We start from the raw sequence: 247,816 nt of genomic DNA, 5'->3' as shown, positions 1-247,816 counted from the left end.
GAAAATGATAAAAAGAAAAATGTGAGTTTTAGAATGTTCAAAAATACAGATTCAATCCTTAATGACTGAAAATATATGCAAAAACTCATGAAGTCATGATTATCTTAGCCATAAATTGACTGTGTAACTGACGGAAAGATGCTGGCTATATTAACCCTTTCATCAGTGATTATGAGTCGGACTGAATCGAAACAGAGGAAAGGACTTTTTCTAAAGTCATCATCGGGGGTGAGCATTTATCGCATCATTTATTGTTATCACCATGCATTTCTAGTCATGACAAAGTTTTATTTATCCCCTAAACCAGGGGTGGGCAACCCGCGGGTCCAGAGCCGCATGCGGCTCTTTAGCGTCCCTCTTGCGGCTCCCTGGAGCTTTTTCAAAGATTTATGAAAATTGATTTTTTTTTATGTGGTGTGCAGGAGGTCAAATGAAAAATAATCATGTTTTCCAGTGCTGTAAACATTTGTATAATAAATAAATTTAGACAATAATTTGCGTCATAGCCATAGAGATCATCGGTCATAACTTGCAACTAACCAGCGTGGTGCAGTGCCATCAAACAAAGCTGCAGGTGTGTTTCAACGTACTTCAGAGTGCTTATAACTTAAACAAAACTTACCCAGAACTTATCTAACCTATGCCAGCATTTTGGCCAGATTTTTCGGATGTCAGGCATATGCTGACTCTATCGTCAAGGTGTGACAGAGGCTTAACATTTGATGTGTTTGTTACTGGATCAAAAAGACAAGACGTTTTATTCCTCACTGAAAATGTAAACTACATCTGTTGTAATCACATAAATGTACATCCTGTAAAACCAAAGATGCTCCAATCAGGCCTTTGATAACAAAACAGAAACATTGAAGAAACCTACAGAAAAATTTGAAAAAATATGCTACAGGACCTTTTTATGTTATTATTACCCTTTGCATTTTCAACATTGTCCCTAAACTATATCTTATTTTCACTTAAACTAAAAGAAAAAAATCACATTCTATAAAAACATTGTAGAAAAATGATGGGAATTGATGTATTCCACAAAAACAAAAAGCTTATTTTCCAGAATGTGTCTGACCAATCATCCGTCAGTGCTGAACAAATATGGTTAAAATCTCCCTTAAAAATGCACTTCCAGAATACTATTCTGGGATTTTGTTGGGCTCTTTCATGATGTAACAAGGGAACCTCTGCGCCTAAGCTGATTACATCTACAGTGGCTGAAAACACAGACAGCAGGGAAGAATAAGGGGATATCTAAAGACAAATTTTGGTTTCTATCAGAAAAAGATGAAGCAGATTCAGAGACGTGATGTCAGCTGTCAATAGAAAGAAGAGCGCGTGTTTGGATTGCAGCTCTATTGGAGCTGCTAGTGGAGCAAAAAGCTCCACATAGCAATAAATATAAAAACATACAGGTAAGGCGGAGCAGAGCGGCTGACAGGATTCTTTTTTATTCCGTAAAAATTCGAAAAATATCCACTGGACTTGGTTTTCAAGATTTGAAGACGTTTCGCCACCTCTCCAGGAAGCTTTCTCAATTCAAATGTCTGGATCCGCAGTGAGTTTGAGTCTTATATAGACAACGCCTTGTATCGCTTGGAAACATGCAATGGTAACCGATGAATGGGTCGTTAGTTCCATCGTTAGCCTGTAATATCTGAACCTGTCTATGATTCTAGGGGTCGGTCGTTAAAGGGGGGATAGCCATTAAGGGGGGGATTGTCTCCTGTAATACCTGAAACCTGTCTATGATTGTTAAGGGTTGGTCGTTAAGGAGGTATTGTTCACCGGCTGGGGCGGGTAGGTCCCTCGTTCCTCTGTGATGGGGTGGGGGGTTTGGTGATATCTGGAAGGGATCATGTCTATGATTGAATTGTATGTTTTTGGAAGCTGGAATCTGAGTCCACCACCTCTGTTTAAAGTTGGTTTTTCTCTCTTAACATAGATGGCTTCCTTCACGCCCCTCTCAAACCACCTATTTTCTTTATCCAGAATATGGACATTCTGGTCCTCAAAAGAATGTCCTTTGTCCATAAGGTGTAGGTGTACTGCGGAGTCTTGTCCAGAGGCGGCCGCTCTTCTGTGTTGGGCCATGCGTCTGTGGAGAGGTTGTTTTGTTTCGCCAATATAAAGATCAGAGCATTCCTCGCTGCACTGAACAGCATATACCACTCCGCTCATATTTGGTCTGGGGGTTTTATCTTTAGGATGCACTAGCCTCTGTTTAAGGGTTTGGTTTGGCTTGAAATGTACTGGGATCTTGTGTTTGGAGAAAATCCTCTTGAGCTTTTCAGACACTCCAGCAACATAAGGGATTGTGATGTTTTTGCGTTTAATTTTCCCATCGCTGTCTTCTGTTGCGTGTCTTTTGGATTTCCTTGCTGATTTGATAAAAGCCCAGTTTGGATATCCACAGTTTCGGAGAGCATCTTTGATGTGTTTCTGTTCTTTTTGCTTCCCATCTGTTTTAGTAGGGACATGTTCTGCCCGGTGATTCTTTTTTACTTTCTAGGGATGTAATGAACATAACTGGCTGAAATCATCCTAACCCTCACCATACTTATTTCTTACCTAATACACGCATTATACTTTGTTTTTTATGTAAAATAATTCAGAAGTTTGCAATATTAATAAGCTGTTCTTTCATTTTTTTTTATTTGATGGTAAAGCACATCACAAACTTAAGGCTTTCTAACCGACTTTGCACAATCCTCATCAACCAAAGTATCTTTTCATTTTTATTAAATGCAGTAGGAGTATGTTTCCATGTTTCTGTGACATTTTAAAAGGTGCTTCAGTTTGGATTGCTGTGGTAAAATAACTTTCATTTTATGGCCCACATAGTTCGTCATTCGTACATAAATCATGCCATAGAACCACGACTATAAGATGTAGTTTAATTCTGAAACCAAATAAAAAAGTATTTGAAATGTAAAGCAAAGAACATGGCTCTCACAGGCTGCCAGTGGACACATTTACATAAATAATTTAACAAGTGGTTTCATTCTGTGGAAGGATCAGAGAGACACCAAGACAGACCCAGGTAGAAAATACAAACCCAGCTCTCAAATTTCTCACCAACAATATTCTAAGTAATACTTTGAGCTATCAGAAGCTATCACATAGATTTTCAACAGAAGATCCTCAGCTGTTAACCAAAGGCGTTTGTCCACCATGACTAGTCTTTGCTTACCATCAATTATTTCAGTTTTCGCCTCTGAAAGCAAAGTTTACAATCAGTAATAGTATCATGTATCATGTAATAGGGTTGGGCAATATGTTGAAATTTATATACATTTCCCCAACTTTTACTTCTAAAGGAGCTTTCGCATCAAAATCTTCAATTCCTTTAAAAAACGAGTCCGGTCTCTGGAACGGATCATACTGGTGTGAACCCACTGCAGGACAAGGGGTGGGCATTTATTGTACCGTTTATCGTGATATCTCTAGCCTTCACTTTTGATTTATAGTCTAAATGATAAATTAGATTTATTGATAATAAACACTATAAAATGGGTGAACGGTGAATTTTATTTTCTTAGATTTTGTTCTTTTTCTTTCATTTTTCCCATTGTGTCATTAGAAGGTTCATCCAATATGATTAAATGTGGTCACTGCAGGATATTTAGTGATATAAATCACACTTCTTTATGTAACTGGTGTCCTGAAGAAGTTTATTTTAAATGTGTATATTTTGAGTGGTATCTTTGATTTTGGAAATCTGATTGCTTTGGCATGTAGTCACAGCTATACAGCTACCAAAGAACATTTTCAAAGAATTAATGAAGGTTATTTTATCATCAGTTGTATTGTTATCATACCCTTGGTGAACTCATGACCCGTCATGGCGTACTAAAAGCAGGAGATGAAGGTGTGATGTAAGAGAACCACATTTTAGTAGAAGAAGAGAAATAAATTAGGAGCTTGATATTAAAAACATAAAAATTCAATAATTTCTAGTTGAGCTGTGCAGGGGAGTCGCAGGCACAAAACTACATCTAAACCAGCATGAAATGGACTTCTTTGTGCTTTTTTTTCTTCTTGAATAGCACAATAACTAAGCAAGACTGCCTCCAAAACAATCTGTTTCAGCTGCATGACATCTTTAGGCCTGGTCTAAAAAAAATCTAAAGCAAACCAAGCCAACTGCGGTTGGAATTTTCTCACTTTACCAGATACCTGGACCGACCCAGCAGTGGGAATGCGCCCCGAGTGCCGCTAATCTCTTTGCTCTTTAAAAAAAGAAGCTCAGCAACAGAGTTTAAAGAGAAATTGAAAATAAAACTGAAAACATACTTTTCAGCACACTGTCATCCTGTAGAGAAGAGAAAGACTTTTCATTCATACCAACCATTCCACATGTTCTCAGTACCTTTAAAATGAAAGCTTTCTTTACAACACCAACCCAACACTATCATTACCATATGAGTGTCTGGCATGGACAGAAAGCATATATGTCTGACTGGTTTGCCTGTTCCACCCTAGTTTCCTCCAAGTCGTACTGAGTCGGAACATATGAAACATTGTGGAAAGCAGAAATTAGGCCACAGTTTCCATTATTTAGGAGCAAACGATATTCAAATGCCCAAAGACTGTTGCTAATAGCAACATTGCAGACTGTCGCTTTAAAGCACAAGAGCAGCTTCTTTTATTTAGGAACCAAAAAGACAATTTTTTTCTTTTAGAGTTACTGACTGTTACAAGTTTGGTAAAGTGAATGAAGGGTGTGCCCATCTCATGCACTCTGTATGTGACGGGTATCTAACAAAGCAACACAGGATTTTAAACTTCAACTCCCTTGGTGATCCCTAAAGAAAAGCACGCTCTGTTGGAGTTTTAAAGGAAACTCCAGATTGTAATGTCCCTGTCAAGCTGGAGCTTAGGAACACAATGGATAGAGCAGGACGAGGTGTGGCCTCCTATCCTCTCTGAACCTGCTCCTAGTCTAAAAATACAGCGTTTCATTAACTGGTTTTTAACTCATCTATAAGTTCTGGCTATTTTAGCAAAGTGTCGTGTACACAGTGCATCAAAAACAAAGGGCACAAAACAGTTTGATGTAGCAAATACAAGTCTGCCTTTGAGTTAACCAGCAAAGAAAAAAAAACAAATATGATTGAACCCTAACTGAGTAAGGTATGGTAACTGATTCTATTTCGCTCAACTTCTATAGAATCTCCTAGAAGTCTTTTGTGCATTCATTTACAGACTCTTACTCTGTAAATGTTGTTCAGTTACTTGGTTACTCCTGACCTTAGTTAAACCCCTTTAAAACGTTAACAACCCAACGCAAACCAAAACAAAAATCATTTTCAGTTCCTTAAAGAAACTAGAAACGCAGCACCCAAACTTTCAGCAAATGACTCTCTTCACCTCCCCTTAGAAGAGGTCAGGTTCACTCCTAGAGTTTCACAACTTTACACTCTGTCAGACCTTGAGATCATAAGCACAAGCAGAGACACACCACAAACAAACTTATTTCTCAACACAAGATCCCGTATCCGGCTAAGACAGACGAGCAGAGGCCCACGGGAAGCTCTGTCATGTTGTACCACACACAGAAACCCCAGTGACTTTCAACCCACAAATCCGATTTGATGTGAACTCTGAGCTGCAAGGTCATCATAACAAGCTAGATAACACCTGTTCTTGTGAAATATCAGCGTCCCAATGATCAAAGCCCTTTAATCAGTGTCAGACTAAAATATATGATAGGTACAGTAGGGTAAAAACCGGGAAAACAGTTAGTGAATACAGAAACACACAAAGGTTGCAGTTTCTTATCTGATAGTCATGACACTCTGGTTGAGTAACACTGTGTTAAATGACCAACTCTCATATGAATAGGGTCTGAATAAAGACAGCCGGCCTAAAAGGTTTAAGCCATTAGCCTGTGTGCTTTTAAACACCCTCATATGGTCAATACCAGCTGCAGCAGCACTCTTTACAGTCATCAGAGGTGCCCTTGCTCAAGGAGGTTCTCAAAATTCAAAAGCAGACAATGCAACACTAACTAAAGTCCTGAAACGATAAATGTGCTGTGCCTCACGTTAACCTTAAATGCAGGAAACATAAAGCCATCCACAGAGACACCTGCTGGATCATTATGGTCTTTTAATGACAATCTTGATTCACATTTCTGCACATTAGTTGAGAAATAAACAGCAGATATTCTTCCCATCTCTCTATTATGAAATAGAAACCACCTTTAAAACCCTGCTAATAAAAGATCTTCACCAAATCAATATTAAAATAAATGTGTGCATATTAAAAAATTATGCAGCAAAATCCTTCTAAGGATTAAGGGAGCTGGTGTAAGTGATTTCAGGCATTAGACTTAGTCTATTGGGTACAAAATGAGAAAAATAGACATTTAACCCTGGTAATATAACATGAATGGGCAGCTGTAAAGTGAAGGCCTTTTTAAAAGGTCCAATATTCCCCATCGTGCACTTAATGATCAATGGGTCCAATCAATATCTCACTGTGCTGTCTGTGGCTGGCCTGGCCAGCCAGACTGAATTACCCTGAGCTTAGCTGAGTCTGGTGAACGGCCGTTGACTCTGGCAGGACAGATCAGCGCGCAGGAGGCGAGATTTTACGATGTGCGACTCAGCACCAGAATTACCCACGCTTTTCTGCTAGCATAACAAAAAGCTGGTGACCGCCATGGACCAATGTTGCACTAAAAATGAAGAACGTAATGGAGAGCACACCTCATATCCTCAGATCTAAACTGGAGGAAGCATTCACTGGAGAGTTTATTCGACAGCTTGTCTTATGCAATACAAAATGACAAATACAGAGTGTTTATCTTGGAGTTTTTGCTTCACATCCGTAGTTATCTGATTGGTTCAAACATGACAATCATCTGTTAGTTCCATCTTGGAGATTGGGCTTTACAAGCGCTTTACCAGACTGGGCATACACCTTACGGTTTTTCACCCTTTATAGGCCAATTCTCCAGTCGTGCCAGAATTTTTTCGATCGGACCAACTTTCAGCCTTGTTGTGTGTCCTGCCTTATGTAGTATACTGGGGGTATCGAGGGGTGATCAGCCTCTAATGACCAGCTCCCGATTAGGAATAGTAAGAACATACAAGGTGAGCTGTGAACTTGTGAAAATGCAGGGACGTCACACACATCCTTGCATTTCATTGGTCCAAAACATATCTGTATAAGACACTGAATGCATCTGCTGGCTCCTGGCAAAAGTATTTTTTGGACGTTTGTGAATGCATAACTTGCAACAATTTATCTTTCTTGCATGTTAAAACTAAGCCCGATGCTGAAGCTTTAAGTTTACATGTGTATGGTTTTACCCTCACCTATGGCCATGAGAGGAAAGAAAGAAATACCAATACAATTGGCAGAAATTAGCCTTCGGTCAGAGGTGCTGGTCTGGGATAAGGTAAGGAGGTCTCTCTATCTAGAGGAATGAGGTAGTTCCGGTATCTGTGTCAGATGCCCCCAGGACTCAGACAGGTTAAAACTGGATGAAGGCCCAGGAGATGGCTCCAGACACACAGGGTGGACAATATCCATGGTTGGCCTAGTGACGCGTCAGGCTTTCCCCAGAGGAGTCATGGTGTCAATTGAACATCGGAGGACAAGTATAACATCCAAAACCGCAGGAAAGATTAGATAACTGAAGTCCAATACTTGAGATGTAGACAAATGAGGGACTTTAAATCTGTTGTATGCAATTAATTGATAACATCCTTTTAGAAAGAATTTGTCTGTTGGCGGGGTAATTTAAAAAAAATAATAATTTCCTCTGACTTTACATTCAGTAAAAGTCAGGATCTTGGCCTAATTTTTGTGTAACTTCTATAATTTCAGCATAACCAACATTTGTGGTTAAATGTGCAGGACAGAGCCCTGGGGATATATTAGAATACTCTGTCATTTGCGTTCTCAAATTAAAATATAATGTTTGGCTGCTAGTTTTTTCTGTCGATCATATAATGAAAAAATCCAAGTAATAGGTCACCTTGCATTCATCTTCTGCGGACGATCTCAATGTGGCAGCGGCCAGTAGCAGCTGCAGTCATACTGACCGATCAGTAGACGTAGGTAGTAGCATCTATTATATCATTTTAAAGGTACACTATGCAACCGGTGTTGATTTTCCAGCGAGGCTCCCCCCAGAGGGCGAAAGTAAAAGTGCACTGTCGTAAATATGCTCAGCTGTTCTCCTGGTTTCTCCGTCAAGCCAGGCGCGGTTGTTTTGAGCTTAGCAGCGAATGACTAATGCTGCGTTCACACTGGACGTAGCTGGGGCGACAGAAGCAGCGAGTTTACATGCAAAGTCAATGGTTGACGCGCGTCAAGGCGCAGCAAAAGGTCCCGCGGCTCGTTTTGAGCACCAGGCGCAGCACGTCTGAGCAGCTGAAGCAGCGCGTCGGGTGCGTTTAACGCAGGGAGAGAGACACAGCGCTGATGATCACTCCTCTTAAACAGTTTATTGACGCCTAAATTAACTTAAAATGCAGAAATCTGCCGGCAGAATATGCAGTTTGGATTATTTAGATGAAAAACACCTACCAGCTGCCGCGCTGAACCGCTGCTGATGAAGGGATCCATACTGTCGGCGCAACCCTGGTATGTGGGGGTCTGAGCGGCTCCGACAGAAAAAATATTGAAGGCAGGATAATAATCTGAATGAACTGACTGCACTGATTACGTTTTCAGGTGTATTTTCTCACTTAAACACATATTAAAACTACTTTATTCCTACAGATCACAGCAAATATAGCTGCAAGGCAGAGAAAGGATAGTGAAGCTCCGCCCAATGCGCCTCAGACACACTTTTGCACCGCGCAGCCAGAGCAGCAAAGCTGCTTCAGCCGCGCGTCAGAACTAACTGGTACAAGCAGCAAAAAGGAAGCAGCAGACACGATTTTGCTGCTTTTGCTGCGTGAACGTAGCATAACTGCACAAAGATTGCCACTGTGCTAGCAACGAGAATGCTTTTAACTGGGGGCATGTAGCAGTTCTCGCCGTAAAGCAAGACTGACTCTCACGAGACTTCTGAGCCTGTGGGTGCGGGTCGGTGCTCCTGCAGTTGCAAGTGCAGTATTTCCCCCACAGACCACCAGGGCGGCCGAGAATACCTTTGTTCAACCTGAAATGACTCATTTAATCATCCATAACGTTATGGAACACATTAATTAACTGAAAAATGTTGCATAGTGTGCCTTTAATATCCAGATACAGTTGGATAATCATTACAGGTAACCTCTGGTTGCAAGACGCTAAAATCTAGAATCCGCCTCACAATGGGACATAAGACCACAGATTTAAAGCTGCAAGCAAAGATTCACCGCCAACATTCCAAGAGCCCTAATCTTTCCTCTGTTATGCCAGATAATTGCAGAGTATACCCAGCATAGGTTAAACTTGATGTCTTTTATTTTGAAAGATTTTGCAAGTTGATACATGAACAATGTAGGCATGTTTTCCTACTAGATAAAATGTCCTTTAATACCTCCTTTAATATGTCCAACAGTGGAGCATTGTCCCGTTCCAAAAAGGAGCTGTCGTCATATGTGGAGTATTGCTGAGAAACTTCCAAGAGATAATCTATCTTTATAAGCCGAACTGCAGGGAATTTGATTTTGAAAATGATTTATCACATCAACTGTAAGCTATTCAAATAAACCTGTATTACTATTATTTAGAAATACTTATGCTTTTTATTATATATGCATTTAATCAAAGCATTTAGCATGTCTTTGTTTTATCTTTGAAAATTCCTCCAGTCTGTTTTTCTTAGTGTTGTATCCATTAAATAACATCCCTATTTTCTAGACCATCATTAGAAATAGTATTAATTCTCTAAATCCTGGATTTGAACCAATGGCAAGAGAAAGTGCAAAAAACAGAACAAGTTTTGAAGACAACCTTTATTGTGCAAAGGTGGAGCAAGGTTGTTCATGTGACAGTCTTTTAGTTTCTACAGAGTCTAACCATATTATCAGTGGTTTGGTTATTGCAGGCTTCCAGGTCTGAATACCTGTGAACGGCATTTGGTTTGCAATGAGCAAACATTACTGGATTCTTCTGCTATCAGTAAGGTGCTCAGGACTGAATACCTCATTCCTGTGGGACAAATACCACATTTCAGCAGTTTTCAGACCAATGTAAGACATCAGGAAGATACTAAATCAGTTTTACTTGATTCAAGCACTACCCAAACAGGACATGACAACTTAATGACTTCCTTATGGAGCTATTATTGTTTTCTTTGATTTCTTAAAAGCTTATTTTGGTTCAAATTTAGACTTGTGAAAATGTTTCTATAATTATGTAATTTCTTTATGTAATTGGAAGAAGAGAAAGCAAAGTCGGCTCAAACAGCTACATAAAAAAAGGGGAAAACAATCAGCAGCACATATATACTGCAGACGGCCGAGATGATGCTGTAGGAGATATTAGAAATGACAACGGGTCAGGGGTGAAAAAGGTGGGAAGGAGGGGTTTAGAAACATGCTCCCCTATACCATACCATTTATTTTGAAGTGTCAATCTAGCGCAGTGATTATGCACGCCCCTAGTGGTCAACGGGTTCATTGCAAGGGGTACACGCAAACATTTTATTTCTTAGGTACTAAAATAAAATAGGGCTGGGATGAGTTTTTCTTTGTGAGGACCCAATTGAAAAATAAGACAAGGTTTTGCAACCAAAAAGTAAGTTTGTCTTTTATGTTTGAGTTCATCTTAAGCTTTGACACGCATCCAAACCAAGCAGAGGAACAGATTTGAAGTAGAGAACAGTGTGTTATCAGTTTTTTTTTTTTTTTTTTTCCACACTGAGCTATCAGAGCTCATCAAAGTTAACGGCAGAAAAGAGCAGATAGTTTTGTCAGTTTATACCCAGATTTCAAAAGTACTGAAAAAATAAGTAAAGACTGTGGTGGCAGTAGTTTCCGATCTGCAAAATCACTTTGCAGGTGGTAAATATTTACATTTGCATACCTTCCAATCTTGAATATGCATTGTTTGGTAATTAGAATATGATCTGCATATCAATGAAGGCAAAAAAAACTAAAAATCAGTTTGTACATGCAGCTGCTGAATTTCAATCAAATATCTTTACTCCTTCTTTGAAGATCTGATCTGGGCATGCAAATACCAAAATAATGTTGAGAAAGGAGGAAGTGGAGAATGCTCTTCAATGACTTAAAAAAGCTGTTTTTATTTGGCCCTAGAAGGACTGTTTCGTCATCCTTCTTCCACAGCAGACATCCACCAGCAGTCGCCTTCTCTCCCCAGTCTGCCGCACTGTCTGTCTGTCGGGCTCCATTGATCCCCGCTGTCATTCTTCCACCTCAGCCAGTTAGCCTCTAGCCTCAGGTAGCCGTAACCTCTCCCTGCTCATTCTCCTTGGAGGGCTTCTCCACCTACTGCTATCCCACTCCTTGGCAGCAGTAGCCTTCAGTGGAGTGTTTCCGTCCGACTAAACCAATCTTTTGCTGTGTTTCTTCAGTCCTCAGCAGTTAGCCTAGCTAGCCTAAATGAGCTGTAGCCTCTCCCAGCCCTGTCCAGTCTCCACTTTAGCTGCCTTATCTCCCCTCCCTGCTCTGCTGTCTGCGCAGCAGGCTTATACGATTTATCGCAGTGGGTTAATAGCTCCGGAGGGTGACACAACTGGCCCCCTCATCCTGGTAATGGTGCTCCCTCTACCGCTGTTTTCACACTGTTTTCCCACTGTTTCTGTCTGAGCTCAGAATGCCATCTCTATTTACCTTTGTTCTCTGGGTGATCTTCCACTCTTTTTTGGGGAGTCTGACTAAAACAATCAAGGAGCGCGAGAGAAAGATGAGTCTACGGTCAGAGAAAAACTCATCAACGACGACGAGCACATAAAATCGGCGGTCTTCATAATGATTGGCTGGTTGCCTACTGTCGCCGCGTGCAAGTCTGATATAAAACTGTAGCTAAATACCATACAGACTATAATTGTGTTCAATTTAACTTGAGTCCTCACATATTTTTCCTCCTCTCTAAGACTCTTTCTCATGGGTTAAATGCTTGCATGTCTTTTACTCTGAATAGAGTTATGGGCTCGTGATCCATGCAAAGACACAATAATTGGTAGGAGCACGAATATATATACCTGATCTATATTATTATAAAAATACTGATCTATATTATAAACCCAATGGAAGCAAACATTCCACTGGGTTTATAATATAGATCAGTATTTTGTGATGATCTGGGGCACAATATGACAATAACATGTAATTGCTATATTATTTATTTAATTCATTACAATAGTAGATGTGATTTACACCAACTTTCATCATTTTTTTCTCATCACCATGTTCACCTCACCCCAGATGAATCTATACCCTCTCAGCCTTATATACATTTCACATGATCTCCAAAAGCAGTCCTCCAGATGTTTTAAATGAGAGGCATTATTAGTATTCAGGGTGTGAATGCACAGTGCTTTAACACAAATTAGAAAGGAATGCCATGTGTGTTTTTGGAAATGGGTTATGAATTTTTATTTATATAATTAGTCATTTTAGGTCAAAAGGAGGCATTAAAACAAAAGCTTCCTCATGACAGAGTGCCACAGAAAAGAGGAAGATAAAGATCACTATTTTGCATTAAATGCACCATGCAACGGTTCAGAGCTCTCACAGAGTTTCAGACACCTATAAGTGCATTGGTTTTCATGTTATCAACTGCTTTAGATGACTCAACTATAGTAATAAGAGCATTAAAAAAACAGAATCACGCAGCTCCCTGTAGAGACTCTGTTCTAAAGCAAACTCTCTGCTAAGCTCAGTTTCCTAACAGCATGTTAAGTAATGTCACCAAACAGACCTGCTCTGTGTTATTAAGCTGATTGCATCACTGGAGAATGTTTGAATCTTTGTGAGTTCAGTGATGTAAAGACCAGAGAGTGGGTGGAGATAAAAAGGAGGAAATCTGGTCTGCCCTTCGCGTCCATTTCGTGCCTCTGATGGGTCTCATTCAGCTACGCTCTATGAGGCCTCTCAAAGGTGCATGGCAACAAGCCCTTTGTTTTCCTACACACTGAAATCTAGCAAGCTTGTTGCCAGACAAAACATATCTGCCACCATTAGTCATAGGGACTCACTCAGTCCCCACAGGACCGAAAGACAAGCAGACGGTGAGAAAGATAGAGATACAGGAGGCTGAGGATGTACAGTAAAACTCACTGAATCACGTGATAATAGGAAGTTATCATATTACAACCACAAACTTTGTTTAACTTTATAGTGTCTATCTAGCAGAGCAGCAAACTTAGCTAATTAATAAATGTAACATGGAAGTAAGATTAGATGGCTTTTTAACCTCCAAGCTTTGGCTATCTAATGGAGCACTTCTAAACCCATCATCCAGAGAGGGTAATAGATTACTGTACAGGCAAGACATGGTCAACCAGAAAAAAACACAAAGGCATTAATTAATGAATGGGGAGAGTACACAGCAACATGGAGAAGGCACCAATATGTAACCTTTTCGGTCTACTTGCAAAAAGGCTTAAAACTATCTGCACATTATGCTAACATGGTGGAGGCGGCATAATGCTGTGGGATTGTTGTCTTTAGAGTGGACTGTGCAGGTAGACAAGGGACAATCTTGGGAGGCTGAACATGAAACTCTGTGGCAGGCAGCCCGATCCAAACCCTTTTCAACCACACAGACGTGCCAGCTGCATAGAGCTTTGATTGATCTCTTCAGAAAAATGAGACAAAGCAGATAACAAGAGGAGAAATCATCCCGGTCATCCACCATTATCCACACATCTACAATGCTCCAGCGAGCAGGCAAAATGAAAGCAGAGCAATTACAAGCCAAAACATGTCAAATGCAAGAAAAATTGTCCAAATATAGAAAAGTCAGTTAGCTAGCCTTCCTCTAAAGGGGGTCGATAGCTCATATCACAAGAATAACCAGAACTCATAGAGCCTGTGGACAGCTGTGTTTCCAATAACACAGAGATGTCCCATAATAACACCTCGCCTTTCTGTGCGCTGTAACCTTCAGGTTCTGTGTTTGGATTCCAGTCCAGGTCGTGTGAACTCTCTCTGCAGACACAGAGACTGTGAGCTCTGCTGTGTGTCAGAGTACTGCTGACAGCATGTGAAGCGTTCACAGATCATGTGCTGTTAGTTGGCAAACCAGCTGGAACCTTATTTAGCTTCTTGGAATTGGCTGAGAGAGAGAGACCCCCCCACCTTCGACTGCACAGCCAATAGATTAAAAACATCAAAAACATCTAACAGATTAATCATTTTCAAGGGTTGGATTTATTTGAATTTTAACTAATAGCATATAAATAACTTAATATGAGGCAATTCACAGGTTTCAGAGAACTTCCAATTTGCAGGGAAAAAACCCCCAAAAGATATCAACTTTAAATCCAAATTTATCTTAATTTGAAAAAATAAAATAAAAATACACTTGGTAATTATTGCCATAACAACATTTCCCAGATATCCTCATTATGTCCCAATTAACACAGACCCATAAAAATACATACAGTCCACTCACCTCATGTACTGCATTACTGACATGCAGAGCTGACTATAAAAATATATTTTTTCCAAATTAAAACCATCTTAATGTCTTTTCTGGCAGATTATTACAGAATAAGATGCAATGAGCTAATATGGCATTATTCTATCTCCATCTTTGACCATAAAAGTTTCATTGTTTAATATGGGCTTGCAAATTTGCATCAGAATAAATCCAGATTCATTAACTGTCTTTTACACAGTAAGACAGGAAAGATCATCTATATATATTTCCGGAAGTTTGTCGAAAGCCAACATAAAGAGAAATAAGAAAAGTCTTCCTGTTAAACATTAGAGACAAGCTTCTTTGACCAGGAGTGGACGGAAAGTTTAGGTTTTGTGTTAAAGGGACACATTTGATCAAATAGTTAAAAATAAGACTTCCTGAGATTCAATTTTAAATTAACAGGAGTTTATTGGGCAAAGTTCGGATAAAAATAGTTACAAGTTACAGTTACTGCTTCTTACCGTCTGCAACACATAAAACTGGCCAGCGGACACTTTTATATTCTAGGAAATTAATATTTTATAAAAGTTCTTACCGTTTCTGGCGTAAAATGAGACAGAAGACAGAAAATAGCTTCGTTTTCTCTTAGCGGCTCCTAGAGACTAAATGAACTGTGATGCTACAGCCTGAACTGAATATTTTCTACTAACTAGAGAAAATGATCAGTGTTTGGACTCAGTTTGTAATCCACAATAAACACGGTGAAGTTTCTGTTTGCTTGGCGGCATGTTTGACCATATTTCATTAATTGACTATTTTAGAGGAAGGGTGCCGCTTGTTGAACACGCTGCTTAGATATTCAAGTAGAGTGGGATCCGGTTTGGGGATTTTCAAAATAAAAGGCAAGAAGGCAAGTAGGTAAGTAGAAGGAAGGAAGGAAGGAAGGAAGGAAGGAAGGAAGGAAGGAAGGAAGGAAGGAAGGAAGGAAGGAAGGAAGGAAGGAAGGAAGGAAGGAAGGAAGGAAGGAAGGAAGGAAGGAAGGAAGGTAAAATATACAAACATTGCCTTTAAGCAATTTAAAATTTGGCATCAGATTTATAGACTTATAAATCTTTAAAAACTTAAGAGATTTATTTAAAAAATTTGCATGCCTTACAGAAAAGATGCTTTTAGAAATCCATAAAACTAGTTTATTTGATTGTGTAACCCCACAGAGAGTTTATGCGATCAATGGCTTCAAATATATAACACTCCTTTTACTTTGCAAGCAGGGGATTCTTATAGAAAGCTACTCAACAATCAGCCAGTCTTCAATGCATCCATAAAGATTTAATTTCTGAGTGAGGAGAGATTGTGATTAGACTTGAGATGGTGTAACTGCGAAAAAATTGCCTGTACAGCATTTACATGCAAAAAGGTCTCAAGACTAAAAGGCCTCAGCGCTTTAAATGATGAAGAAATTATAATACATGAATTATTAATCTTAATATATACAACATATAATGTATGTACCAAAGAAAACGTTACTGTTTTGAACATACAGCTGAACTGCTTTTATTTTGGTGAATAAAGTAGGAAGCTGCTCTCTGTGGAGATTAGTGCCTTCTGTGGCCCTGGAAGGAGGACCGGTGGGGCCACCTGCTGTTCACTTTTGTACAACGCAGGTCCTTAATTCAAGCTACTGTTTTATTTTTTTATGTTTGTCTCTTTTTTGTTTTTTGTTTTTTTATTCAATTGGATCTCTTATTTTCGTTTTCCTTCCTAACTACTCCATGCATGTGTATATGAGTAATGTGTATAAAAGAAAAAAATATATCATACCTTTATACTGGCCACAAAAGTCAGTTTTTGGTACATAGAAAGTGCCCCCCGTCGTTGTCTAACTTTAAAACAGGGTACATTTACTTGTTTTAAGTCACTTTCTAAGTTAATATTTCTAAAATGGCTAAGATTCCTCTTCTTTGTCAAGTTTTTAAGGCTCTCATGTTTTGGTATTGTACGTTTTTATTGTTGTTTTATCCACAACATTTTAGGAGGAACAACTCTAACATATTATTTGCTTGAACAAAAAATGTATAAGAAAAAAGCAAAAACATGAGCCAGTTATCGAAAAGAAAACCTTGAGTTTAGTTCATCTTGAATTAAAATCCCCAAACCTGAAGGTGTCATGATCACTTGAAGAAATTGTGTTCACTGTGATTTCCAGCCATTAAAATGTCTAGGGCAGTGGACAGGTAAAATCAAACAAATAATAATGTGAATACACATCAGTGTGTCACATCAGCCACTTGAAAAACTCAGTACCCAGCACACAGACTTTGTAGAATCTTACCTTAATATCCCTTATGTGAGAAACAGATATTATTTATAGTTAATTCATTGTATTAAAGCATTTGTTGTTGACATGTGGCCAGGTTGTTCAGATGACTTCTCAAATCAGAGTTGTAGTTTCTTTGTGGTCATAGATTCAACATTAAACCTCTATTCAATAGTGATAATTTGAGAATTAAGACTCTCCTGTTCTCTTTTTTGTTTGTTTTTTAATAATAAATAATAATCCAAATAGCTGTCTTTATTTTTTGTGCCATTTTTATGTTGAAGTTCTTTACAAGTGGTGTAGAAAAAACACAATTTGAGTTTAATACATCTGAGTTTAAATACCAGGAAAAAAGGGCAACTTCATAAGACACAACTTATGATCCCACAACTAGTATTGATTTTAACCCTCTTTTGTCTTTAAAGTGTCAAAAACATTCAACAGGGATTTGTATCATACTAACATGTTAATGTCATATGGATGTTGTTGAAATATGAAGGAGTTTTTTTGTTCAATGGTTATTAAGGGAGAAGCTGTTATGCTGCCATCTGCTGTGTCTTCTGAGTACTGCAGTTGTTTTGTACCATTCTGAAAAACTAAATATAGCACACCCACGTTAAAACGCCTGTTCTCTTCAGATGTTACAGATTTTTCAGCAACTGTATATTTTCAGTTCACAAAAAATGAGCAACTGGTGCCGTAAAAAAAATTAACAAATAAAAATCACTATAGGAGAGGAGTTTTTAGACAGCTGGAGATAGGCACCAGGACCCAGCTTGGGATGAGAGTGACAGAAAATGGATGGATGGATAATCACATCTTTTACTTACTGACCTTTACTGGTTTGTCCATGCAACAGTCCTAGTTTTTGTCAGGAGGATTTTGCTTTACTAACACAACATTTTCACCTGACATTTATAAGCATCATTACATGCCTTTTAAAAAAGACTGATAGCTGTTTTTTGGCTGTTAGGTTTATTTGTTATGCAGTAGGCTACTTCCATAACTGACCCCGAGAAACAGAAGTGTTGGATTGACATGGCAAATTATATGATATATAATAATAACTGAAGAAATGCAATTAACTTTATTTGCATGCAGATGAAAACATTAATATTCAGAAGAGGTAGGCTGTATTATATTTAAAAAATATTTTTTCATAAATCTGACTTCAAGTCAGACATTTTTTAGTTCAGCCTGAATGTCAGGAAATGAGTCTGTTCTTCACATTCAGAGTTTTCCATACACACCCTTGGTATTTGCTGGGATAGCCTCTAAAACAGGGGTCTTCAACGTTTTCCAGGCCAAGGACCCCAGAACTGATGGCGAGATGGAGCAGGGACCCCCTAATTATATACACTATATTGCCAAAAGTATTTGCTCACCCATCCAAATTATTGGAATCAGGTGTTCCAATCACTTCCATGGCCACAGGTGTATAAATTCAAGCACCTAGGCATGCAGACTGTTTTTACAAACATTTGTGAAAGAATGGGTCGCTCTCAGGAGCTCAGTGAATTCCAGCGTGGAACTGTGATAGGATGCCACCTGTGCAACAAATCCAGTCGTGAAATGTCCTCGCTCCTAAATATTCCACAGTCAACTGTCAGCTGTATTATAAGAAAATGGAAGTGTTTGGGAACGACAGCAACTCAGCCACGAAGTGGTAGGCCACGTAAACTGACGGAGCGGGGTCAGCGGATGCTGACGCGCATAGTGCGAAGAGGTCGCCAACTTTCTGCAGAGTCAATCACTACAGACCTCCAAACTTCATGTGGCCTTCAGATTAGCTCAAGAACAGTGCGCAGAGAGCTTCATGGAATGGGTTTCCATGGGCGAGCAGCTGCATCCAAGCCATACATCACCAAGTGCAATGCAAAGCGTCGGATGCGGTGGTGTAAAGCACGCCGCCACTGGACTCTAGAGCAGTGGAGACGCGTTCTCTGGAGTGACGAATCGCGCTTCTCCATCTGGCAATCTGATGGACGGGTCTGGGTTTGGCGGTTGCCAGGAGAACGGTACTTGTCTGACTGCATTGTGCCAAGTGTAAAGTTTGGTGGAGGGGGGATTATGGTGTGGGGTTGTTTTTCAGGAGCTGGGCTTGGCCCCTTAGTTCCAGTGAAAGGAACTCTGAATGCTTCAGCATACCAAGACATTTTGGACAATTCCATGCTCCCAACTTTGTGGGAACAGTTTGGAGCTGGCCCCTTCCTCTTCCAACATGACTGTGCACCAGTGCACAAAGCAAGGTCCATAAAGACATGGATGACAGAGTCTGGTGTGGATGAACTTGACTGGCCTGCACAGAGTCCTGACCTCAACCCGATAGAACACCTTTGGGATGAATTAGAGCGGAGACTGAGAGCCAGGCCTTCTCGTCCAACATCAGTGTGCGACCTCACAAATGCGCTTCTGGAAGAATGGTCAAAAATTCCCATAAACACACTCCTAAACCTTGTGGACAGCCTTCCCAGAAGAGTTGAAGCTGTTCTAGCTGCAAAGGGTGGACCGACGTCATATTGAACCCTATGGATTAGGAACGGGATGTCACTTAAGCTCATATGTGAGTCAAGGCAGGTGAGCAAATACTTTTGGCAATATAGTGTATATTGTATGAAATTGTGTTATACCAAACTGGTCCTATAGTCACTCTATTACAGATGGAGTCATGTAATGAAAGTAATTTCTCCCTGGGATTATTAAAGTATTTCTGATTCTGATTCCTGGTTGATGGGACAGGTGTTGTGAATGAAACGGTGCCCAGCTTGAAAGAGCTCCTGTGTGTCGCTGAATGTGTGCATTGATGACTGAAAGACATCTTCTGCCTCCATTTATCTGTTCACTACAGTCTGTGGAATTCATGTTAATGTGGATTTAAAGACATTTCAATTAGTGGAAAAAATTGCAGCAGAGAATATAAAAAAAAAAGTAATCAACCAAAACTTTTGCGACCCCCATGCAGTACCTGTGGACCCCCTGTTACAGACCTCCGCTCTAGGCCAATTCCTCCCCAATGAGGTTACTAACAAATAAACAGCTGATACTGCAACAGTAAACTACTAATTCTGAAAAAAGTCAAATATATAAAAAGTTACTAAAGGAAAATAAATCTCTTAATGTCAATTTGACATAGTTTTATTTTCTCAAAACTTGCCCCCTAAAAATATAATGTCAGTTAAGGTTAAGGTAGGCTAAATTTTTTGCCAACATTTTCAGATTAAACATTAAATATTTAGCTGAGATTTATGAGTAGGTTATAACGCTTCATAACTAGAACAGAGGAAACTTTAAGGTTATAATTATTTTCAAAATACATTATATTCAATACATTTGAGCAGCTGCCAAGGCCTGAAAATGTTAGAGAAAAGCACCCTCTGGGGGTTATGTCATGTCAATAAATTTAATACTCCCAATTCTATTTTAATCTGAATGTAAAAAGGTTAAAGGTTGTCCTGCATGCTTTAGATGCATCTCTTCTTCAGCACACCAGAATCAAACGATTGCATTTCCTCCTCAGCAACCTCCTGAGTGATCAGTAAACTCGGCCTTTCAGGTTTCTCAATTCAGTTAATTTTTCCAAAGACAACTCAATCAGATCAAATACAGTCAGATTGATAAAAAGTTTTCTATCTAATGAGACCCTGCCGATTGCATTCAGTCATTGACTTTGCAGGGTTTGCTCCTCTAGAAACAGTAGACTGTTGCTTGCATAGTGTCGTTGACTCTACAGCAATCCTTCAAACCGAGCATGAATTCAGCAACAACAGAGGATTAAACCTCCAGTAGAACCAGGCTCAGTGTGAGCAGAGGAAAGCAGACATAGATAAAGAGCATAGAAGCGCTGATTCATGAATACTTTCTATGTTAAAAAAGGTAAAGTCAAACTAGCTCCGTTAGTGGCTCTTTCTAGGAAAGCAACAGTCAACCTGATGAGGTCAGACTCAGTTTTAATATCAGAAAGTATGGAAGAGAGCACATAGAATTAGTTACAGTAAAAGCTGAGCATGGAGCTAAATCCATCTCAAAAACATCCACATGTGTACAACAAGATATGTAATTGTACATCTTAATTTACTCATGTGTATCACACAAAGCTCAAATGTGTAAATTGACATTTACAAATGTGTTCACAGTTTCACACCATTCATAATATACGAGCAATAATACACTGCACATGCATGAATTGTAAATGTCAAGGTAGACGTTTGAGCTTTGTGTGATACTCATTAGTAAATTGAGATGCACAATTACATATCTTGTTGTACACATGTGGATCTTTTTGACTGAATTGACTCCATACTTTATCTTTTCTAAAACCCGTTTTATGTAATGTGAGTGTAGGATCATCAATCCATTTAAATCCTTTACCCCCTTTTCCTCTGATAGAATATAGAGTCTGAAACATTAACTAGATGGTGTCTGTTAAAAGGAGTGAGCTATGCAACCCTGAGGGACCAAGTTTGTAGTTTAAAGAAGGAAAAATCATCTTTGGACAAAGTTTGGTTTGAATGAAGCAAAACTGTTTGCCTTTGGGTTCATTAAACATTTAGTTCCTACTATCTTCCTTTAGTTTTATTTTAACATTCATCTTTAATTATCCTCCCATTTCTGTTTGTTGTTCTTTGTAAGGCTTAGTGTTGATGTGTCCTGTCTGCTTTGCTGCTTAACTCCCAGATTGTCTATAAGGTCATTAAAATCAGAAGAACTGCAGGAGGAACGTCTCACTGTCCTTTTGTAGAGCTAATTAGTTCCGACACTGCAAGGTGACAAGAACAATTGTTCTGTTAACATGTTGTCAGGTCAGACCCCCCAACAGAGAAACAATAATAACCACCTATCTGCCAAAGCGCTGTACTATAGTAATATTAAACTCTTGCTCCAGTTGACTTCACTTTAGTTTATTTATAAAGAACCAATTTACAACCACTTATTCCAAGACACTTTACAAATAAAGACAAAAAGATCCTGTTCACATGACTTCAATCAAACCTTTATTATAGTGAGAAATAACATGTGAAGATAGAACAGGAAGCATCCTTCAACAGAAACAGACCCAGTAGGGGGATTTATTATAATTCTGCTTGTAAAATAGAAACAAGTCCCAGCAAATGTCATCTGAAGGCAATTTACATGACAACTTTAATACAAAAACATGTAACAGAAAACAACAGAAACACAGAATCAATTTGAAACACAAACATGCAGTCCAGCCCAATCCTATTTACAACATGGTAAAAATAAGTTCAGCTTATTATGGCGTTTAGAGAAATGTCTTCAATCTGAGGAAGCTCAGCCAATCACATCCAGTCGTTAATTTCACAGCAGTCCTTCCTCCTGAGCAGTGAAATGGTGACAGTAGAGAGGAAAAGCAGCTTTAAGCAGGAAGGAACCTCCAGCAGCTCCATGTCAGCGCCCATCTACTGCGGCTGAGCGGGTCTTTAACAGGACAGCAGACGTCCAACAGACACAGAGGCGCCGGTCCAGGGAGCAGCTGACCTTATCTGGAAAAGAACAGGAGTTAGTGAACGAACACGCTAGTCTGTGACATTTAAACACATAAACACTGGGAGAGGTGGAACTTTGACCAAGAGAAGAGGGAAACACACAGGGAGAAGCTAAAGTTAACAGAAGCCATAACTGTAGAGAATGGATGCTTGGAGAAAATGCCTGAAAATGCTGCAAGTCTTCAGTCGGTCGTTTCTCTGCTTTAAAAAAACCTTTAAAGATCAACCAGGGGGAAATTCTCCCATATTGGATCAGAAGCTGCTTCCTAACTCTTTATCTGTGGTCTAATGGAAAAGTCAGAACTTCTGGTTCTGCTAAATTTTGATTACAGAGATTCAAGCGGAGGTGAACAATTAATGATGGAAAGATAAAGGTTAAAGGTCAGACCACCTTGATGGGATGGTTGTATCTTTTAAATCTGGATCTGTTTTTAATATCTCCACCAATACTGATGAACATCTGGAAGCAATAAAGGTTCGTAATCTTCTCTTACTGGCTGTAGCAGACTGATGGTTTAGCTGCAGGGTCGTCAACGTTTTTCAGTCCAGGACTCCAGCATGTTGGAGAGAAATAGAGGAGCCATGTTTCTCCTCCTTAGCGGCCTCTGTGCTCCGTCCTCTTCTTCAGCTCCTTCATCAATGAAGCAAAGCGTTCTCAGAGTCTGAAACTGTCTGCATGTGATGCCTCTCTAGTCAGATAACAACCAACATACCTCCAAACACGTGTGGATGGACTCTGTTCCAATGTGATCCGGCTGCTAGAACACTGCTTCCATGTTCAACCTGCTTTCCCTGCAAAAAGAAGACAAATTAATTTCCTGGAAACCAAGTTTAAATCTGGGCAGGATGTTGTTTTCATCATAATCTTGGTCTTTCTGTGTTTCAGTGACTGTTAGCTTTTAATCAGGCCTGGGAAGTTTGAGTTGTGGGTTTGTGGTGTTTATAAAGTCTTACTCCGTGTGTTTTCTGTTCCAGTCTTTCTCTGTGCCGTCCTCAGGTGGGGACTGGGAAGCTCCTCACCATCCTGGATGTCCCGGTTCCTCACAGAAGTTCTGCTTTTGGACGTCCACAGTGTCTGAACATACATGAAAAACTAAGTGAGGCCACCTGAAATGTTTCTATTTAAAAGATGGATTATTGTTGCTCCTTACTGAACATGCTCTCACTCTTTGTAAAGGTCAGCAGCCCAGATGATCCTCCTCTGGTTTGGTCGCTGCAGATCTCATCAGCATCTTCTGATGGCCCAAAGCTTGGAGAGGCTCGGTCCAACATGGGATTCAAAAAACACAGAAGAGATCCGCTGCAGTCAGAACAGGCCTAGATCATATGGAGAATATTTCTGCAGAGGATTCTTTTCCCTCAAAGTAGGCCTGAAAACTACCTGACCAGAGGAACATCTAGAAATAGACCAAGTCGCATCTGAAAGCTGTTTCTAACAGTCGGCTCCTCTCACAACCCAAATCCCTACATCAGTCCTGTCCTCTGTCTCAAACTGCTCTGAAATCAGTATGTCCCTCCAAGCATGGTCTCTTTACCTTCTCAGCAAGATCCCAGAGACCAGTTGTGCCAAGCTGTGCCACTGTTCCATTCTAGATCCAGTTTGTCCCCAGCAGCATCGTCCTACTCTAGATAATCTGTCTCCACTACAGCCTTGGCCCTCTGCCTATAGACTTTAGGTGACCTCAACTCCATTTTTAGACCTTGAAGATTTTAGTTTGACCTCCTGCGTTGTCCTCAGCAGTGATGTCCAGCTGCTCCTTGGATTGGTTTGCCTCCTTGTGGTTCATCCGTTTTCAACCAGGATTTATTTTTTGTCTTTTGGTGTTTTTATTTTTTGTTCATTTGCCTCCATGCTGTGTTTCTTCTTTTCAAACCTTGTTCTTTTATCAATCCTTTGTTTGTGTTGCCTTCTGTTAGCTGGCAGACTGTCCAGCTCTGACATTAGATTTAGAGCATGCTAGATTATGTCTGCCTTAACCAGCTCTCATGTTCCACACCTTTTTTTAAATTGTTGTCATGTCCTCAGTGCCTGCTCAGATGTCAGTGCTAAACGAAATTCTTAACATCTAAAACTTAAATCAAAATCTAGCAGCGGGGTAAATAAAAGCCACGGTGCAAGACGCTACCTAAGGCATCCCTAGACCTGCCAGAATTCCTCATCCTAAACATCCCTCTCACGACAAAGCCTCTTCCAGGGAAACTCCTCTTCCTCATCTTCCTCTCTTCTCCTCCTCCTGGAGACGCGGTCTTCTTGCCACTCCAGGGACTCCTCTGGCTCTTCGTGGTTCCATGGGAGTCTGAAGTCGGGCGGAATCCTCTGGGTGAACCGAAGATGTGGGGGATGGTGGTCATCGTCTTGATCATCTTCTTCCTCAGAGCTTGTGGTATCATACCCGTAGGAGTCACTAGACACCTCAAGAGACTCACCAGAAAAAGACCTGACATAATCAAATTCAACATCTTCCCCCTCAAAAGACTGCACCTCAGCCTGCTCATACTGGTCCACCACTACTCCTTCGACTTCTACCTCCTCATACTCAACCACTATTTCTTCGACTTCTATCTCATTGTGAAGGGGGTACGGTTCGGTGATGACAATATAAAAAACATTTACATTACCCGGATCCTCTATCAAGAACCAGGGCTCTGGTTCAGGATCAGCTGGAAGCGCGACGTCTGGAACTGTGAGGGAAAAAAAATCATTAGACCAGGAAAATTAATTAAGGAAAATTAAATGAAAAAGACTAAATTCTTTATTTTAGGTTTCTGGGTGTGCCTGTGTGAGTTTTTCAGGTTTAAGTAGATCTAATCAATAAGACATATAAACAATGTTAACGGTTTGGTTAGTGTTAAAATAAATAATAATAATATATATGTATATATGTGTGTATATGATTGTGTTGCCCTGTCTCGGCATAAGCCTGAGGACTGATTGTTGTAAATGGGGACATTTTGCTGGTCCTCGCCAGCTATCTTGCTGGTGGCTAAGTTTATAACAAAAAAAACTCCCATTATCCTTTAAATCACAAGACTACAATTAAATTGTACGTTTATTTTAATGTAAATGTTTATTTCATTGAATTTTACTGTCAGAAAGTTATCAAAACAAACAAGATTAGCTCTAAATGGTCCATTTATTTAGTTTATTTCTACCACGTCCCCTGCTATTAAACTGTGCTCCCACTAGGGGCCACATATCTTCCTTTGGGAGCTACAGACATTTAGATTAGTTCAGATTAAAGAACATTTGAAGATGTCGGTAAAAAACTTTTTTCATTAAACACAGACAACCAAATTAGAAATAGTTTTGAACTATTAGATACATCTCTTTACCAGAAAAAAATTGTATTAGCTGATTTGGTAATATAATCATACATCTTTGAAGTTCATTTACTCTAAAAAGAAAATTAACTCTAAAACTAACCCTAACCCTAATTAAGAGAAATAAAGGCTTAATAACATCAAGCTTTAAAGTTCAGATCTATAATTTCTCAGAATCAGAATCTCAGCTTATCAGACCCTTCCTCAGTGCATCCTAGAGTAGAAATAAAGACCTTAATTAACACACAAGAAAGCTCAGAGCAGAAATGGACATTAGCAAACTTAATGCCAAAATATTTAGAAGATTTATTTTTCTAAAAGAAAGGGGATCCTATACAGAACATTTCATGGTTCAGAAGAAACCATCCAGTGTTCAATGTTTAGAAAATGATAGAGTCCTCTATGAACAAACTATTATTACTGATGATAGATGGGATTAAATTATTTACTTTCAACTGATCCAAACAAGGGCTGCAGGAAAACATTTAAATAATATATTGTTCTAAACTCATGTTTTAATTCTACCTTCTCACTGTAAAATAAACATATCATCCTTCTTTCCTAAACTCTTAATTAAACATTTATTCTTTATTTCTTTATCCTTATTATAAACTCAGTCAATTTCTAAACATGTTACAGCCAAAAAATTTAAAGGACCTGATTTTTGTTTGATGAAAACAAAGGCTTAAAACAAATAAATGATCATGTATAGGGTTTTATTAAAATTAATAGTGTTAGTTAGTTGCTTAGTAGTTGCCTTTAAAAACATGATTTCAAAATCACCTTGTTTTTCAAGGATTGGATACCAAACTCGCCAAAAATGATCCTCTGAGACCAGAAACTTTTCAAATCTCTCAAACATTTTCTAACACCTTTGACCTTCCATTAAAGTTAAAAATCTATTCCACCTGAAGAAGTCCTAAAGTTCATTCAACTAAGGTATCCATGGAGACCAATATGTTTACTACAGCATGTTTTAAAAAAGGCCTTCCTTTTCAAATTCCAATATATTCAATGAATCCATTTTATCCTAAAATTATTTATTTTCTATTTTTTCATCCATTTCCACATTAAATTCATTATAGATTATTTTCTCAAACCAAACTTTGTTTCTGTTTTACATCTTTGCATCTCTGTTATCATTCCTCCCATTTCTAATCAATAAAAATCTATTTAATACATAATAATACCCCTTAAAAACATCATGTCCTAAACACATTTACTAAACTAAACAACTTGAAAATCTTCATCTCATTTTTTTTTTTCCCCAGCTAAAATTCAGTCAACTTCCAAAATACAACTTTTGGCTTGATAATATATTATGTTAAATGTCCTTCAAATGTCTCTTTGTTTAATTTCTTTATTCGATGTATTTTCATTCATTTCCATAAAGAGCTAACATATTTTCAGGGCATTTTTTTTTTAAATAACAGACCTAGCTTAATCTAGTTTTCAAACATTTCACATAAAATTCAACAAAGGTTTTTATCTGAAACAAAAACAGTTTTTTTCAAATAATTAAATGGCTGTTAACATTCCTGACAAATTCAGTCGACTAAAAACACATTTAATCTCTGAGATGTCAAAGATGCTAGATGCTAAGCTAGCTGTCACAACTTCATGGAAAAACTCCAAAATAATCATTTAATCAAGTAACATTTTTTGAATTAACATAAGAAAATAGTGACACTAACCTTCCAGCCGATCCGGCAACCTGTTGTTCATCGGTATGAAGCACATCTTTGGCAGGTTAGTAAAAAACACAGACTGCAGCAAGTCAAGTGTCCAGCTCAAGTTTAGAAAGTAGCAGTTAAAGATGGCAGCGACGTTCAGAGAACTCCGTTTCCATGGCAGCGGATGCGCGTGCGCACGCACGCGTGCGTGAGAAGAATTATGAAAAACTGGCTAATTGCACCAGCTAATTAGCAAAGCCTGTTTTTCTGCATTATTATAGTTTCATCCTGACCTAAAGGTGAGTTCAGTTAAAGCTTGAATTTAATAAGGCAAAGGAGCTTTCTAAGGTTTTCTAATGAAATATTTAACAATAAATCTGAATTTAGAAAGAAATTTAAATCCAAATGAGAGAGTTGTTTTTTCCCCAATCCATTTTGCATCCATGTACACTGGAAAAAATCTAAATCTAGATAAGTCATTTTTTTCTTAAAATAAGTGCATTTGTTCTTGATTTGAGGAGGTAAGTGAGATACTTTGCCAACAGAAGATAATTTACATGCAAAAAGAAAAAAAAAACTTGCATTGTCTTATTTAAAGTGCATATTATCTAATTATCCTATTTTAAGAGTAAAGAAATCTCATTCCATTGCAAAATCCTCTTATTTACCTGCTCAAATGAAGGGTAAATACACTTAATTTAAGAAATGTTGACTAATTTCTAGATAGTTTTTTCCAGTGTACACCCATTCAGATCTTTGGAGTAAAATAATCTCCACTGCATATGTCTAGTGGTGGATGAAATACTCACCAGTAGTACTTGAGTAAAGTATTGCTACTCATAGTCTAATCTTATTTAACTACAATTCAACATTACTCAGTCAAACATCAACTCAACTATTGAATTTTCTAAATATTCAAGTGAGTATTCAATAAGTATTAGTATTCAAGAATACAAACAAAATGTTCTAATATCAGTATTTTCTGTGTAATCTTTAAGAGTCATTTTAAAGAGCCTTATAACTTGCAGAAACCACCTGATGTATTGATGCGTAGAACCTCCTGCTACAAATTCTACACCACTCGTAAAGAACTTCATCTTAAATGATTGCACAAAAAGTAAAGACAGCTATTTTGATGATTATTTATTATTAAAAAACAAACCAAAAAGAAAACAGGAGAGTCTTGATTCTCAAACTTTCACTATTGAATAGAGGTTTAATGTTGAATCTATGACCACAAAGAAACTACAACTCTGATTTGAGAGCTCATCTGAACAACCTGGCCACATGTAAACAACAAATGCTTTAATACAATGAATTAACTATAAATAATATTTGTTTCTCACATAAGGGACATTAAGGTAAGATTCTACAAAGTCTGTGTGCTGGGTACTGAGTTTTTCAAGTGGCTGATGGGAACAGAAGAGACCTGCTGGAGTGAAACCTTTGCTGGTACCGCTGCGTTCAAAGGAACCCGACCACAGTCCATTCTCGCCCATCGTGGGACTGCAGATTTTACTCTTAATGGGTAATTTTGCCTTGTAGGTAAGCTGTTTATTACAGTTTTTTTTATTGTGAAAGGATAAGCAGGAATTGCTGGACGGTTGAACACAAGCTCAATGGTGGAAAATGGCGAGTTATTGTAAGTGTGGGGCCAAACGTGTTGAGTTACTCTAGAACTGGCCACTTGAATCCTTGTGCCCAGGAACACGACAGTCTGGGGTGGAGAGTTAGTAGTTATATGCTGATTTGTTTATCAAAGAGGAACCACATTAACTATTTTGCTGATGCTTTTATGACAAGCGTTCAAATTGTGTCTTTTTTTGAAGGCGCCGTTTCTGTCCCAAAGCTGTGAGTTTTTTTTCTTTGCTCTCATCTCTGTAGACAGAGGAGTTGGCGATCGGAGTATCTCCACAGCCGACAGACATTCAACTCGTGATCTCTCCACTTGCGGTGCTGTCAGGATAGAACTGTAAAAAAAAAAAAAGTATCTATATTTATTATGGCCAGCACTTTAATGCATTCATTCTGATCAGGCTCAGACTGGGAACGATTTTCGGACCTGGCATTTTTCCATCTACACCGGCCCACTTATGGGAGAACCTTCTTGCTGCCCCACTGAGCAGCCTTGTAGCAGCATGTAGGATGGCCTTATGTACACATATCATCAGAATTATGGACATTTATGAGGACCACTTATTTAGATCCACAAGGAAATAAAAGAAAGCCCTCTATACCTTTAATATCTTTAAATAATTGACTCAATTAACTGCATTTTTTTTATACATTAAAGTCCCTAGTGGGAACCTTTGCGTTTGCAAACAGCATCAGTGTTGGTCCAGTGCAGATATTTATTCTTAAAAACTATCTTAGTGCAGCAGAAGTTACTCCGTGATTTTGAGGCACTGCAGTCCTGTGAATTCCTGGATGACTGCTAGTCACATCGGTCACTCAGAACTTCTCACCAAAGGATCCAGGGAGGTATTGCTTATAGACCTAACACTCACATGGGCTACATCCTGTATGTCACTTGGTTTCCATTAGAACCTTGGCCTGTACGGAGCGCAAGAAGTTGTATCTACTTTGTTTTCTGCCGCTGGCAGTCAGGAAGGATTTAAACAGGACACGTTAAGTATTGAAGTTTGCAATGCTAATGTCAGCGTCCACAGTTGAAATCAGCCCACATGAAACAGGATGACCATAGAAGACAAGATAGCAAGCGTGAAAAAGAAAACAACAACCTTAAAAAATGATTTAGTTAGTATCTCGTTTAACCCTTTATAGGGCACTCAGCGAAATACCTTAAAAATCAAAATTTCAAGCCAATAGTGTTATTGGAATCAGGACAAGACCTTATCACCTTTGTAACATTAAAAAATATGAATATTTTGGATGACAAAAATATATGTCAGTGTAACAACAAGAAACACCAAGTTGCCCGAATATGTAAAGAAAAATAACAAAATTGCTTCTATAAAAAATTAATGAAAAACATTCTGAGAGTGAAAGAAACACATTTTATTTGCTACAACATAACCTTAGAGACATTAATGCTGATACTGGCACTTACATTTTCTAGTTTATAAACCTAAATATAATTGTTAACTTTTCAATGAGCTTTTTACCTTTTTTTCTTGACTCATAAATTTTTTTTCCCAACTTAATTGACAGTAGGTAATATATCATTCAAGGGCTCATCTGATTGGTCAAATCCTAAAATAAGATGTAAAGCCATGTAGCAGTATCTTTGCTGAACGGCTGGATATAGATCTTTTGTTCTAACTTCCCCCTCCTATACACCCTTTCCAGCTCATTTAAGGGAAGCGCAAAAAGTTGGGCTGTCCCTGGCCCTCCTCCTGGTGGAAAAGCGCCCGCCTAACACGAGTGACCCATTCCTGGAGGTGTATATGGATCCAGACTTTGAGGAGGACAGCGGCCCCCTACTACAAAACGCAATTCAAAGGATGGATCTGTGCAAGACGGACCCAAAAACATTTAATGAAGTTTTTAGCCTTTTAAGTGTGGTTTTTACTCATTCCGTTTTTATCAACGCTGTACATTACAGCCGAGCCACATTATTTAATCTCTGAGGCAAAAATGGCTATTTATCTAACACGAAGAGACAAACTGCAGGAAGGACCTCAGCTTAGTAACATCAGTGTAACATCAAAGCCAGATTGAGACTGGAGTTTTGCTTCCACAGAGCCACTGGGGATTTGAAGGGTTTTTTACAACTGTGGGGTTTTAATGGTGTTTTGTGCACCATTTCTAACTCAGGAGAGCTAAAATATAACAAGCTGCTATTTTAATAATGTGCTGATGACCTGAGATTTTTTACCTGGTTATTGTTAAATCATTGTTAAATAAATGTTTTGTTAAAAAAAATTAAAAAAAATCTTCTTCTTCTTCTTCTTCTTATTATTATTGAGATCAAACGCGTTATATTCTTCCCCATACTGCTTCTGTTGTCTTCGGCCTGGTATCCTAGCAACGCAGGAATATTCCAGTTAGAGGAGAAGCGGGGGGGAGTAAGAAAACATCAGAGTATTTAACATCAAAGAAAAAAAAATCCCCTTAATCATATGCAATTAAAACATTAGAAAAATCGATAATATGCTAAGCTACATAAACCTCGTAAATAAATGAAACTAATTTAATCCCAATATTTAGATTAAGAATCTTCCTCTTTCAGTCGGAATTACGTAGTCCGTCCTACTTCCGCTAAAAACAGCGGTTCGTTGGAGAGGTAAGTTTGAAGGTAGTAGAAAGTAAAATATTGCTTCAAGCAAGCGTCTATAATACAGTTATCACCAACAGTATTTGTTTTTCTGTTTTTTTTTTTTGTTTTGACAAGAAAAGTTCACATCGTATTCTCCACCATAGACATTATATAAGACATATATAATTATTTTCCGTTTATGTTCTCCGCCGTTACCTTACGTTAGCTGCCTAGAAGTGTCCTCGGTTGCCTGGGAACGAACTGCTTTTCATACTTCCTCTCGGGTCTGCTGGAACACGCTGTTGTGATAAAGCGTTAAAATCAGGTGCTTCACATGCTTGATAGTTATTTCCTCGCTAAAATGAGTTAATTTCGAAATATAAATATATATTTTTAATAGTTTATTAAAATTAAACTTAATTAGCGATATTCAACAATATATAAATATCGCTGAATATTCATATATTGTTGAATATTCAGCAATATTGAATACACAGCCTCTGTATTTTTAAGTGTTTTTATTATTATTTTTTCTGACACATTTTTATGCTTTTGTACGGTGACCTTGAGTGTCCAGAAAGGCGCCTTTTTAATAAAATGTATTATTATTATTATTATATATATATATATACAAAAAATGTATTAAACAACACACTATTAATACGAATAGTGTTACACGAAAAACTTTACTCTTAAACACGCTTACTTTTCTTTGAATTTGTAATTTTTTCCTAAATGAACAACTATCCCTATTGAAAATTAGTTCATGTGACCATGGAAGGTCAATTACTTTAATATTAGAGCTTTTTTTTAAATAAAAAAATACAACTTTAGTGTGATTCCTGCCGCAATTTCAGGCCACTTACACTTCCAGTTAAAATTTTACAATTCAATTTCAATTCAGTTTATTTATATAGCGCCAATTCACAACAGTGAACTGTAGTTCACTAGATCATACAGTCAGATTGATTCAAAGTTCCTATCTAAAAACCAGTTGATTGCATCGACTAATTGACTCGAACTCAATCCCTCACACTAAGCATGCTTGTAGCGACAGTGGAGAGGAAAAACTCCCTTTTAACAGGAAGACACCTCCAGCAGAACCAGGCTCAGTGTGAGAAATTATGAATATGCCCTTTGTTTTAAATCTAGGCTTTCAGTTGACTTTTTTTTTTCATCTGACCTTTTTTTCAGACTGCCAAGCCGTGTACAAAACACTTAAAACAAGCAGCAGGCACTGACCAGAGAGCTTAGACTTAGACTACTTTATTGTTATTTTGTATACACATAATGTATACGAAACTAAATTTATTTTTGTACAGCACTTATGACATTTACATTTCTTAGAGTGCAGCAGTGATCAAATGTAAACAGAGAGAACAAAAGGTTGGGTTATACAAAAAAACAAACAAACAACTGAAGTAAAAAAAAAAAAACCTGCAAGAATTTAGGGCTTAAGCTCACATTTATTGGAAACCGATTAGAATTGTACTATATTTATATAATACATTTAGATATCCATACAACCCTCTGTTGGTAGTTAAGCAGGAGGGTTGTTGCATTTTCTCTTTCTTCTTAATCGAAAGCAATTTAGATTAAGACAACTTTTTTAATCACAGAGGGCAAATCATTTGAAGCTGGATCCATTCATAATGAAAACTAGCTTTAATGGTTAAAAAAATCCGACATCAGTCAAACATTAACAGTAATTTACATCAATAATGACAGATGTTTGCAGATCAGATTAATCTGGTCTCAGGTTTAAAAAATATACAAGTGAAGGACAAAGAAAACAAAAAAACAGTTATAGGTAAAGGAAGAACTGCCAGGCTCACTCTTCTTATGAAGACTATATGAATATTTTGCACTAGAAGCTGCTTGAAGGAATTAAATGAGTTGTTAATTTTAGAGGTGTTATGGCCTCCTGTATGTCTAGGGCAGTGGGGGCATAAACATATAGGCAGAAACCGGTAAGTTCTTATAAAAGTATGATTTATTTGATTGAAATAAAAACACCAACCTGGTCAAAGTTTTCATGATCTATCCCAAAGCCTTCAGGCTTGGTCATAAAGCATTTGATGAGGATTTTGGAGACAAACCAGGAACTATAAGGAAGTTCCATTGTTTTTGTCCACAATAAAGTGGATTAAATGTCAATATTGGCCAATTGGTTGCCAGGCAAGAAAGAACTCCAAACCATTTGGCAAGTTTGAATATAAATTTGTTGTCAGTAGTAAGGTGAGGCTTTATACCTAAGAGCACTGTACCAAGTGTCAGGCACAGTGGCGGTAGCATCATGTTGAGGTCTGTTTTAATGTCATTATTCAAATTCACCTCAATTCAACAGTCAGTTTGTTGAAACTAGGGAACCACTGGGTGCTTCAGCAGGATTATGATGTCAGACACACTATTTTTGGAATTGATAAAACACGCTAACATTAAGCCTACTGAATAGACCAAATCTAGAGGTTTTTGTTTATGTGTTATACTTAAAAAAATGGTGTTTTGCTGGAAACAAACCAGTTTAGATGAACCCTGCCATTTCTGGTAAGAAGTAAAAGATCAAGGCAGAATTATGCAAAACGCTTAATAGGAATGAATGATATGATATATATTGAAAATATATTATGATATGAGCCTTTTGTATCATTCAATATCGATAATTATTGATTTCATTTACTTTTTTGTTTTATCTATTGAAATCAGGATGACAGGAAAAGATATTTCCATACAGACGTCAGTCCCAACACCAACCTGGCTTAGCTTGACTGTGAGAGGCTAATTCTTTTCCTCTGCCTACATTTCCCAGAATGCTCTGCAGTTCTGGATCAGAGTTAATCAAAGTCATAGAACAATCAGACATATTACCTATGGATATTGGTCAGGTGTCTACACTGCTGTTGTTTTATTGCCCAGCTTTAACCCTTGTGAATGATATTAAATGGCATTAAAAGGTAAACCTTCCTTTGAAAACCTGCTGAGAAGTATATATAAAGTTCTGAACACTCTTATGATCAGAACTGGTGAAGTTAAATTGGTTGGTTTAATTCAAACATTCAGCTTTTGCATATACCTCAGTGTACCTTACGTTTTTTTCTCCCAGACAGAAGATGGAGAACTTCATCCTGTATGAGGAGCTGGACAATGAGGGCGGCTTTGTTTTCTATAAAGGAAGAAGAAAGGGCAGCCTCTGCTATGTGGCCATCATCTGCACAGACAAAACCCAGAGACCAGAGATCACGAACCATGTATTTTTAACCATACCAAGTCTCTTTCTGTTTAAATACTGATTGCATGGTCACTTATAATGAACTGATACAATAGACAGTTATGAATCCCATTCTGTTATGATGATGCAGAAAATCTGTATCATACGCATCAATCATTGAGGAAAAGGAGTTTTTGATTACTAGGAGCATATTTAATGAGAAAGAGTACGATGATGTGTTTCTGTCCCATTAGGTACGTCTGAGCCAGGATCTGGATCATCCACATATTGTACGCTTCTATGAATGGTTTGAGACAAGTAAGAACCTGTGGGTGATCGTGGAGCTCTGTTCAGGTCAGTATTTTCATCCTTGTTCCCAGATAAAGACTTGATGTGTCAAAACCTGGAGTTGAAAATAAAGTGAAGTCTGTTTTTTTTCTGTGTTAACTGTTTTACCTGTTAGGTGGTTCCTTGGAGTCTGTAGTTACTCAAGATAGAAGTCTTCCAGAGGATATTGTGAGAATGTTTGGATGGGACTTGGTCAAAGGATTAAGACACATCCATGGTTTGGGAATCGTCCTGTCTGATTTAGACCCTGCAAAAGTTAGCATAACTATTTCAATCCAAAACTAACAAGCATCACAAACATTTTAGAATTATTTAAAGTAGTTATTGTTCCCCCCCCCCCCCCCCCCCCCCCCCCCCCTTCAGATTCTTCTGGATGCCAGCGGCATTCTGAAGTTTAGTGACTTCTGTCTGTCCAAGAATGAGGGAGAGACTCTGGAGGACATTTTTACTACACTCTCTGCATGTGGTGAATCAGAGGGAGGAGGCAGTAAGAACATGAGAACAAGAGTGCAAGGTAAGAGTTAAACATCGCTGTTATGCTTATTGAAGTGCATCTGCTGATATAAAACTTTAAGATTGGAAATTGGATTTTAAATACTATATAAGAAGAAAGGATATGATTCCTGGTTAAAAAAATCTATTTTACAGGACTGTGTAAAATAATAATTCTCTTATATTTAGCTAAAAAAGAGCAGACCTTTCTTATGATATGTTAATGTGCTTTTGATTAATGATTTTCTGGAGTACTGTAAAGTTTTACGATTTTTTTTTCTTTTTGTAATAATTAATCCTTTGAGAGCTTTCTTTTTTAAGTTAAACAAAGGAATCTTACTCAAAGCCCTATGCTGTATCTGCAGCAGTTGTTCTCTTTTAATAAAAAATGTTCTTTAAGACTTACAGAGTTTTTATTTACGATCATAGTTAGTCTTTATTCAAACCATAGTAAAACAAGACAGCAGGGCGTGCTGGGGTGCAGTAGTTAGCAGGCACAACCCATGAATGTAGGCCTTAGTCCTGGGCCAGGGTGACCTGGGTTCGAATCCGGCCTTTGGTCCTTTGCCGCATGTCCTTCCCTCTCTCTCACGCCCTCGAATTAGCCACTAGTGCTGCAAAAAAAAAACAAAAAACAAAAAAAAACAGCAGAAACTAAAAGACGAGATCAGGCCAAAATAAAAATATAGCTCAGCTTGTGGTGTAATTTTGTTAAGTTTATCTTTGAATTTTCTTAAACTTGGTAACATCAGCAAAAATCATCTTATGTCTAAAGTTCAAGTCAACAACTCTAAGGTCCCATCATCTACCCTGAGCTCAAACGACCCCATATGGATGCATTTAATCCAAAACACAGTTAAAAAGTTTATATGCATACAAAGATTTGGATAACGTGTTGGCATTGTGGTTGTAAGGAAAAGATACAGAGAAATGTATCATTATTAGCTGACATGGCTAGTAGCTTAGCATATCATGCACTGGCTTTTGAACTTGGGACTGGAACCAGATTAAGTTAGAATAGATGTTCAACCAAATCCTGTTTCCTACTTGCAATATAAAAAATAAACAAAAAACACAAAAGTAGTTATTTTATTTTTTTTAACTGCATCTACAAAATGAGAGCTTAAAACATGGTATTTGGTACATTGATAGTGTTGTGAGAACATAGAGCACTAGAAATACTAAGATGGGCAAATGTTTTTAATCATGGATCTCTGCTTTAGTGAACCAAAAATGAGCTTTCAAAAACAACCCCATTAGAAAGGTTCTGTCCAAGATCAGCACTGGAAGTCTGTGGGGAAAAGAATTATATTTGAACAATAGCCCCAAAAAAGCCTTCAGAAAGCCTGAATAAACAGTGATCAAACATAAAAGTAGAGAGAACTCTGCCAGTATGACTAAAGATGGTATGCAGTGTTCTGCATGAAGAGATGGATACAGCCCCCAATAAATTGTACTCAGGATAAGAACCACTTTAATGTATTTTCCCTCATGTAATAAAGTGTCCTTTTAATGAAAATTAGGTTATCAAACCAACAAAAACAAATGAAAATAAACTTTTTTTATGCATAAATCATTGAATATATTATATAATCTCTTTTCCTATTTATATATTTCCACTACAGAATAAGAAGTCTTAATTTAACCTTAACAGCGTTTGTCCTGTCTGGTGCTTTTTTTAAGTCAAACTATGTTTTTTGTTTTATTTATTCAGTGAAGGTTAGAAAGTTATACTTAAGAAAAAGTAGCTTTAATTCAAAACAATACTACTACAGTTGAAGCAAGAGTATGATGCTGTGAAGTTATTCCTAGAAGTAGATTTATTTTCTGAAGGTTTTCTCGGGTAAATGGAAAGTAAAGTAAACCTAGTTTCTCCCTGCCTCTGTTGAATGTGACTATAATGACAATAAGACATGCAGCACAGGATATTTGGGCATGCTTCCCTGTGTTCTTATTGGTTAACACTGACACAGGTCACTTTAAAGCAGAACAAGGAAAAAAGATTTTAAAAAAGGCAGTCACAGATAGAACCTGTTTTTCTACAGACTTGCATACAGCTGTCAGTAATGTATCAATGCTTTTCTAACAGCATGGTTGTTATTCTGTCACTTCTAGGTTCTCTGGCCTACAGCGCTCCAGAGGTTCTGCAGGGATCAGAAACCAGCAGGAGCTCTGATCTCTGGGCTCTCGGTTGTATTCTCTACTACATGTACACCGGTACGCACTCATATACATTTGCATAGAGACACATTCACACAGTCAAAGTAAGGCTATTTTATTTTAAACTATGCATAATACATTCTCTCTTTTGCTAGTCAGTTTTTTTTTTTCATCAATTGTAACTAAACTGAATTTCTGATTCTAAAGTTATCCAATTTCAAAAGGAACTTGGGTAAAAAATGATCGGCCAATTTGTTAAAATCATGTTATATTCGCAATGGAACATGTTTAAAATAAAAATAATGTTTAAAGTAGAATTTATATTGTTAATATTATAAGTCTGTTGCCATCGTCTGTTAGGGTAGCAGACTTAGAAGAAAAGACTTAAAGAAGTTAAGCATGTAAGAAACCCGGCTCTGTTCCAAGATGTAGAACATCTGGAGATCATTTATTTCTTCATAAAATAAAGAACAGTATGGAAAAACCTGAGAATCCTCTATAACAACGATAAAGTGTCTTCAGTCAGAGGCTTCTCTTCAAGACATTAAAGGAGATACTTCCTGCTTACAGCTATCAACGCCTACAGTAACTGCTTAAAGAAATCACTAAAGGAGTTTTTACAACACTTAAATTTGTTTTGTTTAGACAATAAAGTAATTTTGAACTGAATTGAATTAAGTCAATTTAGAATTCAACAAGAGAAAAATAATTTGTGCAAAATAAAAACAGGTGCTGGAGAGTTTGAGCAACTCATTAGGTTAGCTTAGGTTAACAAGAGAATTGGGTGTAAAATTAGCATCATGGATAGGATGAACATTTTGGAGATAAAAGACTGGCAGAGGTTAACAAATCTGTAAATCTGAATGAAAAGACTCATAGAAAGTTTCTGAATAATCTTCCTAGAGTAAACGTTTAATCAATATCCATTATTTACAGTTTCTTATAACATCACAAGTCGATTGGGAATTAACCTGAGCTTAAATGGTTCTTCTCCCAAACAGTCCAGCTAAAAGAGCGAGGTGCGTGAGAACGCTGGGACCCTTTTTCCACCTGGATCCCCGCTTTTTTTCGCCCTCATGTCCCTCTGTTGTCAGACAAACTTGCCCCCACTTCCTCACCACCTCGGCCGTATCTAGACCCACAGCCAGTTCATGATTGTCCCTCTTGAGTTTTGGTGTGGAATAACATAGTGCAGACCATGCTTCAAAATTGGGCATAAATCAAAAATATCTGCGACAAGCTCACTGCGACACACTGCTGCAGAAGTATAACCGCCTTTGCTTAGAAAGTCCAGATATCACTGTCTCCAAGCATAATTCACCACGTTACTGTGGGATAGAGCTTTAACAATCAAAGAGGCCATAAAAAAAGCCTCCCTGAAATGATGCAATCTTTAACAGACTGTGGCAAAGTGGAAGTTATACTGATCTCAGCGGAACCATTAATGCTGTAAAGAACTTGTAAAGGGAATGCTCAAATCTGAATAACCTTTTAAAGGCAGGACTTTGAGGAAAACAATATGTTGCAAATTTAAGAGGAGGGCTTTCTGGTTTCTGAGCGCTGAACTGACCCCTTACTGAAAAAATCTGGTACTTCATGACTTAGAAAAAACTAACCAAAAAAGATCAAGCTAAAATCAGGGGATATTACCCATCACTGACTGGTTTCCATGGTTGCAAATGTTTACAGACAGTTGTTTAAAGAATAAAAGACACCTGACAGTGGTAAACCTTTGTTTCCAAAAAGTGTCACGATTTCCTAAAATATACATTTGGGATGTTTACTAGAGTACGTTCCATAGGAAATAAGAAATGGCTGCATTAGATCTGAACCATTGAATTCAGGTTTTCTGTACATTTTTACATAATATTCAAGCATTTTTTGGCATTGGGTTATTGTTCCCCAATCCTGACTGTACTTGCTTCCCAGGTAAGCCTCCTTTCTGTTCTGATGACAACACTCACCTGACAGAGATGATTTTACAGCAGGAACCCCCACCTTTAAAACAGACAGGTAATAAACTCTAAATGAACACATGTTAAACATATGTACCTAAATATTTACTCTCTACTTTCTACTCTGACAAGTTGGTCATTTTTCAGCTTTACAGTTCAGCCATTTATTTTATACCCTGTGAAAGACTTAGGTTGAAGTTAATTTTTTTTTTATAGGGAATGGTTTAAATAGATGAACATTTGTTTAATTTATATTTACATGCAAAAAACACAGGTCACAAATTATTTATACTATTTTCCATAATCAGTGGAAACACATTACACATACTCGTCCTTTGTGTACAGTAAGTACTGACAGAGAGTTGCAGTTTTCTGCTTGTATTATTATATTAGCCGGTGGAAACATTTTGGAAAAATTAAAAGATTCTTTAATAAACCTTAATCTGTCAGGGGTGGGAATAATATTGTGTCCAATTGTGTGTAATTTATTGAGTTAAAATATGTTACTTTTTTTTCCAGCATTTCACCCAAATCCTCCCAGTCAGGAATTCCAGAATCTTCTGAAAGGCTTGTTAAACAAAGACCCAACCAAGAGGTAAGACTCAAACAAACAAGTCCCTCCATGAACTGTGATTACAGAACCATCATCTTAATAGTCTGTAGTCGTTTATCTTCAGATTGCTTGTAGTTTAATTTACCTCCAACTGAAGATCAAGTGTTGCTGCAGTGTTGTTTTCTCATGGTTGGTGATAGCTGATACCAGTTCTGCTAGAATCCCCTATAAACTTCAGATGGATCTTTGCACCAAAACGGCTTAATCCTCTCATCATTAGCATGCCGTGTAGCTTTGCAGATGTCTGGAAATAAAGCATGGATTTGATTGGGTTGTTGGAAAGAGGGATGCAGCTTCAGTGGGTTCAGACGGAGGCTATTTGCCTCCAAGTTTGTGTTGTTCTTGTTGGCCTGCTGATGTTAAATCGTTTTTCTTCATTAGGATCAGCTGGTCAGAGCTGGTTTATCATCCCTTCTGGACACAAGTAAAAGAGGAGGAAGATGATGCAATACATGGGGTGAAAGAGGATGAAGATGCTGATAGGTAGCAACAAACAGACTCCCTTACTGTTGGATGAGTAGATGTATTTTCTTTCTTTCCTTTTAACGTTTTTTGAACGTTGAAGTAGTAACATGTTATTCAGCTTATAAGGTCGTGACTAGTATGTTGGGGTGACTTAATCCATTTTTTCATGTATTTTTCTTTTTCTACAGACATAGAAAGACATGTGGCCCATTTCCTGCAGAACAGACAGTCAGTCTGGGCAGTAGCCACTCAGCTATTAGCCAGCCAGGTGGGAGTGAATCAAAGAAAACAAAACCCTTTCCTGCAGCAGCAGACACAGGAGCTGAAAGCCAGCAGTCTGTTACACCTGATGCATACGCTGGAAGGTTAAAGTCCAGCAAGAGCTCATATGATGAGGGCCAAGTAGAGCCTAGAGTTCTCCCTGAACCCAGAGGAGTGGAGGAGCTGTCCTACACCCCACAGCCCACAAAATCATATATGACAGGTAGCAGATTGTCTTTAGTTTTATTTTCCTTTCACCTCTAGGTGTAGGAGTTCATTTCATGACATCACATGGTGAAGAATTCATGATGTTTCTGGTTTATTTTTAAATAGTTTATTCCAAGATTAACATATCGGCAGTTGTTCCTTTATTTTTTGTCTTACATAAAAATGTGTTATGATAAAAAAATCCATAGTTGTCCTTTCTTTAGGTGAAGTCCTGGAGCTGAAACCAAAGAGCGGGCTAAATCAGGACAACTATGAGACAATCTTTCTGCTCAGGTGGTTTGTTGAAAAGTTTATATTAAAGTTTTTACCAATAATACAGATTTAAACCTCTGATGGAGTTTGTATATCTCGGACCATTTTATCTAGAAAAGTCTTTGTCTTTATTCATCTTCATCTGCACTTCATTGTTTGTCATCTCTGTTTATGCAATAGTGCTCATAGCAGCTCAAGAAGTCAATGCAGCATCTCATCAAATCAGAACTCAGAGCTGGAGGTAAATGGTCATTTTTCTATTTATGACTCACTGTTAACTTATTTATTCTACTACAAATAAAAAAGCAGGGCATGAGAGCATCATTTAGTAATATAGGTGAAGCACAAAGCCAAGGCTGCAGACTCCTGATCTAACAGATGAAAACTTGGAACCTATCAACACAGCTGGAGCTTTTATTTGAGTGTCTTTTCTAAATAATTGTTTTAGTAAATTGTAAAGATGGAATATTATATTGGTCCAAGAGATGAATATGTTTAATTCCATCTGTCAGTGGATATCATCATAAGAAAAGAATTTCGTATAAAGTTTTTTTTTAAGTTTCTCTCCAAGTTTTCTCTTTTTTTAAATGTTTTCTGTCTACTTGTTTTTTTGCTTCCATCATGCCTGAATTTTCCTAATGTGGGACAAAAAACATTTCCTATCCCATCTTTATATGAGCTGTTAAGGTAGTTACTCAAAGTTATCGTTGGAAAAGGTTGACGTAACGTTGGGGTTTCAGTCCACCCTTTTTAATTAACTGTAACTGCATAAGAAACGTTAATGTGGTGATATTTGAAGGTCTTCTCTGTTGTCATTTGATGTCACTCTTTAAAGCGGTGCTAATGGATGCTATATTAAAAAGGAGCGTGCTGCACCTGTTCAGGAACAAAACAATACTGCATTTATTCAGTGTACAGTATACCAAATCAACAGGGCTAAAACAGGCCTTCTCAGTATGAATGTGTACCATTACACTCCTATCACTGAAATGTTTAAAAGTCAGACCAGATGATTGTGATTTTAGGGTCAGAATTAAGTTAAATTAAAATCAAATCCAAAATCCGGCCTATCCTGGTATCCATTCTGAGCACGAGACAAATCTACAGCATGTGTCTGCTGATACAGCATCCCACTGGGGCGTTGGAAGCAGGAGTTTGTCCTGCAGCTGAAAGGTCGTCGGTTCAAGCCCGGCTTTGGATCTTAATGTTGCTGTGTCCTTGGACAAGACACTTTACCTGCATTGCCTGCTGATGGTGGTCAGAGGGCCTGGTGGCGCCATTATACAGCCACTTATTTCTGTACCTGCTGTTTTTTATTCACTCAGGTTGTTCCTGATCTGGACGTTACAACCTGTGTGAAGCGTCTTCTTTACACAGACTCCGATCTGAGTTTCACACAAATCATTGACAATCCCAAGGTATGGATGAGGAGACAAAGTACACATGCTCCATCTTTTTAGTGTATAAACATTTTACTTGATCTTTCTGTTTACTGAACACAATTGCAGTTTTCTACTTTGTGGACTGAGTAGCAAGAAATGTGTGAACAAAGCTGCAGCAAAGAGTGAGACGTTACAAACACTGATTTCTTCTGGTGATTTTAACAGATTCTGAAAAGCACTCCTATACGATTTGATGCCAAAAGCCTCTGCGTGCCAGCATATTCAGGTATGACCACAGGCAGCCTGCATGGAGGTAGAGTTAAAAATCTATAAAAACAAGTTAAATATTTGGTCTCTTGCCTCGTCACAGTTGAGAAGCTGCTTTCTCTGAGTGACAATGAGTGGAAAGGCTTTCTGTCACAACTTCATTCATGCCTTGAAGAGAAGCCCCCGTCCATGCCAGTCCCCTCCTCAGCTGCCCTTCCTCAGTCTACAGCTGTTCGATCTAAACTCAACCTGCTGTGTTACCTCTGCTGCATAGCTGGACACACGGTTATCGCTGACCGCCTGATTAACTCCACTCTGGTAGGTAGACATTCATATCCACTCCCTGTGTCGTCATTGGATTTAATGAGCATAACTGTAGATTGAATGCATTTAGTCTCTTAACATATGACAGCATGACAGAGTTGGGTCCTTGGTGCCACCATTGGTGTAGTTTGAATTTGTATTCCTAGAGTTTTTATTCCTCCCTCCTCAGCAAAGAATGCTAAATGTTAATGTGAGGCTTTTTATTGCTCCTATCTTGGTCGTTAATCTTAACAGCTTTATTTTCTCATTTTAGCTACATGACTTTTAGAGTATTTCTCCACCAGGTTTGCACTTTTAAAGACGTTTGTCCTCATATCCCTGTGAAAATAGATGAAGCTATTAGAAAAGTAATGGAAAAGAGAACTTATTTCAGTAAATTAATTCTAAAAGGACAAAGTACTATAGCTGAAGCACAGAGGGATTTATTTCAAGCATTTTTCGGGTTATTATAGCTTACAGCTCATTAAAAGTGAGGTTTTCAGTAAATTGAAATTGTAAATAAAATAAATGGAAAATATTATTTTATAATTTTGTTGACTTCTTGCAACAAAAGAAAAAAAAAATTGATGTACTGTAAAAAATGTATAAAATGCAACGCTACTACTCAGATGTTCACTTGGCAGGACTTAAAAGGGGATCCATATTCTTTACATTTACAAACAATGGATTAAGCAAATGGCTTCAGCAAAGGACCGCTCACACTAAGCCTGGTTCTGCTGGAGGTTTATTCCTCTTAATCAGGAATCTTTTCCTCTCCACTGTCGCTGCATACATGCTTGATGGGAGGGATTGCTACAGGTGAATGTCTACTGCCACCACATGTTCATCCAGGAGGAGTGAATCCTGCCACATCAATGACTCAGTGTAATAAGCTTGGTTTATTTAGATCAACAACTTCTAACCAATGAGTCTGTCTGTAAAGGGCCTTGAGATGTTGTGAATTGATGCCATATGAATAAAGCTTTATAAAACAATCTCTTTAAAATGTTAAAACCTTGGTAAATTATTATAATATAACTGCTAATGTTCTACAGCAGACCTCGGAGAGGAGACCCTTATTCTGGAATTAAATTTAACAAAGCTGTTCATTACTTATCAGTTCTATAACCTCTGAAGGGAGGTGGTTAAACTGGACTTCATGTATCAGAGTAAAAAGTTCTTAAAAAAATGTAACTCAGTTTTTTTTTTTATTGTTTAGGTTTTTTTTTCTTCACAGTTATATGCTACTCTTATTTGACCTTTTTATATAAAATTGCCATAAAACGTCAAAGCCAGATCTTAAAAAATCTCCAAGATCTTTTTATGGTAACTGAAAAGGTCTTATTTTTTGTTTGATTATTCCTGGAAACATGCTTTATAATGGGAATCATGGTAACAGTAATTTTTTTTTTTTGCATCTAAATGCATATATTTTATATCATTTATCAACTAGTGGTTAGAGCAGTGCACTTGTGCTCTGAGAAGGGTGCAAGCACCCGGTTTAATCCCCACATCCTCCTTTCTGGGTCCTTTCTGGACACTTAACTCCACACTGCTCCCCGGGCGCCACACAATTGCAGCGCACTTCTCCCTAAGGGGATGGGTTAAATGCAGAGGTAGAATTTCTCCAATGTGAGATCAATAAAGTTCCATTGTTATGATTAGTTTCCTTAATCTGTTAGTTTATCTGACTTTTTATCATCTTTAATCTCGTGTTCTTTTGCAGTTTTCCGCGTTGACTCAGCAACTACGACAAGCTCCAAAATGGAATTTGTAAGTACATCATGCATATATTTTTGTTGTCTAAATGAAGAGAAAATATGATTGCTTGGCTTAAAAGGGCAATGAAATGATACAGAAACTTAAATATTATAGCCCTACAATATCATCTTTAGAACCAGATGGACTTGGTAAATAACTGGATGGTTTCTCCCCTCACTGTGTCATATCAACAACTTTAAAGAAGGGATTATTGTAAGTGAGAATGCTTAAACAAACTTCTTTTAAAGGGATTGAAGCAAACCAATATTTTGGTTTTATTTACAAAGCTCCAGGGATTTTTCTCACTTTTAGGCAAGCCTACCAGTTTATAAGTTAACTAGCTTAGTTTTTATTGCTATAAAGGTACACAACGTATAAAATTTATTTGACTATCATTCTCTAAAAATATTTTACAGGCGGAGCAAGATCCTCAGAGCGCTGGGCCTTCTGGCTCTGCACTGCAGTCATCTTGAAGAGGACTGCCATGTTTCTGAGGTTAGAGAACATACAAACATGTCCGCTACCATCTCATCTGTTCAGGACAGAACCTGAGCAAAACATAAATACACCTGTTCTAATTTTAGTGTGACCTCATGCTTCATCTAACCTTTGCTTAGACATTAATAATAATATATAAATACTTATCCGAATTAAACAAGCTTAGGCAAATATAGAAACAACATGGCAAGAAATCCACTCTTCTCAAATGTAGTACCGGTTTGGACCATTATGTGGCAGTAAATACTAGAGGAAAAAACACCCCAGTCTTCTGATACCTGAAAAATGATAAATGCATAGTCTACGTTTCTTTTTATGGAAAATTATCTTTCCTTTCATTTGGTTAGAAGTAATAAAAACTTCTAACACAACAACAGAGAGGAAATGTACCTGAATGTGAAGAGCAACACCTGTTCATCTCACACTGTCTTCATAGTCTGTCTGACCAGCTGATGGCGATAAAACTCTTTGAGGCCGCTTGTTGTTACTTTATAAGGAGAACCAAACTCACTCTTTTTTTTCTATTTGTCTCAAATCCATATTTAAACATAAAAAGATAAACTGGAATTGTAGCTTTAACCAAAAACCGAATATACGCCTAATTAATATCTTTGTTGTTTCTCTCACTGGAGTATAACTCGGCTACATGTCATTTGTTGCTCGGTGCAGATTGTACCAACTGCCTTGCTTCTAATGGAAAATAGTGTTTATAATGAGATGCTGTGAGAAACTAAGAGAGGATCTGATGAAGGCAGTGCTTTGGGTTTCATTAACACTAAGTACGTTTTGTATTTTCACAGTTTTTTAACCTTCTTTTTGATCTCATTAATTTATGTTTTAAAACTATTTGACAGGATATTATGAACATTGAACACACTCATGTTTAGTGGTTTCTGGTTCCAGTCCTGGTTGCTACTATTCTTTACCTTTCCATGAATTCCCTTCAGAACACTTGGATCAAAAAATTTATCATAACCAGAGTGATGTGTTTATTTAATAATTTAATTCAGGTGTGTCAGAGCAGGGATACATCTGAAAGTTGATAACTGATCCCATGGTTTCAAACCTCACTCATCTGTTAGGGCACATGTGTCAAACTCAAGGCCTGCAGGTTGGATATCATCTTAAAACAGAGTGGAAAAAGACGGATGTACTGATATTTTTGGCTAATATTTCAAATTTATTCCTTGTTTAAATACATGTATGTGTTCGCTGATTCATTAGTGCATTCAAATAGAATGGATGCCTGTAAGATCACACGTAGTGCATGCATTCGCGTCGGTGGGTGGGTGTCAGATTCACGCTGCTCAGCTGTGCTCATGATTGCTGAATTGTAAGCATGAGGCATTCAATGCATTTAGTGTCAAATATGCTGGTTTAGTGTTATATAAGCTCATGGTGAATGAAAATCGGTGACCCCAATGCGCCTGTGAAGCATGATATAAAGTTGTGGTTAACTTTTATCATAATCCTGACAACATGACCTCTCCTTCTGTTGATGCAAAGGGGTCTGACAATACATAGTGTTACTTTAAAATATGCCTTTATTTTGAAATTCTCAGGACAGTAGACTGCATTGAACATGGGTTCTAATTGTTTTTTCATTAGAAGAAAACTGTTTTTAGTTTAAATGCCTGATGACTATAAAAGTTTTGGAGAATAAAGGTCACATCATAATTGAGTTGTTTTAAGTGGGTTGAATGAATCACTGTTAATAATTGTGTTAGATGGGCAGATGATATCAAGTGGTTGCATCATAGCAGAGTTTTAATAATAATTAACAGTGTGATATCGGGTATCGTCATCCAAACCAGCTTATATAACATAAAGTTGGTAGTTTACTCCTCTACAGTTTACAAGCGTCCTTTAAAATAAAGAGTTCATACTAACATAACTCAGATTTTTCTTCCTACTTTTCTCCATTCTGGCAGTTGTGATTCATGTTTGTGTGCTTCCCGGTTTCCTTATTATTGAATTCCAGCAGCTGCTGGTTTGTCTTGGGGATTTAGAAAAAAGTGCAGCTTTGGCGTACATACTTTGAATGTCCTTGTCTTTTAGGACAAATGGCGAAATGTTTTTTTCCCCCTCAGTTGCCCGCATTGCCTGCCGTCAGTTACTGTGGATAAGACGAAGCATTGTGCCCGCCTATCTTCATGTGTCTGTTGGTAACCACGGCCGTGCCGGACCATCTATGGACTCAGCAGGGGTTCTGTGTGTGTCAGCGTCTTTCATGTGCGTGCACACGTTGTTTTGAACCGTGTCTCTGCAAGCTCTCAGCAGGGGTTTGGTGTATGTAGTTCTGTCTGTCCTTGTTGGAGTGTGTTTGTGCCTGCAGACGCTGTATTGTTGTGTATTCTTATGTTGTGCGTAACAGATGACCAATCAAACAGCAAACACACTTGCATTTTTCCCTTTGAGTGTGTGTCGTCTCAGCAGGGGTTCTCCTGCTGCAATCCTGCTGATTGGCGGGTTGGGACTGGGTTTAGTTACCATAGTAACTTCTGTATACTTTATTCACCCCCCCCACCTCAACACACACTAGTATATACACCTAAACATGTACAAACAAGGTACTCCTGTCTTCTTTTCCAACTGCCCCCTTTCTGTCTGGTTTTAATGTTTTCTGACAAAATGTCTGTGTTGTTTTTATCCTTCAAATTTATTAAAATTGCTTTGGAAGAAAAAAAAAAAAGAAATGACAGGTATGCGGCTATTAATGTGTAGTTGAATGTGTCTCCCCTTCTGAAACAACTCTTAAAAAAATGCTTTTTATCCCACCTTTAGTTTAGTAAGTAAAGCCTTTAGTGTTTAGGTAGTTTAGTCAAACATAAAATAAAGAAGCAGATCTTGATATTTCTTGCTGAATCCTCTGAATCTGGGCTTATCTGCAGTATATTTATTTCTACTGAGAAATTTAACCAGGAAAATACCTGCTTGTTTGAGTATTTGATATGCCTTGATTTTTATCCGTCCAAAAATCTGTTTAAAACGGTGCTTCGTTATGGATCATTTATAAGTTATGGTGCAAAAATGAAGAATTTGCATAGACTTTGGCATAGAGCTGGTACTGAAAGATAAGGTTGCTTGTGCAAATGCTGCATTGCAGCTTTATTAACCAGTTTCCCATCGACAATGACTTATTACACCTGGAAGTGATGGTGCACTTCTTTAAACTGCCTAAAATGATTTATTAGTTTCAATATTTTTATTCCATCTGTAAATATTCGTTTCAAATGTAAACCACAACAAAAATCACCCATACGTGACCACAGTCCTACAGTAACTAATCACAGTTGTCCTGGATATTTAAAACATCTGTGTACAGAATTAAATTTCCTCCTAAGCTGTAAAACCTATGCATGCTTGATAAATATACAGGTAAGCTTTTATACTGTTTGTTTTATAACTATAGAATCTGTGTTTGTGGTCTTTTTGTCCCTCACTGTCCTCTGGCTTTAGAGGTAACAAGGCTAAAAAATATCACAGACAAAGTAAACAGTTTGAAAATGAATCAGTTTCATGCTGGATATCCATACTAAACAAAAAGAGAATGTATTGATAAAAATTAAACCTAGAAACTCACAGAAAGGTTCATCCAAAAGCACAGAGAAAGTAAAACAGATTTAGATGAGTTCAGTTAGCTGAATTTTCATTGCAGTGACCCAAATGGTTCTCAGTGATGGGCTAAGAACCTCCAACAGCCCTGCCAGCTCTCTCTTCATATCTCCTGGAATCTTCTCCAGACTCTTGAGGCTTTGCTAGGAGACATGTGCCATCATGGTGGAGTTGTTCTACCTGTGAAACCTCTATAGGGTCCAGGTATCTGCTCATGCTACCAGTAGCGTCTTGGACCATGGTCAATTAAAATAACTACTGTAAAGCAGGAACAATAATGAGAAGGGAGAAAATATATGTGGCCTCCTACTGTAAACTATTCCCTTTTGATTAAAAAGTGAGCCTTTCATTTGTGAGCAGTTTATTTATATCACTAACTCGATCCTCAACCAAACTTTTTATGTAATCAAGCATTTCTAGTCCAAGTGAGAAAGAAAGAAGAGAACACACCCAAACAGATAAGGAACAGGCTCATGTTATGACCACTGAGGGGTGTGGTGATCAATGCTGACCTGAGACCTGCTACGTTTTATAAACTGCAAATACGGATTTCTTTTCTGTCTTTTTTTTTTCATCTTAAGAAGAAAAACAGTGGTTTGTATTAAACTATGGAATCTAATAGATTTCTGGACCATAAATAAGTTAAATTGAGAAATATTTGATCCTTGCAAGAGGGCGTCAACCTTAGTCTGGATCAGATAACTACATGGAATTGAGGAACATTTGGAGGGAGAGATTTATGAAGCACACATATCTGGCAAATTCAAACAAAACCGAGAGAGACAAATGTTGAAAAGTTGAGAGGTCACAGATCACAGAATTTCTCATTAATGTCAGGAAGCAGTCAGCTCTTTATGAGCGATAGTAATATTAGGTTATAGCAAAATATAGTATATTATCTTTGGTAAACATTGGGAGAAGTCTTATTTCTACACATTTATCATGGTACATATCGGATCGCAGAATTATTGCCAATTCACACCCCTGGTATAGAGCACCTGGGGACACAGTGTGAATTAAGGCTGCAACTAATGATTGTTTTACTAATTGATTACCTGTTGATCATTTTTTACAATGTCGTTCAATAATCTGATATTTTCCTCTTGAGGAGTTCTGGATAGAGATTATCATTCGGAATGCAGAATTTTGAAATATGTCGTTACAGTGGTGGTATAATTACTGCTGTAAGTGGGTAGCTCTGTCTGCTAAAAGCATGTTTTAGAGTCTATATACCTCAGTTAATCATTAATCGATCAATGATCATTTCAATAATCGATTAATCACAGTTAATCTGATTATCTTTGGTGCAAGTTAAGTTTCTCTCACTCATTTTCTTCATTTGGACCTGTCTTATAACTGGTACAATACGAAAACTCTGGAGGGATAAAACTTTCTCTATGCCCCTTTCTTTAAAGCTGATCTGATTTATTGTGGAAGAGCCACACATGGAATAGTAGAATGGGAAGCTAATGTGGGCTCATTACAAGGTTTAATCACAGGTATTGAACCTTTTTAAAGATTTCTCAAGATAATGGTAAAATAAAAGCAGAACTAGTGTTAAAACATTAGTCTTTGTCTTCAAGGGTATGTTAGGAGATATGTTTGTGAGTTTATAGATAATTTCTTTGTTACTTTTTGCATAACCGTTGCATATCACTTGTTTTTAAGATTATTCAAACAGATTTTTTGTTAAATATTAAACACTGATTGTATAAACCAGGTCTATGTGTGATTTGCTGAACACTGTGGTAGACTTGCTTATTTGGTTTCAGCTGAAAGTTAATTTTGAAATTGAATATTTCTAGGCTTTACAAGTAAAATGAATAATACGTGTTTTTAAGGGGTAGTGTTTTACACTGCCAGAATTAAAAATATAAACCAGGAGTTTTTTCCTTATAATAACATCAGCAGGGTCCTCTTACTACTACTAGTAATAATAATACCTAATAGCCCTTTTTCAGGCAGCTGTTAATCTCATGGATGAAGACTAGGTCTACATTAATTTTTTTTAAATATATTTTGCTATTTAGATTTTTTTTTCCATTATAATGACTTGCTGTTTATTTCTAATCCACATATCATTCTGTTTGTGTTTTTTTTTTTCCAGGCTGTGTCAACTCTAACAGACCTGTTGAGGGATAATCTCCGGAATGATAAACTGAAGCAAGTTCTGCTGCCTCCGCTTGGGGAGCTTCTGTACCTGATGTCTTCAGAGGTAATGCCCTGTTAGATCCTGGTATTAAGTTACAAACTAAGGACTAAGTATTAATTGATAACTGGCCATTTTCCTAAAAACCTAAGTTTTCTCTTAGAGGTTCTTTCCATAACGTGAATGAATAAATAAATGCCTTCACCATTTACTTGACCTCATACTTCCAAAATGGCAGCTCACAGTATTGTAAACAATCACGATGAATAGTTAGCATGTTTGTGGCAGCTTAAGAAATAAATGGAGGGCTAGAGACATTCAAGAAGATGTTAAGTTCACCTGTAGCAAGCACAAAGATGAGGATGGGGAATACAGGCTGTCTGTAAAGCCCATAGGGATCTCTTTTAAATAAAAGGTTTGAAAAACATTTTGCTTTTGCTCTATATAAAAGAAAAGCTGACGGCTTAACCTCTTCAAACCCATCGCGCCGCCGGCGACCCGGTTGACTTAAGTGGGGTTAATAACTCAGAATGCATAAAATTCCACCGGTAACATTTTTACCAGCAGGTGGAGCCATTGCGCGCAGCTCCAAGCTGACACCAAAAGTTCAAAGCCCCACAGCTCTAAAATTGTTATAGCTAGAGGTCTGAAATTTTCTGCATTTGTGGTTTACATGATGTAGAACAAATATAATACAATAAAACCCACTTCTCAAGAATTTCTTTATTACTGCTGTTCAAACAAGACCTATCATTTCCGAGAATAAAAAAACAACTTTGAGTCATGTTTGAACTGATGCAGGTTGGTCTGTGTTCTAGTCACCCAATTTTAATTTATATATTAGGAAACTAAAGGGTGTTAGCTTTCAAATAATGTATTGCACATGTAATTTGAGCTTACAGTTCGAAGGTGCTTACCATACCATACCAGCTTTATTTATAAAGCACTTTAAAACAACCACAGTTGATACAAAGTGCTGTACAGTTTAAGAACACAACATAATAAAAATAATTTAAAAACAGTTTAAAAGCAAAAAACATACAATTTAAAACTAGATCCCACTGGTGTTGAAAGCCAAGTAAAATAGATGGGTTTTAAGACGAGCTTTAAAAATGGGCAAAGAAGGGGCCTCTCTGACCTCCAAAGGTAAGTTATTCCATAATTTGGGGCCCATAACAGAGAAAGCCCTGTCCCCTCTGAGCTTCCTTTTTGTTCTCGGTTCCTCCAAGAGCAGCTGATTTGCTGACCTGAGAGACCGATGGGGTACGTAGGGATGAAGAAGCTCAGAGAGGTAAGCTGGGGCAAGATTATGCAATGATTTAAAAACAAACATAAGAATTTTAAAATGAATCCTAAAATATACAGGCAGCCAGTGAAGTGAGGCCAGGACAGGGGTCACATGCTCTCTCTTTCGAGTACCTGTCAAAAGTCGTGCAGCAGCATTTTGTACTAGCTGCAGACGTGAGAGCAGCGACTGACTGACACCCAGATAAAGTGCATTACAGTAGTCCAATCGAGTTGAAACAAAAGCGTGGATCAGTGCTTGGTGAGGGCTCCTTTGAATCCCTCTTTATTTCAAGTCCATTTTTTGTTTATATCACACTGCCTGACATAGGAGACTTTCAGTTGTCGGTTTCTGTAAACACAGCACAATAATCTACATTAAAATCCTTCTGTCCCCAATGACTCAGGTGTTCTAATAAATTTGAAATGTTTTTTAGGGTGTGCATGTAAACATACCTAGCAAATGGATAAAAATGACCAATGAATTGGAATCAGCCTTTATGGTATTTGTAGACCCACATCAGACTGCCTTCATAGATCCGAATACCTGCAAGGCTCCCTGGCAAAGTGGAAATCTGCTCCAGTGTTTGGTCTACAGCAACTACTGTTCGGCAAACTCTTTCTGCGATGAACTGACTCTGATTAAAATGCCTATAGGTAGAGACGATGCGGCTGAGTTTATCAGCACCATCAGTTCTAAAGGACACGGATGAAAGGTGCAGTTGTAATCTGTAAGTGACAGTCGAGGTCTGGAGGGAACTGAAGGTTATAGGCGTGTTGCTCAGGAAACGGTTGTGTCTTTATACCATAGTGAGGGTTTGGCTGCCTGTTTCTACCTGCAGCCTGATGCTGACGACTTCTGAATAAAAAAAAGATACTGCTCTACATAGACGCTCAACTCACCCAGAAACTTGACTTCTATTCAACTAACGGAGGTTCAGCTGATCACTTTTGCTGCTCAAATCTAAATATTACACTAACCCTAACCCTACTTGGACTAGAATAAGATACAACTTGGAACCCCTAGGATGTACTAACACTATTCAATACATTAAAAACATGCTAAATAAATCTAAAAGGATTCTAGGATAAATTAATCTGTCTTAATAAATATGTAGGACACTATTTTCATATTAACATTTTCATTTTATAGTTGCGTTCTGCATTGCATCACAAATTGATTTTATGTCTAAGCCTTAAAAATCAAAATCACTCTGCAGGGTTTAAATCAATATATCAGGGTTTATTTAATAAGAAGCAGTTAAGATAATATCCTGGTAAATTGTAGAATATAGAAAGTTATATTTGAAATTAAATCCTTAAATTAATTTTCCTTATTCAACACCTTAGTTGAGTAATAAATTGAGGCCTTTCAAATATAAAGATATGTTTGTTATGTTATATATCTATTTCCAAAGTTGGATTTGTGCCACTATCAGCCTCTACAGCAATAATATAATCCAGAATCGTTTAGTAGTAAAGCTAAAAAAATCCATAAATATACTATGGAGCAGCTTGGCAGAGGAATATTAGTAGATAGTCCGTCATTCTTTTACTACATAAGGCCGTAGGTGGGGGCCGATGTCAGATCATCTTATCCCTGGCCCTAAGAAGGCTGCCAGCGTAGGAGGATACATCAAAAGGGCCTTGAGACAGAATCTATTGTATTTATTTTATTTTTTTGTCACCTTAAAACCTAAAATATTAAATAAATAGATAAGTTACTATGGAGAACTGCTTACTTGTTCAGACTAACTAGCAAGTCATGTAGTCATTGCATCTCTGTGGCTTTTCTTGCATCTAGCAGGTATTCTGAAAGCACCTCCTTAGCATCTTTCAGCGTTCTAGCTCCTATGCCCCTGCTCAGGAGGGGCCTCCCAAGAGAATGATGCAGCCATCAGCATGTTTCGTACTCTTTCCACTCCAGTGCTCTATGATGTACCATGTTAGAAATATTAGATGCTTGTACAGACATTTGTGAAAGAAAGAACTGGTCTCAGCAGCTCAGTGAATTCCAGCTTGGTGCAGTGTAGTAAGTTCTGTTTTAAAATGTGCCGCTACCAAATATTCCACATCCTAGAGTTAAAAATCTTGAAACTCAAAATGGAAGTGATTAGGAACAACAGGACATAATCTATGAGGGATTGGCCTTGGTAATCAGAATGGATCAGAGATTGCCGTGCAGCACAGTAGAGGTAACCAAGCTCCTGCTGTACGACCTAAGCTAGGTCAGGGAAGCAGTTTAGAACAAGGCGGTTCTGAGATTCAGGAGTCCGCAGTCTAGTCAGGGGCTCCGATTCGAGCAGGAACTGACAGATCCAGGGTTCCAGGAATCCACTGAGCGTTAAGGCAGGTTAAGAGCTCCACTAGTCCAGCAGCGAGCTCAGGCAGACATGCTCAGATGCAGACAGGCACGCTCAGCAGTTGAGGGACAGAGACAAGACATAGAACCAGGAGAACTGCGGAACATTAAACTGGCTCCCTCCAAGTGCCAGGACTATTGGACTTTAAACTAACTCCCCCCGCCGAGGCGAAACAAGAACAGGGTGCAATCAGCGGAGCAGAGCCAGGAAACGATCAGGAAACCCAAGACAACAAAAACCCTCTCTAACATTGACCTAACATACTAACATACACACATACATAATTATCTGGCCCTGATAGCTGTGCTGAACCGTATTTAAAGCAGGAGCAGGACGATGAGATGAATGATAATTAGTGAGCGGGGAGGGTACAGCAGGTGAGTAAAGTGAGCAATTATATCAGCTATCAGGGCAGATCATGAAAGGAACTGCTTCAGTAAGCCAAGGAATGTAAAAAATGTCATCCTCCCTAGTGAGAAGAATTTGGAAATGGACCTTCTCATTTCAAAACAAATGTGAGGCACTGCTCAGAGCAGGATCCATGAAGACATGAATGAGTGGCTCCACTATACAGTAGAAGAGCTTGAATGGCCTTCACATGGTCCTAACATGAACATGATAGAATCTCTTTGGAATAGAGCGGAAACTGAAAGTCAGTCCCTCTTGTCCAACATCAGTTTCTGACTTTGTTAATTTGCTCCTGGAAGAATAGTCAAATATTCCTTAAATCTTGGATAAAGCCTCCTAGAAGTCAAATATATTATTACTGCAAAGATCAGAAAGACATATAGTAAACCTTTGGACATATTATGGAATGCCACTCAAGTTCATATTTAGTTTTAGGCAAAAAAAACCCAAAGCATTCGTCATTTTAGCTTATAATATGGATTCATAACAGCGGTCTGGTGTTTCTTAGTCTTCACAATGATATTATTTTATTCATTCACAAATCTCTATTTTCACACAAAAGAGCTTTGCTTTAGAAAATGCTATGATTTAGCTTTGATTGAACAGACAAAGGTAGACTGGGTTTAAGAACAAGGAGTCTTCTAAGGTAAAATGGTTACACTGGGTATTATCGAGGGGGAATAGTGTAAAGATGGCTGAATACATACGCACACAAAAGATTTCACATTTTTATATCTAAGAAACATGTTTTAAAGCAAGTAGGATTTTTTTAAAACCTTCTGCTGCTCTAACAGCAATAAAACTATACAATACATTGAAATTCCTGAAATTCCGGTTTTTAATAAGGAAAATGTAAAGGATAATAAGGGTTATGAACACTTGCAAAGCACTGTAAAGAAAAAAAAATTCAAAATGTTTTAAAGATGAAAATGAAATGGATTACTTTGAATTACTGCTTGAATGACAAATGGACGGCATTCCCTGCATACAAGATAGATCAAAATGCATTCCGTCATTACCTTGAAGAAAAGGACCAATTTAGAGCAAAACGAATTTAACTGAAAACTCCATCATCAGGTAATGGATTTTAATTTTGTGTGCCGGCTAAACTAAATTGAAAAAGAATTGACCTCTCGTCCTCAAACCTTTAAGAAAAAGAGTGGAGGAGGCCCTCTTTATTAGAAAAGGTGATGCCAATTTATTTCTGCTTAACCTCAATCTCACCAGGGGAGTCAATTAAGTAATAGATTTATATTTACATGACTGATAGATAACCTTTAAAACTGAATCAGCCTATTACAATTTTAACTTTCCCAAAGCTGAAAAATAGGTTACATCTAAACCTATTTTATATATTTTTATCTACCCTAATTTTTTTTTTTTATTCTTTTCAGTTTTGTTTTTCTCTGTGGGATCAACTGTTCAGCTTATTAAAATGTTTTTGGCATTTATGGTAAATCAAAAAAAAATATTTTACCCTTCCCAGGACAGTATAAACATTGAATTATATTTTGTTTAATGTTAAAATTTATAGTATATTGTAATATATATAAGCCAAGTAGTATTGGAGAAACCTGTTTCATTTATTGAAGGAAACCGTAAATGTCATTATGTGCTGTGAATTATTTTTTAAAAGATTCCTTCGGGTTGTTTTTTGCTGCTCTTCAATGTTTCAAATCATTAACTAAATTCTTAAATTTGAAAACAAATTCTTAGCTCCCACCATTTTATAGCTGGTGCACAAACGAATTGCATACCCAAATACAATTGGCCAGTAAAAAATATTATAAATCTTTATTATTACCATAATAATATTAATAAATTGTTATAAATCATTCTAGAAAACTTAACATCCAGTTGCCTAGACTAAACTTTTTCAAGCTTGACCATGATCTGGATGACTGAGAACCTCACAGATAGAAAATATTATAAATCCCACATGCTTGTGATGTATCCCATTTGAAAGCTAAGATGTTCCAGCACAACTTGAGCTATGTAACTTTAAACATGTCTAAAAAAAATAATCTTTTCCCTGGCATAAAAAAATGCAGTTGTTAATATTCTGTATCTTGGTTATAATACATGGTTGAGTTCCCCAACTTTTTATTACTATTCTATTTACTATTTTTGTTGCTCTTTTTGTGATCAATGTGTAAAATTTCAGATCTCTGGTCATAACTTTGACATTCTTTGTATGCATAAGGTCCATGCGGCACATTTAATCCAAATTAGGAACAAAAGTGCACAACTGGATCATGTGAATTTCGCATTTCTAAATGTAGCTTTACACAAATTTCAATTAAAGTACTTTCTTTTATAGTGTTTCAAATGTTCAGCTTTTAGAATTCTGATTATGCGTTTTCTGTGCCATAACATTTTAACATTTTCAGCTGCACATGGAGGAAAAACAGGCACTGGGAAAAGGATTAATGACTTAAAGCTACAGTGTGTAATAATTACAGGGATATACAGTCAGAAATGTAATATATTATACATAACTATGTTATTTTATCATCATCTATGAGCTCAGCCTCTTAACCTTAATATTTGCGTTGCCTTAGAATTCGTTATTTATAATTACATAGGAGCAGGTCTCGCAGCCATGGAGGCAGACATTTTTGCGCTACGGCAGCGCAGAGCCAACAAACTAGCGATTGAGAGATCGCCAAAACGTCACAACGATGTAGAAAAAATAAAGGGTATATTTATTATCTTAAGTCTTCATGAAATCTATACCCTGCACAGACTAATGAAATACTATTTGTAAAATTATCTATGTACTGTAAACAAACCTCATCACTTGAGAAGGTAGGTGATGTGGACGTCGTGGAAGACATTCTGTCCCGTAACGCTCGCCGTACTGTTGGGGGGGAGAAGCGGTGGGGGGGAGATGTTCATGTTGCTGCAGTCTGCAGTCTGACTGCTAAAAGTTACACACTGTAGCTTTAAGGTAAATCTGTTGCTTCAAAAAAAATAATACAGGCATATGTTAGATTAAAAACTATATCAGTTGTTAAACTGAAATTGATGTTAAAATAACTGTGGAAAAATTATAAAACCTTTCTTAAATACGTTAAGCAAACTTATGAAGAAATAAAAGGGTTAGAAAAAAGTGAAAAAACAATTTACTACTTGTAATAAAAAAGTCAAGGAAAAATATCACATTCCAGTGAAATACATAGACTGATTATTGGTTGTTTGAATAAAGAATAAGAATAAAAGTGCAAAAGTTTTATACGACAGTTAAGAAAAAGTGTAATTAGCCCAATTATTAAAACTATCACTAGTTTTTTAGCCCTTTGTTGCGTTTAATGGGTCACGGAATAAAATTTCAAGCTGTTATTTGGCCAAGGGATTTTTTGATGAGTCATTTATTAATCTCTTTATGTATTTTTAATTATGACAGGATCGGTCCCCTATAATTAACAAAATATTAAGGATATGAAAAACGTTGTGATAGCCCCTAGTGGTCATATTGTGGACTACACCTGCCACCTGTAGCTGGAAGCAAGGGGCAGACAACTCATAAACCCAAATGGTCTCCACCATAATGTAGGTCTTTTAAAATATATATATATTTATACTTACTATTGTCTTTTACAAACAATTTATCAGAGTAGACAACATGTCACAAAAAAAATCAAAGGTTTTATCCAATTTTAGGTTTTAAGTTCATTAGTGACCCTAGGTGCTTTGACAAATACTTAATTATTTCTACAATACCCTTTTATTATTATTTTTTAGTCTGAATAAAGGGATATAAGTTTTTCAACAGTAAATGGATTTTATGCCTTTAGTTGTATTTTAAACTGCATCTTCAAAAACTTTGATAGAATCAAAATGCTGAGATTTAAGTTTTTTGTTCATTCTTTAAGTGCCTGGTGGTACTAATTAGCATCACACCTAAAGACATGGTAATGCAAGGTTCTAATTTTACATCAAACTAATAGCAAACACAATTATTATTATGGAACTGAAATACAATTTGATGCTGTAGTACAGTTGCTCTCAAGCTATGGGGGCTTCTAGGATTAAATCAGATAAAGTCTCATTTTAGTTTTATGAATAATACTTTTTACAGAAAATGGTTAACCTTAGAATAATTACACTCTAAAAGGTGGTATTTCTATTTCATTATAAGATTTTAATGCAATATTTAATTCCCTGCTGTTGACTGTTCTTAGTCTTAAAAGAAAAAAATAATTATATTAGAACTGTAATTACACAGTCATATGTCTATATTACTTTTTTATGTATTTATTACCGTTTTCAAGGCTGCACTTTAAAAAAAATGAAATTGTCTAGAGCTGTTTTAAACGAAATTTCTTTTTGTATACACCGTTGTAAACAAAATGACAAAATAAATCTGTCTAAGTTAGTCAATTTTTTTGAAGGTTGGTCTGGGCAGTGAGGACCAGGAATTTGGAAGGGAGTTTCTCACAAACATAAAGGGGGGCTCAGCAGGAGAAGTTTGAGAACCCCTGCTGTAGTAAGACACTAAATATGTCTTTCATTCTCAAAGATCCTCCAATTTGACTCGATCTAAACACTTATTGCAAAAGAGAGTGGATTGTAATTCATCAGTGAGAAAGTCAAATTCCAGTGTCTCTTGGGACAATAAAGAATATTTCTCTTCTTTTCTATTCTACTGGTTTTTATTGTAGCTGTTAGTGTCAGTACTTGCTGCTAAGGGTGACACAACTAATTTGGGAAAATCCCTTTTTTTCTAAAAAGCAACATTCACTTTGATAAATTTTATCTCTCTGTCAAAATACCTATCTAATAACTTTATTTTTAGCCAATATTTGGGTTTATTTGAGCTCAAATCTATAATTTTTTCATTAAATGAAAAAAAAGAAGAAAAAAATAGTTATGTTTATTGGATTTAAATTACAAAAAAACTTTTTAAACCAGCTTTAAAGAGTTCAGGTAAACCTGTTCTCCATGTGTAAACTAAATTGAAGATGTTGAACATCATTTAGTTTGAAATTAAAAGAGTTCTACTTTTAGAATCTGATTCAAAAGCTCACAACTCATTACTGATGTCGAAATAGGGTTTTATTGACCTTAAATTTTGAAAATCAAATTCATACTCTTGTTCACCAATGAAGAGTTTAGATGGATTTTTTGTTTATTTTAGGCTCATTCTGAACTATTCTCTAAGACAGCAAACTGAATCACAATTGCTGATCAAGAGTTTGGTTAAAACTACCAATCGCTTCTCAACAGCCCTAACTAGCCTTGGGGTTAAATTATTTACCCAGCACTGTGTTTGGTATGTAGTAATGATGAGCTCTTTTTTACATTTTAAGGTGAACTGGCTTCCTGAGTTCTAGTTAGGGTTGATTTCTTCAGACAATCAGCTCTATGAATCACAGGTGGATTTATGTTGCATTGCAAGGAAAAGCTGGGTTTATTTCATGTAGAATGTTGCTTTCATATTTGTTAAAAAAGTGATCTATTTTTTGGGTCTCCAGCTGTCAATGACAAAGTTACCCAGAGCCCCCGGTGCTGTCTTTATCCTCAAGGTTAGATGTAGCCTTCAGCTAAGCACATCAGTGAGGGAAGAGAGCAGAGCACCATTCTAAAAAAGTTAGAAAGCATATATGAAATGATAAGAAATGAATGTGCTGTGAGACAATGCTTCTATAGGCTTGAAAAATCTGTCCTACTGATTATGCTCTTCATTAAATACATGTTTACAATTAAATATTTATTAACCAAAAAAAAACAACTACATGACCTATAAATTACCTCCTGAATCTCCAATTGGGTAATTTTGACAGTTTAGTCTATGATGCACCAGTAAACAGTAGGAAAACCTGATCTATAGAAAAGACAATTTCTACATAAGCATTTCCTTAAGGTCAAAGGTCATTTATTTAGTATTCATTAGCGTAGAATTAGAAATCGGGATAATAAAAGACAAGAGCAATATTAGTATGGGTAAGGCTCAGGCTTGAATTACTATAATAAAAAATAAAATCAAAAAGATCAGAAGAATTTGGAAGGTGTCATTTAGTTTGGATTCAGGAAATGCCACCATATGTTATGTCTATGTTGTTGATCCCCTTCCACCAGACGTAGTGAATTGGTATGTACTCGAGTGCCGCTGTCTCGTAGCTTTTGCATGCATCACTGCTCCAACACCTGAAACAAAAAGGCCAAATTACCTCTTTGGTATGACATTAAGGCCTTGTACAGACGTTCATCGTAACCCCTAAACCCCTTAATCACCATATAGAGAGGGGACTTTATAATGAACTTAGTTAATTGACCGGTTGGACAGATGAACACTACTTTTCGCTCCCTGTTGGTCACCTGACTCCAGCTCCCTGTGAGGTTTCTGCACCATCTTTGTTCTTTCTCGCCCCCAAAGCAAATCCCATGATGCTTTGTAAGGAGAGCTCTTGCAAAGCATTCTGGGGTATATCTGCTCATCTAGTGACCATGGATGCACCCTACTTTTTAAGATGCATTGTGGTAAATTTTGAGTCCACTCACTAATATGACGAAATGATGTTTTATATAGGGGTTGGAGCGGGTGTTCGGACACATTCTTAGTTTAGCAGAGGCCTAGTAATTAGCCATTTATTTGTTTCAGGTGTGTTGAAGAAGAGATGCTTACAAAAGCTACATGCAACTGACAGTGGCACTCAAGGACCAACTTTGCCTAACCCATACCGTAGACAAATAGACACTTCATGAAGTTAGTTGGTCTGGGGGTTTTCAAACTAGCATAGGTTTAAAATAATCTTTACTGTAATGGTAAAGGATAAATTAAAGTATTGTCTTACAGCATCTATTTTTAACAACATTATTTACAGGTTGGTATGTTATTTGATAAACAGTCTGCGTTAATAGTGCAACGATTTGTACACTAGTCTATATATTGGGCTGGGAGGTAGCAGTGTGTCAGTTTGTCCATGTTTAAGTTGTTGCTGTCTGTTTAAATAAATTTATACAGTTCTCTTTCATTTGCACAAAGAGAATAACCATGGATTATAAATGGTGGTTTAAGTATAATTTAGGGTAAACCTGCCTGATTTCAGAACTGTTATTATGTAGAGTGATCTAGTCCAGATAACAAAAAGCAGTGTTCTTTTCCAACCAAGTAAATGGAAATAAAACTTTTTTTTTTTGGTTTGCTTTGATGATGATTTGTGAAAGGTACAATCAAACAAACCAAACTAGGTTACAGTTTTCTCTCCATTCATAAATGTATAAAAACTGTAGTGAAAAATCTGGCAATCTGAGCCTAGAAAAGGTTTCAGTTTTCAAATCTAAACTTAAAAGGATTTATAACTCTTTAAAAAGGGAAAACAAACATTTGGCGAAAGTGATATGTGATTAGCCCTCTAAATAAGATGCAGCTATGAAGCATGATGCTCATAGGGATCATAAACCATGTAATCAAGATGTCTTAACTCCTTTCACTCCCTATTCCCTTCCCTGCCTTGGCCCATTCGTGCCCTTTTCCTTACTCGTCTCCACTTGTATCTCCTTCACTTTATCTATCTGCCTTTCTCTCATTTCCACTCTGCTCCTCCGCTGCCCCCCACCCCCAAATGTACACCCTCCCCTCTCACCCGTCCTCCCTGTCTTTTCTATGACTCTCTATCAGGAGGAGAAGAGAGGCTCCCCAGAGGGACTGTGGTTCATTCCTGCTGCCGCCTACACTGGCTTAATGAGGAGCCTGCGGGAAGGGGTGAGTGTCTCTGTGTATGTCTGCATGTGCCTGTTTGTGTCTGTGCCTGTGTAGCTGTGACTAAGTCTCACTCTGCGTGAGCCTGTGCGTGTTTGTGTGTGTGGCGGGGGATCCCTGTGAACAGTAATGATGAGGCAGCTGTGGGGGGCCTAAAGCGTTGTTTGCCAGCTGCAAGTCAAGGGCATGCAGAGCAGTCACACACATTCATGCATGCACAGTCGTACCTGCATCAAACACAAGCCCTCTACTGCTCTGCAGCCTGACCTCAGCAGCAATTAGGACCCTCCAGACACACACCTACAGTAGATGGAGCAACAGCACCGATGGAAAAGCCGATATCTGTTTGCTTTCTGCCTTGTTTCAATTTCATCTCTTTGTATTTTCTTCTGCTTTATTGTTTACTTTAGTTGTCCCAACATGGTAGAAAAGCATGACATTATTTGGTTTTACGGAAACAAAATATTCCGTTTTTTTTTTTTCAACAACTTCTAGAAATAATACAATTCTTTCAACTAAAAAAGTTGTTTGAGTTAGTGATAATGTTAATATAAAACCTTAAACCAACCATTCAGAGTTGCAGTGCTGTAAAAACACACATATCTTCTCTTTTTGTTTTGTAATACTTTAATATATTTTAAAAAATAATAACATAGCACTAATGACTGAAGTAAACAACATGCAGGTTTTTTTTTACGATTTTTTCGACATTATGGGGAATGAACCAATCAAAACTAACCTGGTTCTATTAGAAAACATATTTTCTCCCCTTTTTCGTTCAATTCATCCATTCACACTCAGGGCTTATCACTTCTAAATGTTTACTTAGAACCTGTGAAACCATAATAACCAGGCAGCAGGTAAAAAAAAATCTGGAAAACCAAAATGCCCAGATCTAACGAAATTCAAGAAAATATGAGAAACAAAGTCAATGTTATCCACCAGTCTTGAAACAAGAACAGAGCTGTTTATAAGATCTTAATAAACTTTACAACTTAAAAAATACTCAACAAGCTGATTAAGAATACTTTGCTGGGAACTCCTGTAAAACCTCTAGGAAAGGATTCATTATAAATAAGGTCATTGTGGTCTTTCCTAATTAAACAGTGTTTGGTCAGAGGTTCTTCAGTTGACTGCTACAGGAGATCCTTCCTGCCCGAACCAAACAGATTTGGAGGAAGATTTTCTGGTTAACTTTTTGAAGGTGTCATTGGGACAAAAAGAATAATGAAGCATTTGAAACATCAAACCTATTAAAACGACGGTTTTAAAGTGCCCTTGTCATCATGTGGACTTAATAGATTTAATGCGTATTTTGAGAAGGTAATTCCTTTTTGAAGAAAACCCAAAACAAACTGTGATGTGTCCTGCCAAACAGTGAAGCCAAAATGACCCACAGTGATCCTTTAGAGTCAGTGCCCGTCATCACAAAAGCTTTAATGGCTGTTGTTATCTCTGAGAATGGAACAAACAATCAGTACTCGGCTTTCAGTGCTTGCTTTTATGCAATGTGCTACAATGACTGCATGCAGGCTTTGATGGAGATTCACCGGTCTGAAGAAAATGGAGGGCTTGGTTTGAGAAGAAGGATGCATTTATTACAAATCATCATCTCTAAACTTTACTCCAAAATACGAAGTGAATATCACATTACTTCTAAATAGTGTTTTCTAATCCATATATATATATATATTTGTTTTTGTTATTAATAGAAGTGGGTTCCTGTACAGTAGCCCTGTAACACATTCCAAGAAAGTAACAGAATCAACAGTTAATAAAGCTAACAGTTGTGTTTCCATAAGGAGATATCAGAACCTGAAAGGGGAACCATGAAATAATTAACCCTTTAAAGGAAGTCCAGTTACCCTAAAGACCTGTAAGAAAATTGTCAAGATCTTTAAAACTAAAGCAGTGTTACCAAAACTAATATAAGCAACATTTTTCTTTTGTTGTTATCGCATGTTTTAACTGAGATGTACAGAAGCACCTGTTGCTCTATTGAGACAGGTTTGCAGTAAGAAGGTAACAGAGTAACACCCTGAAAGGTCTTATGGATGTCTGCTTTAAATCATTCAGACACGGTTTCTGAAATCATTTTGGTTTTCTAGTTTCATTTTTGTTTTTATTTGATATTTTCCAGATTGTGTTGCTTTGCTGCTCATTTGCCACCTGAACTAATAATATAGAAGAGAAACATAATCTTTAAAGGAGAATTTATTCACTTTGTCCTTTTACATTAATATCACAGCTTTAACGGACTTTCACTTTCAATCTTACTGCTGGTGAATTGACATGTCTTTGATAGGTGCACTAATTTATATTAATTTGTCCTGATAATGATTTACAATAGTAGTTAGTATTGTGGATGAAAATACCTTGTTGATCTCAGAGAAAACGGTTTGTCTGAACAGAAGCTCATACCCTTAAATAAGGTAATACACAGAATGAGTCAGAGCTTGAAGCAACAACTACAACAGGAGACGGGCTCACCATGTCTCTTTCTTGTTCTATAAAAACACAAAACCTCTGCTGCAGTTCACATGGGCTGGCCCAAAGTAAAACCATAACAGATTGGTAAAACATTTCTTTTTTTCGATCATTTCATCTACAACATTCAAATTGTTTCTTAAACAACATAAGCATTAGAGGTGAGTATTGGCATGAGTGTTGCGATTCGATACATGTCGCGATACTTGGGTCACGATACGATATTATCACGATATTGCAGTATCACTATATATTTCCATATTTTCCCCAGCTATCAAAATCAAATGATGAGATAAAAAAGCAAGTGCTGTATATTTTTATCAGAAAATATTGATTAGGTATTATTATCCATGTTGTTTGGGGTTTTCTTCCACTGTGACTGCCTCAAATACAGATTTGGTGCTGCACGCACAGTTAAAGGGCTCCACAGCGCTTTCTGCCAGAGTGGGGGTGCAGAGGTAGCCCATTTTCCCATCAATGTTTTATGTAACTATTTTTTTTTTTTTTGAAAATCGATACTAAGAAGTGAAAGATCGATATTATATTGGGCAGCCGAATATCAGGATATATCGCCAAAACGATTTTTTCCCACACCCCTAATAAGCATGCATGTAAACAAGTAAAGTGTCTATACTAAGCATGTTTCCAGATACTCATTTACTTGAGTAAGTTCAAGAAGTGTAATGATCTCAGAATATTGGACCCAGAATTCAAGGCGAGACAGGCAGTGGGAAAGTTCAAAGCGTTTATTTAACAAACAGGTGCACAGGGCTGCTCGTCTGCTGCGGGGCGGATCTCTGATTAAAGTTCAGTCCGTTCGCGGAGAACACAGCAGAGCCCAGAAGGGAGGTTTGACCGCAGATGCGGTGGGCGACGCCCCAGGAGTTCCTAGAGAGCGAGCGGATCAGGCGCCAGCATTAGCCGAGCAGCAACAGAATCCAGAAGGGAAATCCAAGGCCGAAGTCAGAAGACAGTTCCAGGTTCAGAAGCCGGTAGAATCCAGGATCAGATCAGACAAACAGAGCAGACAGGGGCAAGGCAAAACTCGAGATCCACAGGGCAGAAAACTGGTCAAAATCAGGAAAACAGACAGACTACAGATTGCTAGGGAACGTCTCACAAAAACACACGAATAACCTGGCGCTAATGGGAGGCAAACACACAACCTAAATAGTAGAGGAACCAGGTTGAAATGATCGGCGATAATCAGCCGCAGAACCAATTAGACAGGGGAGCAAGGAGCAAAGGAAAAAACCAAACCTTCAGCGCCGAGATCATGACAAGAAGATGTACTTCAAGAAGTATTTTACTGCACTATAAATTTTCCTTTACATTGTTATACCTTTTCTTCTTTTGGCCAACATGCATGAGCTAAGCACACACATGGTGTGTCACACTATCCTTGTGGGGACTTTCCATTGACTTCAATTCACATTGCATTTCATTCTTTGGGCTAACAGATCTTTACCTTCACCCTAACTATAACCAACACATGCCTAACCTTAAACCTAACCTAAAAATTCACACCTATGACCAAAAAACTCCCAACTCCAATAAGATAACTTCTTCTCATTGGGGCCAGTCACTGGTCACTGTTAGTACCTATTATTCCCCAAAACAGCATATATCTAGGAAATTATCCTTGGTAGCTAAAATAATACATGGCCACACACACACATGCACAACTTTGTCTTTTTACCTTTTTGGGGCCTTTCCGTTATGTTCCATTCATTTCTACTGCCTAACTGTGACCCTTACTCTAAACTTAACCATGAGTTCATACTTAACCCCAACCTAAACTCAGTTCAGAAATCAGTCTAAATGTGACTATTGCACTATTCAGCTATTCCCCCAGTGGGGTCCAGGCATCGGGCCCCTGAAGGAGCAGTCAGTCCCCACAATGTGCAATTTTTCAGAAAATGGGCCACCACAATTCAAATACAAGAAAATACACAAACATTTTATGTTAAAGTAAGAGCTCCTGTTTGTACACAAGCTTTGTTGTTTTAATGTTATTTTCTTTTGCAGACCTCGTTGAACCAATCTCTTTATCCAGTAAACATACAGTAAACAGCTAAATTTGAATATACTTTTCTCCTTTCTAACATGTGCTGTATTTTTAAAAGGATGGCTTCACACCACCAGATCAATAGATTCAGGTTTACCGTTCACTCTCATGGCTGAAGGTGGATAAAGTTTGGTGTAGATAAACATGAAAAGCATGGTTTGCACAGAGTCCTGGCCTAAGCCTTATAAAACACCTTTACGATGAACTGGAGTGGGTGATTGAAGTTTTTCTTTAGTTCAACTATTCTTCTTCTTGCAAACCTTAAAATGTAGCAATACATTTGAATGTTTTACAGAGTAGGGTAATTTGCTCTTGCGAGAGTCAAATTTGGCTTAGATGAAGATAATACTTTTGGAATTGTATTTTACATAAATTATCAGCTGTTAATACTGGTTTTATGTTGAAAAAAAAACGTGTTTCCTCATGCATTTTTATAATTATGTTATTTTTTTATATTTTTGTATTACACTCTTTAAAATACCTTACAATTTACAAAACTTTAAATTTGTGTCTAATTACATATAAGTCAGATTACATAAATATTTGTCAGGTTTTATGATTAATTATTCAGTACTTGAGTGCTCGGTCATGTCGGTTTTACTGAATACTTGTGTATTTGTACTTAAATAGCGTCTTGGCTGGTTACTTTTTCCAGTGGCATCTGGCCAAGAGAGGGCGCTAGGGCGCCACCCTATCAGCCCAATGACCTTGATTAAGACATTAAAAAAACTAAATAAAAATGAAATTCCTAAATGTAAATATTTCGACATATCTAAAAAATATATATTTTTTAGATGTGGAAGATAAATATTTAATCTTTAATGATGAGTAAAGCCTCATTTCATTTTTAGTCGGATTGTTGGCGTATTTCCGCCCTAGGGTGAAAAAATGTTTGCTCATTGACTCTCGTTAAAAGTTGTACATGCACAGTAGCTCCTCTGCAATACAAAGGTATAGGAGAGCTCTGGGCGCACCAAAGCTATGCCCTGAGGTGACAGGAACTGTCGTCACAGTTGTTTGGCGAGTGATTGACAGGCCCAGTAGCAGGAGGGAAGCAAACTTACCAAAAGAAGCTGGAGGTGAAATCGTTTGGACCTTTCCAGGACCTGGTTTAGCTACAAGGCTTGGCTAACTGCATGCAGCGAGGCTAACGCTTTATTCTGCTGCCTTGACTGTCTGCCTCCTTTTTAAAAACGTCAGGATCTAAGCCAGCATTGATACAGACAGGTAGGGTTGATTTTAAAGCGCTTTTTAGAAAAGCTAAATAAGCATAAGCAATCTGGGATTCACATGGAAAATAATGTAATATAGTGTACCTTTTCTTGATTTTTGTTAATTTGCATAGTTTCTCTTAAATAAACAAATTCTCAGAAAATGAATAGGTTTTTTGTACTAAAAAAAATATAAAGCTGACTAATAGCTTCTCCGTTATTAAACTGTTACATTATTTTTTTTGGTTTGTGAAACAATATTGCACCATGCAAAACCCAGATTTGCCTTCACAAAGCCTCAGAAGGGCAAGATTTATGTACGGAAAATAAAACCTGTGCATGAAATTATGTCTTGTTTTTATAAAGTTTTTTTTGTAATGTTTTTTGTTGTTGGCAATGGACTGGTTTCGATAACTCTCTACATGTTTGATCGGTTTTTTAGCTTACATCTATTTTGAATTTATAGCCCCCCCTTGAGAAAACTCCACCAGCCGCGACTGCCTTTTACCTGAGTAAAAATATGTTAAAGTAGTGCTACTCTTGGCATGGATGAAAGGCACTGGTTGGACTGGATTGTCTTAGTGCAGAATGATGGTGTGGGCATATTTTTAAGACTATTGTTTAAATTCCACCTCCCTAAGAAATGGTGCTGATCATGTTTGTTCTGTTTAAACCTCAATGTGTCTTCAGGACAAAGTACCACGTCCCTAAGCTTAAGGCAAAGTCAAATCAGTCTGTTGAACATGAACTTTAGTTCCCTGGATGGACTCTGAGCATCTTCCACATCACAAGATCTTGACCTGACAGCATCTGGGGGATGGGTAGAGATTTATTGTGGAAGTGTAGCCAACAGATCTGGGGCTTTGTGACGCTATCATGACAATCTGGACCAAACTCTCTGAAGGACATTAACCTGTTTAATCTTTGATTTGGTTAATGCAAAGCACTAGTAAAAGTGGATCTAATGAAGCAAGTGCTTTCAAAGTTTGCCTACAGAAGCAGTCAGAGAGCATATATTGCATTAAGATTATCGTATTAAGCTTTCAGCTATTATTTATCCTATTACCTCAAGGGTTGTATGTTTGAGGCTCGATAAACAGAGTGGTGTTTGCTTGCAGCAAGGAGAGCGTTTGAGGAGGGAGACAGTTGACTTATTTATCATTATTGAACAGTAAGATACGCTGATGGCCACATAGGGCCACAGGGGTCCCTCATCATCCGGCTCAAACCTCCTCCCTCTCTTTTCATAATTTACCCACAATCTACCTCTGTATCTCTAAATGAATTATTATATATATATTTGATTTATATTACAAAACTCAAAAAGACTGCCCAGAGGCAGTTTGCAGTGTTACTGTTAGTGATACAAAAACACATTTCATTATTGCTTTAATTTCTGTTAAGTTACAAGTTAAGGTGAAGCTCTAGGTTTACAAACCAGGTTTGATAAATATTCAGTGTTTAGTTGTTCTTTTTTTATTTGTTTTTTTGCTTGGTGGTGAATTAATGTGTTCCTCTTCAACAAAAACAGAAGATAATCACCATATTTAAATAATGGTGTTAATGTTGTAAAGATCATGTTAGTTTTGGAAGACCCAAAAGGAAAAACATTATAGTGGTCATAGACGAAGTGTTGTTATGGTGACACATGTGGCCATTTCGATATAATTGTTTTTATAACATTTGACTGGTTCTGTTCCTTTTTAAATTGGCAGTGCAGTGTGGGTTGCAGTGAAGTATTTTTGAGCAGCAAAGCCACAGAACATTGTCTGTCTTTTCTGAATGCTGATAAAACACCAAAATACGTAACGAACAGCTGTCTCATGTGAAACAGTAGAGGGACTGGAGTTTTGAGAGACAACACGTTGTCGACACATTTAAGACTAAATGTTGTAGCTCATATTCTGCCTTTTCATTCTTCTCATTTACTCTCTTTCCAGGCAGTTATTCTGGGTACCTCTAACCCAACCCAGAATGCAGTGTTTCTGTTTTCAATTCTCAGACTTTCTAAATGGTGATTGACAGGAGGGCTGAGGCACATGGAGTAGATAAAAGCACTAAAACACACTGATAAATACACAATGTGTGTGTTTTTATATTGAACTGGTCAGCAGTGAAGGTTTACATGCTGGGTTTGGCAGTTTTCAGATGCTTTAGCTTTAACCTTGGGTTCACATGCAGAGAGCTTTTAGGGTTAGTGGAGATGACTGAGATTGATTGGTTGCTGGTCCTGCTTGTACTCTGGTTCAAGCCGGTTGTCCTCAGGAGCTGTTCATTTGTGCTGTCTATATGTAGCAGGAAATTAAGTGATGACTGATACCAGATATATCAAATAATCTGTGATCTAACTGGTATAAAGAGGACTGCTGCCAAGTTGTCTAAAAAAATCTCAGACAGGACTGCATGTTATTCTGACAGAAGAGGCCTGCAGGTTTTTATCTGTTTTTGTCTTTTTTTTAACTATAAAATCTTGCCACAACATATTATGATGATGCATTAAAGTTATTCAGAAAACATCTCCAAGATACGAGTCAATATATCCTTGCTTTTTGTAACGAAGTATAGATTTGTCTTGCAAATAATAAATACGCTTACAATATAAAGATTGATTAAAAACTCAAATGGACCAAGCTGCATGGAAAATTAATGAATAGAATGAAATTTTAATTCAGTTCAGTTTATTGATCAGAGGTGTCTGATGACAGAGAAGGAAAAAAACAAAACAAATATTTAATCTAATTCTGCTTAGATCTGATTATTGTGGGTATATTAGGAATTGTACACCTTTCATGGATGAGTCACACAATAATGTTAAATAAAACTGCACTGTCATTGAAATATCATAGAAATGAGACATTTTCTGGAAAAATCTGCAACATTGAAATTAAGAAATCATTCCTTACTACATACATGTATTGACTGATGAACAACAGCCAACAGTGAGTGTCTTTAGTTGTTTATAATTACAGCTAGTCCATATTTTTCTTTTGGGGTATTTATTAAAATCTACTCTGTAGGAAATAGGTAAGCATCCATATTTTATCTGCTAAGTTACCTTCCTATTTGGGCTGAATTCTTTACTGCAGCACTGACTCCTATGAAGTACCTTAACGTCTTTTGCTAACTCTACCTGTTTAAGCTGCTGTTGCTGTATCATTTTATCACATCCTTAAGTTAAAAGTTGGACTTTTAAAATTCATCAACTTTAAAACTGTGATTCTTTTAATCAGAGGGTCGTTTGTTTATGGAAAACATTTTTTTTTTACCTTCATTCATAAATTCCTATTCATCTTTTTAAGACATTAATGCTGATATTTTTATTTATACTGCTAATGAAACACATTTTCTATCAGTCTGGTCATCTTCTATTTTCTAAATTAATCTGAATACATAAGCAAGTTGTTCATTGCTATTTACTAACAAATCTGGATCAACATTAGGAAACTGAACATGAAATCATGAGCATTAGATTAAATTTTCTCTTTTAATTGGATAACATTCCTAATAAGCAAGAGAGGAAAAAGCACTGTTTCAGTGGTACTGCCATAATCTTTATGTTTTAGTAAGGTATATTATACTGCAAAAAGAATCTAGAAATAAGTATACATTACTTAAATTAAGTGTATTTACCCTTAATTTGAGTAGGTAAGTAAGAGGATTTGCCAATGAAAAAAGTATATTTACTCTTAAAATAAGATAATTAGATAAAATGCACTTGAAATAAGACATTGCAATTATTTTTTCTTATTTTAAATGTAAATTGTATTGTTCCATTTACAAAGTGTCTCACCTCCTCAATTATTAATATTATTTTAAGAAAAAATTACTTATTAAGATTTAAATTTTTTGCAGTGTAGATAGAATGTTTGTGGTGATTCAAAATACTGTATTTAGATATTTTTTATAATTCAAATTCAAAAGTTGAAAACTGTTTGCTGTGTAGGGAATAGCTGGTAAACTTTACTACAGCTTGCTGTACTCCATTCCAGTTTAGAACAGCTTTCTACATGTCACTTGTGGAAATCCCTATAAATTCTGTTTTAGCCTTAGAAAGTTTTTTTCTTAATTTTCCAACCCATTATTTAACTCGTCTGTAATATTTTCTGATGCATTTCTTATGCAATTTTTGCCAGAGAAGAAAATCTTTTACCAATGCTCTAAATGCTAATTCTGTGCCACACTCTGTTAATTGCATGACAGCATTGAGACATCGTGCCAAGAACCTGTCAAATATGCTCCAGGCGGTGTGTTTTCGCTGCATTTTTTGACCCCGTGGATAACCCCAGCTCCTTCTGCTGCTGTTGAGACTTTTTGCTGATTTCCAAGCAAAGTACAGCAGAGATGGATACAGATTGTTGTACTAGAGGACGGGTTTGACTGGGGAAGGAAGTAGCGGGGGCCTAGAGCCGCAGGGAGCATGGTTGGTTTTGCCAGTGGAGAGGGGATACTGAGGAGTGACAGAAAGGAAGAAAGGAAGCCAGATCAGTGTAGTTGGAGAGGGGGGGAGGATATGGCAGGCAGACAGAGTGTGAAAGAGAGAGAGTTGTACTTAGAGGGGGAGTTGATGGCATGGAGTGAAAGGCAGGTTTCCAGGCCAGACTTGAGCTGCAGGAAATTATTTATGAGCCTGAACAAGATGATGCTTCAGCTGCCTATGATGAATAATCTGTGTGTGTATGTGTGCATGCACTTGCAACAGAAAAGGTGTGTGAACAGTATTGCAGTGATAGAAGCCAGAGGGCACTCTGTAAGAAATCCCCCTTACACACACACACACACACACACACACACACATGGACACTCACATGCATACACACCCAGCTGCGGTGAGCCCATTAATCATTTATCACTATCTTCCACAAAAGAGAGGAGAGAGGGTGACTCCTAAAACACAGTCATGGGTCCTACCCTTGTGTCTAACATGAGATAGCCACCTCATGCTCATGATTTATCAAAAGCTCACACACACATTTTGAATGGAAGCTATTCTGTGATTTGGAGCGCGCCCTAATTTCTAATTTCACATATTTATCAAGTTATTCTGAACCAGATATCAGAAATTGCAAGTTTTTACTTTTCTGGTTTTATTCAACCTGAACTAAAAACTAAAAACTAAGAGTATACTTTTACAATATTCAGTGTACAGGCCTTATAGTGAGGGCTCAGTGCACCAATGTATTCACTGCTGAAATGGAATCATTATTTTTTTAAACTTTGTTAGCCCACCCAATGTCCACAGATGTCCTGGGAGATTGCTGGAGGGTTTATGCTGCCTTACCTGCCTTTTTATAATACCTCGAAGATGTTCTGATACATTCAAGTTAAGCTTTGTGCTTTGGGCAGATTCCGGTTTCTATAGTGGCTAATATGTTAGTATATTCTGTCTTTACCTTAAATAGTTTCTTTCTAACATTTCATATAGTTAAATCTCTGCTGCTCGGTTCTCTGTAGCTTTTAATTCATTGAGCGGGTCAACAGTTTGGACCTAAATTTAAATGTTTAAGTTTTATCTTTTAGTTTTAACTCAAACTGTAAAACTAGATTAGACACTGTGGTTCTATGGAGAGGAAAAAAAGGCGTCCAGCCCAAACCAGAGCCCTGGACTAATGAAGCAGGATTGAGTGCAGGAGAGCAGAGCAAAGGCATCCTTTCACATACTGAGGAACACTTTGCATTTGTTTCAAAGAATTATAAAAGCTGCTAGAACTGATCACCTCTTCCATAGTTTTACCTCAAACATACACACTCCATATTTCACTTTTTTAGAGCTGTTAATTCTGTAACTAACCCCCCACAAGCAGTCCGTCCACGGGGCTCGACTGATGTGTTTGAGAACTTCTTTAACTCTTTTGTTGATAAGATGGTGAACACCCTTGCTGTTTTTGACTGGTTTGAACCAGTTAGTTCATTTTCACTAAGTGAGATTCAGTTTCACTTAATATTTCTTTGGAAGTTTTTGTCCATTTTGGGGCTGTATGTTACTAAAACTCACCGATAGACAAATTAGAATTTCTTACTGGATAATAAAGCCTGTGAGGGTAAAACCACTAATTAAACCGACTGTCTTTGAATCCTTTGTATTCTGTAGTTTTAGCCCAATTTCTGAACTTCCTCTCATCCTTAAGATTCTGGAAAATGTTTTCTATATTCATTCGAGTTCCTTATTGCATAAGGACAAGGTGTTTGAGCTGTTACAGTCTGGTTCTGAAGCTTGACAGTACCAACCGGGCTCTATGAGACTTTTTAATAATGTTTTTGTATCTACAGAATCGGCTCACTGTGTTGTTCAGATTCTGTTGGATCTGACAGCTGCCTTTGATACAGTTAACCAGCAGTTCTCCTTTTTTTACCACCTACAGACCTGGTTGACATGCAGGCGTTTCACTTGATTGGTGTAGGTCTCAGTTAAGAGGAAGAACTTTTTCTGTTTGTGTTGCAAAAAGTTTAGCACATCTGTGATTCAGAAAACATCAATGATCTATTCTTTCCCCCCTTTTCATCTACTTTTACCTATTTACCATGTGGCCAGTTCTGCACAACCATGCTGTAGTCTTTTACTTTTATGTGGATGACAGTGAGACTTTGTTCTGCAAATATGTTTTAAAGCTCAAATTGAGATGCTTACTTTTGTTATTTTATAGATTTTTGTTGTCTGTTTTCCTCGTTTCATTATAAGTTTGTATTATTTTAATTAGGTTTGTTAAATTTTGCATATTCTGTTTTATTAGTTTAGTTTTTTTCTTAGTTTTTAAGTTGTATAAAAAAAACTTTGGCCAACTACCTTGCACTTACACTAAGTTCTTTCCTTTTGTTGTTGTCATAAAAGATTTATTTTGTGCTTCTGGGCACATTCATTCATAATACCCGTAGCCCAATTTGAACTAAAAGGATGGATTTTGGACACATCACATAAATATTAAACGTTTTATATAAAAAGAAAGATAATCTGTAGATATTTAGATTGATCCAAATTAGATCAAAATGTGTCAGGAACAGTGAAATCGATTGCTGCTTTAATTAAGCAATTTAATAAACATCTAGGAGGAACAGAAAGGAGAGGTTAAATTGAGAGTCAAATGCAAAATCTGATTTTGTTTATTGTTTAACCAGTTTTTGTAATTTTCTTCTTACAATAACAATGGTTAACTACTGTCTTACAACCAAAGCAGTTTAAATAAACACTTTCCCATGAATCAAAGTCTTAGCTTAAACAGAATAAGACCTAAAAAGTCTCTAATTGTGTTATTTAGCCAATGCAGATAATCTTTGCAACACTAGCTGATCTCACACAGGCTACATTTTGTATGGTTTAAGATCAGGCAGCAGGAAAAATCAAGGTTCTGCGTCTTTTAACCAGCACAGGTAAACATCTGGTTTTGACTGTAAATAAATGTTGTAGCTTTTTGCATTTCCTCCTACAGAATTACTTCATGTCTCCATTTCTGTTAGCCTCTTAATAAATGTGGGCTTTTAAAGGTAGCTATCAGTGGAGTTAGATGTGCTTGTTAGTGAATGATAAGTAAGTTTAATGTTCAGGCTGTCAAAAGTGTCCATTGAAGACCAGGTGCACAAGCTTCTAAAGTCCTGTAATTACAGAGAGAAACCACATCAGACATTTGAACCGTGCAAGCACAGACAGAGACACTCAGACTGGAGTAGTTTTACCATCCGCATGTCTTTGAGACTCAGAGAGCCGGTACAAACGTGTTTCTGTATTAAAGTGTCCACTGAAGACCATTTGAAGTAGTGGTTGCCTGCTTTATTTCTTCCTGCCTTTTAGCTTTTCCATTTGAAAGCAACTTTTAGCCAGGGGTTCAGTGTGTGTAAATTTCATGTGTCAGTTTTGAGCTGTAGATTAAGAGCAGTTCTAGTTAAAGCCATTTAAATCTGATAGGGCTGTCCTGTTAAAACACGATGAAGAGCATAGTGATCTTGTTTAAGCCTGAAGAAAAGACGGGAAAATCCCATTTTGAACTCGATCAACCTAAAAGAAATTTAGATTCAAATGCTTAATGTAATTTATGTTTCCTACTAGGAAATCAGGTGTTAAAATGCAGGTAGTTTGAACATTGAACATGATTAATCCAGAGGAGCCTTTAAATAGTTACTCTTCTCTTGTTGTTTCCTTTTACAGTTTTATTCTGTTACAGGTTATTCATTTATAGGAAATTATTTACTATTCCTTGATTTAAAAAGAAAGGCATTGTTGCCTTTATGTAACCTTAACACGTCTCCCACACGGACTGCAACATGTAAGTGAATACTTGTTTTATGCAGTATGTTTTTACACATGAGGTCTTGAACCCCTATTGCTGCACAGTCATGAGATGTTTCATAATAATCTTCTTAAACTCCAAATGCATGCTTACTACCTGTAGCTTTGTGTTCTTTTACAATACTTCAACATATGAAAACTTTGACTTGCAAAATAAAAGTACTTGATTTTGTCTCTAGTTTATCTGTTATTATTGAAACCTTCTGTTTCCGATGACACATATGTTTTTCTTTTCTCTACATCTTTTATGTTTTCTCTTTTGCTCCTCCTGAACATGAGATTCAAAACTGGGACATTTTTGATAATTGAAATCCATGTGCTTCAACATTCCTCCCCTTTTTGCCCTCTTTCTGCCAAGAGCTTTTTTGCATCTCTTTTTTTTTTTTATGTATTTCCTCCAAGATACACCTTCGGCAGTGCCTTGCAAAAGTATCCATACTCTTTTAATTCTTTCACATTTTTCCAGAGATGTAACTGAATTGAAAGGGAAAAAATATATATAATGGTTTCCTATTTAAAAAAAAAAGAACTGAAAAGTCTGGCAATTTTTTTTTTACTGTTTATTTACTTTCATAAATAAATTATATCGATCACTCTTCTTCAGATATCTACTGGTTAAAAAAAAAAAAGAACACCAAAACACTTGTATTGCATTGAGTTTGAATCCCAGTATAAATGCAGCTTTCTGGGAATCCTGCATAATTCTAAGAATATTAGAGAACAAACTGGCATAAAGACCAAGGATCACAGATAAATTTGTTGGGATGAGTTTAAAACCAGAATTTGGTTTTAAAACAAAGTTACAATTATCTGTAAAAAAAAAATTAAAAATAAAATAAATAAATAAATTGAGTTTGGAACAACAGCAAATCTACCATGACAAGAATGACAAGAAGGAACTATTTTTGACAGGCAGAAGTCCTGTTTCTAGATCATCATTGTCATTGAAGGAAAAATGGGGAATAATATGCTCTGGTATGATTACACCAATGTTTACTTTAACTTTAACTTAACTTTACAGCTTTTGTTCAGCATTCTGTGTGGTGGAAAAATTGCACTGCTAGCACTGTATACATCATTTCCCACAGTGAAACATGGAGGTGGCAGCATAATGCTTTGGATATTGTTTTCTTCAGAAACTTCAGGGACACTGGTTGGGTGGGATCATGAATTAATTTAAACAACAGATCTGAGATAAAGCAAATCTTTAAGAAATGTAGAAGTTCAGCTTCCAGCGTGGTTGTCACCTTGGAGCTTGTAGAATGTTGCTGTGTTTGGGTGGCACGTTCAATGCTCACTTCTAAACCACTGAAGAATTTGGGGCAAGATTAAAATGTAGATTTATTGATGCTGTCCAAAATGGGATTAACCTTGAAGCATTTCACAAATAAAAACTGGGAATAAAAATGTGTTCCCTGGTTGCAACATAACCTAATGTGAAAACAGCATAGAAAGGGGTGAGTTTTATTAGCTTTAAGTGCTGCATATTGAAATATAAACAGCCTCACTAAGAAATTTCTCTTTCCAGTATTAATGACAAATTATTTAACTTTATTTCTGATTTTATGAGAACAACTTTAAAGCCCCACTGTATATACTTACCATCTATAACACTTTTTTAGGTATTTTATAACTTGCTGAGCTCCGCCTCCTCATGTATTGTTATTAATAAACTCATTTTTCAGTCTCAGTATTTGAAACAAAAAAATTGAACAAATATACACATTTTAAAATAAAAAATCTAAGAAACAATTGTTTTTAAAAAGTTTCACCCAAACTTTTGCATAATTTAACAAAGCTGATCTGTTTAATTTAGGGATATTATTCTTAACCCTGACACCAAGTGTAATAGATGTGCCTGTCAAATTAAACAGTTTCTCATGGTCATCTTATCCAGACTAACTTCATCACCTTCTCCTTTTTCCCTGCTTCATGTTTTTTTCTCTCTGAATTATAATGATGAAATTTCTCACTTGAGCCGCTCGTTTCTCACCACTTGTAAGAATATCTCTCTTGCTCCTTCTCTCTGTCCTGGTGCAACACCCCCCCCAAACCATCCCCACCCCCGCTGCCACTTCCACCCCTTCCCTGTGTAGTGTCTGGCAAGGCTACAGTCTATTAAACACACAGACAGTGGGGGCTCCCCCGTGGGCTCATTAGTGAGCCGCTCCGCACAGCCTGGGGAGAGCTGGAACAGACCATTCTGCTGGTTCCCGAAGGGGTGCCAGAGGATTCATTATGCTGTCGCTCCACGTAGTCCCCTGGTGTTGGAAACATGCTGTGATTTTGTATATTGAATTAATAGGTTGGTGATTTAGGTTGTCAGTTATCATTAGTGTCCTCGCCCAGCTGAATATGATGTGTCTGTTTAATGCGTAACCTGGATGTGACAATCGATCACAGCCTGGCTGTTGCTGTGTGTCACAGGTACCTCTTTAGGTTTCCATTCCTAGAGGACCACCTTTCTGTACATAAGCGCCTTATTGGGGCAGTGGGATCATTTTAATTGGTGCATTTTGGGAATGTAACAAACTTCATCTGTAGAAATATTTTGAATATTAACCTGAATGTCATAATGCTTTGAATAATTATACTGTTTTGAAGCAGATGTTTTATTGTTGTGTTTCCTGTGTATTCTTACTAATAAATTGTATTTTATTATAATTCTAAGTATTTTATTTTGTTTCATATCCTATTTTTTCTTTTAACCCATTTATTTGCTTTAGGTTAGTTAGTGTTTCCTGTTAATAAAGTGATTTGTATTTGAATTTAATTCTTAATTTTACCTTTCTTAGTTTTCATTTTGTAAAAATCAAACAAAATCAACAAATAAAAAGCTAAAATAAGACATTTTTATAGTATTTAGAAGCACCAAACAAAGTTTTTTTTGTCACGGCTCTTGCTGTGATCTGTTTGTACATTGCAATGGCGCATTCGGTAGCTGAAAACAAAACTGACTCCTGGTAAATATGTCTGGGCTTACGTGGTTCAACAGCAAGCTTATCTTTGTGTCTTTCAGCTTAATCCATATAAACATAATGTTGGTACTCAAGCATATTCAAACATATTTTAGTAGACTTCTATTATTTTTCACTGACTTAAACTGAGATTGATCGAACATCCTTAGAAGAGATGTTACTTTTGTGTTAAATTTGGCCACACTGGATTGTGCTTACCATGAAATTAAGATGACAAAAAATGGACAAACTCCAATTTCTCTACACCTTCAAAAAATGAAATTGTTAATTTTTTTTTTTTTGACAGAGGACTTTCTTTCTCTACAAACATTGTATGCTATGTAAAAATTGCAATAGAAGGTGAAATGTGAAATTGGGTTTTATCTGAGCGGTCATCAATATCACATACAGTACTTTACTTTACTGAATGTGACCAGGATGAATGAACATGTGGGAAATGATGTCGCTGCTGCTAATGTTAACCATTTTCCTCAAAATATAGAGAGATTTATTTTGGAAGAAGTTTTAATGCGTCTCATACCTTGGAGAGAGCGGCGTCAAAGTGATGTAACACAGTGAAACTAAATAACAGCCTGACAGAGGCAATCACATCTGTTGTACTTCCTGTCTTCCTCCACAATGAGTCTTGAGGGGAGAACTAATTTCCTCAGCTGGAGAAATTTCATTAGCCTGTCCTCACTGTCTGAAAAGCAGTAGCTGCTCTCCCTTTAGACGAAGCTGTGTGGGTCCATACTGTACACATGTAGCAGAATACTACTTTCAGTGTAATGATGATGATGGCACAGGCTAATCTGTCATTGTATGATTACAAATTACTCTGTAAATGTCTGCTTTTTTCTTAAGATTTGCAATTGTTGGAGGATGTCACATTTGACTTATTTGTTAAACTTACATAGTTTTAATGCAGCATTTCTTTGTAAACGAGACATTAATAAGCAGGGGCGCTGGAAGCTGTTTCAAGCGAGGGGGGCGGATGGCTGGGTTGGAAAACACGTGACGTCATTATGTTGAGGGCTGTGGCTGACGTTTTTAACATAATATTGTAGGCCTACATTTGTCGCCAAAAACTGCCATTTAAAATGCATCGGAACAAAGCATGAACATTTTAAACTTTATTTCTTCTCTTTTAATCATTCAAAACAAACAACAGCTCCCAATCAACAGGATCAGGAATACTTGAATGAAACATGGCCTAAATATGGCCTAAACTGAGCATTGAACGTCCATTCGACTATGGATATGGGGGAATGATTTCATATCTGAAACAAAAAACACACACAAAAATTTTTTTTAACTAATTTCATATTTTATCACTAAATAGCTTAATACAGAGATAATATTTAGTGATATGCAGCCTTATTCTAGCGTAGACTTCTTCAGCCACAGGACTAAGATGAATAGGCACATAAATAACGCTAAATGCGGCAGTATAGGGGAATTAAAACCATTTCTTACCTCGAAATAGTCAGAAATACGTTTCTGCTGCCTATTGCTAGCCAAGCCTAAATGAATGTGAGGTGGTGGATGCTTCTGGGGGAGTAGCCTAGTTTTTTATGAAATATTAAAATAATGAATCATTAGTTTATATCTTATACACAGCCCATCATTTTAATCCCATATCAAACACAGTCTTTAAAAAAATAAATACATAAATAATTTCATGTTTTTAAGTACAATATTATGTTACTCCACAGCCCCCCACCATGGGGGGCTGATGCTATGACGAGGGAGGCTGCAGCCCCCGCAGCACCCCCCTTCCCGTGCCACTGTTAATAAGTCTACAGTGCTCTTTAAATTGACTTTTACTCAAATGCCCCTTATCATCATAGAACATGTTAATATCAAAGATAACAAGAGTAAATCTAAAAGTAATTTTGTTTTTAGATTTTAATAAACCTAAGAATAATTTGATTCACCCTATTGTAAAATAATTCTTTTAATTCAGCCAAACTGGAGCGCTGTCTAGTGTCCACTGACTGTTTAAGGTCAAACCGGAGCTTCCCTGTCTGATCCAGTCTGTTGGTAAAGCACTCAGAGGTAGACTTCCTGATGTTTCTGACATTGTTGAATCATGAGCACTGATATTAACTGAGGCAAATAAGCATCCCTAAGAGATCGATCTCATCTTATTATGACTTTCAGGATGAGTTTTGAACATCTTAATTTAAGAATCTGGCCAGTTCTGGGAAGGTCTCCACTGTTTCCTGTTTTTTTCTCCCTCTGTTGCTCAGGAAATCTGTTTTCAAAGCTCTTTAGAGTTTGGCATGACTGTTGAGTGTTTTTATTGATTAAAAAAGAGTTTTTATTCACTGATTATATTTTCCTATATTAAGATTAATAACATATCAGTATAAATGTATATATGGTAAGATATAATTAGTTTTAACAAATTGTAAAATGCTAAATGGCTTGTAGTGATATAGCATTTCTTCAAGTTAGAAGACTATACCAAATTATAGTGCACTGCATTCAGTCAGATGCTGTGTATGCATTGCCAGACATTTTTTAAATGTTTGAAGTTGTGCACCATTGTGGTATAGTAAGGTTGTAAGCAGGGGTGAAAGCAGATTTAAATTATTGCCAGGACTATGCAAGAAAAAGTTTGTTGGGTCATATAGCTCTTATAATCTCTTTTTTTTTTTTTTTTTACAGATATAGATCTATCTATCTATCTATCTATCTATCTATCTATCTATCTATCTATCTATCTATCTATCTATCTATCTATCTATCTATCTATCTATCTATCTATCTATCTATCTATCTATCTATCTATCTATCTATCTATCTATCTATCTATCTATCTATCTATCTATCTATCTATCTATCTATCTATCTATCTATCTATCTATCTATCTATCTATCTATCTATCTATCTATCTAGCACCACATATTGTGTATTGTTTAGGCTACTTTCTGCATAATCTGTATCGGCCTTAAAAACTTGTATCGTTCGATTTCTGGTGACAATGTACACGTTTATACAAAAATATATAGTACACATCTTTTTGCTCAGTGAGTCTATGTGCAAAAATAACGAGTGTGTTCTTTTATGACGAGTATGATTAAAGTTGTCACCAAAACAAAGGCGTGGAAGTTTTGCTTTGGTGTAGACAAAGTTTCTTATTCAGCCACATTGGCAATAAGTGGACCATACCCAAGGTCAGTGCATTTTTAAACATTGAACAGCAATAGATTTGTACATCATTTCTGAACACTTAATCGATGACCCGCCTGAAACACTGTCAAGTTAAATGCAAATATTACAGTCACTGGAGAGAAAATAGCAGAAAGCCCTAAATGGCCGTCTGTAGAATATAATCAGCCCAAACTCAGCACATCTAATGAGATCTGAGTCCTATGAATCTCCATTTTATCCCTGAAGCTCCTCGTAAGATAATGAATTCAAATTTTATTTTTGATTAAATACTCTATATGTTTTAATAATAAATAGATACAACTACTTAATTTGTATTTATTCTTCTTAACTGAAGTGTAAATCATATAAAACCATGACTTTAAATCAGACCAGTACCGAACCCTGATTTTTGTGAACCTTCACAACATCATTAAATCTAAGTTTTAATATTTCTCTTTTAGAATGATGCTGTAGTCCACCATATGGCTGCAAAAGCCATAGACAACATCTCTTCGACTGCCTCTGGTTTCTCTCGTCATCTGGCCACCACAGAGATGGGCTTGGCTTTGTGGTACCTGTTCACTCACTCTACTGCGGAGGCCATTAGAGTCACTGCCATGTCTGTAAGTTCATTTGACAATATTCACACAATAAAAGAACATGTCAATAATACATACAACTGAATAAAACATGTTTTCCTACCTGCAACCTTATGGTAAACCTAGAAAATAAGAGGCTTATCGGCTAAAATTTCTATTTTACCCCTACATTTTTATTTTCTAAAAAAACGATAAACCTGGTACCCTGAAGCAAAAAGATGCTCAGGGATGACAGAAAACAATTGATATGTTACCTCTAAGATTTTGGTTTTTTATATATATTTCATAAGATAGAGCAACACAAATTGAAGTTATAAAACAGAACTATAAGAGTAAATCATTTTGTGAGTTGAATTTGTGAGAAAAAAAAATCAAAAAAGCATTTAGCAGATTGAAGATTGGCTCTTTTTAATTAGATTAACTTCACATTGAAAGGATTAGTTAACTGTACAGTAGTTTTCCACTCCTACTGCAGATTTTCAATAGAATTAAGCCTGAGCTTTACTTGAACATAAACATGCTTCGATGTAAACTACAGCAGGAAGGCTCTGGCTGTAGGTCTAGACATGTCCAACCGGAGGGTGAACCTTCACCTCAGTCTGAAATCTTTGGTAGAAGTTAATGTTTTATTTTTGTTTTATTGTTTCTGATTTTTTTCCTACCATCTTCCAATATTTGCTGCAATACATTTTTTCAATAACTCTGTCAAACCTTTTTGTTTATTCTGAGGTAAAATATTCCCAAAGTATGATTACGCTGTCATCCTCTGATATCCTAAGGATGGACTCCTCAGGGTGATGAGCAGTCTTAGTTTCCCACACATACTTATAAAGGTCAAACATCTGAGTCACCTTTTCCACATTTCTGCTGCCAAATGGCCTCCAATAAACTACAAACAGAATTTCTTATAATCTTTATTTATTTATTTTTTCCACAAGGCCTGATTTCTAGATTACAGAACTGATGTTGTCCTATGAACAGTTTCTTTTACATGAGCTGATGAGTTCTGCAGCTTTTTCAGAGTTACTCTATGCATCTCTCCTTCTTTTCAGATTAATGCACACTTTTCCCAGCCTGCCATTTTTAAAGGTTTGCACTTGTGCCACACATGAAGCTGTCATTGTTTCAATATTAGATTATAAACATCCTTTTTATCAATAAGTAACTTTTGATAGCAGTCCATTACCCTGGATGTTCAATATAAAGTTGTTGGTTTTTTCAGACATAATGTAAAGCATGTAATAATTTCATAATTTGTATTCTTAAATAATTTCATAATTAGATAACTTTTGTTGTTAGTTTGTCCCATAAATCCCAGTCAAATATATTAAAACTGACCAACTATGTAATGTAAATAAAAAAAATAAATAAATAATAATAATAATTAAATCCCCTTATTCTCCCACAATGGGTAAATTCAATCTCTGCATTTAACCCACCCCCTGTGGAGCAGTAGGCTGCAATTGTGTGGCGCCCGGGGAGCAGTGTGGGGTTAAGGGTTTTGCTCAGGAACCCAGAGTGCAGGCTGTGAGGATTGAACCGGGTGCTTGCAACCTTCTCAGAGCACAAGAGCACTGCTCTAACCACTTGGCCAAAACTCCCCCCCGGAGTATGAAAAGGGTCTGGAAGCCTTATCGCTGCAAGGCATGATGATGACTGTCAAAACATATCATTATTGAACCCATCCACTATCACTCTGTAGATATGGTAACTAAGTTGTTGACGTCACTGGAAGTGGATACATTCACAAGTGATTAGTCATCACAGGGTATCCAGCATTGGATTTTCTTTAACATCCCAAGTCCAGAGAACCTGACTCATAATTCATGGATGATGTGCAATAAATTACCTCATGACGTACATGCGTTTTTTTTCTCTTTTCCCCCAGTCTCTTTCAAGGCTTTCTCGCTTGGACCCAGCAGTCTTCTTGTCAGTGATTGACACCTGTGGCCCTGCAGCCGTCTTGGAGGGCATAGGTGGAGCGGGGTCCAGGGTGCAGCAGCACCTGCTCACAGCCGTGGCCTCTGCCCTCCTCGCCTCACACATCCACAAACATCGCATCACACAGAGCCGGGTATGTGCGCCCTCTGAAGCTCATGTGCAAGACATTACAAGAAGGTGAAATTCAAAGATATTCAGCCTGTACTTTGCCAAGCAGCTCTACTATTTTAACATGACAAAGGATATTTTGTTACTACTCAGGTTGGTGTCACTGATTACAGTAGATCTTTGCTAGTAATGTTCCTGATAGGAATGTTTAAACAGTGGCTATGATGAAAACAACCATCTCAGCATAAAAAAACAAAGTCAGTCCTTCCATTGCTCACCCTCTCTATTTGCTGGCTTCCTTTCATTCCCTTTTTTCCCTACAGAGTTCATGAACTAAAGGTGAACTGTGAATGAGCTAATTTGTCAGGAGTTACTTATTTCATTTTTCATGAAAAAACCCATCATCTATGTGATGTGCTAATGTTGGTAAGGCAGAGGGGCTGAAATTGATTTGAAGGTTTGCAACTTGGAGTCTAGAATCGGTAATTGACTCTGAGCTGAATTTATTTGCATTGAACACTTCCAATTTAACACCAGAATACAAACTTAGTACTTCAACTCTGCTCTAATTATAAACTCATATGCATTCACCTCCCCCCACCCCCTTCTGCCCACCCAGCCGCCTTTCTCTCCCCTGGCACAAAGTCAGACAGTCCAAGAGTTTGTTTACACAGAGCTCTGCGTGTCGGCGTGTGTATAAGTACATGCATGTGTGAGAGGGATTGTGACTGCGTGTGCTCAAAAGCACAAACACTAATTTGTTGAGTGTGTCAGTATTTGGGCTAATTGGCTGAATGAATACGCTGCAGTCTCCTACTTGGGCAAAGCATTGTGGGTAGTGGGGAGGGACTTATCAGCCAAGAGCACACGGCTAGGCTTTGAAATTAATTAACTTGGTGTGTTGCAGCACACAGACAAGAACATGCTTTCACATTTGTTGGCAAACACACCCCACACACACTACGTTTTGTGTGGTGTGGATGATTATATTGCTGTTAATGAATGCTAGGCAGTCAATTTTTTTTTTTTTTTGTCCAGACTTTTTGCCACTGCTGCTAAAGAAAAGTGGGGAAATGTTTGTATGTCCTAAAGTGCAGCGTTTTACATTTTTAAACACAGCTCCTGTTTCTGTTTGTTTGGATGTTGGCACCTTTGCAAGTTCAAAGTGCATTTCAGTATTTAAGGTTTTCTTTATGTTTTACCTCATATTTTGAAGTCTGTAAGAGGAACTGGCAATTAGAAATCCAGGACTTTCTGTTTAACTGGGATATAAATATCATTGTTATTATTTATTTAAAAAGCATTTTAAAAAGTAGAGCTTTAAATGAACATAAGAACTTAAAAACATTCAGTGTTTGCTGCAAGATGCAGCATATCTTCTGTAAACCTGTTCTGGAGAATCTGATCTCAGCATCATATGCTGGGATGACAGCATCAAATAAAGCTGATAAAGAAGGTTGGCTCTGTTCTAGGAACTCATCTGGAAATTTTTTAATAAAGAGGAATTCATCATATAGTGAAGAACATTATGGATAACAGTGAGCATGCTCTTCATCAGACTGTTAAACAAAAACTGTGTCTTCAGTCAGAGGCTTCTCAAGATCTGGTGCAGACAGACCGCTACAGAAGATTCCTCCTGCCTAAAGCTTTCATCACATACAATAACTTGTTGAAAAAAGTCAATTAGTTGCTCCAAGATTTAATTTCCCTTTGGGATTAATGAAGGATTTTTTTAACTGAATTGAGAAGCAGTTAGTGAAACACAAGGTTGTTAGTTTAAATAATACAATCAGCAATTATAATAAAAAAAGAAACAAAGCCTGGCATAATGCCCATGCTCTTTGGAAATAAAAGCTTCCTTAAAAATATGTTGTTTTGAAAGAGCCTTAGGATCATTTAGAAGTCAGAGCATTTAGGCATTAAAGGAACTGAAAAACCAAAACGATACTAAAAGAAACCGGTAGTCAATGGAAGGAATACAACAATAATGTAAAAAAAAAATGGTTAGAACACTGTCTCTGTGCAGACACTGAAAAACCGCATTATTAAATATTCCAACTTATGGTTATTTTATTGGTGTATTTGAATGTAAATGTGAATCAATGTGATATTCAGCAAGGACTATTGGTTTAAATGTTGTTTGCAACCCAAGATGCAGAACTCCTGTTTGATTTAAATGTAACCAAATACGGTATATGAAGATATAGAAGAGATGAATGAAATAAAATGAAACTTTCAACAATAAAACTTTCCTCCCACCAGAAAGCTAAACTTTTATACCAGAGTTCATCCAGAAAGGGGAGAGTTCTACCTGTTTTTTTTTGTTTGATTGTTTTCTGAATTGGCCCTCTGAAAACTTACTGAAACATGAACAAAGAACATGTGATGATGTGTCTCAGTTTCTCTTGCAAAGGGCTGTGGAACCTTATTATAGTGTATTATAGCGTTCAGAGACATTCAAACATATCGTATCAATCCCAGATGGATATAAAATAAACACTTTGAAATATAAAGCGATGCTACATATAGCGGAAATTTAACTAAAGAAACTAAATTACTTGCTTCATCATCAGAGGCTCATTTGCCTCTGATGCAAACCAATCAGCTTTGAACTGCACCTCGATGAAGCCCAATTATTATCCAGAGTTCATCTTAAAAGGTCTCCAGGTCCACGGCTCAGCCTACTGCTGAGCCAGTAGTAAGCAGTGGTTGTGCTGTGTCTGATTTTGACTCAGATGACCCAGATTTAACTCACCCCCATCACTTTCTCCACCATCGTAGCTAAGCTCCATCTGGCTTTTCCATGGTGCTTCTTCAACCTCCTCCCTATCAGAGTGTAATTCCTCCAGGACTCTTGCTGCATTCCCCACCACACCTCAACCGGCAGAGTTGGGCCTAGTTCTGCCAGGTTACTTCCCAAAGGGGAGTTTTTCCTGTGCACTGTCGCTTTATGCTTGCTCCTCATGAATAGGTTCATGCAATCCTTTGTTTATCCAAACTTGACATCTATCTTCCGGGTCTCGAGTGAAGCACTAGTATCAGCTGACACAGTCTACTGGATCTCACTAATTCAGCTCAAGCACCCCGTCTTGTAAACTAGCAGTCTATGGATTGAACCAACTTCCTCTATCTCCACTCCACCACCAGTTTCAGGCCTTGGGGGAATCATCCCTGTTCTCAAACACCTGCTTAGGCATATTAAAGCTAAATTCAGCACTAATGTTTCCTGCCAAGGTCTGAGCGCCAAACTCTTGAAATAATTGTATCAATAAAGTTATTCTAATTGTCTTTTTCTTTTCGTGTGAGTTTTTTCAGACTGAAATATAGGCCTGTCAAATAAAAGTCTAGTGGCCTCTTTCAATGAAACGATGACCCGAAACAAATGGGCCAAATCAACCCAGGAATAGTGAACAGCATACCAATGGTTAACGTTTTAAACTTTTTAAATTTACTTTTGGCTTCTAATTTTCCATTTTACTTGAGTTTTAATTCCTTTTTCTAGTATTTGTTAGCTAGTTACGTTAAATTTTTAAAAACATTTTTAAAATGCTTTAATAGATATTATTTAGTTATAGTTCCAGTGTTTTATTTAATACAACTTTCATGCTGGGTGCAATAACAGAAGGTCTTGTTTTTATTTTTATTTCAGTTATTGACAAATATTTTTTAATTCTAGTTTCTGTTATTTTGTTAGTTTTAGTTAAGGACGATAACCTTGTTCTATACACACCATTTTTCATGGTGTTTTCAGAGTTGAAGAAGGGACTCAGGACAACAGAGAGTGCAAACAGCAAATGTCAAAAATACCTCTCACGCTCAAGATTTTGATCAGCCACACCACCAGTGGTTTTAATCTAAAGAATTATTTAACAAAATAAAGAAGCAGAAATGTAATGGTATAATTAGTTTTTTAAAACATCTTTACAAGGAATAGAACAGAATGTAATAGACTACAAACTTAAAGTATTCAAACTGTGCCAATGAATGTGACATTCACTGTGTTTCCTGTTACTAAGTGAAGTTTTATAATACAAAATGCTGCATTTTTTTGGTGTGTCTGTTTAAAATATATTTGAGACTAGTTATACATTTATTTGTTTCAAAAGCAGACTTTGGTAAGATTCTGTTTGGTTTGTTTAGGACCTGGTTCTGAATGTGCTGCGCTGCTTTGAGAGCCCATCTGCTGTAACAAGAGCCAAAGCAATGCTGCTGGTGCTGCTGCTGATCCAGGACAACACACACATGCTGCTTTACTGCTGTCAGCACAGGTAAACACTGCACACACACCAGGCTTCACAATCAGCTGGCTAGGGAAAACACAAATAGGGATATGTCTGCGTTATATGGATATTTATCCATCAAAGACTATTTTGCATCAGTTAGATCCCTCTAAAGAACTAAACAAGCTGCCATTTGTATCTGACTTGGTATCACCTCTGAGGTATTCAGACTAAAACTACTGAGGTACCGGAGAACTCCTGCCTGCTGATGAAAGATGTCTGCTCTTTAAATTGGACTGTATTCCCTGTCTGTGGAGTACGATGCCTGCCTGCTGTGCTTTCCCTAACTCCACACATTTCACTGCACAGCCTCCTGCTGTCTGACTGTACTAAGAGAAACTTACTGTTAACCGCAGTCAGCATGGCAGACCGCTGGCTAATTAGCTTCTCTGGAATGTAGTCGTAAACGTTCACACACCGGCTGAACTGTCGGAGAAAAAAAAAAAACACATTGCATTTTTGGATTCCATTTCAGGGTGAGATTTCCCTTTAATTATTTAATCGTAGCTTTGAGTCCGGCTATGTTCTTACCCAGCAACAGCACTATTGGAGTGACCCTTTCCCTGCTCTCTGTGGTAAAACAAATAGATACCTGCTTTCAGTGGCTGAAGAAATATTTATATATTAAATGTTTTAAAGCATCAGACCCTTTAAAATCAAACCCAGGTTAAAACTTCTAACTCTGATGCTTTATAGCTTATCGATCTGTGGAAGAGTTTACAGGGGAGGCATTTAACAAAATGCTGCCTGCAGGTTTTGGCAAAACTGTTGTACTCCATGTGACCCTTGTGTAAAACTAGTACAGTGACCGTGGGACTATTAATATATGTAAATAATCCCCACACATTACTTTGGCTACTTTTATATTTTGGCTTTTCCAAACATCAATTTATTCATTAGCAGCTTCGTCCTGCGGTTCGCCTCGCTGCACTGCAGCAGTAAATGTGCCGGGGCTTCTCATCACTTGGGTCTGCTTTATTCTTGCAGTTATGCATCCATACAGTTCATTCCCAAAACATGTTCTAATCCCTTTGCTTTTCAATTCAACGTGTTTGGATTAATGAAAATGGAATTTTATAACTCAGCTGTCTTTTACTACATCTGCTGTTTCCCCTTCTCCCCTTTAACAGTCTGCTGATCATTTTATTTAACTGATCCTGTTTAGAAAAATCTTACAATTGGAAGTTTTAGAAGAACTTTGTAGGTGAAGGTTGGGATCATCTCAGTTTTTTTTAAGGGCTTTACTATAAAATAATACAGGATAGCATTCAGAATATTTGCCTTCCAAATTTTGCATAAACTTTAAGAATGTCATGAAAAAAAAGAGGAAGGAAATGCAAATAAACAGTGTTTTCATTTACTGGTTTTGAGCAAGTGAACTAGTCTAAGCAAAGTAGAAAGTAGCTAGGATGATTTTATGCATAGCAAAAATGAACAGGAAGTTTTTCAGGAATATGTTGCCATCAGGCTGTAATGATCTGTCATTTAAAATGCTGTTCAGAGTCATAGACAAAGAAGCCCTTTATATTCTCTGGGAAGATGCCCAAACAGCTGATAAGTCATGAAAGGTTACCTCTTTACTTCGAGAGATAAGCCAAAAACCACCTGAGGTGTAAAAACTTTATTGCAAAACCTGCTTCTGAATTTTCTTACACTATGCCTTAAATTATGCATAAATGATGTTGATGGGGAAAAAAAGGAGTCATATTTTAAAGTTAGCTAGGATCTTAAATGAGCATTACTGTGGATTACTAAAGCAGCTGTCTGTGAGCGCATTCTAGAGAATATAGATTTCCAGGTTTCATCAGAAGCAGAGAATTAAAGCTCAAAATTATAAAAAGGGGCATCGATGTTGTAATCATTCAGTCTTACTGTTATATTCTAATAATTTTACTCTAGATCTACTCTGCTTGTTTCTTCCACTGTAGCAGCCAATGTATCACTCATATTTTTTTTACTTTAAACCAACAATGAAAAAAAGTTTTTTCCCCTCCAAATTTTGTTGCATAATATAGAGAAATGCTGAACAGCCATTTTTGTTTGCCATAGATAAACTAAATAAAATATATATTTATATTTAATAGCATCTGGTCCTCATGACCTCAACCTGCTGGATACTAGATGTGCCAGCTGGCTTCATTGAAAATCAGCTGTTCTGAAGCATGATCTTCTCTCCAGTCAAAGTTTAAAATATCACTACATTTTTTTTTTTTATAAAAAACTAGTACATTTAGGAGTTTTATTCGGAGGATAATGTTTAATAAAACATAAGTTTCCTTTAAAAAAAATCTCCAAATGACTTTATTCAGCACACCAAAGAGCTAAAGGTTCCTAAATTAGTAATCCAGCAGTAAGAAGAATATGTATCAGCCCCAATTATTGACGAGTCCAGGCTTCCAGAACAGGGCAGCTTCTACAGCCCTGCTATCCAACATTCACATAGTTCAAGATTCACCTGTTCACCCCACAGCGCTATGCTCCACAGGATATTTCTGTTTTTGTCTTTCATGGAAAACGTAAATACATGATGAAGCAAAAAGGTTCAGAAATGGTCAATCTACACATTCTCAGATACAGTGGCTGTAGCACTTAGATGTGAGGAGCTGAAGGAGATCTCAAAGCCTGTGGATATTTGTGCTACATTTCAAGCATCAAGTGCTGATTATGAAAAAGGATTTAGTTTAAACTCATAGGGAAGTCATATTTGAATGTCAAATCATTCTGGCTTAAACATGTATATAAATGTACTCTTTATCAGATGATATTGTCACAAAATTTAGAACATTTCTATTAAAAAAAAAATCCTGTCTTAAAATCAGTTTTTTTTTGTCTTTGTTATTTTATTCAGGCCAGTTAGTTATACGTCAGCTTATACACCTAAATTTGGCCAATCATATTTCAACGATCATCTTTCAATAAAATTTTTTCATTCATAGCATCTTAAATCAAATGTCGCAGCTACACAACGGTTGAAATAAGAAATAAGAATCATTATTTCCTTTACCATTGAGTTCCGTCCCAGTGTTAACAGGGATGGACGTCTATGTCTTCAGCATGCATAGAGCTAACAGAACAGGCAGCGTTGCGGACAAGGGTTCAAAAATGTCTGGCTGTAAGCCTTCTACACCAAACGAAGCTTCTGCCGCCCTTACGTCCTCTTCCACAACATCTTCGGCCCCGCTTTCCTCCTCTAAATAAAAAATGTATGATGGAGGAGACTCATCCACGACCTCTGACACAAAACCCTCCTTCTTTTTCATGTTTCCGATGTCCATAGTGTTCCTTGACATTGTTGTTTCTAAGTGCTACTTGGTCCCCATGTAATTTCCCATTGGGAACCTACTAGCACTAAGTTGCTAACTGGTTAGCAAGATGCTTCCGTGACACCGGCCACAACCAAACTTTCTTGCGAATCTTCCACCACAACAATCCCACCCCCTTGATAAATGACCAATCACATCAATCACTTTATACTTCGAGTAAAGTCGTGCACCACTCGGGAGAATTCGTAAATACAACGTTTGGATCAGCTGCTTCCCTGCGACTTTAATAAATCATATCTAAACAGCCTCCAGAAAGCTGTGAAAGTTGCATATTTGGACAACCATTGGAGAAGTAAGAAGGACAGACATGAAACATTTCAGTTGTTCATATTCTAGTGACATTTCTTAATTGTTTTTATTTATGGATATTAATCATTAAATGCTTATTCTGTTTTATAATGGATTCTTAGTAGAAACGCTAAACAATCCTTGTAATTAAATATTTTACAGACAAATTTAGATGAATTTATTCTGTTTTACAAGCTACAGCACACATTTCATCCTGCAGAACATGAATGTTTTAATGCGAATAAAAAGTTATGTTGGAAGGTGTAACGTCTCATTTTCTCAAGAACAGGACCATCACTAAACTCTTACATACAGCACACTACACATCTCATGAGGTGTTGTTTTCTTCTTTTTATGTGGGCCAATCACTTAAATTGAAAGTAAACTTATGGAAATTGCTGCAGTAATCTCTTATTTGTTTAATAAAAAATGTAACTTGATATGATGCTGGATTTATAACAAGTTTAATATTGGTGTACGGCTTCAGCGTGCAAATCTGATGTTGGTCACAGTGGTTCTCAGTGAACTTTGGGCTTGTTTGTATGCCCAGATGCATGGACGTACACACACACGGAAAGTTAAAGTAAACATTGTCTTAGGTTATATAAATGTATCTCATAAACACAAGTTTGTATCGTAATGTCACTTTATTGACTTTGACTCGAATCAAGTCTATATTTTTAACAAAATGTGAGAAGATATTCTTCATTCATTCCTCCAGGATTTTAAACATTTTTAGCAAACAAGTTTTTAACTTCAGATAGGCAATAAAAGATGACATGATCTGTTTTACTTCTCATCTACACACTGTCACACTGGAAATATCTCAAATATGAAAAAAAGGATTTCATACAAATTTGAGTTATAGAAATAAACAGTGTTAGAAGATGGAAATATAAAAAAAAAAATAGTTTGTGATCATTTTGATCCGTCTCTTCTTTTCAACCCACCGCCATCTCTGACACATCATATGTTGATTTGCTTACTGTACCACATGTAAACAGATCCTCCTTTATTACTTTAGAGCAGGATTATAGAACGTCAATGTTTTTGTTTTTCATTTCCTCCGGCTGTTTTTTTTTTTCCTCCCTTTGCTTGCTCTCTTTCTCTAAGCTGAGTTGGAGAATTCAGATTTGGTTTGCCTGTCTATCTCCCGCTGAGAACACCGCATGACTCAACCACACACAGAGACACATATTTTAGTCTCACTCTCTCACAGGCTGGCGTTGTGTTTAATTAGCACCTCGATAACATGAAAATATGTGTGCCTGTCTCTGTGAGATAAACTGTCTCAAATCTCACCGAGAGGTGTCAAGATTGGCAGTGAGGGTGGAATGTGATGGCTTTCAGGATGTTCAGTCACACCCACTCAGCCACACAGTGGGCAACTTGTAGGTCAGTTCATGTGAGGAGCTTCTCCTGTAGTCAGTGACTAAACGGTGGAAAGTTTTTTACAGCAGCCTGGGATGATGGCTGGTTTATTCACACCCTGCGATGACATCATGTGAAAGAGTAGTCCTCAAATATTAACATCACAGTGCGATGAAAATATGCTTTGACTGTATTTATGTTTTTTTCTTTATTTTTTTCACCAAAACTATGAATTCTATAAACATCTCTGCATAGAGTTTTACTAATTTGGTGTTTTTACTGATTATTGGTGTTATTAGATAAAGGTTTGGTCATCCTAGAAGCTGATCTTCGAGGTTTAAGTTGTAAGGCAGGTGATAAAAGAAGCTAACAAAGGCCGTTTAGGTAATGCCTAACTCAAATATACATTTAAAAATATCTAAATGTTTTGAAAAAGTTAAATATCTGTATAATTTCTTCCCTTATATCCAGTCTCACCTTGAATGGATTTACATTTAGAATTAGTGTCTGTTTATTTGAGAAAATCCTTAGGAGTTTTTTGGGTGTTGAAAATGCCTCATAAATTGTGTTTTTGTTATATTTTAAGATTTATACCGGTATATGGTTTCAACAACATGAGAATATTTCTAATATATGTTCATTTTAGAAAGTGAAGTTTATTATAGAAATTGATAATGCATTGGGTGAAACATTTCATGCTTCTTATGTAATAATGGCTCATTACTTACAGATCGTAAAACCCAGAAGTCAGTGTGACCAGAAATTAGATTATAACATTAGATTGATAAAAATGAAAGCTAAACAGAGATGATTGGTCATCCTTTTGGAAGGATTGCTGTGTGACATTGAGGCCATAAGCTTTACAGCGTCTTATGTGCCTTTTCTTCTCTTCCCTTTTGGGTTCAGGCCAGAGTGCTGGCCATTCAATGACAGTAACACCTTGGTCATTAAAGCAACAAGAGAACTAAATCAAGATGTTGCAGGTTTGCATCGACTCCACAGAGCAGCGGTAGGACAGCAGCAGCTCTGGTCTCAGGTTGTTCTTTCTGAGAATCCTCAGGAAGGTCTGTCTCTGCTGTGCCTTCTTCAGGATGAGCTATTTTGACTTAGAGGTGTTCAGAGTCAGATTGTTGTCCATGCACCATGCAGACAGATGCTCCGCCTCCCCCCTGTTGGCTATTCTGATCTCCTCCTGAGATGAGCACTATCATAGAATCATCCGCAAACTTAATAATGGTGTTGTCTAGGTGAGTCCTGGTTACCCTGGTGGCCGATTTAATGTGCTGGTAGAATTTTAGGAGCCCCAAAAACATGTTTGAACAGGCAAGTGTCTGTTTTGTTTCCTAACAACAACTTTTAGCTCTGTTAGCTCTGGTGTTTGAGACGAGCTCAGCCATAAGCAGTGGTCAGGGTCACATGACTCATTCAAAGATGCACCCATGGGAGTGGATATGGGAGTTTCTAGAAGGTCATCCTGTAATGACCAATAATACCGAGCAATTGCTGTGTAAAATTATTTAATATATCTCAAAATGAGCCAAAACTTGTGTCAAAAGTATCCTATTGTTGCTTTAAAGATGGAATGAGAAGTTAGTTTCTAAGAGGAAGGGAGCTTTCATTTTTTTACAAGGACTGGACGGTTATTATTAACAAATTACTTAAAATTGTATCAGATCCTTCAGCCAAATTTTGAGAAAACAGAATACCAAAGGTAGGAAATGTGGAGTCAAGAAGTCATCTTCATGCATTCTGTTTGTTCTGCCCAGCCACGGAACCAGGTGAGTCCAATCTGCACAATTCAATTCACTGTGCAGATTTGACTCACCAAGTTCATTCTCTAAGTGCCCTAGAAAAAAAAAAAATGTTCCTTGTCTGTCGAGGCACCAGGCTCAGTTGCAGGACCTTCGTTCATACTCACTCACTTGATGAAGATTCATAAGTATATCTGTCACTAGTGCTATCCGTTTCAGTCTGTATATCCGCCATGTTGGCTTGGCAAAGTCACAGAGTGACATCACACTTTTGGCCTTAAAGCTGCAGTCTGTTACATTGAGAAGAGAGCAGACTTCGACTGAAAATTTGAAGAAAAACAGGTTTCACGCCACTCCCCCACCCTCTCTGCTTCACTCATGCCCCACATCCAAGCTCCACCCCTCTCACAGCATCTGCGCGGCTACCGCATGCGACCAGAAGCGTCCAAGCAGCGTACGCGGCATGGAGTGTGAACCGTTAAGAGCGATAACACTCACCTCCAAGCAGCTAGATATAAGATGCTGGTTATACTGAAGTTTGCCATGTAAGCAGTTGTCGGCAGGGGCAGTAAGGGCAGTTTCTCTTTTGCTGATGGCTGTCGCTCCGCCATGACTTCCACGCGCGTCCTCCTGACTGCGGCAGCCGGGCGGCAGCGGCAGGTTAAGCGGTGAGAGGGAGGGGGCGGGATTCAGCTTGTGTGAGCTGTGACTGACACTCCATCAGACGCTCCTCTGGCTGTGATTGGTTGTTTTGTCTCGTTCCGAAATATTCTTTCCAGATTGCAATACAGGCAGTAGGCGGGACCAATTAAAGCAGTTTTTTTCACAGGTTACATATCACATGTACTGCTGTCTGGGCATAGGGACAGTTTTAGCCAATATGACAAAAAAGTGATTTTTAAAAACTTACAGACTTCAGCTTTAATATGGACAAAAGAGAAACTGTCAAAAGAGTGTTTTTCTTTTAAAAACGGCTTCATTTTTAATCACTAGTATCTTAATATCTCAGGATTAGTATTGATGGTAGTTGATGACAGGAGAGCGGTTTTAGTTAAACACTTTAACCCATTTTTAAGGGGTGACCCAATGAGTTTCCAGTATTTGATTTTTCATAAAACTGGAATTTTCTAACACACTGAATTACACGTAATAGGGCATTAATGTATTTCGCAATATGTGAGGTCAAAAAACCTATTTAATATATGTGTTTTGGTTGGTGGAATTGGTGACACAAAATGTCAAACTGTTTGATGACATTCTGATTTTATGTTTAGGTGTACCCGTAGATCTAAATTTTCAGATATCACAGATATTTGAAAGTGTCTCAACTAAATCTTGAAGTATTTCAGCCCCAACTCAACAAACCCTCAATGACATGGTTGTCTTAAAAACAGAAGATGGTTTATAAATATAAATAAATTCAGGGTTATAAAAGATTAAGGGTCCTCTGCTTCCAATTTTCCAGCGTGTAAAATTTTAATAAGAGGTGGTGTTAAAAAGTCAAGAAAGTGTCTCTGAGGTTAGACAGCATTCACTATAAATAGAAGGCTTTGCATGCACAGCTCTGGATTTGTTTGCACACTGTGCCTCTACACAGCACTCGTCATGAAAATGGGAATTTTAATATTTTCAATGCAAATACTCTAAAGCTCATAAAACCAGTGGTTATACCGATATTAGCTGTCCTTATGTTTGTGCTAACTTTAATGAAGCTCTGTTTAAGTCAGTGATGAAGAGAGTATTTTTGCTAGCTTTAACTCTTTTTTTTTTTTCTTCTACTGTGTGAATATAAAATGTTTCATTACTCCCATCGGAAGTTAAAGGAAGAAATGATATTACTTCTCCGCAATCTTCCTCTTTTATTTTATTATTACCGGGCTCCTTATTAGCGTTGCAGTAAATTTAAATCTGTGTTTTTCTGCCACAGACCCTGCTTTTATTCATTGTCTTTGGATTCTCATTGGCTCTAAGATATAGATCTATAGAAGCTTAATAGTACCATTCTTTATGCAGTCTCGCACCAGTTATGATGACCCAAACTGCCCCCCCGTTTCTATCCAATTCGTACCCTTTACCTGTGCCTCTAAACCTTCACCCCTTGGAAAGATGGGTGTTAGGTTTTATCTTCCTGGTATGTATTTTTGTTTGGGCTTACTTTTTAGTACCTAATGATTATTTTTCCAAGAGCCCTGAACAGGGGCTGACAAAGGTTTACCAAACTTGAACAATTCTGGCTTTGAAAAAAAATGTGACGGCTCAAATGCAGCTGCAACAATTAGGTAGTAAAGTCATAATCTGATCTGAACTGAAGAAAAGTTGGGTTTAGGTTTTTGGTGGTAGATTAATGGTATGGTGGACACTTTCTTTACACACTTTGATCTCCTTATTAGCCCTTTAGAGATGCTTATACAAAGGTTGCATAAAACCTACATGGATGTAAAGTTATCACAAGAGTTAGACCCTCAGGCTTTACATATTATTTGGCCAATTGGATGGACTCTATTCGTCTTTTTGCCCACATGTATATGTCTTGAATAACTGATATGCTAAAGCTTATGGGGAGATGATGGGAGAGATTATATAATTGTAAAGAAAGAAAAGCATTGGGAGTATGTGGGTTCATCATAAATGATATTGCTGTTGAGGTTTTCAAGTGATTTTTCTGGGGAAAGTAACAGACACCTTGTTAAATCTATGCCACCAAGAATTACTTTGGCTCTGAAGGCAAAAGGGGTGAAAGCAAGTCTGGCTGATGGATGTATTTAAGCTTTTATGTATCGTCTTGACCTTTTGAAGATCAGAGTAAATCCTAAATAAATCCAAACCAGCACACCCAGTTCTTGCTTTGAAAAGTCTGAAGTTTATAACCCTTTCCTGGAAAAAGAAAAGGTTCAGTTGATAAAGTTCCCAAAATGAAAACAACATTCTCGTCCACCGTGAGTCTGTGTTAAGATCCGACTGCAGCAGCACAATCCTTGTTCTCTGTCTGTACAGACTTGTGATGTATTTGGAGAGAGACCTGAGGAAAGCCACCCCAGTCAGAGACAACCCCAGCCAGTCAGGATACCTCCTTCAGTGTTTGGATTTGCTGCTTCTGCATCTGAGTCACGCTGCGCCACTGATAACAGGTGCGCTTAGATTAACTCTCACACAAGCAAACATTAGCGCATACTTCGGGTGAATAGAGATTTCTAAAGGGAAATAAATACTTTTTTTGTAAAATAAAAATGGCTTTAGCTTAAAGCCTGAACTTGAGTAAGTTAGATTTTTTCTAAAGCATTATAATTTTGGAAATGTCACATTTACATTATCAACATCACCCAAGGTTTATAGCCTGTCTGTGCCAGGGAAATAGATTTGATTAGCTGATTCTACATTTGGTGATTTAAGCCGTCAGTTTCTACCACATTATGTTTACATTATAACAGCTGATAGGGCTGGAACAGGAAGGAACAACAGGGGCTAAAAGAACATATGTACTCATAAGTGCTTGTTGTATTTTTTCCTTAATATCATTCATCACTTCTACCAACCATTTGTATTGATTTCCTCCTGTTTATTTCTTTATCTGGTGGCCTTCTTTTAAAGAGGATGTCTTGTCTGTGCTGAGAGATGTTATTGGGAGGAAACACCCATCTGCAGCTCAGAGCAGACAGCTTAAACAGACTTTGCCTACATTGTCTGTGGTCCTAGAGCTCCTCTCATCCCAGGTAACTTGATTTTTTTTCTGTATGTCTTTTTAAAAGCAACTTATTTTACAGTTTGAAAGCAGGGGATCTTTGAACACAATGAGAAAAGGCTTAATAAGAGAGCAAATGTTTGCGTACAAAAACTTTACTTTCATTCTACACCTTTCTTTTCATATATTCATTATACAATAGTTTTTTGTACTCATTCGCTAATATAAAATTAACAAGTTGGTTCAAACGAAAAAGAAAACTTTAAAGACTAAATAAACTGAAGAAAAACATCAATTACTATGTGTTTAATATAAATTATTAACTGCTTTGATTCTGTTTTAGTTTAAGTCAATAAATTCAACATGGACAAATAAGTGAGGGTTTAACCTACATTTGATCTGTCATCACCTGCTTAGTTTTTCTATTGATGGGGCGTTTTGTCTCTCCTCAGGCCTTTAGAGCTCGAATTGTAACTAAGGAGTTTCTGGTTCAAATGGGATTGCTGCTGGTAAGTGTTTTGTAATCCTCTAAAGGCAAAAACCAAAAAAAAAAAGAAATAAAAATTATTTCATGTTTTAATGTTAATTGTTTATACTGTTTAGGTTGGATTACAAATATTACAGTTGTAAAAACACTGGTTAAGAACAACTTTGTTCTCTAAGCACATTGAAGGTTTTTTAGGGGACGTTTTTCTTTACATTAATATATATTTAAGCAATTTCAGCTGCAATAGACTAAGGCACTAAATTATATGACATTTACTCATAAAAACAAGTTCAATAAATGTTATAACTGAACTGCAGAACGTCTTCAAAACAGATTCCTTTGTGCTTTTTTCACTGCAGCCACCTCCACACAGTGATACCAGTAATGCTATGACATAATTTGAACTCTTTGTTTTGTTTTATATTGTTTTATCTCAAAATGTTTTTTAAGCCTTTCATTGCAAACTATCGGCTTTGGCCTTCACGTGTTGGTACAATGTCATATTCCAGGCCAAATTCGCTCAATTCATCACAGAAATCACATAGACGTAACTCAAAAGCACAACCTCTCACTCCATAGACAAATTCTTCTCCCTACAGCAAAAGAGCTAATAAGAGTTTTATGTTTTTGATATTTTCTTCTTTCAGAACTACATTATTTCAGTGGATTCCAGTGAAACTAACCTGTCCAGTGCTGTAGGTCTGTTATTCTTTATGTCATATATATGCTCATTCATAATCTGCAGTTTTATTTGAAGTCAAACGCTCTACTTAGTTATTAGTCATTGTTAGTAATTGTTTTTTAATGTGTTTAACACATTTTACATTTCATTTATTGTTAATTTTAGATTGGCTATAAATGTTGTGCTAAAGCCTAAAATATGTGTGCTTTAACTACTCAGAAAAACATATACTCATATGTGTTGCTGAGAAAATCAATGATACTCTGTGTGAATTCTGAATTCCAAGTACATGTCTAAACTGAACCAGCGTTCAACCACCTACAGCAGTTAGGGAGTTTAATCTCTCCATTTAGATTGAGTACTGCTGATAAGTTTCATTTCTCATTAGGTGCTACAATATGCCAAGAGCTGATTAGGACATCTCTGTCCATTGTGGAGGTCCTGAGTCAGCATCATACTCTAATCACTCAGCATCATTATGCTGTAAGTATCTGTTTTCTGATTCTGGCCTCTCTGAATGTTTGAGTTATTGGTTATCTACACTATATTGCCAAAAGTATTTGCTCACCCATCCAAATTATTGGAATCAGGTGTTCCAATCACTTCCATGGCCACAGGTGTATAAATTCAAGCACCTAGGCATGCAGACTGTTTTTACAAACATTTGTGAAAGAATGGGTCGCTCTCAGGAGCTCAGTGAATTCCAGCGTGGAACTGTGATAGGATGCCACCTGTGCAACAAATCCAGTCGTGAAATTTCCTCGCTCCTAAATATTCCACAGTCAACTGTCAGCTGTATTATAAGAAAATGGAAGTGTTTGGGAACGACAGCAACTCAGCCACGAAGTGGTAGGCCACGTAAACTGACGGAGCGGGGTCAGCGGATGCTGACGCGCATAGTGCGAAGAGGTCGCCAACTTTCTGCAGAGTCAATCACTACAGACCTCCAAACTTCATGTGGCCTTCAGATTAGCTCAAGAACAGTGCGCAGAGAGCTTCATGGAATGGGTTTCCATGGTCGAGCAGCTGCATCCAAGCCATACATCACCAAGTGCAATGCAAAGCGTCGGATGCGGTGGTGTAAAGCACGCCGCCACTGGACTCTAGAGCAGTGGAGACGCGTTCTCTGGAGTGACGAATCGCGCTTCTCCATCTGGCAATCTGATGGACGGGTCTGGGTTTGGCGGTTGCCAGGAGAACGGTACTTGTCTGACTGCATTGTGCCAAGTGTAAAGTTTGGTGGAGGGGGGATTATGGTGTGGGGTTGTTTTTCAGGAGCTGGGCTTGGCCCCTTAGTTCCAGTGAAAGGAACTCTGAATGCTTCAGCATACCAAGACATTTTGGACAATTCCATGCTCCCAACTTTGTGGGAACAGTTTGGAGCTGGCCCCTTCCTCTTCCAACATGACTGTGCACCAGTGCACAAAGCAAGGTCCATAAAGACATGGATGACAGAGTCTGGTGTGGATGAACTTGACTGGCCTGCACAGAGTCCTGACCTCAACCCGATAGAACACCTTTGGGATGAATTAGAGCGGAGACTGAGAGCCAGGCCTTCTCGTCCAACATCAGTGTGCGACCTCACAAATGCGCTTCTGGAAGAATGGTCAAAAATTCCCATAAACACACTCCTAAACCTTGTGGACAGCCTTCCCAGAAGAGTTGAAGCTGTTCTAGCTGCAAAGGGTGGACCGACGTCATATTGAACCCTATGGATTAGGAACGGGATGTCACTTAAGCTCATATGTGAGTCAAGGCAGGTGAGCAAATACTTTTGGCAATATAGTGTATCTGAATATCCACCCGATAAGCCGTCCAGCAGGCCTGTATTTACTGGAGTAAACTAAGGTACAATGAAACATTTATGAAGGGACTATCTGTGGCTTTTAATCATTATATTTCATTTTCCTTTTCTAGTGGCTGGATTTTTCTTTTCCTTAAAGGTTTATTGCACAAACTTAATAGTCATTTTTGTTCCACATATATGCCTTTACAGTTACCCTAAATGTTAAGTTAGCTTTCCTGTATTTACCCCAGTTGCGTCTATACACTTAGTTGGTCAGTTTGTTAAAGGATGATTAGGGTCGGTTTGTGTGGTTGCGGGTGGGTGGGATGCACTGTGCTCTTGTTCTCTGTCTAAGCTGCCATTGGTGTATTAGTGAGAGAACACAGGCGAGTTTCTCTAAAGACGGATCACATAAGACCAGCCCCAGGTGCACTTCATACCCCGTCACCGACTCCACACAGGAGAAAGAAACTTTTGTCTTATGCATCGAAATGGGTCAAACTGGAGTCTGATCAGAAGCATAATAAAACCAAAGTAAATATTGGGGAAGCTTTCAACACAGAGGGAGCTCAGATCTACCCTGGGAAGGAAAACGGAGGTGTAGTTGGCCCTTTCTGATGAAAAGGTTAGATGCTCAGTTCAAAATAACTTCAATATTAATAATTTTTTTTACCTAAGACATCACACAGACTGGTGTTTTTTATTTCTCTGTGCAAAACAATAGCGTCATTTTAATTAATCCCCTATCTCTCCTTCATCCTCTGCTGGGCAATGTATCTCCCTACAGTATCTCTAATGCTAAGCAGGCCCCCCCTACTGAGGAAGTTCTTTCAGCCACTAGCGAATCCAGGATCTCACTCTCTTAGCCATAATTCACCTTAGGTGGGGTTCAGACAATAAAAAGTGCGGTAGATAGAGAGCTTTATTTGCCATCTGTCTGTATCCCACGCCATCTTGCCATTACTAGTGAACCAGTAGCCAGGCTACTTAAACTTCTCTTCTTGAGGCAGAACCTGGCCCCAGAGGGTGAGGGAAAAACTGCTATGCTTGAACACGGGTTCCAAACGTTTTAGCTTCTTACTGACTGAATACCAGCTGAAGAGATACACCATTGCTTGAACCTGCAAACACTAGTTGATTGAACATGGTAGGACAAAACATGCAGCATCAACAACCAACATTTTATTTATGTTGTCTTATATTTACAGCATGCATTTTCTACAGAGGACTTCCAGACCTGACAGTTGTTGATTTGTGAGCTTCAGCAGGGTCCTGAACACTGCCTTAGGAACTATTGTGTGGATATAGACATTTTTGTAGATCCTTATGCACTCTAAGAGGGGGTTTCAGGGCCTGTTCTCCTCTGAACCTGGCTCCTGTTTAACTTAGTTAAAGCTTAAAACATAGTTTAGTGTCTGTTCTAAATCTTCGATGTTATCCATCAATGATTTAGTCAGTCTTCGTAAAGGTGGCCTCTAAATGGCTAAATTATGTAATATAATCTGCCTAGTTTGTGAGATTATCCCTTTACAGCTTCTAGTATTGTAGGCTGTCTGTCCTTCCTTTCTGCCTGTCTGGTCTGTGTATATCTGAGAACAGAGGGTCAAAATACAAGCTATTGGCAAGAAATTAATCAAATATTGAGCCAAGAGAACCTCATCAGATTTGTGGATGTATTGTGCAAACTAGGATGTGCATAGAATGGAACAATGAGGCTGTATTTAATGACTATTGACGTATGGGAATGGAGAGCTGCAGGAAGCAGAGAGGATGAAAAAGGAAGAAAATAAAGAGATGAGGAACAGACGACGGTGGAAACAGGAGACTTGCAGCCACTGATTGTCAATAACACAGGAAGACACTTTAATTACCCCCAAGCCAGCTTAGATTAGCTTTTATTGCTTCTGGACAAGGACGTGGACTCTTGCCCAAAAGACTTCTAACTTCTCAACAGTGTTTGTGGAATAAGAAAATTTTCTTGTTCATTTGGTCTTTTTTCAAAACCTTTTTGCTCCAATACCTTCCTATATTAATTCTATTGTCATCTAAACCGAGACGGCACATTAATCAGACAAAAAAAGTGGGTATCAATAAACAGAAAAAATGTTGCTGGAAATCAGATTCATCAATCTTATACACTGTAAACCTGTAGAGATGCTGGGTAGTTTGAAAACAGAACTGCCAACAATAACTGATGACTACAATTAAGTATATGTAACTGCAATACATATGCATTTGTAAAGATAAGGATGTATTAAAGGGGAGGGAGCCAAATAGTTAGAGAGCAGGGTGATTGCATCCTGGAGAGGCTGGTGTGGTTGAAACTTAGGAAAGATCCTTTGCCCCAAAAAGCCCCTGACTCAGTCCAAATACCTTGAATCCAATGGGACACTTAATCCACGGTCGAAGAGTCTCAGCGGTTGTTATAATAAGTGCTATTCAAATAGTTCTGGCAGTAAGGAAGGCAAAGCTGAATGCTTCCTAGTGCCAATTTATTTAGCATAGGGACCTCCTGATTTCCCTGACCGCCCCTAGGAGCTATACAGTTGCCCACACTCCTTTGCATCAAAACAATGCTCAACAAAAATATGTTATTTCTTCACATTTACTCTTGTCCGGGGCTCCTTTCCTACCCTGAATAGCGTTCTTATTGATGTCCCAGCACAAGGTAAAAGGGATAGGAGCTAGAACCAGGAGGTAGGAGCTAAAATTTTAGATATTTGGACAGAGCACCTATTCACCACTTAGTGTGACATGGTTGGGCTCCCTAAATTATAGGCTTGAGGTTTGAAAAGATGTGGTCCTAAATTCGTACCACTAATATTGTATAATATTATATATTTTTTTAAAGATAAATCTTTTGGTACATCATTTCTCTAGTCTTATATTCCACCATCTAAATCTGTTGATATAGCTGCTTGTTCATAAATTCAGTTCGGTCATCTAACTGCATTTTACACAACAAACGAATTTGATTGATATTCCCAATTATAATTGCCTGCCTGTCTAATTCAGCTTTTTATGCAAACTGGTAAAATGTTTTGTTTATGGAACCACTGGGGTTCCATAAGTAAACTGGCTTTGATAAATGCATCTCAACATCTTCCTGCTAATGATACGGGATATTATATTTCGGGGGGATTTGTTTTCACCGCTGGACAGTAGACAGAAGGCTATCAATGTAAAATGGGTCAAACAAATACACACACTCCCAACAACTGGCCTTTTGATGCCTGCGCTATTAATTTGCAGACCATTAGGTAGTGGGCAACATCCTTTGTAGTTTCCTTTCTTGAGCTTTTAGCGTAATGACCTCACACTCTGCCTCTGTGTTGGTGTTGTTTCTATGGCAATGTTAGTAATCATGCAAATTTGTGGTATACAGTTCCTGCCTAAATAAGGGGTTTGACAGCTATGGACAATCAGTCTGTTTGATCCTAAAATAAATAAATAAATGAGAGCCAACCACTCAGAAGTGAATTTCCATAATAATTTGACCCTCTGTGACAGCGGTCTGCTCGGTTGGTGCCTTCAGAGTTAATGCCATGCAGGGTTCCAGAAATACAGCCGGTTTATCTCCCAGGAGGTGTTTACTTTCTTCCTCCCACATAAGACTAAAAAAATTGCTGTTAAAATTATAATAAAGGGATAGATCATGATTTTTTTTTTATTGTTGTTCTTCTAAAACAGGTTATAAGCAACAATATTTTACAGATCAATAACTCTCTTGGCATTTTAATTTAGTAAAAAATTCAGATCAGCAGGTCGTAGAGGTTGAAGCTAGGGACTTGTTAGAGAGTTGCTAACTTAAGCGAGCATCTTGAAATGCTAATCTGTTAGTCTATCAGGATTGCATCAAAGCATTTTCCACCAATGTTAAGTCTATGGTGTCAAATAAAATGGTGTAGATAAGCAATAAAATGAGGCTAAGTTAATGAAGTGAGGGATTCCTTATTATTTTATTTGGTTTATTATTCTATTTGGTTGTCACCGTTTCAACTTGTTTATTGCAGGATGATTGTTAGTAGTACACCATTATCTTAAAACCATCCAATGCAAAGGCGTAGAGGTTAATAAAAAGGGATTCCTGGTAATAAATAAGATGTTTTTTAGGTGGTACCCATTGATATTTGCTCTGCTTTTCTATAACTTGCTGGTAGTTTCAGCCCCCAGAATACCTAATTTATATGTTTAAGATTTTAAGCTTGCAACAGAGCATTCATTCATTATGATAATTGTCAATCATAGCTTTTATACCCCATTTAGGACAGTTCTAGTTGGCTTACGTACCATCTTTCTTCTGTAAATGCTTAATTTGATTTATGTTATCTACTGCTGGACTCTTGTATCACCAGATGGTAAATGATTCAGCCATGTTCTGTCTCCTTCTGTTCTTTAAGGTTGTGGACGCTATCCTACCTCCTCTGACAACCCTGGCTTTCAGCAGAAATGGTATGTGAGGTTTGTCACTTTAAATAAAGTGAATTACACAGAATAGCGATTGTAAGAGAGGCTAACGTCTAAGTGGGGAGGGAAAGGAGTAAGGAGAGACTGAACAGCAAGTTTGCAGCGATGGGAAACAGACAAATATATTCCTTACTTCATCTCCTATATCATGACTTATTATATTCTTTATAAAACAAAGGAAAATATTAGTAACATATCAACAGTTATGCGCCTAGAAAAAGATTGGGGGATGAATGAGTCAGAGTGGTAGTTTGGAATAAAGTGCAAATAAGAAGTGAGACTATGAGTTAGAGCTGATAACCTTGAATTTTTAAGGTAGAGAAATTCCAGTACCTTGTATAAATCCCCCTCCCAGTAATTTACTGCACTGTTTTTGTTTGAGACCCTCTGTGAGTCATTAATGTGTAGCCGCTGTGGGTGCCCACTGCCCACACAGCAGAGCTGGTGGGCAGGTGAAAGGGCTTTTTTGTTTGTCATTAGCATCTCGTTTGCTTGTTACTTGTCGTTCTGTTTTAGTCTAAAATTTGTAACCTTGAGCCTTTGGTTGTTTTTTTTTTTTTGTTTTTTTTTGCATGTTTAGTGTGGATTTTAGCTATTAGTTACAGTATTCTAACAAGGAATGCAAACGGGGATTTATTTTCTCCTTCTTTTTCTCTCTGCTGGCTTCAGTGGAGTGGTCAGTGTTTGTTTTGAAGGTCCTGTCTGAACTCAGCCTTATTCTGCTCGTGCAAGATGATGATGAGGATGAAAGTGAGGACAAAGCAGAAAAGGGAGACTTGGGGGATAGAGGAAGGACGGGCCAGGTCTTATCTGTCATCATCAAATCCCTGCTTTCAAGGTTAGTCAGTTTCCAAAGTCTTTTCTTGACAGAACCTTTGAGAGTTTAATCAACTTTTGTTTGTGAAACAAATAGATATTATATTGTGCCGAGTAGCATTTGGATATAAAAATCTCTTTACCTTAACTGTGACTATCTTCGGTTTACATCTAATATCTGTTTAATGAAAAGTGCTCTTCTTCTTCTTCTTGTCTAAAAAACTAAATGTTGTTTTATATGCGCTGCTCAAAAAATAAAAGAATTCAGAACAGGATGCTGCACCATTGATGAAGGTGGAAATGATCATCCTACAGAAACTTGATCTAAATTCACAGAGAAAGAAAAACTGGTGTGGCTTGAAAAGGAAAAATGGCTTGTTATTCTATCACATTTGATCAAGTCTGAGGAACCCAAATCCCTTCATATTAAAAGGAGTCCTTCACCCATTAACACACAGATAGGGCAATCCACATCATAGCCACTGCTGCTCTGGGGTAGAGCTGAACGACAGAAACGAGGCCCTCTGGCAATGGACAGCAGGTGAGGTGGGTGGAGTTTCTTGCCCAAGGACACAATGCTAAAAGCCGACACAACAGGGGTTTGAACCAGCAGTCCATCTATTGCAGGACTACCTGAGTCAGCATCCCCTCTAGCTGTCTAGCTAAAATTTTATTGCAGTGACTGAAATGGTTCTCCTTAGTTTTTATGGCTTTTATGCATGTCTTAAAATATCAGAGCATGCTGCTTATCCCAGACCGTGACACTAAGCTCCTTAAGAACCTGGTATCGCTGGATGAAAATATTCCTAAAGATATTCTCTTGGAATAAGGTTGTTAAAACATGGAGCCTGGTCACTGGTATCAGGTCCTTCATCCTCCAGGAACTGGCTGTATAGTCTTTCCAAATGAGGTTGGGCCTTATAATGTCCTAGCAGGAACCCAGGACCCACTGCACCAGTGAGTGGGCTAACAATGGGACTAAGGATTTAATTCTGATGCCTGATAACACTTAGATTTCCATCATTATCCAGCAGAGATCTGTTTAATCCTCCATTGGTCCTTCTTCCCAGACACCAACACTGATATTACAGTGATCCTTTAGTTTTTATTGTAAATTATGATGCTTTTTCCACTTTATTTAATTTCTTAGAGTATTTAAATATTATTAAAATATTATTATATATTATGATAATATCATTACCACCTTACCACCCCTTTTTAAACAGTCTGGTCCTATTTTTTTATTTTTATTTTTTTGTAAAAAGAAGTCTCAGACAAGTTTTTCTTGATGTTTTGCGTTATTTTTGTGTGCTCCGTATTCTCTGAGTATTTGTGCATAAAAACAAATCAGTTATTGTTTGCTTTGTTTTTTTTTTATTCTATAATTTGCACACAACCGTTTTAATTTACTGCTTGCAATCTTAATTACCTCTGATATTTCAAACAGTTTAAGATACCAGATTTATTCTGCATTCCCCCTGTACTTAATTTATTTTATTACAACTGTCAACAGCACTTTCCTCCACTTGTTTCTGCCCAGGGTTGAAGATCTTCTTTGTGCAGCAGAACCTGTCCCGCTCTATGCGCTCAAGTTGCTCATATCAATGACTGAGCACAGCACTCAGATCTGCAGGTATGGCACAGGCAAACAATCACACCAAAATTAAAAGTGCAATTATCTGACCTAATGTGTGTTGTATATTTGAAATAACTACAGAAAACATTGAACATAAATTATCCTGAAGTGAGAGAAGTGTTAAGTTTATTGGATGAACCTTTTCATTGCATACCAGGTCTGAATGAACCACTTTGCAGTCCTTGCAGGTACAGAGACACACACACGGGTGCGTTTCAAGCACAGTGTGCAGCGCTTTAATTCCAAGACCATGGATTCCTTGTTCAGCTGTGTGAATCCCTATCAGACACATCCATGCATAAATATACTAACACACTTACATACTGTACATTGAGAGAAGTGATTTATTTGCAGTGTTCAAACACACCTGAATGATTATTCCATGTAAATGATGCAGATTTGGAGCTTATAGTAAGAAGAACTTTCCAGCTGAAGCACAGCTGGTGATCTGCATTCAGCTCCTTCAGAGCGCATAAGGATCCACCGTTTTACTCCTCTTAAAACCAGACCTGCATTAGTAATCACTTTAGTGACAGGCATTAGGAGCTAGACAAGCTTAGGTGCGTACAGAATTGGCATGTTGTGCCGAAATATGTCTGCATAGTCGCCTACTCCTGAAGATATTTACTTAAAAATGCATTGCATCCTCTTAAAATATACAACACTAAAACAAAATTATCACTGCATAATGTAGAAGGGGATTCACTATTCAGGAATTTAAAAACAACTCTTGTGAGGGAAGTCATCGGGCACCAAAATAACAAGATATAATGATGTGTTGCTCTTGCAGAGAAAATCTGCTGATTCGTTGTCTAACCATGAGATGCCTCACTGGGGTGTGCGGCTCTGTGTGAATGCGCTCATGTCTAATGTGTTCATTGGTGACACTAACATGGTTACACTGCTTTTGGCTGACTTCCCAATAAGGGAGGATGGCTCTTACAGACTTATGACTGCATTCCTCAATATGTAAACAAGCAACATCAGGGGGTGTTGACGCTATAACCTAAACTGTCTGTATTTATTGATTTCACCAATTACCTCGGCTTCCTGTTGTTTTGTTTCATGTTTACCACGAAGCTGCTATTTCTATAACAAATCCAACTCAACTTTTCAGTCTGACCTGGGTCAGGTCTGATTAGTGCCTTATTTTTGAAAACAGTAACACACTGTGTTAAGTTATGGTTTCTGTTTTGTTTTTTAAAGTTTTAGTCTGGGTTATATGGGGTTTTTTTCAGGTTTAAATGAATTTATTTGTTATTTCTTTTTAGTCACCTCTCCACTACAAGAATTTATTGTTTACAGTTGAACTGGCCAGTAAGTGACACACTCATGCTCATCTGCTCCTCTTCTAAATTGTGTGCCAGCCAGCTCCCAGATATGCTAATGCTAAATAAACCAACATCTAACTTGCTGGTGCAGAAGAAAAGCTGCAACCTCCATGTACCCTCTAAGCTTCTTTGCTTCCTTAAGTTGGCGCCAACCCTCAAAAGCTTAATTGATGCTGGGCCTTGTTTTGCTTCTTTTTAAAGAAGCCATCTCTCAGCTTTATCACAGAGCTACTAGGATCTGGAATCATCTGAGCTCTGTACCATGTGGCCTAAACCTACCGGTACTATTCAAATTGATGCGGAAACCTTTTATTTTTGTTGATATCATCACCAGATGTAATTATTTATATCCTAAAACCATCACATTTTATAAAATGATTATTTATATACTTTATTTTCTGTCTTCAGTAGAGTTTATTGAATTTCATTTAATTAAATTCAAAAATACTTTATTATTCCACAAGGGAAATTAAATAATACTTTTATTCTGCATCACTTTAGATTTTCTGTCAATGTATAATTTTTTTTTTTACAATTGTTCCAATGAAAGAAAAGTAACATTAACCAGTTTTTATTTGCTTATCTTTTTATTTTCTTGTATTTTGTATTGGGAATGTTTTCATTAAAAATAAAATAAAAATACTTATTAATAATATTCCATTCAATAGATTTAATGTCCATATGATTTAATGTCCGCAAAACATATTTTACAAAAATGGTTTTAGCTTTTTTTATTTATTTTTTTTACTTCAATAATGCTACTTTAATTCACTACACCACAGAAAGCCAATGTTCTAGGAAGCATTACCAAAAGTAATTATTTCTATTCTTAAAGTCAAAAAAAAATTATACAACCAAATTGAACGTAAAAAGGTGCTGTATTCTTAGGATAACACATTGGTGCATACTTAATTGACACATAATACATAACTGACACATGCTTATCCCCTCTCTGACCATAAAATGCCTCTGACAGCTTAGCAAAGCATAAGGGCAACTAACTTAAGCCTCTTTCCCACTGAAAACACAGAGTTTCTCAAACATGGGTCCACCCGCTAACAATTAGCGTTTTGGCTCCCTTCCCACTGACAAAAAAAACCTGGGTCTAACACCTCGCTGGCGAGCTGCGTGGCCTCTGTTTCCCCGCAGCTGCTTGTTTGGTGTCACCCCAACCAATGACTTTGATAAAGACATAAAAAAAACAACATAAAACAAATGTGCAAGATATATATTTAATTTGTAATGACGAGTAAAGCTGTTTCCTTCGTCGTCGGATTGGTGACATATTCCCTCCGTGGGCACAAAAATCTTTGGCCATAGACTCACATTAAAAGTTGTACATGCACAGTAGCTCCTCTGCAATGCAAAAGGATAGGTAAAAGCTCACGATCTGAGCCAGTATGGATAAAGACGGGTAGGACTGGTTTAAAGCACTTTTTAGAAAAGGCAAAGAAGGATGAACAATCTGGGATTCACATTGAAAATAATATAATATAGTATACTTTTTCTAGGTTTGTTAATTTGCATAGTTCCTCTTAAATAAACACATTCTCAGAAAATAAAGTTTTTATATGTTAAAAAAAATATAAAGATGACTAATAGCTGTCCATTATTAAACTAGTACATTTTGTTTTAGGTTTTTGACACCATATCTGATCATGCAAAACACAGATTTGCCTTCACAAAGCATCTGAAGGGCAAGGTTTATGTATGAAAATGAAAACCTGTACACGAAATTATGTTTTTTGTTTTCATAAAATGTTTTAATAATGTTTTTTCTTGTTGGCATTCATATAAATATACTGGTGTAATAACTTACTGTACATTCAATTTGTTTTTGGTATACACCTATTTTGAATTTAATGCTCCCCTCTGGAGAAAACTCCACCTGCTGCCACTGGGTTATGCTATTCCCGAAAGAAAAGAAGAAAAAAAACAGCAAGACTCAGGATTTATGAGTTAAAAATGTAATCTATGCACATAAAATCTTTATAGTCCTGAGAAAGTGAAGAACATGTGTTGATTAAAAGCAGTCAGTGTTGAGATTATGTGAGGAGCTTGTTTAAATTACAGCTTCTAATCCATATTGATAAAGTCTTTATTACCGCATATAGTGTAGGAATGCCGACAGTGAATCAGTGGCTCTATGCCATCGTCTCTCCTCTGTGCTCATGCTGAAGTCGTGCATACAGTAGCTGTTACGTGTGCCATGTGTGCTAACACCAGGAAAGTGTAGTCCTTCTTTATAGACCGGAAGTAACTATTACTGAATCTGTTTAAAGCATAGTAAACACTAATGCGTTAGTGACTTTTACAAACTAGTTTCAGCGTTAGTTACTGCAAAATGTACGTAGTAACTGTAATGCATAACTTAACGTGTTAATCCCAACACTGCCTGTCACACATCTTGTTTTGGTCTACAGACAGCACTCAGCAGCCAACCTAGTGGTGAAATCTTGCCTGTAGTTCCTTGAACAAAAAACGTGGCATTTCTTAGTCTTAGTGTAGTTTTTCCTAATGAATTTTTGTAATACACACATATATATATATATATATATATATATATATATATATATATATATATATATATATATATATATATATATATATATATATATATATATATATATATATATATATATATATATATATATATAATTTTATATGCAGAAAGATAAAATTCTGTTCCATGGGCGGGAAAAATATGTTCACCGCTACACCATCTAATTTACAAGCACAAATGTTTGATGGCTGGATTTTGTGTCCATGGCTGCACACTGAGCTTAACTGACCTCCTTCACCACTGCTCTGTCCTGGTGTTTCTTTTCCAAGCATCTAACATCCTTCCAGTCAGACCACAAGATAAAGGTTTGCTACTGTGACATGTTTTAACTCTGTAGGGCATATCTGTTTATACCTGAGACAGTAATTGACTAAACAAGAGTAATGGAGACATCCACCAAAGGAGTTATTGAGTTCTTGAAGAACCACTTCATCATTATCCTCCTGATAAGACAAATTTTTCTTTGTTCTATTGTATATTTTCAATACACTATATAAAACTTAGTTTTTACATTCTAAGAACTGTAACTCTCCATTTGAATAAGTAAATAATTGTATGCTAACCCATGGTTCAGTAGTGATGCATGTGTTTGGTATTTGAGTTTTGTATCATGGGGATTTTATTCCAGTCATCTATCTTGTCAATTCTGTAGTTGGCAGAGATACACATGGGGAAAGAAAGGTCAGTATCATAACAAAATTGGCTAGAAAAGCAGATGGATGGTTGATATAGAAAAATGAATGATCAGGATAACACTTCAAGTATAACCCTTAAAATATGGATCGATATGTTTTGTCACCTAGTTCAGAGGAAATGAAGGAATTAGAAAAAGGTGAAAAAGCATCTTCATAGAAAATCAGTATGTGACAGCATTGTGCTAGACTTTATCTAGCTAACTGTTAGCAATGTTGAGATCAAAGGTTGTTTCTTGAATTTAGTTAATACAGATTTGAGCAAAAAACATGCATGCCTAAGTTACAGTACATATCTTATCTTGACTTGTAGATAGATCATTTCATCTTAACGATACTGTTACATTTAATTTAAACATTAAATTACTTTTTTGTTTTGTCCTCTCCTTTCTTTCCTTTGCGTTTCCCTCTTATTTTATCTTCTGCAGCAATATTGCAACAATCTCTAATAACCTGCTATCCATACATTCTTCACCACCAATTCTCAGAGTTTAAAGTTCATCTACATAACTAAATAACTTCCCCACTTCTCTTATCTGGTAATTTTCCCCACTCTTGTCTTCCTTTTTCTAGTACTCCACCTCTCTTCATCCCCTTCTTTCCTTGACACAAGTAGAGTGACATGAACTTTTCAAATTGGTGTCAGCATTCTCCTCTTTACATCTGTTTTTCTAGTTCGTTTTTTTCTCTGCTTGACATTATTAACAACATTTAACATTTTTTCCAATCTCTGTCGCTCTCTTTCTCTCTCCATCTCTAATTTATTAACGTCATTCCACATTTTGCTCGTTCTCTTTGCCCTCACTCCCCAACTTTCCCTCCATCGCGGCGGTTATACAATCAGAAATTAAATTGCCTGGGTCTTGGTTAGATAAGTGTGGCTATGAAGCCAGCCGAGTGGTAATTAGATGGTAAATTGGGGACATTAACGTTGGGAAGGCAGCCTGCTGTCTCTCTCTTCATTATCACAGTCCAGACACCTTCAAACAAATAGATTTGCTATGACCTTTAGCCAAAGACCTCTTCCTGTGAGGTTGCTACTGTGTTTTTCCCATCCATGTTTAATGCCCCTAAATGTCTATCTGTGAAGGAGATGTGTGTTTATGTGTTGTAGCTAGCTTTCCATGGAACATTTTGTATTATGGAGCACTTCTTCTCTCTCCTCATTGACCATTTCTTATCAGATTATTTTCATACTTTTCATTAGACCACAGGAACACCTGCTGGCTTGCAGGAGGAGTTTAATAAATATGACTGCTGCTTTATACAAGGGAAGCATTTTTCTCTGATGCTTTTGCCATCTCTTACCTTACCTTAACAGTATTCTTTCCTTCCCATCCCTTTTGCTTTGCGTGTTCCATTAGATATTCCATAGAACTGAAGCATACCTTTCATTATTGTCTCAGTAAGGAGGACACACCATTAAATATCTAATAGAAAGACTTTTTTTAATCATTTGTAATAATTTTGGAATGGAAAACACAACACTAATGAGTAAAAAGGATACAGTACCTAAAAATGCATACGTACAACTGGCCTATATCATGGGTAAAATTTAGATATTTTAATGATTTACACACTTTTTTTACTTCGTATATTTAAAATATTTTTTTGAAAGTCGGTTTTGACCAAATGGGGTAAGGAATTGGTCATTAATTAAGCTAGGATCACTTTTCTCTCACATGTGAGTTAATCCATAAAAACATTTTCTAAGGAGGCTGCTCTGCATTATGATACAAATACCTGTAAAAGCTGTTTGGTGAATGGTTGTTTAATGTGGGCTTTATTTAACAGGGGTTTATTAATCAGCTTTTTTTATTTTTTTTATTTTTGCTCTGTTGTAGGTCATCTGTTGTGCTCTGGCTTGCTCTGTGTCTTGCACTCTGTCAATTGATGTATTGCTGGCAGTTTAAAGGTGGCCCAGTTTATCATGTTGTGCTGGCCTGGTCTGTCCTCTCATCTCTCAGCCTGTCAGTTCCATAATGGGGCATCATCCATCACATGTGCAAGCAAACACAATCACACACGTGAGGACTTGCACACATAAACTAAGTCAACGCTTAGCTTTAAGGAAAAAGGCTCAATATAAAGATTGTAAACAACAACAATTATAGAATCAAAAAGCCTAATTTATCTTATTTTGTCTGTAAAAAGAATAACACATTTGGTTTCTTAACAAGTAATAAAAGATTAGAAGTGGAGAGTAATGCTTCGATCTGTAATGCTAATTGAAACATCTATGAAACTTTTCTATGCCGGAAGAGCATATTCTACTCAAATTATGAGCTCACGCCCAGCCCAAAAGTGTCTGGTATTAACACTCTTAAGTGAAAAATCTAAAAAAGAAGAGTAAAATGCGTCATTCGATAAAGGTTTGTTTTGCAGACAACTGTGAATTTAGGGGTAGTAGTGAGGAGAATACACTCTTAGTAAACATGAACAGCTAAATGTAGGGGGAAAAAAGCAGAGCAACAATAGAATAAGGGGTTATTTCATTAATCTTGGGTACTTTGAAACACTTTTACCAAGGGCAGCATATTTACTTCTGAAACTCACCTTTTTCTAAATTAGCTTCTTTAAATCAGAGCCTCTCGACAAGCTATAAATCACAATTAGACTGAAGACAAATGACTGGGCAGCATATTAACACCTGTCTGATTTGAGTTTACTTGGTTCCCGTCACGACCTGAATGCTTTCATGCTTCCAAACACACATATGTAAATAAGACATCTATTCAAACCACTTAAGTTCCTTATCCACTCAGTAATTAAATGTAAATCAAAGAACCTTGGTGAACAGAAGCTTAATTTATCTCTGTTCTTTTTTTTCTATTTTTTCTTTCAAAAAGCGACAGATGTTTTTTTCTTTCTCCTTTTATTCCCCCACCCTTGTCTCCATATCCTTGCCTCTTTCTAACAAATATTATTCCCCTCATCTTGTTCTCCATCCTCTTTCTGTGTCTTTCCATCTCTTGTTGTGCCTTCAATCTATTATCATCACCTCTGCTCTTTAAAAGCTGAAGAGAGATTTTCTCTTTTTAGTTTCACTGATGGAAGGCAGGAATCAGTGGATTGAAATCTACTCTTAATTGAGCTTTAACAACCCAGTCCACATTCATGTGTCTCTAAGACTGTTTTTGTGGGCAGAAAATGCATGTCTGAGTAGTGTAGAAAATCTATAAAATGATTTTCTGACCTTGGTTTGTCTACAGCTCATTCACTATGTTTATTATATCTTCTTCTCAGGTGGATTAATCATAGCAGGATCCTGCCAGCTGTCTATCAGCTCATAATGGTAAGAAACCCTCTCCTTTTGATGATGGCACTCCATCAGCCAGTCGTCAAATAAAACAACTATCATAGACATTAATGTTATATAGAAATGCACCCATTAGTACATCTGAATGTGACTAGTTATGCAAATGTCAGAATCAGACGATAAATAATCTGTTTTTAATCTGATTGCCTCAAGTTTTAAAATATCCCCCACATTGAACAATCAATTAACAACGATGATCAACCCTTTGAATGAATTGTGTTTTAGTCAAACTTGGTGGTCCTGGACGAAACTGGCTGCTATTTGTAAAGAATGCGAATGCAGACAATACTCATTCATTAGATGAGTAACCACACCCACACACATACACATACCCACACCCCCTCAAACTCACACAACTGAACAACATCTTTAGTAGGCTACCCATCTCTTTCCTGTGGTTACGTGCCGACCCTCCAACATGAACCAATGTCTTAATGAAATAATGTATCACATCTTCACACAGACCAGATGGGTTTCTCTATGAACCCATCTTTTCTCCATGCACTTGTGCTCACCCTCTAAGTAAACAAACCTTCCAGTGTATTTTATCATATTTTCAGAATAGCCATACTAAAGTATAACTTGTTTTTGGCATAGCACACTGTTTTTATCTAAACACAATGAGGTTTATTTCTGTGAGAAACGATGTGGTCCAGATTGTGGATGAAAATGGTTCTGAAGTGGAAGCAAAGATGGAGGAGGGTGTCTTGGAAGTAGAAGCGACACAACATTTGATCCAGGATTTAAGAAGACTGGCCAATCAACAAATGGAAATGGACCTGAAGAAAACATTCCTCTTCCACGCCAAGAGTGGAGACTTAAACTAGTCTTCATACGGTGAGGAAAAAGGAGGCAGATCAAGAGTAGAAAATATAAAGATGAGACCAGGACCAATATGCTGTGCAACATCTCAGGTGGATGACATCAGGTCGATTGAAGGAGTTATACTGGAGATGACAATCCTAGAGGCGAAGCATGAGTTGAGAGTCACTTGGAGACAATTGGATGTTAGACCTCCAGGAAAACATGGGTCTGTTGAATCTTGGGTGTGTATATCTACCAAAGCATTAGGCTACAAAAAGTCTGTGTGATGCAGTGTCTGGAAAGCCTTTATCCTAGGCAACTATGTCCTTACAACAGTTTCATGTAATTTCTAGAATTTTTCAATGTGATAGGAGAGAAAAAAGGACAAAATTATGACATAATTTGTGAAAAGAATACAGTTCAAGGCAGTTTGCCGAAAGATCCTTAGATCACGACTGGCTGTCCTCAGTCAGACCTGCCCATTCGTGCTTCACAGGTTTAACAGCTTATCTACTTCACTCTAGAAACAAAGCACAAACTAGTATCCAACAGTTTTATCATATTGCAGTTTTTATGCAACCTGCCATCTACTAGGATTATAGTATATTTGATGTTTTTATAACGAATGATCTAGAAGTACCCTTATTCGGCCGACTTAAGGACTTTAGACTGTCAAATTTTAACACAAAAATTTTTCTGAATCTTTTAGTAAGTCAAAGTGATGTGACATAGTGCCCAATATCTTAATATTTAGATGCTTTTCTTTTCCCATCATTATTTGATTAAAAAAGTATTTTATAGCTGCTTTAAATAAAGGATCCAACAAGTTCATCCTTTAAAGAACTCAATCAAAAACATGTACTTTGACGAACCTCTTTAAGTTTATTCAAAATAAGATAAAGGTCAGTCAGATATCCTGCAAAAAAAACAATTGAGATTAAAATCTACTTCAGTGGTTTCCCATAAGATCCAAAACCGCTATCACTATTAAAGAAATTGCAGTACAGTTTTTTAATCTTTTATAAATGATAGTCTCTTAAAGGAAAAACTTGAATGGTTGAAAAAAGGACTTTCCAAATCACATCTCAAAGAAAACCCTAAATTGGTATTGCCCAGGAAAAGGCAAACCAGTTCATCTTTAATATTGTTGGAGTTTGCATTTTTTTTTCCTTCTAGTCCTGCTATGCCTTTTCTTACTCACTCCATCTACCTATTCTAGATATGCCTATGCAAATGAGTTGGAGTTCCGCTGACCTATTAGAGGGCTCATGTAATTGACTGGCAGGTCAGCACGAGGGAGAATGAAGGGTTAATAGACTGGGAGTATGGACTGCACTGCTCAGACCCAACACATGACCTTATGCACAAACACACGGCTCTTGTCTGTTAACACTGGGGCGTAGAAACGTTCCCAGTAAACAATTTATTTCACCTGACCCTTTTTGCAAACACACATTCAAATGCATCCTCCAACATGGTGCAATCTGTTCCCAGCAAACCAAAATACTTGTGCTGCAAGAAACAATTTCCACTCTCCTTCCAAACACACACACATACACACCCATCCTGAATAATGAGCGTTCGACATGGCTGCTTTCACAACCGTGACTAGCTGATGCAGAATATTTAAACACTCTTATCCAGCAGCCTGATTAACTCGTCTCTTGATTGTTTACCCCTGTCTGAACCACTCATGTCCGGTTCCATTAGAGCTGTCTGTGTTGCTCGCCCATGGATTGATTTATGTTGGCTGAAAATTTTTGATCAAGACAGAGTATACCTGCCACTAGTGATCACATTTCTCACGGAAAAAGTCTCTTAATTGTATTTGTCTACATGATGAAGTAGTTGTGTGTCAGACATTAAAGAGCCTGAGGATGGTGGCTAAACCTGGTTTATTAACTGTTCGCTTGCTGAGCCTCAGGAGATGAGCGACTACTTCGATGCTTGCAGTCAAATATGTTTACAGACAGTGTAGAACTGATGCTATACATGCAGAAATCTCTTGTTAGTTACACTAATATAGCCTGAATGTCTCATAAACTGTGAGACTACTCATTTTGTTATTATTTATTTTATCCTTTTTTTGTATTCACTGTAAAGTTATGTTGAAACCTTTTAGCTCATAAAGATCAAAAAGTTTAGCTTTGTCATTTGTTGCCATGGAAAATCAGTTTGTCCGAGGTGTGAATGGATGCCATTGTCTTTAGCCTCAGGCAACCGCACCTGATGAGTACCAGCCTGACTTAGCAGCCCGTTCACAGATCACACTGATGCTCGCGGACCCTGGAGGCAGTGCTGGCATATCTTTAACAGGATCAAATGCTGAAGAGGAAGAGGAAGTAGGAAAGAAAAAAAAAAAAGAAGTAAGGACTGCAGATCCTATTAGTGGGTGAAAGTTGTAGCTGGAAAGGGTGAAAGTAGAAGTTAAAGAGAAAGAAGCTTTCGGGAGATGGCAATAAGAGAAAGGTGAAAACTGTGGATAGAAAACCAACAATTATCCCACTTTAGATCTCTAATATTATCCAAATACGGCGTCTGTTATTATTCTCAGAGATAACATCTGTCTGCTGTAGCTTTTCATTTTTCATGCTTCTATCAATAGAAATGTCACAGCAGATCCACCCAGGTGTTCAAGCACACAGTCTATGAGGAGAACAAAAAGATCATTAGGATGGGACTATTTTCAGGAATAGCACTGACAGCTCCATCTGTAAAGCAGCCCTTGTTATTAAAACATACCTTCGCCTGTATTTCAGTCTGTCAAGAAGCCTTAATTCGAGCCTCTGTCCAAAAAATAATTTTGGCGGTTTCCCCTAACATGTTGAGGTAAATGTTTTGATCGCTTTTGAAGCAGTTTTAGGTTTATGCTCCATTTTAATATATTCTGAATTTGTTTAGCCTACTAAAACTACATCTCATTTATACAAGAGACTTTTTAAAAGTGTCTTTGTACTAAAAATAAGTAGTTAACCTTAATAAATCCAACAGGAGAATTAGGCTGAGAGCCTAGCACATTTGAATGCGAATAAAAAGAAAACCTTAAAATGAAATGCTGATGTAAAAAAAAAGGGTTTAAATGTACTTAAGAATGACAGAATAATGAGCAGTGCAAGGCTGCTGGTAATGATAATAAGGACTCAGATGAAATTATGGTAATTGTAAATATAAAAATATGAGAAATAACTACAATAAATAATCACAACCATAATAAAATTACAAAAATAGTGAACACTACCCATAACACAAGTGCTTAGGTACCCATAAACAAACTGCAACTACAGCTTCCAGCCTGCCTTGCAGCTCTGACATCCCACCATAGGTCAGGGGTCGGAAACCCAAACTGTTCAAAGAGCCACATTTGACCAAAAAAAAAACAAAAACCAATCTGTCTGTAGCAGCAAAAATGTAAAAGTCTTATATAAGCCTCATAAGGCAGCACGGGCCTATAAAAAAGGACAATGTGGGCTTAAATATATAATAAGCATTCATGATTATCATGGAGCAAATGTCACATAGGAGCATGAGGTGAGGGAGGAGCAGTGAACTCTCTCCCCACGTGGAATTCACTGCGTGCTGCTTTACCGCCCTTCACTGCACGGTTTAGGTTTTGTTGCATTGATGAAATAATAGAAACACGATAAAGGAATCTTTCTATGGTGGACGCATTTCTGTTTGAACGAGTTGATTGAGTCATGAAGAACCAAGCAGGAACTGACATCCATCAGAGCAGTGCTCACTAACCCTGAAATTCCTCCATCACCAACATTCCTTGGTGTTATTTTTATTTTGAGGATTTGGGGAAAAAATGGAAGAAAATTCATATACCTGCATGAGAGTGAAAGCTGTTCAATCTCTGAATAGTTTTCCATCCTTGAACCAAAACTAGCAGCAGTAGTGGAGTTTGGAAATGCAATCCCCTTCTTAAATCCATATTTTTTCTCCTCTAATTTATCCAGAAGTTCTACAATGGCAGCCCATTGCTCCCCAAGGGGATGGGTTTAAATGCAGAGAGTGAATTTCATTGCTCTGTATCCTGACATTGTAATGACAAAAAAAAAAAATGCAAGAAGCCATGGACCTCAGCCAAGAGCTCCAGTAGCCTCCCAAAGATGAGTTTAAAAAGTAAAACCCTTGCTTTTTGTTTTTATTTGCTACTTTAAGCATGCCTGGGCAGGTAGTTAAAGGTAGGCTTAAAAGCTGACATTTACTCCAGAATATGTTTAACTTCAACTTATACTACAATATCTATTGTCTGATCTGAACTTAATTGCTGAGGCTACTTTTCTGGTTTATTTTGAACTCTTTGAACTATAGTGAATGAGACTGTGTGAACAGGCTGCTGATTAATGTCAGTTATTCCCTTTTCTCTCATCTCCTTTCTCCCTGTTTGGTTTCCCTTTTCCTTTTTTTCTGAACCACTAGAGATGATAGCCTTTGCTATATATCATGTGGTTTAGCACCCTTAGTCTAGCAAAGGCACAATACCACTACAAGCTGGGACCCATCACAGATTACTACATTCCAACTTCAAATCAATGCTGTGTTAATCTGCAAATTTGCTGTTGTTTGAGTGATGATTAATTGATGCCTAAATTTAGCTGAAGCTTATGTGTTTTTGCTGGTTTCCCTTTGGTAGTTTAATTTGTTTCAGTTAGTAGTATTAAGTTCAAACATTTTTTTTACATACTGTAGATAGAGTGTAGTCTGTGGTTCTTTCATATAAGTGAACTGCTGTCTGTAGGTGCCAATGATGCATCATTATTATATTATTCTTAGTTAACAGCTGATAATGTTAAGAAATGTATTGTGGTTTGGTTAATGAGTTCATAACTACAGACTTCAATTTAGGGTAAAAAGGTAAAGGTGCTTTAGTTGTCGTTATACTTAGAACATGCAGCGAAATTTTGTCAATCAAATGTAGAGTTAGCCTGAGCCTCTGAGACTGAGTGCGCCGCCACTAATGGCCAACCAGACAAGACCAGCATGTCTTTAGTATCTTCTAATTTTTTTTTAATTGTCCTTCTTTTTTTATTAAATGTCTCTAATTGTGAATTAAAGTTGTTGCTATTTACAATTGGTTCATTCAAACCCAGGTCCACCACAGGTTTAAATAGCCATCTTATATAAATCTTATACAAATGTTTATAAAAGCTCATTAATTCTATCCTCTCTCAGTCTTTGCTGATATGTTTTTAATAAAAGAGCCCCCCTTTATCATGGCAACAAGCTACCCTGCTGTACTCTCTAGGAATGTATTTCTAACCTCTTTATTTAGGCTTTACTTAATTAAACGATAATAGGTTTTCCCTGAGCCATCCCCCAAACCTTTTTTGTGTCTCTCATGAGCTGATAGATACAGCCATATTCAATGAAGTATTGTTATTTAAATGTTCAATGTTCAGATCAATCAAATCAAGTTTTTTTTAGATTTTCCACTGAAAGCTATTGATAAGTCATAATTTAAGATTAAAATTACACATCAAATTTGAATACAGAAATGTGAACTAAATAAATGTGTTTAATACCAGCTCTTATTCTAAAAAAGAAAATACAAGCCTCATCTAAAGAAATGTTCTAATTTACTGGATGTGACTATAGGACTTTGAGAAAATAATGACAACTCGTGTCCCTAAAATTGACGTACAGTGTTCTCATTTTTAGAAATCTTCAGATTGTTCAGTTGAACTGCACAGGCAATATTTCTCAAAGATGTAGTTGCTTTTATGAACAAGCTCTTGGGAATATATTCCTGCAGCATACCAGGAGTGAGAATATTTTAAAGATCTTCAGTCTTTCCATGGAAGAAACCTGACACTGATTGAACCGTTGTCTTCATACATCTACATTATATTTATAGTCTATAAGAACATTGGATGGAGAGCTTTAATCTCTGTTTTCTCCTGTATTTTTATAGGATTCAATTACAGAGGAAATTTATTCTGTTAACATCTTTACATTTATTAGGTCTACTTTTTATGTCCTCACATTTAATGATATGCTAGATATTATCTGAGATTTAAAACACTCACTCTTAAAATGATTAGCAAACCTGTAACTGACTTTGTCTTTAACTTTTTAAAGGCGAACAGCATTACCAGTGGAACAGTCAAGAATGCAGTCGTCTTGCTGTGTAATCTTAGCGGAGACACAGTCAAAAATCAGCAACAACAACAAGGTACAGTATTACATTCTATATGCATGCTTTTCCTTTGATGCTTTTGTTTTTTCCATTAGTAAGGAAGGATTATTAGAAAATAATACCTGACTCCCAAAATTATATAAACTGCCAGTTAAATATCAATCAATTAATTAATCAACCAATCAATCAATATCAATTAGTGAGCTCTATATATTAATGTAGGCAACTAAACATTATGATTGAACATTAGTGGCACCAAAATGAGCCACAAATGTACTTTTTGTGTACTCAGTGTACTGATCTATTGTAGAAAGTTACCCTGAAAATATCTGGATGCCCCAAAAACGAAAAGCGAAGCAGTTACGGTAATTGATCTAAAACCATTTATCACTGACTGTATTGCAGGATCTGTGTGTGCTCTTTAAAGCTCTTCTGGGCTTAGCACTGCAGTTGGGTGATACATTGTTAAAACATCACTTTATCTAATTTCAGCTTTCTATCTTTTCTTAGCATGTTCATATCTTAACTTTTAACACACCTGTGTATAGGGAATGACTGGTACTACTTTACAATAAGGCTCCTCTTATAAATGTAAATAGTTTATAGGGAATGGCATGTTATTATTTAATCTGTAATCACTTCATTACTCATTCATAAGAGTTAGTTGAACAGCTTAGGATCCCCGTTTGGAACAAAAATGGTCAGTTTTCTCTTGCTCACCCATAATTATTACATAATAAACTCAATTAAGTGGCTTTCTGTAAAGCCTTTCGGTAGTCGAAGAGATGGCATCACAGCCTAAGCATAGGCTCACTGTAAAGCTGAAAAATGAAATCTTTTTTACCTTTCTGACAGACACCTGGAGGATTTTGATTGGCTCCAGATAGCATTAAGAACTATTAATAATTCACTCCACCTTGATAAAAACTGTTTTCCACCTGAGGGAAAAAATACAACCTGATCGTCAAACTACTTTCCTCATGTTTCCCTGTGGCTGTGAAGTTCTTCTGTGAACATAATTGGGTTTTCTGTGCCCTACATCTTCATTTTATCTCTGGCTAATCAGACCCGAATATAAGTGCTTTTAGACATGCACAGCAAAACACTCAAACTGGATCAGAAGTTGCAAAAAAAAAAAAAAAAATGCAATAAATATATGTAATATGAATAAATAATAATTAAACTATTCATGCAATCACAGATTACATATTTGATTACATATTTCTGTAATAATTCAAGTACACACAATAATGCATATATAACATTACTGTATAAACATACCTCCATGCATTTATGCAGTCATAGAATCTTTGACGGCAAAAATAGAAGTTTACTAAACTCCTGGGTTTTACCAGTACCCCTATTCAGTGGTCATAAAGCACAGCACTCTGATACTTGTAGAAATTCCTGAAAAGCTAATAGTTTGTCTCCATGTCCCTCCTCCTTTCACTCATTTAGAGCAAATCTTTTCCTAGGAGAGCTCATAGCAAACATTTCTTCTACTATCTCCTCTGGGTCAGCAGTGCAGCAGTTTACTAGTCAGCATCATTATCGTCCAATCAGCCCCCCACCAACAGGAAACTGTCAGCACAGCACTAACACCAGTCTGGCAATTAACACCATCTCCTTTTCCTTATTGTTTCATTCCTCTCGTGTGCTTCTATTTAGTTTTCGATTATCTCCCACTTTTCTAGACTAATCAGTACGTATTTTACTCCATCATCTTATTTTTGTCTGTTTTCTGTTTTACACATCCCTCATTGCCTATTTTTGGCCCTTCTTCTCCTCTCTCCGTTGTTTTCCTGAGCCGTTCACTCCAGATCGGTGTAGTGACGGGAGAGAACAGGGGAAAGGGGAGAGGAGAGAAAAGCAAAAAAGGGAGGATGCGTGAATAATTGGCTTTTTAAGGTGTGACAGAGAGAGGAGGGTAGCTGTGGATTGTGAGTCTATGTGTATGTGTTGTTAAACAATGAAATAGACACTGAAGAAGAGCAAAACAAGGAAGTGGGTTTTTTTGTGTGTGTTTGTGCAACTCTATCTGTGTGTGTTTCTCTGTGTATGTGCGAGGCAGAGAGAAGATGTGTGGAGTGGAGGATTCAGAAGAACCAGGCATCTATCTGTGTCTATGTGTGTGTAAGAGAGGAGATGAGGTTTATAATTGGGCAGATTTGCCTCTGACTGAGATAATCCCCCCTGGGGAATAAAGACAGAGATAGGACAGAAGAAGGGAAAAAAGAAAAAGAGGGCAAAAAAAAATGGGAGGAGAGGTATATGATAAGAAAGCCAAAATGGCAATAGAGGAGGTAAAATGGTGACGGGAGGAAGAATGGGATGAAAAGGCCTACATGTGGGTCAGAAAGACACGTTGAGAGAAAACTGGAGGTTAGAATGACTGACAGAGATGAAGAGAAAGCAGGAGAAAGATAACCTGATTCCACAGTGAAATGGGATTTCAAAATAAAGTTCTCTTTAATGTGCATGCTCATAGATTGCTCAGTTTTAATTTGAGTGCAAGCAGCAGACTGATGGGAACTGTCTAGGCTGTAATCTGATTGAATGAGGATATGAAGCCTTGGGCTTCTCCAGTGTGAGGGAATATGAGACCTGTTTGGTAGGCACACCGACATGCAGACCTGATTTAATAAAGAAATTAACACATTGGAAGCATTTGAAATTCAATCCAACAGTTCAAAAGTACATTTAAGGTGAGATATTATTGAGCAAGGTCTAGGCTTCAGGTTTGGACAAAATGTTGTTAAACTATATCTGTAATTAATGAGCAACTCTTTGGGAACTATTTATTAGTGCATGGATGTCCAGGGTTCCTCTTCTGGTGCTTGGTGTCACCTTGTTTTATGCATCTTAATTTATAAAACCATTCAGCTAACTGACTCACTAAACACACTATTTTTGTGTCTGAGAGATTTGTATTAATAGGTCATTTATGTGTCCCAACAAACTCACACATATTTGAGAAATCAATAATAATGCTTCTTAGAATATCTTATATCCTGTATTTTTTTTATGCTAGTGTTTTCACACGAGATAATTATTAGCATTAGCAAATTTAAGCCAGACTAATAGCAAGGCTTCTTCAGTTAAACTGAATTGACAATTTTTCTTAAAAGAACAAAGCATTTTAATCACGTTCAAGATGTAAGAAACAAGATTTTTTATAACAATTAGACATTAAATAAACAGCTTTTTTCTATTTTAGGTCAATTAGATGAGCAAAATAATGTTAGATTTGCTAAACTCCAGAATAATCAGAAAGAAAACTAGTCTTCATTCAAATTCAGAATTTAACATGAGTTTCCAGGGTGTTTGGGAGAAATGCCTATAAATCTATTTAATGTCGGATGTTTTGAGCAACCCTTCACTATAGTTTGCTGGAATTTTGACCCATTTCTCCTGATGGTGTAGAGAGGCTGATTTGTACGGCCCTTCTGTCACACATCTTTTCAGCTCTGGTCCAAATGTTCTTCAGGACTGAGATAAGGACCTACCTATCTACATTTTTCCTCCTAAAGAAAAAATGATAATTGTGATCCACTGCTTCAGTTTTAGTTTCAGTTAACTTTTTTCTCTTAGGTTTCTTTTGGAGTGCTGTGCTCTTCTTCGTTGGGTGGCCTTTCAGTTGAGGTTGATTTACTGTACATGTAGGTAATGATGCAACCCTACCAGCTTCAGCTAAAATCTTAACAAGCTTCTTTTTTGCAGTTGATAAAAACATTTTTTACCAAAACATATTCATCTCCTGACAAAGAGCCCCTCTGCTTCTCATTGATGCTTGGATGTTTCCAGGGTGTAGCTTGCATATAAGCATTTGAATTTTTGAATGGGCACTTGGATACCTCTGGAAATTCTACCCAAAGATTATGGAGAGGTATTTGTTTATCTAATATTGAAAAATAGTCAGTAAGTGGCTATTTGTGGACATTCAACCAGAAATATATCCAGGTCCATTGTGTTAAATGAAAACAGACCAGCTTATTTCTATAACTAATTATAAAATGCATTCTTAACAAGACTGCATAAAAGATTAATAACAGCTTTGCTGAGAGAGGTAATGTTTTCACATCCTTTTTGTTATATTATTTTTCTGAACCAGGCCTGTCCTGGAACCTTACTTCCAGCTGTGCATTTTTTAACCTCTGGATTTGTAAACAATTGCACACATTTATGGCTTTATGTTTGCATTTTATAGTACCTGTATAGTATATATTTATATATTTTTTTTTTTGGACAAAAGACCTATGAATCTATAGGCCTATTAAAAATACAATAAAACTAAGTAAGGCAATAGATTGAGATTTACTACTTTATTGTCATATACGCTTCAGTGTATGCATCAAGGGTCTGAAACTCATGGACATCTTCAGTTCTCAGGTGAATATAGGCGCTATTAATTAAGCTTCCCAATAACACTATAACAACATAGATTTGGTCAGCTGGCATGAACCTGAGTCACTGTGTTTATGTCACACCTGACTCAATTAGCTCCAAAATCCTTTTACACAGACAACAAGGAAATTATTATACTATTTAAACCTTATTGAACAATTCTTTACATCCATTACACAAAGAACACAAGATCAAATAACACACTAAAATACTGCGGTCACGTTAAACTGCATGAATAAATAAAAGCGCGCGGCGGCACCATAGCGGTGGAAATGTTGGCCTGGCACTCAGCAAGGCCAACATTTCCCCCTAATGGCCCCTCTTTGAGAGACATAGATCAGTATTGGTTATTGCAGGCTAACAAAGGACCCCAACAACTACCCATTCCTACGGGGCGGACCAGTTAGTCTGCTTCAATTTCCATGTTTTCTAAACCAAATCAAGGCTTTGTTTTGGTCCACTCTAAAGCCTCGAACTCAACGCTATTTCTGACATTTGGAATTGAAAAAGCTTCCTGGATGGGAAGGGAAATGTCTTGAAATTTGGAAACAAATCAAGTGGATTGTTTTTTAACCTTCTTGGACTGACTAATACCTGGATGACTGAGCATCTTCACTAGCATATTGAATTGGTTTAGCATGGTTAACTGTGTTGAGATAAATAAAATATATATATATATATATATATATATATATATATATATACAATTCAGTTGAATATACTTAACTATTTGTTTTGACTAAACAACCACCTGTCACAAACAGGTCTTTGCTAACATACCTAGTGCCCTTTTGTAAAACCTGATTAAAAGTAAAACACTAAATGCATATTGAGAAAACATTCAGGCTGCTGAAATGATAAAGATCATAACTGATTGCATCGAAATCTCTTTCTTTTTACGTGCTGCTGTGGTTGAGCACAATATCACTTCTAAAGATTACCAGTTAAAGACATTGAGGCAGCTCACCTGTGCTGAATGTAGTTTTTCTAGGCTCTTATGAGACCTGGGGGAGGTAATAATGAAAATAAACAAACTCAGGAGAGGAATTAAAAGCCTCATTGTATACAGCATCGAAAGCTTGGCTATTTATAAAGACAGCGATGCTATCTTTAAATATCTTGAAATTATTACAGCTGATATAAAGGAGAGCTGCATCCGGCACCATTAGCAGAAATGTTGCCTTTACGCAATCAGGTCTTGGGTTCGAATCCTGACCAAAACACCCATAATTGATCAAGCATACACTGATGCAAGGGTGTGAGTCTGTATGCATCACTTTTTGTTGTGTGTTTCTGTTTGTCCTCTGGTTAAATGAGGACCTGCCCAAGGCTCACCAAGGCTCTTTTGGTTTTGTTGGGTTTTGTTTTCAGGTCAAGTATCAATTATAAATACCTACTCCTCTTACGGCCTGTACACCATAAGCAGACTACTGCATGACTTCATGGCTATAACTTAGGCTTTGACGATGCAAATCATCATCTGCTTTCAAATAATGGAGCATTTGTCAAAGAATAACCCACCAGAAACAAAAGACTGCATCATATATGTATTAAATTAAAGCGTCAAGCATGTCATTATTAAATGGATGACGTTTTATTGAAACAAAGACGAGAAAACTGATCCAGCTAGATTTCATCAGCAAACATGCAATTTTTCACAACTGCTTCACTGATGTAGCTGCACCATGGGTACCGATGTAGATCCGTTAATCTCTCTTCTTCAACTCTGATGCTGTGAAAGCTGTGACATCATCATCGTGGCTTTCTCTTATTGTTAAAATACTATATATCTAAACTCCTGAATTAGAAAAAAAACTAATCAAAAACAATATATATCTTTTCTCTTAATTCTGAGCTATATTCTGAGCAAATTCTGGAAATCCTATCGGACTTTCAACTAGAAAAACTCTTTTCTGTTTTAACTGATTCATCATTGCTTTTATGATAGCTGTGACCTAGTCAGACAGTAGTTACAGCTGGGAAAGATAAAAACTGACTATTTATTTGTGCATGCTGTTTGCGCTGAATATTTATTTATTCTATATATATATCAACCCTTGCATAAAATAAAAATTATTTTTTACTATTTTTACTACTTTAATCATGACAGCCATATAACAAGATGTTTTTTGTTATTCATTTGTTTGTCAGATGGGTTCTTGTTCCTTGATGCCATTGCTCTGCTGCTTACAGTTGTGCTCTGAGCACTTCAGTTGTTTCCCAACAGAACTGATTTGAATGTGGTCTATAAATAGATAACTCTGCTAAGCTTTGCATAATGTCTATTTTTAACTCAATAGATAATAAATGCCAAAATAGCTCACTACAAGAAAACGGCTTACTGTTGGTCATAGTAATATTTTTTTATATCAAAACTATTCATACAGTATGTTCAGGTCTCCCAATCAGTTATACAACAAACACATTGTATACCCTGCTGTGTGTTCAGCTATTGGGTTTAATGTGCTGCTTACACACAAATGTTTATTAAAAAACAATATTTAGCTCCATCATGAAGCATTATTTATATTTTTATCATTGCAACAATCTTAGTCAAATGGTCAGATAATGTTATGTTTTAAAGTAGATACTGTTATTAAGTATTTCACAGTTTTCACAGATGAACAGTCAGAAAATATTCACCCTGAGTGTAAGGTGACTAAGGGTTTACCTTTTGAAACAGGTATATCCTAAGCTTGCAACCAGCAACTTTGAAAATGCTTTGGTTTAATAAATGTAGTGCTACAGCTCCCCACTATATAAAACATTAGCAGCTAATTTAGATTATTAGAAGCTGCCTTGAATATCTGCCTTCCTCAGCTTTAATTAGTGACAGCATTTCTGACAAACAGATGGTAACTAATTCATTTGCTGAGGTTTCTTTTCGGTCCCTGTAGCTCCTGCAGCAAAGGATAAATTGCAGGGATGCATTTAATATCTGCTTTGGCAGGGGTCTCTTCTGCTGTTTTTTAATTTTGATAGATTGTTATCAGTCTCATAAGTAAACCTGGACCAATATTAACATCCAGTGTTTACAATGGAGCTAAATCTGTGACAGCTTGCTTTGACATTGAATGTGAGATTGGCATTTCAGATTTAAACACTGAAAGACCAAACAGTGAGAATTCAAACATTGAAATTCCAAACATTGAAAACACACAGTCATAAAATAACCTTAAAAAGGTAAAACACTGGTGATGATACTGTCATCTTCAGCTGCAGCATTTATTCAATGAGAGAGGATTTCTGTGTTACTGTAGAATTCCTGCAGCTAGGATGTCACTATAAGCTGCCAAGTGGGGCTAAACTAAAGAATTATCTTCATTTTTTGACTGTTTCACAGGAAATTTTGAAATTTCATAGTTTTTTTGTTTACAGTATTTAAATTTCTGATATTTAAACTCTCAATGTTTGAAATTTTAGTGTTTAGATTTTCAGTGTGTCATTTGTCAATGCCAGATTTAATTTTCCATGTCAATCCAATAGTTCACTTCTATCTTGTTGTTTGTGAATGTGTTGTGGGAAGGGGTTAGCATGAGTTTGGAACTGAGTTGTGTTTAGCTAAAGCTGAGAAGCAATGTCATCCTTGTGTATTTAATTTTTTTCTGTTATGCTAGGATAAGGAAATTAATATCATATGCTCTATATGATATCAGTAAATATCAGTTATCATTTATAACAGTATCTGATATTGAAATTGGCCGCGTTATAAGTAAATTGCGGCCAGTTGAGGTACAATAATCTTCTTGAAAATGCAGGGAACTGATCTGTGATAGAGTTTAGACAATAGTTATAAAGTCTAATGAAACGGTTTGGTTTCTTTGAGCATCAGGAGCCGTCCCACAGGACTGCGATGTTCTCTCCCCCTGTGCCCAGTGCTGGCAGATTGCACCATAGCAGGACCAAATCTGTCAACTATTTTAGAGGTTCTCTGAGTACTTTTGGTGCTTTTGATGTCAGTTTGGCAAAAAACACTCGGTTGCTATTTATGCACGTCTGTATTTTTTTTTTATTGGAAAAAATCTTAACCAGCCAACTACTTTTTTTTTCTTCTTTTAAGCAGAGTAAGGTTTCTAAGGGTTATTCCTTATCTACAAACATATTGCACAGCTGAATGACCACTCAGAGCCACGTGGGGCAAGAGGAGTGCTATACCTCATTATCTTTATTTCAATCCACAGGAAGAGTGTTGGAAAAGTTGATTTCAGACATTGTGGGTCTCTGGTTTTAAAACTTTTTATTTATTCTTCTGAACAGTCTGATGCCTTCCCTGTAAATAATTATGAAGCAATTTGGCGAGCAGCAAGACAAGATCTTTGTAGAACCTGTCGTATTAAAGTTATAAAGTACTGAAATTAAGCAGCCACCTGCATTCAATCAAGAAAACTGGATCCCAGTGAACCGATTTAATCCAATAATTAGTTCAACTGAATTTGTTGTTGTTTTTTTCTGAAAATTATAAATTAAGCGTTGGAAATGCAGTCATATTATATACCTGGATTTATCCATGACTCATGTTGAGCTGATGTTTACAAACATTTCTGTTTTGCTGTTTTAAGTCGTGTTTGCCTGCTGCATTTCAAGAGGCTCATAAAGGCTTGTTAAACCTGCTTCATAAGGGAAGATATTTTCTGTCAAATATAATGAGCGATGGAAGGCGAGTCTGTGGTGAAGTAATTAATGTTAGCACTGGTCAGTCTTTACCCTTGAGCATTTGAAAAAGGAGAAAAAGAAGTAGATTGTGGTTCGAGAAAATAATATAATTAGTTTATTTTAGTCATGGTTCATGTTTGTAAACGGTCAACAGATTGTTGTACTGGATGGCCAAACTTTCTTTAATTGAACATAAACTGGCAGTGTAATGTTGCTTTTGTGTTGCTTTTTTTCTGTTAAAGTCATAGGGAAATCCTATTTAAATATCAAATCATTCTGGCTTAAACATGTACACTATATTGCCAAAAGTATTTGCTCACCTGCCTTGACTCACATATGAGCTTAAGTGACATCCCGTTCCTAATCCATAGGGTTCAATATGACGTCGGTCCACCCTTTGCAGCTAGAACAGCTTCAACTCTTCTGGGAAGGCTGTCCACAAGGTTTAGGAGTGTGTTTATGGGAATTTTTGACCATTCTTCCAGAAGCGCATTTGTGAGGTTGCACACTGATGTTGGACGAGAAGGCCTGGCTCTCAGTCTCCGCTCTAATTCATCCCAAAGGTGTTCTATCGGGTTGAGGTCAGGACTCTGTGCAGGCCAGTCAAGTTCATCCACACCAGACTCTGTCATCCATGTCTTTATGGACCTTGCTTTGTGCACTGGTGCACAGTCATGTTGGAAGAGGAAGGGGCCAGCTCCAAACTGTTCCCACAAAGTTGGGAGCATGGAATTGTCCAAAATGTCTTGGGATGCTGAAGCATTCAGAGTTCCTTTCACTGGAACTAAGGGGCCAAGCCCAGCTCCTGAAAAACAACCCCACACCATAATCCCCCCTCCACCAAACTTTACACTTGGCACAATGCAGTCAGACAAGTACCGTTCTCCTGGCAACCGCCAAACCCAGACCCGTCCATCAGATTGCCAGATGGAGAAGCGCGATTCGTCACTCCAGAGAACGCGTCTCCACTGCTCTAGAGTCCAGTGGCGGCGTGCTTTACACCACCGCATCCGACGCTTTGCATTGCACTTGGTGATGTATGGCTTGGATGCAGCTGCTCGACCATGGAAACCCATTCCATGAAGCTCTCTGCGCACTGTTCTTGAGCTAATCTGAAGGCCACATGAAGTTTGGAGGTCTGTAGTGATTGACTCTGCAGAAAGTTGGCGACCTCTTCGCACTATGCGCGTCAGCCTCCGCTGACCCCGCTCCGTCAGTTTACGTGGCCTACCACTTCGTGGCTGAGTTGCTGTCGTTCCCAAACACTTCCATTTTCTTATAATACAGCTGACAGTTGACTGTGGAATATTTAGGAGCGAGGAAATTTCACGACTGGATTTGTTGCACAGGTGGCATCCTATCACAGTTCCACGCTGGAATTCACTGAGCTCCTGAGAGCGACCCATTCTTTCACAAATGTTTGTAAAAACAGTCTGCATGCCTAGGTGCTTGAATTTATACACCTGTGGCCATGGAAGTGATTGGAACACCTGATTCCAATAATTTGGATGGGTGAGCAAATACTTTTGGCAATATAGTGTATATAAATGTACTCTTTATCACGATATTGTCCCAAGAATTTGAAAATTTCTATTTTTAAAAACAATCCTTTCTTAAAATCTGCCTAAAATCTTTTTTCTTAATCTTATGCAGGCCAGTTAGTAATACGTCAGCTTGTACACCTAAATTTGGCCAGTCATATATCAACGATCATCTGTCAATCACGTTTTTTCAGTCATAGCATCTTGGTTCATATGTAGCAGCTAATATACGCAACGGTTGAAATAAGAAATAAGAATCATTATTTCCTTTCCCAATGAGTTCCGTCCCAGTGTTCTTGGGGATGGATGTCTGTGTCTTCAGCAGGTGTAGAGCTAACAGAACTGGCAGCGTTGCGAGGCAAGGGCTCAAACATGTACGGCTGTAAGCCTTCTCCACCAAACCAAGGTTCTGCCGCCCTGGCGTCCTCTTCCACAACAACTTCGTCCCTACTTTCCTCCTCTAAATAAAAAATGTATGACGGAGGAGACTCATCCACGACCACCAACACAAAACTCTCCTCCTGTTGCATGTTTCCACTGTCCATAGCTTTCTTTGACAGTGTCGTTGCTAAGTGCGACTTGGTCCCAATGTAATTTCCCATTGGGAACCTAATAGCACTAAGTTGCTAACTGGTTAGCAAGACGCTTCAGAGAAAACGGCTACAGTCAAAATGCTTGCGAATCTTCCGCCACAACAAATCTCGCCCCCTGGATAAACGACCAATCACATTCACTTTATTCACTCGTGTAAAGTCAGGCACCACTCGGGAGAATTCGGAAATGCAACGGTTGGAATGGCCGTTTCCTCTTTTTCCTTTCTGACTTCACCTTCCTTAATGCTGCAACTAAAAGCACTTTTTAATTTTATCTACTAATAACTATTTTAGATAGTCTGGAGGCTAAGTGTCCAAACCAGTCAAGCCTTGCTAACCCTGGTTGATGCCTTGATGTTGGACCAATGAAACGTCACACTGCATTACATTGGTCCGAAACATTTCTATATCAAGGCTAATGCATCTGATGGCTCCAGGCAAGATGCATTTTTGGGAGTTTGTGAATTCACAAATCTTGCGACGGTTCATCTTGCTTGCAAGATAAAAGGCTTGAAGCTAATATGGTGGTCCCAAAATTAACCAAAAAGCCTTAAAATGTTCCTTAGAAACATTCAGAATCCACTAAAACCTTGAGTTTTTAGAATCATCATAAGCAACTGTTGGAAAGCTGATGGTTTTTTTCCACCAGTGCAGAGTTTACCTAACACTGGAAGCAGGCAAGTGATGCTGTATCTGTATCTGCATCCCTGGATGTCAAGAATTAATTGCTGAAGCTAGTTTATTGTGGTTGTTTTTCCTGATAGATCATCAGAATATTTGCTAGAACCATCCATAGGTATCCCAACAAAACGGCTGTAAAAGAGTTGCTTTAAAACAACATCAATGTTTCCAGTAACACAGAATGAAGGTATTTTTGGTGCAATGGAGCATCAGACAAAATCAATCAAAAGGCCATTAGATGATGAAACCGCTCACATTATAAGCCCTTACCAAAGTGTTTTCTACGTCTTGGATGTTTAGACTTTAACTTTTAAATAAATAAATCTTTAAAGATGTAGCAGGGCTCACTAAAATAGAGCCAGATCTAAGCCTGACATGGAAACTTGTTCTGCTCCACAGAACTCATGGAGGTGTTGGTGAGCACTCTCTCCGAAGCTGCACTGGTCTACCTTGATCAAGAAAAGCATGCTGGGAAGAAGATCAGCCTGGTTGTCTTACAAGCTCTTCTGGAAATTCTGAATAACATCCTGAAGCAAATATCGGTTGTTGTTCGAGCTGCACTGCAGGTATGAATTTGTTAACCAGACCTTACCAACATTTACTATGGATTTACATTATGGATGAAATTTACCTCTGATCACTTACTTTCATTGGACATCTTAACAAATTTTTGCCTTGCAAAACTACTCCCACCTTTTACTTTCTTCCATTGTGTCAGCTTATATCCACAGGCTTCAATAATAATGTAGGCGGAATATGTGGTAGACCAAAACTAGATAAAAGAAGTTATCTGGTTTTCATTTCTATCTGGTAATATTATTTAACTCATTCCAACTTATTCCACTTAGACCCATTTATTTCAGTGTCTCTTAACAGGATGAGGTGTGACAGATTTTATTCAGATGCCACTAAAATCTGTAGACATAATACTAAAAAAGAGAGAAAATCCCCAGAAGACATGTCGGCAGTTTGCCGCATCAGAAACACAGAGAACATGTGTAAGAAGGAAAAAGTTGAATTTGGGTCATGTTAAATCAAAAAGGTTTAAATAAATGTGTGGGAATTGTCAAGACAAAGTCCTGCATACAGCATTTTAGTAAATCGTATTGAACTTTATGGAAAAGTTCCTGGGATGGGAATACTTTAACCTGACACTTTATTTTCCAACCTCTCTCACCAGTTCTTTGCCTCTTCATCTTATGTGAGCCCACACTGGCCAACAAAATCACAAAGTCATCTAGCTCAAAATGTTGTCCTTGTATCTCTCTCCCAAAAGGCTGGTGTATGTATGTGTTGGAGAGTCTGTCCATTGATGTATGCAGTACAAGCTAGCAGGTTTAAGCAACTGCAATATTGAAGTTGTAGACTCAGGAGAAAGTGCATGAGGTCCCTGGGACACACACGCGCGCACACTCACATATAGACGTATACTGAGGGGCCTGTCTGGCTATGTCCCTGCGGCCTCATTATCACCGCTGGCTTTGTCCTCACTATATAGACAGACACACATACACACAAACCGGCCCCCATCTCCCCATACTGTGCACCCCAGCCCAGCGCATACATATTAATGCTTGGACAAGGGGGTGGGGGTACTAAAGTGGAAGGAGGGTAAAAGACTGGGTGAAAGAGAGGACAGAGGGGAGAGGAGGAAGCATTGGAAGGAGAGATGAAGATGGAAAAAGGAGCAAAGAGAATGTGCAGCGGAAATCAATTCCACCTTAAATGCAAAGCTCATTAAAAAGGAAAATTCTGCCGAAACCAAATTCATTTGGGTAATAAGGTCCGATAAGGGAGGCGGACATGACTCCATTGCTCTTCCTAAACTGTTTCTCACTCGGTCAGAGAAAAGTTTCAGTACAGGCGTGGAAAAACAACAACACAAAACTAACTGACAGTGACTTTAGTAAAGGAAAAGGATTAGGTCACAATTAACCACCTTAATCCACAACTAAAGGATGGAGCCGATCTGTTGATGCTTCTGAATGACACAACTACTGAGTACCTGGAGGTTAAAGCTTTATTACATGCTATAAACATTAGATGTGACAAAGGAAAGTATTTAAGCCACAGTTTGTTGTCCTCAGCGTCCTGCTAAGACAGAGCGGCAATAACGACACGCAAAAAATCTATTTCCTGTCTTAGTCTATCACTTCGTCTTTTTGTGTCAGTCTGTCAGAATAGTCTTGACAAGTCTCTGGATAAATCATTATTGACTGTCAAATCTCTATAAATGATTTAACGTGCATGTGTGTGTGTGTGTGTGTGTGTGGATAGAGCCAGAGGCTATCTTGTTCAGCAGCAGAAACGGAGGCAGCAGAGAAACTGCTCGTAGCCAACAGACCCCTGAGCCAACTCAGCACTCCCCTCATCCACATGGTGAGACCTGCACTCACCACTCTTTGTGTTATTGCACCGATAGTTTCTGCAAGCATCTTCGTGGACCTCATCGCATTACCTACACTGTCTGTCAAAAGTTTTCATACCCAGAGTGCTTCATCAACCACAAAGCTGTTTTATTTCTGTTATGTGTGAAGGAACGGCACAAAGTGGTTCATAATTGTGAAGCAGAAGGAAAAAATTCAACATTTTCTTTAAAATGAGAAATACTGGAAAGTATGTTTTGCTTTGTATAACACTGAAAAGGGTTTCCATATTTTTTGAGAGTCTATATACTTTAGGTTTTACCTTATCTGTAAGATGCCGCCTTAATACCACCTGCAAGCTCTTTGACAGCCCTCCATGTTTAGTAATAGATGACCTACATATGGCTGTTCTCAGCAGGGTTTACCGGCATTATAACCTTATGACATGAAAATCCAGATCTGTTGGATATATACAGGGTATGAACACCTTAGCCAGGCCCTTTATGCTATGTAATAATCTGTTATATGAGCTGTTAAGGTCAACATTACCAGATAACACTGTGTTACCAAACATGAAATCAGCCACTTACTTTGAAAGTAAATTATAGGAATCTGATTTTATCAGCTAGGATTATAGCTCTGTTTTCTCCTGGATTTTATCCATTCTCCTGTGTTAATATTTGTTTTAAAAACTAGTAGAGTTTTACTGATGTGGTTTTTATTAAGAACAAAGCCAATACCAATTATTCTGGCAGTCTAATAGATCCTCAGTATGTGCTGCCGATTTTTAAGCCGATATTGCTTTTTCTTCCCCCATTTATGATAACAAAAGTTAAATTAAACAAGTCCTTACAAATCCAAAATATTAATGGATAGCAAATGGAGGAAGCAGCAATGCCCTTCGCTAGATCTCAAGGGATGACTGCTGAGTGCATTAAAGAATTAAAAAATGCATGTTTACGCTAAAGCTGATACAAGAAAGGGAGGTAAATATCAGTTTTGCAGTGTTTCAGTCTACCTCTGGTTAATGGATCTTTCATGACATAAAAAATACATTCTTTTTTTATATATATATATAATAATATATGCAGGCTATGATTTAAAATCATAGCATAAAAAACTAAGTAAACTTTTAAGTTAGTGAAAACAATATTTGTTGTTTTTCTTTTTCCTTTTGGAGGCTCTCATATAAGTGTTTAAAAAATGTTAAGACTAACTCAATAAATTAAATAAATGTGTTGATGAAATACACTATATTGCCAAAAGTATTTGCTCACCCATCCAAATTATTGGAATCATGTGTTCCAATCACTTCCATGGCCACAGGTGTATAAATTCAAGCACCTAGGCATGCAGACTGTTTTTACAAACATTTGTGAAAGAATGGGTCGCTCTCAGGAGCTCAGTGAATTCCAGCGTGGAACTGTGATAGGATGCCACCTGTGCAACAAATCCAGTCGTGAAATTTCCTCGCTCCTAAATATTCCACAGTCAACTGTCAGCTGTATTATAAGAAAATGGAAGTGTTTGGGAACGACAGCAACTCAGCCACGAAGTGGTAGGCCACGTAAACTGACGGAGCGGGGTCAGCGGATGCTGACGCGCATAGTGCGAAGAGGTCGCCAACTTTCTGCAGAGTCAATCACTACAGACCTCCAAACTTCATGTGGCCTTCAGATTAGCTCAAGAACAGTGCGCAGAGAGCTTCATGGAATGGGTTTCCATGGTCGAGCAGCTGCATCCAAGCCATACATCACCAAGTGCAATGCAAAGCGTCGGATGCGGTGGTGTAAAGCACGCCGCCACTGGACTCTAGAGCAGTGGAGACGCGTTCTCTGGAGTGACGAATCGCGCTTCTCCATCTGGCAATCTGATGGACGGGTCTGGGTTTGGCGGTTGCCAGGAGAACGGTACTTGTCTGACTGCATTGTGCCAAGTGTAAAGTTTGGTGGAGGGGGGATTATGGTGTGGGGTTGTTTTTCAGGAGCTGGGCTTGGCCCCTTACTTCCAGTGAAAGGAACTCTGAATGCTTCAGCATACCAAGACATTTTGGACAATTCCATGCTCCCAACTTTGTGGGAACAGTTTGGAGCTGGCCCCTTCCTCTTCCAACATGACTGTGCACCAGTGCACAAAGCAAGGTCCATAAAGACATGGATGACAGAGTCTGGTGTGGATGAACTTGACTGGCCTGCACAGAGTCCTGACCTCAACCCGATAGAACACCTTTGGGATGAATTAGAGCGGAGACTGAGAGCCAGGCCTTCTCGTCCAACATCAGTGTGCGACCTCACAAATGCGCTTCTGGAAGAATGGTCAAAAATTCCCATAAACACACTCCTAAACCTTGTGGACAGCCTTCCCAGAAGAGTTGAAGCTGTTCTAGCTGCAAAGGGTGGACCGACGTCATATTGAACCCTATGGATTAGGAACGGGATGTCACTTAAGCTCATATGTGAGTCAAGGCAGGTGAGCAAATACTTTTGGCAATATAGTGTATATTTCTAAAATGAAACATCATTAAAAAAAATGCTTAAATTGCCATTTAAAAACACTGCTTTTTATCTCTCTAAATTTAGAATCATATAAATGCAAAATGACCCTGCATATTCAATAGAAATACAACCATTGATAACTGTTATGGGTATAGTTAATATCTCAAACAGGAAGATAAGAGAGGCCTATTTAGAAGCTGTATTCTCTGCTGTGACTGTTAACGTTGCTCTATATAACTCTCCCTACTCTTCAGTGAAAATCTCAAAATAATGCAGAACAGTAGAGTTTAAATTAGAATAATAGTATGAAATACCAAAATGCTACATTTCTTAAATGATAAATTGTAAATGAAATCTGTTCTTATCTTCTTTAGGAATTGTATTTATATATCATAGAGAGCTGTTCTTAACTTTTACAGAAAAAGCCTCTTAAAGCTGCATAAAATGAAAGATTTAAACAGTAACTCAAAGAAGAGAAACATTAAAAACAGAAAAGCTATAAATAGATCTAAGGCTCATTGTGGGAGCTTGGAAAACCTGATAAAATTATCCTGTTCAACTATGATATAACACATTTTTTTTCATTCAACTTTACATTATAGAACACTATCGAAGAAATCAAAAGATCAAAAGACAAAACGATAACTATTGTAGAGACATGCAGAGGTTTGATGGAGCAGAGCTCCATCTAACAGATGATTATTACTGTTATTACAACTCAATAGATAAACTGTTTAAAAAGAAAGAGAAATTGCTCCATAGACTGTGGAGTTAATTTTCACAGTTGAATCTGAATTTGTTTTGATGTTTTGACAAAAACAAAACAAACGTGGTAAAATAAAGCGCTGGTTAGACAGGAAGCGAGGATTCTCTAAGTTATCCTGGAAAGTCGATGGCATTGTGGAGAGAGCATAAAGAAAGGAAATTGGGGGCCAGAATAGAGGTGCGCCTCCTGGGACACAATGAAGACATTAGAGGGTTGTTGGAGCAACCTCTGCACAGCCTCTTTGGCCTTTGAAAGATTAGTGAGTGAGTGAAACGTTGTCGATAGCAATCCAACATTACTAAAACTGCAGAAACCACCCTGTGAGAACAGCTCGTCTTAGAGAGCAGCAAACCTTTTTTTTTTTATGTTGAAAGTCTTTTTTATATTTCCTGAATGCTTTCCAAAAACCAAACAAAACACATTTCATTTAAAGTAAATATTTCCAGATGGTAGCCTAAAAAGCTAACGGCCCCTCGGTCTGAGACGTGGATAAGATCATTTTTATTTTCTTCTAATTCTCAATAGATCCATCAATGGTACTTTTCATCAAGGATTCTTGCTCCATTGCAGATTTCTTGTTTTCTTTTTAGACACACTTTATTTTTTTTCAGAAAATCAAACTGTGTTTGATGCCAAATTCATTTTTAAATAGTTTTATTTAAACAGAGAAGAAAGCTATCCAAGCCAATATGGTGTTTTTTGAAAAAAAAAAACAATATTCACCTCCATAGTCCCAAAAACATACCGCAGGCTCACAAATGATTTCTAATGTAAACACCCTGTTAGAGGTCTGACCACAGCTTATCCATACGTTTAAGTCCAGATATTACCTAGACTACCTCTTTATTGTCTTTTATTGAAACACAAATTTAGTGCATCACTGTGTAGTAGAAGGAAAATAAAAAATAATGCATGTTTTTAATAATTTTTTCTTCCAAACCTAAATCAGCAACATGAAGAAATATTTATATTCATCCTCTTCAGCTCAAGTGCCTTTGAATACAATCCAATCTAACCAATTATTCTTTTGGTTCTTTTCATCACCTTGTCTAGTCATCTTAGTTAACCTGTCTTTAATTAATATCTGTTAACAAAAATAGTTTGCAATGGGATAAGATACTGTAGTTGGAGGAAAGAGTCCTACTGGGAACGAGAAAGACGTTCTTATCTGAATCCAACTGATAATAAAATCTCACTACAAACGCAACACATTTGGAACTTCAGGAGCTGAAGTCTAAATGATAATGACAACCTTTAGCAGTAAAATAAATGGAACCATGGGGATCACATTGTTCAACATCTCTGCAGCTGTCTACTGACAACCAGGAAGTGTGGGAGGAATCTATTCAGTGTCTGTCCTTACTGGCCCAACTATACGGCGGAGAGGGTCAGGACTGCTTATCACCTTCATGCCTACAGAGCTTCTCCCATCTCCTACGCGCTCACATGAACACAGAGACCCCCCGAATACCACGGACAGCTCTTAGGATCCTCAAACGGCTGGTGAGTAGTTCTACACAGAAACATCCGCCTGGGAGCAATAAATCTAAATCAGTGCTTTCCCAGTAGAAAATCTGGGGGCAATTGAGAAAAAAGGTGAAGTAATAAGGAGGCACACTGTGTTGGATATACTAAGACTCACACACTCATAGTGGGTTCCTATTCCCCAAATAATGTGCAGTTTCACCAGAAAGTAGGCTGACAGAAGGAGCAAGGCAGAGAGAGGAAAAAAAGTGCTGGGTAGTTTCTTGCTGTCAGTATCTGGTCAAGAGTCTGTCCAATTCTGTGGGATAGTCAGTATGATTTGTGTCTCTGATGAAAGCTAACCTGGAAGTGAGTGCACTGCAGCAGAGCTGCTGCTTCTCCAACACAACAAATATAAGTTTGTTATTCAGCTAGAGTTGAGAAGAAAACGGGACGGAGCCAGGACGTTTTTTCCAATTTGGCACGACAATAATGCTGTGCTAGGCCTTTAAATCATTACAACCATAGCTCCGCTGGGTCACAAATACTGATTAGCTGCATTTTTGGAAATGCAGCCTCAAAACACAGGAAAAAAAAAAACGTATAGAATATAGAAATTAAGTATTCGTCTTCATTTATATACCAGACATTGCTGGATGGTCTTTTTAGTCCCCCGAAAGCCCATAAAGTATGTTAAGGACTTAGTGATCGAGATAATCACAACCATCTTTTAATACTGGGCAACGGTGCAACACTCTAATGTTTCCCCTGTGATCATGCAGCCTTGCTCTCTGTTGTAAAGTGATGTTCTCAGGTACAACATTTACTCTGTTTTTTTTAGGACTCAGTAATCCTGGAAGTTATTAAATGTTTAGGTTAAATAGATACACACATTCTCTATTAAAGTTCAAATTCAGTGTTAAAAATGAACCCAATATTTCATTGTATGGTTTCCATGTTTTGTGGATTATTGTTATATTTCAGATTTGAACTGTCAAGTGTTTTGTGTTACTGCGTTGATGGGAGAGACTAATTAAAGTCATTTTAAAGCTGTCAACAGAAGGTTAAAAATGTGTCTAATTTTCTGGTACACTTGTATGAATTATGCAAAATGCACTCCTGGAGTTTTGGCTTGGCCGCAGGGTCATGAAACAGTTTCTGCACGTGGGACGCAAGGTCAGCTGCCACCTCTGTGTTGGATGAACTGACCCAAGGCTGTGCCTGGAAGCTACTTCACTTTGTAGTTTATGTGTCAGAGAGGAAGAGGATCATTTGCATTTGTAGATATATTTGTAATTCCTCTCACTAATTAGTTCTGGCCATCTGAACCTCCCACTCACTATCTATCCATGGCACAGACCCCCTTTATTTGTCTGACAAACTCCCTCATTACCCCTGTGCTGCCTCAGTGTGTCTCTCTGGCTCTCTCTGCAACACACAGTGGTGTTTTTCAGCTCTCCTTGTATGTAGGATGATTCACCCCACCAGCATCTCAGTGGAGGTACAGCTAATTTACCCCACGCCCTCTCCATAGCTGTCCTGTTTTTCAAGCAGGAGTCATCAAATGTATGTCAAGTAGATTTCAGGACCCACATCATTTCAGTCCATGGGTTCAAAACAGGAACTTTCCGGGTTATCAATTGCTGAAATAATATCAATATTAATAGAAAATCATCTAGGCCTAAAAAAAATATAAAAAACAGACCATATATGGTGATCGTTTGATGTATTTTTGTCCCACATATATACAACATAAAAGCTCCATTTACCATGTTTAGATTCCAATCTGATAATTATACCATGCAATGCAGTGCTCCTTAATTCGTCTCCCACATTCTCCTTCAAACACACGCACCTACTCACTGAGCCGAGTGTCTGCCCTTCACAAAAAGCTTTTTAATTATCTCTCATTGATTTCAGGGTTCTGTTAATCTCAATCAAAGATCCCGCTAATAGCTTGGAAACTAAAAAAGAAAGGAAGGGGAGAATAAATCATTTTTGAATTACTGAGATCTGACTGCAATTTATTTTTGCAAATTAAAAAGACAAAAAAATGCTAATTCAATAAGGCAATGTGTGAATGGTTAGAAGCATTTATCATTTTCTCAGAGTTTATTTCAGCTTTTTAACTTGTTAGTCTCCCTTTAAATGTCAGTGGTGTCTCTTCACACATCACAATAAATAAACATATAACCCTTAAACTTTTGCTTATTTTCTCTTGTCACACCTACAAACTCTAAAGTATTTTATTGGGGTTTATGTTATAGATCAACACCAAGAAGCTCACAGTTTTAAAGCTGAACAGAGAGAATAAGTCTTGAATTAGTTTTAGATAATAAAATCTTAAATAATGGGCTTTTCTATTCATGTTCCTTTACTGTATTACCTCAGAAAAAAAAAAAAAACATTGCTCTCCTCCATTGTCAGAAGTCACCTAGTTAGCAGATAGAGCCCCCCTGTTGGTAATTCCCCTGGATTATAGCTCATCTTGGAGATGGTTTAGTGAAGCACTATTAGTTTTGCACTCTGGTTAGCTGGTTAGAGTTGATGGGATGATTGATGGAGTTAGCTCCATAGAAAAGATGAAAGAAAATGTTAAAGAACCCTAAAAAAGTGAATACTAGGGTAGAGGATATGTGTCCTGGGAGGAAAACAACCTTGAGCATACAGGGCCAGCCCAGGCCTTCATGGGGCCCTTAGCAACATTGGATTTTGGGCCCTCCATATCTGTCAATAATGTCTATTGGTTCAACCAACAGTTCAATATTCAGATCATTAATCACCAACACATTCATTTCTATTTATGAAGATTTCCTCTTTAGAAAATCTGAATTTTTCCTACCAATCCATTCCTTGGGCTTCCACAGCTCAGAGTGAAACCAGTTCATCTCTTTGTTCTTAGATCTTTACTCAGAACTGATAAATTATGAAACCACGGGCTGCAAACATTTAGTTTGTTATATTTTTACTTTTTGTTGTGAAACATGACTATTTGAAAAGCCTTTAAGTAGCTTAATTAAATTTCTAAACTTTCTATTTATTTTAAGAATAAGTATAAATGCTTGTATTTTACAAATTTGTGTCAACATTTATAACGGTCAATGATAACGAATTAGGAGCCAGCTGTAAGAGAAACAAGAGCTTTCCAAAGGTTCCTAGGGCCACACTGAATGTGTAATATCTGGCTCATGCTAGGTTGGCTGCACATGATAAAAAAGGGTTTGTTGCTTATTTGCAACAACGGGCCTTAAGGGGTTCAAATAATGTCACCTTCCAGAGGGGATGATTAAAATCAAAGTTAGTTTTTGAAAGCAATATATACAAGTTGTCATTTTTATTATGAAACTTCAGTGAGAAAAAGAAGAAAATGTTTTGGCTTAAAAAAAAATTGAAGATTTTTAAGCCGTATTAACCATCCCTAAATCTGACAAATAATTAAATAAAAAAAATGAAATATCAAGTATCCCCTTAAATAATGAAATAGTAATAAAAAGTTTTTTTAAAATCAGGGTTTTAGTTAATTTAGTAGATTAATCAGCCCCTAAAACTATGTAAATGTGTGTAACTATGTGCAAAACATTGATTTGAAACCATAAACTACCTTTATCCACACATATACCTTATTTGATGTTCTTCCTCAGTACTCCACTCACACCTTAAAATCTTTGCTTCCCGGCTTTTCTGTTTGCAAAGTCACTGATGACATCACTGTAAGCGCTCTGACAGAGGACTTTGTTGCTAATGCTAGTCACTGCCAGCCCACTCCATCATTCTTCCACCATGGAAGACCTCAGGTGCAGCAGTTCTTTATTAATCTGGGTTTGGAAAATCTCCACCCTGCAGATGCTACAGTCACAGGGAGCGCAGGCCATCCTCAGAGCTACCTAAAGGTCTGGGTGGAACTCTGATCTCATTCTGAGGAAAGGAAGTGAGGTTATGTGGTTGCTGTGTAAATTGCTGTGCTTTAGGACGTCTGGAAGGTTTGAATCCAGTCAACTCTCATCAGACTGTTCTCAGTTTTACTTGGAAAAGTTTGGCCCTTCCTTCGTACGTCTACCAGTCTCACCCTAGACCAATTTTATTTTTATGTGTAAGTTATGATTTCTAAGTGATTATAAATATTTATTCAGAAAGTGCAAACAATTTTATCATGATTTTTTGTGTTTTTATTACTTTATTTATATGGAAATCATTATACTGGCGAAAATTAAAACCAGTTAATTGTCCATTTGGGCGCCCCTTTGGCCTTAAGCAGTTTTCTTTCGCCTTCGGCCAGCCCTCCATAGGTTCGTAGTAAACGTTTTGATCAATGCACATCAGTCTGTTGAAATGGCCCAAACATAAATCCTTGAAAAGGATAAAAACATGAAGCTCATGCTTTACTCCTAAAATAATCCTTCCTTTTCATTAGAAGTTACTTATCAATGAATATCCTTAAAATGAAAATAATATATCCACTGAAAAACATCTCAATATTCAGCTTTTCATAGATTATGTCAAAGGTTTTTTTTTTTTAGCAGATCTCTTGTTTCTCTGCTGTCAGGTACATTGTCACTGGTATAAACTGGATGTCTATCATGACAGCGCTGCTCTATATTTCTGAGAAGCTGCGTGTCCGTCTGTCAGCTGCACTCCGTCTGGTTGCATCGTTTCCAGCTTTGAGTTCAACATTATTGACTTGGTTGTTCGTAATGTTGAGCTGCAGAGAATGAAGGAAAAGTTTGTAGGGATGAAATGCAGCGTTTAGATGGCAGGCTGGTGAAAATCAAGTGTCTGTGCACTTGTGTGGAAAATAAGTGAGGGGAGCATCTTTTCTCTCCCCCTAACCCCGTTACTTAGCAACAACTGTACTGTCGCCACAGAGACGGCCATGATGATGTCACAAGAGATCAAAGAAAACATGTTCTATGAACCGGGCAGCATCAATCCACTCAGCAAACAGAGCTGCAAGCTCACACAAGAAAATTAGTCTGTTTTTTTATATAAATGATTATAAAAGATTTTCTCCATAGAACTAAACTTTAAATTTGAAGTTAAAATAGCTCCTTTTTACTCATTAAGCTCTTTTTTTTTTTTTTTTTTTTTACTCTGGGAAAGCACCTAGATATCAAGTTAGCAGCAGGGCAGGTATTAATCCAGGGAAATCCCACCAGGAGAGGGCAAACAATGAAACCGGGCAGTCAGAGAGAGTGATGCTGACACCCAGGATCAGGAAATAGGTCCAAGGAGCCAAACCATTAAAACTTTTTAATAAGTGAAAGGTATAGTAACTTTGATTTTCTTTATTTAAAATAACAGTAACAGTAGAGTACTATGCTTAGTAACGTCATGGACCAGTGAGCCTACAGTTTACCAAAGAAATCAATTTCCAAGCCCTTATACATCTATATGGCAAATTCCATGCTTGGGCTTATTTCCCAAATTATTTAGGACCTAAATAAATGACTAAATAAATTTATATATCACCATAAATTATTATTAATTTTCCTTTAAAACTTTCAACATTGAAAGCTCACAATTTGCAGCCCTGCTCAGCTGTATGTAACACTGAAACTGCAGGTTTTTGTCTTTAATTTATTATTTATTGTTCAACATTTAGCAAAAAATCTAGTTTGATGGTTTTAAATTAGTATTTTTTTTTTACAGAGAGTTGGGAAATGTGAATTTGGTTGAATAAATCTTTCTAACTATACTTCATAATAATTAAATGGTAAATGTCCTTTCTAGTCAGGAGAATTGACCAAAGCACTTTAAACAACATTCAGACATTCACCCGCTGACGCACGCACACCAACACCATCAGTAGCCAACGGGGGTGAAGTGTTTTGCACAATGACGCTGAAAGCCAGAGGCAGGGCTCAAAACGACAACCCTCTGATTGCCACCGCTGCCCCAGTTAGCCTTAAACTGTTGAAAAATCCTTATTTTCCATTAAATTTTGCCTTAATTGTAACAAAAATACATTTGTGTATCAAATGTTTATTATTGTTGTTATTGATTGTGATATCAGTCATTCAAGTGGATTATTTATGAATGGATCATTTATCATTTTTAAAAAGCCTTGAGAAGTGAATGCAGCATATTTACACACCCACAATAGTGAGGCATGTTATTGTCATGCTAGTTTGGTCACACACTGCTGTCTGCCTTTCTATTACTCCCTGATCCCACCTTATGTCACAATGCTGTCCCACATTATTACTCCATCTCCCCTTAAAACTTGGTAGGTTTTGGTCGGTTTTCCATTAACACAACCCACAATTTCAACCCTGATAGGGGAAAAAAACTGAACTTCCAGCAGTTTAGTTATTGCCATGAAGAATTGTTGCAAATACTCACGGAAAACACACATGCTTACTTTTTGTGCCCATTTTACATGCTTATAGAATTGCAGTGTTTATCTTTGTTCCTATGGCGGTACGTCCAACAGAGTCTGATTGTTGTTTACCATCTATCTACCTGCCTTTACTAACCAGGGTCTTAGTTGTATTGCTGGGCAACATTTGAAATGCAGCTGTGGTCTTAGTTTTCCATCCCAGAGTCAGACTGAACAGAATTGTGATTTTATATTCTCTTATTTTGCCATTTCCTTTTTTAGATTCAAACTACAGACCAGCCTGATTGGTTCAAATGTCCTGAGGGAGTGGCCCTAACGAATCTGCTCCAGGATATTGCTGCATCCAACAGGTGCGTCTATTTGATGATGCATATTTGTTTTTGTCCTTTTATATTTGGTTTATTATATGGCTTCTTCTTACACTAAAAGGAGAAATGAAGTATTGCAAACCTGCCCCTCCAACTAACAGAAAGAGTTTTTTAAGGTGAAGTTGGCTGATTCACAGCTGCTGCTGGATGTTATTGGATCGATTTGAGAGTGAACAGGAAACCGGCTGCAGATTTCTGCTTCTATGTGGCTTTAAGGCCTAAGAGAGGAACACAGTTCCAGTGTTGTACAGTAACGAAGTAAAAATACTTCACTACTGTACTTAAGTATATTTTGAGGTACTTCATACTTTCCAAGAGAATAATTTTTTTGAGAATTTTCACTTTTACTTCATTACATTTACGAACTTAATTGCATACTTTTACTCCGATACATTTTCAATGTTTGGTTTAGTTACTAAGTAAAAAAAAAAAAAAAAAAACAAGCGAGAGAAACGCAAGTGTTTTGACCCCACCTACTGACTACAAAGTCGGGTCTTGCCTGGGCTTGTTCATCAACACCAATAGGATACGCCTGTTTCTTAACGCCAGTCTAAATTTATCCTACACTTGGTTGTTTATATTATTTTAAGTGAATTTAACCTTCAAAGTTTACCAAAATGTAAAAAAAAATGTCATTCTATCTGCACTTACTTTTTACTTATACTTTTCACTACATTACTTGAGTACATCTATTTTTACAGTAATTCTTATACTTAAGTACAAGCCATTTCAGATACTTTAAGACTTTTACTCAAGTAACATTTCAGTCAGTGACTTGGACTTTTACCAAAGTCATATTTTGGAGAGGTACTTGTACTTTTACTTGACTCCGAGATTTCAGTACTTTATACAAAACAGTTCAATTCGATTCTGTTTATTTATATAACGCCAGTTCAAAGCACATGTCATCCTAAAGCATTTTACAGAGACAATTCAACCAGATCATACTGTCAGATTGATTCAATTTTCTGTCACAAGAAAACCAGCTGATTGCATCGACTCATTGACTCCTCAGCAATTCCTCACACCAAGTATGTCTGTAGCGACAGTGGAGAGGAAAAACTCCGTTTTAACAGGAAGAAACCTCCAGCAGAACCAGGCTCAGTGTGAGCGGACATCATCACTGGTTCATTATACAAAGAGGAAAATTCATTCATGATGTTTTTAGGAAAGTTCTTACTGGGAGGTGAGATCCTTTCATTCAATAAGACTTTTTTTTACCTGTCATCAATCCCAACATTATCACCATATGGCCCCACATCCCCTGAAGCGCTGAAGCCAATGTTATAAGAATGAATGTTTTAGGTGTTTTCATTTTCTCAATCTTTTTTTGGCATTGGAAAAACACAGATTGGGAACCACTGTTGGAACTGAAGACCTCTGTCCAAGATGTAAAACCTGACGGCTCAGTCTTTCTACATAGCTCCTCTCTGCACAGTTGCTCTTCTCTAATATCCTTCCAGTTGTCTACGCCCGTTCTAACTGTTGCATGGCGTGAATCTTCATACACTGCTGTAAATCAGGTCTGTCAGACTGTATATCAGCCTCTGCTTTCGACCCTTAATTATGAACCTTTTCATCTTGTTTTGCTAAGTACTATTTGTGCTTTAAGATACTAACGTATCATTTCACCGCCTCTGCGCTGCTGGTTATGCAGCAGCTGGCTCCAACTCACCTCCTTGGTGTAAAAATCTAAACATCTTTAACTTTGAGAAACTCAAGGACATTTCTAAATCTTTTTTGACACCAAGGATACCAAAATCCCTGATATAAGATAGAAACCAGTTCAGTTAGCTGTATGTAGGGCTCACCCATCAGGGACCATTATAACAATACAGACCCGACATTAAACTTTATCTCCAGAAGATTTATTCTTAAAGGAATGTTAACAAGGCGGAAACCTGTTGCAGTTATGTTTTCATTACAAGATTCTGCAAAAGTATTTGACTCCTGAGCAATCCCCAATTTTTTAAGTTGTCAACCTCCAACTTCAATTTTTAGATTGTATCTGACAGAGCAGAGCCCAGGTTACATGGTTTAAATATTGCAAATATGAAATGTGTGGCGTGAGTATTTCATGAATCTATTACAGAAAGTTAATAGAGCTGAAAAAAAAAAACATTTTTTTTCTTTCCTAAAAGCCACGAATCCAAATGCAAATCTGTTGTATGAACAAGTCGCTACAAAGGCATTTTCTTGCCATCTTTTTGCATTGTTTTTTTTTTTTTAAACAACCTCCAAGGCTGATAAGAAAAAGCCTGATCACCATATTATGGTTTTAGAGAGGCTTATGGGTGATAAATCAAACAGTAACCCATCAGAAATCCCTGCTTCAAACTTTCTCTCAGATCCCTGTTTGTTCTCTAATGCTCTCTGTGGCTTCTGCAGGCAGCTGGATTTTATTTAGGAGTTTCAGAATAAGGAGGGATGATTACATGTCCATGCACAAGGGTTTCCACTGTTCATAAGAGACACACAGGAAATCCGTTTTTTGTTTTGGTTCTGCTGACATCGTTTGGTCACTATGGGTCTGTGGTCCAGGTTAATAAAGTCCATCACAGGACAATATCAATCTATTCACTTGGAAGAAGAAAAAAAGAATAGCTGTTGTCTGCAGTTGTGAAAATGAATGACTGGATGTGCATCGGTCTCCACATGCACACCTGGACCTGCACCGGGCTGCTTTCATGAATGTGTGGGCTGAATGTTTGCTCCCTCTTTGTACCGAGGGCTTTCTCACTATAGCGACCATGCTTCCTTTGATCCTTTGATGTACCAGGCCAGCGACCTCACTCTGTCTCTCTCACACACACACACACTTAGGTGCTTTCACCCTCCTGTCTATCCAGATTCTGTCTCTCAATCACACACAGACTCTGCCAGATCAATATTAAAGGTGTATTGTTGCTCTGCTATTGAGGCCCCTCTTATTCGACCCGCCCTCTCCACCTCTTTTCTCCTCAGCCACGTCTTTTATTTCTCCCTTTGTCGCCCTCAGAACCCATATCTCCTCCACGAGCAGCCCCTCTCCATTTCCCTCCCTCGTGCTTCTCTCCTCTCCTCACTTGTTTCTCTGCCAGATGAAAGCAGAAATCGGCTCTCTTCTTTGAAGTGGCCGTGGCTGGCACCCTCCCTCCCGCCTGGCAGGAGGGAGGGAGGGAGGGGAAGTGGAGGTTTTAGGGAAAAGGGCAGCAGATGAGGAGAGAGAGGACAGGAAGAGGAGGGAGAGGTTTTAATTGAGAGGATGAGAGGAGTTTTGGAAGCTTTGAGAGCAGAGGTCAGGGCTCAGATAGTAATGATGTCATTGTGCCTTTACCATGGCAACCTGAGGAATGCTTTTTCAAACTCCACTGTCTGTGGAGGGAGGGGGTGTTCCTGAAGAAAAGGCTGGAGGGTCCAAAACCTGATCCCAGCTCACCCCTACGTTGTCGGATACCTGCGGCAACATCAAAAACGCACCTCCTGACTTTAAGTTTGGACTCCGAAATGAACGGAACAGCTGCAGCAGAGGTTAGCTGTGAAATGTTGTTCAGCAGCAGAAACCGATTAAGAAAACATTTCAATTATGGGGTGATTTTGTTTTTCCCCAGCAATATGCTCCAGAAACAAGCCAGCATCAAAGGGCACCATCTGCTCGGCTGTGATCTGCCCCCTCCTACATGTGGTGTAGATGTTAGAGGAACGGTTTCCATCTTCATGCTGAGCTTATCAATAATAACATACATCCTGTTCCTTTCTAGGTGCCATGCTGACGTGACTGTTCTGGCTGCAGAAATCCTACAAGAGGTCTCTGGTTCCTCCACAGATTAACGGCATTTTACCCCCAATGTTAAACCTGATGTCTTAAGTTTTTGGATTGTTCAGAGTTCACTATAGAGGCTTCAATGGATTTGATGTTTTTGTTTTAAATAAATCTTTTATTTTCGCCAGAATCTATATAAACTAATAAATTAAGCCATTAAGATATTCCTCAAGACTCCATTCATCCATAATGTCGCGTCACCAGCTCATCTGAAACATCCACCCAGACTGCTGGATTACATCATGAGCAGTAATCCGGGCCGTCACATCAGCACTGACCTCATAGCTGTGACAGAATATTGACTCTGGATTATCTGTGAATGTCAACCATTAAATCATAACAGATTCTAGTTTTTCAGTCTGAAGCTGCCAGACATAAATCCAGGTCACAGCTGTTACATTACTCTGACCTGCATTGCTTTTACTCGACAGGTTTGACAAGTAAATAACAGTTTGATGATTCTATAAATTGGGCCGTGAAAAAATTAAACTGACCAAATATTGGAGATTTAATGTAAATGTATTCATCCTGTGCAGTTTATAAGCTGTAGGTGAGATATTTGTTCGGACTCAATTGGCAGCAGCTGTTCACACAGATATTCCTAATTTGTAGTAGTTCCATGTACCCAGGAAAATATTTAAAGGATACTTCTAGTCTGGATCAAGTGATGCATTTTTAGACTTGACTCCCAACTCTGCCATCTGAATGTGTCTTTTAACCCCATGATTTCCAGCTTCACACATTTCATCAACATCAATCTAAAAATAAGTATAAAATGTCTTAAATTAAGTGTATTTAACCTTAATTTGACCAGGTAAACATAATAGTTTGCCAATGGAAAGAGTATTTTTACTCTTAAAATAAGATTAGATAATATGCACTTGAGATAAGACTAATTGCCAATGGAACAAGACCATTTACACTTAATAAAAAGTGTCTCTTTACTCCAAGAACAAATTCACTTATTTTAAGAAAAAAATGACTTGTCTAGATTTCGATTTTTTCCAGTGCAGGTTTTTGGTTTTCCAGTTAATGATTCAAATTTAATTCAGAAGTAGTTATATTGCAATAATCCAGGTTCAAGATGCTCATTCTAATATATTTATTCAAAAAGCAGTTTTCAATGATAATGCAATCTCATGATCAGTGTCGTTTCCTTGTCGACCTACAAAGGTTTTAATGGACCCTGGAAATTCAGTCTGTTGGCATCCGGTTATGGAAGCATATTTTCTACTGTACCAGAGGTTAACCAGATTATTTGAACTTAGCATGTTTGCCATTCTTGCACATACAAAAAAACAAAAAAAAAAACATGAGTATCTGTTAAGTAAGGAATCAGGACTAAACATGTGCTTCTCTCTATATAACTTTTAGATATCTTAATTTTTATTTAGTAAAAATCAGGGAAAACTGTTTAAACATAAAGGGTATTTTAACAGGTTAATGGTTGAAATGAGACAGACATCTGGGTGAAATGACAGTCCATTTTATTGTTTCAGAACACAGCAGGCTACAAGCAACCAGCGCCTCACTACTTCCCCCCCTTTGTAACAGCAGACCAATAGGAGCACTTCTCCACCCCATTCCTCACAGACACTCCCACCCAGCTCGGTCAGCTAACCCCCCTTTGGAACAGCCGGGACACATCAGTGTCCTCCTTTAAAGCAAGAAAATAGCTCGATATTTGGACCATGACTTCCAATTCACGTTTTGTTTTTATACAAAAGCTACACAATGTTACACTTGATCATTAGAATACAATTCAACTGATTACCTTTAGTGTTTGGACACCATTTAAAAGCTCATCCAGTTCTTTTGGACGAAGCATCACCACTTAAAAATAAAAACACAGATTTAAAATACAAGGGACTAGAAAATAAAAGTGAGTATCATGATGCAGAAAAATGCAAGCTCAGTTCAGTTTGTACCATTACAGACCTATAACAGAATAAAAAAGTAAAACAAACAAAGGTAGTAAAAATGAAAAATAAAAACGCATAAAAAGGGTTTTTGGGAAGAAAAAAAAAAAAAAATGCGTATGAGATCAAAATGTTTTGCGTCAGGATTAAAGTCAGTCTTCAATGAGGCTGAGAGACCAGAACTGAACCGCACTAAAATCTACTTTGTCCCAATGGAGCTCCTGTAGACAGGAATATGCTTGCTGTTGTTGAGTCATCTTCAGGCACTTTCTGAAACCCCGCCTCCTCCATATGGGCGAATCACGATGCAGGTTCATCCAGATCACATGATACAGCTGGAAGAGAGAAGAAAAAGAAGTTGGAGGGGAAGAAAGCAAGAAGACGGCAGCGGTGCTGGTGAAGGACCACACACAAAGATCAAACACCACATCACACAGCTTCAGAACAGGAGCCGTCTGGACATGCAACAGCCAAAATGAGGCTCCTCCTCCTCCTACCATTTATCTGGGACACTCCCCACTGTGCTTCCACATCACATCTTTGCTAAGGAGTCTTGAAGAAGGCTACAAAGTGGGATAAGAAGTGGGTCTTACCTAGTAAAAAGTGTAGTGTAATGTCGGTCTCGGTATTTACAAGTCGGTATCAAACCAGGCCAGTTGGTTTGAGTCGCCAGGCGGGAGGCCCTCTATCAGCTCAGAGGCGTGTCCCAGGTCAGGAAGCCCTTCTACAGGTGGGTAGTCCTGGCCTGGGTGGTGACTTCCACCCAGATCATGATCCATCATGGGCTCCAAGCCCATGGTGTCCCCTGCATATCCCCCAGAGTGGAAGGGACGGTAACTTGGGTCTGGGGAGGCAGGAGGGAGGGAGAAGCAGGGGAAGCAAAGCTGCTGTTAGAAGCTTGTTAAAAACCACACAGTCACACAGTAGTATGATCAAATGTAACACAGCACAGCAACACAGCACACGCCATCACGGCCCGGCTCCGTTTTCATGGGGGAGTCGGCCAAAAAGTTCAAATTGTGCAGCAGTGGCGGGATGGTGAATACGATCGAACATTCAGCCTGTTTGGAAGCCATCTTTGTTGGAAGAATGAGGAACGCAAATAAAAATCCCTCTGACCAACTGATCACTAAATCAGTAGGATGGTCCAGGTATTAAAACTGGAAACATTTTTATTCTGTTCCTACAATTTAAAGTCCTTACAGATATGCAACCCGACTGCTTTATAGAGACCATAGAAGAGCCCAGCTCAGACGATCCTGCTGGAAATGTTTGCAACTAAAGGGATCAGGAGCAGAAAGCTGTTAGACTCACCATCTTGCCTGTAGCCCAGAGGCTCTCCCTGTGCTCCGATGTCCAAACCCAGGTCTCCAGTCTGTAGGGGAGGAGTTTTAATACTTTAATCTTTTGCTCCACCAGCATCACTATTAAGACGTGGCCAGAACAGAACTGCATCATACCTCGTTCCAGGACATGGCTTCTGTCCTGAACAGTGAGCTGGTGAGTTCTACCGACAGGCGCTTCTTGTAGTCTTGAGGTTTGTCCTCCGACATACGGAACAAAACTGCTGCTGCATATGTTGCTGGGGAAAGGATATGGTGTTTGGTTCAGGTTTTATATTTATCACTCATCCAATAGAAAATAGCTGCTGTAGTTAAAATAAATGAAATTGTTCCTAAGGGTCTGTTTTTAACAAATCTAAAATTCAAAATACATTATGTATAAATAAGTAATAAAGCGTTGCCTTGTACTTACCAACTCCCTCGTTGCGGCTGTGCAGCAGCTCTGTGAGAGGAGCGCTGGCTCCCTCTGCCTCGATGGCCTCTGCCACCTCTTTGTCCTGGGCCAGCTCACAGAGGACGCCTGCTGCTACACGCTGGATGTTCTCGATCGGAGAATACAGCAGCTGAACACAGCGGGAAACTTACGGTTAAATATCTACTTTTATTATTACACATCTTGTAGTTGAAGTCGAGCTTTAGAGAGGTGGAGCTGAAAACCTAAAAGGTGAACACGGCGAGTAAAGCTGAGGACATACCTGAACGAACAGTGGAATGGTGTTAAGACCTCTGATGACCACTCTGTTGTGGAGATCTCTGGCCAGGATATGAAGCGCTCCTGTGCAGCCCTCCACTATCTCCTCCATACGGACTCCCTCCTGAAAACAAACACTTGAGCTGAGGACCGGCTGTTCGTCTTTCCAATTCACCCCCCCTCCACAGGTCGCCTTTCCAGCTCTAATGACCTCTATAAGAGCGTGCAGTATATTCCCATCCTGAGACCAAGCCTACTTTCAGAGGACATGGTGAGCTTACCACAAACTGCTGCTGTGTGCCTCCCATGCTGGTGCGTCTCTGTGTGTCTTGGTGGGCTCTGACCAGCAGCTGGACCAGTCTGGGGATGGCCCCGTGCTCCCTCAACGGGGCGTGGTTGGCAGGGCACAGGGCCAGGTTACGGATCAGACCAACTGTAGCCTGATAGGAGAGAACAGGAAGTTTGAATAGTTCTGCTTCAACTGGGCATGGCTTACTTATCATTTAGCATTAAAGCAAAGACAGAAGAGATCCTTAATCCAGAGGACCCTCCTCAGCACCAGGTACCTTGATGAGGGGCCAATGAGAAGGTGGATGCAGTAACTTGACCACCACAGGCAGGCCGTAGTGCAGCCGGACAGCGTTCTGGGCCATCTCTGCGTCCTGATGCCGGGATGTGAGATGGCGCAGGGCGCAGATAGCTGGCTCTGTGATGTCTTCTCTGTCTCCAGCCCGAAGAACCGTGCGCACCAACGCCTCAATACCCCCAACCTGCAAGAGCAACACAAACAATTTAGGTTCCTACCCTCACATTCCCCTTTTAGAGAGAGTTGACGTCTGGACTGTTGGTACACAGATTTACTAAGAGTTTAAGTTACTTTGTCAGGAATTAAGTGGGGTTTTTTAGTATCAAAATAAAACACATATTCATGGTAAAGCTTTTCACTCAACAAGTCAAGGCAGAGGATTTTATCAAATTAAGACAAAGAAATGTTAAAACAATCATATTTTAATGCAATGAGATCTCTTTATCTCATCTCTTCCTCTCAGACTGAATTTGTTTAGCCGGTTCACTGCATCCATGTTGGAATACAGTGATCCTGCGCTCCGTTTCCTCCTCGTTTTTCTGAAGGGATTAGAGGCTCATTTGTCTCAATATTTCCATCCTTTCATTATCATAACATGATACTCCGGCTCATCTTGGAGGATTTTATTGCACTAAAGTAACTATCAGCATCATTTTCTTGTAATTGCAGCCTCTCCTCTTAGCAGGTCAATATTTTTATTTTACCTCAAACTAAGACAGCAAGCAGGGATTTAAACATTAATGATAAAACACATTATACAAAAAACTACTGGTTTTTATTAGTATCATGATCCATCATTACAAAAATGTTTTTTTTTTTTTTCAAAATAATTTACTGGAAACATGCTCTGCATAAAAACAATGAAGGACATCACTGATTGTGGTTCCCTGTGTCCATTTTGTTCCATATTCTTTGAAATTATTTTGTCTTTGGCAAAACATTTTTTATTAACACCCGATTTTCAGATTGTGAGAGGAGATTGTAAACATTTTAAAATAAATTATAGACGTGAAATAGAATATTTAAGTTTTCTCCTAAATTAACTGCAGCCAATCACTTATCAGGGGGGTAAACTTTACCTGGCAGACCATCATTTTGTTCTTGTAGTTATTACAGGTAAGATTAGACAGGATCCCCGCAGCACAGGTCACCACATTGATGTCGTCACTGCCAAGCAGCTGAACCAGAGTTCCCAGCAGACCTTCCATTCCCTCCTGGAAAGCAAACAGAAGATGCATTGAACTGGACTGAACTTCAGGTGGAAGAAGAATTGGAATTCTATGTAATGAATGTAAATCTAATAAATCCTGAGTGACCTTACCTGTTTGGTGGCAGCATCTGATAAGTTCCTGAGGGTCCAGAGGCAGTTCTGGACCAGTCTCTGGCTGGGATCTGTCAGGTGGAGACCCAGAGCCTGCATACCTCCTAAACAGACAGGTTTAACCGTTAGAAGGAACGAGCTGCAGCTGGAAACGATGTGTGGACAATTTTAGGGTTTAGGACACATACCAGCTTCAACTATGGCAGGTTTGTTACTGGAGCACACCGACAGCACTTTAAGGACACGGCTCGTGGTCCACAGGAGCTTCTCATAAGTGTAGGTCCTCATGATGTTGACCAGTGCTTGAGGACCCCCACTCGCCAGAATAATTAACTAAACAAAGAAACCAAACTGATTAGGGACCTAAAGAGCCTTAATATCGAGTGGACTAGTTGAAACCTGAGCATGTTGCTCTGCTCCATCCTCACCTTGCTTTCCTGGTTTCCATAGGCCAGTATCTGCAGACAGTCAGTGGTGATGGCCAGGAACTTAACGTTGGTTTTGCTGAGCAGAGCCACCATTTTCTGAAGACCGCCGGCTAAACGGACAGCCATCTTGGCTCCTTCTTGGTGCAGCAGGAGGTTGTGGAGGGTGGTGATAGCGTAGAACAGGACTGAATCCACCGGTGAACTGTTGAGGACAACGTGGTTAGGTCACCCAGCCTTTACTCATTACCACATTGCATATTTATCATATAGACCTATGCAAAGTAGATCTGCCAAAACTTAATGTAGATTTCAATTCCATAAAACAGCTCCATCCCTGCTCCCCTTACCCCAGCATCTTAACCAGAGCAGGTATTCCTCCAGACTTGAAGATGGCCAGCAGCCCCTCTCTGTGGTGGGATAGGTTGTGCAGAGTCCCTGCTGTGCAGCGAGCGGTCTCCACGTCGTTCGTGTTCTGCATGGTCCTGACGATCGCAGAGACCATCTGAGGGGAGCGCATGATGGCATGACGAGAAGCTTCTTTCTTTGAAAGCTGGTGGACCATCACCGCTGCTTTGTTAACCACCACCTGAATGAAAGGAGAGGAAAATTAAACTTTGACAAATAGGAAGAAGAAAAACCAACTAGAACCTTGGTAACAGCTTCTACCTGGTCCTCATCGTTGAGCAGTTTGGTGAGTTCTGGTATGGCTCTGGTTGCGAGCTCAGCGTCGTCTTGGTAGTTGATCAGATTGACCACGGCATGCTTCAGCATCTGTGACGGCTCTGCCAGCCTTTGGACATTGGTGGGGTTTGTGGCGTCGTACTGCGTGGAGGGGATCTGCATGCCCTCCTCAAGGGTCTCTGGGAACATGGCTGCACGCACCCGCTGAGCCCGAGTCATGGCGTACTGACCATCCAAGTCTGAAACAAGAGACGCCATGTTTAACCAGTCTGCTGTGACTTTAACCCCCCCCACCTCCATCCTTCAGAGTTTTAACATACCTTGAACTTGCTCCTGGGAGAAGTTCTGGTTGAAGCTCTGCTCCCAGTCATACATGACCTGGTTGCTGTCGAGGTCATCTTCCTCTGGATTGCCTTTCCCGCTCAGAGAGGGAGCAGTTGTGGTAGCTCCTGAATGGATCCCTGAATCCAGGTAGGACTGCTGCTGCCAGTGACTGACGGCTGCCTTGCGGTCTGGCTCCATGGCCATATCCAGCTCCATCAGATCAGCTGAGAAGAAGGAAATCCAACCAGATCAAAAACTATTCTGTGCCGCCTTTCAGTGGTGAATAAATACAGCCAAATAGTAATGTTTGTAACATAAATAACTACCGGTGTTAGATCAAGTCAAACTTTCAAATTTAATTAATTATTTTAGAAAAACATGCCTAATACAACAGTGACACAGACACCTAATTAAATGCTCCCCTAAACAACTCACCTTGGGAAGCCATGTTCCTTTCTCAAACCACACCCAACACAGCTTCCTGATCTGCAGAGGGGAAAAAAAAAAGTCAAGTTTTGTTTTTTAAACTTATCTTAACCTCACAACATCGCTCACAGATCAAAGAGGAGCAGCTGAAATTAACAATTAGTTGAAAAAGGAAATGGCCCAGACGTGACTTTCTAGTGTTTTCTTTCCTTCTCTGCCTCCTCCCTTTCCTTGGTTTCCTCTTCCCATTTCAGACAGATATGCAAACAGTCACAGCTCGCACACAAAAGCCTCCATTAAGTGAAGCAGCTAGCAGCGATCTCTGTGAGAAATGGCGAGGGAAGTGCAGCCCTGGGTGGAGAAGGGAGGCAAAGGGAGGGAGGAGGGCGCTTGCATTCCTGAGCTGGCTTTGAAGCTGAAACCATACACTGCTGGAAAGTAAATACTGGCAATAGCAGCAGAGGTAGGGCAAGCAAAGGGGATTCATTTAGGTGGAAGGGGGGGGTAAACTGAAAAAAAAGGCCCTTTTCAAATCATACTGAAAGATAAATGTTATGACAGAAACAAAAGTTGGGATAAAAATGACTACAAAGGTCTCTGGAAAACAGAAAACGGTTTATTCCCATAAAAACCCTATGCTCTCATTTCCCTTTATTTGAAAAATTTTACAGCAAATTGGAAATAAATCCATTCCCATTACAGCATACTAGTTAGATCATCTATAACTAAGGAGGCTGCAGCGAGAATTAAACAAAAAATTTTAACCCATCAATGACACAAGGAATGTAACAAACTATACAATTCCCACAGTAAACATCTACCCCGGTAAAAAAATAAATAAAACTAATCAGAAAAAGAATGGAAATAAACCGAGTTTCCATGTTTTTGCATCTTTCACCACCAGCATACCAGTCAGGGTCACGTCCTCAGTATGGTTCATAAAAGACCAAAGCTGTGTTTGAAGTTGAGGTTCCCATCTGGAGTTGAGATCATCACAGTTGAAAGCTATCTAGTTGCAGAACAGAAACCCTGTGGGACGTACTGCAATACAGATCAATAATCTAATGCTTTACATTTCTATATTAAGTGTTATATTAAGAAATGTTCAGCATTATGTTTGCCACTGGGTAAATGGAAAATGAAACACCAGCTTTGGTCAATGGTGTATAAATCCAGTTGTTACATAATACTGGAGTGTTTAAGGTCTGCTTTCTGCAAGCTTTGCAGATAGAATTGCTTTTATTTTAGACAGGAATCTCTGAAGAGCCCAGATCTGAGTAAGAGTGGAGCTAAAATGGTGCTGCTCTTGTTTATTTGGCTAAATAGCGCTAACTGTAAAAGGTTGTGTCCCGACAGTCAAGGCTGTGGACCAGAGGAGTTTGGACCCACTGTGCCAAAGACATTTGATGTCAGGTTAAAACACGGGTTTGCACAAAGATAACTAAGGCAATGCACACACCTTCAAGAAATTAACTTTTAAGTTTCTAGTTATTTAAATATTTTAGGCAACTTTAACATGTTTGTCAACTAGGCCACAATTTCCAAAACACTTCCAAAAGAAAACATTTAATATTTAGAAACTAGTGGCATGTTGGAGAGGGTTCCTTGTTAGTTCATCTCATAAATGTGAGAATTAGTGCTAGACTATATCTGATACTACTTCTAAAACAATACCAAATACAGTCACAGAGAAGATGAGTGATTATTGTAGAACACCAACAGTTGGAAGATTCCCATACCAGCAATTAACCAAATGACAATGGATGAGGTTTTACTTTCCCTCGGAAGAGGCTTTAAGGGAAAGATTTACAAGATGCAATATTAATAACAATGACTTATAAAAATAGAAAAAAATTAAAAACTGCCCAAACTAAACAAATTAATCTCAAGGACTCAGGTTCAACAACAACCTCGAAAGATAAAATCCAGCTCCCAGATTAAGCACAGGAGCCCGTCCCTAAAAACAAACCCACAGATTTTAACTAAAGGAAATATAAACACTAATAGATTTTCATCCCTACAAACATACATTCCCAGTTGTTTCATGTCAGAAATGACAGCCAAGATATTCACCCCAGGGAAGAGCCAGCTCTGCTTCACACACTACAGAACAATCAACCACTCTCTGCTTCACCACATGCATTTTCCAGGAAACTGAGGTTTTTTGGGGTCTACAATTTATCCCGTCCTTCTCTCCCTCAGAAGGGGACAGATTGTTTTGAGGCTCTTGACGGCCCAAAGGACATCCTGGGGCTGGGCGATATAGAAAAAAAGCTTATCGATAAAAAAAATGCATATTGATCGATATCGATAGTTATTGAAAAGATTTGAAACCATATTTTATGTGCAGGTCTGCCTGGACTTTTTATAATATTGCTAAATGATTTAATTTTAATAAAAAACACAAACACAGACTTCGAATTAAATCTTTATTTAACCAACTTTTTTAACCATAACAGAATTTTTTTAAAGAAAAATAACTTAAGAGACCTGAGTTATGTTATTAAATACTGACAAAGAATAAACTACAGGTGCTGGTCATAAAATTAGAATATCATGAAAAAGTAGATTGATTTCAGTAATTCCATTTAAAAAGTGAAACTTGTATATTATATTCATACATTACATACAAACTCATATATTTCAGATGTTTATTTTGTTTAATTTTGATGATTACAAATGACAACAAATGAAAATCTCAAATTCATCATATCAGAAAATTAGAATATTACTGAAGACCAATAAAAACAAAGGATTTATAGAAATGTTGGCCAACTGAAAAGTATGAACATGAAAAGTATGAGCATGTACAGCACTCAGTATTTAGTTGGGCCTCCTTTGGCCTGTATTACTGCAGCAATGCGGCGTGGCATGGAGTCGATCAGTCTGTGGCACTGCTCAGGTGTTATGATAGCCCAGGTTGCTCTAATAGTGGCTTTTAGCTCTTCTGAATTGTTGGGTCTGGTGTATTGCATCTTCTTCTTCACAATACCCCATAGATTTTCTATGGGGTTAAGGTCAGGAGAGTTTGCTGGCCAATTAAGAACAGGGATACCATGGTCCTTCAACCAGGTACTGGTAGCTTTGGCACTGTGTGCAGGTGCCAAGTCCTGTTGGAAAATGAAATCTGCATCTCCAAAAAGTTGGTCAGCTGCAGGAAGCATGAAGTGCTCTAAAACTTCCTGGTATGTGGCTGCGTTGACCCTGGACCTCAGAAAACACAATGGACCAACACCAGCAGATGACATGGCACCCCAAACCATCACTGACTGTGGAAACTTTACACTGGACTTCAAGCAACGTGGATGAAGTGCCTCTCTTCTTTTCCTCCAGACTCTGGGACCTTGATTTCCAAAGGAAATGCAAAATTTACTTTCATCAGAGAACATGACTTTGGACCACTCACCAGCAGTCCAGTCCTGTTTCTCTTTAGCCCAGGCAAGACGCTTCTGACGCTGTCTGTGGTTCAAGAGTGGCTTGACACAAGGAATGCGACAGCAGAAACCAATGTCTTTCATACGTCTGTGTGTGGTGGTTCTTGAAGCACTCACTCCAGCTGCAGTCCACTCTTTGTGAATCTCCCCCACATTTTTGAATGGGTTTTGTTTCACAATCCTCTCCAGGGTGCGGTTATCTCTCTTGCTTGTACACTTTTTTCGACCACATCTTTTCCTTCCCTTCGCCTCTCTATTAATGTGCTTGGACACTGAGCTCTGTGAACAGCCAGCCTCTTTAGCGATGACCTTTTGTGTCTTGCCCTCCTTGTGCAAGGTGTCGATGGTCGTCTTTTGGACAACTGTCAAGTCAGCAGTCTTCCCCATGATTGTGTAGCCTATAGAACTAGACTGAAAGACCATTTAAAGGCTTTTGCAGGTGGTTTGAGTTAATTAGCTGATTAGAGTGTGGCACCAGGGGCCATCAATTTTGAACCTTTTCACAATATTCTAATTTTCTGATATGATGAATTTGAGGTTTTTATTTGTTGTCATTTGTAATCATCAAAATTAAACAAAATAAACATCTGAAATATATGAGTTTGTATGTAATGTATGAATATAATATACAAGTTTCACTTTTTAAATGGAATTACTGAAATCAATCTACTTTTTCATGATATTCTAATTTTATGACCAGCACCTGTAAAGTGACCAGAAAAGTGACCAAAAAAAATATAACAAATAAATAAATGCCCCCCCACCGCCGCCCCCGTTTCCTGCTTTAACCTAAGTTATTACTTTGAAGTTTCTGGCCCCTCAGCATTTTTATCTCAATTGTTAGAACTACGTGAGAAACTGTCCAGAACTGAAAATATATATATATTTTCCGAAGATTCCTCGGAGGAGAGCCGCACCGGGGCCTACACAGCTCGTACTCCTCCGGCTGTGAGCGGCTGAAATGATAAAAAAAAGTTGGTTTCGTTATCAGACTGGTTTTCACTGGTTCCCGACACATTTTCCAGATGACTGTGGTTTGTTTTAGGTCCGACTTGCCATGACCGAAATACTGCCAGACTGCCGAACTACAGAAACCTTTCTTTGAAACGATTTCCTCCGCCTCCCCTTGCTGCACAGCTTCATGTGCTCTGTGTTGTGGTTTGAGAGGGCGGCGCTTGGTGACGGCATGCCTGGGTCCGCGATTGTGATTGGTTGGGAGGAAGCAGTGACTAGCATAAACCTACATGCTAGGCTACAATGAGAAGGAAGGAAAACTGCGTTTCTTTTTTATCGAACTTTTATCGACCCTCTTTTTTTCTATTGCGCCACACGTCTAGAGATCGATATATATCGTTATTGAATTATCGCCCAGCCCTAGGACATCCTGCAATGGACACACTATTTTAGTCCCACGTTCACTAAACACAACCTTTATTTCTAAGCTGCCCCAAGGTGGCAGTGAGGGTGGGTGTGTTTGTGTCCAGGATGAACCCCGCCTCTCTCTCTTAACTGCTGCTGCAGGTGAGTGCCAGGTCTTACCCATACACCAATAAATAATTTGGGCAGAGATCAAATGCAGCTGAGATGCCGACCTGGAACATTCACTGATGCCTTTTCTTTGCCACGAACCTCGTATTTACCATTTAAAAACAAAGCTACGTTAGAGACTGTATTGCAAGTTTAAAGACACATTTCTGCTCTGGAGGTGATGCACACTGGGTTACTGAGAAAAAAACAACCTTGCTTTGCCTTGCAGTGTATGCCCCATCTCTACTTAATATGCAAGATCTTAACAATTTAGGTGTGATTGGATTTTATCATATTTAAAAATCAACAGCAGTCATCTGCCTCTGGAACAAACAATGAATGCCAGCAGCCCCTAATCCACCCTGGAACTCTGAGCAAACAGACTATTACATTTCAAAGTTGCCATTGCTCTGATGCTGGAATACGTTGCAAATAGATTTTGCTTTATAACAGAACAGCATTGATGTAGATGCAAAACTGAAACAGCAACAAACAGTTTTAGCGTCCCCCTTCTGACACGGAGTCTGTCATCTAAAAAAAAACACCAACAAAAAAAATAAAAAAAACACCAACAAACTTACTGCAAATAACCAAGTCTGGTCACTGCTTTATAAAAGAACAAAATCGAAAGAAAAAAAGACACTAAGAACCATCGTTAAAGCTGGATATGCTGCTCCACCTAAAGGCTGGCTAGATGCTTCTAGTTCTGTTCTACCTAATGAAGCTAGAAGCTAGTACTCCACATGGAGAAACTTGTCAAACAGAGAAGCTCTTTGTGAGTTTATTGAAATAGAAATACTCCTGCTGGACCAGGTCATTACTGAGGTCAAGGTACACTAGAGCTAAAAAAAATATGTAAAAAATAAACTGCAGTAAAGTCAGAAAATCAACTTAATTATTACAGCTCCCCAGTTGATGCACTGTTGGTTGTTCTGACTAGAAGAATGGCACAATGTTTTTATCTAATATTAACAGAAAGTAACGGAAGGACTCATTGAAAACACAATTTTAAAATTAAAGCTATAGTTAAAAGGCTGTACTGAGTAAAAACACTTCTGTTTGAACTCTTTAATACCAAGGTGTTTTCATTGGAGAATGTTACTTTATTCTCCAAAAAGTAAATCACAAATAACAGAAAATAAGGAAACAAAACAGTTGGGATTGTATGATTGTTGGCATCTATGAATGAGTTTATGGTTATGAGCCATATAAGTTTATGACTTATTTCAGCAAACAATCATCCTAAATGACGACATCACTGTAGCTTAGCAGTGATTTAAACCTCATCTTGCATCCTGCTCCCAGACAGCTGCTGTTACCAACCATGAATGTACCAGCCCAAATTTGCTGTTCACACGCCATCCCTCCAGCACGACTGGCCTGCCCTCGTATAACCCAACACCGTCCTAACGAGAGCCACATGTCTCATACATGCTTGGATACAAATCAAACATACAATCAAAGTACACAGTGGGATCATTTATGATTCACACTGGTGGTTAACCGGTTCTTTTCATCTGGCTTTGAGAAGCCAGTTTCCTTTTCATAAATGAGCAAAGAGAAAATTCTGGCATCCAACAGAGACGAAAAGCTAAGTCGAACACTAAACTGAATGGCAAACTTGTTACTGCGGGACTTCTTACCATAGAGCCAGCAGCCCAGCCACAAAATCTGAACGACAGCTTTCTTTGAACCATGTGTGAAATCCAATACGTAGAGTGGAGCCTGGTGCAGTTAAAAGCCAGATGATTAAAACCAGATGCCTGACACAGCAGCCACCAGAGGGATGCCCTGTGCAGTGAGGTAAACAGAAACATCTCCTTTAGCTGTTCTCTAAATGCTCTATTTAACAGCCATCACTGATCAGTTTTAACTGTGACACTATAACCTATGCATGCCATGGAAAAATTAAGGGTACTGTAACTGCACTAAGTGAGGTTAAATAACACTCCATACGGCTGCAGCACAGATGGAGCTCAAACATGTTTGCAACAACCAAACTTAATGTTGTACCTAATACACTGCAGATGAACTGCTGGACTGCTGAGCAAAAGCTCCATGTATGATGTAAGAAAAATAAATAAATAAAAATAAAACGACAAAGGATTGAGTTTTCTGTAATCTAAACTAGTAGGTAGAGAAAAGTCAGTAACCAGACCCAAAGCTTCATGTAAAGAAATCCTGAAATTCATTTCTACAACATTTAAAAGCAGAACACGCGGTCGAGTCAGCCTTGGGTAAATTACCCCCAGGCAAAATTACATCTGTGTCCATTTGGCCTGCAGACATTTGTGGCTAAATTTTACAACATTTTTTATGGCATGCGCAAAAAAAAAGAAAAAGATTTTTCCATGGAAAAAAAAAAAAAAAGTATACTACATTTTAAGCAAACTAAATTTGAGATCAGGTCAAGTAAGCTAGATCAAACTGCTTTTTTCACTTTCTTCCAGAAAAAAAAAAATAAAATACATGCAGTCAATACATCTGCATGAGTAAATAAGCAAAAGTAACCCCATTACTGGCAAAAGCAGTGAGAAAAAGCAGCAGCCACAGGCTTAGCAGGCTAAAGTGCAGGGTCAGCAGTGCTCTACTGGGTGCCAAACACCACAATGAACCAAATGCCTGCAGCCGCTGCAGAGGCTTATTTTCTGTCTCAACTGCAGAATGCTGCATAGCTCTGTCTACAGGACACATACCAACTGGACTTTCAAACGGAAAAACTAAGATTTCCAATCAGGTTCACACACATGCCAAAATCCCCCATTTCTTGCTTTACTTCATCTCCATTTATGCCTCGAAAGTCTTGAACTATGTGGTAAATACTGATTACCGTCTGAGTCTAGACGATGTTCAGTAAAAGAGGAAACAGGAAACCAGACGTTGTTCCGGTGATGACAAGACCACTGGAAACGTGGATCATCTCAAAACATACCACCTACGTTTCCGTCTGAAGAATTTCTGCACATCATCAGAAAAAAGGAAGCAGAGAGATAGCACAGTTAGTCGGCTTTTTATTCCATTATGCAACTTGTTCGGGGATTTTTCTGATGAGCTGCACAAACGCACCAAAAAAAGGTTATTCTAGGGAGATTTTATAAAACAGGACAGTGGAAGGGTCATCTGTAAAGCTGGAGTTTCAGCTTAGTTACAATAGCTCAACAAGGAATCCAAATAATGAGTTAACTTTAGTGGATTATAAGAAAGTCTAGAATCCTTCTGTGCAGGAGTATCTGTTATCACTGCCCTCAATTGTAAAAAAATATAAAAAAACATAATAATTCAGGAACAGGAGAGAAAAAAAATGTATATACATACATTTCTGTCAAACCGTGACATTTAGCTAAACCATCACCCATACAGCTCAACCCTGACCCTAAAACTGATGGGGCCAGTGATAAGGACAGAGGTTTCATCCCTACAGGACTGTGCAAAGCAAGATAGCTCACCAGAAAATTATCAAAATAGTTTACAAGTACAAAAAATAAGATTTAAAAAAAAACAAAACAAACAAAGGAATATAGAAAAAGGTTCACATTGCATAGCCATTTCAGACATATACTTTCCTTTTTAACACCTTCATTTCACACCTCTAAAACAAATACATCTGACATCATTTTACATTACTTCAAACATTTAATTCAGCTTTTTAATTAATATTTTAAATAAATTGTTCTCAAAAGCAATTTTTATTATTTCCTCTTTTTTTTTTTTTAGAACACTTTTCAATACTTTTCATTTTCAGTTTTGTTCTGATCAGTTTCTTCCTAAATATGATCCATTCTGTTGGTAGATAAGTATCGGAGTCATAATTTTATTCCTCAAGTGAAGACCTCTATTAAAGCATATAAAGTTATTCTAAATGGAAGTCGGAGCAGGTACGAAACGTCCCCTGGTGGCTACGAAAGGAGGCACGATAGGTGCGAAAAGTCCTGGGGCAGACAGCTCCATTTAGACCCCGAGTCTGGAAGCCAAGGAATGGGTGAAATTGCAAAAGCAGGAAATGACTGATAAAGGATCTAAACGAGCACAGCATCCATTCACTGGACTTTTTTCCTTATTATTTTAAAACCAAAACATCAGCGATACACCCCCGAACAATGCCCCCCGCCGCAGCTGCCCCAGCGGCTCAGATTTCACTCCCAGGCTCCTCCTCGCCTTCATACCGAAGCACATCGACTTGGAGGAATTTTGTCGGTCTTTGTTTAAAAGGACGAGAGGAAAAAAAACACGCTGATCCCAGACTAAAAATAAATAAACTATAAAAACTTTCTTAGAGCGGAGGTATATATCCTACACACCGTGAACGCCCCGTAAACCAACTCCCAACTTTAATAAAACACGACTGCGTTGACTTTAACACAACTTATAATTTAACATATATATCGATAATATCGTTCCCATAAAAGTTACGTGTATTATTCCATCTCATGGAGTTTTGTTCAACAAATTAACAGCTGCTAAAAATCTGAGGCGAAACTAAAGAAGCCCAAACATGAGTCACAATGGAGGAATGTGGTCAATGGTTAGTAAGCTAACAGGCTAACGTTTACTAACATTACCAACTCGAAGAAAACCTCCGAGGTTTACTCCCGATGGTGTAAAGCGACTTAATCCAAAGATGTCTACGCATTGGCTGAGAAACAGTTTAATACATCCGTTACAGACGTTCCGTCGTAAAAAAAACAACTTTTTTTTTTTAATGAGATTTTAGCCAAATAGGCGGTGGCTGGAACATCCCCAAAATATCTGCCGTGAAAAGCAGCTGACTCTCGGGCTGCCGCAGCTCCATCCCCGGCCGGTCGGCCAGCGCGCGCGCACATACACACACACACACTCAGCCAACACACAACCACCGTCTTCAGTCCACGGAGTCGGGGAAAGAAAACGAGAAAAAAAAATAAGGAAAGCCGATAGTTCTGAATGTTGAAGCCTACCCTTGTCAATAAGAAAAATCCGTCCACCTGGGTTCCGAAGAGTAAAAAAAACACCTGGAAAGGAAAAAGTGGAGGAAAATGTGCAGAGCAGCGTCAGCAGGGAGCCCTCATCCACTCCCTCTCAGGCAGCAGCAGCAGCGCACCAATACTGATGAAGCCAGAGCAGTAGAGACTGGGAAATGTAAGATGGCGGCGGAGTTATATAGACCGAAGAACACCCACACTTTACCCATATCCTGCCGTGCTGTTTCATAAAATAGAAACTAAATTCACAAATCGTATTCATTTTCCAGCATCGCTGGCTAAGTTTCACATACATGTTTCCATCACAATAATATATTTTTTGGGTTGAATAAATGCCAAATTTTATGGTAAATGCAAAGGTACGAGTGGAGTATGAATACACAATGAAATGAAGTTCCAGCTCCCAAAATAAGAAACCCGATCTGCTTTGCTGGAGTTATCTTGGTTCGTTCAAATTTGTATAATAAAATGCAAAGGTTGCAAAATTAGACTTTAACTACTACTCATTGCTAATGTATTTTATCTACCATTTTTCTAAATTGAAGAAATTGGATAATAAACAGTTTTGTTTTGCACAAGTCCACAACATCTGGGTTTAAAAGAGACCATAAATAGCTTAAACCTAAATGTTTCAGAGAAGTTCACAAACTGTTCAAATAGTAGAAGGGATTGGGGACTATCTGTTAAGTACAATCAGTGAAGGTCAGTGACATTGTGGTGTAATGACAACACAGACAGCATCAGCAGCCAAGTTAAAACACTTTATTATATTCATTGCATACATATATTTTACTGATTATATTATTTAAACTTTACACCCAAACCCTAACTTTGTTAACCGCTGCCATAGAAAGATACTAAATGTTCTGCTGGACTTGAAAATATGTTCCTGACCAGAGAGCATCACAAAACTCATTCACAAAGAGATAAAATACACTCAGAAAAATTGGTTAGTTAATGATTAGTTTAGTTGTTGGTGATACACTCACTAAAGAAATTCAATAGTCAGCTGGTAAAATGTCAGTGACATTCAGAAGCAGCTTTTGTTTTTCTCACAACTTGTTCCATTGGAAAAATAAAGCATTCAGATTATGTCTGCAGGCGATTTACCAAGTAGTTCAGCAGGTCTGAGCAGCTTTCATGTGTGGATTACCTGCATCAGAGTAAAACTTAAGTCTGTGCTTGTCTGAGCTGCTTGAGAGTTGATGCTTACCAAAACACCACACAACAGAATCAATCCAGATTGGATTTGTCAAGGATAATACTTGATAAATTGAGCAATTATTGGAGTAAATTATGGCATTTGAGTGGTTTTTGGCAATTAGCAAAAACTGGTGTATGAAATGATCAAACCTTTCAGAGTTATCTTCAAAAACCATCCTGGCATCAGATTTAAAACAGACCTGTTCCCCAACTCCACTGGAAAACAGATTGAGCCAATGAAACCTATTAGTGAGCATAGATGTGGTCCTCTAAGCAAATAGTGTGATCTCCCTTTTGTTTTGAGATCAGAGCTTTTCATTTTCAGATGACTTTCTATGTGGTTCAGTGTTAATAGAGTTAGGAAAAAGGCTCTCATATAAAATTTCAGTATGCATTGCAAGTCCCATCGTTAGTGTTGATCTCTTATTTGCTGCAATAAAAGGTGTAGAGCTGATGAAGTCCGCTAATATGCAATACGTTGCAATGTCACCTGTAAACAAAGGTAGGGCATCATCCTGTCCTGGGCCTACACCCCACCTCATTAACCTATATTTGCCATGCACTGATGGAATAGAGCTCTGAAGGCCTAACTCTCTCTGAAACACTTAATTCAACTGCCCTCTCACTTAAGCGTCACAGCAATGCATCAAGCCCATCAGCAACATGACTCCACCCTGTGTCATGAGGTTGCAACATGATTGACTGCATTTTTGAATTGCTTTCAAACCACGCTGAGAATTACTGCTGTCACTCGGATAAACACAGAGCCAAGAGGTTTTAAAGTCAAAAATGAGTTCACACGGGTCATGTGACTGTCAGGAGCACAATTGCACAAGCAGAACAGCAACAAATCATGAATCTATGAGTCAGTATAGGGAAACAGGGTGATTTCTCATTCACTTATTTTAATTACAGAATCAAACATAAATCAGTGGGGAGCTTTTGTAATTATTTGTCAGGTTATGGGCTTGTGATCAGAGGTCTCCCGATCTGCATGTTCCTCTAAAAACGCAGAAAATCCAATCTTTCCTCTACGTATTCTGAATATCTAACACTACAGCATTTGTTGGAGGGTTCAGAAGCTAAAAAGGGAATCTTTGATAAAATGCATTAAAATATATGATCACAAAACCTCTTTGAACAGAGAGAATGGTACACCTAGTGTCTGACATAATCATGTTTTTGTTAGATGGCAATTGCACATTAAAGCCCTCACCTTCTCGGGAGCGCACCACTGTAAAGCAGCAAGTACTTGTAAACTCCTTCATGAAAAGACATACCTACCTTTGTAGTGCTGAAACACAATCTAAACAGAGCGTTTCTAAGAACCTGCAGATGTTTATATAACGGAGTTTTGTGATCAAGGTTTCAGGTTTGATGCTGGATTTTAAACAAAGAACTGCCCCTCTGAAGCATATTTCAGTGTTGCCTGGGCTTTTAAACTGTTTTTATGATTAATGTAGGGTGTTGATTATCCGCTGAATGTAATCTGAACACACATGTTTTAGTAATATTCTCATTCAAAGAGAGAGTGACCATGCAGTTAAGCTTTAGTTACCGTTTAATCACAGTCAGACTGTCACGGGTCATAATCTTGTGACCACTGAGTCTGGATTAAGAGTACAGAGTTAAAATCAGATTTTCAGTGAAAACTCCTTCTGATGTCTAATCTGTGACATTCTTTAAAGGCTGCTGTGCAACTGTTCAGTAAAATGTCTGTTAAAATTTTTTTTTACTTTTTACGCTAAATTTGTTTCTGACAAGACAAGAGAACATATTAAATCATTAAAATATATGTGTAAATCTAGGCTTGTAGATGTAGTTCTTGGCTTTTATATTTAGACCTCCCTGATGTTAAAACAAACAGGAAGACGACTCTCCACTTAGGCCTGTATGATAAACAATTTAAAACAAGGGAGGTCCAAAATGGGAGATTTTAGCTGAAAACCTGTTTTCATTAGAGAAACTGATTAAAAGATGGATGAATAAATGCTGCCTCATAGTTCAAAAAGTTGTCAATAAATGACCGAGTGGAGAAATAAGAAACCTGATGACTAAAAGTGGTTAAAGGCTCACCGATACTGTAGAGCTTCTCCTGGTTGACTCTGATTTCCAGTTTTCTTTGAAATCTGACCTGCTGATTCCCCTTTTTTGGTTTAAGGACCATGACACATAAAAAGGAGAAAATAAGCTGCAGAGACACATAAACTAAAAGCAGTAACAGCAGCTCAGGAAGGAGATTCTGACGAGGCCACACTGAGGAAATGTTTGTTTTGGACACTAGATGGGGAATCCTTGACTTTTGGCCTTGTGTCAGCTGAAAAATATCTCACATTTCACACACCTATTTTGTAAATAAAATATTTGATATGCCTGAAATAAAGTTCAAGTTTACTTTTAAAACTGTATTTTAACAGAAATATGAAACACATGAAGCCTTCTCCTGAACTGTAGATCAAATTCCTATTGTCTTATAGGTTTCTCAAGACAATTTTGACATTGGACTTTAACAGATTCTACTTTTTCTTTTTGTTTTATAAGGACTGCAGAACATAACAGCAGATAAAATAATTGTTCTCCAGAATCTTTTATAGGGACTGGTAATCAGACAGAAAATGAATAAATACTATTATCTCCATTAAACACGTACCACTATCTTTTATCTGATTTTTCATACTCAGCAATGAGAATGAAGAATATACAATTGGTCACTGAGTTTATAAAGCATAAAAAGGGCAAATTTGGCTTAATGAATGAGTGGAAAAAAAGCTTTTTTAGTATATTAACCCACCAGTAACTAATCGGAGCCAAATAAAATGAGAAAAAAAAAGCTGACTTTGATTTCTGGGCTACTGATTGGTACATCTGAAAATTATACCAATAATAATACAGAAGGTAAAAATGGTGGCCTTTACTCTGGATTAACATTGCAGATTTGCAGACTATATAATGCAACCCGCAGTGCATACATTCAACAGTCAATACAGGTAATACATTTAGAACACAGTCCCAATGTGGGTCACACACAATCCTCTCTATCCTGCTTTATCACAGGAGTTGTGGTACACGTGAGGTTAAACATCCCATTTTTGGGCTGATCCAACTGAGATCCTGCCAAAGATTAATCCATAATGCCCATGGAAGGGCCCTCCATCCAACAGGCTGTTGCTGAAATAACACAGATTGCTGCTCCGTTCCCAAACAGGCACTGCGGCTCTCCGATGACCCAGTGCTGCACCACTTCAGGAAGCCCACACAGCACTCGCCCTTCCAGCCGGAGGGTCCGTTTCATGTTCCGCCCAGGCATGACGAGAGGTTTGCAGAGTCTGTGCACCTGAAATGCAGTGATAGAGATAGGCACAGCACACTGTTTATTAAAGCAAGCGCATCGATAATCTTACTGAAAAATAAATACTCTGCTTTCTCTCTATTTGTCCAGTATATTTTGATGCATTTCAGCCTGAAAAGCCTTATGAATTTACTTTCATTACAAAGTGTAATACTGTTCCTATTCATGTTGCATTAACTTGTCATAATTCCCTGCAATTTACCTATATACTGAGAATAATCCCATATTAATGCTGATTAGAATAAACAGGTCACAAGAAAAAAAAAGAAACTATTAGAAAGCATTTTTCATGTTTGTCTAAACCTTTTAAATGCATAAGTACAATCTATCATCTTAAATGAAACAGACTATGATCTGTGGCATTAGACTGTCCATGCTAATGTAAAGGTGATTACACTTAGATTTAAAGGCAAACTTTTAAAGCAGACCTGTTTTTGTCCCTACGCAGTAGCCATAGGCTGCTTACCAGTATGAAGGTATATAAAAGGTTTTATCAAGTTACAGTTTTAGAACAGAAACATTTTCTTTTACACAGTCTCTACAGTTTCAAGCTATTTTAATGAGACAAGAGATACTTTCAGAGGGACCGGAGCGTCCTTCGGCTCACAAGAAATCACAGACAGTCATAGTGGTGAAACTAAAGAAGTGCCACTCATCACTCTCATTAAGGTAACACCGTTTTAATACTGCATTCGGCTAGGTCAAAGGCACATCTCTGCTCTCAGACTTATTACTCGACAAAAACAGGTAATTATACTGTAGAAAAGGTAGAAAGCAAAAACTGTACTATTATAGGTATTCTAAACAAAAAGCAAAGAAATTTTAAAAACTTCCCAGCAGGTACATTAATAATATTTTCTTTATGTGTGAACTTTAAAGTACCAAAAAATAAATGATATATATATATCTTTATTGTGAGTGTAACAATTAATGTAAATAAGCAGGAAAACGGATGTTCCATTTTTTAAAATAAAAAGATAATTTCATTGTTTTGTTGTTGCATAAAACAGAATAATACCATAAATCACAACATAATAATTTTAATGCCTAATCTGGTGTTTATTCAATCAAAAAATACCTGATCACATTCATATTTTATTGCAAAAAAAAAAAATCAAGTAAATTTGAAATACGATTGTGTTGTTGTGATCACAAGTCTCCATAAAATGTTCATCTGTATCGATCTTGCAAGTTTCAAAACGTACAAAAAAAAAAATTCTCACTGCGTGGGCCTAGATGTGCAAATCTGTAAAATGTAGTTCTATGAATATATTTTGCACCTGCATATCATGACTTTTCTAGAACTTTAGTTTGCATTTCACTCTAAAACATTTGTGTTTGGTTTCCCGTTGCCACTGCTTTAAAGCACCGAAGCCAACGTCAATCCCAAAATCCCGAGAGAGCAAACCAGTAAGCACACACAGACCGGCCAAGGCCCGCAGGGGTGTGGTCTCTTTTCTCCCTGCAAAGAAAGGGGCAGCTCAGAGCTATAGATAGGGGCAGACAAAACAAATACGCCCTCACACGCATTCGCACACACACACTGCAAGAGCAGTAACAGGAGGTCAGGGAAGTGCTACTGACAAGGCCACATAGAAGAAATGTTTGTTTTGGACACTGTGGTCAGGAGGTCCTTGACTTAAGGCCTGTCAGCTGAAATGAACTAATCATGTGTTCAGTTTTGTTCTAAATGAGCGTTTAATATAATATATTTGCTTTTATGTCCACATTTGTAGCTGCAGATAAATATGAGATGCAATAGTCAGCCTTTTGTTTGGCAGATTCCACTTTTCTCTGAGGTGTAAATTTATAAAGTTCAGCAGCATCCAAACAAATAAATCAATTTCATTTGCACATCTCAAACAAACATTTCTTTATGTAAACACTAGTTAATGCAGTTATAAGATACCTCATATTTTTGATTATTAATGATCAAGAGGAAATCAAGTAAGTTCAGTTTCTTGATCAATTACAGTAGTACATCTCTAATATAACTAACTCAAAAAAAGCTCATTTGATAGAAAGCTATATTTATTGAAGGAAACCCATGTTAACCTGCTTGGTATATATTTTATTGACTTGCTAAAATGCACTCGAGTGTCTGAAGAGGATAGCAAAATCCCATCCTTGAGAAGGTGAGAGGACACTGCATGAATCAGATATTAAACTCAGACTACAGGGGATTATTAGAGTTGGCCAGTCTAAGCCGATATAAGAAACAATGCTGAGCAGAGGCTGACATAAAAACGAAGTGATGGCTGTAGGGCGGCGAAGGACGCCATGTTGAGGAGAGACTCTTTGTTGGATAGATTCTGCTGAATGGAAACCAAATAGAAATCCTACGGTAGCTCTGAACTAAAACAGGAAACAATAACCTGATTTTCACCACTGAAGCCGAATGGGATTTAGAGTTCACCGCACTACACATCAAAGGCGCTCATTTAAGCAGCCCGCATGACATTTCACCTGCCTCTCCCCACATCCCTTGTTATTACAGCCGCGGTCCCTGCATCTATACTGCATTAGCGGTTGCCATGGTAAAAGGTCCTCCATCCTGCATCTACCCTGTGCAGAGAGGAAGCACTCAAAGCAGACTCGGCAAGGAGAAATTGAAGGTCTGAGAGAGACAGCTGAAACCTGGTGACAGCTCTGTGATGTGCGGGCACCTAGATGTTCCTGTGAAAAACCATGCTGAGATTTCTTGCTCTGGATCCATCACAAGTTTACAAAACAGCGAGAGACGGTGACGAGCACAGCAAGCCTAAACACGTCGAGGGCCACAGACTGTGTTCGCTGATATCTGCTTTATTTCTTTTCCTCTTCATGACCGTCTCTGCTGCTCCAAATCGCTTCAGCGGACCCCAAAAGCATGACAGAAGTAGTTTCCTTGTGTTGTGTTTCGATCAGCACTCCAATCCACAAAGCTATTAAACAGCTTTCTGATATTTTATTACATCTCGTGATGACATGCTGAAATTAAAACTACTCACAGAGAGAGCCACAGCAGATGAGGGGTTTAAAGCTCCTCCACGTCATTTATCAGCTGGATTATCGTCAGCAGCTGCCTAATAAAGCCCCTCACATCTGGATTTATGTGCCATTTGTGTCACATCCGCAGCAGGGCACAATCAATGTCGTTTTTATTCTCATATCAGTATGAACTAAGACATGATTTCCTCATACCAAAGGAGAGTGTAAATGCGAGTAAAGTGTAAATGCTAGTTTGATGGGCGATAAAGAGAGAGGTGTAGCTTTAATGCTGATTTTAAGTCAAGCCAATAGAATAATAAAAGTTTTAGTGTTAAAAGCAGAAGAAGAAATTACCAAAAGGGGAAAAGAAGGAGATACATTAAGGTTTGTTTATTTATGAGGTATGTTTTTGGGGCTTGGGTCGATTACCAGTTTATAGATGAGGAAAATATTTTATCAAGTTAATTTACTAAAAACACTAAAAGTTTTCATGGGTACTTTGCCATGCTTTAAGATCCTTCTACTCTCATAAAAGAGATAGTTTCACTACTAGATTTTCCTGCATGGATCATTAAGTAATATCCTTCATTCCACAACCATTTGCTGCACACTGCCATTCAGCAGGGTTTCCTTGGTCTCTTTGTAGATATTTATGGCCACACAAACAGTGGCAGTTTTAGGTAGAAATGTAAGTAACACATTCATCACTTACTGTTGGTCCAATACGAGAATTTCTGTTAAATAGCGTCTTAATTACAACTCAATATCCACATGTAGTTGTTTTAAAGAGGAGAACAGCAGCACCAGGATAAAAGTGCAATTATAACTTGAAATCCAACAATAGATACGATTGTTTTCATTTTGAATCTTTGATTTGGTTTGTGCTAAGAAATCTAAATTACAATAAATAAGATTTAATAAGTAAATGCTTTATTTATAATGTTTGGTTTTAGATAAATATGTTTTGTTTTTAACTGTGTTTATAAGCCCAGTCATTTTTTTAAGACAATCATACTGTGGTTATGTCATATTAATCTATTTCTCACACCATATTAATTTACTGTAAAGACACAGTCTCATATATTTGCAACATTAGAATAAATGCATATGTAAAAGCTTGCCATTTAAAAATGCTTTTAGAAAAATGGGAGTCCTCTGCAAGAGGAGACTGCTTCATTGACAATATTGATTCTGCTCAAACGAGTTTAATAAATCATGACTGAGCTTATTATTTCCACTCACTTTGTTGCACAATAATTCAATAATTACTATTTGGTTATACCAAGCAAATTCAAGCGGCGGAGCAGCAGTTACAACATCTGTGTCTCATTTATCTTAAAATCATCTTTCCACCGCATGAAACAACATCCTGCACGGCCGCCTCCACTTCACCTTCAGCTAATCAATTTAGGAAGCCTCCAACATGCCAACACCAACAAGGACAGGCTTGTTACAACCATTTTATTAAGACCAAGAACTCTGTCATTAGCAAATCAATTGCTGGTTCTATTCACATTTGAGCAATGACTGGCTAGACTAAGGCGCCGCCCTCCCCCTGCAGTGATTCACTGACCTGAGCCGTGCGTGCGGAGAGAAAAACCCCAACTACTACAACCATTTGGAGTCCTTAGAACTTCTTCTTTTACTGCAAAGCAGCTTATAGACAACAATGTCAAACTGACCACTTCTAGCATGACTGATCCTGCATAGGTCCGCCTGGCTTTGTGTGTGTGTGCTTTACACAGAGTGCAGGATACAGATACAAAAAAGAAAGTGAAAAATCACCATCAGAGTGTATTGTGGAGGTGAAACCTTCTTTTAAAAGGGCCAATGCAAACACACACCCACCTTAACAATAACAGTTTTCTGTTTGCGCACGCAGTTGGTCGTTAATGGCGGTGGTCCTGAGCACAGGCCTCAGTCACAGCGTATGGAGCTGAATGGTGAAGGAGATGATGACTAAGTCAACCAGGAGAATAAAAAAACTGCCTTTCAATGTCATCTGACTTAATACTGTACTGAGTCATTTTGGTGAAATCAAATGATTACCAGCAAGCAGATTAATGCATTTGGATTTTAGTTTATCTGTATATACTTATATTCTTTATCATTAAAACCATTGTTTTAGATTATTTTTTTGCTTAAATGAAAGAAGTATTTTTACATGTCTAACTCTTTTACCTTAGATGCAAAGTTATTACTGTACTGTAGTGTTCTGTATTTTAAGTATCTTTAATTCAACAAAACAATGCTTAAAAAAATATATTTATAATATCTGCAGTAATCTCACTTTATCTACTGAATGCACCATAATACATGGAAAGCCCATCAACCTCTTGCCGAATAAATACATTGAAAGTATTCTCAGGAAATAAAAAAAGAGAATATGTCTGAAATAAAATTGCATTACTTGGATGTTGCTTCAAGGCCTTGAAAGTGTAATCAGGCCAGCATCTACCGCAGAGCACTTCAAGAACTTATTGAAATCTTATCGTTTTAGTCAATTGTAGGCAAGGTTAAGAGTATATATAAAGATATACAAATTACCTGCAGAGATAAGAAGCACAGAGGCACAGATAACAAATCTGAAATATGCAGGTATTTATTATCTGAAATGTGCGCTGAGATTAATGAACATGAAAGGAGCTTCAGTTAACTTTTACGTCCACGCTCCTATTGTGAATATAACTAAACAAATTATGATATTATTTTTTAAAATCTTTAAAAAATGTCTTCAAAAGAAATCTAAAATATGATAAAGTTATGCTTTTAAATTAATGCATATCAATACCCTATTACCTAATCTATTGGTTCAGTCCAGTCGTATGTATATATCATGCAGATGAATTATGATTATTATTATTTTTTTCATATAAAAAAAAAATGAATATAAACACACTTTGCTATAATAAAAGCTTAATATCAGCTACCTGAAATCCAGGGAAGGGGCTAATCTGTTAGGCTAAAAGGTGCATTTATTTTTGGTTTTTTGAAAAGATTTGAAAACAGGTAATTTAAATGCATAAAAAATAAAAGAGACAGTGTATATATCACAAGCATATATATGTATAAATGTTGGACATAAATAGTAGCTTACAATATTTGTATTTCCAATTACATTAATTCAATTCAAATAAATTGTATTTAAGGACATATTCATTAAGAGTTTATAGGACTCATACAGAGTGGCTACATCATGGTCTTAGTGGGAGAAAAAATACATGATAATATAGATCTGAATTTCAAAAGTTGTTTTTTTTAAATAGCAAATAACCTGTTGCTGATATTACCCCCAAAAATGGGATTTGTGGATCTTGATTGAATGTGCTTCCACCATTACACTATATATATATATATATATATATATATATATATATATATATATATAGTATTTAGAGAAAATATCTGACTGCATCAACCACAGATTTCCAGTTTTAGAAAGGGCCCAGAATTTAATAAAATATGACAGTACAATGCAAATATTTGGGATTTCTTTTTTTTCCTTTGCAGAAGATTACACATTGAATCTGTGCAAACTCCACCCAGCAATTGTAATGAGTCCGGGAAAACAAATCAGCATCGAACAAAGATTTGAAGCGGCAGAGGCGACACAAGCTTGTAAACAATGGCTATGGCTGCCACTTTCACTGTGTGTCTCACTGACCAGGAGGCTAATCCACTTAAGAGACAAAAGACACTAAACTACTGATCTGACAAACTATCCTACACAGTAATTATCTATATAATATATATAAATACTTTTAGCTATTACTGTGTTTTTATATTTTAGGAAATTTAAGGTAAAAAGGACTAAATACTGTTATTATGATGTAGTCAAACTAAAGGAGAGAGAGCCCCATCTCAGGGTCGATGGGACTTGGCCGCGGTCTGTGCGATTCTCCACGGTGTCGTCTCCCTCGGTCATTCGTTCTCCTAAGTATTACCTTAACAAAAGCTCCTCTCGCGCACACAAACATCCACTCGACCAGTATGCAAAAAAACGAGGAAGACAAAATGGCTGAATAGTGATGGAGGGGCTGCATGTTCTTTATGTGTCGACTAATCAGCCAGCACTAACATGTGTCAAACACCGCACTCCCACTCTCCTCCGAAAAGGAACATTGTCCCTCAGACAGAGAGCAAAACTAACACTCTTTCGATACCCACACAACGAATAAAAAGCACACAAACAATGCTGCCATCACTGCAAAAAAACAAAAAAAACAACATCAAAAGGAAAACACAGAAATAATTACTATAACAAAGACTGGTCATTTTGTTCTTTGCACAATAATAGTGCTTGACTTTCTTATTGAAATAAAAAAAAAAAACTGCAAAAAAACCCCCCAAAAAACGGTACCCCTCATATGTTTTTATATGAAAGATAAACCAGCTCTTTGGTGACAATGAAGGCTTGACCGAATACTAGGCTTTTAAACCTAACTTGGCAGGACAAATATTCTCCTCACACAAACACGAAGAATGGCATCAGTATTCAGTAAAGCCTGCCTGTCTCCAGCTCTGCAGGATTATTTTTAATTTATACACAGTAGACAACACCCTTACATTCATAACCCAGAAAATGAATAGTCAGATAGATAGATAGATAGATAGATAGATAGATAGATAGATCGATCCATCAAAAGAGAGGGAAATAAGTCAGTAATTCAGAAATAAATGTACACTTTGGAGACTGAAAAAGTAAAAAAGAAAAACAAAAAACAGACAAAGAGTGTGACTAGAATGTGACCACTCTCTAATCCCATCAGTCCTGCTCGGGTGTGTACTGTGTGTGTTTTAGAAGGGTGAACAACAAAAGCCAAAGTGGAATCAAACCCCAATCGTTTCTTTGTTTATCCGCGGTAAAAACGGTAAATCGTCATTTCACAGTGGTCTTTGGTACAACTGAAGGGTTTTCGGATTCACCAAAGGCTTTGGGGATATTATTATTTCTCTGTGTTGCAGCTTGAAATAATTATTTTTGGTTTCTTTCTGTGTGAATCCTTATCAGTTGCCTTAAAACTGAGATGATGGCTAAATCAATAAAAGGGTTAGTCTCTCCGAAAGGCAAAGTAGTGACATAAAATAAAAATTAACGTTCATTTATACATGTAAATACAGTTTGTGGTCGTCTGATGATGACAAAATCTAAACTAAAAGCAGAATAATCTGCCTTAATGAAATACTCATGTAAATCTGAGACACTGAGGATGATAAACAAAAAGTTCCTCTTTTAGTGACTATTGTAAATGATATTAGGTCTTTCATTCCATAGGATATTCTGCACAGATACACACACAGATGTTAATGGATGTAGAATTTAACGGATCTGGTTAAATATTCAGTCAAGCACATTTTGGATGAAAAATTAAAACACTAAAAAATAATCCTCAGGAAACCAATTATGTTTGAACAACGGTGCATCGAAACAAACCAAAAAGGAGAATACGACAAAGGTGTAATGTTCTTGTAAGAAATCGTATGCTAAAGGATACTTCTCGCCCTCCGTCTTACAGCTGGCTGTCCGACAAGCAGACAAAGAGACAGTACCGCAGTGTGAAAATGTAGTGACGTAACTGGCTTCTCTGCGGCTGAGATTTCGGCTGCGTATACATTCGTTTTTTTACTCTCTTTGGGTCTAAGTTAACAATCAAACCATTGACCCGTATTTTAAAAATACGTCTGTATTGGAAGTTAGCTGCCTCACATTTAGCCTATTGTATCTACATGTATTGCTGGTGCGTTTCCTGGTGTGTACGTGCTTCAACACATAGACACACAGTGGGGATGGGCTGGGTCTGGCTGTGGTAAACTGAATTATCAGCATCTCACTCTTTGCTTCTTCCTTCCTCGAACTGTACCTCACCCATCCCCCTCCACTCCTGTCCTCGTCTCTCCTCGTCTTTCCTCGCCTCTAAGATTTTTTCAAAACCAATGAGGTAAATAAAACTGCAGAGCCAGAATTTTAATAAGGGTAATTTTTCTCTTTTTATGCCTAGATAGAGGAGTGCAGGCAGAAGGAGAAGTATAAAAAAGACAGCACACCCTCCATCCCACTAATCACAAAAATACCTTTCACATTTCGAAGCATATAATAACTAGGCTTACTTTTTCTGTGCAATCATGATTTAAGAGTGTGATCAAGCCGTGCTATTATTTTGCTGGCTAGCTTGGATTTCTGTTGAGAAAAACCTTTGATATGTCAACATGTGATTTTAAATCTACTTAATGTAGAGACTCACCTGGTTTAGGTCGCTTCTATACATCGTGGAGGCCTAAAAAAGGCAGAAGTCTGCTCCTTGTAGAATCCCTTCCCAGTCATCTTAGGGGAAATCTAAAATCTGCAGAAAAATAATGTCAAAAATGATAACCCATCTTTTGAGTTGAAAGAACAAAAAGTAGCCAAAAAGGAGAGGAAAGAGTGGGCAGATGTGATGAGAAAAGAGGAGAGAAACTGCTAATGAGGAGAGCAGAGGGATGCTAGTTCTTCACCGAGCAACTTTAAACTTTGAGGAGAGAAGCAACAGATGCATCAGGGGTGCATTGTGGAGGGTATTAGGGCAAAGGGAGACCCCAAAAATCTCCCCCACTGTGCCCACACATTTGTTTGTGTGTGTGTGAGTGTGACAGCAGGGAGCAGCTCAACGCAGGACGCTGCACGCAGCAAGGGGCCATTAGACATGGTGGGGTGACCCACATAAAAGATGCACACACACACAGAGGCATGAAACTTTCTTTTCTACGTCCAATGTGGCATGATAACCATAAAGCTGGAATTCTTTAGCACTGGGTTTAGCACGGCCATTGTCATCTGGTTCTCACAGTGTGGGATTTGGTGAGCTACCACTGGTCCTATGGCTTACGTTCCAGCATTTTCTAAACAAGCATCTTCTTCCTGGTCAGTTCTCTGAATTAAAGGATGTGAAAGTGACTCTGATGTCGCTTTCTTTCTCCACAGATCTTTATGCCAAATACGTTCATTTGCTATCCGTCTGTTATTATTGATCTGTGTTGCAGGCCCAGTGTTGTAAAACAGGTACATTTCTGCATCATAGACTGTGCTTAGTGAGGTGCTGTGCTTCTTTGAGATAACATTTGCTACAAATCCTCAATCAACACATCAAAAGCATCAAAAACCTAAAGACAGTCCCTTGTTTCCACTATCAGTGGACACTTGATCAGTATGAGGAGTTATTTCAAAGGTAATAAATGGACTTGGTTTCCTCACATTAGAATATTTTTTACCAACTGGAATTTGATAATTTGAAATTGACTGAATTGTTTTGTTAGGATAAAATTGTAATGAGTGTAAATGGATTTATTCTGATTTGAATGACTTAATAATATTGCAAACAGGTTTGTCATGTTAGTTGAGTGTAATATAAACCCATTGGCAACAACATGCTGTTTTTAATTTATGGTCAATAAGATAAGGAACTTGTTTTTTAAAACAATGAACATTAATTTTACCCGTTTTTAAATCTTTTAAAATATGCATGCCTTATTTACTATAAGAAAAAAGCTTTGGACTTACACCCTCTCTTCATTATTAGCATGTCTTATAAAGAGGTGTAAAAAAAATCCCACGGTCCCATGTCTGTCATAACCTCAAGCTTTTCACTTTTTTTTTTCTTCACAGAAAAGGGTTTCTCTGTCATAACTCCAGAATAGAGAGACTTAGTAAATTTCAGCTTTAGAGATCTGTTATGTCCCTTACCAATCTGCTCCTGGTGTGTGGTGGCAAGAATAAACTTTGGTCCTCACCAGCTATTGATGGTTGAATTTTGGTTATTTTAACAGACTGAACATAGCTGACAGTAAATATAGCCAAGTTCAGGTAAACAGATTTATTCTAAAATAATCCTGCCTTTTATGAATGGCATATTTTAATTTTGAAAAGTAATTAAGAGTAAAGGGCCTCTGTGTCACATCACAGCAGCCCAGGATTAATCATAGTAAAAAAGTGCTAAAGTGTGCAGTAGTTAGGGATCATTTTGGCAACAGGACATCACCAGCTGCTTGTAGGATGGATATATTTTAATTAAACAATGAGAAACTAAATAGATTTCGAGTATTTAAAGCAACCAGTGGAATGATAACTGCAGACAAACCAACTAAGAACAAACAAGGAATATAATCTTATATACCAAATGAAAGTGAGGAGAAAATGGAAAACTGGTGACAATGTTAACAAAAATACAGGCAGCTACAGTCCATGGCAGAGAGTGTTGGTTAAAGGTTTATAAAACCTCAATTTCTACAATAAAACAGAAACTGTAGTAAGAAAATATTGAACTGATGATGAAGAGTATGAAGCTTTGAATTTGACTATATGATCTGGTTGTATTGTAAAGTGCCTTGAGGTGACATGTGTTGTGAATTGGCGTTATATAAATAAACTGAAGTGAATTGAATGAATTGGGTGCCTAAACAGTGAGGGGCTGCAGTGGAGGGCAAACACCTTTGCAACAAGCTGAAGGGAATAAAACTCAACAAATCAGGAATGGGATTTACAAAAAGTCAGGAAAAACATTGAAATGTCATGATTTTGGCGCTGATCACTAGCTTAATTACTCATTTCATTCACCTGTCACCCTCTGCCCGGTTTCTCATCACTGCTCATCTGATTCACCTGCTCCTGCCTATTTTAGCTGCTTGCATGCAGTCATCAGGGCCAGATTATTCTGTTCTCTCGTGCCAGTTCTGAGTGTTTTTAGCGTACCTTAGTCTTTCTGATTTCCTGATCCTAACCTGTTCTGCCTTTTAACCACTGAGCCTGCCTGTTCCTCTTCTGATCTGTATTCCTGAACTAGCTTTGGATTCCTGGAACTCTGAGCCTGTCTGTTCCTGTTCTGATCTGGTTGCCTGACTTGTCTTCAAACTCCAGCTGGTTCTCTGCTCTCCGGGGCTGCAGCCTCTGGGACACTCTGGGTGGCGCCCCGTGCATCTTGTTGGCAGCCCACCTGCTCGATCCTACCTCATTCTCAAAGCAGGTTAGTGACTTAGGTTTGAAAGTTCCTCCGTTAGATTTACATGAGCACTGTGTTTCCTTCCTGCAGAGTTTCCCTGTGATTTACGCCTTAGCCACAGCAGACCTCAGCTATTTCAAAATGAACACGTTTTGCGTAATCCCGCTGTCTGTCCTGCCGCGTGTTCTGAGTCGTGACATGAAATCTATCAGCATCTTGGAGACATACCTGCTGCAAAGAGCAAATTAACCTGCTTGTTTTATATTACCTGATGACTTATAAAAATACTTGTTATTACGGATGTAATGAAGAAAGAGCTTTGGATTGGTAAAAGCAAAGACATCTTCCCAGGAAAGTCCTAATGTTGTAAAACATGTTCATGCCGAGGGTTGCTGTGGGCCTTTTTAAGCCTCTGAATTATCCAGTAAGCGCTTTTGGAGCCATGACTCAGATATGGATTGAGTACAGTTTCACAAGAAAACAAGCCAATGACAGGTGCCCTTTGTAGGACTTCTGACAGAAGAAAGATAAGAATATTCAAAAAAAGTCTCTGAAAACAACTCCAAAAAAAGAACCAAGAAGAACTGGAGCAGCATAGCTTTTCCTATTAAAACTATGAGGAAGACATTAAACCACAAGGGTATGTAAGCAGACTTACACCTCAAAACATTGACACTTTTAAAAACTTTTTTGCAAACAAATTTGGAAGAGCCATGTCATTGCAAACACCTTTCTGAAAGAAAAATGTTTCCAAAAATGAAATTCCAAAAATGAAGTTGGCAGGTGAAATTATCATCAGCTCACTTACACCATATGGTACTGGCAGACTGCCTGTAACTGATGGAGTGATGAATGAAGAAATTTATCAGGACCTTCTTGCTAAAAACCCAAAGATTAAATGATTGATCTATTTCCATTAAGACAATGGCCTCAGACTATTAGATGGTTTCATCCATTTATCAATGCAGTTTCTATACAACCCATAAGGTTGTATAGAAACTGCATTGAAAAGTCAAATTTAAAATTCTAAATGTCCTTTCAAAAAGGAAAAAGCTGGTGATCGTACTGGCATCTTCAGCTGCAGCATTTTTTCAATGTGAGATGATTTCAGTGTTACCGCAGAATTCCAGCAACAATGTCACTACAAGCTGGCACCGTTGTTGCATCAGGGGGCGGGGCTAGACTGGAAACTCCTTAAGGGTCCTTCACTGATTCGGTTCCACTGTTAAATTAAACTCTTGTTCTCCATGAAATAAAGGTTGTCATTTAGCTTAGTTTGAAACTAAGCTCACTAAGTGTACTTGAAGTACACTTAGCAAAGTAAGAATGACTTAATCTCAAAGATGATAGATAGATTATAAAATAGATTTATATACTTAGACTTAAGTCTAAGTCTATAGTGTTCATCTTTCTTTGTTGAGTCATTATTTACAAGTGTCAGGTTATTTTTTTTAAATTTGAAGTTAATGTTTTATTGCATTTTCCTTATTTTTATCATGCTCCATAGTTCTTGTGAAATTCGAACATTTTTGCCATTAGGGGTTTGCCATACTATTTCATATAATCAATACTGCCCCTACCGTTTTTAGTTAGTTTTCATGAGCATTTTCTGCCACGTATTACATAATATTGGATTGATTTTGTTGGTTTCTTGTGTTTCTTCCTGTTAGTGCCTTTTAATCATTTTCCCTCAGCCAGAGCCATAAGTTAATCATTTGCCTCTATTCACCTGTGTCTCCTCATTTTGCCTATTGTTTGTACCTATTTTTCCCCTTTGTTAAAGAGGTCTCCATTCCCCTTTTCTGTGAGTTCATTGATAAACAATTTCCATTACATCTTTAAAAGAAGTATGCATAAGATTAATCAATGTCGCGTAAATAAGAAGGAACTGCTAACAATTGCATTAGTAATATATTTTTTACTACATTGATGCGAGTAGCAACCATGATTGGCCAGACTTTCAGACACGGAATTCTGACTTTTCGAGGATTTTAGGTGAAATCTCTGGAGTTGGTGTTTTTCTGTGACATTATGTGGTTGAAGATGAACATCACTTTGTCCTTTACTCTTCTTTGTACAGTGATTTAATACCTTTTCTATGAGAATGTATAAATGGAGATAATGCAAACATGTTTGGGTTATCCCAAGATAAAATCTAAAGAAAGATGTATGAAAAGGACATTTTAAATTTTATATGTATTTGCACCCTATTTAAATGTTGTTTGGGATTTGTATTTGTCCATCCTGTCCTGCTTTGTTGTGTATGTGGAAAGTTTTATGGACTCAAATGGGCAGGGCCCCACAGTGCATGAGAATAAAATAAGGTCAATGAATGAATGAATTAATCAATCAATCGATAAGTACACCATTTTTCAGTGGCTGTGTATTAAGTGGGCCAAGCTACATTAGCTTAGCTCTCAGTAACTCCGTCACAATGTGGAGCTCATTAATAAGTCCTAAAACGTGTCTTTTTTTCTCTTCCATAATTACAGTTTGGCCGCACAGCTCCACTTCCACACAGTGCTTCACTGCAGACAGATTGTTGAGTTGGCCTGCAGTTCTGAAACTCTCCTTCTTTCATTATCTTTATCTCTCCATATCTCCAACCCCCCCATTCACACACACACACACACACACACACACACACACACACACACACACACACACACACACACACACACACACACACACACACACACACACACACACACACACACACACACACACACACTTGCACATACATTGCCAGAGGGATTTGCAGCAGCTAGAAAGAGCAAGAGTTTGTGTGTGTATATGTGTGTCTGTGTGCATGTGCACAGCAGGGAGTTGCCAATTACAGCAGTGATTAAAAACTAGCGGTGTGGAAAGAGGGAGCAAGGGAGAAAAGGAGGGGAAAGTAGGAAAGAAGAAAAGAAAAGACAGATCCCGATGGACAGAATGACGGTGAGAGATAATAACGGTGAAAAATACAAATGCGAGTAGCAACATACAGCCTCTCTTTTTTTATTCTTTTCTCATAAATGTCCAGAATTGGAGCTGTTACATTTATGGAGGGGGGAAAATTCCTGCAAATAGGCTCTGGCAATTTGCTGTGCGGAGCTCAAGGAGAGGCTCTGTAAACAGGAGTGCATCAGTGTCAAAATGAGCAACATCGTTATTGAAGGTTAGATGAAGCCGAATAATAATAATAATAATGTAACGACCCACTGAAGGCTGCTGCTTCTCAACAAGGCATCACTCCCGGTTTACCTGCTGACTGTCATAATTAGTGTCAAGAGACGACAAATAACGGATAAATAAATCGATGAAGCAAACTGTTTGATGCTGATGAAATGTAAAGTTTTATATAGGAGAGAAAATAATAACATTAACCTATAACAGTATAAACAATACCATATAAAAAGTATATTATATGCATTTAAAAGCAAACATTTCCCAAAGAAAGGAGTGGCAAAATTTACTGTGAGGTTATGCTAATCATATGGTACTAGTAAGAAGCACCTATTTCAGGCAGTAGTTACTATTGGGAGACCAAAGACCAAAAGGCCAGGAATGACCACTGGGTCTTACAGTTAGTGGATCTCATCATGAGATGGCTGATCTTAAAGGATTTTTGCCCTCTCTCTCTTTCAGTACCCTTGACTTACCTTTCTGTTAAAACCTTGAAAAAAAATGACGGTACCAGTTACTTAGAAAAGGCTAGGTAACTTTTTCCACTTAGAAATTCTTTGTAAATTAACATACATAAAAACATGCACACACAAGGAGAATCTAGAGAAGCCAACTGTCATATTTTTGGACTGTGGAGGGAAGCCAGAGTACCCAGAGAGAACACTCGTATGCATTGGGAGAACATGCAAACTCCATGCACAAAGACAGTGGACCGAGGACTGACCCAGAACCTCTATTCTGCAGAGCAACGAGTGCAACTGTTCCACCGTGCAGCCAACAAGGAAACAATCTATTTTCTATTTCTAACCTTAACATGGTCAGGCGAGGAAAAAAGCATCAAGCTGGCTCCTAATATCCAATTTTGCAAATTATCCAAAACTTGCATCTGTTAAGCTAGGTACTTATATGAATTGCATTGTTATTAATTAAATGTACTTGTCTTTTGATGGATATTAATTTACAAATTAATTCTAAGCAACACATTGAATAAAAGGTGTCATTTTTTAAGTAAAGGCCCTTACAGAGCAATTTGCTGTACATCTAACATAAAAACCAAGGTAATCTTTAAAGGACCAAAAATTCCATTCTTTCAGTGCAGCAAAAGCTTTTAATCAAAGTGAGTTAAGAAAACAATGGCAGCACAGTTTACACCATGCACTTTTAAATATTAACTAAAGGGCTTCGTTTATATAAAAAATTTTTGTTCTAAAATGTGCAATTTACTAATTAAAACAAATATTTGAAACACTTCAGTTATCCTGGTATTATCAGCCATATGGAGGGTGCTTTCAGCTTCTCTAACTTTGATGTGAAGCAGTTGTGAGGGCAATCACTCTATCTGATGAGTGAAACCACCTTATGACTTAGACGTAGATGTAGTAGTTTAAACATTTTGTTAAGAACAGGTCTCTAGAATATTTCATTTATATATTATATCCATATAAATATATATTTATATGATAGTGGATTCTTGTTTGCTAAGAGCAAAGACACTATTGCTGATTCTTAAATCACAAAGAAGTGAGTATGTTGTTTGGTGAGTCTACTTCAAATTAAAGTGCCTTACAAGAGTTTTTTTTTAACCCTTTAACCCTTTAACCCTAACCCTTTTTAGCATTTTATTAGGATTTTATGTGACAAACCAACGCAATAATAGGTAAAATGTAACACTGGCGTTGTATGTGTTGAGCTCCACTGAGTCAGTGGATTTTAATGGCTCCAAGTATTTTGCCACATGTTTTTCCTGGGTTGCCCAGGTAGCGACTGAACTTTTCCCAACATTGCTTTGCAGAATAGCATCTTACAGGTTTTCCTTCTGCCTTCACCTTCTTCCCACTTCTTTCAGCTATCAGCTCCTTCCCTGCGCCTGGAAAAGGAAAAGCATCCTCACAGCATGACGCTGTCACCACCGTGTTTCACAGTTGTAAAAGAGAATAAAAAAAGTCGTGCAGTTAGTTTTCGGCCACAATATGTGTTTTGCGTGTTCACTGCTATGCGTTATTCCCTGCAAGTTTTTACTGCTACTTCCATAAAGGTCAGATTTGTGGAGTGCAGAGCTTGTAGATGTCCTGCCCAATGACTCTCATCCCTGAACTATGGACCTTTGAAGTTCCTCGGGAGTTACAAATGCTCTCTTTGCTCTCCGGTAAAAGCTTTGTCTATAGACAGTTCAGTTTGACCTCTTTGTTGTGTATTTAAAACCTCTGCACAGCTTTCTCCCTGACCTGTCTGCTGTATCCGTTGGTATTCATGATGCTGTTTGCCCGCTGATTTTCTCTAACAAACATCTCAGGGTCTTAATAGAAGAAAAGGATTTAAATTTAAACTGTACTAACACACAGCTGGACTCTCTTTACCAATTCTATAAACTCAACAGACCCTTGGTTACTTTGGATTTCATTGTCACGCACCAGTGTTAATGAGCCTGAAGACAAGTGAAGGCAAAACTTCTTAGACTTTCATTGTAAAACAAAGTTGAAAAAAAAAATGTCACTTTCACTACACAGTTATGCAATACATTGTAATGACCTTTTTAAACAGTCTTTCACTTCCATTGCAAACCAGACATCTTTATTTCATGTTCTTAACTCATGCAGATAGATATTTGTAGCGTGTTACTTGGATCCAGTTTCCTTTTATTACTCTCTCCACCCACTCAGTCCTTCTTGTATCCTTACAGCAAAAAAAAAAAAAAAATGGGCTCAGGAATGAATGCAGCCATCCTTTCTACCACTCATGTATTATCAGAGGAACAACATATGATAGAATGTGCATGCATTTCTTTATAGGCCCTCCTCTTATGGAAAGATAAAAAAAAATCAAAGCTGGCCTTTTGTATTACATGAAGAAAGCCTTTGATGCAATTTATGATAAGACAAATTTTATACACGTGTATTTGTAAAATGAGGTGACTTCTGTGGTTTTTGACACTATTTGTGGTGTACCACAGGGATCAGCATTGGGTCCTAAAATTTTTATATTATACCATAGTGAAATTCCTAATTTTCTGAGAGATTGAAGTGTGTACTATTAGAACTAGTACTTCTATTTTCTTTCCTGGAGAAAATTTAAATGTAATGAAAATAAATGAACAAATCAATATTATGGTTTCAAAAAACAACAATGTATCCTTGAATTTAACCAAAACAAATTTTTTGTAGTTAAAAAGTAGAGATTAAATGCTTGTATAAAGATCCAATTTAGTGGGTTTAAAGTAAAAAGAATGTATTTAAGTGTATTTCTTGTTCCAGTTATTTAGATGAAAAGGTTATATTAACATTTCTTTCGTCAATAAAGTCCAGGCTGTAGTCAATCTTAAATAATTCCAGATTCTCTAATCCATTTTGATGTTTCAATATATATCGCTTACTGTTCCATCAGTGCGACTGCAAAAGAAAGAAATACACATTAATCCGTTTATTTATATGGATTATACTGATATATTGTTTAGTATTGCTCCAAATTTGTTAAAATGGATGGATATAATTAAGCTTCAGACATTACAAATCCTGTATAGAAATTATATAATCAAACAAAAGAAAATATATTTCAAATGTTAATTTCCAACCAGTAGTTCAGTTATTAAAGAGAAGGTTTTTTTTTTGATATAGCTAAAGGGTTTTCAACACTAGAATAAAAAACATTTTGTGAATCAGTACGTGGTGTAAAATTAGGGAAAAATTAATATTGAAGCAATATAAAAAGTGTTAAATCACTATGCATAAATATGATAAATATGATGGGTTGGAAAATAAGATATTTGATATTTAATTCTTTCATGGGAAATGAATATATGTCTGTTTGAGAATCTATAAGCACATTGCGGGATATTAAATATGTATATTTGTATACTCTAATTTGAATATTTTAAAGATATAGAATGTATCTTTATAATTTCTGAAACAATTATTCAAAACTCTGCAGATAAAGAAGGAAAAAGATAGGGATTATACAAGTTTACACTTATACTCATTCCTTTGACCAGGTAAAAACTTCCCTTTAGGGGGAGACTTTTGTGAAGGGAGGAAGCTGGAGATAGACATGTTAAGATTAACTGTATCTTTGTTCAATAAGAAAATAAAATATGAGGTAAGTTAATTGTTGATTCTAGGTCCTTAATTCTGTAGAATGTTCAATCAATAAAATAACTACTTTTTTAACTACTTTTTTATTATGCCAAAGCTGTACCTTTTTCAAACATTGGTGGAAAACATGCAGATGATCATTTACTGTAGTTGTTCTCAGCTCAATGGACTGATGTCTCATGTTAGCCACAAACAGGAAATTCCAATCAGTTTATGACATCTGTAATCTGCAGGGATTGCTCCCAAAAATAAATGCTAGTTGTAATAATCTCACAAAATTAAACAAAAAAAACAAAGCTTTACTTTAAGTACTTAAGTGTCACTCGTCTCTAAAACAACCTCTGAATTGTTAACCAATTTAAACCTTAAAAGCGAACAGTTTTAGGACATTGACAGGATAAAATTAACAATTAAATTTCGTAAAAACGTACCTGTAAAACACCGGAACATTTAAGAGAGAACAAAAAAGGACAGCACAACACATTTTCAATGTAAACCAGATATTGTGCTGCTCAAAGCCGAATTAAAATTCCTTGATTTATTTTATTCATCATATCGAAAGCCAGCCAGGCTCTTTCTAATGAAGCCAGCGGCCAGTTTGATGTCTGTGTATGGCTGTGTGTGTTGGGTCTGTGTGTTTGTCTGCAGAGTGGCAGGTGAGCGAGCAATCTGCAGCGCTCACACTCTCACCCCCTGCTGCGTTTAATCAATACCATTCTGTATTCCAGCCTTCACACATAGCCATGCACACACACTCATACACACACAAACACTTTGCAATATCTTTCTGCGAGACACCTTGGGAATACTAAGTATGAGTAACTTCACAATGTGTGTTTGCTTGTGCCTCTTTTGTAGATGTATATATATTTGTGTGTCTAAAGTGTGTGGGGATAATTAATTATTGTCCATCTTGCTCATAGAAACTAAAAACTATGGAGACTGCATGTGTGGGTGTGTGCGATTATTTGGGTAGGATAGGGTTTGGATGAGATAGGAAAACTTCTCAAGAGCAGAGTCTGGATCGATTCAAGCTTATCCAGGATAGAAAGAGTGCAGCACAGGAAACAAGACAACAGAGTGAGAACAACTGTTATTTTAGATTTCGATAAATACAGTACTTTATGTCTACAAAAACAGAAGTTAAAGGTTTGCAGAGAATGCAGTAAAACTTGAGGGGATCAGTTAAATATCAAGACCAAATCTGGAATATATCTGGACTGAAATTTAAATGTTTCAAAAAATTAAAGGAACTCCTAATGAAAAAAATATTATTAAGCTGTTGTTGCAGCAGATTGATAAATCAGGAAAGACTGAAACAACAAATACCAAAGGTTTTTGGGGCATTTTTATTTCTCTTTTTGTTCTTACTGTTTCACTTACGTATAGATATGGTGTGACACAGAATGTAAATCATAAAACTGTTTTATTTTAAAGGTACACTGCATACTTTGTGACCTAAAAGTATGCAGTGATGCATATGCATTATATTAAATGATTCCTCAGCCCAATATACAGCGCTTGACGCTATCTTGAATTACCGACTATGTAAGTTTGGAGAAGATGCACCGTTGTTGGCCAGGTCATGTGACCTTGGAGAACTATCGCTTTACGGCCACAGGCTCTTATATAGTCATGGAGCTAAGGCTTTTGCTCTACTATTTTTCCTGCCTGCTCAACTACTGGTCATGGCTGAGGCAAGGAAAAAGTTTAAACCTTCTGAGGAGGGTAAAAAGAGAAAATGTAAAGGGATCATGAGTGAAGAAAAACAAAAGTTGATCTTGGAAAGAAGTTTGTTCATTGCCGCAAGCTTAAAGAACTTTATTATTAGATTATTAGATTGGTAAGTTTTCTCCTAGTATGCAGGCATATATCTTTGTTATTATTTTCGATGTTTTTTAGAAGCAAAATACGGGAAGTTGCAGTTCTAGCACCCCTAGTGCTCAAAAGTTACAAAAGTAACGCCTTTAAGTACGCCTTTAAGTAAGGATGCATTGATATCTAAAAGTGAGGATAATGTTTAATCCGAAGGGTAGCAGTTTTTGCTTATACTTTGTCCAGCTCTGTGTTCATCTAAAAAGTAACAGTATTTATACATTTTTTACCATTTTGTTTTTGACCCAGTACTGGTTCTGGAAACCGACCAGAAAGTTTCTGAGTGGTACTGAATTTCTGATCACTTTCATCTAATTCCACCCTTAGCTGTGTCCTCTGTTCCCATGATGCAATTCTATACACCAGTTAATGGGTCTCATAACACAAGTAATACCTGCATTGCTCACTCTCCCACTAAAACCAAGCAGCCCCCCTGCTGGGAGAGCAAACACTCGCTGCACATGATCACCATGATATGAAATATGAATTATGCATAAAGACAGCTCTGTCTGAGCTGTGGCTACAAAGCCATGTGGGTTTTATTCTCCTCTCAGATGGCATAGGAAATGTCCCTTCAGTATTAGTAATATCATTTATTCCACCACATCACCGTCTGTCCTGTTGCCGTCTGGGCTCCATAATTAGTTAGCTGATGTAGTCATACAACTATTTACTATAGTGAAATTCGATCAGAATATAGATATTTATTTGCTGTATAAAAGAATAATTCTCAAAGGATGGAACTTTCTATTTCTATTAACTGAATAAGCAGATAAAATGTGAACATGCAGGTTTAGATTTAGATTTAGGTTTAGTTTTTGGTCACAATGCAGCCACAAACATTCATCTATTGTTTAATTCTGAACAAACCCTAATCAAAGTTTGCAATAAAATAAAAGAATATGGTTTTCAAGGTTTTTTTTTTTGGGTTTACTAATGTGTCTCTACCCAAACATTAGAGGCCTTAACAGAGCAGCTGTATAGGCTAACATTAAATCTCACAGTGGCTGATATCTGAATGTCTTGTTAACTGTATTTTATTTGGGGGTATCCGATAAAATTTGGGGTGATTACATAAGTCTACCTCCGTTTTCAGATTTTAATTCGTAAAAGTAAAAAAAATAAATTTCTTTTTCCCAAAAGTGATGTTTTACCTTTTGTAAAATTTGAGATATAACCCAATTAAAACAATGAGGTGAATGTTAGGTATGTGATACAATGTAAAATAGGTCAAAAGCTATGAATATGTTTGCAAGGACTTGTGTTAAATAGGACAACTTCCCGTTTATGTATTTTACACAGCTCCGTTCAAGGTTACTCTGCAGGAAAACATTGAGACAGGGATTATTTATATCCAGCATGCTGGAGGAAACATGGAAGAAAATAGGTTTCCTGGACAAATTCATTCAATTTTTTTAGAGTTATAATTATAGTTTTGGTAACAATTTAATTATGTCAGCATTCCAGGCTTTTTTTTCTATGTGTGACAGAAGGAAACAGCTCAATGCTGAGAACCAGGGAAAACTTCCTATCTAACAGCTCAGCTATTATTAGATATTTGTCTAGTACAAAATTACCACTGAGATTATTGAAGTAGCAGCAGATTCCATGTTGACAGGAGGACAAAAAAAGTGTGGATGGTGGCTATATTTACCAAGACAAAAAATAAAAAGACACTGCTGGGAGTGAGGAAGAGACAGGAAAGGGCCGTGAGCAGCTGAGAGGAGTGGGAAGTCTGTGCTCTACAACAGCTTCAGTTAGGTGTGATTAAATTGGATATCATCTTATGTGATCAGAACATACTCTTATTAGTACATAGTAATAGATGGAGTGATTAACTTCGCTTTTCCTTAGCTTCCTTTAAATTTCTCTGATCTGCATAAATATTGATTTATAATAAAATGTTTTCAAAGGTCTTTTTTAAGTCCATAGACTGTTTTTTTTCTTTCATTAAATGTCAGAAAAGTTTTTTTTTTAGATCATAAAATTGGTTTATCTCTTCATCCACTGATGGACTAATTATCTTTAACTCAATCAAAAGAAAAATACTCTCTACTCATTTATTGGGGATTTTATTGGGGATTTTATGTGCTTTAATCCTTAGAAAATAACATTTAGTTTTGTGCAAAATCAATATAAACTGTTCTCAAAGAAGCCCAGGAATCAGGATCAGCTATTAAAAACCTAATCTCTGCATAATTGGACTAACATTAAAGCTCAACCGGTAATCAGCATTATTAGGAAGGTTATTCTGTTTTTGCTGGATCTGGAACAATAACTGGGGAATCAAATGTTTCTTTAAACTGTGTTGTTTCTTTCTAGGATAGTCTAGCATGCCTTTGATAGAAAATGACAGAATGATAAAATTATTTAAACAAAAACAAGATTTTTCAATCTCTTCTTTCAAAATCAGAATCTGATTATAACTGATCACGACGAAAAGTATTTGCAAATAGCTGTTCTCATTGTTTAGTAAACTAACTTAGCATATTTTTGTCCACAAATGTCCTCTAATTTTTCTGAATCTAAAAGTAAGATTTTCTTCCTCTTTTTCTAATTATTATTGTGTGCCGTCTCATGTCTTCTAAGACAAAAAGTAGATTTTCTCCCCAAAGAGGGTAACACTGCATATTTTTCCTTTGATGGCTCTTTTTTAGTAACTGAATGACACAAAAGGCCACAGCGGGAGGTGTCGTTCCTTTCTAGTGGTCACCAGGTTTGTGTCTTGACAGGATGCTGCTGTGTAAAGTGCAATAACTCTTAATTATAAAGCAAATTAAGGATATTTTTTGTGTGCGGACAAATCCTAAAGACCTCTGGTGGAACAGTTCCAACCCCCACCCCATTTCATTCAGTAAAGATCACAGGTTTAACGTCACATTTTACAGACTACATACTATTACATTTTTTTTTTATGATTAAATCGACTTTTTTATTTTTAGATTTTGAGTTCTGCTACAAATAAAATTTATATAAACTCCTAAACTAGTATTATGATTTCTTGAGTTTTGTGTGCTACCCCTGGTTCTGCCCCCTATCTGGCTGCATCTTATGAAATCTCAAGACAGCACCCCTGCTGTTCGAACCTACTGGCTTTTCTTTTATTTCTAAAAGCATTTTGTGAACCTTAAACTTTTTATTGTGTTATTTATGGTATAATTTAGTTGACTCTAATAAATTAATATTATCAAGCTTAATCATGAAGCAAAAGCATGTTTTACAATGAAACAAAACAGTCAGATGATTGCATATACTATCACACTTAAATTACATTTCACATTGAAATTACTTTGACATTCCAGCCATGTTGTTTTGTATATGAATGCATGGAATTACCACACATTTGATGGTGCACAGCGATGATGCTATTTGTTGACGTTAGGTGCCTAATTATTTCCATGGTGCAGCAGACTTTAGCTCCAGACTAAACAAGCTTGACAGCCATGTGTACAGGTGTGGGTGTGCTCATATATATTTGGCATCTGGGTAGAGATGCAGAGATGCTGAAGCTCCCCTAGCTGACTGCTGACACCTCCTCGGCAAGAAAGGACCGTCCCTCCTGATGAATTATTTAAAGGTAGAAGCATGAAAAAATTGTTTAGAAGTAGGATTCCGGTACCTTTCTGCAAATGATTTAAACCTCTGCACAACTTCACTAATTATGCTCCCCTCTTTCGTTCTTCTCCTGCTTTTCCCATGCTCTTCTGCTAGTTCCGCCAACCCCACCCTGTTTGTTTCTGATGGAGTTAACAACTAGCAAGGAGAAATACTATTAACGCTGCAGAGAGCCACAGTTTCCTTAAGAGGCACACACAGGCAATATTTCCTCCGACTGTGCTTTGACAGACAGAAATTGGTGGGAGAGAAAAGGTGAGGCAGGGAGATGGGGTGTGCCTGGGAATAATAACAAGGCACCGCTGCAGCCCACCTATAATTTAGTAGGTTTCTGCACAGTTTGCAGCGACACCCCCTGCTTCAAACACACAGGTCAGAAGAACTGGGTTTAAAATATCTTTAAGAATAAGGCATTTTTTTGTACCTGTTTTCTACTCAAGATGTATTAGGGACATTTCCCCTTTGCTCTTTAAGGGGGCCTATTGCCACAAAAATCAATATGTTAATATTTCAACAACAACCTATCATTGTCCATAAATTCTAATGGTCTCTCATATTAAAAGCACATCTCAGAATTTCATTGAAAAATAACAAATTTTAGTGATTTTCTTTAAAATGTAAAACTCTTATTTTCACTGCTTATAAGATTGTTGATTTTGATTTATTTGGTTTATATTGGCTAGTTTAGGTCAGGACCAGTTTGAAAGCTAATCACCCAAATGACATGGCCTCTACAGTAGGTCTTCGTTATGAGTAGGAGACACGTTCTGCTGGAAAATGAAAACAGCATATTTATAAAGCAGCAATAGAGGGAAGCATAAATTGCCTAATAATTTCCTGAGAGACTGCTGCACTGACTCTACTCGATAAAACGCAGCAGATGACAGGAGCCCCCACATGTTTACTAAGTGATAAAAGTGACCTAAAGCAACCTCGTCAACTGTATGACCCGGATTTTTAAATGAAATTAAACTTTTAACTTAAATAAAAACTCTGTCCCATCCTGTTTCTTCCCAGCTCCTGTCTGTGTTTTAGGGGGCTGCCTAACGGTAGAAATATAACAGCTGTAGCTCTTGTTCTGCACATCTGTGTGTGATGACTCTTTAAACATTGTCTTAGGCTGCAGTCTAAACCTTGCTAATCTCTCCCTGAGTCTGCAGCGAGCGGCAGTTTGCAAACATTTCAACCATGCAGGTATCCCTGCTATTTATGCACCTTTTTCTACTACACTTTTTCCATCCACTTTATTTTTATTATATGTTTCTGATTCTCTCTTTGAGCTATTTCTGTGAATGAATTGCTGGTGTTTGTGTAAATTATAGTCATGAAAAGTAACAGAAATAAATGCTTGAGATTAATCTCTAAGGGTAAAGAATGTATAAGTTTCTCTTTCTGAATTAGTAAAATTACTTTTTAAATGATACTCAAAATGAGATGCATTTCAGATGATATCATAATACAAATATGTTTAAATAAACAAATATTTAAATACTCAAATATGCAAAATAGACTTCACCCTGATATTGAGGACTATATTGCTGAATAACTTTGTGTAACACTGTCAGAAAAAGTAAAAATTTTATGAGGCCCACTAAAGGACAAAACCCGAGCAAAATATTAAATATTTGTTTAAATATAAACATAAAAAATCCTTAGAACCAGAGAAAAGTGCTTCTCTGGATCTCATGATATGGATATAAAATCTAAAGAAACTATCTGCAGTCGATTCATCACTCAGACCTTTAGGGGGTAATATATTGCATAATATACAAAGAAATTCATTTATTTTATTAGACTAATATTTGAAAAATAGGAAAAATTACTAAAAGCAAAAAAAAAAAAGCAAAAATCATGAATTGCTATTTTTTGTTAATCAGGACACACTTCATCATATTTTCTGGTTGTGTTTTTCATTTTTTTGTGTATTTTAAAGAGACACCAATCTAAGCTTCAACATCTTCTTTACTTTTAAAAGGAGATTTTATCAATAATATAGGCAGCATTATTGCATAAAGAGTATGATTTTATCTAAAATAAGATCAAAAGGCAAAAATGTTGAATTTATAATCTCAATCCTGTTATTATACATTTATTGTGGTTGGGAGCTAGTGGTAGAAAATACAAATTATACTGAATATGACTTAAATGTGACCTACAAACAGGTCAAGCTACACAAAATCTTAATTTTTCTACCTAATTATAGTGATAATAATATGCTATACTAATATTAATCATATCAATTATTGAGTTAATGTATTATGCCTTTTTTTAAAGAATAAATTTCACAGAAGACAGAACAATCCTTTAAAAGGAATTAAAATTAAATTAAATTGTCAATTATAAAATAAAACTGGATAAAACATTACATGTGATATTAGGTGCATAAAACATTGTTTTAATAACATGGCAGCAACTGTATTCAAGGTAAATGTCTTTAATCTAGAAATTATAATTGTAATTGTTATTGTGAAAAAAGAGAGGAAGAATGGCAGCAACTGAGGCAGAGATGTGAAGATAGAGAATGAGGGATTTCAGAGGAAGGCGATGGGGAGGGAGTGAGGAGGGCAGCGGAGAGGTTTAAGGCCGACTGAAAGCCAGCAGGTCACAGAGGTTCCCTTTAAATTTAGAACAAACCGCGGACGCTCTCTGTCTCCTCCAAAAGGCTGAATGACTGATTATAATGGCTGCCTGTTTCCATCTCGTCCCGTCAGCCTCTCTCCGAGCTGCTTTCTGATGCGGTGCTGTGACCGGCGAGCTAACATGTAGGCAGGCCTACAATTTACAATTACAATTTAGGCATTTAGCGCCGGCCCCAATCCAAAGTGACTGACAAAAAGAGCAGGAGGAGGGAGAGGGAAGAGAGGCCTGTGATCCTCCGCATCATGGAAAAACACAATTCCAAGAAGTCTGTGTTGCTCATGCAGAGGAAAGGAGAACAGGGTGTGGAGAGGAAAGAGGGTATTGCTGCTCAGGTCTATAAACTTGGTCAAATTGTTCTCAGACATCATTCCTTTTCCTGACAATAACTTCAAATTGATAAGTAGTAATTATGTTGCTTCAATCATTTATTTCTTTTCTAAATATGACAGAAAAAGACCTAATATTGTCATTCTTTCTGCTTGGTTACAAAGGCTGCAGATGCCTACATTCACACAGATCAGAGTTTCAGCTAAAATGCACTGATCTACCTTCTCCTGACTGATAATGTTTTCCAATTTATACTTTCTCTGATTATTTTTTGCTTTGTATCAAAATTCTAATACCAAAAAGAAACTAGACATGTTTCAAGGTCATTAACAGAGAGATTAGTTTTAGAGCCAGTAAAAAAATGCAAGGAGTTACATGAGAAGCTTTTTTCATGAATCAAAGCCTCTACCATTTATCTTTTTTTAATGAGTTCAGAAAAGTGCATCCAGGTGCCATTAGTTGATATGTATATTGAGCGAAAATGGTTCTGAGTTGACAGTTTCTATGCATTTGATAGATTAGAAAACTAAAATTCAGATTTTTCAATGTTTGATCTGATTGCTGTTCATAGTCAATTGAGGAAGGTTCTGATCTGAGTAGTAGAGGTTTCTTGATACTTATGCATAATTCTGATATTCTTCTATTCTATCTTTCTCCACATTTAAAGGAATAGTACACCCAAAACATGATTAGCCTTCATTTTCTACTCACCCCCATGCTGAACAACACGCTGGAGTACTTTTTTGATATCTCAAATGCATCTGGAGATCTGGGAGGCTTCTTGCTGTCTGCTGACATTCAAATAATGGAGGTCTATGGTGACCGAGACAGAAAGGTCCATAAAAATCCACAAAAACGTGTCAATATTCCTCCATACTGCTCGTCCAATGTATTCCAAGTGTCCTGAGTGGGTAGCATCCAGAATTTACTCGAAACGAAGTCATTTAGAATGTTTTTAGAGCATGAACAGTAGTGTATAGGATTTCCTGAAAGCGCGCACATGCGCGCTCACGAGTCTACGGAAGCCGGCAGACCAAACCAGCGCATTCAGCTCGGCAAAGAACTCATGCTCTTCCTCAACACTGAAGTCCTCAGACATTTTTCTTTCGTTGTTTCTTTCTTTGCACAGGTAAACAGCACATTTCTTCTTCTACGCTTGCATTATTGGCAGAGCAGACGCTGAATGCGCACTTTCATCTGGTTTGGTCTGCCGGCTTCCGTAGCGTCATGAACGCGCCGGCGCGCGCCTTCAGGAAATCCTATACACTACTGTTTACGCTCTAAAAACATTCTAAATGACTTCGTTTCGAGTAAATTCTGGATGCTACCCACTCAGGAAACTTGGAATACATTGGACGAGCAGTATGGAGGAATATTGACACGTTTTTGTGGACTTTTATGGACCTTTCTGTCTCGGTCACCATAGACCTCCATTATTTGAATGTCAGCAGACAGCAAGAAGCCTCCCAGATCTCCAGATGCATTTGAGATATCAAAAAAGTACTCCAGGTTGTTGTTCAGCATGGGGGTGAGTAGAAAATGAAGGCTAATCATGTTTTGGGTGTACTATTCCTTTAAATGGAAATGATTTTAGTTCAGACCTCAATAATTTAGTTTGTCTGTTTAATATCAGAAAAGCCCAGCAAGGCATTGGGTGTAAAAATGAGCTGGTCTCTGTCCTACAGGACAATAATTCCTCTGTTACAACAACTATGTGATTTTTCTTGAACAGGTGAGGGCATCTGCACACTTCCTTTGAATCTAATATAAAAACATGAAAAACACAAACTGTTCATCTCATTTTCTGCTTAGGTTTAGCTGTGTTGCTGAAGCCACTATCTGTCGCATACATGTTAAACATCGAAACAGCAAGAATCCCATCACATCTTCAGTTCAAAATAAACAAATAAAAATGAAGATTATAGTTTATTTAACTTCTATGTGGTCTCTGAAAACAGCTGTAATTCTGTATCCTCTTCACCATAACAGAAAACATTACAATCTGTCTCTTTTATTAATAAAAACAATCAAATTTGACAGTTTTTTTAATTATAGCACAGTCAAACCACCATATCCTCAGCAGTCTTGTATTGTATAAACTGCTTTTATCATTTTACCATATAGTAATTTTTTTAGATAATTTCAAACATATGCACATTGCACAATGTGCAGATTAGTGAGCCGTTTAATTGCAGCTGGATATATTATAAAACTGTTCAACTGCTCTTCGGTTTATGTACAACAGGAAAAGTCTCAACAAGTAAACAGCAAAGCAGTGCAGCAGCATTTACCTGTCCGAGGAACGTAGAGTAAAAATATCCCATATGAATCTTTCATTCATTGGCCAGAGGAGGTTTGGATCTCCTCCCTTTTTGTTATGGTATATAGGAGAGAAACCTGCTCTGTTGTTTACATGTAAGTTAATCATTTAGGACCTTGGATGTGAGGCGTCAGAGGTAAGGAAGGACAGAAAAAGCTACTACTCGAGGCAAAATTAAATGTTAATGCAAGATATCAGATATCTGCTAATATAAAACCTCCGGCCACCATTACGGTGCTTCACATGTATTAAAGAGCAATACTAAAACCATAGTACTGTATCCTTAGGAAAAGATCTCACAATGATAATAATGACTTGCTCTCAGCACATATCTAACAGGCTTTGAAGCCCAACATTTCCTCAATATGAGATCACTAAAATCCACAGTGCAGAAAATTCTTACTGATATTTATGAAGTATAAAAAAAAAAACTCTAAGATGGTTTTGTCCTTAAAAATGAACACACAGCCAGAACACTGCACTTTTAATTTCAGCTCCCTTTTTTCTGTACAGTGTATATATGAAATAATAATGCAATAAGACAATTAGGGTAGAGAATAAAAAGCTTATTTTAGATGAATAGCTCCGAGCTGACATTTAGTGCAAACATAGTCAATTTCTAGTGAGAAGGCAGGATTTCAAAGATGAGGACAGTATGGTGGAAAAAAAAAAACATCAAAGAAAAGAAGGCAAATAAAAGCAAACAGAGCAGGTACTCACTCGGACAGATGCAGGAACAGCCCCCCAAAACACATCAGTGAAATGCACCAGTTCGCCTTTACCATCCTGTCAGGGTGAAAGCTATAGTTGCCTTGGCCCTGGCTGGGCGTTATTTGTGAGCCAAATCCTTAAAGAACAAGAAGCTTTCTCTGCGCCTAAAACCTGCCGACAGACAGGGGGCTTTGAAGGCCCCCAACTGAGCTCGGCTCAGAGCTTTGAAGCCAACTGAAAACTCCGCTTTATGGGACTAAATGAAAGCGAGGCAAAAGGAGGAAAGTTGAAGAAAAAGCCGGGAATTGTTGCTATTTTTTTTGTTCTGCTGTCTTTTGATTGTAAATTTGTCTGCAGTTGGATTTGTAGCTGCAAAGGTAGCTAAACTTTGTCAGCTCTGCAGAAATTAACAACAACAAAACAGTTGTTACAGTTTTATTAATAAAAAAATAATCTTTAGTTTTGCAAAGAACACTGAACAATTTCTTATCAAAATAAACCAATATATATGACATGTGTACAGTGTTTGGTAAGTAGGCTACTGATACAACTTAATATCTCACTTTCAAGTTTCAACCCCGATTTATATCCATTTTGCTACAAGAGTTGGCATCATTTAAATATTTAAATGCATGTGAACAATATTTGTTTTGCTTCAATGCTGTACAAAACTTAAAAGAGAGACAAAGTATTTAGTGAAAAGTGTCATTAAAACCGACCAATTACTTTAAATAATTGAAAAAGTCTTATATAAAAACTCCTGTTCCAGTTTCATTAAAATTCCACATAGTTCACTTTAACTTCGATTTTACAATTATAAGTTATTATTATTATTTCTGTATTTGTTATCAAAGTCTATAAAACTGCCCAAAATTAAGTCAAAAGGTTTGTGCTTATTACAAATAATCTATTTCTATTTGTAAAAGTGTGTTTTTGACCCACTGCAGTGATTCATATTTTGGCAACTATTTTTTTTTTCTCTTTTCAATTCAAAGCCACTGTTTTGCAGAGCTTATGCACAGCCTATTATCAGCTTTATCCACATTAATCCCAAAGATATTTATGAGTAAGAAAATGCCTTCTTAGATAAAAAGAATAATATTTTCATGGTGGTAAAAGTGTGTGTTTGTCAAACAGAGTAAACAGTCCCCAATGAGGCGATATGCTTCCTTTTTTTTTTTGCATTCTGTCACCTTGTTGTTTGAACTGTGAAAAACAAATCTAATGCAATGAGTTCTCCATGACACTTCATTTCCAAGCTGCTTTTTATGTTCCTCTGTCGAACTAATTATCAGGGAAAACAAACAGCCCTATCCAGGCCGAAGACTGTGAGTCCTATAGATGCTTGAGGATCCTCTTTGGACACATCTGCAATCAGATCGCTCTCTCTGGATGAACTGAAACCATTTATCACTTTCTCCATCTCTCTTTCTCTCCTCTTTCAATGAGTCCTTTAGAGACACACAAACCATCTCAAGCAGACAAAACAGCGGACAAGCCTCTGTGATGTCCTGACTCATTCCACTCCTCTCCTCTCCAAAGCTCCGGGGCCGGCGCACTGGGACCCAAAACCAACACGCACATAATGGGGCCTTGTTGGAGTCGCCCTAATGTTTCTAATGTCATGTAAATGAGACGGGAAGAGGGCAGGAAAGGAGAAGAGAGGAGGGAGCTGGAGGAGGAGGAGGCAGTGGGAGTGTTTGTGTGTCCGAGGAGGCCGCTAAGCTCCCATTACCAAAGGATTAGGCAAATGCTGCCGTTGTATCGATGCTGGTTCGACAGTGAACCGCCAACCCTAATCCCCTCCTCTCTTCTCTCCTCGTCAACGCCTTCTCTCCACCTCCCTCGCTATATAGTCCCCTCCACCTCCTCGTCAATCGTTTGTCAAAAATATTCACAGAAACTTTCTAGATCCAACTCTTCGACTCCTTCCCCAACTTGCTCCTTTTTTCCCTCCCCCGTTGTGAATATCCACTCGAGCTCAAAACTCAAAAAAACACAAATACTGCTAGAATTACTTGGTTTGCAGCCAGAATAAATTTGTCTGTTCATTGATTTCTCTGACATGAGATGTATGTGTGCGAGAGTGAATGTGCAAGAGGTGATCAATATTGAAAGCCACAGTGCCTCTCTGGGTTTGTCTGTGATGTGTTCGCCTGGAGCCTCGCAGTGAAGCTGTGACCTACTGGCTCCTGAGCACACCAGCTCCTCAGTTTGCTGCACCTCGGAGCGCAGAAAGGGGGACCAGGGGCCTGTCCCTGGATGCCGCTCGCTGGTCCCTGAGCACAACGGTGGCTCCTGTAGAAGACTTCACTCCTTTTTATCCCCCTGCAGAGCGAAAAAAGAGCATACATTATTATCTATTTGTAAGGATAGTGTGTGAATCAGAACTTTATACTTTGTGAGATTCCCACAGTGTGATAGCTTTGAGTTGAATTTGCACAACTTTATATTATTATTTTATTCGTTATTCTTTATATGCAGAGGTTAAAACATCAAAAAAAGTTTCCTTATTGCTCTGATTTGAAAGTAATTATTTCAGTTGTTAAAATAAGTTTTAATGCTGTTATTTGAAACATATTTTAGAGATCATTTTGTTGTTGAAACTACCTCTGAAAAATCTCCTAATGCTTCTTTTATGTCAAGGCTAACATTGGTATGAATTTACTCCAAAATTTCTATTGATATATATATAATATATATAATTAATTACTAATTAAATAAATAATAACTAACATGAATTACTATAATTGATAAGGACCCAAACTAAAATAACATCTCTGTTATGTAATGTGTCCCAGCCCATGCATGAAACTGTTGGAGAGCTCCATCAATGACAGACTGCTGCACCCTAACTGCACCAGGGAGCGTTATCACAGATCCTTTCTCCCAGCGGCTGTAAGACTTTATAACCTTCACTGTTCCCAACAACCTCATTAAGTTGTTACATTCATGTTGATTTTTGCAAAGTTTCTGTCTTCGACAATTAAATAACATGCTGCTGTCATTTTTGCACATCTCTGGTGTTGCTGCTATTTTCACATATCCACTTCTGTAAAAATGTCCGTAGTTGTATATCGATTATCTATTTTTCAGATGCACAGTATTAATATTTGTAAAAACACTCTACAGTACAATAATTTTTTTTTTTTTTATATATTTTTAAAACTCTGTCACTTATTCAGTCATTTTTATACACTTTCTAAGGTTAATATTGTGTGAGCACGTCTGTTATAACCTTTTGCTGCTGTAACACCATAATGTCCTTATTGTGGGACAATAAGGGGATTTTCTACTGTATTCTATTCTGTTAATCCAAAAGTTTCTTTTAGCCCAGATTATTAAAAAAAGTAACATTAAACAAGAGCACAGAAAGAAGAGTTTGAACTCACAACTCATCATATGGTGATAAATGCTTTGGAACTGTAATGTTGTCTACAGGAAGGACAGAGCAAACTGTAAGGACGATCCAGCATCAGAATAAAAAAGAACAAGCTGATAAAGAAGGCCGCCTCTGTTCCAGAGACTCCTCTGGACTCTCTGGACATGACTTCAAAAAGAATTATTCTTTATAAAGTGAAGAAAATTATGGAACACCATGAGCATGAGCAGCTCTTCAGAAGCTTGTTAAACACCAACAGTGTGCCTTCAGTCAGAGGCTTCCCCAGATTTGGTGAAAGACAGACCCCTACAGAAGATCCTTCCTGCATACAGCTATCGACACCTAGAAAAGCTCATAAAAAAACCCCATTTAATTTCCCTTCAGGATCCATACAGCCTTTTGAATAGAATTTAATTATACATGTCATTTAGGTTGCTAAGTCCAGCACCATTCATTTCTTCTATTTTGTTAGCTTCATTCTCTCTGCTGCAAGATTAATCAAAATTAAGGTGAAATGTAACAAACATCGAAAGAGAAGTTAAACTCCATTGCTGAGATTCTCTGTCAGCGAAGCATCGTCGCCGTGTTACAAGCAACTCATCAACAAAGGAGCTCCTGCTGTGTGAGTGTCTGAGAGTCTTACTTGGAAGTTACGATCTGTGCACAACAGCTGCCACTTTTATGACAAAAAAAATGCATATGCTCTTTATGGTATGGCTGTCAGGGGGCAGCCTGCACAGCTTCTTTAATAATGCTTGGGGTAAAAATATTATTTTGTTTATATAACAAACAAGTTGATTTCTGGTAATATTTACTATTATTCATTTATTTTTCATTTTTCAAAATCAAAATAATTTGTGTTTTTCTATATATACTATCATTGTAATAATATGAGCCATAACTGAGTAAAAGATTACAGTCTTGTATCGATAGAAGCCATATCTTAGTTCATGGCATTTATGGATATAACAGATTTACAAATTGTGTTATTTTACATTTAAGCACAAACAATTTTTTGCAGTCTGGGCGAATATACTAGATGAATTGTTTAGGGCTATGTGTAGACTTTACTTGGACTTATGCCTAAATTATCTCCATATTAAAGCCTAACACTGACATCAAATCAGTTACACAGTGGGTTATTGGTTTTCATTTCATGTTGATGCATAAAATTCAGCGAAAATATAGAAACAAAAAAAAAAGGCAAAAATAAGTTCTATTAGCTGCATAATAAGTTTATCTTTCTGCTTTGCTTCAACCAAGCTGCTTTACAGCCTGATCTATATTTTTAAAACAATATTGCTGAATGCTGGGAAGTTTTAGTTTTCAGACCACCACAGTTCCTCTAAGTCCAAATGGAAATATTTCTAAAAAGATACATTATTTTTACCTATTAGCTAGCAGGAAATTAAGCTTTAAGTCAGCTGAACTGCAGTGAGCAGCAAGGCCATGGGGAAGAAGAGTGTAGTGGTGCTCTGTTCTTAAAACAGCCAGAATAAAATCAGGTCATGCCACACCAATGCTTTCTAAACACCTTCATTTCAACAATTACATTCAAATGACGAAAATCTCTTCAATTATTTAGCTGCCTCACTTGCTCCACATGTCATGGCGACGCATGGCTCTGAAGACTTTTTCAGCGCATAGCACGTAAAATGATGCAACATATGTAACATATGTGAAGGCAAAAAATAAAGACAAGCTTAATCTCTGCTGGAGTTCACACTAACTATTCAAAACAACTCAGGCTGAAGAATGTCGTAGAGAAAAGACACAGCTATTCCGAGACAAACTGGCTGTGTGATGTTTGTCGCTGGTGGAATGTGTGTGTCTGCGGGTGCATGTTGGGCTTCACAGTGACACAGTTGCAGGCAGAACTTGGAATACTCAATTATCACATTAGCACATCCAGAGAGCACCTCGAAGAGGCTGCATACAACATGCTATGCGCAAACACACATTGGTGCACGTAGACAGCTACATGGAGCTCACGCATATCTGCGGAGTTGCAGGCCCCCCACTGAGGAGCTCAAACACACCAGCGGTGGTGAAGGGAGGGTGGGAGGAGGAGGAGGGGGCGGCTAGTTGAAGAAAAGCATGAAGGCTGTGAGTGACATTGAGGCCAAGGTTAAAGAGGAACCAGACGCTCTGCTACAGCCTGGTTGGGAACAGCAGAAGAAGAAAAGTGTCAAAAGATTTTGCAGCCTCGCCGAAACCAGAGGTGAGGTAAAGAAACTGCTCAAGATTCAGAAGGAGCAACTGATCAACTTGCTTGAACTATAACATTATGTCAGCTAATTTTCACCGTAAACAACCCCAGCAATTCTAAATAGCAGAAACTTTATCATATTTAAGAGTGACAATAGAAGTAATACTTTTAGATGTTGGTGGCATAAAAATAATAATAAAATCAGAAGAAGTTCTACAGCCAATGTGATGAACAGCAAACCTACAAAAGGAAGATGTTTGAGTTTGAGTCCTGCTTCAGCATTGGAGTTTAAAGACATTATCTAAACTGAACATTGCAGGTCTAGGTGATGGTTCCGTGTTCATTTCCAAATCTGTTCCCACTATTCATTGGAGTTTTACACTTTTGGTTTAAGTCATTAGTAATTAAATGGAAGAGAAAGAAACACAAGATTTAGGCACAATAGATTGGCTTCATGTCCCCCTCCTGTACCTGCTGCTGCACACTGCTGGAGAGCTGGTTAAAAGAATGTTCCTACACTGAAAAAACAATCTATAAATAAGTAAAAATGTCTTAAATTAAGCATGTTTACCCTTAATTTTAGCAGATAAATATGATTATTTGCTAATGGAATGAGTATTTTTACTCATTTTACTAAGAATAAGATAATTAGATAATATTAACTTGAAATAAGGAAACTCAATTGTATTTTTCTTATTTTAAATGTAAATTGTCTTGTTCCATTGGCAAAATGTCTCACTTACCTCTTCAATTCAAGACAAAATGAACTTATTTTAAGAAAAAATGACTTATTTAGATTGAAGTTTTTTGCAGTGTATATGTTTCCCTGCCATAGGAGAGACAGATCCGGCTGCCTGGAAAGGTTTCTAGTGCTGAAAGCTCTGAACAGGAAATAAAAGACTGTCATCACCATATAGTGAAGCAGTTCAAAAAAGCACAGCGATGTAAAATAAAAATGGCTGATATCATCTTTCGAGCACAAAAGGCAGGCAAATAAAGAAATTTAACTTTGAGTATCGATATCAGGATGCTAAACACTTTATGTTAATAGTGTTAAATATAATAATAAATATACTGTTGCAGCAGCAGTAAAAAAAAGTGCAAGACTTACATATTTTTTAAGCACAAAAAACCCCATTCTCTGTTTCTTTCAGGTTATCAAATTATACTGATCTGTTCTTGTTAAAATGAACTTTCCAGCAGGATCATGTTCCTTTTAGGCTATTGATAGTGTTGAGCTTCATGTATATGATGATGGCCAGAGCAGAACAGCGGCAGTTTTCAAAGCTAATTTAATACCCTATGAAAAAATCCTCTTCATGATTGTTTTCTTTACCAGTCAGTTTTATTCAGTAAATCCAAAAGGTATCTATTTAAATACTTTCCATACAAGTTTCTTTCTCTAACTGCAGAAATCAGGTGTAAAAATAAGCCGGCACAAAGGATTATCTCAGAAAATAATAAAACTTCTTCCTAACTTCTCCACCACATTTCTTTTGCAAAGACACTGAATGGAATAAGTATTTGAAGATCCTTTTTAATTTATTCATAAAATCATACACAGACAAAAGACCAGACAGAGCTTTTTGTTGTTGTTAGACTTTAACAGAAAGATTCACAAAGAATAGTATAAAACAAAATAAAAAAAATTAAAAAAGGAAAGGTAGACCGCTCAGTAAATACAAACACCTGGAAAGTTCAGCAGTTTGCATTGTACTAAAACAGATTAATTCACACAAAGCATTTCATGTAAGTCATGAATAACAAATCTTTATCCTTTAGATGTTTAACACAGTCAGGATAAGAAGAGAAAAAAGCTCCCGTGCATCAAGCTGTATTTCTCTGGGATTGTACCCTTCTCTGGTAATTACCCTTTGTGATAAAAATATTATAACTAATTTATGACTTTAGCTACATTCAACTCATTTAACCAAACCCATACATCTTACACAAGGGTTTCTTTTTCTAAGTGTTGTTCTTTTTCAAAGTTATTCTATTGAAAATCTGACAAAGAAACTGAGAGTAAAGAATCACATGGTTGATAACGGCTGCATTTCAGCCTGGATGCCAATCAGGTGATATACTTTGAGTGGTTGGGCTATTTAAAGTGTGGTGGGTCGACCGGCGGACAACAGAGACATCGCAGGCGTGGAAAAAACGTATACCATGTGTGCGTGCATTGCTGTGTGTGTGAGTGGTGTGCAGTACAGATATTTAGACTCCCCTGGTATGCACGGTGAGGAAGGGAGAGAGCATGAGGGGGGAGAATATGTATGTTTTACAGAGTCCCTACTGTAAAAGGTTCTTGAAAAGATGAATAATCTACTTGTCTTGTTATACACTCACCGGCCACTTTATTAGGTACCCCATGCTAGTAACAGGTTGGACCCCCTTTTGCCTTCAGAACTGCCTCAATTCTTCGTGGCATAGATTCAACAAGGTGCTGGAAGCATTCCTCAGGGAGTTTGGTCCATATTGACATGATGGCATCACACAGTTGCCGCAGATTTGTCGGCTGCACATCCATGATGCAAATCTCCCGTTCCACCACATCCCAAAGATGCTCTATTGGATTGAGATCTGGTGACTGTGGAGGCTATTTGAGTACAGTGAACTCATTGTCATCTTCAAGAAACCAGTCTGAGATGATTCCAGCTTTATGACATGGCGCATTATCCTGCTGAAAGTAGCCATCAGAAGTTGGGTACATTGTGGTCATAAAGGGATGGACATGGTCAGCAACAATACTCAGGTAGGCTGTGGCATTGCAACAATGCTCAATTGGTACCAAGGGGCCCAAAGAGTGCCAAGAAAATATTCCCCACACCATGACACCACCACCACCAGCCTGAACCGTTGATACAAGGCAGGATGGATCCATGCTTTCATGTTGTAGACGCCAAATTCTGACCCTACCATCCGAATGTCGCAGCGGAAATCGAGACTCATCAGACCAGGCAACGTTTTTCCAATCTTCTATTGTCCAATTTCGATGAGCTTGTGCAAATTGTTGCCTCAGTTTCCTGTTCTTAGCTGAAAGGAGTGGCACCCGGTGTGGTCTTCTGCTGCTGTAGCCCATCTGCCTCAAAGTTCGACGTACTGTGCGTTCAGAGATGCTCTTCTGCCCACCTTGGTTGTAACGGGTGGTTATTTGAGTCACTGTTGCCCTTCTATCAGCTCGAACCAGTCTGGCCATTCTCCTCTGACCTCTGGCATCATCAAAGGCATTTCCGCCCACAGAACTGCCGCTCACTGGATGTTTTTTCTTTTTCGGACTATACTCTGTAAACCCTAGAGATGGTTGTGCGTGAAAATCCCAGTAGATCAGCAGTTTCTGAAATACTCAGACCAGCCCTTTTGGCACCAACAATCATGCCACGTTCAAAGTCACTCAAATCACCTTTCTTCCCCATACTGATGCTCGGTTTGAACTGCAGGAGATTGTCTTGACCATGTCTACATGCCTAAATGCACTGAGTTGCCGCCATGTGATTGGCTGCTTAGAACTTAAGTGTTAACGAGCAGTTGGACAGGTGTACCTAATAAAGTGGCCGGTGAGTGTATGTTGGTAATTCTTGCTGAGATTTTTTACTGTGTTGTTTTCTTTTAAACTCAACAATGGTTCCCGTTTCAGAAACATAATATAATCAAATAATTCACAACAACAAAGGCAGAATGTTCATGAAATAAGGGAAAACTGTTTATTGAGAAATGCCTGGATAATGAATGATGAGAAAACTGCAACCTGGAGGCAGCAGTTCATCACTTTATCAAAGGCCAAAAAAAGGAGACTTGCAAAGACAAATAATGAGATACATTTTCTTAAGAAAATGCTTAATAAAACTAAGCTGCTTCTTAGGTCACCCAGGAGGTCCAAGAGATTTGTTGTTTATTGCTGGTCCAGTTAATACAAAATAAGCCAACTTTAGATTTTCTTTCCTTTAGTTACTTTAAAGTTTGTTTAGAATTTGTTTTTAAATCACTGTTTGTGTAGAAAACCAAAACATTTTATTAAAATAAAATGAATGGAACTAAATATGTCAAAGAAATGAGGAGTGGCGGCCTAGTGGTTAGAGCATAGAGCTTGGAATCCTGAAGTTCTGAGTTTGAGCCCCGCTCCCACAGACTGCCACTCTGGGACCCTGAGCAAGACTCTTAACCCCACACTGCTGCTTGGTGCCCCACGATGGCAGCCCACTGCTCCCCAACGGGATGGTTTAAATGCAGACATAAATTTCTCCAATGTGAGATCAATAAAGGTCAATTATTATTATTTGAAATAAGCTAGAAGAAAGAGGACTTCACCTGTTTACCTCCAAATTTAGGGTAAGACAGAAACAGTGAAAGGAAAGCCTGCAGCTCCATGTGGGCCTGTATTTGTCAAGATTAGCTGGCACATAGAAACATGCTAAGATAACGATAATTCTTGTTCCTGAAGGTAATGAGTAACTAGTTACATTTATTGAGCTGGGTAACTTAAGTACCTCCAGTTTTGGTGCTTGCAGCTTTTAATTTCCAAATAGTGTTATTTTAGTGTGATGCTTCTTTTACTTGTCTATAAGTTTTGGACACTCTACCTACCTGAGAAGGTAGAACATTTAAAGCCTCCAAACCCTTAAAAACTCCAAACAATTCATGGTACAGTGACAGTTCTTATATAGTGTATATAACTTCATTACGTATATCCATTTTTAGTGGAATAACTTTACTACTGAATTGATTCATGTTGCGGCCAAATTGATTTGGAAATGATTGTTTATTGTTACTGAAAATCTAACATTTTACATTTCTTTATTAATTGTACAAAATTTTATCTAAAACACCTGAATTTAGTCTTTCTTTATATCTGCGTTTATTGTATTAATCATTGTAAAAGTATTTAAATTGATTTTGATCAAAAAATACACAACATTCAGCAACTGTTTCATCAAATATATTTGAACTTTTACTTGATTTAATTAGAGGACTGTTGGAAGCTGGAGAAGTACCACCTTTCTCCAGCAGAGTCCGCCATGGATCCTCCTGAGCTGAGCCTCCTTCACAGCTGCAGCTCATTCCATCATCAGAGGATCCACTACTTAAGCTGTCTCCAGAACTTGCCTCAACGCCGCAGTGTTGATCCAGTTGGTTAGCACTAAGCCTAGAACCTTCTGAGAACTTTTGTTGACTTTTTGAATCCAAGCTGGATTCTAACCTCTGTCTCTGTTTTCCAGGAAACCTGTCCTTCTCCTGTGAAGCTCTGGAAGAGCTTAACCTGCCAAGCCTGCCCTCTGAGCCAAACCTGAAGCCTGCCCTTGAACTTCCATGCAGCCTTGGATCAAGAGCTGGAAACCCTGAGCTTAGCTCTGTTCAAACTCTAAAAAGTAAGACGCTGAAGCAGCTTTCGGACTCTGCGAACCAAACTCTCTCCAGTTCCAACAACCTTCCTCTCAAAGCTTTAATCAAGGACCCTCAAGGTACAACTCTGAAACAATCTAAAGACAAATCTCTGAGTGCCCCGCTAACTGAACTGTCTTCCCACGCAGACTCCGGTGAACCCGTGTCCCTGGACCAGAACCAGATCCAGATATCATTGTGCTTGTTACAATAAACTCTGTTAAACGTTTACACCTGTTTCCGTCTAGTGGTGTTCTGCATATTTGGGTCTCTTTAGAGAACCCATCATGACAGAACACTGCGGCCAAACACAAGGCCCAGCAGATCACCTCAGCCGTCGCTTGGAGGAGCAGGATGCCCAAATCCAAGGACAAACCCAGACACTCCGTGAGTTATATCGCCTGGTAGACACTCACAATCATATGCTTCAGAGCTACGCAAATTATGTTAGCAATGCTACTGCCACGCCAGCAGCGCAACCATTTCCGGGTCCTGTTCCCCCTCCGAGGTCACCAGCTGTGACGACATCTGAGTTCCGCCCAAACCTTCCTGAAAGATTCTCCGGTAATATGAAGGATTGCAAAGGATTTTTATTTCAGTGCCGGCTACTTTTTCAGAATTCTCCCAACAGTTTTTCCACGGATTATAAAAGAATAACCTTTATTCTTTCTCAGTTAACAGGAACAGCTTTGGAGTGGGCTCAGGCCAGATTTTCCTCCAATGAAAGCCTCAACTGCCGATATTCAGACTTTATTTCTGAATTCTCCCAGGTTTTTAACCAAGAGACTGATCAAACGATTGACTCTCGTGCTCTTTTCAGTATCAAACAGGGAAATTCTTCTGTGGCTGATTTCTCCATCAACTTCCTGGTTAAAGCAGCAGCTTCCGGATGGAACCAAAGCGCTCTGAAAGGGGCTTATTTTATGGCCTTAAATGAAAACATTAAGGACGAACTTGCAACCCTCGACGAACCTGCCACCCTCGAAGAATGAATAAAGTTGACAATAAGATTGGACAACCGAATCCGAGCTAGAAACAGCTCCAAGCCAAGAAACCTAGGATCTCTTTCCGCTGCCCCTGCTTCAAATAATGTGACTGTTTTTTCTCCTCCCACAGAACAGTTGCCCAAGTTGAGACCTAAGGCCCAGTCTCTTCCTCTGCCTGTTCAGGCTTCTCATTCTGGTGAAATGGAAGTCGAACCCATGCAGGTTGGACACACTAGGCTAACTCCAGAAGAAAGACAAAGACGTTTTTTGAGTAAACTTTGCATTTATTGTGGTGAGAGTGGACACTTCATCGCTTCCTCTTTCTCTGCTAAGTCAAAAGCCTGGGCCCGCCAGAGAATCTGAGGAGTCTGGCGGGCCAAACTAATTCTAAGAAATCTCCTCGACTGATGCTTCCAGCCACTCTGTTTTTTGCTAACCAAAACCTCTCTTTCTGTGCATTCATCGATTCAGGCTGTGAACGGAACCTCATTGATTCTAATCTCGTCCAACAACTGAAAATTGAAACCATTCCTCTGACTCAACCTCTCCGTGTCTCAGCCATAGATGGGAAAAAACTCCACCAAGTTACCCATCAAACTCAACCCCTCGAGCTACTACTTTCAGGTAACCACCGTGAAACCATTACATTTTCTGTTTTTCCCTCCGCATGCTCCCCCCTCGTGCTTGGATTCGAATGGTTGGAGAAACACAATCCACGTATTAACTGGACTGATCGTCACGTGGAGTCATGGTCTACGTTTTGCCATAAGACATGCCTTCGTTCGGCTGCCCCCTTGGTGGGGTCTCCTAGAGGTGGGGGGGAGATGGACTCTCCTGACCTTTCTTCAGTTCCTTCTGAGTACCATGACTTGGCTCCTGTCTTCAGTAAGGTCAGGGCTACGTCCCTTCCACCACACAGACCATATGACTGTGCTATTGAATTGCTACCTGGAGCACCTTTACCCAGCAGCCGTTTATACAATATCTCCAAACCCGAACGAGAAACCATGGAGAAGTACATTAATGAGTCTTTAGCTGCTGGGATTATTCGCCCGTCCTCCTCTCCTCTGGGTGCAGGGTTCTTTTTGGTTGGCAAGAAGGACGGTTCATTAAGACCATGTATTGATTACAGAGGTTTGAACCAAATTACAATTAAGAACAAGTACCCTCTACCTCTTCTCGCCTCTGCGTTTGAACCTGTCCAAGGGGCAACTGTCTTCACCAAACTGGATTTAAGGAATGCATATCATCTTCTTAGAATCAGAGAAGGAGATGAGTGGAAAACTGCCTTCAAAACCCCCTTAGGTCAGTTTGAATATTTGGTGATGCCGTTCTGTTTAACCAACGCCCCTGCCTGTTTCCAAGCCCTTGTAAATGACGTTCTCAGAGACTTTTTAAATGTGTTTGTATTTGTCTACATTGACGACATACTCATTTATTCAAGGAACCTGTCTGAACATAAGAAGCATGTCCGCCTGGTGTTACAAAGGTTACTGGAGAACAAGTTGTTCGTCAAAGCTGAAAAGTGTGAGTTTCATCAACCTTCAGTTACCTTTTTGGGGTTTGAGCTCGAGGGCGGGCAGGTTAAGCCTTCTGAAGACAAAATAAAGGCTGTTTTGGAATGGCCAGTTCCTGAAAATCGCAAGCAGCTACAGAGATTTTTGGGGTTCGCCAATTTTTACCGCCGCTTCATAAGGAACTATAGCCAAACAGCTCTCCCTTTAACCTCACTGACATCAGTAAAACGAACTTTTCATTGGTCTCCTGAGGCTCAGACTGCATTTGAGAAACTTAAATCTTTGTTTTCCAGAGCACCCGTGTTAATTCAGCCTGACCCTTCCAAACAGTTCATCCTCGAAGTGGACGCTTCAGATTCAGGTGTTGGAGCAGTCTTGTCTCAAAGACTCGACACTGACCAAAAGATCCATCCATGCGCCTTTTTCTCTTGTAGACTTTCTTCAGCAGAGCAGAACTACGACGTTGGAGATCGTGAGCTGTTGGCCATCAAGTTGGCGCTGGAGGAGTGGAGACATTGGCTGGAGGGAGCTGAGCACCCGGTTCTAGTTTGGACAGATCACAAGAACCTTGCTTACATCCAGTCAGCCAAACAAGCTAACCCTCGTCAATCCAGGTGGTCCATCTTTTTCTCTAGATTCAATCTCATTATCTCCTACAGACCCGGATCCAAGAATGTCAAACCAGATTCCCTTTCTCGTCTATACTCCGTCGATCAACCCGAGACACCAGAGCCTGTCCTTCCGGCATCATGCACAGTTGGAGTTGTAACTTGGGAGATCACCGATCTTATTAACTCCGCCTTGGCCACAGAACCCGACCCAGGTAACGGTCCTGCTAACAGAACCTATGTTCCATCTTCCGTCAGGTCTCGACTAATACAATGGATGCATGCTGCCAAATTTTCTGCCCATCCGGGAGTCAGTAGAACCATCGCGTTGATCTCAAGACGCTTCTGGTGGCCTACGCTCCACAGAGATGTTAAGGAGTATGTGTTGGCCTGTTCCACTTGTGCCAGAAATAAGGCCTCACACCAGCCTCCCTCGGGTCTGTTACAGCCTCTTCCGATTCCTTCACGTCCATGGTCCCATATTGCCATCGACTTCGTCACTGGCCTCCCTGTCTCTCGAGGTATGTCCACAATCTTCACCATCGTAGATCGTTTTTCGAAGTCCTGCCATCTCATCCCTCTCAGGAAGCTTCCCACGGCCTTCCAAACCGCACAGCTCCTAGTGAAACACGTCTTCCGTTTACATGGCATTCCCCAGGAGATCCTCTCTGACCGTGGCCCCCAGTTCATATCGCAAGTTTTGAAGGCATTCTGTTCTGCTCTGGGCTGTAAATCATCGTTGACATCCGGTTATCATCCTCAATCCAATGGCCAAACTGAGAGGATGAACCAGCAACTAGAATCAACCCTCCGTTGCCTGACTTCAAACAACCCCACCGACTGGAGCCAATATTTACCATGGATCGAATATGCCCACAATTCTCAGAAATCTGCTTCCACCGGCCAATCACCCTTTCAGGTCAGTCACGGGTTACCAACCTCCACTTTTCCCCGAAGATGAAAAAGAGATTTCTGTCAAGACCATCAATCAACACATCCGACGCTGTCAGAGAATCTGGAAGGAAACCATCTCCACTCTCAATAAATCTTCTGAGAACTCCAAACGTTTTGCCGACTCCAAGAGACGTCCCGCTCCCGAGTACTCCGTAGGCCAGGAGGTATGGCTGTCCACTCGAGATATCCCCCTCAAGGGGATGTCTCGAAAACTCTCCCCGAGGTTCATTGGTCCGTTTAAGGTTTCCCAGGTCATCAACCCATCTGCAGTCCGTCTCCAGCTACCTCCGTCCCTACGCATACACCCCACCTTCCATGTCTCTCAGATCAAGCCCGTTGTCTCAAGCCCTCTGAGAACCTTCTGAGAACTTTTGTTGACTTTTTGAATCCAAGCTGGATTCTAACCTCTGTCTCTGTTTTCCAGGAAACCTGTCCTTCTCCTGTGAAGCTCTGGAAGAGCTTAACCTGCCAAGCCTACCCTCTGAGCCAAACCTGAAGCCTGCCCTTGAACTTCCATGCAGCCTTGGATCAAGAGCTGGAAACCCTGAGCTTAGCTCTGTTCAAACTCTAAGAAGTAAGACGCTGAAGCAGCTTTCGGACTCTGCGAACCAAACTCTCTCCAGTTCCAACAACCTTCCTCTCAAAGCTTTAATCAAGGACCCTCAAGGTACAACTCTGAAACAATCTAAAGACAAATCTCTAAGTGCCCCGCTAACTGAACTGTCTTCCCACGCAGACTCCGGTGAACCCGTGTCCCTGGACCAGAACCAGATCCAGATATCATTTTGCTTGTTACAATAAACTCTGTTAAACTTTTACACCTGTTTCCGTCTAGTGGTGTTCTGCATATTTGGGTCTCTTTAGAGAACCCATCATGACAGAACACTGCGGCCAAACACAAGGCCCAGCAGATCACCTCAGCCGTCGCTTGGAGGAGCAGGATGCCCAAATCCAAGGACAAACCCAGACACTCCGTGAGTTATATCGCCTGGTAGACACTCACAATCATATGCTTCAGAGCTACGCAAATTATGTTAGCAATGCTACTGCCACGCCAGCAGCGCAACCATTTCCGGGTCCTGTTCCCCCTCCGAGGTCACCAGCTGTGACGACATCTGAGTTCTGCCCAAACCTTCCTGAAAGATTCTCCGGTAATATGAAGGATTGCAAAGGATTTTTATTTCAGTGCCGGCTACTTTTTCAGAATTCTCCCAACAGTTTTTCCACGGATTATAAAAGAATAACCTTTATTCTTTCTCAGTTAACAGGAAGAGCTTTGGAGTAGGCTCAGGCCAGATTTTCCTCCGATGAAAGCCTCAACTGCCGATATTCAGACTTTATTTCTGAATTCTCCCAGGTTTTTAACCAAGAGACTGATCAAACTATTGACTCTCGTGCTCTTTTCAGTATCAAACAGGGAAATTCTTCTGTGGCTGATTTCTCCATCAACTTCCGGGTTAAAGCAGCAGCTTCCGGATGGAACCAAAGCGCTCTGAAAGGGGCTTATTTTATGGCCTTAAATGAAAACATTAAGGACGAACTTGCAACCCTCGACGAACCTGCCACCCTCGAAGAATGAATAAAGTTGACAATAAGATTGGACAACCGAATCCGAGCTAGAAACAGCTCCAAGCCAAGAAACCTAGGATCTCTTTCCGCTGCCCCTGCTTCAAATAATGTGACTGTTTTTTCTCCTCCCACAGAACAGTTGCCCAAGTTGAGACCTAAGGCCCAGTCTCTTCCTCTGCCTGTTCAGGCTTCTCATTCTGGTGAAATGGAAGTCGAACCCATGCAGGTTGGACACACTAGGCTAACTCCAGAAGAAAGACAAAGACGTTTTTTGAGTAAACTTTGCATTTATTGTGGTGAGAGTGGACACTTCATCGCTTCCTGCCCGGCTAAGTCAAAAGCCTGGGCCCGCCAGAGAATCTGAGGAGTCTGGCGGGCCAAACTAATTCTAAGAAATCTCCTCGACTGATGCTTCCAGCCACTCTGTTTTTTGCTAACCAAAACCTCTCTTTCTCTGCATTCATCGATTCAGGCTGTGAACGGAACCTCATTGATTCTAATCTCGTCCAACAACTGAAAATTGAAACCATTCCTCTGACTCAACCTCTCCGTGTCTCAGCCATAGATGGGAAAAAACTCCACCAAGTTACCCATCAAACTCAACCCCTCGAGCTACCACTTTCAGGTAACCACCGTGAAACCATTACATTTTCTGTTTTTCCCTCCGCATGCTCCACCCTTGTGCTTGGATTCGAATGGTTGGAGAAACACAATCCACGTATTAACTGGACTGATCGTCACGTGGAGTCATGGTCTACGTTTTGCCATGAGACATGCCTTCGTTCGGCTGCCCCCTTGGTGGGGTCTCCTAGAGGTGGGGGGGAGATGGACTCTCCTGACCTTTCTTCAGTTCCTTCTGAGTACCATGACTTGGCTCCTGTCTTCAGTAAGGTCAGGGCTACGTCCCTTCCACCACACAGACCATATGACTGTGCTATTGAATTGCTACCTGGAGCACCTTTACCCAGCAGCCGTTTATACAATATCTCCAAACCCGAACGAGAAACCATGGAGAAGTACATTAATGAGTCTTTAGCTGCTGGGATTATTCGCCCGTCCTCCTCTCCTCTGGGTGCAGGGTTCTTTTTTGTTGGCAAGAAGGACGGTTCATTAAGACCATGTATTGATTACAGAGGTTTGAACCAAATTACAATTAAGAACAAGTACCCTCTACCTCTTCTCGCCTCTGCGTTTGAACCTGTCCAAGGGGCAACTGTCTTCACCAAACTGGATTTAAGGAATGCATATCATCTTCTTAGAATCAGAGAAGGAGATGAGTGGAAAACTGCCTTCAAAACCCCCTTAGGTCAGTTTGAATATTTGGTGATGCCGTTCGGTTTAACCAACGCCCCTGCCTGTTTCCAAGCCCTTGTAAATGACGTTCTCAGAGACTTTTTAAATGTGTTTGTATTTGTCTACATTGACGACATACTCATTTATTCAAGGAACCTGTCTGAACATAAGAAGCATGTCCGCCTGGTGTTACAAAGGTTACTGGAGAACAAGTTGTTCGTCAAAGCTGAAAAGTGTGAGTTTCATCAACCTTCAGTTACCTTTTTGGGGTTTGAGCTCGAGGGCGGGCAGGTTAAGCCTTCTGAAGACAAAATAAAGGCTGTTTTGGAATGGCCAGTTCCTGAAAATCGCAAGCAGCTACAGAGATTTTTGGGGTTCGCCAATTTTTACCGCCGCTTCATAAGGAGCTATAGCCAAACAGCTCTCCCTTTAACCTCACTGACATCAGTAAAACGAACTTTTCATTGGTCTCCTGAGGCTCAGACTGCATTTGAGAAACTTAAATCTTTGTTTTCCAGAGCACCCGTGTTAATTCAGCCTGACCCTTCCAAACAGTTCATCCTCGAAGTGGACGCTTCAGATTCAGGTGTTGGAGCAGTCTTGTCTCAAAGACTCGACACTGACCAAAAGATCCATCCATGCGCCTTTTTCTCTTGTAGACTTTCTTCAGCAGAGCAGAACTACGACGTTGGAGATCGTGAGCTGTTGGCCATCAAGTTGGCGCTAGAGGAGTGGAGACATTGGCTGGAGGGAGCTGAGCACCCGGTTCTAGTTTGGACAGATCACAAGAACCTTGCTTACATCCAGTCAGCCAAACAAGCTAACCCTCGTCAATCCAGGTGGTCCATCTTTTTCTCTAGATTCAATCTCATTATCTCCTACAGACCCGGATCCAAGAATGTCAAACCAGATTCCCTTTCTCGTCTATACTCCGTCGATCAACCCGAGACACCAGAGCCTGTCCTTCCGGCATCATGCACAGTTGGAGTTGTAACTTGGGAGATCACCGATCTTATTAACTCCGCCTTGGCCACAGAACCCGACCCAGGTAACGGTCCTGCTAACAGAACCTATGTTCCATCTTCCGTCAGGTCTCGACTAATACAATGGATGCATGCTGCCAAATTTTCTGCCCATCCGGGAGTCAGTAGAACCATCGCGTTGATCTCAAGACGCTTCTGGTGGCCTACGCTCCACAGAGATGTTAAGGAGTATGTGTTGGCCTGTTCCACTTGTGCCAGAAATAAGGCCTCACACCAGCCTCCCTCGGGTCTGTTACAGCCTCTTCCGATTCCTTCACGTCTATGGTCCCATATTGCCATCGACTTCGTCACTGGCCTCCCTGTCTCTCGAGGTATGTCCACAATCTTCACCATCGTAGATCGTTTTTCGAAGTCCTGCCATCTCATCCCTCTCAGGAAGCTTCCCACGGCCTTCCAAACCGCACAGCTCCTAGTGAAACACGTCTTCCGTTTACATGGCATTCCCCAGGAGATCCTCTCTGACCGTGGCCCCCAGTTCATATCGCAAGTTTTGAAGGCATTCTGTTCTGCTCTGGGCTGTAAATCATCGTTGACATCCGGTTATCATCCTCAATCCAATGGCCAAACTGAGAGGATGAACCAGCAACTAGAATCAACCCTCCGTTGCCTGACTTCAAACAACCCCACCGACTGGAGCCAATATTTACCATGGATCGAATATGCCCACAATTCTCAGAAATCTGCTTCCACCGGCCAATCACCCTTTCAGGTCAGTCACGGGTTACCAACCTCCACTTTTCCCCGAAGATGAAAAAGAGATTTCTGTCAAGACCATCAATCAACACATCCGACGCTGTCAGAGAATCTGGAAGGAAACCATCTCCACTCTCAATAAATCTTCTGAGAACTCCAAACGTTTTGCCGACTCCAAGAGACGTCCCGCTCCCGAGTACTCCGTAGGCCAGGAGGTATGGCTGTCCACTCGAGATATCCCCCTCAAGGGGATGTCTCGAAAACTCTCCCCGAGGTTCATTGGTCCGTTTAAGGTTTCCCAGGTCATCAACCCATCTGCAGTCCGTCTCCAGCTACCTCCGTCCCTACGCATACACCCCACCTTCCATGTCTCTCAGATCAAGCCCGTTGTCTCAAGCCCTCTGAGAACCTTCTGAGAACTTTTGTTGACTTTTTGAATCCAAGCTGGATTCTAACCTCTGTCTCTGTTTTCCAGGAAACCTGTCCTTCTCCTGTGAAGCTCTGGAAGAGCTTAACCTGCCAAGCCTGCCCTCTGAGCCAAACCTGAAGCCTGCCCTTGAACTTCCATGCAGCCTTGGATCAAGAGCTGGAAACCCTGAGCTTAGCTCTGTTCAAACTCTAAGAAGTAAGACGCTGAAGCAGCTTTCGGACTCTGCGAACCAAACTCTCTCCAGTTCCAACAACCTTCCTCTCAAAGCTTTAATCAAGGACCCTCAAGGTACAACTCTGAAACAATCTAAAGACAAATTTCTAAGTGCCCCGCTAACTGAACTGTCTTCCCACGCAGACTCCGGTGAACCCGTGTCCCTGGACCAGAACCAGATCCAGATATCATTGTGCTTGTTACAATAAACTCTGTTAAACTTTTACACCTGTTTCCGTCTAGTGGTGTTCTGCATATTTGGAGTCTCTTTAGAGAACCCATCATGACAAGGACAACTACCTTTTACTTTCACTACAAAATAAAGATAAGTAATACTAATACTTCTTCAGTACAAAATTTGTGTATCATATATTAGATTATATTACATCATATTTTATTGGTTGATATCATATATATTTTTTACACTACAAGCTTTTTTTCTGAGGGTTGAAGTATTTCACTGTATTTGAAATATATCTATATCATATATGACTTTCACTCACTTTCAAATCAAAGTTACTAACAGTAACTTTGTAAGTTTGGTATAACTTATTTATATTAATATTTTTTGAGGCTGTACTTATACAACTTGAAGCTTAGATACCTCCTCTCTATTCATAATTCAAAACCTTAAGTAAGCATACATTAAGTGTAGGCAAACTATGAGACCACATGGTGTGCTAATATCACTTTTCTACACACATAATCCTTTAATAACAAAATCTTTTGTACACAACCAAGTCTATTTAAAACTTATATATGATTAACATGGTAGCAATATCATAAATCAGTAAAAATCCTACTGTTTGAAAACACTTGTAAAAGTTAGAGTATCAACTTAAGCTTTTTACTTAAGTAAAAGTACCATTTTTAAAACGACTTAAAGACTAAAAATAATGCAAGCCTCATACTGGTTTTTGCACTACTTCTATTAAAGGAACATTTTCTGAATGATAACTTCCATATACTTAATTTTCTTTAGTTTTATAACTAATGCCAACAATGTCAAATTTAACTTTGCATTATTTTGGAAAACAATTTATTTTGGTGGTGTAATAGTTGGTGTAGTACCGAGTCCAACCACAAAGAAATTGTTTGGATGAAACAAATTATTTTGAAGGTTTTAACAGTATTTTATTTTAATACCAACAGGCCATAATGAAAATGAGCTTAAATGAAGCAAAAATAACAAGTATATTTTTAAAATGTAAGAATTAAAAAGTAAAGATAATTGCAAAAATTGTAAGTAAAATGTTGTCTAAAAAATAGTTACTCCAGAAAAGTATAGAAAGCCAAAAATATCTACTTAAGTAAGGTAATGAAGTATTTGTACTTTGTCACTCGACATCTCTGGCTATAACTAAAGCTGCATCATTACCTATATATGGAGATGCAGACCTGGGCATGATTAAAAACATTTTGTGTCATAAATATGTTCTTTAAAATAAGTTATTGTGTTGCCAATGAAAAGGAAATGTGTTTTTATTTATCCCTCAAATGTTTTCTGGTCCTAAAACACAAAATGAAAGTCTTTCTTTTAATCTGTTCTCATGAAATCATGATTTATTCTGGACAGGAGTGTATATCCTCTCAAAAACTTAATTTTTTGATCCATGTCTTTCAAGCACATCACTGGGCAAGCCTGGCTCTGCAAACAGAATGCTGGAAAAAGTCTAAAACAGTGCCTAGAGATGAACTACATGGTGATATCAGTTGCCTGTCTGGAGACACTGAGGTGAGAGGAGTTAAAGAGATATTTTTTAATCATCAAAATGTATTTTTCATTTTTTTTATTGTTCTTCTTCAAAGACTTTTTAACAATGAGTTTAAATTAAACATTTATGACCATTCAAACACATAAAGGGAACTGTATAGGTAACCTTTATTATGTTTTGCTAGACAACAGCATGCATTTAACTATGAACAAAAAAAACAAAAACCCTGGGGGTGACTGTTGTCACATTTTCTCTTAGTTTGGTTGTCACATGAAGTATTGCAAAATCACACGATCAAATGGATAGGTGGGTAAAAGGCCCATCTCTGTTCGGCTTTATTGTTCTTAAAACTGGTTTCTATAGTAACTTGCTTAAGCAAGTGTCAATTCAATTTTCAAAATGGTCTCTACTGAAGCAACCTCTAGAGGAGGTTATTTATATATACGTATGACGTTAATTTCATCACAATAGAAAGGCCATATATAAAAAAAAAATGTGTATTTGTTTTTGTAGGCTGTCTGACATCTTTTATGTCTAATTAAGACAAAATTGGGAAAAGCAACCTCATTATAAACAATCCCCACTGTGGAATTACTCTTTACAGATGATGTTTTCACCAGGATTATCTAGAGAGAGGTTTCTATATTATAAAAAGAAAACTTTAAGCTTCCATTGTAATTTTAAAGGTATAGTGGAGGATGCTCTTTTTCCGGGTGGATCATCAAAATAAGTGGTCCTCCAAATTGTCAATCATTCTGGTGATATGTTTACCATCCGACGTGCTCGTCCCCATTTTCACTTACCAGTGGTGAGACTGACATAGTGGAAAAATTGCAAATTTTTTTGTGGAAAATAAGCTTGAATGGCCGATGCAAACAGCAACTTTTAAACAGAGCGTGCACGAGGAGAAATGGGCCTGTGCATGCTCTCATACGCGTTAAATAGGCGTTCCCTCTTAGGAGCAGGTACAGGGTTGTGTATGTGCATTTTTTTTTTTAAGTGGAGAGGGCGGCTCTTTTCAAAAAGTTGTGAAAATCCTCCAAAATACCTTTGATTGAACCTTGACTGAGGATTGACTGATTTTTGAGAGCCGACCAGCTACACACAGAACATACAATGCAGCTAGCCAATGCATATATGCAATATTAATTGTATTTAATTTTTTATATATATATATATATATATATATATATATATATATATATATATATATATATATATATATATATATATATATATATATATATATATATATATATATATATATATATATATATATATATATATATATAACTGTTACAGTGATATAAGTTCACCCTAGAAAAAGAATGAATCAGTGCAATTAATTTGAAGTTGTTCATAACCCATTCATGCTTAGAACTTCCATATCAATGTGTTTTTTTTGCACAATGTTTTTCCCCCAGACTGTTTACATTTGATCACTGCTGCACTTTATGGAATGAAAATGTTCATTTACTGTCTGAAAGCTGTACTAAACAAAATTTTATTTTGTATACACTGTGTGTACAAAATGGCAATAAAAGTTGTCTAAGTCGACTGGGGAAATAGCATGTGACAACTTAAAAAGTACTTTTTCCCCATTATTAAAACCAGTACTCTTAGTTTGAATTAGAAGCTGGCAGCATATTACTCAAAAGTAGGACAAGAGCATGTTTACTGTCATGTTGCATCATTTTTCTTTTAATAACTCTTCCAGCGGCTGAGGAAGCCTCCTACATTATACACAGGTATTACTGTGTTTGCAAATACTTTCATGTATTTCAGTGTGATTGTCTTTGATAGGCAAACACAAACTGACATACAGGTGCTGGTCATAAAATTAGAATATCATGAAAAAGTAGATTGATTTCAGTAATTCCATTTAAAAAGTGAAACTTGTATATTATATTCATACATTACATACAAACTCATATATTTCAGATGTTTATTTTGTTTAATTTTGATGATTACAAATGACAACAAATGAAAATCCCAAATTCATCATATCAGAAAATTAGAATATTACTGAAGACCAATAAAAACAAAGGATTTATAGAAATGTTGGCCAACTGAAAAGTATGAACATGAAAAGTATGAGCATGTACAGCACTCAGTATTTAGTTGGGCCTCCTTTGGCCTGTATTACTGCAGCAATGCGGCGTGGCATGGAGTCGATCAGTCTGTGGCACTGCTCAGGTGTTATGATAGCCCAGGTTGCTCTAATAGTGGCTTTTAGCTCTTCTGAATTGTTGGGTCTGGTGTATTGCATCTTCTTCTTCACAATACCCCATAGATTTTCTATGGGGTTAAGGTAAGGAGAGTTTGCTGGCCAATTAAGAACAGGGATACCATGGTCCTTCAACCAGGTACTGGTAGCTTTGGCACTGTGTGCAGGTGCCAAGTCCTGTTGGAAAATGAAATCTGCATCTCCAAAAAGTTGGTCAGCTGCAGGAAGCATGAAGTGCTCTAAAACTTCCTGGTATGTGGCTGCGTTGACCCTGGACCTCAGAAAACACAATGGACCAACACCAGCAGATGACATGGCACCCCAAACCATCACTGACTGTGGAAACTTTACACTGGACTTCAAGCAACGTGGATGAAGTGCCTCTCTTCTTTTCCTCCAGACTCTGGGACCTTGATTTCCAAAGGAAATGCAAAATTTACTTTCATCAGAGAACATGACTTTGGACCACTCACCAGCAGTCCAGTCCTGTTTCTCTTTAGCCCAGGCAAGACGCTTCTGACGCTGTCTGTGGTTCAAGAGTGGCTTGACACAAGGAATGCGACAGCAGAAACCCATGTCTTTCATACGTCTGTGTGTGGTGGTTCTTGAAGCACTCACTCCAGCTGCAGTCCACTCTTTGTGAATCTCCCCCACATTTTTGAATGGGTTTTGTTTCACAATCCTCTCCAGGGTGCGGTTATCTCTCTTGCTTGTACACTTTTTTCGACCACATCTTTTCCTTCCCTTCGCCTATCTATTAATGTGCTTGGACACTGAGCTCTGTGAACAGCCAGCCTCTTTAGCAATGACCTTTTGTGTCTTGCCCTCCTTGTGCAAGGTGTCGATGGTCGTCTTTTGGACAACTGTCAAGTCAGCAGTCTTCCCCATGATTGTGTAGCCTATAGAACTAGACTGAAAGACCATTTAAAGGCTTTTGCAGGTGGTTTGAGTTAATTAGCTGATTAGAGTGTGGCACCAGGGGCCATCAATTTTGAACCTTTTCACAATATTCTAATTTTCTGATATGATGAATTTGAGATTTTCATTTGTTGTCATTTGTAATCATCAAAATTAAACAAAATAAACATCTGAAATATATGAGTTTGTATGTAATGTATGAATATAATATACAAGTTTCACTTTTTAAATGGAATTACTGAAATCAATCTACTTTTTCATGATATTCTAATTTTATGACCAGCACCTGTATAAATGAAAAGCCACACTAAGTCCTATAATTTTAGATTTTCCCGCAAAAAATGTGTTCTAAATAACATCTAGAGCATTTTGGCAAGAAAGTTAATGTTCTCAGAATGTTCTTAAAGGAGAAGTTCGGTTTTTTACACTTTAAGCCCATTTTCTGTAGTGTCCAGGATGAAATCGAATGATCGACACCAAAAGTTTGACAATTGCTCCTGTCTCTGCTTTTTGGCTCATTTAGAATCCACCCCTGGCTGCTTCATAATGGCTGCCATAGTGCATGTCCGATAATGTCCTTAAAACAACCTTAAACGTTCTTTTTTTAAAATATGCTACTCACCGTGTCGTCAGCGCTGTTCAATGACGTTCCAAAAAAAAGTTTCGCGAAGAAAAAACTTTCCTGTAGTGTTTTATTTAGCATTTTGTAAATCCCATTGAGTTCTGTTGGAATAGTCAATATTCCCCTGCCACCGGAAACGGAAATTGGGCCTGTTTACACAGTTGTAGTCTTTTCGCTTCACTCTGTGTACTCCGACGTCGAGGTGCTAACGTCTCTGTTAAACACTTTAAAAAACTCTGAAAATGGAATACGAAAGGTGGATTCTTGATTCTCGACGTCGGAGTACACAGAGTGAAGCGAAAAGACTACAACTGTGTAAACAGGCCCCATTTCCGTTTCCGGTGGCAGGGGAATATTGACTATTCCAACAGAACTCAATGGGATTTACAAAATGCTAAATAAAACACTACAGGAACGTGGAGGATGGACGATGGAGGGCAGGAGGACTAGAGCAGGATTGGGAGTGACAGAGATGATGAAGCACCAAAAACAACAATGAGTTTGCTTAAAGGCTGAGGGACGAGCAGAAAATGACAATGAGGGCAGTTGAGTTAATCAATGGGATCAGAAGAAGAGGACAGGAGGTGAATGATTAACAAAAAGGAAGCTAAACGAGACACACACACAAAAGGACACAAACTGGCCAAGATCCTAATAGCAACAACAAGCAGTGAGAAATGAGCAGCATATAGAGCAAGACATCTTTAACAATAATATAAAACATGACAGAACAATATACCATTAAAAGAACAACAAAACACCAAAGGATCATATGATTAAGGCGCTTTATAAAGAGGATATCTCCTGTTCTGTTAGAACTAAGTCAGATACCTTTAGTTATATCTCTTCAAGTTTATTTGGAATTTAAGAAATGTTTTCGTAAACCTTTATACAAATAAATATAAAATATTTTTAGGTGTAAAAACAAAAAAAGATGTAAACTTCAGTTTAGAGAATTTCTTTCTTCCAGCCAATTTGGTTTTCCGACAATTCTTTCTGTTTCCCAACATTACTGCACTTTTGACACCTATGAAAACAAAGGTAAGTTTTGATCATTGTTCCCAGACCCTGTCAGAACAGATAAATAATGTTTGTGAAGCTTCCCAACGTTGCCTTCCTGCTTTAACCAGACTGTTCTCAGGTTAGCTAAAGTACTGCAGACATGTAAAGAATATTAATTGTGCAAAATGGAGTTAAAAGGGCGCAAAATAGCAGTAAAACGTTTGTTTTAAGTCCCTTTAGTGATTTGTTATTTCTTTAGATGACAAATAGAAACTTAAGTCATGCCAAAGATTCATTTCTCTAGGAACCACAGCTATTAGGCTGCTGGAGCAGCAATATAACTAAATAGTTTAAAGAAATGCACTACTAGGGCTAATTCTTCATTTTAAATTGTTCCTGCTGCTGTATTAATACTACTATGAAGTATCAGTACTTCCTAGTGCTTCCGTTCAGGTAGTTATGCGGATGACACAAATTCATGGTTACTAAAATGGTCTAAGCTCTTTTTTTTTTAACCAGATCTATTACCCAGATCAATCTCATAAAAGCTGTTCCACTGCTTACACTGCTGTAAATATCTGATTATCTTTTAAGGAGACAACAATAAAGCTACAATATGATCAGCGTGGTGCTTGTATAACACTGTAAATGTTCTTTTCCTCTAAAATAACTTAAGACAGTTTCAATAATGTCTAAAGCTGGTCCAAATGTGCCCAGGCTGTTAACAGTCTCAACGCCATCATAGGGCCCATTTCATGAAGGAAGAGGATCATATTTCAGTACATTATGTCACAGTTCATATCTGCATTCATGGTTCCTTCAGTCAGCTGTAACCCTCATAGCCGGCAGAACTCACACAGCCACAAACCATGACACCCCCACCACCATGCTTAACTGTAGGTAAGAAAGTCTTGTCTTTGTACTCCTCCTCTGGCTGTTGGATCACACGCTTAAAACCACATAAGTTTAACTCTGTAGGAGATGGTTCCAGTAATTTATTTCCTTAATCTGCTTGTCTGTGGCAGGGTTTATTTTTCATCATCTTTAGAAGGCGCTATAATTCTGCTATCATGTTATTCACATAACCTCAGAGAGTTTCTTTCTTATGAGGTGTCATGTTGAAATTCCACTGACCAGAATGACCATTATGTAAGGATTGTACACATTTCTGAGAGATGCTCTCATGGAAGAATATCAGTTGCAGGCATGATGTCCATGGTTAGTGGTTTCTGAAGTCTTAATTAGTTGGAGAAACATCCACCATACAAACAAAGGTGAAAGGTACAGAATTATCTCTATGGTTTGGCATGTTTGATGTTTAATGCAATTTCTGCACATCGTAACTCTTCCAATGTGTATTACCCTCTTTGTCTGTTTTAGTCAAATGCTTGAGTTGACAAAAAAATAAAAAATAAAAAAACATTAGTGTTTTACTTAGAAGAGTTGTTTCCCCACATCAAAGAGAGTTTGAGGTGGTTTGGACATCTGACCAGGATGCCTCCAGAGCTCACTCCATTGGCCAGGATTATATTATACTTCAGGTTCTACATATTTCTACGGGCCTGGATCAACTTGGCCATGACAATAAAGAAGATTTAATTGTGAAGATTTGGATAATTCCTCTTTTAAGAACCACAAGTATACATAAGTGTTCAGAAAATGCAATTTTTTTGTGTGCCCCTTCAAAGCTGTATGAACAGACATTCAGAAAATTGTTTGAATACATCAAGGACATGTAAACATTCCCATTTTTTAGGATTCTATGAATGTTATGGGATAAATCAGTGTTGTGGCAAAATCCTAAAGGTCTGTCAATGTTTTTGTTCAATATTTCATTCCAGTATTTTGTTCTTAGGTAAATGTCAGATCCAAGGAGCTCTGTTTACAACACCTGGTGTCTCACGGTGAGGCTGCTGGTGTTCTGACATTTATCATTAGACTGAGGATTTTACATAAAACAGATTCCTAGCTGCTGCTGCCTCACCAAAATGTGTATTACTAACTGAAAAAACAGCATCAAGCCACTCAAACACTATTGTATATACGGTATATGTGTATAATTACTACTAATTTGCTTTTACGGAATAGATAAAATTTTGTAGATTTCTTAGAAGGAAAAGAGTAATTTTGTATTCCCTGTATTGAATAAATATACTTTTTAGTCTTACACTTTTCAGACAAATAAAAAAACAACTTGAATATATCTGTGAAGTTTCAAATTAGCCATAATGTTGTTGATAAAACTTGTTGTTGAATTGTTTCCTGCTAATCTAAATGAGGCAGCAACTAAAAGTCAACCCTATAAACGTTACTTTTCAAAGTGTTAGGACAGAGGTGAAGCGTGGTCATCCGTCAATTATTAACTTGTTTATCTCTTGGCTGTCATTTACTCTGGCCTGTGTCCATTTTTTATTTCAGTCTTTTCAGCTAACAGCTGATCCAACAAACTCTCCAATGATTCCTCTGGCCAACTGTGACCGTTGCACGGACACCTGAGTGTGTGTCAGGTGTGGTTGTGCCAGCTTACTGATGAACTGGGTTGCTAATTCTAGAGTGAATCTGTGTTAATGTATGTGTGTGTTTTTTTGGTGGTCAGGTGCAGATACTGTGGTAACCTTTAGTTTTGGCATTGCACAGTTTGGAAGGCATTAGGGTGGGTCAGGTGTGCCATGTCCTGCCTATCCAGTTAACCTGCCTGGAAACGTGTGTGTGAGTCCCAATTTGAGAATCTGAGGATAATCTGTGATTTTTTTTGGTACATTCGCTGCTACTGTTGTAGCATTTAGGAACTATGATGAAATGGCAGCTAAGTGAGGGATGACATTGATGTTATTAATCATTGTTTTTATGTCTCTTGGTGTAGATGCTTGGGGCTCAGCAGATGAATCATGTTTCCACTGAAGATAAACCACAATACCACTGCATAATGCAGGGTTTGTTCAACCGCTCTGTGACTGAACAAAAGTGTAGCCTGCAGAAACTCTTTTCAGCGCCTGTAGATAAGAGTCTTTGTGTTCCTGTTTCTTTTTACCTGCCCAGTTTGCACTCAACCTGCAGCCTTGTTGCTTTATCTTCTTCTACCCTTTTAATTCCCCCCCCTAACACATATGAACACTTAAATCTCTTTCTATTCCTTTTGTGCTGAACTTGATCCAACAGCAAACTGCACTTTCAAGTACCGGGTTTATTTTCCAAAACCAGGACTTGAGTTGTGAACACAGATAGCTTTCAGCGATGCCCTGCATCACATGAAAAAGCACGACTTGTTGAAAGATAGCGCCATTATTTAGCACACCAGAATGTGTGCATTTGCCAGTCCGTCAATATTTACGCTCGGTTGTTCAGAGCTGTTGAGACGTCTGCTTTCTAAAGCCCTTATAATCCCATTTCTGTCTTAATGCAGGCTAAGGTAAAGCTAAAAGGCCTGTGTCTGATGCTGGGGATAAATAAACGGTAATACTTGCGTTATTTTTATCTAAGCCTTTCTATAATTTCATTAATGAAATAGGGGGAAACACTTAAACACACAGCTCGTTTTAATAATTTGATAGTTGAACAAAACCATTTACGCTAATTGATAAGACCTTATTGTGTGGGTCATTATTTCAGCCTGATATTTACACCACACATATCAAAAGGTGGAATACATGATAAATCTATTTACAAGACTTGTGAACATGTCCACACCCCTTAGCCCGTTAAAACAAAGTGCTTCATATTTGACACAGGAGTTTTTGAGACCTCTGCATTATAAATGGGATTTTTCTGTTCTTGAAACTCTGGCTTACACATTAAGACACACATAGAACAGAAAATCTATAAAAGATAATACATAAATGCCTAATGTACCACAAATAATGAAAATAAAGTAACTCGTTTAACTTTTTTTTTTAATTTGTCAGAAAGCTCAATGACAACTCTAATTAGAAAAAAGTACAATTTTCAGAAGATTATTTCATGGTCCAGGCTTTGAAGGGTTAAAGTTTGTATATTTTTCTACGTTAAATTAGATTAGATTAGATGAGCTTTATTGAACTCACAGCGGAGAAATTCACTGGTCACAGTTTGGCATAGTAATTAAAGAAGGTGAAAACAAGGAGGAAAAAGGTGCATTAAGAATAAACAATATATATACAGTATATCACGGTATATATAGTATATCAAGATAAATAAGGATTAAGGTGCGAGTGTACAGACATGTATCACACACAATGAAAAAAAAAATAAAAATAAGAAAAAAAAAGAGGTCTATGATAATGTGTCTTTACACTGGGATAGATTTGCAAAACTACTTGTTGGGAGCTGGAGAAATTCCACCTTTCTCCAGCAGAGTCCGCCGTGGATCCTCTGAGGGAGCCTCCTGCACAGCTGCAGCTCGTCTAGATCATCAGAGGATCCACTACTTAAGCTGTCTTCAGACCTTGCCTCAACGCCGCAGTGTTGTTCCAGTTGGTCAGCGCTTAAGCCTAGATCCTCTGAGTAAATCTATGACTTTTGAATCAAGCTTGGATTCTAACCCCTGTGTCTGTTTTCCAGGAAACCTGTGCCTCCTCTGTGAAAGCTCTGGAAGAGCTAACCTGCCGAGCCGACCCTCTGAGCCAAACCCGAAGATTCACAGAGAACCTCCAAGCAGCTCTGGACTTGAGCTGGGTAACCCTAAGCCAAGGTCTGTTCAAAGTAGACGTGAGACGCTGAAGCAGCTACGGACTCTGCTGATGAACTCTTCTCCAGAACCAACAGTGACTCTCCCAAAGCTAACCTCAAGAACCCTCAAGGTACAATCAGTAGACTTCTGGAAATCAGACCTCTGTTGGCAACGCTAACTGAACTGTCTCTCACGCAGACTCCGGTGAACCAGAATCCAGGCCCCGAACCTGAACCAGAATATTCAGTGTGTTTGTGCAAACTAAAACTGTTAAACTTTCATCCTTGTGTCCGTCAGTGGTGTTCTGCATTCTTGGGTCGCTTTCAGTGAACCCATCATGACACTACTGCCATGCAGAGTGGACAAATGTTGAACAATATCACTAGCAATATCATTTGGTCGTTTCAAAAAGCAGGAAAAGGGTTGAGATGTTAATGAATGACAAGGGGATAAGGTGAATGACAATGATTTTGAAATGAAAAGTTTGAATCCTTTTTGGTGATGGCAGACAGTTATTTTTTTGTTTGTTTGTTTGTTTGATTGTGTTTTTCTCCTAAAAGCTGGTAACTTCATATATTTATATCCAGCTTCTTCCATAGCTTCTTCCAATATTTGGACCGCAATGTAAGGTTAAGGCAATAAAACATAGAATCTCCGAGCCGGTAACCTATTGGTGCCCCTTTTGTAGATGCGTAGGTAGGAAGCACTTCACATTAGATACCTGTGTTTTTGGCTTTATGCATTCAAGAAAAGCAATAGCAAAGATAATTGGATGTATTAGGGATTTAAATGTTAAGGTTTATATCAAGGGAGCAACTGGAGAAAAAAAAGCTGTATAGATAATAATGTATCTCATCAGCGAATAAATTTAAGTTGTAGCAAACAGGTCAGTTTAATTTATTCAGAAATTTTCTGTGTAAATGATGGAAGGCAAACCAAGATGATCAAAATGTTTGCATATATAAATAAATATATAGATATATGTTCTCATTCACAGGTTATGTTTTTATCTGCACTGTTAAATCAAAAGTCAAATGCTGCAAATATTTCTGAACCTTGTCTCAAAAGCCATAATGTGGTTATGTTAAAGGTCAGCTTTTTATTTGGTGTATTTAACTATCTAAATTTGCCCATATTTTTACATAACAATATAATAGATCATACATTTTGAAATGTGCATTAAATTGAGATTTAAAACCACTTTAAATATATAGCAGAAATCACAGAACGTCCAACAAAATAGGCAGAATTTCAGATCATTTAAGGTAACAAACATTAGGTAGGATGCTGAATTCAATAGGAGAACATCATACTGCAGACTTCTGCCTTTTCCAGGACTCTGTCCCGTAGCAGACACAGGTGCAAACGTGGAGCTAGTGGTGGGGGGAACGTGAGGGGAGCTAGGGGCTGCGGTGGGAGCGAGTGGCACAGGTGGCACGGAGCCACAGCCGCGCCGGGGGCATCAGCTCGGCATGTGGCACACAGCCAACCACGCACAGCATATGCCAGGGGGAGGTAGGGGGTGAGTTAGTAGGGGGGAAAGGGTTTTTCTAAATACCACATGGGTCTGCAGGTCTCCTGTTTTGCACCATATGCTGTCAGGATGTCTGTTTACCTGCATACCTTTCTGTCAGTCTGCCTTTCTGTCTGTCTGTCGCTCTGTCTACCTCTGTGTCAGCTGAACAAAGTGCTGTCAGTGGTCAAACTTTCAATGCTAAGCTGATGGGCACATTATTTGACAAAGGTTTCATCTAACTTAGACCTGAAAATCCTATGCACACACACACCGACACACGCACAGACGTACATCTATACGCTCTCACAAATACCCACAAGTACAATGCCAGCTTGTTTCATTATCATATTCATCAATTATGTAAACAGTTATGTGAACACAAAAGTAACACACACACATTTCTCAAAATGCATGCATTTTAATGAAGTGCCGTGGGGTTAGACGTGACCTCCGCATTGCCTCTGTACACACATACACTCCAACACACAGGTGTTTAACATTGCATAGCTGAGGGCAGAAAGCATGTCTGTATCAGAATTAAAACAAAGAATATTTATGACACAATATATAAATTTAGAGAAATGATCTTGCAAATGCATTAAAGTCTTGGAAATATGCAGAAGTGCATAAAGCTATTAAACAAAAAGAAAGAGTGAAACCTATAATATGAGAATAAATATTTGTTGATCAAATATTAATGATTTAGCATTGACAGTTAGGGATGGGAATCGAAAACCGGTTCCTGTTAAGAACCGGTTCCGTATTTTCCGATTCCATGGCATCGTTTGGCAGCTCACTGAACGATTCTTTTTTCGATTCCCGCAGCACCAGAGCCTAGAGCGCCGGCTCTGGGGAGCACGACTTACGTCACGTTTTTTACGTAGGTTACGTAAGTTACGCAAGTTACGCAAGTTGGAAGAACTATTCGAGGAGGAAGGCAACGAGCTGCGGTCACTTTGTGAATCAAAGCCCCGTCTTTCCTTAGCCCAGAGGGTAGATCAGGAAATCCAGCTCTATAAAAGCTTGCCCTCCATCCCCTGCAGGGATAGCGCCACACTGTGGTGGTGGAACAAGCAAGATGTGCTGCCCTTGCTATCTGACTGGCTGAAAACTACCTCTGTGTGCAGGCTTCCTCCACCCCATCTGAGAGGGTGTTCTCCACGGCTGGAGACACCATAAGCCCTGAAAGATCCTGTATCCTTCCAGAAAAAGCAGATATGCTCATCTTTCTGCAAAATAACTGTTAATTTTCCCTACTACTGTTTTATAATTAGTATTTTTTGTTATTTAAAATAGGTTATTATCCCATCATTTGTTATTAGACATTGTTGGTTATTAAGTTTGTTCTTGTATATTTATTTTTCATTTAAACACAGATGTTACTCCAGTTTCACATTTCCTGTGGACATCTTGATCTTGTTGAGTTTGTAAGATTGTGCAATAGTTAAGTAAACAAAGTTGATTCTGATAATCAAACTGTTTGTTCTCCTTTTTCCCCCAAATTGGAATCGAAAAAAGAATCGAATCGTTTCATAGAATCGAAAAGGGAATCGGAATCGTGAAAATCTTTTCAATTCCCAACCCTATTGACAGTGGTGAGGATAGTACACTTTTTCATGTCCCTACTGTCAGTCTGACGGAGACACAGTGCACACCTGGGGGCCTGAAAAGTTGTCACTGCTATGTTTCTGGGAGAGGCAGAGAAGTGCAGTGTTAGCAAAATTTTGCAGTCAAATTTAACCAAACTGCTTACAGTAGCATGTCTGAGCTGCAGGACATGATTGTTTCGGGCTCTAACTTAGAAATTAGATAATAACGTTTCAGGACAACTGGGTCTTCCAGACAAAAACTAAGCTTTGAAGTCAGGATTATGTTTTTCTTTACACTTTCTAGACATCTCAAGCATGAAAGATCCCCACGATACAAAAATATCATACTAAACTCTGATACAAAGAAAAATACCTAATATAATTTCAGATGTAGTGTTTTTTTTATTTATTTGTGTAGGGGTGTTTACAAGAAGATACCCAGTTCAAATATTTTGCATGTGGACTGAGAAAGACATTTTGATATCTCTAAAAGACACAGGTGCTAGGCTTATGGAATATTATTCACAAAGGTTAACAAAGTATTATGTAAAAGCAATGAATACATATTTAAGTGTAATTTCTTCATTTTCCATAATGTAAAAACCTGTAAAAATACCTAAACAAAATATTTCTCAGTGTCATTATAGGGTAATGTGTGTAGATGTCAAGGCTCAGAACAGAGGACCTAGTATCCAGAGCAGACAAACAGATTTCTCAAAAGCATTTATTTAAGAACGACAGATTGGCAGTGTGCAGCTAGGGTGTCTAAAGCAGGATTCTCCACAGGAGGAAAACACTGTTTAGTGACCATGATAACCTGGCGGAGGATGATTATGAATGCGTGAGTCACTAACCTGGTCTGAAAGTTCAGCCCATGCCCAAAGGAAGAGGTGGATATCAAACGGACGGCTGCCAACACAACGTGACCAAGGCTGCCCAGAGAGTTGCAGACACTGAAGCCTTGAAGACAGCAGAACTCGCAGGAGATCAGATCCAAGCAGACAAAAGAAGGCAGGAAAATTCAGAGGGCGAAGCAAGAGCTGGTGTGGAGGAGGTTCACATGAGTCCAGGCCAGAAGATCAGAGATCCAAAGTGGTACAGAAGGGAAATCCAGGTCAGTATCAGGAATTAGTTCCAGGTGCGAAAAACACTCAGAATCCAGCAGGAGTCTGAAGACACGTCAGGCAAACAGATCAGAATGGGAACAGGCAGGCTCCAAGGTCCAAAGGCAGACCGGGTCAGGATCAGGCAATTAGAAAACAATAATACTCACTATAAGACTCTCACCAAGAGCTTGAATAATCTGGCACTGATGATTGGGAGAAGGCAGGTTAAATAGAGGCTGGAGCAAGTGCAACCGATGATCGGTAAAGAGAAACTGGGCGGGGTTAGGCAAGGGAATGAAATGAGTTATCCAGCCAGTCACCAGTGCCAAGACCATGACAGTAGAAGTCTGTAATAAGACTGTTCACTTCTGCTACTGAAAACACCTGTGGAAGAAGTGAGGGGAAGGGAATGCTTTCCTGATGCTCTGTACTACACAGCTCCCTCTACTGTCCATTTGACCAGAAAACCTGTTTGATGTAACTTTCATCATGGATTATCACCCTGTAGGGTCCACTAAACGTCTCAGTCAATATGTTGAACAGACTTACTGTGTATTTTGACTTGGGCAATAAAACTCAAAGCAAGAAAAAGGTAGAAAACAGATACCTAATGAAAAATATGTGCATCAACAGATGAAGAGAAGAAGACATTTTTTTTTAAGTTTGAAGAAATAGTTGAGGGATCTGCCCTTTCAGCAGTGATGCTAAGTTATCTCACAAAATCAACAGTAGGTCAAAATGCTGCATTAATATTATCAAAAATCACTGTCTCATAGTAAACAAGTTCATAAACCGCTTCAATCATCCTGAAATGTTTGCTGAGATATATAAAAAAAAAGGATAGTCGGTCTGAGGGGCTTTGTGTGAATGGAAAAAAATATATACCGGTATGCAGAGAATCTTAGTCAAACTATGTACCACACAGAAAGCAGTAGTGCCTGTGGTCATTGAAACATTTGGGGCTACGTTACACTGGAGAAATGGCTTCAACAGATATCTGCAAAACATAACCCTAAGAGACGTCATTCCAGGGGAGCTATTTGGGACAGCTACTAAGATACTGTGAAGGACCCTCAAGGCAGCACCCAACCTGAAATAACTCATACTGATATATATATATATATATATGTGTGTGTGTGTATCCACCCATAGAGAACCCATGCATGCACATGCAAACTTCCTATTCTAACCTATAATGTAAAAAGTTAATGTGGGAAAACAACAATAAAAAAAATATTTTACTAAACAGAACATTTCTTTATGATGCATTTGGTTCAGCTTCAATTAACACAGTCCATTGTAATTATATTCAATTCAGTTTAATTATACTTATTTATATTACGCCAATTCAGATGGTTGCTCACACGGAGCCTGGTTCTGCTGGAGATTGTGTCCAGTAAAAAGAGAGTTTTCCTCTCCACTGTCGCTACAGGCATGCCTGGCGTGAGGGATTGCTGTCGAGTCAATCAATCAATGGAATCAACTGGTTTTCCTTTTATAGAAAACTTTGAACCAATCTGACTATGATCTGGTTTAATTGTCTCTGTTAAATGACTTGAGATGATGTGTGTTATGAATTGGCGCTATAAAAATAAAGGGTATTAAATTTAACTGAATAAAATATAGCAGGGGTCGGCAGCCCAAACTGATCAAAGAGCCATATTGGACCAGTGTATTAGCCCACAAAAAAAATGGACTATGTGGGCTTAAATATATAATAAGCATTCATGATTAAATGTTTATTCTAGAGCAAATGTCACATAGTAGCATGAGGTGAGGAAGGAGCAGTGGACACTCAACTCATGGAATTTGGGGGCGAAAAAGTCTAAGATTTCACAAACCTGCATAAGAGCGCTACCTATTTGATCTGTGAGCGGTTTTCCATGCTTGCAACAAAACTAGCAGCAGTAGTTGAGTTTGGAGATGCAATTCACTCCTTATATCTATCTTTGCTCTCCTTCTGAATCTCTCCAGAAGTTCTGCAATCACACTTTTTCTCTCAAAAGCTAAAGAGCGGCATGCAGCTCCAGAGCCGTGGCTTGCTGACCCCTGAAATCTAGGGTCTAAAGTGCAACTATTTCCACAGGTAATTAATTAATGTTATGGAGCATCTGCAACCCACAAAGATTGGCGGAGTAAAACCTTATAACCAACAAGGCTTTTATTTTTTTAGGTTTTTATTGCACAAGTGGGTCGTTTTACAGTGGGCTGACAGAAAGCGGGGTGCAAGAGTGGGGGGGAGACATGCAGCAAAGGACCACAGGTCGGATTCGAACCTTGGTCGGCCACGTCAAGGATAAAGGATTGTGATCATACCTTTACTGTTCATGATTTTGGGACTGTTAAGTGTTGATGTTGGAGAGTTATTTGCTTATTATAATAAATCCTGTCCACCAGCCTAATCTGTTTGGAAAGCTTTGTGTGTTTAAAATACCTATGCATAAACAGAGCTGAAGACCGTATATTTGTCTCTCTTCCAGAAAGAAGTAAAAAAGTTATTAGCACCAACAGACTGCATTTTTTTTAGCTTGGCTTTGCCGCCCATTGTTCATTACCATATTGACATTTAGAATAAAAGACTTTTCTGAGACAGAGTTGCTTGAATTTGTCTCAAAATGCCAGAATATGTAAGAACAATTATCATGAATGTCTATGCTGTGACAGAATAATGAGGAGACAAAGAGAAAGAGGGCTTTCATTGGCCTCTCCTATTTGCTGACTAATGAGTGACTAATTGAGTGCAGTCGTCCCTGCGTCTCCCTGATTAGAGTCAGGCTGGGCTGCTAAAAGACAGAAAGACAGGAGTCAGGTCTTCCTTTCTCTTTGTATTATCTTTCAATCTTCTATCCACTCCACCCTCTACTGGACAGATACTTATCGTACCAGATACTAAATTCTACTCATGCACATTATCCCAAATGCATACTGTCACACATTGGTTCTGATTGCTGAAACAATATGTGGCTCTGTCAGACAATAGCAGCAGCATAATTGGCCCAGAGGACATTGGCAATGACATTAGCAGCAAGGAGCACAGGGGAAAAGAAACAGAAGACGTGCATTTATTTACGAAAATTAAAGAGCAGCAAAAAATATATATTTTGTTTTGTCAGCAAGCTCCTTCCAAGATGTGTGTATGTGTCCCTAAAGAAACTCCAACACACAGTTTTCAACTTTTATTGGTCACTATAGTGAAAAAATGGTGTAGAGAATAAGAACAAAAAGTGTAGTTAGAAATTAGATGAATGGCATCCTCGCCACAAAGGGAAAATGATAAGAGATATGTGCAGAAAAAGGTGAGCAATAGTCAGACAAAACATTTCCGATACAAAAAAGTCTTAATTACTGAAAGAAACAAGCCAACAACGCATTACAAAGGGGTGAAACTGTTTTTTTTTATTTCAATTTGCATGTTTTCTATGCCATAACAGGCTTTTTTTTGGGCCACTCTATAAGCCTGGAACTCAAATGCTACTGCAGACATTTTGAATTGAGAAAGGTTTCTGGATGGGAAGTGAAACGTCCTCAAACTTGGAAAACAAAGTTCATGTTTTTTATTTAACTTTTTTTTTTTTTTTTTTTTTTACTTTTCACTTCGCCAGAATCAAAAAAAGACAAACAAAATAGACACATGTTTGCATAAATGCTTAGGATGGAATCACAAAATATATTAAATCTGCTTACATCTGAAAAGTCTGTCCATATCTGTGACCACTTGTTTTGGCCTCATGTTGCATTGATGACAGATCACTTCGTGTGTGGTGGTGGTGGTGGTGCTGATGAGGTGGAAACAGGTTGCTGTGATACCAGGCTTCTGGTCATTGTTGACTCTGTTGTCTCTCATCTTCCTCATGCCATTAGCCTACAGATTCTGTGGGGGTTAAACTGTAGCCACTTTCCTAACCAATCAATAACCATAACACCACTGTCACTGAAGGAGCTTTTGGTTCCACTGTTAGTGGATGCCTTTTCCTCCTGGAAAATAAAATCTATATAAAGCTGGACAGCAGAGGCAAGCATCACACTATCTCAAATGTCTTGTTAGGCGGCTGTGCTGACTGTGGAATTCAGAAAACGTGAGCAGATGACATAGTACCTTAAATCATTGCTGACTGTGGAAGCAGGAACAAACAAAAACAGATGCTTTCAAGGTTGAGGTTAAGTTTTAAAATGTATTTTTCAAAAGCTAAACTTTAAGCCAACACACTTTGTCATCGGTCCAAACAAACACATTTTTTTTCTCCTACATTCGTTAGTTCACACAATTCTTTTTTCTCCTTCTTTACACCTGTGGTGGCGCCGCCCATTGGAGTGGTGACAGTAGTGCACCATCTTTTATGGCTCTGCCGAATTCATGAGGTTTCATCTTCACCTG

The 247,816-nt window shown here is 38.1% G+C and overlaps 2 protein-coding genes and 2 long non-coding RNA genes across 8 annotated transcripts; 1 reads left to right on the top strand and 3 right to left on the bottom strand.

Moving 5' to 3' along the window:
• Positions 1 to 22,826: 22,826 nt before the first annotated feature.
• On the bottom strand, positions 22,827 to 23,652 carry LOC119777126. The gene is made up of 4 exons (XR_005279876.1): positions 23,484 to 23,652; positions 23,287 to 23,407; positions 23,046 to 23,124; positions 22,827 to 22,963 (listed from the first exon to the last, which is right to left on the bottom strand). It is a non-coding gene; the product is annotated as an uncharacterized LOC119777126 (long non-coding RNA).
• A 7,880-nt stretch (positions 23,653 to 31,532) lies between these two features.
• On the top strand, positions 31,533 to 155,119 carry ulk4 (unc-51 like kinase 4). Of its 4 annotated transcripts, none has more exons than XM_038275780.1 (37): positions 31,533 to 31,572; positions 34,649 to 34,793; positions 35,008 to 35,107; positions 35,217 to 35,356; positions 35,465 to 35,615; positions 37,709 to 37,810; positions 39,683 to 39,766; positions 40,228 to 40,303; positions 40,703 to 40,804; positions 40,975 to 41,270; positions 41,479 to 41,548; positions 41,708 to 41,768; positions 42,853 to 42,945; positions 43,135 to 43,195; positions 43,280 to 43,494; positions 45,206 to 45,252; positions 45,657 to 45,735; positions 51,461 to 51,568; positions 63,182 to 63,265; positions 83,882 to 84,043; positions 85,908 to 86,093; positions 90,209 to 90,336; positions 100,076 to 100,209; positions 100,670 to 100,791; positions 101,213 to 101,269; positions 101,895 to 101,946; positions 102,318 to 102,412; positions 108,116 to 108,167; positions 108,852 to 109,020; positions 110,539 to 110,631; positions 118,467 to 118,515; positions 125,428 to 125,521; positions 137,757 to 137,923; positions 139,635 to 139,736; positions 144,293 to 144,487; positions 151,047 to 151,135; positions 154,894 to 155,119. In XM_038275780.1, the coding sequence occupies exons 2-37, from the start codon at positions 34,656 to 34,658 to the stop codon at positions 154,961 to 154,963; spliced, it is 4,023 nt and encodes a 1,340-aa protein (XP_038131708.1). In that variant the 5' UTR covers positions 31,533 to 31,572; positions 34,649 to 34,655; the 3' UTR covers positions 154,964 to 155,119. The 4 variants fall into 4 exon arrangements, with proteins under 4 accessions (XP_038131708.1, XP_038131707.1, XP_038131705.1 ...); XM_038275779.1 differs by having other exon boundaries at positions 41,705 to 41,768; XM_038275777.1 differs by having other exon boundaries at positions 41,479 to 41,551.
• Positions 155,120 to 156,421: 1,302 nt separating this feature from the next.
• On the bottom strand, positions 156,422 to 172,745 carry ctnnb1 (catenin (cadherin-associated protein), beta 1). 2 transcript variants are annotated; one of them, XM_038275853.1, is made up of 17 exons: positions 172,570 to 172,745; positions 162,684 to 162,734; positions 162,245 to 162,472; positions 161,910 to 162,163; positions 161,591 to 161,829; positions 161,244 to 161,445; positions 161,004 to 161,148; positions 160,816 to 160,919; positions 160,574 to 160,708; positions 159,475 to 159,678; positions 159,190 to 159,348; positions 158,913 to 159,032; positions 158,630 to 158,780; positions 158,335 to 158,456; positions 158,189 to 158,249; positions 157,468 to 157,718; positions 156,422 to 157,209 (listed from the first exon to the last, which is right to left on the bottom strand). In XM_038275853.1, the coding sequence occupies exons 2-16, from the start codon at positions 162,694 to 162,696 to the stop codon at positions 157,504 to 157,506; spliced, it is 2,352 nt and encodes a 783-aa protein (XP_038131781.1). In that variant the 5' UTR covers positions 162,697 to 162,734; positions 172,570 to 172,745; the 3' UTR covers positions 156,422 to 157,209; positions 157,468 to 157,503. The 2 variants fall into 2 exon arrangements, with proteins under 2 accessions (XP_038131781.1, XP_038131782.1); XM_038275854.1 differs by lacking the exon at positions 157,468 to 157,718.
• A 595-nt stretch (positions 172,746 to 173,340) lies between these two features.
• Positions 173,341 to 186,601, bottom strand: LOC119777112. The gene is made up of 2 exons (XR_005279873.1): positions 186,358 to 186,601; positions 173,341 to 177,130 (listed from the first exon to the last, which is right to left on the bottom strand). It is a non-coding gene; the product is annotated as an uncharacterized LOC119777112 (long non-coding RNA).
• Positions 186,602 to 247,816: the final 61,215 nt, after the last annotated feature.

The sequence above is a fragment of the Cyprinodon tularosa genome, unplaced genomic scaffold (assembly GCF_016077235.1).
Source record: "Cyprinodon tularosa strain WSP-4 unplaced genomic scaffold, ASM1607723v1 ctg98, whole genome shotgun sequence".
NCBI classification, from domain to species: Eukaryota; Metazoa; Chordata; class Actinopteri; order Cyprinodontiformes; family Cyprinodontidae; genus Cyprinodon; species Cyprinodon tularosa.
This window is presented reverse-complemented; position numbering and strand designations above follow the sequence as displayed.

Excerpts from the sequence above, each read along its gene's own strand:
- ulk4 (XM_038275779.1), top strand. The coding sequence starts at position 34,656 with ATGGAGAACTTCATCCTGTATGAGGAGCTGGACAATGAGGGCGGCTTT. Across the intron at positions 51,569-63,181 it reads TGTACCTGATGTCTTCAGAG|GAGGAGAAGAGAGGCTCCCC; the intron begins GTAATGCCCTGT and ends ACTCTCTATCAG. Across the intron at positions 144,488-151,046 it reads TTAGGATCCTCAAACGGCTG|ATTCAAACTACAGACCAGCC; the intron begins GTGAGTAGTTCT and ends TTCCTTTTTTAG.
- ctnnb1 (XM_038275853.1), bottom strand. Across the intron at positions 160,920-161,003 it reads ACCTGCCATAGTTGAAGCTG|GAGGTATGCAGGCTCTGGGT; the intron begins GTATGTGTCCTA and ends CTGTCTGTTTAG. Across the intron at positions 159,679-160,573 it reads ACAAAATGATGGTCTGCCAG|GTTGGGGGTATTGAGGCGTT; the intron begins GTAAAGTTTACC and ends TTGCTCTTGCAG.